The sequence below is a fragment of the Anomaloglossus baeobatrachus genome, chromosome 2, assembly GCF_048569485.1.
Source record: "Anomaloglossus baeobatrachus isolate aAnoBae1 chromosome 2, aAnoBae1.hap1, whole genome shotgun sequence".
Taxonomy (NCBI): Eukaryota; Metazoa; Chordata; class Amphibia; order Anura; family Aromobatidae; genus Anomaloglossus; species Anomaloglossus baeobatrachus.
This window is the reverse complement of record NC_134354.1, coordinates 371,997,249-372,283,127: the sequence shown is the minus strand read 5'-3', so window position 1 is coordinate 372,283,127 and position 285,879 is coordinate 371,997,249. Positions and strand designations below refer to the sequence as shown.

Genomic DNA, 285,879 nt, shown 5'->3' with positions numbered 1-285,879 from the left:
AGTCTGAGTGTGAGTCTGAGTGTGAGTGTGAGTCTGAGTGTGAGTGTGAGTCTGAGTGTGAGTCTGAGTGTGAGTCTGAGTGTGAGTCTGAGTGTGAGTCTGAGTGTGAGTGTGAGTGTGAGTCTGAGTGTGAGTGTGAGTCTGAGTGTGAGTCTGAGTGTGAGTGAGTCTGTGTCTGAGTGTGAGTCTGTGTGCGTGTGAGTCTGAGTCTGTGTCTGAGTCTGTGTCTGAGTGTGCGTCTGAGTCTGAGTCTGCGTCTGAGTGTGCGTCTGAGTGTGCGTCTGCGTCTGAGTCTGCGTCTGAGTGTGCGTCTGAGTGTGCATGTGAGTCTGAGTGTGAGTGTGAGTGTGAGTCTGAGTGTGAGTGTGAGTATGAGTGTGAGTCTGAGTGTGAGTCTGAGTGTGAGTCTGAGTGAGTCTGAGTCTGAGTGTGAGTGTGAGTGTGCGTCTGAGTGAGTCTGAGTCTGAGTGTGAGTGTGAGTGTGTGTGAGTGTGCGTGTAAGTCTGAGTGTGAGTCTGAGTGTGAGTCTGAGTGTGAGTGTGAGTCGGAGTGTGAGTGTGAGTGAGTCTGAGTCTGAGTGTGAGTGTGAGTCTGCGTCTGAGTCTGAGTCTGCGTCTGAGTGTGAGTGTGAGTGTGAGTCTGAGTGTGAGTCTGAGTGAGTCTGAGTCTGAGTGAGTCTGAGTCTGAGTGTGAGTCTGAGTCTGAGTGTGTGAGTGTGTGTGAGTGTGAGTGTGAGTGTGAGTGTGCGTGTAAGTCTGAGTGTGAGTGTGCGTTTGAGTCTGAGTGTGAGTGTGCGTTTGAGTCTGAGTGTGAGTGTTTGTGTGAGTTTGAGTGTAAGTCTGAGTCTGAGTGTGCGTCTGAGTGTGAGTGTGAGTCTGAGTGTGAGTGTGAGTCTGAGTGTGCGTGTGAGTGTGCCTGTGAGTGTGAGTGTAAGTGTGAGTCTGAGTCTGAGTGTGCTTGTGAGTTTGAGTGTGAGTCTGTGTGAGTCTGAGTCTGAGTCTGAGTGTGAGTGAGTCAGTGTCTGAGTGTGAGTCTGTGTGCGTGTGAGTCTGAGTCTGAGTGTGCGTCTGAGTCTGAGTGAGAGTGAGTCTGTGTCTGAGTGTGAGTCTGTGTGCGTGTGAGTCTGAGTCTGTGTCTGAGTGTGCGTCTGAGTCTGTGTCTGAGTGTGCGTCTGAGTCTGAGTCTGAGTCTGAGTGAGTCTGAGTGTGAGTCTGAGTGTGAGTCTGAGTCTGAGTGTGAGTCTGAGTGTGAGTGAGTCTGAGTGTGAGTCTGAGTGAGTGTGAGTGTGAGTGTGAGTCTGAGTGTGAGTGTGCGTGTAAGTCTGAGTGTGAGTGTGCGTTTGAGTCTGAGTGTGAGTGTGCGTTTGAGTCTGAGTGTGAGTGTTTGTGTGAGTTTGAGTGTAAGTCTGAGTCTGAGTGTGCGTCTGAGTGTGAGTGTGAGTCTGAGTGTGCGTGTGAGTGTGCCTGTGAGTGTGAGTGTAAGTGTGAGTCTGAGTCTGAGTGTGCTTGTGAGTTTGAGTGTGAGTCTGTGTGAGTCTGAGTGTGAGTCTGAGTGTGAGTCTGAGTCTGAGTCTGAGTGTGAGTGAGTCAGTGTCTGAGTGTGAGTCTGTGTGCGTGTGAGTCTGAGTCTGAGTGTGCGTCTGAGTCTGAGTGAGAGTGAGTCTGTGTCTGAGTGTGAGTCTGTGTGCGTGTGAGTCTGAGTCTGTGTCTGAGTGTGCGTCTGAGTCTGTGTCTGAGTGAGTCTGAGTGTGAGTGTGAGTCTGAGTGTGAGTCTGAGTGTGAGTGAGTCTGAGTGTGAGTCTGAGTGAGTGTGAGTGTGAGTGTGAGTCTGAGTCTGAGTCTGAGTCTGAGTCTGAGTCTGAGTGTGAGTCTGAGTGTGAGTCTGAGTGTGAGTCTGAGTGTGAGTCTGAGTGAGTCTGAGTGTGAGTGTGAGTGTGAGTCTGAGTCTGAGTCTGAGTGTGAGTCTGAGTGAGTGTGAGTCTGAGTGTGAGTGAGTCTGAGTCTGAGTGAGTGTGAGTGTGAGTCTGAGTCTGAGTGTGAGTCTGAGTGTGAGTCTGAGTGTGAGTCTGAGTCTGAGTCTGAGTCTGAGTGTGAGTCTGTGTCTGAGTGTGAGTCTGAGTGTGAGTCTGAGTCTGAGTGTGAGTGTGAGTCTGAGTGTGAGTGTGTGTGAGTCTGAGTGTGAGTCTGAGTGTGAGTCTGAGTGAGTGTGAGTCTGAGTGTGAGTGTGAGTCTGTGTCTGAGTCTGAGTGTGAGTCTGAGTGTGAGTCTGAGTGTGAGTCTGAGTGTGAGTCTGAGTGAGTCTGAGTGTGAGTCTGAGTCTGAGTCTGAGTGTGAGTGTGAGTCTGAGTCTGAGTGAGTGTGAGTCTGAGTCTGAGTCTGTGTCTGAGTCTGTGTCTGAGTCTGAGTCTGAGTGTGAGTCTGAGTCTGAGTGTGAGTCTGAGTGAGTCTGAGTCTGAGTGTGAGTGTGAGTCTGCGTCTGAGTCTGCGTCTGCGTCTGAGTGTGAGTCTGAGTGTGAGTCTGAGTCTGAGTGTGAGTGAGTCTGTGTCTGAGTGTGAGTCTGTGTGCGTCTGAGTCTGAGTCTGCGTCTGAGTGTGCGTCTGTGTGCGTCTGAGTGTGAGTCTGAGTCTGAGTCTGAGTCTGAGTCTGAGTCTGAGTGTGAGTCTGAGTGAGTCTGAGTGAGTGTGAGTCTGCGTCTGAGTCTGAGTCTGAGTGAGTCTGAGTCTGAGTGTGAGTCTGCGTCTGAGTCTGCGTCTGAGTGTGAGTCTGAGTGTGAGTCTGAGTGTGCGTCTGAGTCTGAGTCTGCGTCTGAGTGTGCGTCTGTGTGCGTCTGAGTGTGCGTCTGAGTGTGAGTCTGAGTCTGAGTCTGAGTCTGAGTCTGAGTGTGAGTCTGAGTGTGAGTGAGTCTGTGTCTGAGTGTGAGTCTGTGTGCGTGTGAGTCTGAGTATGTCTGAGTGTGCGTCTGAGTCTGTGTCTGAGTCTGCGTCTGAGTGTGCGTCTGAGTGTGCGTCTGAGTGTGCATGTGAGTCTGAGTGTGAGTGTGAGTCTGCGTCTGAGTCTGAGTGTGAGTCTGAGTGTGAGTCTGAGTGTGAGTGAGTCTGAGTCTGAGTCTGAGTGTGAGTCTTAGTGTGAGTCTGAGTGTGCGTCTGAGTGTGAGTGTGAGTCTGAGTGTGAGTGTGAGTCTGAGTCTGAGTCTGAGTGAGTCTGAGTGTGAGTGTGAGTCTGAGTCTGAGTGAGTCTGAGTCTGAGTGTGAGTCTGACTGTGAGTGTGAGTCTGAGTGTGAGTGTGCGTGTGAGTGTGCTTGTGAGTTTGAGTGTGAGTCTGAGTGTGAGTCTGAGTGAGTCTGAGTGTGAGTCTGAGTGTGAGTCTGAGTCTGAGTCTGAGTGAGTCTGTGTCTGAGTGTGAGTCTGTGTGCGTGTGAGTCTGAGTCTGAGTCTGAGTGTGCTTGTGAGTTTGAGTGTGAGTCTGAGTGTGAGTCTGAGTGTGAGTCTGAGTGAGTCTGAGTGTGAGTCTGAGTGTGAGTCTGAGTGTGAGTCTGAGTGTGAGTGAGTCTGTGTCTGAGTGTGAGTCTGTGTGCGTGTGAGTCTGAGTCTGTGTCTGAGTGTGAGTCTGAGTGTGCGTCTGAGTCTGAGTGTGAGTCTGAGTGTGAGTGTGAGTGTGAGTCTGAGTGTGAGTCTGAGTGTGAGTGTGAGTGAGTGTGAGTCTGAGTGTGAGTGTGAGTCTGAGTGTGAGTGTGAGTCTGAGTGTGAGTCTGAGTGTGAGTCTGAGTCTGAGTCTGAGTGTGAGTCTGAGTCTGAGTCTGAGTGTGAGTGTGAGTCTGAGTGTGAGTCTGAGTCTGAGTCTGTGTGCGTCTGAGTCTGAGTCTGCGTCTGAGTGTGCGTCTGTGTGCGTCTGAGTGTGAGTCTGAGTGTGAGTGTGAGTCTGAGTGTGAGTGTGAGTGAGTCTGAGTGTGAGTGTGAGTGTGAGTCTGAGTGAGTCTGAGTGAGTGTGAGTCTGCGTCTGAGTCTGAGTCTGAGTGAGTCTGAGTCTGAGTCTGAGTGTGAGTCTGCGTCTGAGTCTGCGTCTGAGTCTGCGTCTGAGTGTGAGTCTGAGTCTGAGTGTGAGTGAGTGTGAGTCTGAGTGAGTGTGAGTGTGAGTCTGAGTGTGAGTCTGAGTCTGAGTGAGTCTGTGTCTGAGTGTGAGTCTGTGTGCGTGTGAGTCTGAGTCTGAGTCTGAGTGTGCTTGTGAGTTTGAGTGTGAGTCTGAGTGTGAGTCTGAGTGTGAGTCTGAGTGAGTCTGAGTGTGAGTCTGAGTGTGAGTCTGAGTGTGAGTCTGAGTGTGAGTGAGTCTGTGTCTGAGTGTGAGTCTGTGTGCGTGTGAGTCTGAGTCTGTGTCTGAGTGTGAGTCTGAGTGTGCGTCTGAGTCTGAGTGTGAGTCTGAGTCTGAGTGTGAGTGAGTCTGAGTGTGAGTGAGTGTGAGTGTGAGTCTGAGTGTGAGTGTGAGTCTGAGTGTGAGTCTGAGTCTGAGTGTGAGTGAGTGTGAGTGTGAGTCTGAGTGTGAGTGTGAGTCTGAGTGTGAGTCTGAGTCTGAGTCTGAGTCTGAGTGTGAGTGTGAGTCTGAGTGTGAGTCTGAGTCTGAGTCTGAGTCTGTGTGCGTCTGAGTCTGAGTCTGCGTCTGAGTGTTCGTCTGTGTGCGTCTGAGTGTGAGTCTGAGTGTGAGTGTGAGTGTGAGTGTGAGTGTGAGTCTGAGTCTGAGTGAGTCTGAGTGTGAGTGTGAGTCTGAGTGTGAGTGTGAGTCTGAGTGTGAGTCTGAGTGTGAGTCTGCGTCTGAGTCTGCGTCTGAGTCTGCGTCTGAGTGTGAGTCTGAGTGTGAGTGTGAGTCTGAGTGTGCGTCTGAGTGTGCGTCTGTGTGCGTCTGAGTGTGAGTCTGAGTCTGAGTGTGAGTCTGAGTGTGAGTCTGAGTGTGAGTGAGTCTGTGTCTGAGTGTGAGTCTGTGTGCGTGTGAGTCTGAGTGTGTCTGAGTGTGCGTCTGAGTCTGTGTCTGAGTCTGCGTCTGAGTGTGCGTCTGAGTGTGCGTCTGAGTGTGCGTCTGAGTGTGCGTCTGAGTGTGCATGTGAGTCTGAGTGTGAGTGTGAGTCTGCGTCTGAGTCTGAGTGTGAGTCTGAGTGTAAGTCTGAGTGAGTCTGAGTCTGAGTCTGAGTGTGAGTCTGAGTGTGAGTCTGAGTGTGCGTCTGAGTGTGAGTGTGAGTCTGAGTGTGAGTGTGAGTCTGAGTCTGAGTCTGAGTGAGTCTGAGTCTGAGTCTGAGTGTGCGTCTGAGTGTAAGTGTGAGTCTGAGTGTGCGTGTGAGTGTGCGTGTGAGTGTGAGTGTGAGTGTGAGTGTGAGTGTGAGTCTGAGTGAGTCTGAGTGTGAGTCTGAGTGTGAGTCTGAGTGTGAGTCTGAGTGTGAGTCTGAGTGTGAGTCTGAGTCTGAGTGTGAGTGAGTCTGTGTCTGAGTGTGAGTCTGTGTGCGTGTGAGTCTGAGTCTGTGTCTGAGTGTGCGTCTGAGTCTGTGTCTGAGTCTGCGTCTGAGTGTGCGTCTGAGTGTGCGTCTGAGTGTGCGTCTGAGTCTGAGTGTGAGTCTGAGTGAGTCTGAGTCTGAGTGTGAGTCTGAGCCTTAGTCTGAGTCTGAGTCTGAGTGTGCTTGTGAGTCTGAGTGTGAGTCTGAGTGAGTCTGAGTGTGAGTCTGAGTCTGAGTGTGAGTCTGAGTGTGAGTCTGAGTGTGAGTCTGAGTGTGAGTCTGAGTGTGAGTGTGAGTCTGAGTGTGAGTCTGAGTGTGAGTGTGAGTCTGAGTGTGAGTCTGTGTCTGAGTCTGTGTCTGAGTCTGTGTCTGAGTGTGAGTCTGAGTGTGAGTCTGAGTGTGAGTCTGAGTCTGAGTGTGAGTCTGAGTGTGAGTGTGAGTCTGAGTGTGAGTCTGTGTCTGAGTCTGTGTCTGAGTGTGAGTCTGAGTGTGAGTCTGAGTCTGATTGTGAGTCTGAGTGTGAGTCTGAGTGTGAGTGTGAGTCTGAGTGTGAGTCTGTGTCTGAGTCTGTGTCTGAGTGTGAGTCTGAGTGTGAGTCTGAGTGAGTGTGAGTGTGATTCTGAGTGTGAGTCTGTGTCTGAGTCTGAGTGTGAGTCTGAGTCTGAGTGTGAGTCTGAGTGTGAGTCTGAGTGTGAGTCTGAGTGTGAGTCTGAGTGAGTCTGAGTGTGAGTCTGAGTGTGAGTCTGAGTCTGAGTCTGAGTGAGTGTGAGTCTGAGTCTGTGTCTGAGTCTGTGTCTGAGTCTGAGTGTGAGTCTGAGTCTGAGTGTGAGTCTGAGTGAGTCTGAGTCTGAGTGTGAGTGTGAGTCTGCGTCTGAGTCTGCGTCTGCGTCTGAGTGTGAGTCTGAGTGTGAGTCTGAGTGTGAGTCTGAGTGTGAGTGTGAGTCTGAGTGTGAGTCTGAGTGAGTCTGAGTGAGTGTGAGTCTGCGTCTGAGTCTGAGTGAGTCTGAGTCTGAGTGTGAGTGTGAGTCTGAGTGTGAGTCTGAGTCTGCGTCTGAGTGTGCGTCTGTGTGCGTCTGAGTGTGAGTCTGAGTGTGAGTCTGCGTCTGAGTGTGCGTCTGTGTGCGTCTGAGTGTGAGTCTGAGTGTGAGTCTGAGTGTGAGTCTGAGTCTGAGTCTGAGTCTGAGTGTGAGTCTGAGTGTGAGTGAGTCTGTGTCTGAGTGTGAGTCTGTGTGCGTGTGAGTCTGAGTGTGTCTGAGTGTGCGTCTGAGTCTGTGTCTGAGTCTGCGTCTGAGTGTGCGTCTGAGTGTGCGTCTGAGTGTGCGTCTGAGTGTGCATGTGAGTCTGAGTGTGAGTGTGAGTCTGCGTCTGAGTCTGAGTGTGAGTCTGAGTGTGAGTGTGAGTGAGTCTGAGTCTGAGTGTGAGTGTGAGTCTGAGTGTGAGTCTGAGTGTGCGTCTGAGTGTGAGTGTGAGTGTGAGTGTGAGTCTGAGTGTGAGTGTGAGTCTGAGTCTGAGTCTGAGTGAGTCTGAGTCTGAGTGTGAGTCTGAGTGTGAGTGTGTGTGAGTGTGAGTGTAAGTCTGAGTCTGAGTGTGCGTCTGAGTGTGAGTGTGAGTCTGAGTGTGAGTGTGCGTGTGAGTGTGCTTGTGAGTTTGAGTGTGAGTCTGAGTGTGAGTCTGAGTGAGTCTGAGTGTGAGTCTGAGTGTGAGTCTGAGTCTGAGTCTGAGTGAGTCTGTGTCTGAGTGTGAGTCTGTGTGCGTGTGAGTCTGAGTCTGAGTCTGAGTGTGCTTGTGAGTTTGAGTGTGAGTCTGAGTGTGAGTCTGAGTGTGAGTCTGAGTGAGTCTGAGTGTGAGTCTGAGTGTGAGTCTGAGTGTGAGTCTGAGTGTGAGTGAGTCTGTGTCTGAGTGTGAGTCTGTGTGCGTGTGAGTCTGAGTGTGAGTCTGAGTGTGCGTCTGAGTCTGAGTGTGAGTCTGAATGTGAGTGTGAGTGTGAGTCTGAGTCTGAGTGTGAGTGTGAGTGTGAGTCTGAGTGTGAGTGTGAGTCTGAGTGTGAGTGTGAGTCTGAGTGTGAGTGTGAGTCTGAGTCTGAGTGTGAGTCTGAGTGTGAGTCTGAGTCTGAGTCTGAGTCTGAGTGTGAGTCTGAGTCTGAGTCTGAGTGTGAGTCTGAGTCTGAGTCTGTGTGCGTCTGAGTCTGAGTCTGAGTCTGAGTCTGAGTCTGAGTCTGAGTCTGCGTCTGAGTGTGCGTCTGTGTGCGTCTGAGTGTGAGTCTGAGTGTGAGTGTGAGTCTGAGTGTGAGTGTGAGTGTGAGTGAGTCTGAGTGTGAGTGTGAGTGTGAGTCTGAGTGAGTCTGAGTGAGTGTGAGTCTGCGTCTGAGTCTGAGTCTGAGTGAGTCTGAGTCTGAGTCTGAGTGTGAGTCTGCGTCTGAGTCTGCGTCTGAGTCTGCGTCTGAGTGTGAGTCTGAGTGTGAGTGTGAGTGAGTGTGAGTCTGAGTGAGTCTGAGTGTGAGTCTGAGTGTGAGTCTGAGTCTGAGTCTGAGTGAGTCTGTGTCTGAGTGTGAGTCTGTGTGCGTGTGAGTCTGAGTCTGAGTCTGAGTGTGCTTGTGAGTTTAAGTGTGAGTCTGAGTGTGAGTCTGAGTGTGAGTCTGAGTGAGTCTGAGTGAGTCTGAGTGTGAGTCTGAGTGTGAGTCTGAGTGTGAGTCTGAGTGTGAGTGAGTCTGTGTCTGAGTGTGAGTCTGTGTGCGTGTGAGTCTGAGTCTGAGTCTGAGTCTGAGTCTGAGTGTGCGTCTGAGTCTGAGTGTGAGTCTGAGTGTGAGTGTGAGTGTGAGTCTGAGTGTGAGTCTGAGTCTGAGTCTGAGTCTGAGTCTGAGTCTGAGTCTGAGTGTGAGTGTGAGTCTGAGTCTGAGTGTGAGTGAGTGTGAGTGTGAGTGTGAGTGTGAGTGTGAGTCTGAGTGTGAGTCTGAGTGTGAGTCTGAGTGTGAGTCTGAGTCTGAGTCTGAGTCTGAGTCTGAGTGTGAGTGTGAGTCTGAGTCTGAGTCTGAGTGTGAGTGAGTGTGAGTGTGAGTGTGAGTGTGAGTGTGAGTCTGAGTGTGAGTCTGAGTGTGAGTCTGAGTCTGAGTCTGAGTCTGTGTGCGTCTGAGTCTGAGTCTGCATCTGAGTGTGCGTCTGTGTGCGTCTGAGTGTGAGTCTGAGTCTGAGTCTGAGTCTGAGTGTGAGTCTGAGTCTGAGTCTGAGTGTGAGTCTGAGTCTGAGTCTGTGTGCGTCTGAGTGTGAGTCTGAGTCTGAGTCTGAGTGTGAGTGTGAGTGTGAGTGTGAGTCTGAGTCTGAGTGAGTCTGAGTGTGAGTGTGAGTCTGAGTGTGAGTGTGAGTCTGAGTGTGAGTCTGAGTGTGAGTGAGTCTGTGTCTGAGTGTGAGTCTGTGTGCGTGTGAGTCTTAGTCTGTGTCTGAGTCTGAGTCTGAGTGAGTCTGAGTGTGAGTGTGAGTCTGAGTCTGAGTCTGAGTGAGTCTGAGTGTGAGTCTGAGTGTGAGTGTGAGTCTGAGTGTGAGTGTGAGTCTGAGTGTGAGTCTGAGTGAGTGTGAGTGTGAGTCTGAGTGTGAGTCTGTGTCTGAGTCTGAGTGTGAATCTGAGTGTGAGTCTGAGTGTGAGTGTGAGTCTGAGTCTGAGTGTGAGTGAGTGTGAGTCTGAGTGTGAGTCTGAGTGTGAGTCTGTGTCTGAGTCTGAGTCTGTGTGCGTCTGAGTCTGAGTCTGCGTCTGAGTGTGCGTCTGTGTGCGTCTGAGTGTGAGTCTGAGTGTGAGTCTGAGTGAGTGTGAGTGTGAGTCTGAGTGTGAGTCTGTGTCTGAGTCTGAGTGTGAATCTGAGTGTGAGTCTGAGTGTGAGTGTGAGTCTGAGTCTGAGTGTGAGTGTGAGTCTGAGTGTGAGTCTGAGTGAGTGTGAGTCTGAGTGTGAGTCTGAGTGTGAGTCTGAGTGTGAGTCTGTGTCTGAGTCTGCGTCTGAGTCTGCGTCTGAGTGTGAGTCTGAGTCTGAGTGTGAGTGAGTGTGAGTCTGAGTGAGTGTGAGTGTGAGTCTGAGTGTGAGTCTGAGTGTGAGTCTGAGTGTGAGTCTGAGTGTGAGTCTGAGTGAGTCTGTGTCTGAGTCTGAGTCTGAGTCTGAGTCTGAGTGTGAGTCTGTGTCTGAGTCTGAGTCTGAGTGTGAGTGTGAGTGTGAGTCTGAGTGTGAGTCTGAGTCTGAGTGTGAGTGTGAGTGTGAGTGTGAGTCTGAGTGTGAGTCTGAGTCTGAGTGTGAGTGAGTGTGAGTCTGAGTGAGTGCGAGTCTGAGTGTGAGTCTGAGTGTGAGTCTGAGTGTGAGTCTGAGTGTGAGTCTGAGTGTGAGTCTGAGTGAGTCTGAGTCTGAGTGTGAGTGAGTCTGTGTCTGAGTGTGAGTCTGTGTGCGTGTGCGTCTGAGTGTGCGTCTGAGTGTGCGTCTGAGTCTGCGTCTGAGTGTGCGTCTGTGTGCGTCTGAGTGTGAGTCTGAGTGTGAGTGTGAGTGTGAATCTGAGTGTGAGTGTGAATCTGAGTGTGAGTGTGAGTCTGAGTGTGAGTCTGAGTGAGTCTGAGTCTGAGTGTGAGTCTGCGTCTGAATCTGAGTCTGAGTCTGAGTGTGAGTGTGAGTCTGAGTGTGAGTGTGAGTGAGTCTGAGTGTGAGTGTGAGTCTGAGTGTGAGTCTGAGTGAGTCTGAGTGAGTGTGAGTCTGCGTCTGAGTGAGTCTGAGTCTGAGTCTGAGTGTGCGTCTGAGTGTAAGTGTGAGTCTGAGTGTGCGTGTGAGTGTGCGTGTGAGTGTGAGTGTGAGTCTGAGTGTGAGTCTGAGTGAGTCTGAGTGTGAGTCTGAGTGTGAGTCTGAGTCTGAGTGTGCGTCTGAGTCTGAGTGTGAGTCTGTGTGAGTGTGCGTCTGAGTCTGTGTCTGAGTCTGCGTCTGAGTGTGCGTCTGAGTGTGCGTCTGAGTGTGCGTCTGAGTCTGAGTGTGAGTCTGAGCCTTAGTCTGAGTCTGAGTCTGAGTGTGAGTCTGAGTGAGTGTGAGTCTGAGTCTGAGTGTGCTTGTGAGTCTGAGTGTGAGTCTGAGTGAGTCTGAGTGTGAGTCTGAGTCTGAGTCTGAGTGTGAGTCTGAGTGTGAGTCTGAGTGTGAGTCTGAGTGTGAGTGTGAGTCTGAGTGTGAGTCTGAGTGTGAGTGTGAGTCTGAGTGTGAGTCTGTGTCTGAGTCTGTGTCTGAGTGTGAGTCTGAGTGTGAGTCTGAGTGTGAGTCTGAGTCTGAGTGTGAGTCTGAGTGTGAGTGTGAGTCTGAGTCTGAGTCTGAGTGTGAGTCTGAGTGAGTGTGAGTGTGATTCTGAGTGTGAGTCTGTGTCTGAGTCTGAGTGTGAATCTGAGTGTGAGTCTGAGTGTGAGTGTGAGTCTGAGTGTGAGTGTGAGTGTGAGTCTGAGTGAGTGTGAGTCTGAGTGTGAGTCTGAGTGTGAGTCTGTGTCTGAGTCTGAGTGTGAGTCTGAGTGAGTGTGAGTGTGATTCTGAGTGTGAGTCTGTGTCTGAGTGTGAGTGTGAATCTGAGTGTGAGTCTGAGTGTGAGTCTGAGTCTGAGTGTGAGTGTGAGTCTGAGTCTGAGTGTGAGTCTGAGTGTGAGTCTGAGTGTGAGTCTGAGTCTGAGTCTGAGTGTGAGTGTGAGTCTGAGTGTGAGTCTGAGTGTGAGTGTGAGTCTGAGTGTGAGTCTGAGTGTGAGTCTGAGTGTGAGTCTGTGTGTGAGTCTGTGTGTGAGTCTGTGTGTGAGTGAGTCTGAGTGTGAGTCTGTGTGTGAGTGAGTCTGAGTGTGAGTGTGAGTCTGAGTGAGTCTGAGTGTGAGTGTGAGTGTGAGTCTGAGTCTGAGTGTGAGTGTGAGTCTGAGTCTGAGTGTGAGTCTGAGTGTGAGTCTGAGTGTGAGTCTGAGTGTGAGTCTGAGTGTGAGTCTGAGTGAGTCTGAGTGTGAGTGTGAGTGTGAGTCTGTGTCTGAGTGTGAGTCTGAGTCTGAGTGTGAGTCTGAGTGTGAGTGTGAGTCTGAGTGAGTGTGAGTGTGAGTGTGAGTGTGAGTGTGAGTGTGAGTCTGAGTGTGAGTCTGAGTGTGAGTCTGAGTGTGAGTCTGAGTGTGAGTCTGAGTGTGAGTCTGAGTGTGTGTGTGAGTGAGTCTGAGTGTGAGTCTGTGTGTGAGTGAGTCTGAGTGTGAGTGTGAGTCTGAGTGAGTGTGAGTCTGAGTGTGAGTGTGAGTCTGAGTGAGTCTGAGTGTGAGTGTGAGTCTGTGTCTGAGTGTGAGTCTGAGTCTGAGTCTGAGTGTGAGTGTGAGTGTGAGTCTGTGTCTGAGTCTGAGTGTGAGTCTGAGTGTGAGTCTGAGTGTGAGTCTGAGTGTGAGTCTGTGTCTGAGTCTGAGTGTGAGTCTGAGTCTGAGTGTGAGTGTGAGTGTGAGTCTGAGTGAGTGTGAGTGTGAGTGTGAGTCTGAGTCTGAGTGTGAGTCTGAGTGAGTGTGAGTCTGAGTCTGAGTGTGAGTGTGAGTCTGAGTGAGTCTGAGTGTGAGTCTGAGTGTGAGTCTGTGTCTGAGTGTGAGTGAGTGTGAGTCTGAGTGTGAGTGTGAGTCTGAGTGTGAGTCTGAGTGTGAGTCTGAGTGAGTGTGAGTCTGAGTGTGAGTCTGAGTGTGAGTCTGAGTGTGAGTGTGAGTGTGAGTGTGAGTCTGAGTGAGTGTGAGTCTGAGTGTGAGTCTGAGTCTGAGTCTGAGTCTGAGTCTGAGTGTGAGTGTGAGTGTGAGTCTGAGTGTGAGTGTGAGTGTGAGTGTGAGTCTGAGTCTGAGTCTGAGTGTGAGTCTGAGTGTGAGTCTGAGTGTGAGTGAGTCTGAGTCTGAGTGTGAGTCTGAGTGAGTGTGAGTGTGAGTCTGAGTCTGAGTCTGAGTGTGAGTGAGTCTGAGTGTGAGTCTGAGTCTGAGTGTGAGTGAGTCTGAGTGTGAGTCTGAGTCTGAGTGTGAGTCTGTGTCTGAGTGTGAGTCTGAGTGTGAGTCTGAGTGTGAGTCTGAGTCTGAGTGTGAGTCTGAGTGTGAGTCTGAGTGTGAGTGTGAGTCTGAGTCTGAGTCTGAGTGTGAGTCTGAGTGAGTGTGAGTGTGAGTCTGAGTCTGAGTCTGTGTCTGAGTGTGAGTGTGAGTGTGAGTGTGAGTCTGAGTCTGAGTCTGAGTGTGAGTGTGAGTGTGAGTCTGTGTCTGAGTCTGAGTGTGAGTCTGAGTGTGAGTCTGAGTGTGAGTCTGAGTGTGAGTCTGAGTGTGAGTCTGAGTGAGTCTGAGTCTGAGTGTGAGTCTGAGTGAGTGTGAGTGTGAGTCTGAGTGTGAGTGTGAGTCTGAGTCTGAGTCTGAGTGTGAGTCTGAGTGAGTGTGAGTGTGAGTCTGAGTCTGAGTCTGTGTCTGAGTGTGAGTGTGAGTGTGAGTGTGAGTGTGAGTCTGAGTCTGAGTGTGAGTGTGAGTGTGAGTGTGAGTCTGTGTCTGAGTCTGAGTGTGAGTCTGAGTGTGAGTCTGAGTGTGAGTCTGAGTGTGAGTCTGAGTGTGAGTCTGAGTGAGTCTGAGTCTGAGTGTGAGTCTGAGTGAGTGTGAGTGTGAGTCTGAGTGTGAGTCTGAGTCTGAGTGTGAGTCTGAGTCTGAGTGTGAGTCTGAGTCTGAGTCTGAGTGTGAGTCTGAGTCTGAGTCTGAGTGTGAATCTGAGTCTGAGTGTGAGTCTGAGTCTGAGTCTGAGTGTGAGTCTGAGTCTGAGTGTGAGTCTGAGTCTGAGTGTGAGTCTGAGTCTGAGTGTGAGTGTGAGTCTGAGTGTGAGTCTGAGTGAGTGTGAGTGTGAGTCTGAGTGTGAGTCTGTGTCTGAGTCTGAGTGTGAATCTGAGTGTGAGTCTGAGTCTGAGTCTGAGTCTGAGTGTGAGTCTGAGTGTGAGTCTGTGTCTGAGTCTGAGTGTGAATCTGAGTGTGAGTCTGAGTCTGAGTCTGAGTCTGAGTGTGAGTCTGAGTCTGAGTGTGAGTCTGAGTCTGAGTCTGAGTGTGAGTCTGAGTCTGAGTGTGAGTCTGAGTCTGAGTGTGAGTCTGAGTCTGAGTCTGAGTCTGAGTGTGAGTCTGAGTCTGAGTGTGAGTCTGAGTCTGAGTGTGAGTGTGAGTCTGAGTGTGAGTCTGAGTGAGTGTGAGTGTGAGTCTGAGTGTGAGTCTGTGTCTGAGTCTGAGTGTGAATCTGAGTGTGAGTCTGAGTCTGAGTCTGAGTCTGAGTGTGAGTCTGAGTGTGAGTCTGAGTGTGAGTCTGAGTGTGAGTCTGAGTGAGTCTGAGTCTGAGTCTGAGTCTGAGTCTGAGTGTGAGTCTGAGTGTGAGTCTGAGTGTGAGTCTGAGTGTGAGTCTGAGTGTGAGTGTGAGTCTGAGTGTGAGTCTGAGTCTGAGTGTGAGTCTGAGTGAGTGTGAGTGTGAGTCTGAGTGTGAGTCTGTGTCTGAGTCTGAGTGTGAATCTGAGTGTGAGTGTGAGTCTGAGTGTGAGTGTGAATCTGAGTGTGAGTCTGAGTGAGTGTGAGTCTGAGTGTGAGTCTGAGTGTGAGTCTGTGTCTGAGTCTGAGTGTGAGTGTGAGTCTGAGTGTGAGTCTGAGTGAGTGTGAGTCTGAGTCTGAGTCTGAGTCTGAGTGTGAGTCTGAGTCTGAGTGTGAGTGTGAGTCTGAGTGTGAGTGTGAGTCTGAGTGAGTGTGAGTGTGAGTCTGAGTGTGAGTCTGTGTCTGAGTCCGAGTGTGAGTCTGAGTGTGAGTCTGAGTGTGAGTCTGAGTGTGAGTCTGAGTGTGAGTGTGAGTCTGAGTGTGAGTCTGAGTGTGAGTCTGAGTCTGAGTCTGAGTGTGAGTCTGAGTCTGAGTGTGAGTCTGAGTGTGAGTCTGAGTGTGAGTGAGTCTGAGTGTGAGTGTGAGTCTGAGTGAGTGTGAGTCTGAGTGTGAGTCTGAGTCTGAGTGTGAGTCTGAGTGTGAGTGTGAGTCTGAGTGTGAGTCTGAGTGTGAGTCTGAGTGTGAGTCTGAGTGTGAGTCTGAGTGAGTCTGAGTGTGAGTGTGAGTCTGTGTCTGAGTGTGAGTCTGAGTGTGAGTCTGAGTCTGAGTGTGAGTCTGAGTGAGTGTGTGAGTCTGAGTGTGAGTGAGTCTGAGTGTGAGTCTGAGTCTGAGTCTGAGTCTGTGAGTCTGAGTGTGAGTCTGTGTCTGAGTGTGAGTCTGAGTGTGAGTCTGAGTGTGAGTGTGAGTCTGAGTGTGAGTCTGAGTGTGAGTGTGAGTGAGTGTGAGTCTGAGTGTGAGTCTGTGTCTGAGTCTGAGTGTGAATCTGAGTGTGAGTCTGAGTGTGAGTCTGAGTGTGAGTGTGAGTCTGAGACTGAGTGTGAGTGTGAGTCTGAGTGTGAGTCTGAGTGAGTGTGAGTCTGAGTGTGAGTCTGAGTCTGAGTCTGAGTCTGAGTGTGAGTCTGAGTGTGAGTCTGAGTGTGAGTCTGAGTGTGAGTCTGAGTGTGAGTCTGAGTGTGAGTGTGAGTCTGAGTGAGTGTGAGTGTGAGTCTGAGTGTGAGTCTGAGTGTGAGTCTGTGTCTGAGTCTGAGTGTGAGTCTGAGTGTGAGTCTGAGTGTGAGTCTGAGTGTGAGTCTGAGTCTGAGTGTGAGTCTGAGTCTGAGTCTGAGTCTGAGTCTGAGTCTGAGTCTGAGTCTGAGTCTGAGTGTGAGTCTGAGTCTGAGTCTGAGTGTGAGTCTGAGTCTGAGTCTGAGTGTGAGTCTGAGTCTGAGTGTGAGTCTGAGTCTGAGTGTGAGTCTGAGTGTGAGTCTGAGTCTGAGTCTGAGTCTGAGTCTGAGTCTGAGTCTGAGTCTGAGTCTGAGTGTGAGTCTGAGTCTGAGTCTGAGTGTGAGTCTGAGTCTGAGTCTGAGTGTGAGTCTGAGTCTGAGTGTGAGTCTGAGTCTGAGTCTGAGTGTGAGTCTGAGTCTGAGTGTGAGTCTGAGTCTGAGTGTGAGTCTGAGTGTGAGTCTGAGTCTGAGTCTGAGTGTGAGTCTGAGTGTGAGTGTGAGTGTGAGTGTGAGTCTGAGTGTGAGTCTGAGTGTGAGTCTGAGTGTGAGTGTTAGTCTGAGTGTGAGTCTGAGTCTGAGTGTGAGTCTGAGTCTGAGTCTGAGTGTGAGTCTGAGTGTGAGTGTGAGTCTGAGTGTGAGTCTGAGTGTGAGTGTTAGTCTGAGTGTGAGTCTGAGTCTGAGTGTGAGTCTGAGTGTGAGTCTGAGTCTGTGTCTGAGTGTGAGTCTGAGTGTGAGTCTGAGTGTGAGTCTGAGTCTGTGTCTGAGTGTGAGTCTGAGTGTGAGTCTGAGTGTGAGTGTGAGTCTGAGTGTGAGTCTGTGTCTGAGTCTGAGTGTGAGTCTGAGTGTGAGTGTGAGTGTGAGTGTGAGTGTGAGTCTGAGTGTGAGTCTGAGTGTGAGTCTGAGTGTGAGTCTGAGTCTGAGTGTGAGTGTGAGTCTGAGTGAGTCTGAGTGTGAGTCTGAGTGTGAGTCTGAGTGTGAGTCTGAGTGTGAGTGTGAGTGAGTGTGAGTGTGAGTCTGAGTCTGAGTGTGAGTGTGAGTCTGAGTGAGTCTGAGTGTGAGTCTGAGTGTGAGTCTGTGTCTGAGTCTGTGTCTGAGTGTGAGTCTGAGTGTGAGTCTGAGTGTGAGTCTGAGTGTGAGTCTGAGTGTGAGTCTGAGTGTGAGTCTGAGTGAGTGTGAGTGAGTGTGAGTCTGAGTGTGAGTCTGAGTGTGAGTCTGAGTGTGAGTCTGAGTGTGAGTCTGAGTGAGTGTGAGTCTGAGTCTGTGTGTGAGTCTGAGTCTGTGTCTGAGTCTGAGTGTGAGTCTGAGTGTGAGTCTGAGTGTGAGTCTGAGTGTGAGTCTGAGTGTGAGTCTGAGTGTGAGTCTGAGTCTGAGTCTGAGTCTGAGTCTGAGTGTGAGTCTGTGTGTGAGTCTGAGTGAGTGTGAGTCTGAGTGTGAGTCTGAGTGTGAGTCTGAGTGTGAGTCTGAGTGTGAGTGTGAGTGTGAGTCTGAGTGAGTGTGAGTGTGAGTCTGAGTCTGAGTGTGAGTGTGAGTCTGAGTGAGTCTGAGTGTGAGTCTGAGTGTGAGTCTTTGTCTGAGTCTGTGTCTGAGTGTGAGTCTGAGTCTGAGTCTGAGTGTGAGTCTGAGTGTGAGTCTGAGTGTGAGTCTGAGTCTGAGTGTGAGTCTGAGTGTGAGTCTGAGTGTGAGTGAGTCTGAGTGTGAGTGTGAGTCTGAGTGAGTGTGAGTCTGAGTGTGAGTCTGAGTCTGAGTCTGAGTCTGAGTGTGAGTGTGAGTCTGAGTGTGAGTCTGAGTGTGAGTCTGAGTGTGAGTCTGAGTGTGAGTCTGAGTGAGTCTGAGTGTGAGTGTGAGTCTGTGTCTGAGTGTGAGTCTGAGTGTGAGTCTGAGTCTGAGTCTGAGTGTGAGTGTGAGTCTGAGTGTGAGTCTGAGTCTGAGTGTGAGTCTGAGTGAGTGTGTGAGTCTGAGTGTGAGTGAGTCTGAGTGTGAGTCTGAGTCTGAGTCTGAGTCTGTGAGTCTGAGTGTGAGTCTGTGTCTGAGTGTGAGTCTGAGTGTGAGTCTGAGTGTGAGTGTGAGTCTGAGTGTGAGTCTGAGTGTGAGTGTGAGTGAGTGTGAGTCTGAGTGTGAGTCTGTGTCTGAGTCTGAGTGTGAATCTGAGTGTGAGTCTGAGTGTGAGTCTGAGTGTGAGTGTGAGTCTGAGACTGAGTGTGAGTGTGAGTCTGAGTGTGAGTCTGTGTCTGAGTCTGAGTCTGAGTGTGAGTCTGAGTGTGAGTCTGAGTGTGAGTCTGAGTGTGAGTCTGAGTGTGAGTCTGAGTCTGAGTCTGAGTCTGAGTCTGAGTCTGAGTGTGAGTCTGAGTCTGAGTCTGAGTGTGAGTCTGAGTCTGAGTCTGAGTGTGAGTCTGAGTCTGAGTCTGAGTCTGAGTGTGAGTCTGAGTCTGAGTGTGAGTCTGAGTCTGAGTGTGAGTCTGAGTCTGAGTCTGAGTCTGAGTGTGAGTGTGAGTGTGAGTCTGAGTGTGAGTCTGAGTGTGAGTCTGAGTGTGAGTCTGAGTGTGAGTGTTAGTCTGAGTGTGAGTCTGAGTGTGAGTGTGAGTCTGAGTCTGAGTCTGAGTGTGAGTGTTAGTCTGAGTGTGAGTCTGAGTCTGAGTGTGAGTCTGAGTGTGAGTCTGAGTGTGAGTCTGAGTCTGTGTCTGAGTGTGAGTCTGAGTGTGAGTCTGAGTCTGTGTCTGAGTGTGAGTCTGAGTGTGAGTCTGAGTGTGAGTCTGAGTCTGTGTCTGAGTGTGAGTCTGAGTGTGAGTCTGAGTGTGAGTCTGAGTGTGAGTCTGAGTGTGAGTCTGAGTCTGTGTCTGAGTGTGAGTCTGAGTGTGAGTCTGAGTGTGAGTCTGAGTCTGTGTCTGAGTGTGAGTCTGAGTGTGAGTCTGAGTGTGAGTGTGAGTCTGAGTGTGAGTCTGTGTCTGAGTCTGAGTGTGAGTCTGAGTGTGAGTGTGAGTGTGAGTGTGAGTCTGAGTGTGAGTCTGAGTGTGAGTGTGAGTCTGAGTCTGAGTGTGAGTGTGAGTCTGAGTGAGTCTGAGTGTGAGTCTGAGTGTGAGTCTGAGTGTGAGTCTGAGTGTGAGTGTGAGTGAGTGTGAGTGTGAGTCTGAGTCTGAGTGTGAGTGTGAGTCTGAGTGAGTCTGAGTGTGAGTCTGAGTGTGAGTCTGTGTCTGAGTCTGTGTCTGAGTGTGAGTCTGAGTGTGAGTCTGAGTGTGAGTCTGAGTGTGAGTCTGAGTGTGAGTCTGAGTGTGAGTCTGAGTGAGTGTGAGTGAGTGTGAGTCTGAGTGTGAGTCTGAGTGTGAGTCTGAGTGTGAGTCTGAGTGTGAGTCTGAGTGAGTGTGAGTCTGAGTCTGTGTGTGAGTCTGAGTCTGTGTCTGAGTCTGAGTGTGAGTCTGAGTGTGAGTCTGAGTGTGAGTCTGAGTGTGAGTCTGAGTGTGAGTCTGAGTGTGAGTCTGAGTGTGAGTCTGAGTCTGAGTGTGAGTGTGAGTCTGTGTGTGAGTCTGAGTGAGTGTGAGTCTGAGTGTGAGTCTGAGTGTGAGTCTGAGTGTGAGTCTGAGTGTGAGTGTGAGTGTGAGTCTGAGTGAGTGTGAGTGTGAGTCTGAGTCTGAGTGTGAGTGTGAGTCTGAGTGAGTCTGAGTGTGAGTCTGAGTGTGAGTCTTTGTCTGAGTCTGTGTCTGAGTGTGAGTCTGAGTGTGAGTCTGAGTGTGAGTCTGAGTGAGTGTGAGTGTGAGTCTGAGTGTGAGTCTGAGTGTGAGTCTGAGTGTGAGTCTGAGTGTGAGTCTGAGTGAGTGTGAGTCTGAGTGTGAGTCTGAGTGTGAGTCTGAGTGAGTGTGAGTCTGAGTGTGAGTCTGAGTGTGAGTCTGAGTGAGTGTGAGTGAGTGTGAGTCTGAGTGTGAGTCTGAGTGAGTCTGTGTCTGAGTCTGTGTCTGAGTCTGTGTCTGAGTGTGAGTCTGAGTGTGAGTCTGAGTGTGAGTCTGAGTGTGAGTCTGAGTGTGAGTCTGAGTCTGAGTCTGAGTCTGAGTGTGAGTCTGAGTCTGAGTGTGAGTCTGAGTGTGAGTCTGAGTGTGAGTCTGAGTCTGAGTCTGAGTCTGAGTGTGAGTCTGAGTCTGAGTGTGAGTCTGAGTCTGAGTGTGAGTCTGAGTCTGAGTGTGAGTCTGAGTGTGAGTCTGAGTGTGAGTCTGAGTCTGAGTCTGAGTCTGAGTGTGAGTGTGAGTCTGTGTGTGAGTCTGAGTGTTGTGAGTCTGAGTCTGAGTCTGTGTGCGTCTGAGTCTGAGTCTGCGTCTGAGTGTGCGTCTGTGTGCGTCTGAGTGTGAGTCTGAGTGTGAGTGTGAGTCTGAGTGTGAGTGTGAGTGAGTCTGAGTGTGAGTGTGAGTGTGAGTCTGAGTGAGTCTGAGTGAGTGTGAGTCTGCGTCTGAGTCTGAGTGAGTCTGAGTCTGAGTGTGAGTCTGCGTCTGAGTCTGCGTCTGAGTCTGCGTCTGAGTGTGAGTCTGAGTCTGAGTGTGAGTGTGAGTGAGTGTGAGTCTGAGTGAGTGTGAGTGTGAGTCTGAGTGTGAGTCTGAGTGTGAGTCTGAGTCTGAGTGAGTCTGTGTCTGAGTGTGAGTCTGTGTGCGTGTGAGTCTGAGTCTGAGTCTGAGTGTGCTTGTGAGTTTGAGTGTGAGTCTGAGTCTGAGTGTGAGTGTGAGTCTGAGTGAGTCTGAGTGTGAGTCTGAGTGTGAGTCTGTGTCTGAGTGTGAGTCTGAGTGTGAGTCTGAGTGTGAGTCTGAGTGTGAGTCTGAGTGTGAGTCTGAGTGAGTGTGAGTCTGAGTGTGAGTCTGAGTGTGAGTCTGAGTGTGAGTCTGAGTGTGAGTCTGAGTGTGAGTCTGAGTGAGTGTGAGTCTGAGTCTGTGTCTGAGTGTGAGTCTGAGTGTGAGTCTGAGTGAGTGTGAGTCTGAGTGTGAGTGTGAGTCTGAGTGAGTGTGAGTCTGAGTGTGAGTCTGAGTCTGAGTGTGAGTGTGAGTGTGAGTCTGAGTGTGAGTCTGAGTGTGAGTCTGAGTGTGAGTCTGAGTGAGTCTGAGTGTGAGTGTGAGTGTGAGTCTGTGTCTGAGTGTGAGTCTGAGTCTGAGTGTGAGTCTGAGTGTGAGTCTGAGTGTGAGTCTGAGTGTGAGTCTGAGTGTGAGTGTGAGTCTGAGTGTGAGTCTGAGTCTGAGTCTGAGTGTGAGTCTGAGTGTGAGTCTGAGTGTGAGTCTGAGTGTGAGTGAGTCTGAGTGTGAGTGTGAGTCTGAGTGAGTGTGAGTCTGAGTGTGAGTCTGAGTCTGAGTCTGAGTCTGAGTGTGAGTCTGAGTCTGAGTGTGAGTCTGAGTGTGAGTCTGAGTGTGAGTCTGAGTGAGTGTGAGTAAGAGTGTGAGTGTGAGTCTGAGTCTGAGTCTGAGTCTGAGTCTGAGTGTGAGTCTGAGTGTGAGTCTGAGTGTGAGTCTGAGTGTGAGTCTGAGTCTGAGTCTGAGTCTGAGTGTGAGTCTGAGTGTGAGTCTGAGTGTGAGTCTGAGTGAGTCTGAGTGTGAGTCTGAGTGTGAGTCTGAGTGTGAGTCTGAGTGTGAGTCTGAGTGTGAGTCTGAGTGTGAATCTGAGTGTGAGTCTGAGTCTGAGTCTGAGTCTGAGTGTGAGTCTGAGTGTGAGTCTGAGTGTGAGTCTGAGTGAGTCTGAGTGTGAGTCTGAGTCTGAGTCTGAGTCTGAGTCTGAGTCTGAGTCTGAGTGTGAGTCTGAGTGTGAGTCTGAGTGTGAGTCTGAGTGTGAGTCTGAGTGTGAGTCTGAGTGTGAGTGTGAGTCTGAGTGTGAGTCTGAGTGTGAGTCTGAGTGAGTCTGAGTGTGAGTCTGTGTCTGAGTCTGAGTGTGAGTCTGAGTCTGAGTCTGAGTCTGAGTCTGAGTCTGAGTGTGAGTCTGAGTGTGAGTGTGAGTCTGAGTGTGAGTCTGAGTGTGAGTCTGAGTGTGAGTCTGAGTGTGAGTGTGAGTCTGAGTGTGAGTCTGAGTCTGAGTGTGAGTCTGAGTCTGAGTGTGAGTCTGAGTGTGAGTCTGAGTGTGAGTGTGAGTCTGAGTGTGAGTCTGAGTCTGAGTGTGAGTCTGAGTGAGTGTGAGTGTGAGTCTGAGTGTGAGTCTGTGTCTGAGTCTGAGTGTGAATCTGAGTGTGAGTGTGAGTCTGAGTGTGAGTGTGAATCTGAGTGTGAGTCTGAGTGAGTGTGAGTCTGAGTGTGAGTCTGAGTGTGAGTCTGTGTCTGAGTCTGAGTCTGAGTCTGAGTGTGAGTGTGAGTCTGAGTGTGAGTCTGAGTGAGTGTGAGTCTGAGTCTGAGTCTGAGTCTGAGTGTGAGTCTGAGTCTGAGTGTGAGTGTGAGTCTGAGTGTGAGTGTGAGTCTGAGTGAGTGTGAGTGTGAGTCTGAGTGTGAGTCTGTGTCTGAGTCCGAGTGTGAGTCTGAGTGTGAGTCTGAGTGTGAGTCTGAGTGTGAGTCTGAGTGTGAGTGTGAGTCTGAGTGTGAGTCTGAGTCTGAGTCTGAGTGTGAGTCTGAGTGTGAGTCTGAGTCTGAGTGTGAGTCTGAGTGTGAGTCTGAGTGTGAGTGAGTCTGAGTGTGAGTGTGAGTCTGAGTGAGTGTGAGTCTGAGTGTGAGTCTGAGTCTGAGTCTGAGTCTGAGTGTGAGTGTGAGTCTGAGTGTGAGTCTGAGTGTGAGTCTGAGTGTGAGTCTGAGTGAGTCTGAGTGTGAGTGTGAGTGTGAGTCTGTGTCTGAGTCTGAGTCTGAGTCTGAGTGTGAGTCTGAGTGTGAGTCTGAGTGTGAGTCTGAGTGTGAGTCTGAGTGAGTCTGAGTGTGAGTGTGAGTCTGTGTCTGAGTGTGAGTCTGAGTGTGAGTCTGAGTCTGAGTCTGAGTGTGAGTGTGAGTCTGAGTGTGAGTCTGAGTCTGAGTGTGAGTCTGAGTGAGTGTGTGAGTCTGAGTGTGAGTGAGTCTGAGTGTGAGTCTGAGTCTGAGTCTGAGTCTGTGAGTCTGAGTGTGAGTCTGTGTCTGAGTGTGAGTCTGAGTGTGAGTGTGAGTGAGTGTGAGTCTGAGTGTGAATCTGAGTGTGAGTCTGAGTGTGAGTCTGAGTGTGAGTGTGAGTCTGAGTCTGAGTGTGAGTGTGAGTCTGAGTGTGAGTCTGAGTGAGTGTGAGTCTGAGTGTGAGTCTGTGTCTGAGTCTGAGTCTGAGTCTGAGTGTGAGTCTGAGTGTGAGTCTGAGTGTGAGTCTGAGTGTGAGTCTGAGTGTGAGTCTGAGTGTGAGTCTGAGTGTGAGTCTGAGTGAGTGTGAGTGTGAGTCTGAGTGTGAGTCTGTGTCTGAGTCTGAGTCTGAGTGTGAGTCTGAGTGTGAGTCTGAGTGTGAGTCTGAGTGTGAGTCTGAGTGTGAGTGTGAGTCTGAGTGTGAGTCTGAGTCTGAGTGTGAGTCTGAGTCTGAGTCTGAGTGTGAGTCTGAGTCTGAGTCTGAGTGTGAGTCTGAGTCTGAGTCTGAGTGTGAGTCTGAGTCTGAGTCTGAGTGTGAGTCTGAGTCTGAGTGTGAGTCTGAGTCTGAGTCTGAGTGTGAGTCTGAGTCTGAGTGTGAGTCTGAGTCTGAGTCTGAGTCTGAGTGTGAGTCTGAGTCTGAGTCTGAGTGTGAGTCTGAGTCTGAGTGTGAGTCTGAGTCTGAGTGTGAGTCTGAGTCTGAGTCTGAGTCTGAGTGTGAGTCTGAGTGTGAGTGTGAGTGTGAGTGTGAGTGTGAGTCTGAGTGTGAGTCTGAGTGTGAGTGTTAGTCTGAGTGTGAGTCTGAGTCTGAGTCTGAGTCTGAGTCTGAGTGTGAGTCTGAGTGTGAGTGTGAGTCTGAGTGTGAGTCTGAGTGTGAGTCTGAGTGTGAGTGTTAGTCTGAGTGTGAGTCTGAGTCTGAGTGTGAGTCTGAGTGTGAGTCTGAGTGTGAGTCTGAGTCTGTGTCTGAGTGTGAGTCTGAGTGTGAGTCTGAGTCTGTGTCTGAGTGTGAGTCTGAGTGTGAGTCTGAGTGTGAGTGTGAGTGTGAGTGTGAGTCTGAGTGTGAGTCTGTGTCTGAGTCTGAGTGTGAGTCTGAGTGTGAGTGTGAGTGTGAGTCTGAGTGAGTGTGAGTCTGAGTGAGTGTGAGTCTGAGTCTGAGTGTGAGTCTGAGTCTGAGTGTGAGTGTGAGTCTGAGTGAGTCTGAGTGTGAGTCTGAGTGTGAGTCTGAGTGTGAGTCTGAGTGTGAGTGTGAGTGAGTGTGAGTGTGAGTCTGAGTGAGTCTGAGTGTGAGTCTGAGTGTGAGTCTGAGTGTGAGTCTGAGTGTGAGTGTGAGTGAGTGTGAGTGTGAGTCTGAGTGTGAGTGTGAGTCTGAGTGAGTCTGAGTGTGAGTCTGAGTGTGAGTCTGTGTCTGAGTGTGAGTCTGTGTCTGAGTCTGAGTGTGAGTCTGAGTGTGAGTCTGAGTGTGAGTCTGAGTGTGAGTCTGAGTGTGAGTCTGAGTGTGAGTGTGAGTCTGAGTGTGAGTCTGAGTCTGAGTCTGAGTCTGAGTCTGAGTGTGAGTGTGAGTCTGTGTGTGAGTCTGAGTGAGTGTGAGTCTGAGTGTGAGTCTGAGTGTGAGTCTGAGTGTGAGTCTGAGTGTGAGTGTGAGTGTGAGTCTGAGTGAGTGTGAGTGTGAGTCTGAGTGTGAGTGTGAGTCTGAGTGAGTCTGAGTGTGAGTCTGAGTGTGAGTCTTTGTCTGAGTGTGAGTCTGAGTGTGAGTCTGAGTGTGAGTCTGAGTGTGAGTCTGAGTGAGTGTGAGTGTGAGTCTGAGTGTGAGTCTGAGTGTGAGTCTGAGTGTGAGTCTGAGTGTGAGTCTGAGTGTGAGTCTGAGTGAGTGTGAGTCTGAGTGTGAGTCTGAGTGTGAGTCTGAGTGAGTGTGAGTCTGAGTGTGAGTCTGAGTGTGAGTCTGAGTGAGTGTGAGTGAGTGTGAGTCTGAGTGTGAGTCTGAGTGAGTGTGAGTCTGAGTCTGTGTCTGAGTCTGTGTCTGAGTGTGAGTCTGAGTGTGAGTCTGAGTGTGAGTCTGAGTGTGAGTCTGAGTGTGAGTGAGTGTGAGTCTGAGTGTGAGTCTGAGTGTGAGTCTGAGTGTGAGTCTGAGTCTGAGTGTGAGTCTGAGTCTGAGTCTGAGTGTGAGTCTGAGTCTGAGTGTGAGTGTGAGTCTGTGTGTGAGTCTGAGTGTGAGTCTGAGTCTGAGTCTGTGTGCGTCTGAGTCTGAGTCTGCGTCTGAGTGTGCGTCTGTGTGCGTCTGAGTGTGAGTCTGAGTGTGAGTGTGAGTCTGAGTGTGAGTGTGAGTGAGTCTGAGTGTGAGTGTGAGTGTGAGTCTGAGTGAGTCTGAGTGAGTGTGAGTCTGCGTCTGAGTCTGAGTGAGTCTGAGTCTGAGTCTGAGTGTGAGTCTGCGTCTGAGTCTGCGTCTGAGTCTGCGTCTGAGTGTGAGTCTGAGTCTGAGTGTGAGTGTGAGTGAGTGTGAGTCTGAGTGAGTGTGAGTGTGAGTCTGAGTGTGAGTCTGAGTGTGAGTCTGAGTCTGAGTGAGTCTGTGTCTGAGTGTGAGTCTGTGTGCGTGTGAGTCTGAGTCTGAGTCTGAGTGTGCTTGTGAGTTTGAGTGTGAGTCTGAGTCTGAGTGTGAGTGTGAGTCTGAGTGAGTCTGAGTGTGAGTCTGAGTGTGAGTCTGTGTCTGAGTGTGAGTCTGAGTGTGAGTCTGAGTGTGAGTCTGAGTGTGAGTCTGAGTGTGAGTCTGAGTGTGAGTCCGAGTGTGAGTCTGAGTGAGTGTGAGTCTGAGTGTGAGTCTGAGTGTGAGTCTGAGTGTGAGTCTGAGTGTGAGTCTGAGTGAGTGTGAGTCTGAGTCTGTGTCTGAGTCTGTGTCTGAGTGTGAGTCTGAGTGTGAGTCTGAGTGAGTGTGAGTCTGAGTGTGAGTGTGAGTCTGAGTGAGTGTGAGTCTGAGTGTGAGTCTGAGTCTGAGTGTGAGTGTGAGTGTGAGTCTGAGTGTGAGTCTGAGTGTGAGTCTGAGTGTGAGTCTGAGTGAGTCTGAGTGTGAGTGTGAGTGTGAGTCTGTGTCTGAGTGTGAGTCTGAGTCTGAGTGTGAGTCTGAGTGTGAGTCTGAGTGTGAGTCTGAGTGTGAGTCTGAGTGTGAGTCTGAGTGTGAGTGTGAGTCTGAGTGTGAGTCTGAGTGTGAGTCTGAGTGTGAGTGTGAGTCTGAGTGTGAGTCTGAGTGTGAGTCTGAGTGTGAGTCTGAGTGTGAGTCTGAGTGTGAGTCTGAGTGTGAGTCTGAGTGTGAGTCTGAGTGTGAGTCTGAGTGTGAGTCTGAGTGTGAGTGAGTCTGAGTGTGAGTGTGAGTCTGAGTGAGTGTGAGTCTGAGTCTGAGTCTGAGTCTGAGTGTGAGTGTGAGTCTGAGTCTGAGTGTGAGTCTGAGTGTGAGTCTGAGTGTGAGTCTGAGTGAGTCTGAGTGTGAGTGTGAGTGTGAGTCTGTGTCTGAGTCTGAGTCTGAGTGTGAGTCTGAGTGTGAGTCTGAGTGTGAGTCTGAGTGTGAGTCTGAGTCTGAGTCTGAGTCTGAGTGTGAGTCTGAGTGTGAGTCTGAGTGTGAGTCTGAGTGAGTCTGAGTGTGAGTCTGAGTGTGAGTCTGAGTGTGAGTCTGAGTGTGAATCTGAGTGTGAGTCTGAGTCTGAGTCTGAGTCTGAGTGTGAGTCTGAGTGTGAGTCTGAGTGTGAGTCTGAGTGAGTCTGAGTCTGAGTCTGAGTCTGAGTCTGAGTCTGAGTGTGAGTCTGAGTGTGAGTCTGAGTGTGAGTCTGAGTGTGAGTGTGAGTGTGAGTGTGAGTCTGAGTGTGAGTCTGAGTGTGAGTCTGAGTGAGTCTGAGTGTGAGTCTGTGTCTGAGTCTGAGTGTGAGTCTGAGTCTGAGTCTGAGTCTGAGTCTGAGTCTGAGTCTGAGTCTGAGTGTGAGTCTGAGTGTGAGTGTGAGTCTGAGTGTGAGTCTGAGTGTGAGTCTGAGTGTGAGTCTGAGTGTGAGTGTGAGTCTGAGTGTGAGTGTGAGTCTGAGTCTGAGTGTGAGTCTGAGTGTGAGTGTGAGTCTGAGTGTGAGTCTGAGTGTGAGTCTGAGTGTGAGTCTGAGTGTGAGTGTGAGTCTGAGTGTGAGTCTGAGTCTGAGTGTGAGTCTGAGTGAGTGTGAGTGTGAGTCTGAGTGTGAGTCTGTGTCTGAGTCTGAGTGTGAATCTGAGTGTGAGTGTGAGTCTGAGTGTGAGTGTGAATCTGAGTGTGAGTCTGAGTGAGTGTGAGTCTGAGTGTGAGTCTGAGTGTGAGTCTGTGTCTGAGTCTGAGTCTGAGTGTGAGTGTGAGTCTGAGTGTGAGTCTGAGTGAGTGTGAGTCTGAGTCTGAGTCTGAGTGTGAGTCTGAGTCTGAGTCTGAGTGTGAGTCTGAGTGTGAGTGTGAGTCTGAGTCTGAGTGAGTGTGAGTGTGAGTCTGAGTGTGAGTCTGTGTTTGAGTCTGAGTGTGAGTCTGAGTGTGAGTCTGAGTGTGAGTCTGAGTGTGAGTGTGAGTCTGAGTGTGAGTCTGAGTCTGAGTCTGAGTGTGAGTCTGAGTGTGAGTCTGAGTCTGAGTGTGAGTCTGAGTGTGAGTCTGAGTGTGAGTGAGTCTGAGTGTGAGTGTGAGTCTGAGTGAGTGTGAGTCTGAGTGTGAGTCTGAGTCTGAGTCTGAGTCTGAGTGTGAGTGTGAGTCTGAGTGTGAGTCTGAGTGTGAGTCTGAGTGTGAGTCTGAGTGAGTCTGAGTGTGAGTGTGAGTGTGAGTCTGTGTCTGAGTCTGAGTCTGAGTCTGAGTGTGAGTCTGAGTGTGAGTCTGAGTGTGAGTCTGAGTGTGAGTCTGAGTGTGAGTCTGAGTGAGTCTGAGTGTGAGTGTGAGTCTGTGTCTGAGTGTGAGTCTGAGTGTGAGTCTGAGTCTGAGTCTGAGTGTGAGTGTGAGTCTGAGTGTGAGTCTGAGTCTGAGTGTGAGTCTGAGTGAGTGTGTGAGTCTGAGTGTGAGTGAGTCTGAGTGTGAGTCTGAGTCTGTGAGTCTGAGTGTGAGTCTGTGTCTGAGTGTGAGTCTGAGTGTGAGTCTGAGTGTGAGTGTGAGTCTGAGTGTGAGTCTGAGTGTGAGTGTGAGTGAGTGTGAGTCTGAGTGTGAGTCTGTGTCTGAGTCTGAGTGTGAATCTGAGTGTGAGTCTGAGTGTGAGTCTGAGTGTGAGTCTGAGTGTGAGTGTGAGTCTGAGTCTGAGTGTGAGTGTGAGTCTGAGTGTGAGTCTGAGTGAGTGTGAGTCTGAGTGTGAGTCTGTGTCTGAGTCTGAGTCTGAGTCTGAGTGTGAGTCTGAGTGTGAGTCTGAGTGTGAGTCTGAGTGTGAGTCTGAGTGTGAGTCTGAGTGTGAGTGTGAGTCTGAGTGAGTGTGAGTGTGAGTCTGAGTGTGAGTCTGTGTCTGAGTCTGAGTCTGAGTGTGAGTCTGAGTGTGAGTCTGAGTGTGAGTCTGAGTGTGAGTGTGAGTCTGAGTGTGAGTCTGAGTGTGAGTGTGAGTCTGAGTGTGAGTCTGAGTCTGAGTGTGAGTCTGAGTGTGAGTCTGAGTCTGAGTCTGAGTCTGAGTCTGAGTCTGAGTCTGAGTGTGAGTCTGAGTGTGAGTCTGAGTCTGAGTCTGAGTCTGAGTGTGAGTGTGAGTGTGAGTGTGAGTCTGAGTGTGAGTGTTAGTCTGAGTGTGAGTCTGAGTCTGAGTGTGAGTCTGAGTCTGAGTCTGAGTGTGAGTCTGAGTGTGAGTGTGAGTCTGAGTGTGAGTCTGAGTGTGAGTGTTAGTCTGAGTGTGAGTCTGAGTCTGAGTGTGAGTCTGAGTGTGAGTCTGAGTGTGAGTCTGAGTCTGTGTCTGAGTCTGTGTCTGAGTGTGAGTCTGAGTGTGAGTCTGAGTGTGAGTCTGAGTGTGAGTCTGAGTGTGAGTCTGAGTGTGAGTGTGAGTGTGAGTGTGAGTCTGAGTGTGAGTCTGTGTCTGAGTCTGAGTGTGAGTCTGAGTGTGAGTGTGAGTGTGAGTCTGAGTGAGTGTGAGTCTGAGTGTGAGTCTGAGTGTGAGTCTGAGTCTGAGTGTGAGTGTGAGTCTGAGTGAGTCTGAGTGTGAGTCTGAGTGTGAGTCTGAGTGTGAGTCTGAGTCTGAGTGTGAGTGTGAGTCTGAGTGAGTCTGAGTGTGAGTCTGAGTGTGAGTCTGAGTGTGAGTCTGAGTGAGTGTGAGTGTGAGTCTGAGTGAGTCTGAGTGTGAGTCTGAGTGTGAGTCTGTGTCTGAGTCTGTGTCTGAGTGTGAGTCTGAGTGTGAGTCTGAGTGTGAGTCTGAGTGTGAGTCTGAGTGTGAGTCTGAGTGAGTGTGAGTCTGAGTCTGTGTGTGAGTCTGAGTCTGTGTCTGAGTCTGAGTGTGAGTCTGAGTGTGAGTCTGAGTGTGAGTCTGAGTGTGAGTCTGAGTGTGAGTCTGAGTGTGAGTCTGAGTCTGAGTGTGAGTGTGAGTCTGTGTGTGAGTCTGAGTGAGTGTGAGTCTGAGTGTGAGTCTGAGTGTGAGTCTGAGTGTGAGTCTGAGTGTGAGTGTGAGTGAGTGTGAGTGTGAGTCTGAGTCTGAGTGTGAGTGTGAGTCTGAGTGAGTCTGAGTGTGAGTCTGAGTGTGAGTCTTTGTCTGAGTCTGTGTCTGAGTGTGAGTCTGAGTGTGAGTCTGAGTGTGAGTCTGAGTGAGTGTGAGTGTGAGTCTGAGTGTGAGTCTGAGTGTGAGTCTGAGTGTGAGTCTGAGTGTGAGTCTGAGTGTGAGTCTGAGTGAGTGTGAGTCTGAGTGTGAGTCTGAGTGTGAGTCTGAGTGAGTGTGAGTCTGAGTGAGTGTGAGTCTGAGTGTGAGTCTGAGTGAGTGTGAGTGAGTGTGAGTCTGAGTGTGAGTCTGAGTGAGTGTGAGTCTGAGTCTGTGTCTGAGTCTGTGTCTGAGTGTGAGTCTGAGTGTGAGTCTGAGTGTGAGTCTGAGTGTGAGTCTGAGTGTGAGTCTGAGTGTGAGTCTGAGTCTGAGTGTGAGTCTGAGTGTGAGTCTGAGTGTGAGTCTGAGTCTGAGTCTGAGTCTGAGTCTGAGTCTGAGTGTGAGTCTGAGTGTGAGTCTGAGTGTGAGTCTGAGTGTGAGTCTGAGTCTGAGTCTGAGTCTGAGTGTGAGTGTGAGTCTGTGTGTGAGTCTGAGTGAGTGTGAGTCTGAGTGTGAGTCTGAGTGTGAGTCTGAGTGTGAGTCTGAGTGTGAGTGTGAGTGAGTGTTAGTGTGAGTCTGAGTCTGAGTGTGAGTGTGAGTCTGAGTGAGTCTGAGTGTGAGTCTGAGTGTGAGTCTTTGTCTGAGTCTGTGTCTGAGTGTGAGTCTGAGTGTGAGTCTGAGTGTGAGTCTGAGTGAGTGTGAGTGTGAGTCTGAGTGTGAGTCTGAGTGTGAGTCTGAGTGTGAGTCTGAGTGTGAGTCTGAGTGTGAGTCTGAGTGAGTGTGAGTCTGAGTGTGAGTCTGAGTGTGAGTCTGAGTGAGTGTGAGTCTGAGTGAGTGTGAGTCTGAGTGTGAGTCTGAGTGTGAGTCTGAGTGAGTGTGAGTGAGTGTGAGTCTGAGTGTGAGTCTGAGTGTGAGTCTGAGTGTGAGTCTGAGTGAGTGTGAGTCTGAGTCTGTGTGTGAGTCTGAGTCTGTGTCTGAGTCTGAGTGTGAGTCTGAGTGTGAGTCTGAGTGTGAGTCTGAGTGTGAGTCTGAGTGTGAGTCTGAGTGTGAGTCTGAGTCTGAGTGTGAGTGTGAGTCTGTGTGTGAGTCTGAGTGAGTGTGAGTCTGAGTGTGAGTCTGAGTGTGAGTCTGAGTGTGAGTCTGAGTGTGAGTGTGAGTGAGTGTGAGTGTGAGTCTGAGTCTGAGTGTGAGTGTGAGTCTGAGTGAGTCTGAGTGTGAGTCTGAGTGTGAGTCTTTGTCTGAGTCTGTGTCTGAGTGTGAGTCTGAGTGTGAGTCTGAGTGTGAGTCTGAGTGAGTGTGAGTGTGAGTCTGAGTGTGAGTCTGAGTGTGAGTCTGAGTGTGAGTCTGAGTGTGAGTCTGAGTGTGAGTCTGAGTGAGTGTGAGTCTGAGTGTGAGTCTGAGTGTGAGTCTGAGTGAGTGTGAGTCTGAGTGAGTGTGAGTCTGAGTGTGAGTCTGAGTGTGAGTCTGAGTGAGTGTGAGTGAGTGTGAGTCTGAGTGTGAGTCTGAGTGAGTGTGAGTCTGAGTCTGTGTCTGAGTCTGTGTCTGAGTGTGAGTCTGAGTGTGAGTCTGAGTGTGAGTCTGAGTGTGAGTCTGAGTGTGAGTCTGAGTGTGAGTCTGAGTCTGAGTGTGAGTCTGAGTGTGAGTCTGAGTCTGAGTCTGAGTGTGAGTCTGAGTCTGAGTCTGAGTCTGAGTCTGAGTGTGAGTCTGAGTCTGAGTCTGAGTGTGAGTCTGAGTCTGAGTCTGAGTCTGAGTCTGAGTCTGAGTGTGAGTCTGAGTGTGAGTCTGAGTGTGAGTCTGAGTCTGAGTCTGAGTCTGAGTGTGAGTGTGAGTCTGTGTGTGAGTCTGAGTCTGAGTCTGTGTGCGTCTGAGTCTGAGTCTGCGTCTGAGTGTGCGTCTGTGTGCGTCTGAGTGTGAGTCTGAGTGTGAGTGTGAGTCTGAGTGTGAGTGTGAGTGAGTCTGAGTGTGAGTGTGAGTGTGAGTCTGAGTGAGTCTGAGTGAGTGTGAGTCTGCGTCTGAGTCTGAGTGAGTCTGAGTCTGAGTCTGAGTGTGAGTCTGCGTCTGAGTCTGCGTCTGAGTCTGCGTCTGAGTGTGAGTCTGAGTCTGAGTGTGAGTGTGAGTGAGTGTGAGTCTGAGTGAGTGTGAGTGTGAGTCTGAGTGTGAGTCTGAGTGTGAGTCTGAGTCTGAGTGAGTCTGTGTCTGAGTGTGAGTCTGTGTGCGTGTGAGTCTGAGTCTGAGTCTGAGTGTGCTTGTGAGTTTGAGTGTGAGTCTGAGTCTGAGTGTGAGTGTGAGTCTGAGTGAGTCTGAGTGTGAGTCTGAGTGTGAGTCTGTGTCTGAGTGTGAGTCTGAGTGTGAGTCTGAGTGTGAGTCTGAGTGTGAGTCTGAGTGTGAGTCTGAGTGTGAGTCTGAGTGTGAGTCTGAGTGTGAGTCCGAGTGTGAGTCTGAGTGAGTGTGAGTCTGAGTGTGAGTCTGAGTGTGAGTCTGAGTGTGAGTCTGAGTGTGAGTCTGAGTCTGTGTCTGAGTCTGTGTCTGAGTGTGAGTCTGAGTGTGAGTCTGAGTGAGTGTGAGTCTGAGTGTGAGTGTGAGTCTGAGTGAGTGTGAGTCTGAGTGTGAGTCTGAGTCTGAGTGTGAGTGTGAGTGTGAGTGTGAGTCTGAGTGTGAGTCTGAGTGTGAGTCTGAGTGTGAGTCTGAGTGAGTCTGAGTGTGAGTCTGAGTGTGAGTCTGAGTGTGAGTGTGAGTCTGAGTCTGAGTCTGAGTCTGAGTCTGAGTCTGAGTGTGAGTCTGAGTGTGAGTCTGAGTGTGAGTCTGAGTGTGAGTCTGAGTGTGAGTCTGAGTGTGAGTGAGTCTGAGTGTGAGTGTGAGTCTGAGTGAGTGTGAGTCTGAGTCTGAGTCTGAGTCTGAGTGTGAGTCTGAGTGTGAGTCTGAGTGTGAGTCTGAGTGTGAGTCTGAGTGTGAGTGTGAGTCTGAGTGTGAGTCTGAGTCTGAGTCTGAGTGTGAGTCTGAGTCTGAGTGTGAGTCTGAGTGTGAGTCTGAGTGTGAGTGAGTCTGAGTGTGAGTGTGAGTCTGAGTGAGTGTGAGTCTGAGTGTGAGTCTGAGTCTGAGTCTGAGTCTGAGTGTGAGTCTGAGTCTGAGTGTGAGTCTGAGTGTGAGTCTGAGTGTGAGTCTGAGTGAGTCTGAGTGTGAGTGTGAGTGTGAGTCTGTGTCTGAGTCTGAGTCTGAGTCTGAGTGTGAGTCTGAGTGTGAGTCTGAGTGTGAGTCTGAGTGTGAGTCTGAGTGTGAGTCTGAGTCTGAGTCTGAGTGTGAGTCTGAGTGTGAGTCTGAGTGTGAGTCTGAGTGTGAGTCTGAGTGAGTCTGAGTGTGAGTCTGAGTGTGAGTCTGAGTGTGAGTCTGAGTGTGAGTCTGAGTGTGAGTCTGAGTGTGAATCTGAGTGTGAGTCTGAGTCTGAGTCTGAGTCTGAGTGTGAGTCTGAGTGTGAGTCTGAGTGTGAGTCTGAGTGAGTCTGAGTCTGAGTCTGAGTCTGAGTGTGAGTCTGAGTCTGAGTCTGAGTGTGAGTCTGAGTGTGAGTCTGAGTGTGAGTCTGAGTGTGAGTGTGAGTCTGAGTGTGAGTCTGAGTGTGAGTCTGAGTGAGTCTGAGTGTGAGTCTGTGTCTGAGTCTGAGTCTGAGTCTGAGTCTGAGTCTGAGTCTGAGTGTGAGTGTGAGTCTGAGTGTGAGTCTGAGTGTGAGTCTGAGTGTGAGTCTGAGTGTGAGTGTGAGTCTGAGTGTGAGTCTGAGTCTGAGTGTGAGTCTGAGTGTGAGTGTGAGTCTGAGTGTGAGTCTGAGTGTGAGTCTGAGTGTGAGTGTGAGTCTGAGTGTGAGTCTGAGTCTGAGTCTGAGTGTGAGTCTGAGTGAGTGTGAGTGTGAGTCTGAGTGTGAGTCTGTGTCTGAGTCTGAGTGTGAATCTGAGTGTGAGTGTGAGTCTGAGTGTGAGTGTGAATCTGAGTGTGAGTCTGAGTGAGTGTGAGTCTGAGTGTGAGTCTGAGTGTGAGTCTGTGTCTGAGTCTGAGTCTGAGTCTGAGTGTGAGTGTGAGTCTGAGTGTGAGTCTGAGTGAGTGTGAGTCTGAGTCTGAGTCTGAGTCTGAGTGTGAGTCTGAGTCTGAGTGTGAGTGTGAGTCTGAGTGAGTGTGAGTGTGAGTCTGAGTGTGAGTCTGTGTCTGAGTCCGAGTGTGAGTCTGAGTGTGAGTCTGAGTGTGAGTGTGAGTCTGAGTGTGAGTCTGAGTCTGAGTCTGAGTGTGAGTCTGAGTGTGAGTCTGAGTCTGAGTCTGAGTCTGAGTGTGAGTCTGAGTGTGAGTCTGAGTGTGAGTGTGAGTGAGTCTGAGTGTGAGTGTGAGTCTGAGTGAGTGTGAGTCTGAGTCTGAGTCTGAGTCTGAGTGTGAGTGTGAGTCTGAGTGTGACTCTGAGTGTGAGTCTGAGTGAGTCTGAGTGTGAGTGTGAGTGTGAGTGTGAGTCTGTGTCTGAGTCTGAGTCTGAGTCTGAGTCTGAGTGTGAGTCTGAGTGTGAGTCTGAGTGTGAGTCTGAGTGAGTCTGAGTGTGAGTGTGAGTCTGTGTCTGAGTGTGAGTCTGAGTGTGAGTCTGAGTCTGAGTCTGAGTGTGAGTGTGAGTCTGAGTGTGAGTCTGAGTCTGAGTGTGAGTCTGAGTGAGTGTGTGAGTCTGAGTGTGAGTGAGTCTGAGTGTGAGTCTGAGTCTGAGTCTGAGTCTGTGAGTCTGAGTCTGAGTCTGAGTCTGAGTCTGTGAGTCTGAGTGTGAGTCTGTGTCTGAGTGTGAGTCTGAGTGTGAGTCTGAGTGTGAGTGTGAGTCTGAGTGTGAGTCTGAGTGTGAGTGTGAGTGAGTGTGAGTCTGAGTGTGAGTCTGTGTCTGAGTCTGAGTGTGAATCTGAGTGTGAGTCTGAGTGTGAGTCTGAGTGTGAGTGTGAGTCTGAGTCTGAGTGTGAGTGTGAGTCTGAGTGTGAGTCTGAGTGAGTGTGAGTCTGAGTGTGAGTCTGTGTCTGAGTCTGAGTCTGAGTCTGAGTGTGAGTCTGAGTGTGAGTCTGAGTGTGAGTCTGAGTGTGAGTCTGAGTGTGAGTCTGAGTGTGAGTGTGAGTCTGAGTGAGTGTGAGTGTGAGTCTGAGTGTGAGTCTGTGTCTGAGTCTGAGTCTGAGTGTGAGTCTGAGTGTGAGTCTGAGTGTGAGTCTGAGTCTGAGTCTGAGTCTGAGTGTGAGTGTGAGTCTGAGTCTGAGTCTGAGTCTGAGTCTGAGTGTGAGTCTGAGTGTGAGTCTGAGTGTGAGTCTGAGTCTGAGTGTGAGTCTGAGTCTGAGTCTGAGTCTGAGTCTGAGTCTGAGTGTGAGTCTGAGTGTGAGTGTGAGTGTGAGTGTGAGTGTGAGTCTGAGTGTGAGTCTGAGTGTGAGTGTTAGTCTGAGTGTGAGTCTGAGTCTGAGTGTGAGTCTGAGTCTGAGTCTGAGTGTGAGTCTGAGTGTGAGTGTGAGTCTGAGTGTGAGTCTGAGTGTGAGTGTTAGTCTGAGTGTGAGTCTGAGTCTGAGTGTGAGTCTGAGTGTGAGTCTGAGTGTGAGTCTGAGTGTGAGTCTGAGTCTGTGTCTGAGTGTGAGTCTGAGTGTGAGTCTGAGTCTGTGTCTGAGTGTGAGTCTGAGTGTGAGTCTGAGTGTGAGTGTGAGTGTGAGTGTGAGTCTGAGTGTGAGTCTGTGTCTGAGTCTGAGTGTGAGTGAGTGTGAGTGTGAGTCTGAGTGAGTGTGAGTCTGAGTGTGAGTCTGAGTGTGAGTCTGAGTCTGAGTGTGAGTGTGAGTCTGAGTGAGTCTGAGTGTGAGTCTGAGTGTGAGTCTGAGTCTGAGTCTGAGTGTGAGTGAGTGTGAGTGTGAGTCTGAGTCTGAGTGTGAGTGTGAGTCTGAGTGAGTCTGAGTGTGAGTCTGAGTGTGAGTCTGTGTCTGAGTCTGTGTCTGAGTGTGAGTCTGAGTGTGAGTCTGAGTGTGAGTCTGAGTGTGAGTCTGAGTGTGAGTCTGAGTGTGAGTCTGCGTGAGTGTGAGTGAGTGTGAGTCTGAGTGTGAGTCTGAGTGTGAGTCTGAGTGTGAGTCTGAGTCTGAGTGTGAGTGTGAGTCTGTGTGTGAGTCTGAGTGAGTGTGAGTCTGAGTGTGAGTCTGAGTGTGAGTCTGAGTGTGAGTCTGAGTGTGAGTGTGAGTGTGAGTCTGAGTGAGTGTGAGTGTGAGTCTGAGTCTGAGTGTGAGTGTGAGTCTGAGTGAGTCTGAGTGTGAGTCTGAGTGTGAGTCTGAGTCTGAGTCTGAGTCTGAGTCTGAGTGTGAGTCTGTGTGTGAGTCTGAGTGAGTGTGAGTCTGAGTGTGAGTCTGAGTGTGAGTCTGAGTGTGAGTCTGAGTGTGAGTGTGAGTGTGAGTCTGAGTGAGTGTGAGTGTGAGTCTGAGTCTGAGTGTGAGTGTGAGTCTGAGTGAGTGTGAGTGTGAGTCTGAGTGTGAGTCTGAGTGTGAGTCTGAGTGTGAGTCTGAGTGAGTGTGAGTCTGAGTGTGAGTCTGAGTGTGAGTCTGAGTGAGTGTGAGTGAGTGTGAGTCTGAGTGTGAGTCTGAGTGAGTGTGAGTCTGAGTCTGTGTCTGAGTCTGTGTCTGAGTGTGAGTCTGAGTGTGAGTCTGAGTGTGAGTCTGAGTGTGAGTCTGAGTGTGAGTCTGAGTCTGAGTCTGAGTCTGAGTGTGAGTCTGAGTGTGAGTCTGAGTCTGAGTCTGAGTCTGAGTCTGAGTCTGAGTCTGAGTCTGAGTCTGAGTGTGAGTCTGAGTGTGAGTGTGAGTCTGAGTCTGAGTCTGAGTCTGAGTGTGAGTGTGAGTGTGAGTGTGAGTCTGAGTGTGAGTCTGAGTCTGAGTCTGTGTGCGTCTGAGTCTGAGTCTGCGTCTGAGTGTGCGTCTGTGTGCGTCTGAGTGTGAGTCTGAGTGTGAGTGTGAGTCTGAGTGTGAGTGTGAGTGAGTCTGAGTGTGAGTGTGAGTGTGAGTCTGAGTGAGTCTGAGTGAGTGTGAGTCTGCGTCTGAGTCTGAGTGAGTCTGAGTCTGAGTCTGAGTGTGAGTCTGCGTCTGAGTCTGCGTCTGAGTCTGCGTCTGAGTGTGAGTCTGAGTCTGAGTGTGAGTGTGAGTGAGTGTGAGTCTGAGTGAGTGTGAGTGTGAGTCTGAGTGTGAGTCTGAGTGTGAGTCTGAGTCTGAGTGAGTCTGTGTCTGAGTGTGAGTCTGTGTGCGTGTGAGTCTGAGTCTGAGTCTGAGTGTGCTTGTGAGTTTGAGTGTGAGTCTGAGTCTGAGTGTGAGTGTGAGTCTGAGTGAGTCTGAGTGTGAGTCTGAGTGTGAGTCTGTGTCTGAGTGTGAGTCTGAGTGTGAGTCTGAGTGTGAGTCTGAGTGTGAGTCTGAGTGTGAGTCTGAGTGTGAGTCTGAGTGTGAGTCTGAGTGTGAGTCTGAGTGTGAGTCTGAGTGAGTGTGAGTCTGAGTGTGAGTCTGAGTGTGAGTCTGAGTGTGAGTCTGAGTGTGAGTCTGAGTGAGTGTGAGTCTGAGTCTGTGTCTGAGTCTGTGTCTGAGTGTGAGTCTGAGTGTGAGTCTGAGTGAGTGTGAGTCTGAGTGTGAGTGTGAGTCTGAGTGAGTGTGAGTCTGAGTGTGAGTCTGAGTCTGAGTGTGAGTGTGAGTGTGAGTCTGAGTGTGAGTCTGAGTGAGTCTGAGTGTGAGTGTGAGTGTGAGTCTGTGTCTGAGTGTGAGTCTGAGTCTGAGTGTGAGTCTGAGTGTGAGTCTGAGTGTGAGTCTGAGTGTGAGTCTGAGTGTGAGTCTGAGTGTGAGTGTGAGTCTGAGTGTGAGTCTGAGTGTGAGTCTGAGTGTGAGTGTGAGTCTGAGTGTGAGTCTGAGTCTGAGTCTGAGTGTGAGTCTGAGTGTGAGTCTGAGTCTGAGTGTGAGTCTGAGTGTGAGTCTGAGTGTGAGTGAGTCTGAGTGTGAGTGTGAGTCTGAGTGAGTGTGAGTCTGAGTGTGAGTCTGAGTCTGAGTCTGAGTCTGAGTGTGAGTCTGAGTCTGAGTGTGAGTCTGAGTGTGAGTCTGAGTGTGAGTCTGAGTGAGTCTGAGTGTGAGTGTGAGTGTGAGTCTGTGTCTGAGTCTGAGTGTGAGTCTGAGTGTGAGTCTGAGTGTGAGTCTGAGTGTGAGTCTGAGTGTGAGTCTGAGTGTGAGTCTGAGTGTGAGTCTGAGTCTGAGTCTGAGTCTGAGTGTGAGTCTGAGTGTGAGTCTGAGTGTGAGTCTGAGTGAGTCTGAGTGTGAGTCTGAGTGTGAGTCTGAGTGTGAGTCTGAGTGTGAGTCTGAGTGTGAATCTGAGTGTGAGTCTGAGTCTGAGTCTGAGTGTGAGTCTGAGTGTGAGTCTGAGTGTGAGTCTGAGTGAGTCTGAGTGTGAGTCTGAGTCTGAGTCTGAGTCTGAGTCTGAGTCTGAGTCTGAGTGTGAGTCTGAGTGTGAGTCTGAGTGTGAGTCTGAGTGTGAGTCTGAGTGTGAGTGTGAGTCTGAGTGTGAGTCTGAGTGAGTCTGAGTGTGAGTCTGTGTCTGAGTCTGTGTCTGAGTCTGAGTCTGAGTCTGAGTCTGAGTGTGAGTCTGAGTGTGAGTCTGAGTGTGAGTGTGAGTCTGAGTGTGAGTCTGAGTGTGAGTGTGAGTCTGAGTGTGAGTCTGAGTGTGAGTCTGAGTGTGAGTCTGAGTCTGAGTGTGAGTCTGAGTGTGAGTGTGAGTCTGAGTGTGAGTCTGAGTGTGAGTCTGAGTGTGAGTGTGAGTCTGAGTGTGAGTCTGAGTCTGAGTGTGAGTCTGAGTGAGTGTGAGTGTGAGTCTGAGTGTGAGTCTGTGTCTGAGTCTGAGTGTGAATCTGAGTGTGAGTGTGAGTCTGAGTGTGAGTGTGAATCTGAGTGTGAGTCTGAGTGAGTGTGAGTCTGAGTGTGAGTCTGAGTGTGAGTCTGTGTCTGAGTCTGAGTCTGAGTCTGAGTGTGAGTGTGAGTCTGAGTGTGAGTCTGAGTGAGTGTGAGTCTGAGTCTGAGTCTGAGTCTGAGTGTGAGTCTGAGTGTGAGTCTGAGTGAGTGTGAGTCTGAGTGTGAGTCTGAGTGAGTCTGAGTCTGAGTCTGAGTGTGAGTCTGCGTCTGAGTCTGCGTCTGAGTCTGCGTCTGAGTGTGAGTCTGAGTCTGAGTGTGAGTGTGAGTGAGTGTGAGTCTGAGTGAGTGTGAGTGTGAGTCTGAGTGTGAGTCTGAGTGTGAGTCTGAGTCTGAGTGAGTCTGTGTCTGAGTGTGAGTCTGTGTGCGTGTGAGTCTGAGTCTGAGTGTGCTTGTGAGTTTGAGTGTGAGTCTGAGTCTGAGTGTGAGTGTGAGTCTGAGTGAGTCTGAGTGTGAGTCTGAGTGTGAGTCTGTGTCTGAGTGTGAGTCTGAGTGTGAGTCTGAGTGTGAGTCTGAGTGTGAGTCTGAGTGTGAGTCTGAGTGTGAGTCTGAGTGTGAGTCTGAGTGTGAGTCCGAGTGTGAGTCTGAGTGAGTGTGAGTCTGAGTGTGAGTCTGAGTGTGAGTCTGAGTGTGAGTCTGAGTGTGAGTCTGAGTGTGAGTCTGAGTGAGTGTGAGTCTGAGTCTGTGTCTGAGTCTGTGTCTGAGTGTGAGTCTGAGTGTGAGTCTGAGTGAGTGTGAGTCTGAGTGTGAGTGTGAGTCTGAGTGAGTGTGAGTCTGAGTGTGAGTCTGAGTCTGAGTGTGAGTCTGAGTGTGAGTCTGAGTGTGAGTGTGAGTGTGAGTCTGTGTCTGAGTGTGAGTCTGAGTCTGAGTGTGAGTGTGAGTGTGAGTCTGAGTGTGAGTCTGTGTCTGAGTGTGAGTCTGAGTGAGTCTGAGTGTGAGTCTGAGTCTGAGTGTGAGTGTGAGTGTGAGTCTGAGTGTGAGTCTGTGTCTGAGTCTGAGTGTGAGTCTGAGTGTGAGTCTGAGTGTGAGTCTGAGTGTGAGTGTGAGTCTGAGTGTGAGTCTGAGTGAGTGTGAGTCTGAGTGTGAGTCTGAGTGAGTGTGAGTCTGAGTGTGAGTCTGTGTCTGAGTCTGAGTGTGAGTCTGAGTGTGAGTCTGAGTGTGAGTCTGAGTGTGAGTGTGAGTCTGAGTGTGAGTCTGAGTGAGTGTGAGTCTGAGTGTGAGTCTGAGTGTGAGTCTGTGTCTGAGTCTGAGTCTGAGTGTGAGTCTGAGTGTGAGTCTGAGTGTGAGTCTGAGTGAGTGTGAGTCTGAGTCTGAGTCTGAGTCTGAGTGTGAGTCTGAGTCTGAGTGTGAGTGTGAGTCTGAGTGAGTCTGAGTGTGAGTCTGAGTGTGAGTCTGTGTCTGAGTCTGTGTCTGTCTGAGTGTGAGTCTGAGTGTGAGTCTGAGTGTGAGTCTGCGTGAGTGTGAGTGAGTGTGAGTCTGAGTGTGAGTCTGAGTGTGAGTCTGAGTCTGAGTCTGAGTGTGAGTCTGAGTGAGTGTGAGTCTGAGTCTGAGTCTGAGTCTGAGTCTGAGTCTGAGTCTGAGTCTGAGTGTGAGTCTGAGTCTGAGTGTGAGTGTGAGTCTGAGTGAGTGTGAGTGTGAGTCTGAGTGTGAGTCTGTGTCTGAGTCCGAGTGTGAGTCTGAGTGTGAGTCTGAGTGTGAGTCTGAGTGTGAGTCTGAGTGTGAGTGTGAGTCTGAGTGTGAGTCTGAGTCTGAGTCTGAGTGTGACTCTGAGTGTGAGTCTGAGTCTGAGTGTGAGTCTGAGTGTGAGTCTGAGTGTGAGTCTGAGTGTGAGTGAGTCTGAGTGTGAGTGTGAGTCTGAGTGAGTGTGAGTCTGAGTGTGAGTCTGAGTCTGAGTCTGAGTCTGAGTGTGAGTGTGAGTCTGAGTGTGAGTCTGAGTGTGAGTCTGAGTGTGAGTCTGAGTGAGTCTGAGTGTGAGTGTGAGTCTGTGTCTGAGTCTGAGTCTGAGTCTGAGTGTGAGTCTGAGTGTGAGTCTGAGTGTGAGTCTGAGTGTGAGTCTGAGTGAGTCTGAGTGTGAGTGTGAGTCTGTGTCTGAGTGTGAGTCTGAGTGTGAGTCTGAGTCTGAGTCTGAGTGTGAGTGTGAGTCTGAGTGTGAGTCTGAGTCTGAGTGTGAGTCTGAGTGAGTGTGTGAGTCTGAGTGTGAGTGAGTCTGAGTGTGAGTCTGAGTCTGAGTCTGAGTCTGTGAGTCTGAGTGTGAGTCTGTGTCTGAGTGTGAGTCTGAGTGTGAGTCTGAGTGTGAGTGTGAGTCTGAGTGTGAGTCTGAGTGTGAGTGTGAGTGAGTGTGAGTCTGAGTGTGAGTCTGTGTCTGAGTCTGAGTGTGAATCTGAGTGTGAGTCTGAGTGTGAGTCTGAGTGTGAGTGTGAGTCTGAGTCTGAGTGTGAGTGTGAGTCTGAGTGTGAGTCTGAGTGAGTGTGAGTCTGAGTGTGAGTCTGTGTCTGAGTCTGAGTCTGAGTCTGAGTGTGAGTCTGAGTGTGAGTCTGAGTGTGAGTCTGAGTGTGAGTCTGAGTGTGAGTCTGAGTGTGAGTCTGAGTGTGAGTGAGTGTGAGTGTGAGTCTGAGTGTGAGTCTGAGTGTGAGTCTGTGTCTGAGTCTGAGTCTGAGTGTGAGTCTGAGTGTGAGTCTGAGTGTGAGTCTGAGTGTGAGTCTGAGTCTGAGTGTGAGTCTGAGTGTGAGTCTGAGTGTGAGTCTGAGTGTGAGTCTGTGTCTGAGTCTGAGTGTGAGTCTGAGTGTGAGTCTGAGTGTGAGTCTGAGTGTGAGTCTGAGTCTGAGTCTGAGTCTGAGTCTGAGTCTGAGTGTGAGTCTGAGTGTGAGTCTGAGTGTGAGTCTGAGTCTGAGTCTGAGTCTGAGTCTGAGTCTGAGTGTGAGTCTGAGTCTGAGTCTGAGTGTGAGTCTGAGTCTGAGTCTGAGTGTGAGTCTGAGTGTGAGTCTGAGTCTGAGTCTGAGTGTGAGTCTGAGTCTGAGTCTGAGTCTGAGTCTGAGTGTGAGTCTGAGTGTGAGTGTGAGTGTGAGTGTGAGTGTGAGTCTGAGTGTGAGTCTGAGTGTGAGTCTGAGTGTGAGTGTTAGTCTGAGTGTGAGTCTGAGTCTGAGTGTGAGTCTGAGTCTGAGTCTGAGTCTGAGTGTGAGTCTGAGTGTGAGTGTGAGTCTGAGTGTGAGTCTGAGTGTGAGTGTTAGTCTGAGTGTGAGTCTGAGTCTGAGTGTGAGTCTGAGTGTGAGTCTGAGTGTGAGTCTGAGTCTGTGTCTGAGTGTGAGTCTGAGTGTGAGTCTGAGTCTGTGTCTGAGTGTGAGTCTGAGTGTGAGTCTGAGTGTGAGTGTGAGTGTGAGTGTGAGTCTGAGTGTGAGTCTGTGTCTGAGTCTGAGTGTGAGTCTGAGTGTGAGTGTGAGTGTGAGTCTGAGTGAGTGTGAGTCTGAGTGTGAGTCTGAGTGTGAGTCTGAGTCTGAGTCTGAGTGTGAGTCTGAGTGAGTCTGAGTGTGAGTCTGAGTGTGAGTCTGAGTGTGAGTGTGAGTGAGTGTGAGTGTGAGTCTGAGTCTGAGTGTGAGTGTGAGTCTGAGTGAGTCTGAGTGTGAGTCTGAGTGTGAGTCTGTGTCTGAGTCTGTGTCTGAGTGTGAGTCTGAGTGTGAGTCTGAGTGTGAGTCTGCGTGAGTGTGAGTGAGTGTGAGTCTGAGTGTGAGTCTGAGTGTGAGTCTGAGTGTGAGTCTGAGTGTGAGTCTGAGTGAGTGTGAGTCTGAGTCTGTGTGTGAGTCTGAGTCTGTGTCTGAGTCTGAGTGTGAGTCTGAGTGTGAGTCTGAGTGTGAGTCTGAGTGTGAGTCTGAGTGTGAGTCTGAGTGTGAGTCTGAGTCTGAGTGTGAGTCTGAGTGTGAGTGTGAGTCTGTGTGTGAGTCTGAGTGAGTGTGAGTCTGAGTGTGAGTCTGAGTGTGAGTCTGAGTGTGAGTCTGAGTGTGAGTCTGAGTGTGAGTGTGAGTGTGAGTCTGAGTGAGTGTGAGTGTGAGTCTGAGTGTGAGTGTGAGTCTGAGTGAGTCTGAGTGTGAGTCTGAGTGTGAGTCTTTGTCTGAGTCTGTGTCTGAGTGTGAGTCTGAGTGTGAGTCTGAGTGTGAGTCTGAGTGAGTGTGAGTGTGAGTCTGAGTGTGAGTCTGAGTGTGAGTCTGAGAGTGAGTCTGAGTGTAAGTCTGAGTGTGAGTCTGAGTGAGTGTGAGTCTGAGTGTGAGTCTGAGTGTGAGTCTGAGTGAGTGTGAGTCTGAGTGTGAGTCTGAGTGTGAGTCTGAGTGAGTGTGAGTCTGAGTGTGAGTCTGAGTGAGTGTGAGTCTGAGTCTGTGTCTGAGTCTGTGTCTGAGTGTGAGTCTGAGTGTGAGTCTGAGTGTGAGTCTGAGTGTGAGTCTGAGTCTGAGTCTGAGTCTGAGTCTGAGTCTGAGTCTGAGTCTGAGTCTGAGTGTGAGTCTGAGTGTGAGTCTGAGTCTGAGTCTGAGTGTGAGTCTGAGTGTGAGTCTGAGTCTGAGTCTGAGTCTGAGTCTGAGTGTGAGTCTGAGTGTGAGTCTGAGTGTGAGTCTGAGTGTGAGTCTGAGTCTGAGTCTGAGTCTGAGTCTGAGTCTGAGTCTGAGTGTGAGTCTGTGTGTGAGTCTGAGTGTGAGTCTGAGTCTGAGTCTGTGTGCGTCTGAGTCTGAGTCTGCGTCTGAGTGTGCGTCTGTGTGCGTCTGAGTGTGAGTGTGAGTCTGAGTGTGAGTGTGAGTGAGTCTGAGTGTGAGTGTGAGTGTGAGTCTGAGTGAGTCTGAGTGAGTGTGAGTCTGCGTCTGAGTCTGAGTGAGTCTGAGTCTGAGTCTGAGTGTGAGTCTGCGTCTGAGTCTGCGTCTGAGTCTGCGTCTGAGTGTGAGTCTGAGTCTGAGTGTGAGTGTGAGTGAGTGTGAGTCTGAGTGAGTGTGAGTGTGAGTCTGAGTGTGAGTCTGAGTGTGAGTCTGAGTCTGAGTGAGTCTGTGTCTGAGTGTGAGTGTGAGTCTGTGTGCGTGTGAGTCTGAGTCTGAGTCTGAGTGTGCTTGTGAGTTTGAGTGTGAGTCTGAGTCTGAGTGTGAGTGTGAGTCTGAGTGAGTCTGAGTGTGAGTCTGAGTGTGAGTCTGTGTCTGAGTGTGAGTCTGAGTGAGTGTGAGTCTGAGTGTGAGTCTGAGTCTGAGTGTGAGTGTGAGTGTGAGTCTGAGTGTGAGTCTGAGTGTGAGTCTGAGTGTGAGTCTGAGTGTGAGTCTGAGTGAGTCTGAGTGTGAGTGTGAGTGTGAGTCTGTGTCTGAGTGTGAGTCTGAGTCTGAGTGTGAGTCTGAGTGTGAGTCTGAGTCTGAGTGTGAGTGTGAGTGTGAGTCTGAGTCTGAGTCTGAGTGTGAGTCTGAGTGTGAGTCTGAGTGTGAGTCTGAGTCTGAGTGTGAGTCTGAGTGTGAGTCTGAGTGTGAGTGAGTCTGAGTGTGAGTGTGAGTCTGAGTGTGAGTCTGAGTCTGAGTCTGAGTCTGAGTGTGCTTGTGAGTTTGAGTGTGAGTCTGAGTGTGAGTGTGAGTCTGAGTGAGTCTGAGTGTGAGTCTGAGTGTGAGTCTGTGTCTGAGTGTGAGTCTGAGTGTGAGTCTGAGTGTGAGTCTGAGTGTGAGTCTGAGTGTGAGTCTGAGTGTTAGTCTGAGTCTGAGTCTGAGTGTGAGTCTGAGTGTGAGTCTGAGTGAGTCTGAGTGTGAGTCTGAGTGTGAGTCTGAGTGTGAGTCTGAGTGTGAGTCTGAGTGTGAGTCTGAGTGTGAATCTGAGTGTGAGTCTGAGTCTGAGTCTGAGTCTGAGTGTGAGTCTGAGTGTGAGTCTGAGTGTGAGTCTGAGTGAGTCTGAGTGTGAGTCTGAGTCTGAGTCTGAGTGTGAGTCTGAGTGTGAGTCTGAGTGTGAGTCTGAGTGTGAGTGTGAGTCTGAGTCTGAGTCTGAGTGTGCTTGTGAGTTTGAGTGTGAGTCTGAGTCTGAGTGTGAGTGTGAGTCTGAGTGAGTCTGAGTGTGAGTGTGAGTCTGAGTGAGTCTGAGTGTGAGTCTGTGTCTGAGTCTGAGTCTGAGTCTGAGTCTGAGTCTGAGTCTGAGTGTGAGTCTGAGTGAGTCTGAGTGTGAGTGTGAGTCTGAGTGAGTCTGAGTGTGAGTCTGTGTCTGAGTCTGAGTCTGAGTCTGAGTCTGAGTCTGAGTCTGAGTGTGAGTGTGAGTCTGAGTGTGAGTCTGAGTGTGAGTCTGAGTGTGAGTCTGAGTGTGAGTCTGAGTGTGAGTGTGAGTCTGAGTGTGAGTCTGAGTCTGAGTCTGAGTCTGAGTCTGAGTGTGAGTCTGAGTGTGAGTCTGAGTGTGAGTCTGAGTGTGAGTGTGAGTCTGAGTGTGAGTCTGAGTCTGAGTGTGAGTCTGAGTGAGTGTGAGTGTGAGTCTGAGTGTGAGTCTGAGTGTGAATCTGAGTGTGAGTGTGAGTCTGAGTGTGAGTGTGAATCTGAGTGTGAGTCTGAGTGAGTGTGAGTCTGAGTGTGAGTCTGAGTGTGAGTCTGTGTCTGAGTCTGAGTCTGAGTCTGAGTGTGAGTGTGAGTCTGAGTGTGAGTCTGAGTGAGTGTGAGTCTGAGTGTGAGTCTGAGTGAGTCTGAGTCTGAGTCTGAGTGTGAGTCTGCGTCTGAGTCTGCGTCTGAGTCTGCGTCTGAGTGTGAGTCTGAGTCTGAGTCTGAGTGTGAGTGAGTGTGAGTCTGAGTGAGTGTGAGTGTGAGTCTGAGTGTGAGTCTGAGTGTGAGTCTGAGTCTGAGTGAGTCTGTGTCTGAGTGTGAGTCTGTGTGCGTGTGAGTCTGAGTCTGAGTCTGAGTGTGCTTGTGAGTTTGAGTGTGAGTCTGAGTCTGAGTGTGAGTGTGAGTCTGAGTGAGTCTGAGTGTGAGTCTGAGTGTGAGTCTGTGTCTGAGTGTGAGTCTGAGTGTGAGTCTGAGTGTGAGTCTGAGTGTGAGTCTGAGTGTGAGTCTGAGTGTGAGTCTGAGTGTGAGTCTGAGTGTGAGTCTGAGTGTGAGTCCGAGTGTGAGTCTGAGTGAGTGTGAGTCTGAGTGTGAGTCTGAGTGTGAGTCTGAGTGTGAGTCTGAGTGTGAGTCTGAGTGTGAGTCTGAGTGAGTGTGAGTCTGAGTCTGTGTCTGAGTCTGTGTCTGAGTGTGAGTCTGAGTGTGAGTCTGAGTGAGTGTGAGTCTGAGTCTGAGTGAGTGTGAGTCTGAGTGTGAGTCTGAGTGTGAGTGTGAGTGTGAGTCTGAGTGTGAGTCTGAGTGTGAGTCTGAGTGTGAGTCTGAGTGAGTCTGAGTGTGAGTGTGAGTGTGAGTCTGTGTCTGAGTGTGAGTCTGAGTCTGAGTGTGAGTCTGAGTGTGAGTCTGAGTGTGAGTCTGAGTGTGAGTCTGAGTGAGTCTGAGTGTGAGTGTGAGTGTGAGTCTGTGTCTGAGTGTGAGTCTGAGTGTGAGTCTGAGTGTGAGTGTGAGTCTGAGTGTGAGTCTGTGTCTGAGTGTGAGTCTGAGTGAGTCTGAGTGTGAGTCTGAGTCTGAGTGTGAGTGTGAGTGTGAGTCTGAGTGTGAGTCTGTGTCTGAGTCTGAGTGTGAGTCTGAGTGTGAGTCTGAGTGTGAGTGTGAGTCTGAGTGTGAGTCTGAGTGAGTGTGAGTCTGAGTGTGAGTCTGAGTGTGAGTCTGAGTGTGAGTCTGAGTGTGAGTGTGAGTCTGAGTGTGAGTCTGAGTGAGTGTGAGTCTGAGTGTGAGTCTGTGTCTGAGTCTGAGTGTGAGTCTGAGTGTGAGTCTGAGTGTGAGTCTGAGTGTGAGTCTGAGTCTGAGTGTGAGTGTGAGTCTGAGTGAGTGTGAGTGTGAGTCTGAGTCTGAGTGTGAGTCTGAGTCTGAGTGTGAGTGTGAGTCTGAGTGAGTGTGAGTGTGAGTCTGAGTCTGAGTGTGAGTCTGAGTCTGAGTGTGAGTGTGAGTCTGAGTGAGTGTGAGTGTGAGTCTGAGTCTGAGTGTGAGTGTGAGTCTGTGAGTGTGAGTGTGAGTGTGAGTGTGAGTCTGTGTCTGAGTGTGAGTCTGAGTGTGAGTCTGAGTGAGTGTGAGTGTGAGTCTGAGTGAGTCTGAGTGTGAGTCTGAGTGTGAGTGTGAGTGTGAGTGTGAGTGTGAGTCTGAGTGTGAGTCTGAGTGTGAGTCTGAGTGTGAGTCTGAGTGTGAGTCTGAGTGTGAGTCTGAGTGTGAGTCTGAGTGAGTCTGAGTCTGAGTGTGAGTGAGTCTGTGTCTGAGTGTGAGTCTGTGTGCGTGTGCGTCTGAGTGTGCGTCTGAGTGTGCGTCTGAGTCTGCGTCTGAGTGTGCGTCTGTGTGCGTCTGAGTGTGAGTCTGAGTGTGAGTGTGAGTGTGAATCTGAGTGTGAGTGTGAATCTGAGTGTGAGTGTGAGTCTGAGTGTGAGTCTGAGTGAGTCTGAGTGAGTGTGAGTGTGAGTCTGAGTGTGAGTCTGAGTGAGTCTGAGTGAGTGTGAGTCTGCGTCTGAGTGAGTCTGAGTCTGAGTCTGAGTGTGCGTCTGAGTGTAAGTGTGAGTCTGAGTGTGCGTGTGAGTGTGCGTGTGAGTGTGAGTGTGAGTGTGAGTGTGAGTCTGAGTGTGAGTCTGAGTGTGAGTCTGTGTCTGAGTGTGAGTCTGAGTGAGTCTGAGTGTGAGTCTGAGTCTGAGTGTGAGTGTGAGTGTGAGTCTGAGTGTGAGTCTGTGTCTGAGTCTGAGTGTGAGTCTGAGTGTGAGTCTGAGTGTGAGTGTGAGTCTGAGTGTGAGTCTGAGTGAGTGTGAGTCTGAGTGTGAGTCTGAGTGTGAGTCTGAGTGTGAGTCTGAGTGTGAGTGTGAGTCTGAGTGTGAGTCTGAGTGAGTGTGAGTCTGAGTGTGAGTCTGTGTCTGAGTCTGAGTGTGAGTCTGAGTGTGAGTCTGAGTGTGAGTCTGAGTGTGAGTCTGAGTCTGAGTGTGAGTGTGAGTCTGAGTGAGTGTGTGAGTGAGTCTGAGTGTGAGTCTGTGTGTGAGTGAGTCTGAGTGTGAGTGTGAGTCTGAGTGAGTGTGAGTCTGAGTGTGAGTGTGAGTCTGAGTGAGTCTGAGTGTGAGTGTGAGTCTGTGTCTGAGTGTGAGTCTGAGTCTGAGTCTGAGTCTGAGTGTGAGTGTGAGTCTGAGTGTGAGTCTGAGTGTGAGTCTGAGTGTGAGTCTGAGTCTGAGTGTGAGTCTGAGTGTGAGTCTGAGTCTGAGTGTGAGTGAGTCTGTGTCTGAGTGTGAGTCTGTGTGAGTGTGCGTCTGAGTCTGTGTCTGAGTCTGCGTCTGAGTGTGCGTCTGAGTGTGCGTCTGAGTGTGCGTCTGAGTCTGAGTGTGAGTCTGAGCCTTAGTCTGAGTCTGAGTCTGAGTGTGAGTCTGAGTGAGTGTGAGTCTGAGTCTGAGTGTGCTTGTGAGTCTGAGTGTGAGTCTGAGTGAGTCTGAGTGTGAGTCTGAGTCTGAGTCTGAGTGTGAGTCTGAGTGTGAGTCTGAGTGTGAGTCTGAGTGTGAGTCTGAGTGTGAGTCTGAGTGTGAGTGTGAGTCTGAGTGTGAGTGTGAGTGTGAGTGTGAGTCTGAGTGTGAGTCTGTGTCTGAGTCTGTGTCTGAGTGTGAGTCTGAGTGTGAGTGTGAGTGTGAGTCTGAGTCTGAGTCTGAGTCTGAGTCTGAGTCTGAGTGTGAGTCTGAGTCTGAGTCTGAGTCTGAGTGTGAGTCTGAGTCTGAGTGTGAGTCTGAGTGAGTGTGAGTGTGATTCTGAGTGTGAGTCTGTGTCTGAGTCTGAGTGTGAGTGTGAGTCTGAGTGTGAGTGTGAGTGTGAGTCTGAGTGAGTGTGAGTCTGAGTGTGAGTCTGAGTGTGAGTCTGTGTCTGAGTCTGTGTCTGAGTCTGAGTCTGTGTCTGAGTGTGAGTGTGAATCTGAGTGTGAGTCTGAGTGTGAGTCTGAGTCTGAGTGTGAGTGTGAGTCTGAGTCTGAGTGTGAGTCTGAGTGTGAGTCTGAGTGTGAGTCTGAGTCTGAGTCTGAGTGTGAGTGTGAGTGTGAGTCTGAGTGTGAGTCTGAGTGTGAGTGTGAGTCTGAGTGAGTGTGAGTGTGAGTCTGAGTGTGAGTCTGAGTGTGAGTCTGAGTGTGAGTCTGAGTGTGAGTCTGAGTGTGAGTCTGTGTGTGAGTCTGTGTGTGAGTGAGTCTGAGTGTGAGTCTGTGTGTGAGTGAGTCTGAGTGTGAGTGTGAGTCTGAGTGAGTGTGAGTCTGAGTGTGAGTGTGAGTCTGAGTCTGAGTCTGAGTGTGAGTGTGAGTCTGAGTCTGAGTGTGAGTCTGAGTGTGAGTCTGAGTGTGAGTCTGAGTGTGAGTCTGAGTGTGAGTCTGAGTGTGAGTCTGAGTGAGTCTGAGTGTGAGTGTGAGTGTGAGTGTGAGTCTGTGTCTGAGTGTGAGTCTGAGTGTGAGTGTGAGTCTGAGTGTGAGTGTGAGTCTGAGTGTGAGTCTGAGTGTGAGTCTGAGTGTGAGTCTGAGTGTGAGTCTGAGTGTGTGTGTGAGTGAGTCTGAGTGTGAGTCTGTGTGTGAGTGAGTCTGAGTGTGAGTGTGAGTCTGAGTGAGTGTGAGTCTGAGTGTGAGTGTGAGTCTGAGTGAGTCTGAGTGTGAGTGTGAGTCTGTGTCTGAGTGTGAGTCTGAGTCTGAGTCTGAGTCTGAGTGTGAGTGTGAGTCTGTGTCTGAGTCTGAGTGTGAGTCTGAGTGTGAGTCTGAGTGTGAGTCTGAGTGTGAGTCTGAGTGAGTGTGAGTCTGAGTGTGAGTCTGAGTGTGAGTCTGTGTCTGAGTCTGAGTGTGAGTCTGAGTGTGAGTCTGAGTCTGAGTGTGAGTGTGAGTCTGAGTGAGTGTGAGTGTGAGTGTGAGTCTGAGTCTGAGTGTGAGTCTGAGTGAGTGTGAGTCTGAGTCTGAGTGTGAGTGTGAGTCTGAGTGAGTCTGAGTGTGAGTCTGAGTGTGAGTCTGTGTCTGAGTGTGAGTGAGTGTGAGTCTGAGTGTGAGTGTGAGTCTGAGTGTGAGTCTGAGTGTGAGTCTGAGTGAGTGTGAGTCTGAGTGTGAGTCTGAGTGTGAGTCTGAGTGTGAGTCTGAGTGTGAGTCTGAGTGTGAGTCTGAGTGTGAGTATGAGTGTGAGTGTGAGTGTGAGTCTGAGTGTGAGTATGAGTGTGAGTGTGAGTCTGAGTGTGAGTCTGAGTCTGAGTCTGAGTCTGAGTCTGAGTCTGAGTCTGAGTGTGAGTGTGAGTCTGAGTGTGAGTGTGAGTGAGTGTGAGTCTGAGTGTGAGTCTGAGTGTGAGTCTGAGTCTGAGTCTGAGTGTGAGTGTGAGTCTGAGTGTGAGTGTGAGTGTGAGTGTGAGTCTGAGTCTGAGTCTGAGTGTGAGTCTGAGTGTGAGTCTGAGTGTGAGTATGAGTGTGAGTGTGAGTCTGAGTGAGTGTGAGTGTGAGTCTGAGTGTGAGTCTGTGTCTGAGTCCGAGTGTGAGTCTGAGTGTGAGTCTGAGTGTGAGTCTGAGTGTGAGTCTGAGTGTGAGTGTGAGTCTGAGTGTGAGTCTGAGTCTGAGTCTGAGTCTGAGTGTGAGTCTGAGTGTGAGTGTGAGTCTGAGTGTGAGTCTGAGTGTGAGTCTGAGTGTGAGTGTGAGTCTGAGTGTGAGTCTGAGTCTGAGTGTGAGTCTGAGTGAGTGTGAGTGTGAGTCTGAGTGTGAGTCTGTGTCTGAGTCTGAGTGTGAATCTGAGTGTGAGTGTGAGTCTGAGTGTGAGTGTGAATCTGAGTGTGAGTCTGAGTGAGTGTGAGTCTGAGTGTGAGTCTGAGTGTGAGTCTGTGTCTGAGTCTGAGTCTGAGTCTGAGTGTGAGTGTGAGTCTGAGTGTGAGTCTGAGTGAGTGTGAGTCTGAGTCTGAGTCTGAGTCTGAGTCTGAGTGTGAGTCTGAGTGTGAGTGTGAGTCTGAGTGTGAGTCTGAGTGAGTGTGAGTGTGAGTCTGAGTGTGAGTCTGTGTCTGAGTCCGAGTGTGAGTCTGAGTGTGAGTCTGAGTGTGAGTCTGAGTGTGAGTCTGAGTGTGAGTGTGAGTCTGAGTGTGAGTCTGAGTCTGAGTCTGAGTGTGAGTCTGAGTGTGAGTCTGAGTCTGAGTGTGAGTCTGAGTGTGAGTCTGAGTGTGAGTGAGTCTGAGTGTGAGTGTGAGTCTGAGTGAGTGTGAGTCTGAGTGTGAGTCTGAGTCTGAGTCTGAGTGTGAGTGTGAGTCTGAGTGTGAGTCTGAGTGTGAGTCTGAGTGTGAGTCTGAGTGAGTCTGAGTGTGAGTGTGAGTGTGAGTCTGTGTCTGAGTCTGAGTCTGAGTGTGAGTCTGAGTGTGAGTCTGAGTGTGAGTCTGAGTGTGAGTCTGAGTGAGTCTGAGTGTGAGTGTGAGTGTGAGTCTGTGTCTGAGTGTGAGTCTGAGTGTGAGTCTGAGTCTGAGTCTGAGTCTGAGTGTGAGTCTGAGTGTGAGTCTGAGTCTGAGTGTGAGTCTGAGTGTGAGTCTGAGTGTGAGTGAGTCTGAGTGTGAGTGTGAGTCTGAGTGAGTGTGAGTCTGAGTGTGAGTCTGAGTCTGAGTCTGAGTGTGAGTGTGAGTCTGAGTGTGAGTGTGAGTCTGAGTGTGAGTCTGAGTGTGAGTCTGAGTGTGAGTCTGAGTGAGTCTGAGTGTGAGTGTGAGTGTGAGTCTGTGTCTGAGTCTGAGTCTGAGTGTGAGTCTGAGTGTGAGTCTGAGTGAGTGTGTGAGTCTGAGTGTGAGTGAGTCTGAGTGTGAGTCTGAGTCTGAGTCTGAGTCTGTGAGTCTGAGTGTGAGTCTGTGTCTGAGTGTGAGTCTGAGTGTGAGTCTGAGTGTGAGTCTGAGTGTGAGTGTGAGTCTGAGTGTGAGTCTGAGTGTGAGTGTGAGTGTGAGTGAGTGTGAGTCTGAGTGTGAGTCTGTGTCTGAGTCTGAGTGTGAATCTGAGTGTGAGTCTGAGTGTGAGTGTGAGTCTGAGTGAGTGTGAGTGTGAGTCTGAGTGTGAGTCTGTGTCTGAGTCTGAGTCTGAGTGTGAGTCTGAGTCTGAGTCTGAGTGTGAGTCTGAGTGTGAGTCTGAGTGTGAGTCTGAGTCTGAGTCTGAGTGTGAGTGTGAGTGTGAGTCTGAGTCTGAGTCTGAGTCTGAGTCTGAGTCTGAGTCTGAGTGTGAGTCTGAGTGTGAGTCTGAGTGTGAGTCTGAGTCTGAGTCTGAGTGTGAGTGTGAGTGTGAGTCTGAGTCTGAGTCTGAGTCTGAGTCTGAGTCTGAGTCTGAGTGTGAGTCTGAGTCTGAGTGTGAGTCTGAGTGTGAGTCTGAGTGTGAGTCTGAGTCTGAGTGTGAGTCTGAGTGTGAGTGTGAGTGTGAGTGTGAGTGTGAGTGTGAGTCTGAGTGTGAGTCTGAGTGTGAGTCTGAGTGTGAGTGTTAGTCTGAGTGTGAGTCTGAGTCTGAGTGTGAGTCTGAGTGTGAGTGTGAGTCTGAGTGTGAGTGTGAGTCTGAGTGTGAGTCTGAGTGTGAGTGTTAGTCTGAGTGTGAGTCTGAGTCTGAGTGTGAGTCTGAGTGTGAGTCTGAGTGTGAGTCTGAGTCTGTGTCTGAGTGTGAGTCTGAGTGTGAGTCTGAGTCTGTGTCTGAGTGTGAGTCTGAGTGTGAGTGTGAGTGTGAGTGTGAGTCTGAGTGTGAGTCTGTGTCTGAGTCTGAGTGTGAGTCTGAGTGTGAGTGTGAGTGTGAGTCTGAGTGAGTGTGAGTCTGAGTGTGAGTCTGAGTGTGAGTCTGAGTCTGAGTCTGAGTGTGAGTCTGAGTGAGTCTGAGTGTGAGTCTGAGTGTGAGTCTGAGTGTGAGTGAGTGTGAGTGTGAGTCTGAGTCTGAGTGTGAGTGTGAGTCTGAGTCAGTCTGAGTGTGAGTCTGAGTGTGAGTCTGTGTCTGAGTCTGTGTCTGAGTCTGTGTCTGAGTGTGAGTCTGAGTGTGAGTCTGAGTGTGAGTCTGAGTGTGAGTCTGAGTGTGAGTCTGAGTGTGAGTCTGAGTGTGAGTCTGAGTGAGTGTGAGTGAGTGTGAGTCTGAGTGTGAGTCTGAGTGTGAGTCTGAGTGTGAGTCTGAGTGTGAGTCTGAGTGTGAGTCTGAGTGAGTGTGAGTCTGAGTCTGTGTGTGAGTCTGAGTCTGTGTCTGAGTCTGAGTGTGAGTCTGAGTGTGAGTCTGAGTGTGAGTCTGAGTGTGAGTCTGAGTGTGAGTCTGAGTGTGAGTCTGAGTGTGAGTCTGAGTCTGAGTCTGAGTCTGAGTGTGAGTGTGAGTCTGTGTGTGAGTCTGAGTGTGAGTCTGAGTGTGAGTCTGAGTGTGAGTCTGAGTGTGAGTCTGAGTGTGAGTCTGAGTGTGAGTGTGAGTGTGAGTCTGAGTGAGTGTGAGTGTGAGTCTGAGTGAGTGTGAGTGTGAGTGTGAGTCTGAGTGTGAGTGTGAGTCTGAGTGAGTCTGAGTGTGAGTCTGAGTGTGAGTCTTTGTCTGAGTCTGTGTCTGAGTGTGAGTCTGAGTGTGAGTCTGAGTGTGAGTCTGAGTGAGTGTGAGTGTGAGTCTGAGTGTGAGTCTGAGTGTGAGTCTGAGTGTGAGTCTGAGTGTGAGTCTGAGTGTGAGTCTGAGTGAGTGTGAGTCTGAGTGTGAGTCTGAGTGTGAGTCTGAGTGAGTGTGAGTCTGAGTGTGAGTCTGAGTGTGAGTCTGAGTGAGTGTGAGTGAGTGTGAGTCTGAGTGTGAGTCTGAGTCTGTGTCTGAGTCTGTGTCTGAGTGTGAGTCTGAGTGTGAGTCTGAGTGTGAGTCTGAGTGTGAGTCTGAGTGTGAGTCTGAGTGTGAGTCTGAGTGTGAGTCTGAGTCTGAGTCTGAGTCTGAGTCTGAGTGTGAGTCTGAGTGTGAGTCTGAGTCTGAGTCTGAGTGTGAGTCTGAGTGTGAGTCTGAGTGTGAGTCTGAGTCTGAGTCTGAGTCTGAGTGTGAGTCTGAGTGTGAGTCTGAGTGTGAGTCTGAGTCTGAGTGTGAGTGTGAGTCTGTGTGTGAGTCTGAGTGTGAGTCTGAGTCTGAGTCTGTGTGCGTCTGAGTCTGAGTCTGCGTCTGAGTGTGCGTCTGTGTGCGTCTGAGTGTGAGTCTGAGTGTGAGTGTGAGTCTGAGTGAGTCTGAGTGTGAGTGTGAGTGTGAGTCTGAGTGAGTCTGAGTGAGTGTGAGTCTGCGTCTGAGTCTGAGTGAGTCTGAGTCTGAGTCTGAGTGTGAGTCTGCGTCTGAGTCTGCGTCTGAGTCTGCGTCTGAGTGTGAGTCTGAGTGAGTGTGAGTCTGAGTGAGTGTGAGTGTGAGTCTGAGTGTGAGTCTGAGTGTGAGTCTGAGTCTGAGTGAGTCTGAGTGAGTCTGTGTCTGAGTGTGAGTCTGTGTGCGTGTGAGTCTGAGTCTGAGTCTGAGTGTGCTTGTGAGTTTGAGTGTGAGTCTGAGTCTGAGTGTGAGTCTGAGTGAGTCTGAGTGTGAGTCTGAGTGTGAGTCTGTGTCTGAGTGTGAGTCTGAGTGTGAGTCTGAGTGTGAGTCTGAGTGTGAGTCTGAGTGTGAGTCTGAGTGTGAGTCTGAGTGTGAGTCTGAGTGTGAGTCTGAGTCTGAGTGTGAGTCTGAGTGTGAGTCTGAGTGTGAGTCTGAGTGTGAGTCTGAGTGTGAGTCTGAGTGTGAGTCCGAGTGTGAGTCCGAGTGTGAGTCTGAGTGAGTGTGAGTCTGAGTGTGAGTCTGAGTGTGAGTCTGAGTGTGAGTCTGAGTGTGAGTCTGAGTGAGTGTGAGTCTGAGTCTGTGTCTGAGTCTGTGTCTGAGTGTGAGTCTGAGTGTGAGTCTGAGTGAGTGTGAGTCTGAGTGTGAGTGTGAGTCTGAGTGAGTGTGAGTCTGAGTGTGAGTCTGAGTCTGAGTCTGAGTGTGAGTGTGAGTCTGTGTCTGAGTGTGAGTCTGAGTGTGAGTCTGAGTGTGAGTCTGAGTGTGAGTCTGAGTGTGAGTCTGAGTGAGTCTGAGTGTGAGTGTGAGTGTGAGTCTGTGTCTGAGTGTGAGTCTGAGTGTGAGTCTGAGTGTGAGTGTGAGTCTGAGTGTGAGTCTGTGTCTGAGTGTGAGTCTGAGTGAGTCTGAGTGTGAGTCTGAGTCTGAGTGTGAGTGTGAGTGTGAGTCTGAGTGTGAGTCTGTGTCTGAGTCTGAGTCTGAGTGTGAGTCTGAGTGTGAGTCTGAGTGTGAGTCTGAGTGTGAGTGTGAGTCTGAGTGTGAGTCTGAGTGAGTGTGAGTCTGAGTGAGTGTGAGTCTGAGTGTGAGTCTGAGTGTGAGTCTGAGTGTGAGTCTGAGTGTGAGTCTGAGTGTGAGTGTGAGTCTGAGTGTGAGTCTGAGTGAGTGTGAGTCTGAGTGTGAGTCTGTGTCTGAGTCTGAGTGTGAGTCTGAGTGTGAGTCTGAGTGTGAGTCTGAGTCTGAGTGTGAGTGTGAGTCTGAGTGAGTGTGAGTGTGAGTCTGAGTCTGAGTGTGAGTCTGAGTCTGAGTGTGAGTGTGAGTCTGAGTGAGTGTGAGTGTGAGTCTGAGTCTGAGTGTGAGTCTGAGTCTGAGTGTGAGTGTGAGTCTGAGTGAGTGTGAGTGTGAGTCTGAGTCTGAGTGTGAGTCTGAGTGTGAGTGTGAGTCTGAGTGAGTGTGAGTGTGAGTGTGAGTGTGAGTCTGTGTCTGAGTGTGAGTCTGAGTGTGAGTCTGAGTGAGTGTGAGTGTGAGTCTGAGTGAATCTGAGTGTGAGTCTGAGTGTGAGTGTGAGTCTGAGTGTGAGTGTGAGTCTGAGTGTGAGTCTGAGTGTGAGTCTGAGTGTGAGTCTGAGTGTGAGTCTGAGTGTGAGTCTGAGTGTGAGTCTGAGTGTGAGTGTGAGTCTGAGTGTGAGTGTGAGTGTGAGTGTGAGTCTGAGTGAGTGTGAGTGTGAGTCTGAGTGTGAGTCTGTGTCTGAGTCTGAGTCTGAGTGTGAGTCTGAGTGTGAGTCTGAGTGTGAGTCTGAGTGTGAGTCTGAGTGTGAGTCTGAGTGTGAGTCTGAGTGTGAGTCTGAGTGTGAGTCTGAGTGTGAGTCTGAGTCTGAGTCTGAGTGTGAGTGTGAGTCTGAGTGTGAGTGTGAGTGTGAGTCTGTGTCTGAGTCTGAGTGTGAATCTGAGTCTGAGTGTGAGTGTGAGTCTGAGTGTGAGTGTGAGTCTGAGTGTGAGTGTGAGTGTGAGTCTGAGTGTGAGTCTGAGTGAGTGTGAGTCTGAGTGTGAGTCTGAGTGTGAGTCTGAGTGTGAGTCTGAGTCTGAGTGTGAGTGTGAGTCTGAGTGAGTGTGAGTGTGAGTCTGAGTGTGAGTCTGTGTCTGAGTCTGAGTCTGAGTGTGAGTCTGAGTGTGAGTCTGAGTGTGAGTCTGAGTGTGAGTGTGAGTCTGAGTGTGAGTCTGAGTCTGAGTCTGAGTGTGAGTCTGAGTCTGAGTCTGAGTGTGAGTCTGAGTGTGAGTCTGAGTGTGAGTCTGAGTCTGAGTCTGAGTCTGAGTGTGAGTGTGAGTCTGAGTGTGAGTCTGAGTGTGAGTCTGAGTGTGAGTCTGAGTGTGAGTCTGAGTGTGAGTGTGAGTGTGAGTCTGAGTGAGTGTGAGTCTGAGTGTGAGTCTGAGTGTGAGTCTGAGTGTGAGTCTGAGTGTGAGTCTGAGTGTGAGTCTGAGTGTGAGTGTGAGTGTGAGTCTGAGTGAGTGTGAGTCTGAGTGTGAGTCTGAGTGTGAGTCTGAGTGTGTGAGTGTGAGTCTGAGTGAGTGTGAGTCTGAGTCTGAGTCTGAGTGTGAGTCTGAGTGTGAGTCTGAGTGTGAGTCTGAGTGTGAGTCTGAGTGTGAGTGTGAGTGAGTGTGAGTGTGAGTCTGAGTCTGAGTGTGAGTGTGAGTCTGAGTGAGTCTGAGTGTGAGTCTGAGTGTGAGTCTGTGTCTGAGTCTGTGTCTGAGTGTGAGTCTGAGTGTGAGTCTGAGTGTGAGTCTGAGTGTGAGTCTGAGTGTGAGTCTGAGTGAGTGTGAGTGAGTGTGAGTCTGAGTGTGAGTCTGAGTGTGAGTCTGAGTGTGAGTCTGAGTCTGAGTGAGTGTGAGTCTGAGTCTGTGTGTGAGTCTGAGTCTGTGTCTGAGTCTGAGTGTGAGTCTGAGTGTGAGTGTGAGTCTGAGTGTGAGTCTGAGTGTGAGTCTGAGTGTGAGTCTGAGTCTGAGTGTGAGTCTGAGTGTGAGTCTGAGTGTGAGTCTGAGTCTGTGTCTGAGTGTGAGTCTGAGTGTGAGTCTGAGTCTGTGTCTGAGTGTGAGTCTGAGTGTGAGTGTGAGTGTGAGTGTGAGTCTGAGTGTGAGTCTGTGTCTGAGTCTGAGTGTGAGTCTGAGTGTGAGTGTGAGTGTGAGTCTGAGTGAGTGTGAGTCTGAGTGTGAGTCTGAGTGTGAGTCTGAGTCTGAGTCTGAGTGTGAGTCTGAGTGAGTCTGAGTGTGAGTCTGAGTGTGAGTCTGAGTGTGAGTGAGTGTGAGTGTGAGTCTGAGTCTGAGTGTGAGTGTGAGTCTGAGTCAGTCTGAGTGTGAGTCTGAGTGTGAGTCTGTGTCTGAGTCTGTGTCTGAGTCTGTGTCTGAGTGTGAGTCTGAGTGTGAGTCTGAGTGTGAGTCTGAGTGTGAGTCTGAGTGTGAGTCTGAGTGTGAGTCTGAGTGTGAGTCTGAGTGAGTGTGAGTGAGTGTGAGTCTGAGTGTGAGTCTGAGTGTGAGTCTGAGTGTGAGTCTGAGTGTGAGTCTGAGTGTGAGTCTGAGTGAGTGTGAGTCTGAGTCTGTGTGTGAGTCTGAGTCTGTGTCTGAGTCTGAGTGTGAGTCTGAGTGTGAGTCTGAGTGTGAGTCTGAGTGTGAGTCTGAGTGTGAGTCTGAGTGTGAGTCTGAGTGTGAGTCTGAGTCTGAGTCTGAGTCTGAGTGTGAGTGTGAGTCTGTGTGTGAGTCTGAGTGTGAGTCTGAGTGTGAGTCTGAGTGTGAGTCTGAGTGTGAGTCTGAGTGTGAGTCTGAGTGTGAGTGTGAGTGTGAGTCTGAGTGAGTGTGAGTGTGAGTCTGAGTGAGTGTGAGTGTGAGTGTGAGTCTGAGTGTGAGTGTGAGTCTGAGTGAGTCTGAGTGTGAGTCTGAGTGTGAGTCTTTGTCTGAGTCTGTGTCTGAGTGTGAGTCTGAGTGTGAGTCTGAGTGTGAGTCTGAGTGAGTGTGAGTGTGAGTCTGAGTGTGAGTCTGAGTGTGAGTCTGAGTGTGAGTCTGAGTGTGAGTCTGAGTGTGAGTCTGAGTGTGAGTCTGAGTGAGTGTGAGTCTGAGTGTGAGTCTGAGTGTGAGTCTGAGTGAGTGTGAGTCTGAGTGTGAGTCTGAGTGTGAGTCTGAGTGAGTGTGAGTGAGTGTGAGTCTGAGTGTGAGTCTGAGTCTGTGTCTGAGTCTGTGTCTGAGTGTGAGTCTGAGTGTGAGTCTGAGTGTGAGTCTGAGTGTGAGTCTGAGTGTGAGTCTGAGTGTGAGTCTGAGTCTGAGTCTGAGTCTGAGTCTGAGTGTGAGTCTGAGTGTGAGTCTGAGTCTGAGTCTGAGTGTGAGTCTGAGTGTGAGTCTGAGTGTGAGTCTGAGTCTGAGTCTGAGTCTGAGTGTGAGTCTGAGTGTGAGTCTGAGTGTGAGTCTGAGTGTGAGTCTGAGTCTGAGTGTGAGTGTGAGTCTGTGTGTGAGTCTGAGTGTGAGTCTGAGTCTGAGTCTGTGTGCGTCTGAGTCTGAGTCTGCGTCTGAGTGTGCGTCTGTGTGCGTCTGAGTGTGAGTCTGAGTGTGAGTGTGAGTCTGAGTGAGTCTGAGTGTGAGTGTGAGTGTGAGTCTGAGTGAGTCTGAGTGAGTGTGAGTCTGCGTCTGAGTCTGAGTGAGTCTGAGTCTGAGTGTGAGTCTGCGTCTGAGTCTGCGTCTGAGTCTGCGTCTGAGTGTGAGTCTGAGTGAGTGTGAGTCTGAGTGAGTGTGAGTGTGAGTCTGAGTGTGAGTCTGAGTGTGAGTCTGAGTCTGAGTGAGTCTGAGTGAGTCTGTGTCTGAGTGTGAGTCTGTGTGCGTGTGAGTCTGAGTCTGAGTCTGAGTGTGCTTGTGAGTTTGAGTGTGAGTCTGAGTCTGAGTGTGAGTCTGAGTGAGTCTGAGTGTGAGTCTGAGTGTGAGTCTGTGTCTGAGTGTGAGTCTGAGTGTGAGTCTGAGTGTGAGTCTGAGTGTGAGTCTGAGTGTGAGTCTGAGTGTGAGTCTGAGTGTGAGTCTGAGTGTGAGTCTGAGTCTGAGTGTGAGTCTGAGTGTGAGTCTGAGTGTGAGTCTGAGTGTGAGTCTGAGTGTGAGTCTGAGTGTGAGTCCGAGTGTGAGTCCGAGTGTGAGTCTGAGTGAGTGTGAGTCTGAGTGTGAGTCTGAGTGTGAGTCTGAGTGTGAGTCTGAGTGTGAGTCTGAGTGAGTGTGAGTCTGAGTGTGAGTGTGAGTCTGAGTGAGTGTGAGTCTGAGTGTGAGTCTGAGTCTGAGTCTGAGTGTGAGTGTGAGTCTGTGTCTGAGTGTGAGTCTGAGTGTGAGTCTGAGTGTGAGTCTGAGTGTGAGTCTGAGTGTGAGTCTGAGTGAGTCTGAGTGTGAGTGTGAGTGTGAGTCTGTGTCTGAGTGTGAGTCTGAGTGTGAGTCTGAGTGTGAGTGTGAGTCTGAGTGTGAGTCTGTGTCTGAGTGTGAGTCTGAGTGAGTCTGAGTGTGAGTCTGAGTCTGAGTGTGAGTGTGAGTGTGAGTCTGAGTGTGAGTCTGTGTCTGAGTCTGAGTCTGAGTGTGAGTCTGAGTGTGAGTCTGAGTGTGAGTCTGAGTGTGAGTGTGAGTCTGAGTGTGAGTCTGAGTGAGTGTGAGTCTGAGTGAGTGTGAGTCTGAGTGTGAGTCTGAGTGTGAGTCTGAGTGTGAGTCTGAGTGTGAGTCTGAGTGTGAGTGTGAGTCTGAGTGTGAGTCTGAGTGAGTGTGAGTCTGAGTGTGAGTCTGTGTCTGAGTCTGAGTGTGAGTCTGAGTGTGAGTCTGAGTGTGAGTCTGAGTCTGAGTGTGAGTGTGAGTCTGAGTGAGTGTGAGTGTGAGTCTGAGTCTGAGTGTGAGTCTGAGTCTGAGTGTGAGTGTGAGTCTGAGTGAGTGTGAGTGTGAGTCTGAGTCTGAGTGTGAGTCTGAGTCTGAGTGTGAGTGTGAGTCTGAGTGAGTGTGAGTGTGAGTCTGAGTCTGAGTCTGAGTGTGAGTCTGAGTGTGAGTGTGAGTCTGAGTGAGTGTGAGTGTGAGTGTGAGTGTGAGTCTGTGTCTGAGTGTGAGTCTGAGTGTGAGTCTGAGTGAGTGTGAGTGTGAGTCTGAGTGAATCTGAGTGTGAGTCTGAGTGTGAGTGTGAGTCTGAGTGTGAGTGTGAGTCTGAGTGTGAGTCTGAGTGTGAGTCTGAGTGTGAGTCTGAGTGTGAGTCTGAGTGTGAGTCTGAGTGTGAGTCTGAGTGTGAGTGTGAGTCTGAGTGTGAGTCTGAGTGTGAGTCTGAGTCTGAGTGTGAGTGTGAGTCTGAGTGTGAGTCTGAGTGAGTGTGAGTCTGAGTGTGAGTCTGAGTGTGAGTCTGAGTGTGAGTCTGAGTCTGAGTCTGAGTCTGAGTGTGAGTGTGAGTCTGAGTGTGAGTCTGAGTGAGTGTGAGTCTGAGTGTGAGTCTGAGTGTGAGTCTGAGTGTGAGTCTGAGTGTGAGTCTGAGTGTGAGTGTGAGTCTGAGTGAGTGTGAGTGTGAGTCTGAGTGTGAGTCTGTGTCTGAGTCTGAGTCTGAGTGTGAGTCTGAGTGTGAGTCTGAGTGTGAGTCTGAGTGTGAGTCTGAGTGTGAGTCTGAGTGTGAGTCTGAGTGTGAGTCTGAGTGTGAGTCTGAGTGTGAGTCTGAGTCTGAGTCTGAGTGTGAGTGTGAGTCTGAGTGTGAGTGTGAGTGTGAGTCTGTGTCTGAGTCTGAGTGTGAATCTGAGTCTGAGTGTGAGTGTGAGTCTGAGTGTGAGTGTGAGTCTGAGTGTGAGTGTGAGTGTGAGTCTGAGTGTGAGTCTGAGTGAGTGTGAGTCTGAGTGTGAGTCTGAGTGTGAGTCTGAGTGTGAGTCTGAGTGTGAGTCTGAGTCTGAGTGTGAGTGTGAGTCTGAGTGAGTGTGAGTGTGAGTCTGAGTGTGAGTCTGTGTCTGAGTCTGAGTCTGAGTGTGAGTCTGAGTGTGAGTCTGAGTGTGAGTCTGAGTGTGAGTGTGAGTCTGAGTGTGAGTCTGAGTCTGAGTCTGAGTGTGAGTCTGAGTCTGAGTCTGAGTGTGAGTCTGAGTGTGAGTCTGAGTGTGAGTCTGAGTCTGAGTCTGAGTCTGAGTGTGAGTGTGAGTCTGAGTGTGAGTCTGAGTGTGAGTCTGAGTGTGAGTCTGAGTGTGAGTCTGAGTGTGAGTGTGAGTGTGAGTCTGAGTGAGTGTGAGTCTGAGTGTGAGTCTGAGTGTGAGTCTGAGTGTGAGTCTGAGTGTGAGTCTGAGTGTGAGTCTGAGTGTGAGTGTGAGTGTGAGTCTGAGTGAGTGTGAGTCTGAGTGTGAGTCTGAGTGTGAGTCTGAGTGTGTGAGTGTGAGTCTGAGTGAGTGTGAGTCTGAGTCTGAGTCTGAGTGTGAGTCTGAGTGTGAGTCTGAGTGTGAGTCTGAGTGTGAGTCTGAGTGTGAGTGTGAGTGAGTGTGAGTGTGAGTGTGAGTCTGAGTGTGAGTGTGAGTCTGAGTGAGTCTGAGTGTGAGTCTGAGTGTGAGTCTGTGTCTGAGTCTGTGTCTGAGTGTGAGTCTGAGTGTGAGTCTGAGTGTGAGTCTGAGTGTGAGTCTGAGTGTGAGTCTGAGTGAGTGTGAGTGAGTGTGAGTCTGAGTGTGAGTCTGAGTGTGAGTCTGAGTGTGAGTCTGAGTCTGAGTGAGTGTGAGTCTGAGTCTGTGTGTGAGTCTGAGTCTGTGTCTGAGTCTGAGTGTGAGTCTGAGTGTGAGTGTGAGTCTGAGTGTGAGTCTGAGTGTGAGTCTGAGTGTGAGTCTGAGTGTGAGTCTGAGTCTGAGTCTGAGTCTGAGTCTGAGTCTGAGTGTGAGTCTGTGTGTGAGTCTGAGTGAGTGTGAGTCTGAGTGTGAGTCTGAGTGTGAGTCTGAGTGTGAGTCTGAGTCTGAGTGTGAGTGTGAGTCTGAGTGAGTCTGAGTGTGAGTCTGAGTGTGAGTCTGTGTCTGAGTCTGTGTCTGAGTGTGAGTCTGAGTGTGAGTCTGAGTGAGTGTGAGTGTGAGTCTGAGTGTGAGTCTGAGTGTGAGTCTGAGTGTGAGTCTGAGTGTGAGTCTGAGTGTGAGTCTGAGTGTGAGTCTGAGTGTGAGTCTGAGTGAGTGTGAGTGAGTGTGAGTCTGAGTGTGAGTCTGAGTGAGTGTGAGTGAGTGTGAGTCTGTGTCTGAGTGTGAGTCTGAGTGTGAGTCTGAGTCTGAGTGTGAGTGTGAGTGTGAGTCTGAGTGTGAGTCTGTGTCTGAGTCTGAGTGTGAGTCTGAGTGTGAGTCTGAGTCTGTGTCTGAGTGTGAGTCTGAGTCTGAGTGTGAGTGTGAGTGTGAGTCTGAGTGTGAGTCTGTGTCTAAATCTGAGTGTGAGTCTGAGTCTGAGTGTGAGTCTGAGTCTGAGTCTGAGTCTGAGTCTGAGTGTGAGTGTGAGTCTGAGTGTGAGTCTGAGTGTGAGTCTGAGTGTGAGTGTTAGTCTGAGTGTGAGTCTGAGTCTGAGTGTGAGTCTGAGTCTGAGTCTGAGTCTGAGTGTGAGTCTGAGTGTGAGTGTGAGTCTGAGTGTGAGTCTGAGTGTGAGTGTTAGTCTGAGTGTGAGTCTGAGTCTGAGTGTGAGTCTGAGTGTGAGTCTGAGTGTGAGTCTGAGTGTGAGTCTGAGTCTGTGTCTGAGTGTGAGTCTGAGTGTGAGTCTGAGTCTGAGTGTGAGTGTGAGTGTGAGTGTGAGTCTGAGTGTGAGTCTGTGTCTGAGTCTGAGTGTGAGTCTGAGTGTGAGTCTGAGTGTGAGTCTGTGTCTGAGTGTGAGTCTGTGTGTGAGTCTGAGTGAGTGTGAGTCTGAGTGTGAGTCTGAGTGTGAGTCTGAGTCTGAGTGTGAGTGTGAGTCTGAGTGAGTCTGAGTGTGAGTCTGAGTGTGAGTCTGTGTCTGAGTCTGTGTCTGAGTGTGAGTCTGAGTGTGAGTCTGAGTGAGTGTGAGTGTGAGTCTGAGTGTGAGTCTGAGTGTGAGTCTGAGTGTGAGTCTGAGTGTGAGTCTGAGTGTGAGTCTGAGTGTGAGTCTGAGTGAGTGTGAGTGAGTGTGAGTCTGAGTGTGAGTCTGAGTGAGTGTGAGTCTGAGTCTGTGTCTGAGTGTGAGTCTGAGTGTGAGTCTGAGTCTGAGTGTGAGTGTGAGTGTGAGTCTGAGTGTGAGTCTGTGTCTGAGTCTGAGTGTGAGTCTGAGTGTGAGTCTGAGTCTGTGTCTGAGTGTGAGTCTGAGTGTGAGTCTGAGTCTGAGTGTGAGTGTGAGTGTGAGTGTGAGTCTGAGTGTGAGTCTGTGTCTGAGTCTGAGTGTGAGTCTGAGTGTGAGTCTGAGTCTGTGTCTGAGTGTGAGTCTGAGTCTGAGTCTGAGTGTGAGTGTGAGTCTGAGTGTGAGTCTGTGTCTGAGTCTGAGTGTGAGTCTGAGTGTGAGTCTGAGTGTGAGTCTGAGTGTGAGTCTGAGTGTGAGTCTGAGTCTGAGTGTGAGTGTGAGTGTGAGTCTGAGTGTGAGTCTGTGTCTGAGTGTGAGTGTGAGTCTGAGTGTGAGTGTGAGTGTGAGTCTGAGTGAGTGTGAGTCTGAGTGTGAGTCTGAGTGTGAGTCTGAGTGTGTGAGTGTGAGTCTGAGTGAGTGTGAGTCTGAGTCTGAGTCTGAGTGTGAGTCTGAGTGTGAGTCTGAGTGTGAGTCTGAGTGTGAGTGTGAGTGAGTGTGAGTGTGAGTCTGAGTCTGAGTGTGAGTGAGTCTGAGTGTGAGTCTGAGTGTGAGTCTGTGTCTGAGTCTGTGTCTGAGTGTGAGTCTGAGTGTGAGTCTGAGTGTGAGTCTGAGTGTGAGTCTGAGTGTGAGTCTGAGTGAGTGTGAGTGAGTGTGAGTCTGAGTGTGAGTCTGAGTGTGAGTCTGAGTGTGAGTCTGAGTGAGTGTGAGTCTGAGTCTGTGTGTGAGTCTGAGTCTGTGTCTGAGTGTGAGTCTGAGTGTGAGTGTGAGTCTGAGTGTGAGTCTGAGTGTGAGTCTGAGTGTGAGTCTGAGTGTGAGTCTGAGTGTGAGTCTGAGTGTGAGTCTGAGTCTGAGTGTGAGTGTGAGTCTGTGTGTGAGTCTGAGTGAGTGTGAGTCTGAGTGTGAGTCTGAGTGTGAGTCTGAGTGTGAGTCTGAGTGTGAGTCTGAGTGTGAGTCTGAGTCTGAGTCTGAGTCTGAGTCTGAGTCTGAGTGTGAGTGTGAGTCTGTGTGTGAGTCTGAGTGAATGTGAGTCTGAGTGTGAGTCTGAGTGTGAGTCTGAGTCTGAGTGTGAGTGTGAGTCTGTGTGTGAGTCTGAGTGAGTGTGAGTCTGAGTGTGAGTCTGAGTGTGAGTCTGAGTGTGAGTCTGAGTGTGAGTCTGAGTGTGAGTCTGAGTCTGAGTCTGAGTCTGAGTGTGAGTGTGAGTCTGTGTGTGAGTCTGAGTGAATGTGAGTCTGAGTGTGAGTCTGAGTGTGAGTCTGAGTGTGAGTCTGAGTGTGAGTGTGAGTGTGAGTCTGAGTGAGTCTGAGTGTGAGTCTGAGTGTGAGTCTGTGTCTGAGTCTGTGTCTGAGTGTGAGTCTGAGTGTGAGTCTGAGTGAGTCTGAGTGTGAGTCTGAGTGTGAGTCTGAGTGTGAGTCTGAGTGTGAGTCTGAGTGTGAGTCTGAGTGAGTGTGAGTGAGTGTGAGTCTGAGTGTGAGTCTGAGTGTGAGTCTGAGTGAGTGTGAGTCTGAGTCTGTGTCTGAGTCTGTGTCTGAGTCTGTGTCTGAGTCTGTGTCTGAGTCTGTGTCTGAGTGTGAGTCTGAGTGTGAGTCTGAGTGTGAGTCTGAGTGTGAGTCTGAGTGTGAGTCTGAGTGTGAGTCTGAGTGTGAGTCTGAGTGTGAGTCTGAGTCTGAGTCTGAGTGAGTGTGAGTGTGAGTCTGAGTGTGAGTCTGAGTCTGAGTCTGAGTCTGAGTCTGAGTGTGAGTCTGAGTGTGAGTCTGAGTGTGAGTCTGAGTGTGAGTCTGAGTGTGAGTCTGAGTGTGAGTCTGAGTGTGAGTCTGAGTGTGAGTCTGAGTGTGAGTCTGAGTGTGAGTCTGAGTCTGAGTCTGAGTGTGAGTGTGAGTGTGAGTCTGAGTGTGAGTCTGAGTCTGTGTCTGAGTCTGTGTCTGAGTCTGTGTCTGAGTGTGAGTCTGAGTGTGAGTCTGAGTGTGAGTCTGAGTGTGAGTCTGAGTGTGAGTCTGAGTGTGAGTCTGAGTCTGAGTCTGAGTCTGAGTCTGAGTCTGAGTCTGAGTCTGAGTGTGAGTGTGAGTGTGAGTCTGAGTGTGAGTCTGAGTGTGAGTCTGAGTGTGAGTCTGAGTGTGAGTCTGAGTGTGAGTCTGAGTCTGAGTCTGAGTGTGAGTCTGAGTGTGAGTCTGAGTGTGAGTCTGAGTCTGAGTGTGAGTCTGAGTGTGAGTCTGAGTGTGAGTCTGAGTGTGAGTCTGAGTGTGAGTGTGAGTCTGTGTGTGAGTCTGAGTGTGAGTCTGAGTCTGAGTCTGTGTGCGTCTGAGTCTGAGTCTGCGTCTGAGTGTGCGTCTGTGTGCGTCTGAGTGTGAGTCTGAGTGTGAGTGTGAGTCTGAGTGTGAGTGTGAGTGAGTCTGAGTGTGAGTGTGAGTGTGAGTGTGAGTCTGAGTGAGTCTGAGTGAGTGTGAGTCTGCGTCTGAGTCTGAGTGAGTCTGAGTCTGAGTCTGAGTGTGAGTCTGCGTCTGAGTCTGCGTCTGAGTCTGAGTGTGAGTCTGAGTCTGAGTGTGAGTGTGAGTGTGAGTGAGTGTGAGTCTGAGTGAGTGTGAGTGTGAGTCTGAGTGTGAGTCTGAGTCTGAGTGTGAGTCTGAGTCTGAGTGAGTCTGTGTCTGAGTGTGAGTCTGTGTGCGTGTGAGTCTGAGTCTGAGTCTGAGTGTGCTTGTGAGTTTGAGTGTGAGTCTGAGTCTGAGTGTGAGTGTGAGTCTGAGTGAGTCTGAGTGTGAGTCTGAGTGTGAGTCTGTGTCTGAGTGTGAGTCTGAGTGTGAGTCTGAGTGTGAGTCTGAGTGTGAGTCTGAGTGTGAGTCTGAGTGTGAGTCTGAGTGTGAGTCCGAGTGTGAGTCCGAGTGTGAGTCCGAGTGAGTGTGAGTCTGAGTGTGAGTCTGAGTGTGAGTCTGAGTGTGAGTCTGAGTGTGAGTCTGAGTGAGTGTGAGTCTGAGTCTGTGTCTGAGTCTGTGTCTGAGTGTGAGTCTGAGTGTGAGTCTGAGTGAGTGTGAGTCTGAGTCTGTGTCTGAGTCTGTGTCTGAGTCTGTGTCTGAGTCTGTGTCTGAGTCTGTGTCTGAGTGTGAGTCTGAGTGTGAGTGAGTCTGTGTCTGAGTGTGAGTCTGTGTGCGTGTGCGTCTGAGTCTGTGTCTGAGTGTGCGTCTGAGTCTGTGTCTGAGTCTGCGTCTGAGTGTGCGTCTGAGTGTGCGTCTGAGTCTGAGTCTGCGTCTGAGTGTGCGTCTGAGTCTGCGTCTGCGTCTGAGTCTGCGTCTGAGTGTGAGTCTGAGTGAGTGTGTGCGTCTGAGTCTGTGTCTGAGTGTGCGTCTGAGTCTGTGTCTGAGTGTGCGTCTGAGTCTGCGTCTGAGTGTGCGTCTGAGTCTGCGTCTGAGTGTGAGTCTGAGTGTGAGTGGCGGCCAATCCGTGCGGGGGGGTCGGATCCGAGGCGAGGCGAGCGGCCAATCCATGCGGGGGAGGAGCCGAGGCAAGGCGAGCGGCCAATCCGTGCGGGGGGGCGGGGCCATGGCGAGCCCAGCGGCCAATCAGCTTTGTGTCACCGTAAGGACACTTAGTGTCACCGTAAGGACACAATTTTGGAGCATGACAGACAGACAGACAGACAGACAGAATAAGGCAATTATATATATAGATTCTGCTGCGACATGTAACTCCGAGTGCATGCGTTGATGGTCGACCATCTCCGGTCCCGTGACAACGCATATTACATATGGTATTTACAACTGTCATCGCGTAAGTGGGAGTTCACTTGGTAACGGTGAGGCGGACACAAGGCTGGTTGCTAGGGCGATTACGTGAGTGACGTGCAGTATTGTGCCGGAGAACTGGAGTGGATGTTTGTGATACGGGCATGCACAGAGAGACATATAGGGCAATAGCCTGTACGAGTTCGCTTCGTAATGGCGATGCAGACGCATGATTAGTTACTAGGACGTTTACGTCAGTGATATGCGCAGTAGCACACCTGAGAGCTCTAGTGGGTGTTTGTTATACGGTCATGCGCACTGTGACTCTGAGGTCTGTAGCCTGTTTGCATGTCCATTACATTAGACCTCTTGTGTTATGGTCTGGCTTACTTAGTTCCGCAATTCAATGGCATCAACCACTACTACTGATGCTATTGGAGTCTTCCTTCTTCTCTTTGTCCCCTGGGCCTCCTGATGATTCGACAACAGGCGGAGAAATGCGTTGATTCCGTGCGCATCGCACTATTTTGAGGGAAGTATTTGAAATAACATTTTTTCATTAACATGCTGTTAGTCTATTATGGCAATAGTGTGGAATTGATTATGGATTAGTGTAATGAGTAACTAAGATATATGGGCTATTTATCAATTTTATATGGTACCTTGACTATAATTACAGCTATAACTAATATTTGATCCTTAGTGTAGCTGGGTGGCATAAGGTATTTTTGTATTCAGTGTGTACCTCATTTGGGGACAAATTATTATTAACTTGTTACCCCATTTGGGGATATATTATTAACTTGATAATTTGCTTTTTTTAAATGAATTAGGTACTGGTTTTGATGGAGTACCCTTGTATTAATGTCCCTGAGTGTACTGGTTATAGACATTTGATTTAGTAGTTGCTAACTATGGCCTATTAATAGCCCTATGTAAATGTGAGATCTTTAGGTACACAATTTGTTAATGCATGGTAGGGTATTTATAGGCAGAGCGAGGTTATAGCCGACGAGGAAAGGGGGCACCCAGATAAGTTAGGGTGTCATACCCTCCGTTGGTAGGCAGGGGTCAGTCATAGTGACTCATCAGGGTTACCAGTGTTCAGGTATTTACTTTTTGGTAACTGTGACCATATTGTTTGATCTCTGTCTATAGCTATCATCAGGGCCAGGTTAAAGGCCCCGTCACACTAAGCAACATCGCTAGCAACATCGCTGGTAACGAACAACTTTTGTGACGTTGCTAGCGATGTTGCTGTGTGTGACATCCAGCAACAACCTGGCCCCTGCTGTGAGGTCGTTGGTTGTTGCTGAATGTCCTGGGCCATTTTTTAGTTGTTGCTGTCCTGCTGTGAAGCACATATCGCTGTGTGTGACAGCGAGACAGCAACAACTAATGTGCAGTGAGCAGGGAGCCAGCTTCTGCTGAGGCTGGTAACTAATGTAAACACCGGGTAACCAAGAAGCCCTGTCCTTGGTTACCCGATATTTACCTTTGATACCAGCCTCCTCCGCTCTCACTGCCTGTGCTGCCGGCTCCTGCTCTGTGCACATGTAGCTGCAGCACACATCAGGTAATTAACCCGATGTGTGCTGTAACTAGGAGAGCAAGGAGCCAGCGCTCAGTGTGCGCTGCTCCCTGCTCTGTGCACATTTAGCTGCAGCACACATCAGGCAATTAACCTGATGTGTGCTGTAAGTAGGAGAGCAAGGAGCCAGCGCTCAGTGTGCGCTGCTCCCTGCTCTGTGCACATTTAGCTGCAGCACACATCGGGTTAATTAACCTGATGTGTGCTGTAACTAGGAGACTGGGGGCTGGTCACTGGTTGCTGGTGAGCTCACCAGCAACTCGTGTAGCCACGCTCCAGCGATCCCTGCCAGGTCAGGTTGCTGGTGGGATCGCTGGAGCGTCGCAGTGTGACAGCTCACCAGCAACCTCCTAGCAACTTACCAGCGATCCCTATCGTTGTTGGGATCGCTGGTAAGTTGCTTAGTGTGACTGGACCTTAAGGTCGGTGGGGGCCCCTGGGCAGAAAATCTGGTGGGGGGCCCATAACGTTAACATTTTTAGCCATAACAGTATAGGCTGTAGCGTTTAGATATAAATCCAATGAACATTTATCTTATCCTGTTCTGCCACTTTCAGATTTACAGTACTACAATACAGACACAGTCCAGGATCACTCACAGCCGTCACTTATACACAGAAAGTAGAGTTAAGGCTGCTTTACACGTTTCAATTACATATGCGATCTCGTTTGCGATCGCACATGCCCTAATCGTATGTGCGGAACGGGCAATTTGTTTCCCGTGTCGCACAAACGATTAACCCCCGTCACACTTACCTTCCAAACGACCTCTCTGTGGGTGGCGAACATCCACTTCCTGAAGTGGGAGGGACGTTCGACGTCACACAGCGGCCGGCCAATAGAAGCGGAGGGGCGGAGCTGGACATAAACATCCTGCCCACCTCCTTCCTTCTGCATTGCCGGCGGGACGCAGGTAAGCTGTGTTCATCGTTCCTGGGGTGTCACACGGAGCGACGTGTGCTGCCTCGGGAACATTGAACAACCGGACGTTCAATTTTTAGAAATTGAACGACGTGTATGCGATCAACGTTTTAACGCACAATCAGGGTCGCACGTAGCTGTCACACACTACAATATCACTAACGATGCCGGATGTGCGTCACTTACGACGTGACCCTGCCGACACATCGTTAGATATATTGTAGCAAGTACAGCCCGCTTTACTCACATATTTTTTATTGATCCCAAAGGCAGCCAGGGCCGGCTCCAGGTTTTTGTGGCCTCCGGGTGAAAGAGTCTCAGTGGACCCCATCCACACATAGACACGCACATACAGGCATACGTACATATACATATTTCAAGACAAATTCAGAAAAATACATATAAACAGACAAATATATGCACAGTCATATACACTGACATACATGCAGACACAGGCGCATTAGGGCTTGTGCGCACGTTGCGTAATTCCATGCATTTACGCTGCGTATAGCACTGCAGTGTAAATGCATGCGTCCTGCGTCCCCTGCACAATCTATGAAGATTGTGCATGATACGTGCGCACGTTGCTTTTATGAACGCAGCGATTTGGGTGGTAAAATGTTGACCCAAATCTGTGCGTTCATAAAATGAACATGTCAATTATTCCGTGCGCTATGGATGCAGCTCCCACTCTGTCTATGGTGGGGGCAGCAGCCATAGCGCATGAAATCGGCTTTTTTTGTACAGAAAAACTGCATCCATTATGCAGTGTTTCTGCAGCGATTTGATGCGCACATGTGCTGTCAAATCGCTGCAGAATATTCAGCAGTTACGTGCGCATGAGCCCTTACAGGTATTAATATGGGGAAGTCGCCAGCAGCCTCACTCACCTCTCCCGCTTGTTTCCATCCAGCTCCTTCAGGACATGTGGCTGTGTTTCATGATGGCTGTCACTAACAGACATGACTGCACACTGACAGCACTGCTGTATATACATCACAGGAGGGGCGGGGGGCTACAATATATACATTACAGGAGGGGCAGGGGGCAAACAGCTCTGGTGGTGTACTCATTACTGGGATGGGTGACATAGCGCTCTGGGGGATCCATATAGTTCTGGGGGGCCGCACAGACTGGTCTAATTCATATATACACACACAGTTCTGGGTCTTACAAACACAGCTCTGACACACACACACACACACACACACACACACACACACACACACACACACACACAAATACAATGTACCCCCCATTACTCCATACACACACACACACACACACACATACACACACACACACACAATGCACCCCCCATCACCCCCTACACACACACACTTCACCCACCCATCACCCCCTACACACACACACACACTTCACCCACCCATCACCCCCTACACACACACACTTCACCCACCCATCACCCCCTACACACACACACACACACACATGCACCCCACATCACCCCGTACACACAAACACACCCCACATCACCCCCTACACACACCAATACAATGCACCCCCATCACCCCCTACACACACCATCACCCTCTACAAACACACACACACACACACACACACAATGCACCCGTCCCCATACTCAATACAATGCACCCTACAATTACCCCTCCCCCCACACACACAATACAATCCACCCTTCATTACCCCTCCCCCCACACACACAATACAATGCACCCCCCATTACCCCTCCCCACACACAATACAATGCACCCGCCATTACCCCTCCCCACACACACACACAATACAATGCACCCTCCATTACCCCTCCCCCCCACACAATACAATGCACCCTCCATTACCCCTCCCCCATGCACACAATACAATGCACCCTCCATTACCCCTCCCCGCACACACAATATAATGCACCCCCCATTAACCCTCCCCCCACACACACAATACAATGCACCCCCCATTACCCCTCCCCACACACACAATACAATGCACCCCCCATTACCCCTCCCCACACACACACACACAATACAATGCACCCTCCATTACCCCTCCCCACACACACAATACAATGCACCCTCCATTACCCCTCCCCCCACACAATACAATGCACCCTCCATTACCCCTCCCCCCACACAATACAATGCAACCCTCATAACCCCCTACACACACAAATTACACTGCCTCATCCCTACACACGCCTGCATTCCTCCCCCCCCCCACGGAATACAGTACTCCTCCTCTGCCTGTCACAAAGCTGTGTTCCTTCACATATGTTCCCCGTTATGTGTCCTCAGCCCCTCCCCACTCATCCCCATTAATTAAACCTGTCTCTTCAGCTCCTTCATGGATTGCTCGCTTCCTGATGTCCCCTGTGTGGCGTCCGCAGCACTGTGATGACGTCAGCAAGGTGCTGATCTCATCACGTTGCTGCACTTCGGGGGCGGGGCCCAGTCCCGGCAAACTGTTCAAATGTATTTACGTCTGAAACACGAAAATACATTTGAATAGGAATTGAAGGAGGAAGCTGCGGTCATCGGCGCCGACTCTGCAGTGCTCCTCTGCAGTGTGTACATGCCGGGTAGACAGCAGAGCCGGCACAGCACAGAGCGCTGCCTCCTGCTCCTGCTAGTGTGCCCGGCATATAAACACTGCTGAGGAGCGGGGCGGGGACAGCAGATACAGCGGCCCACTACACCGTGCCCCTGCTTCTAGGGAGGGCAGCTGCCCCCCCCCTGCCCCTCGCTGGGTATGGCCGCAGCACATAGCAGGGAGCTCATTGGCACACCTCTAACCCCGGAAGTGCAACCGCTGGTACTTCCGGGGTCAATCAGCGTCCTGTGCCTGCAGTTTGTTTTTGCGTCTTAAAGACGCAGATACAAATAAATAGCGGTGCACCAACACCCCCCCCCCGAAAACACAGCTGATTTATTAGGCTGTCTTTACGGAGGGGGAGAGGGTGTGAAGAAAAAAAAATGCTGACAGGTGCCTAGTGGCAAGTATGGCCCTGGTGGTGGGGGCCCCCTTAGAAGCTCTTTTGGTGGGAGCCCCGCAGCCCCGCCTATAATCCGGCCCTGGCTATCATACATTCGGCTACCCCTGGTCTATTATTGTCTCCCTATTTTTTATGTTTGTTTGACAATTGAGTTTGCAGGTTATTTTACCTGGGCAATTTTAATAATATTTAATAAAAACGTATTTTATGGGGATTCATGTTGTTCACATCTTATTGTATTAAAATTATTTTTGAGGCTTTGTTATCTATCACCATTTTTTATTACAATATTTCAATGCATTTTTAGTCACATATCAGTGGTAGATTTTCTTATCCTGGATTATCACTTGGTGTTTTCTTCTGTCTTGTATTATTGCAAATATTGGCATAGTGTTATATGGTAAAAACATGGGATATGATTATACGAACCAATAAAATTACAGAGCACAAATTAGTGAAGAAATTAAGAACAACAGTTTTTCATTAATGAAATTTTACATGTTGGTAAAGAAATTGGATGAGGATTTGGCAGCATCTTCTTTTCTTTTCATCGTATGTAGCAGCAACCTATGAAAATTGCACATATTAAAAATCTGATAGGACTGCATCACATTCTCTACACATATCTAAAAAGCCTTAAAGCGCAGTTTAAAGGTATGAGCTATTATATATACCCCTGCTCTGTTTCAAGATCCCTGGATCAATGGTGTAAACGCGGAGCAGTGGCCACTAGGGCGCCCGATGGCAGCAGTCACGTGGGTAATGACTACTTCCCTGGCCCTTTCCTCTTTTGCTCAGGTTGAGAAAGTAGAATTGCCACATAGGCTGAATGTGGAGAAATGATCATGTACTTAGCCACAATACTGTTTGCACTTATGTGTGGGAACTAGGTAAGTCATCAGAGTAGTCATAATTGCTTAGGCCTGAACACAACAGTTCAGGACTTTGTCTAACTTGTTTAAAGGGAATCTGTCAGCAGGATTTCACAACCCAAACTATTTATATTTGCATGTGGCTCTTTCAAAGACAAGCTCAGCAATAGCTTTACATTGCCAGTGTGTTACTCCATTACTGAGGAATCAGTATTTTAATATATATGCAAATGAGGCTGTAGATCTGAAGCCTCTGTCACTCCAGTTCTATTCTCTACCTATTTACCTACATGTGAATCTATGGGGTATATTTGGTACAGTTTTATACCCATTTTTAAAAGAAAGGAAAAGCCAGTCTTCCAGAACTTTTTTTTCTATTAAAAATTGGCACACAATGGAAATAGATGGACCTAATTGATTATTATAGGGTCCATCCAAGTTCTGTTTGTATCATTAAGGTTAGATAAGGTGTTATCTGAACTCCAAAAGGGAAGTACAAGAGGTAAGGTCCATCTCGATTGGGCACACATGGTCACGGTGGGATGGCTTTTCCATTTTTTTTTATATCAAAATAGTGTAAAAAATTAGGCACCCTACGTTATTTACATGTACTTTTATTATTTACTTACTGCAGAGTATTTGCTCATTTGTTTTCATTCAAGGTTTTGTCTGTTAATGGCCACAGTGTGAATATGCACCTACACATTGTAGTTACATGAACAGGTAAGCCATGCCATTTTATTCAGTTTTGCTTTATTTTCTTGTACATATAAGGGTATGCCTCGCCCTTTTGGGGCATTGCATCTTGCATACATAGCTTTCCACCAACAGGTGTGAAACAGTCAGGCCTGGGTCCTCCTTTGCTCAATTTTGAGGCCTATTGGCAAGTAGAGATTTTGTAACACTAATGAGCCACACTACACCAAGGAGGAAAAATGGCTAATTGTGCACAATTTGCCCATTTTCACTTTGGGGTGTACTCACTTTTGTTGCCAGTGGTTTAGATATTAATGGCTTTGTACTGAGTTAGGGTATGTGCGCACGTTGCTTTTTACCTGCTTTTTACCTGCTTTTTCTTCTGCGCTGTTTAATGCCAAAATGGATGTGTTCTTCTATTCAAGCAAAGTCTATGGGAATTTGGGTTTCTTGTTCACACTATGTTGTTCAAAATGCTGCCTTTTTGTGGCAGAACTTTGGTCAAAAACTCAGCTTTTCAAAGAAGCAACATGTCAATTGTTTTTGCCATTTGGGTTTTGCACTGCAAAGCTGAGTTTTTGACAAAAGTTCTGCCACAAAAAGGCAGCATTTTGAACAACATAGTGTGAACAAGAAACCCAAATTCCCATAGACTTTGCTTGAATAGAAGAACACAACCATTTTGGCATTAAACAGCGCAGAAGAAAAAGCAGCAAAAAAGCAGGTAAAAAGCAGGTAAAAAGCAACGTGCACACATACCCTTAGAGGGCACAGCAAATTTACACTGTTATACAAGCTGTAAACTGACTACTTTACATTGTATCAGTGTCATATCTTTACTAAAATGTACATTTTTTACAAAATATGAGGGGTGTACTCACTTTTTTGTGATATACTGTATATTATATATAAATACATACAGCCAGAGACTTAGGCGGTTGCCACTTACAGCTCATTTGAGGTGCATTTTTTAGGTAGATCACTTTTACGTATAGACATTCAAATTCACTTCACAGTAATAAAATAAATTGAGATTGTCACCTACCGTTCAGTTCAACGCTGCATACGTTTGATTTCTCGGGCCATTCTGCACATCTCACACCAGCCACAGAAACACATCAAGAGGCTATCATTGCATACAGTACCCTGAGAAGACATGAGCAATGCTACTTCTTAGCCGGTTAGATACTGAGACATGCAGTTGTGGTTTAGTTATAGGCTTCGTTCATAAAAACTGCATTGTCTTACATAACTCTTCCATAGATATGCATGAATGGCCTGGGTGTATGTGCATAGATTTGGTAATCTTTATATATTTGTGAATATCAATATCAAGAGGGAAAAGATAGGTGGCTGCCAGATGAACAAATAAACCAGGCATGGCAAAATCCAAACAGTATGGTCTTTCTTTGGTCCACGCAAATGTGTTTTCAGTCATTGTGTTATCTGTCTGCACAACAGACAGGACACAGCCAGCACACCGACTAAAAGAACAATTTTTCCACACCGACCACAGGTTAATGTGGAAAAGTTCACATCATATACTAGTCTAATCCATTTCTTGGGAGTGAAGGTCGCACATGCAGTTTTAGTTAAATCAATGGTGGCCACGGCTTGTCTTATAGATTGGTATGCGGCCACTGGTACTTTGTGTTCTGTACCTTTAATCAGGGTCCTGAGTGAGGTGTGCTTACGTACCACGCAGTACATAACATGCCTCTCTCTAACCCAGGGGTCTCAAACACATGGCCAGTAGGCCACATGCAACCCCTCAGCTTCTTGCGGCCCACAGGTCACCTGACGATTGCGGCCCTGTGCTAGGGGCCACAGCCATCTGCGCTTTCCTTCAGATTTTTTTTATTTCACTGCTGTGCACAGGAACCCTGCAGCTCCTGCCCAATCAAAGGCCAACAGATGATGCCGTTATATGACGACGACTGCCATTGGCAACGCTCTGCAGAAAGTTCCTGTGCGCAGTGGGGGAAATCAATCATCTGAGGTAAAGAGCAGATGGCTGCGGCCCCCAGAATAGGGCGAAATCATCAGGGGGCCTGCGGGCTGCAGGAAGCAGGAAATAGGGCACCGAAGGAATGGAGGACAGGTGAGCAGAATCTTTTTTGTGTGTGAACATGGCATAATGGGCCATAATAGGGGACATTACTACAGGATAGGACATTTCTAAAAGAAGGGGACATTACTACAGGATGTGACATTGCTAAAAGAAGGGGACAAGGATGGGCACAAGAATGGACACATTACTACAAGGGTGACAAAATGGGCACATTACTACAGGATGGAGCACATTACTATAGAGGACAAGGATGGGCACATTATTACAGGATGGGGCACAAGGATTGGCACATTACTACAGGATAGGTAAAAGCATGGGCACATTACTACAGGGGACAAGATGGGTACATTACTACAGGATGGGGTCATTAGCTACTACAAGATGGGGGCAAGGATGGACTCATTACTACAGGATGGAAACCAGGTTGGGCACATTACTACAGGATGGGGACAAGATGGGCACAATACTACAGGGGATAAGGATAGACACATTACTACAGGATGGGAACAAGGATGAATACATTACAATATGGGGACAAGGATTGACACATTACTACAGGAGACAATATGGGCATATTAGTACAGGGGACAAGGATGGGCACATTACTGCATTGGACAAGGATGGGGACATTACTACATGTTGGGACAAGGATGGGCACATTACTACAGGGGATAAGATGGGCACATTACTACAGAGCACATGACTGCTGGGGGGAGAGGAGATGATCATTATCTCCTCCCTACGGTCATTATCTTCTCTCCCTCTCCCCCTAGCAGTTATCAGATAATTTATATTACAGCTACAAATATCACAACATTATGGATTTTTCAAGAGTTGACACACCACCTGAGTTATGCTCATTTTTTTGACGAATTTTGACACACCAAGATCAAAAGGTTGGCCATCACTGATCTAGACTATGGGTATGTGTCATTGTGCAGGCAGGTAAATACCAAACAATGCTAATCTTTATTTCTCCTAATAACTGTTGGCAGGAGACAGACAGTCTGGTGACCCCAATACACATTAGATGGTCAACAAATCTGCCATAGATCAGCAGGATTGGAAGATATTTGTCCCATGTTTTTGGGCACTTTAAAAGGTGTTATTGGGTTAAAACAAGCTATCACCTTTCCATAGCATAATTAATGACTTGTTGATAGGTAGGGGTCCGACCACTGGGACCCACACCGATCAGCAGAACAGGGCACTACTATCCCCATTAGAAAAAGAAAAAAAAAAATCGATGACCTGAGCTCCATTCATTCCCCATAGGTTGCTAAACAATGCGCTTAGCTTTTTCCAGAAGCCTCAGAGAGAAAGAATGGAGCAATCTGATGTCTGGCCCCCAACACCATCTAGTAATGGGGATAAAAGTTCCCTGATGGGAATTAAAATTCCCCAATTTGCCAACATGCGTGGGACTCAGCCATTGAACACCTCCGATAAAACAGTTATTAGTCACTTATCTTATCGATAGATGATAACAGCCACAGTTAAAGAAGTTGTCAGGATGAAACAAGTTACCACTACTGTAAAGGCATTGGGGCATCAGAAAACGAGAAATTACAAACATTTTAGTAGTGTCCTCCAGATGTCAGATCAAAAAGCACATGTCAAAAAAGTCTGCCGAGTCAGGGTGTACAGAGGAAGTTATAACTTTCATGTATTTCTGTCATATATACTAGGTATTCATTGCATGATTACATTCTATTATTGTGCATACACACTCTAATATTCTGAATACTTACTTTTATGCCATAGGTTAGCCGCATGTGTGTGTGCATTGCAGTCACACCTCCTGGAACACAGGGCAAAAGACAGTTTTCCCCATATTTGTTGGCTACATAGCACCCAAAGCATGCTGGACAGCATAGCCCAAAGAAACCTGTAATTGCAGGAACAGAAAACAGCACAAAAAAGTCTGGTTTTGTCACTTTCAAAAAGACAGTCACATCTCAGAGATGATTGTAGCGCACTATTTAAGGGTTTGCTGCTATGGGGCATTTGCTCTGCGGACTTTCTTAAAAGCTACACTGAAATCTGCTGCAATCTCTTAGTGAATCTAGTGAAGTAACATCTGAAGCATAAATTGACAAGCTGTGGATTTCACCATACTACTATTGTAAAAGTAGTGGATTTTCTGTATGGAAAATTCAAAATCTGCTGCATTTGGATCTCATAGGAACATTCCCTAAAATGTAAAAAATTCTGTATCTTTAAATTCTGGACAGTAAAATAACAGTCACTGAGCTGAATCATTTGTATGCCAAGACTTTATACCATTCTCATGAAAGTCAACCCCTACACTTAAATGCCAAGAATACAAGGATCCAGGCAGGTTCCTAAACCCTGTACCTGTAAGTGTTAACATTTGCCTGTACATCTATTATTAAATGTATATTGCCATGATCATTAATGACTGCCCGAGATTAGTAACTAAAGGCAGTATCAGTCTGTGTGCCCCCTCTGTTCCCAGCTTTATAGGTTGTATAGATTTCCAGATATATCTCCAAACAGGCACACAGTGATACATGTTGATTGCATTTGTAAAATACATAGGAATGTGTAGTCTGCTGTGCTTTTCTATAGAGTTGTAAGTATGTGGGCACCTACAACTCTGACAGAGGCCAAAAGAACACTCTTTTGGCTTCGGATGGATTAATGGAGCCTTATTATTATGTTAACATATTATGGCAGCAAAACATGCAATGGTTATATAGGAAAAATCCACAAAAATGTTTACTTACAGATGCCACAGTCCTCACAGCAGTCACACAGGTTACTGCTCCACTCTCCAGTAAGAGACATATACCCCGGCTGGGAATATCCAGGCTGCTGGGTGATCACTGACATGTTGGCTGCAGAAAACCATCGAGTGTTATTCCTATAATGTATTTATGGTGCAGAAGATGGAGGTTGCACTTACCTTGTCTCTAAGAATTATAGCCCTAAGTGTAATTTTCTGGTAAGAATTTCAAGTCCTCAGAAGGAGAAGTCAGTTGGGTTACAAAAGAAAATGAGATAACGAATTTACATACGCAATACTTCCATGTTTGCTCAATATACAATAATCCAGCTCTTGACCAATTCTTTCTTAATTTCAGATCCATTAATATCAGACTAGCAGTAGTAAATGGATTTTGTTATTTCTCTCATGTTGTCTGTAGCTTCTCAGTGTCTCATTATGTGATTAGTTTCTTGTATTGAATGGGTTTCATGATATTTGATAAACTCATTTTTTACCTCTACATCCACAATTCTTGATGGTCATGTTCAGTACATTATTTTTCTAAATGGGTGTGGATAATCATGCTTTTCTTTGGCTTTCTTTGCAATGACCTTTTTTTATGTGTCTTAGCCTACTGGAGTGTTAAGGGTGCTTTACACGCTGCAACATCGCTAACGATATATCGTCGGGGTCACGTCGTTAGTGACGCACATCTGGCGCAGTTAGCAACATCGCAGCGTGTGACACCAAGGAGCGACGATCAACGATCGCAAAAACGTCAAAAATTGTTGATCGTTGACACGTTGCTCCTTTTCATAATATCGTTGCTGCTGCAGGTATGATGTTGTTCGTCATTCCTGCAGCATCACACATCGCGATGTGTGACACCGCAGGAACGACGAACATCTCCTTACCTGCGTCCACCGGCAATGAGGAAGGAAGAAGGTGGGTGGCATGTTCCGCTCATCTCCGCCCCTCCGCTTCTATTGGGCGGCCGCATAGTAACGCCGCAGTGACGTCGCTAGGACGTCGAACACACCTCCCCCTTGAAGGTGGGATTGTTCGACGCTCACAGCGACGTCGCTGAAAAGGCATGTTCGTGTGACGCTGCCGTAGCGATAATGTTCGCTACGGCAGCGATCACCAAATGTCGTACGAACGATGGAGGCAGGTGCCATCGAGCACGACATTGCTAGCTATCGCAACGCAAGTGGAAAAAGGTGGCAAAAAAACAATGGAGCTGATTAAGACTTGATCTGCAGTCTTGTTGGAGTATACGGTGTCGAATTTGTTACGAGGTGCACTCCACTTAATGAATTCAGCGTATCTCCTCTTTAGCATGTGCCTCTGTGTACCGCGCCAGAAATGCTACTCTAGGGACTGAAGTAACATTTCTGGATGGCAAAGTGTGGCCATGCCTCTATCCAGCACCAAACCCGCCAATTTTGATAAAACGGATTCAAATTGGCAAAATGCCGAATTATATTATATATATTTATGTTTTTATTTTTTTTATGCAAATTGACCACTGCTCCATTCACACAAGAGTCTCTATAGTCCCTTCTCAGGATCTCAGTGAAAGGAAGTTCATGTTGAAACTTGAGAATACCCCTTTAAGCCCTTTTAAAGAGACAGACCAAAAACTTCTTGTGTCTCTGCTGTTGTGTTCATAAAACTGAACTGTTTGTATCCTCTTAAAGAGGAAACACTCATTTCAGATATATCCATACTACAAGCATTCATTTAATAAATTACCTTGTTAATAGTATATTTCTGATTTTCTTCAGCTTTATAATCAAAAAGGGAAAAAAAGTCTTTAAGGGCTGGTGGAGACATGTTTAAAAGGCTGAACGAGCTTAGGTAGCAATTCACAGGTTACCGGTAAACGTCACGTTTATTTCTTCTTTCTTTTTATTAAAGCACCATTAATTCCATGATGGTGAACATGCAAAGACTGTTTACTTACATATAATTCATCTATAAATGATAGTGACCAAACTAGTAGTGTCACACTGGCAAGAGGGGGAACGGGACCCTGTCCTCCTGGGCTTAAGCTACCACTATGGCGGCCATATTATCTACTAATAAAGACTGACTATAATGCTCATGGCTGTGTATTATGAGACTACAGAAAGCCATGATGTGTAGATAGCACTATGGCGACCATGTTACCTAGTAACAATGACATAATATGGCTCAGATGTAGTCTGAGATGACAAAGCCATGGATGTATTGATATTATCATGGCAATCATGTTATCTATTAATACAGGCATAATACGGCCACATGCAGTATAGCTGTAGTTAGTATTGACACAAAGCCATGATGTGGAGCAATCACTACGATGACCATGCTTTCTTCTAATAGAGAAATAATAAGGCCATGTGCATTATAAATAGTTATCGAAAGCCACAATGTGGAGAGACCACTATGGCAACCATATTTCCTAGAAATAAAGACATTATACGAACATGTGCATTATAACTTAGTCAGAGATGATGGAAAGTCATGATATGGAGATATCACAATGACGAACGTTAACTACTCATAAAGACATGCAGTAATATGGCGACATGCATTATAGCTGTAGTCAAAGGTGACAGAAAGTCCCAATGTTTAGATATCACTATGGTGATAATTATTACCAGGTAATAAAGACATTATAAGGCCATGTACATTGTGGCTTTCTGTTATCTCTGACTAAGCTATAATGTGGAGAGACCACTATGGCGACCATATTGCCTAGCAATAAATACATTATATGACCATGTGCATTAAAGCAGTAGGCAGAGATGACAAAGTCATGATGTGGAGATACCACTATGGCGACCATGTTTCCTACTCATAAAGACATACAGTAATACAGATACATGCATTATAGCTGTAGTCAAAGGTGACAGAAAGTCACAATGTTGCGATACCACTGGAGTGACAATTATTACCTAGTAATAATAACATTATAGCTGTAATCAAGAAGTGACAAACAGCCACAAGTTGGAGATACTACTATGGCGACCATATTATATAGTAATAAAGATATTATGCATAGTGTTGAACGAGCGTGCCCACCACTGCACAATTCTCGATCTGGCTTTGGGATGCTCGGGTACTCGTGGAGCTTGGCCAAGTATCGCGGGTGGTCGGATATTTAGTCTGTGAAATAACCATAAAGCACAAGCTTGGTTCACTGCATGATGTGAAAAAGCACAGCCACTCGCAGTCTCTGAATGGCTCTCACTGGGGTTAAAGCAAAGTTTTCGCATGTAGTGTATAAAAATGGAAGAAACCTGCCCTCCCCCCCCTTGGAATGCTCTCTTTATGGCTGGTTGTATATGGGTGGAGAGCAGAATATTGACTTCCATTACACTCGTTATTTGAGTTGAGCATTTCAGAGCGTTTGACCTGCTCGACTCGCAGACCGAGCATTTTAGTGCTTGCCCATCTCTAATTATACAGCTATGTGCATTATAGCTGTAGTCAGAAAGCCATGTATAAAAGAAAAAAAAATTATGAACTGTTTATAACTGTACTTTAATAACCATAGAAACATCTAACAAAAAGATCTAAAAATTTTAAAGCAGCAAACTTTTATGAAAACCAAACTTTGTCAGTCTCATAACTTTTAGCCACGACTGTAGAGTACATTTCTGTAACTGTATAAAAAGATGGACGCTGTTGAGAAATAAGTACAAGTCCATTCAGACTCCATTTGTCATTTTATTGTATGTCTCTAACAGGGGTCAAGTAGAATCCTGTTTTTCAGGAATTTATACTGACCCCCCAAATGCACTGTATAAGTACAGTGTGGAGAGGCCTTACAGAAAATCTGATGTATCTTATGGTCACTCAGCCTGTAGAGGGGAAGACGTCTACAAAATGCACAATACAAGTCACACAATGGCCAGAATTAGTGCCCGTATTGACAGTTTTTGTGCATTTTATGCCAAGAGATGCAGATTTGGTTCTTACATTTTTACATCATATTCCTGCACTCAATCTACACCTCCTGGCAAAAAAAAAATTGCAATACTACCACATCATACCGCATGCAGTAGTGATGCGTTTTTTGCCAGCAGGAGCAGGAATATGGTGTAAATATTTTGGCACCAAATTTGCTTCTCTTAGTAAAAAAAACAATGCCTTTTTCTGCCAGGAGATGCAGGACTGTGAACTCAGTGAGAGTTCATTGAGGTCCCCTGAGGTCAGGTTAACTGTGATCACAGGTGGAGGACTGTGGGAACCTCCAGCTGTGACCGCAACTAACCTGAGTGACCTGTGGACATGGCGAAGAATCAAGGCTGAAAGAAGATTTTTACTTTTCTACAACAAATAAACTGTCCATCATTAACACCTTCTTTACAAAATCACAAATGGGGACTCTACACATGGACATCACTGAATGGTGAATAAGAATCAGATCATGAACTTTTGACAGCAAACAGTCATGCTGTACAAAAGGACTAGACAAGAGGTTGTTTCCAACTTCAATTTTACCAACATACCTGAACATTTTTGCAATGGTCTGCACAACCGATTTATATCACTGGACACGGATGAAAGAAAGCCTAAAGAATTTGACACATAAGAACAGTTAGAGTACCTTCACACTTTAGCGATGCAGCAGCGATCCGACCAGCGATCTGACCTGGTCAGGATCGCTGCTGCATCGCTACATGGTCGCTGGTGAGCTGTCAAACAGGCCGATCTCACCAGCGACAAGTGACCAGCCCCCAGCCAGCAGCGACGTGCAAGCGACGCTGCGCTTGCACGGAGCCGGCGTCTGGAAGCTGCGGACACTGGTAACTAAGGTAAACATCGGGTATGGTTACCCGATGTTTACCTTAGTTACCAGCTCACACCGCTTAACTTAGCGTGTGCAGGGAGCAGGAGCCGGCACTGGCAGTGTGAGAGCTGCGGAGGCTGGTAACGAAGGTAAATATCGGGTAACCACCTTGGTTACCCGATGTTTACCTTGGTTACAGCTTACCGCAGGCTGTCAGACGCCGGCTCCTGCTCCCTTCACATTCAGGATTGTTGCTCTCTCGCTGTCACACAAAGCGATGTGTGCTTATCAGCGGGAGAGCAACAATAAAAAAACAAACCAGCACTGTGTGTAACGAGCAGCGATCTCACAGCAGGGGCCAGATCGCTGCTCAGTGTCACATGCAGCGAGATCGCTAATGAGGTCACAAAAAACGTGACTCAGTAGCGATCCCGCTGTGTGTGAAGTACCCCTTACTGAAGAAGCCAGAAAGACAATAAACAATAGGCAGAGGAGACACCCCCTCCAGCCATGTTTAACACAAAAGACTAAAAGGTCATCGAAGAAAGACGACCTGGAAGGACTGGACAAGATCAAGGTTTACTCCTATTCCGAAGAAGGGAGATACTACTGACTGTGGAAACTATTGGACTATTGTGCTCATACCTCATGCCAGCCAAATACTGCTGATGATCCTACATACACGGCTACAGCCGTACTTTGACAAAGAGATGCCAGAGGAATAAGCAGGATTCAGAAAAGGCAAATGAACAAGAGATGTAATTGCCAACATTAGATGGATATTGAAATAGACCAAGGAATACAACAAGGATCTGTATTTTTGCTTCAACGACTACGGCAAAGTCTTCGACTGTGCTGATCACCAGAAACTTTGGAATACCATGATGGATAGGAGTGTGCCGGACCATGCGATAAACCTCATTTGGAACCTTTACATCAACCAAGAAGCAATAGTCTGAACGGCACATGGTGACACGGCATGATTCAAAGTAGAGGGAGGCATCAGACAATGTTGCATCTGGTCACCATTTCTCTTCAATTTATATGTAGAAGCTATTTTCAGGAAAGCTGGACTTGCTGAAAAAGAAGGAATCAAAATTGTTGAACAAGTCATCAACAGTAAAATATATAGACAATACAACATTGATAGCAACAAGCGTAGATGGAATGAAGGACTTATTATGGAGTGTCAAGATGGTAAGCTCAAACATGGAACTCCTACTCAATACAAAAAAGGCAAATATATTGACTACTGCCTGGTACGACAGGGACACATTTGAGATAGATGGCGACGAATTGGTTAGACTTCAACCTACTCGGATCAATGATCAATCAAGTTGCAGCGACGAAACCGGACGTCAATAGGAAAATAGCTATGGGAAAATCAACAATGAAATCACTGGAGAAGGTGCTCAAATCAGGGGAACAATTCACTGGTGACGAAGGTACAGCGCATACATAGCCTTATAGTAACATATGGATGCGAAACTTGAACTATAATGGAACAAAACAGAATTGGAATAAACACCTTTGAAATTTGGTGCTGGAGAAGGATGTTATCAATATCATGGATGGCCAGAACAAACCTCAATTTTGGAACAAATGAAACCAGACATGTCACTCAAAAGCAAAGATCAACAAGTTACGCCTTGCCTACTTTGGACACATCATAAAAAGAGAGCAAATATCCTGGAAAGTCATCATGGTCAGAATAGAAGGAATAAAGTGAAGAGTAACACCAGAAGCTCGATGGCTTGATACTATAAAAAAAAATGGAAGATGACCCTGGTGGACCCATCTAGGCTTGCACAATATTAATCTTCCTACAGAGCAATATTAATGCTAGTATTACATTAATACTTACCTTTACACAAATTATATCATCGGTTTGTGAGGATTCATCCCAGTCTACAGTAACTGCTTTGTATCTTGAAAAGAAAAAAAATGTGCCCAATGTACAGATACAAATGATTCTATTAGTTTGTTTTGTTACAATCTAACAGTACAAAAGCCTAAAATAAACCTAGAATGTATTGTTTTATGTCATGGTTTGGGTCTGCATGAGTAATGCTGGTTGTGACGAGCTACAGTTCATTTGAGAGAACCATGAATGCCAACATGTACTGTGACATACGGAAGCAGAGCATTATCCCCTCCCTTCAGAAACTTGGCTGCAGGGCAGTATTCCAACATAACGACACATAACACACCTCCAAGATGACCACATAAAGAAACTGAGGGTCAAGATGCTCGACTGGCCAAGTGTGTCTCCAGCCCTAAACACTATTGAGCATCTGTGGGGCAGACTCAAACAGAAGGTGGAGGAGTGCAAGGTCTGCAACATCCACCAGCTATGTGATGTCATCATGGAGAAGCAATCTGTGAAGCTCTAGTGAACTCCATGGCCAATAGAGTTAGGCGGGCTTTGCACGTTGCGACATCGGTAACAATGTGTTACCGATGCTGCAGCGATAGTCCCGCCCCCATCGCACGTGCGATATCTAGTGAAGGCTGCCGTAGCGATTATTATCGCTACGGCAGCTTCACACGCACATACCTGCCGTGCGACGTCCCTCTGGCCGGCGACCCGCCTCCTTCCTTAGGGGGGCGGGTCGTGCGGCGTCACACGGCAGGCGGCCAATTGAAGTGGAGGGGCGGAGATGAGCAGGATGTAAACATCCCGCCCACCTCCGTCCTTCTCATTGCAGCCGGCGGCAGGTAAGCTGATGTTCCTCGCTCCTGCGGCTTCACACACAGCGATGTGTGCTGCCGCTGGAGCGAGGAACAACATCGTACCAGTCGCACCATCGGCATTATGGAAATGTCGGAGGCTGCAGCGATGATACGATGACGCTTTTGCGCTCGTTCATCGTATCAAAAAGGGTTTACACGTTGCGATATCGACTGCGACGCCGGATGTGCGTCACTTTCGATTTGACCCCATCGACATCGCACGTGCAATGTCGCAACGTGCAAAGCCGCCCTTAGGCTATGTGCGCACACAGCGGTTTTTTTGACGCTGCATTTTTGTGCTTTTGTTGGCTGCAAAACAAGCACAAAAACGCACCAGCGGCAAAAACGTACTGGAAAACGCATGCGTTTATACCGCGTTACGGTGCGTTTTGATCACTGCGTTTTGCTGCGTTTTTCCAATGCATTGCATGGGTGAAAAACACAGTAAAATGCAGGAAAGAATTGACAAGTTCATTTTTTTAGCTCAAAAACGCAGCTAAAAAAAAAAAAAGTTGTGTGCGGACAGCAAAAATGAAAAGTCATAGACTTTGCTGGGGAAGTAAAGTCATGCAGTTTTGAGCCCAAAACCGCACCTGAAAAATTGTGCAAAAACGCCGCGAAAAAAACTCCGTGCGCACATAGCCTTAAGGCAATGCTTGAAAATAAGGGTGGCCACACAAAATATTTGCACTTTAGACACAACTTATCCGTTTTCGCTTAAGTATGTACTCACTTTTGTTGCCAGCGATTGTACATTAAGGACTGTGTGTTGAATTATTTAGAAGGCATCTAATTTACTGTTAAGCTGTACACTGACTACTTTACATTGTATCAAAGTGTCATATCTTCAGCGTAGTCCCATGAAAAGATATAATAAAATATTTACAAAAATGTGAAGGGTGTACGCAGTTGTGAAATACTGTAAATGTTTGGTTATTTTGTGTAATTTTTCACATGGTTACTTAAAATTGATCTTCGTTGCTCCTTACAAATATATTACAAACTCTCTCTTAGGACTGGAACTTGGAAGACACACACAAAAAAAAGATTCACAACACAAGTTAATAACGTCCAGTAAAAAGTAACGTGACAGAGAATGGAGCCGTGTGTAACAAAAGTCAGATTTATTCTGGAGTTTTTCAAACAATGCAATAATCGGTTCAAAGCATAAAGCTCAAAGTTTCCATTTAGAATTTTTTTTTATCTGCAATCACTTGGTGTTATGCCTCATCCAGACATCCATTTTTCATGTCCAAGATCTATGCCTGGTTTTCACGGACAGCACTCGTACCTGTGATTGTCTATGGGGCCTTCATATGTTTGTGTTTTTTTGCAGATAGTGTGCCCCCAATTTTTTTTTCTCTCTCCATGTATGAGAAAAACTGATGACACTTGGACCACATCCTGATCAAAGTCTGGTCTGAAGAATAGGCCCATTTTTCCTGGATGCGAGATAATTGGTTGTTTGAATGAACCCTTAAATAGAACATTCATCATATGAATAGCAACATGCGATTCCAAATTCAATTTTTCGGTTGGGGAAAAACATATAGAGGGAGTTGGGCTTTAGGAAATCGTTTCTTCTTCTGAGACATTTCCTTTTCTTTAAGTATCTTTGATTCCTTATATACCTGTAAAGAAAATCCCACAGATTGTCAGAATTAAAAGGTCAAGATAAAGATTTAGCTTTCTTAAACATTCTTCTATTTCCCTAGTAGTTAATGAAGATTCACGAAAAGGCGTTACATTCTATGCTGAGAACCAATTGTAAAAGAAAGACGATTACTAATTAATATAATTCCCTGTCATTGTCAATGCAATAATACATTTTTTCACTTTTTAAAGGGCATGTAAAATTTAACTCTGTTTATTTTCACTGAAACACTGAAAACAGAAGCAAGGCGGAAGATAGAATATTTTTAAATAAAGCCTACCATTTTAAGTCTACAGATACTATGCAGCAGCAGGTCTCTCAAAGTTTATATATTATAAACAGAGTTTTCCAGTTTTGGATACTCATCCTCTACCTGCAATTTACTGTGTACTGTGGAGCAGTGACGGAGGCTCAGCTCTGCGTTATTATCCTGTATCTGCTGGGTACGCAGCAGCCTGTGTGGTTCAATATTATACTCTAAAGGCAGTTGTGACCCTCACAACTCCCCCGAGGTGAGTGGTTTCAAGCACTTTTCTCTTATGCTATTAGGATAAGACACCATAATACATTTGCGCCTTTCGTCTCCTGCAGATTTTGTTCTACAATAACACAATGGAAGCAGTGGTGGAGACTCAGCTTTGGACACAGGGAGGGCAAGCAAACAGGGCTGTGGAGTCAGTAAGCCAAACCTGCGACTCCGACTCCTCAATTTCCTTTGCACCGACTCCAGGACTCAGACATATATTGCTTATATTTAAGTGAAAAATGTATTGTCGTACAATGTGAACATCAGACATTTAATAATTTTTATTATACAATAACCAAGATATTTAGATAGAATATATGTATTGAAATACAACTTTAGAACAAAAAACTAATAAATTGCAAATATATATATATATATATATATATATATATATATATATATATATATATATATATATATATATATATATATATATATATATATATATATATATATATATATATATATATATATATATATATAAAAACACTATGTAATAAACTATGTAAGTAGCAAGAATCAGTCTTCAACAAAAACATGCTAAATAACATTTGTGCAGTCTATGAATTTGTTGTAAGAAATAGAGTTGCCTCCATCAGATCCTCCTTCATAGATGACCTCAAAACTGACCTAATAATTTTAAGTCTAGAGAACAACCTCTCTACACTAATTTGGGTTGGAGGCAAAGCCATAACCACATGGGCAACATCTCTAACAATTTCCAGGTATAAAGACATTGCCTCGTGCACAGTCAGTTTTGATGAACGGTTGAATTTTTCTATTTCTTTGAGAGCAAGTGAAAAATGTTGCTGACATATGGTCAAATCTGCTTGCTATAGGAGACAGAGTGAAATCTTTTTCCTTGCGGTAACGCTTTGCATGCTCCATGTCATCCAAATACTTGTGAAAGTTAAACTCCTCATCTGATGAGGATGAAGATATGGCAGCAGTAGCACTGTGAGGACCCAAGTCCTCTTGCGCCTGGCAGTCCTGTACGCCATCTATCCTAACTGCTACCTCAGTCAGAGCTTCTTATCATCTAGTAAGCTGTTGATCATCAAGCAGTATACGATGACTTGGGTCAACATAAACAGTTGCCAGAAGAATTTTATTTCCAACTAGCTGTACTACCCGGCTTTACCTGGGTTAATAACTGCTGTTAACAAAATAGAATGTATTAACAGAAATGTATTCAGCACACAAAAACCACAAAACAAATAAATATAAATGTAATTGTGTCTGTCTCTTTCCCTGTGTCTGTCTCTTTCCCTGTGTCTGTCTCTTTGTCTGTCTCTCTCTTTCCCTGTCAGTCTGCCTCTTTGTCTGTCTCTTACTCTGTCAATGTCTGTTTCTTACCCTGTCTGTGTCTGCCTCTTTCCCTGTCTGTGTCTGTCTCTTTCCCTGGCTGCATTGTGACATGCCAACATTCCATATAAGGGTGTGGGTGCGCATTCTTCTGAAGTTCTGGCTGCACTGTGGCTCCCAACTCCATTTGTTTTAATGGAGGCAGGTTTTTTGGCGAATAACTAAAGCGCGGGGTTAAAATTTCCCCTCAAAACATAGCCTATGACGCTCTCGAGGTCCAGACGTGTGAGTGTGCAAAATTTTGTGGCTGTAGCTGCAACAGTGCAGATGCCAATCCCGGACACACACACACACACACACACACACACAGCTTTATATATTATAATAGCTATAACTATAATAGCTGTGTCTCTCTCCGTTTCAGCTGTGATTACATCTCCTCTTTGGGACAGGCAAAATAGCAAGTTCTTCCACTCCCTTATGAAAATGCCAGGACTTAAATCCTCAGCTTGTAATTTGTTAGTCACGGTAAGTGGGTGATTAAGCAATTCCTTCAATTCAGCCTCCTGTGTCCATTGACCTTCATTTAGGGTTACCTGAGGGTTCGCCATATCTACAAGAAACGGTTTTAGTTCAAGCAATCGCTCAATCATTAAATAAGTGCTGCCCCACCGAGTGGCTTAATCGACAATTGCCCCTTCCCCAGCACGTCTCCTCAAGATGGAATCAATTTTAGGGGTTCTGCCAGCAATAACCAATTTCCTCACTTTTCCAATCAGATTTCCAGCATGTCCCTCTTGCAGACTCTCTCTTATTGCCAACTGCAGAATCTGCACAACACAGCGCATGTGATGAATATGAAAGTATTTTGAAGCAACTTCAACAAGATCATCTAATTCTAAAGTATCATTTTGCTGTTCTTCTGTTGTAATATCTGTTTGTTCCTCCATTACATGAACAGCACTGTGGCCTTCCATCTCAAACATACTGAATCCTAAATTTTCCTCTAGCTGTTGTTCATTAGTCTCATTCATTAGTTTAATTGTACTTACAGTATGTTTGAAGCATTGTTTTGTGAGGATCCGTTTTTGGGCTTAAAAACAGATCCTCACAAAGAATGAGCATGTCAGTTTGTGTGGCGTTTTTCTAATCTGCTTTTGCTATTGAAAACATTATGTATGAGCTCAAAAACCTTTCAGGTGATGCGATTTTTTAAAAATCTGATCTGCTTTTGCAGCTGAAAAACGTATCCTCAAAAAACGCAGCAAAAACGCTGTGTGTGAATGTAGCCTTAGATCAGGAATAGAACAGCCATTTATAGGACATTTCATAACTTTCCCAAATTTGCATAAAATATATTCAGCACATTCTGCATTCAACTACTGTACCCAATTTATTATATACTAGCTGTACTACCCGGCTTCGCCCTGGTTAATAACTGCTGTTAACAAAATAGAATGTATTAACAAAAATGTATTCTGCACACAAAGACCACAAAACAAATAGATAGAAATGTAATTATTAAATTGTTGCCTATATTAACCAATCAGAGCTCAGATTAATTAACTGTAGCAAAATAGAAGCTAAGCTGTGATTGGTTGCTATTGGCAGCCTTCTAAATCTCCAGGCAACAGAAAGCCCTCCCCCTGACAGTATATATTAGCTCACACATACACATAATAGACAGGTCATGTGACTGACAGCTGCCATATTTCCTATATGGTACATTTGTTGTTCTTGTAGTTTGGCTGCTTATTAATCAGATGAAGGGAATTTTGTTTACTTACCGTAAATTCCTTTTCTTCTAGCTCCAATTGGGAGACCCAGACAATTGGGTGTATAGGCTATGCCTCCGGAGGCCGCACAAAGTATTACACTAAAAGTGTAAAGCCCCTCCCCTTCTGCCTATACACCCCCCGTGCTCCCACGGGCTCCTCAGTTTTGGTGCAAAAGCAAGAAGGAGGAAAAAAATTATAAACTGGTTTAAAGTAAATTCAATCCGAAGGAATATCGGAGAACTGAAACCATTCAACATGAACAACATGTGTACACAAAAAAACAGGGGCGGGTGCTGGGTCTCCCAATTGGAGCTAGAAGAAAAGGAATTTACGGTAAGTAAACAAAATTCCCTTCTTCTTTGTCGCTCCATTGGGACCCACGGCTCTGGTAGAATGGGCCTTCAGCCCTGAGGGAACCGGAAGCCCAGCAGAACGGTAAGCTTCGAGAATTGGTTCCTTGATCCACCGAGCCAGGGTTGATTTGGAAGCCTGTGACCCTTTACGCTGGCCAGCGACAAGGACAAAGAGTGCATCCGAGCGGCGAAGGGGCGCCGTACGAGAAATGTAGAGTCTGAGTGCTCTCACCAGATCTAACAAGTGCAAATCCTTTTCACATTGGTGAATTGGATGAGGGCAAAAAGAGGGTAAGGAGATATCCTGATTGAGATGAAAAGGGGATACCACCTTAGGTAGAAATTCCGGAACCGGACGCAGAACCACCTTGTCCTGGTGAAACACCAGGAAAGGGGCTTTGCATGACAATGCTGCTAGCTCAGACACTCTCCGAAGTGAAGTGACTGCTACTAGGAAAACCACTTTCTGCGAAAGGCGTGCGAGAGAGATATCCCTCATTGGCTCGAACGGTGGTTTCTGAAGAACCATCAGCACCCTGTTCAGATCCCAGGGTTCCAACGGACGTTTGCAAGGAGGGACGATGTGACAAACCCCCTGCAGGAACGTGCGTAGCTGTGGAAGTCTGGCCAAGCGCTTCTGAAAAAACACAGAGAGCGCAGAGACTTGTCCCTTAAGGGAGCCAAGCGACAAACCCTTTTCCAATCCGGACTGAAGAAAGGACAGAAAAGTGGGCAAGGCAAATGGCCAGGGAGAAAAACCCTGATCAGAGCACCATGACAGGAATATTTTCCACGTCCTGTGGTAGATCTTGGCGGACGTTGGTTTCCTAGCCTGTCTCATAGTGGCAATGACCTCTTGAGATAATCCTGAAGACGCTAAGATCCAGGACTCAATGGCCACACAGTCAGGTTGAGGGCCGCAGAATTCAGATGGAAAAACGGCCCTTGAGACAGCAAGTCTGGTCGGTCTGGTAGTGCCCACGGTTGGCCGACCGTGAGATGCCACAGATCCGGGTACCACGACCTCCTCGGCCAGTCTGGAGCGACGAGGATGGCGCGGCGGCAGTCTGCCCTGATCTTGCGTAACACTCTGGGCAACAGTGCCAGCGGAGGAAACACATAAGGGAGTTGAAACTGCGACCAATCCTGAACTAAGGCGTCTGCCGCCAGAGCTCTGTGATCGTGAGAACGTGCCATGAATGCCGTGACGTTGTTGTTGTGCCGGGACGCCATTAGGTCGACGTCCGGCATCCCCCAGCGGCAACATATCTCCTGAAACACGTCCGGGTGAAGGGACCATTCCCCTGCGTCCATGCCCTGGCGACTGAGAAAATCTGCTTCCCAGTTTTCCACGCCCGGGATGTGAACTGCGGAGATGGTGGAGGCCGTGGCTTCCACCCACATCAAAATCCGCCGGACTTCCTGGAAGGCTTGCCGACTGCGTGTTCCTCCTTGGTGGTTGATGTAAGCCACCGCTGTGGAGTTGTCCGACTGAATTCGGATCTGCTTGCCTTCCAGCCACTGCTGGAACGCTTTTAGGGCTAGATACACTGCCCTGATCTCCAGAACGTTGATCTGAAGTGAGGACTCTTGCCGAGTCCACGTACCCTGAGCCCTGTGGTGGAGAAAAACTGCTCCCCACCCTGACAGACTCGCGTCCGTCGTGACCACCGCCCAGGATGGGGGTAGGAAGGATTTCCCCTTCGATAATGAAGTGGGATGAAGCCACCACCGAAGGGAAGCTTTGGTTGCCTGAGAGAGGGAGACGTTCCTGTCGAGGGACGTCGGCTTCCTGTCCCATTTGCGTAGGATGTCCTATTGAAGAGGACGCAGGTGAAACTGCGCGAAAGGGACTGCCTCCATTGCTGCCACCATCTTACCCAGGAAGTGCATGAGGCGCCTCAAGGGGTGTGACTGACCTTGAAGGAGAGATTGCACCCCCGTCTGTAGTGAACGCTGCTTGTTCAGCGGAAGCTTCACTATCGCTGAGAGGGTATGAAACTCCATGCCAAGATATGTCAGCGATTGGGCCGGTGTCAGATTTGACTTTGGAAAATTGATGATCCACCCGAAACTCTGGAGAGTCTCCAGAGTAGCGGTGAGGCTGTGCTGGCATGCCTCTTGAGAGGGAGCCTTGACCAGCAGATCGTCTAAGTAAGGGATCACCGAGTGACCCTGAGAGTGGAGGACCGCAACTACTGCAGCCATGACCTTGGTGAAAACCCGTGGGGCTGTCGCCAGGCCGAACGGCAGTGCCACGAACTGAAGGTGTTCGTCTCCTATGGCGAAGCGCAGGAAGCGCTGATGCTCTGGAGCAATCGGTACGTGGAGATAAGCATCCTTGATATCGATCGATGCAAGGAAATCTCCTTGGGACATTGAGGCGATGACGGAGCGGAGGGATTCCATCCGGAACCGCCTGGCCTTTACGTGTTTGTTGAGCAGTTTTAGGTCCAGGACAGGACGGAAAGACCCGTCCTTCTTTGGAACCACAAACAGGTTGGAGTAAAAACCGTGACCCTGTTGCTGAAGAGGAACAGGGACCACCACTCCTTCTGTCTTCAGAGTGCCCAGCGCCTGCAGAAGAGCATCGGCTCGCTCGGGAGGCGGAGATGTTCTGAAAAATTGAGTCGGAGGACGAGAGCTGAACTCTATCCTGTAACCGTGAGACAGAATGTCTCTCACCCAACGGTCCTTTACCTGTGGCAGCCAAATGTCGGAAAAGCGGGAGAGCCTGCCACCGACCGAGGATGCGGTGTGAGGAGGCCGTAAGTCATGAGGAAGCCGCCTTGGTAGCGGCACCTCCGGCGGTCTTTTTAGGGCGTGACTTAGACCGCCATGGATCGGAGTTCCTCTGATCCTTCTGAGGCCTTTTGTACGAGGAGAATTGGTCCCCTCCTCTGTTGGGGTAATTTTGGTTTGGCCTGGGGTAAGGATGTTTCCTTTCCCTTGGATTGTTTGATGATTTCATCCAGCCTCTCACCAAGCAAACGGTTGCCAGAAAATGGCAAACCGGTTAAGCACTTTTTGGAAGCCGAATCTGCCTTCCATTCCCGTAGCCACAAGCCCCTGCGTATTGCCACCGAATTGTCGGCTGCAACCGCCGTACGGCTCGCAGAGTCCAGGACAGCATTAATAGCGTAGGACGCAAATGCCGACGTTTGAGAAGTTATGGACGCCACTTGCGGCGCAGACGTACGTGTGAGTGCGTCAATTTGCGCTTGACCCGCTGCAATAGCTTGGAGTGCCCATACGGCTGCGAATGCTGGAGCAAAAGACGCGCCGATAGCTTCATAGATGGATTTCAACCAGAGCTCCATCTGTCTGTCAGTGGCATCCTTGAGCGAAGCCCCATCTTCAACTGCAACTATGGATCTAGCCGCCAGTCTGGAGATTGGAGGATCCACCTTGGGACACTGAGTCCAGCCCTTGACCACGTCAGGGGGGAAGGGATAACGTGTATCCTTAAGGCGCTTGGAAAAACGCTTATCTGGACAAGCTCGGTGTTTCTGGACTGCCTCTCTGAAGTCGGAGTGATCCAGAAACATACTCGTTGTACGCTTGGGGAACCTGAAACGGAATTTCTCCTGCTGAGAGGCTGACTCCTCCACTGGAGGAGCCGAGGGAGAAATATCCAACATTTGATGTATGGACGCGATAAGATCATTTACTATGGCGTCACCATCAGGAGTATCAAGGTTGAGAGCGGCCTCAGGATCAGAATCCTGATCAGCTACCTCCGCTTCATCATACAGAGAGTCCTCCCTCTGAGACCCTGAACAATGTGATGAGGTCGAGGGGATTTCCCAGCGAGCTCGCTTAGGCGGTCTGGGGCTGCGGTCCGTGTCAGAGACCTCACCCTGGGATCTATGAGACACCCCGGGGGAACATTGTTGTTCCAACTGAGGGGAACCAGGGGGCAATGATTCCACAGTGCCCATGGTCTGAGATACCGGTCTGGACTGCAAAGCTTCTAGAATCTTAGCCATAGTCTCAGAAAGTCTGTCAGTAAAAACTGCAAACTCCGTCCCTGTCACCTGGACAGTGTTAGCTGGTGGTTCCCCCTGGGCCCCCCTTAGCAGAGGCTCCGGCTGAGCAAGTGCCACAGGGGCCGAGCAGTGCACACAATGAGGGTCAGTGGAACCTGCCGGTAGCGAGGTCGTACATGCGGCGCAGGCAGCATAGTAAGCCTGTGTTTTGGCACCCCTGCTTCTTGTGGGCGCCATGCTGTTGTCTCCCCTGAGCAACACAATAGGGTATATAGCCAGAAATCAACCGTGCACCATACAGTGTAAAGTATAGCCTATAAACATATAATCTATAATTACACTTCTGCACAAGTGGGGCCAGCACCTCAGGTGCTGCTTACCGCCCGCTTAAAGCGGTTCTGTGGCCACCAGAATCCCTGCCTGGGTCCCCCAGAGCTTGTCTCCCCTCTGCAGCGTCAGAGGAGCTGACAGGAATGGCTGCCGGCGTCCTGAGGAGAGGAGGGAGCCGTGGGCGTGACCCAGAAAGTGCGGGAACTGGTGCCCCACTGTGCACAGTGAGGGGGGTGGAGTATGCAAAGCATGCTCCAGCCCTCAGTGCTGCCGTCCTGTACAGCGTCCCGCCCTTCCCCTGACTGGCAGGGCTGGGGGCGGGAAGAAAAAGAGACTAGGCCGCAAAAGCCGGGGACTCGAGTTATAAGCGCGGCCGCCATATAAGCGCGGTCGGCGCGGAAGTCCCCGGCGCACTAACAGTCCCAGCCGCGCCGCAGTGATAACAATGGCAGCGGCGGTCAGCGCGGTAGTCCCCATACACTAACACACTCAGCGACGCTGCAGTGTGTAATGGCACAAACGCAGTCAGCGCCGCGGTCCCCGGTGCACTAGCACACCCAGCAATGCTGGAGTGTTGCTGTGCGCGGTCCCCACGGGGACACAGAGTACCTCAAAGTAGCAGGGCCATGTCCCTGAACGATACTCGGCTCCTATCCAGCAGAGTCCTCAGGAGCTGTGGATGGAGCACGGTCTCAGTGCCTGGAGACCGATTAGGATCCCACTTCACCCAGAGCCCTAAGGGGGATGGGGAAGGAAAACAGCATGTGGGCTCCAGCCTCCGTACCCGCAATGGATACCTCAACCTTAACAACACCGCCGACAAGAGTGGGGTGAGAAGGGAGCATGCTGGGGGCCCTGTTAAGGGCCCTCTTTTCTTCCATCCGACATAGTCAGCAGCTGCTGCTGACTAAATTGTGGAGCTATGCGTGCATGTGTGCCTCCTTCGCACAAAGCAAAAAAACTGAGGAGCCCGTGGGAGCACGGGGGGTGTATAGGCAGAAGGGGAGGGGCTTTACACTTTTAGTGTAATACTTTGTGCGGCCTCCGGAGGCATAGCCTATACACCCAATTGTCTGGGTCTCCCAATGGAGCGACAAAGAAATTTATTTTTGAAGGATAATACCAGATTTGTGTGTGTTTTAGGGTGATTATGTGGCGAGGTTGGTGTATGCGTGGTGAGATGTGTGCTGAGGGTGGTATGTGTTCAAGCACGTGGTAGTGTGTGACGCATTTTGTGTGTGCGTTCATATCCCCGAGTGTGGTGAGTATCCCATGTCGGGGCCCCACCTTAGCAACTGTACGGTATATACTCTTTGGTGCCATCGCTCTCATTCTTTAAGTCCCCCTTGTTCACATCTGGCAGCTGTCAATTTGCCCCCAACACTTTTCGTTTCACTTTTTCCCCATTATGTAGATGGGGACAAAATTGATTGGTAAATTGGAACGCGCAGGGTTAAAATTTCGCCTCACAACATAGCACCTGGCGCTGCCCGGGATAGTAATTATCTCTCTGTTTCTCTTCCATTCTCTGTCTGTCTCCCCCTCTGTATATATCAGTCTGTCTCTCTCCCAGTCTGTCTCTCTCCCAGTCTGTCTCTCTCCCAGTCTGTCTCTCTCCCAGTCTGTCTCTCTCCCAGTCTGTCTCTCTCCCAGTCTGTCTCTCTCCCAGTCTGTCTCTCTCCCAGTCTGTCTCTCTCCCAGTCTGTCTCTCTCCCAGTCTGTCTCTCTCCCAGTCTGTCTCTCTCCCAGTCTGTCTCTCTCCCAGTCTGTCTCTCTCCCAGTCTGTCTCTCTCCCAGTCTGTCTCTCTCCCAGTCTGTCTCTCTCCCAGTCTGTCTCTCTCCCAGTCTGTCTCTCTCCCAGTCTGTCTCTCTCCCAGTCTGTCTCTCTCCCAGTCTGTCTCTCTCCCAGTCTGTCTCTCTCCCAGTCTGTCTCTCTCCCAGTCTGTCTCTCTCCCAGTCTGTCTCTCTCCCAGTCTGTCTCTCTCCCAGTCTGTCTCTCTCCCAGTCTGTCTCTCTCTGTCACTTTCCCTGTCAGTCTGTATCTTTGTCTGTGTCTATCTCTTTGTGTCTGTCTCTTACCTTGTCTATGTCTGTTTCTTACCCTGTCTGTCTCTTTCCCTGGCTGCATTGTGACACGCCAACATTCCATATAAGGGCGTGGCTGCGCATTCTTCTGAAGTTCTGGCTGCACTGTGGCTCCGAGCTCCATTTGCTTTAATGGAGGCAGGTTTTTTTGGCGAATAACTGTAAAGAGCGGGGTTAAAATTTCCCCTCGAAACATAGCCTATGACGCTCTCGGGGTCCAGAAGTGTGAGTGTGCAAAATTTGAGAATGTAGCTGCGACGGTGCGGATGCCAATCCCGGACACACACACACACACACACACACACACACACACACACACACAGCTTTATATATTAGATTTTAGGAGTCTGAGTCGGTCCATTTTATACCGACTCGACCAAAACGAACACCGACTCAGACTCAGTCTCCACAGCCCTGCAAACAAAGCATGTTTTTTCAAAATAAAATGCAGGCAGAGGACAGATTTTCTGAACCTAGAAAAGCCCTTTAATCAATATGTAGTTTGATTAAGCAGTCATGCTCACGTGTTCACTCTTTCTTCTAAAAGTTGCCAAGAAGTAGGACAGATGGAAGTGATGCAATGCAGATGGACTGTTTGTGCTATATGACTAAATAATTCGGTTCTAAAAGGTATGCATACCCTTTAAACTTAAAGCACAAATAGTGTTGTTTTTTTTTTACTGCACCGCTGTAGTGCTGCTTTAAATCTAAGTCCCTCGGGCACTGTCCTATACTCACCTTCTGCCGTCTTCCTGCTTTTCCAGTGTCGCTCCAGACTGGCAGCTCCAGTGCTTCATGGAGCACAACTGAGGTCACTCTTCAATGCATCTCTATGGGAGTCTTGATCTGGCTCTCAGAGATGCATTGAGCGCCTGTGATGTAGCTTCTGACTTTTGGCCAGTCAGAATCTACGGGCACAAGAAGGCACCGTGGGACCGGGCGGCGTAGGTAAAGTATGAAAACAGTGAAAGGAGAGTATAAGACAGGGAGCTTACATTTAAAAGACCACTACAGCGGTGAAAAAAAACCACCCCGCTGTAGTGGTGCTTTAATGTGGAAAAGTATTTGTATATTCCAACTGCACATGAGAAATGTACACGAGGCAAGAAAATACAGACCTGCAAGCAGAAAGCTTTCTTTGCTATCCATCGTTTTGTTGCCCTCCTGTAGTATTCTGGTGGGAAGGTATATTCAATACCAAGCTGAGAGCAGACGTGTTCAAATGAATCATAGCGAGTGCGACGCAGAAACTTTAATAACTTCTTTCTCCGATCAATTGACATTAACATTCGCCTCTTGTTTGCTTTATCCTAGAGAAATGTATAGCACAGCAGAAGCAAGTTCAAAAATATACCAGAAATCAGATACAAAGCAGATGTCAGTTAATAAACAAGTTGTCCTTTACATATAGTTAGTACACACATACCATAAACTAACCAAACAACGTGCCCGAGGGTATCCCGCCCTAGGGACAATTAATGCGATTGCACCATAGGTGTTTAATCAAATATAATTTTATTGTGAAAAAATATAAAAACCATACAAAAAAAGTGGAGAACAGGGAGCCACCAGGAGGGACACTAACCAATTTACAGAAGCCGATAATATCCATAATCTTGATTATCAAACAACCAATTAATATTATGCGTTATAATTATGTGAATGGTGTCCATTTATATACATATAATGTCAATAAGGCAATGCCAGTATCAGTTTGTTTGTGGACAAAAGTTTATACATGTGTTACAATTGTTAGACTTCATCCAGTGAACTACAGAATAACAATCCTTAAAACTGCATCCACCAAAAACCGGATCTGTGTATCATGAATTACCTGCACATATACACCATGCACAGAGCCAATTAGTGCAGCATACAAGAACGAATGACACACTATTTGTTATATATGACCCATCACATAGCATATCTGCATGTAGCGGAAGAAGCAATAAACCACAGCTGTATGCCTTGATTCACTTACATAAAGGGGCCAGCTAACTGTGCTCCCTGGAAATTTCAGAAATGAATTGAATATTTAACAAATTACCTATGGTGCAATCGCATTAATTGTCCCTAGGGCGGGATACCCTCGGGCACGTTGTTTGGTTACAAAGCAGATATCACCTTCTAAAAGAGTTAACTTTGTTCTGCTCACACAGATACTATAGTATGTTGATTGCCTACAAATACCACTTAAGCAAGCATGGGAACCTGTTAAGTGATTACCATTACTCAAATGATGTGTTATGAATCAGTCTGGCTCTGTCTAGAGATGAGCGAACCTTAGGCTCGGTGCTCGGAAAATGACGTGAAATCAGCCAGGTGAATATCGCCCTATGCTCGTGTCTGCGTGATGTCTTCCTTTGTGCGCGCTGCGGAGACTGTTTCTTCGGCTCAAATTAGGCTTAGGGTATGTGCGCACGCTGCGTTCTGCAATTGTCAAAAAAAATGCACCGTCTGGCAGAATGACAACTGTAAACATTGCGTTTGACAAAAAAAATGCATCCAAAACGCATACGTTTTGGATGCATTTTACATGCGTTTTGGATGCATTTTTGACAGTGCGGTCCCATGGCAACTCAGTTCTGCTACATGCCCGCTGACAGCAGACAGAGCCGCGCGATGAGAATGAACTCGGATGAACTTCACCCGACTTCATTGTTATCCTGTGGCTCTGTCTATGTGCTGTCATGAACTCAGATTAACCTCTGAGGTCAGTGCCAGGACACAGGGGTCTGCAGCAGTGACATCAGCGCTTCACCCGAGTTCACTGTCATCGCGCGGCTCTCTCTGTCGCGGCCTGATTTACGATCACAAGTGAAGGACTCACCTGTGAACGCAAGTCACCTGGGTGACTGAAGTGAGCCGCGCGATTAGTGGTGCAGTCACTCAGGTTACCTGCGGCCACAGCTGAAGTCCTCCACCTGAGACAGTTGGAGAATGCAGCTGTGGCCGCGGGTAACCTGAGTGAAGTCACCGCTGACAGAGCGACTCACTTCAGTTGCTCCGTGAAGCTCACAGAGAGCGGCCGTGCTCTACGGCTACTCCTGTCAGTTTCCAATGTAGCAGAGCTGAATGAGTCGTGGGACCTCGTGTGGATTACGTCGGACCTGGAGGGGTGTTTGGGGATTATTAAAGTGGTGAAAGAGGGTGGTTTTTTATGTCTTTTATTTCAAATAAAGGATTTTTCGGTGTGTGTTTATTTACTTTCAGTACAATTTAGTGGTAGGGGGATGTCTCAGACACCTGCCATCACTAAGCTAGGCCTTAGTGGCCGCTATGGGCTGCCATTAACTCCTTATTACCTCGATTGCCACCGCACCAGGGCAATCGAGATGAGCCGGGTAGAGTCCCGGGACTGTCGCATCTAATAAATGCGGCATTTCCCGGAGGCTGCTGGTTGATATTTTTAGGCTGGGGGCTCCCCATAAAGTGGGGCTCCCCATCCTGAGAATACCAAACCTCAGCTGTGTGGCTTAACCTTGGCTGGTATCAAAATTGGGGGGACCGCACGCCGTTTATTATTGCATGATATAGACCCGCCCACTGGCGGCTGTGATTGGTTGCAGTCAGACAGCTGTCAGATAGCGTGGGGGCTCATCTGACTGCAACCAATCATAGGCACCGGTGGGCGGGGGAAGCAGTGAATATGAGATGGAATAATGAGCGGCCGGCATTTTCAAAAGCAGGAGAAGCCGCCGGAGCAGTGTGACAGCCGTGCAGTGCCGCGTCGGTAATCTGTGAGTATGAGAGGGGGTGAGAGGTAGAGACCGACCGACCGACACTGACAGAGCGAGACCGACCGACACTGACAGAGCGAGACCGACCGACACTGACAGAGCGAGACCGACATTGACGGAGCGAGACCGACATTGACAGAGCGAGAGCTACTGAAAGACCTGCGTTTTGTTTGTCAAAAAAGCATGCAGAACGCAACAAAATGCAGTGCAAATGCACAACTAAACATTTTGGTTGCGTTTTTTCACACACATCATTGATTTCAATGGGTGGAAAATGAAGCCAAAACGCACAATAGAAGTGACATGCTGCTTTTTTAAACACATCGATTTTGTCAAATATATGGAATCCAAAACGTTGCCTTAAAAAAGCAACATGCACATGGAATTTGCCAACTTCTCATAGACTTTGCTGGAGAAGCACAATGCATGCATTTTGTCATTGAGACGCTGCAGTTTTAAACGCATTCAAAAGGTAGGAAAAATGCACATGTGCACATATAGTATGCTGAATGTAAGGCTAAGATGTGTAGTTCATGGAGAATTAAGAAAAAAAAAACAAAAAACAAAACACTGCCCACCCACCTCCGGAAGGGTGTTGCTTTTGGCCCATAAGGCTGCTTTCACACATCCGGTTTTTGCTGAGCGGCACAATACGGCGCTTTGCAGAAAAAATGCAACCGTTTTTTTTTTGCCGCCGGTTGCGTTTTTTTCTGCATAGACTTGCATTAGCGCCGTATTGTGCCGCATGACCTTGAGTTGCGTCTGTTTTTTTGCGGATGCAGCGGCCGGATGGAACGTTGCCTGGCACGTTTTTTTGAGCGGCGAAAAAAACGCATTGCGCCAGATCCGGCGTGATTTACAATGCAAGCCTATGCACGCCGGATGCAGTGTCCTGCGGCAAAAAAACGCCTCCGGCCGCGGTTTTTTGCACTGCGCATGCTCAGTATCAAGCCACATCCGCCAAAAAACAGACGGGCCGCATGGAAAAACTTAAGCAACGGATCCGTTTTTTTCCGCCGCATCCGTTGCATAGGTTTTTGAGCCGGATTGAGCTGCACTGCAAAAACCGGATGTGTGAAAGCAGCTTAACTAAACACTTCTGGAGGTGTGTGGGTGGCGTTATTTTTATTCTCTCTGAGCTACACATCTTAGTATGTTGAATGTAAGCCTAATTTGAGCCGAAGAAACAGTACCTACAGCGCACACAAAGCAAGGCATCACGCAGACACGAGCACAGCGCGATGCTCACCTGGCTGATTTTTAGATCATTTTCCAAGCCTGAATCCCGAGCTTTGAGCCTAAGGTTCACTCATCTCTAGTTCTGTCATTACAGACAGATATTTTTACTTTGAGACACTGCAGCGAAACCACATTTAAAAGCCATCGCACTTGGGCAACTGGTCCATACCAGCTTTCTTTTGCCCCTTGAGTAACAGGTCTCTCCATACACACACTGAGATATACCTGTCACTCAAGGACTGCGGGATGCAGAGAAGTTGCCAGGGACCCGTCTCTTGGACTAGTCACCAGATAGTCTGCAGCTGAATTTAAACATTTTTGCTTTAACACTACAGTGTCAGAGTAAAAAATACCTGGCTGAAATGAGAGGCAGACTTTAATTCATGCTGCCCGTAGTTTTCTCTGAAAGGCTCATGTCAGCTGTCATGTTTAAAGGGAGACATGTAAAGACTGACAGAGAAGGGGGGAAGCCAGCACTGCCCGAGAATGGTATGCAAAAAAAATAAAAAAATTTTTAGTGTAAATTCACAATAAATTCCAACTGTACTATAATGCAAATTGAGATTTTTAGCAAATGATTGATCAATAATTTGAGCCGCCCCTGCCAACGTCAAGGCAAATCTCTATAGGGAGGTCCTACGCTATATTTATTTTTTCACTGTGCCATACGGCTAACTGATTAAATTAAAAGCAGAACCATATTAAAGCACACATATACCTGATTCATGTCAGAACCACTCCCATGCTGCAAAGACAGGCTAAACTGCAAATAAAGGCAGTCTACGTCTCAGCACGTGCAGCTGTATGCCGCAGACACTGGGACAATGTCAGAACTAGCCCTGACAGTGCCCACCCATCAGCCATGAATGAAGGCGGAACAGGCCCAAGCATAAGGTGCTTAAATAACAATGCCTGTGGAAAGGGCGTGGTAGCTGTGTGTGAACAGACACCAAATTATATATATACAGTTAGGTCCAGAAATATTTGGACAGTGACACAATTTTCGCGAGTTGGGCTCTGCATGCCACCACATTGGATTTGAAATGAAACCTCTACAACAGAATTCAAGTGCAGATTGTAACGTTTAATTTGAAGGTTTGAACAAAAATATCTGATAGAAATTGTAGGAATTGTACACATTTCTTTACAAACACTCCACATTTTAGGAGGTCAAAAGTAATTGGACAAATAAACCAAACCCAAACAAAATATTTTTATTTTCAATATTTTGTTGCGAATCCTTTGGAGGCAATCACTGCCTTAAGTCTGGAACCCATGGACATCACCAAACGCTGGGTTTCCTCCTTCTTAATGCTTTGCCAGGCCTTTACAGCCGCAGCCTTCAGGTCTTGCTTGTTTGTGGGTCTTTCCGTCTTAAGTCTGGATTTGAGCAAGTGAAATGCATGCTCAATTGGGTTAAGATCTGGTGATTGACTTGGCCATTACAGAATGTTCCACTTTTTTGCACTCATGAACTCCTGGGTAGCTTTGGCTGTATGCTTGGGGTCATTGTCCATCTGTACTATGAAGCGCCGTCCGATCAACTTGGCGGCATTTGGCTGAATCTGGGCTGAAAGTATATCCCGGTACACTTCAGAATTCATCCGGCTACTCTTGTCTGCTGTTATGTCATCAATAAACACAAGTGACCCAGTGCCATTGAAAGCCATGCATGCCCATGCCATCACGTTGCCTCCACCATGTTTTACAGAGGATGTGGTGTGCCTTGGATCATGTGCCGTTCCCTTTCTTCTCCAAACTTTTTTCTTCCCATCATTCTGGTACAGGTTGATCTTGGTCTCATCTGTCCATAGAATACTTTTCCAGAACTGAGCTGTCTTCATGAGGTGTTTTTCAGCAAATTTAACTCTGGCCTGTCTATTTTTGGAATTGATGAATGGTTTGCATCTAGATGTGAACCCTTTGTATTTACTTTCATGGAGTCTTCTCTTTACTGTTGACTTAGAGACAGATACACCTACTTCACTGAGAGTGTTCTGGACTTCAGTTGATGTTGTGAACGGGTTCTTCTTCACCAAAGAAAGTATGCGGCGATCATCCACCACTGTTGTCATCCGTGGACGCCCAGGCCTTTTTGAGTTCCCAAGCTCACCAGTCAATTCCTTTTTTCTCAGAATGTACCCGACTGTTGATTTTGCTACTCCAAGCATGTCTGCTATCTCTCTGATGGATTTTTTCTTTTTTTTCAGCCTCAGGATGTTCTGCTTCACCTCAATTGAGAGTTCCTTAGACCGCATGTTGTCTGGTCACAGCAACAGCTTCCAAATGCAGAACCACACACCTGTAATCAACCCCAGACCTTTTAACTACTTCATTGATTACAGGTTAACGAGGGAGACGCCTTCAGAGTTAATTGCAGCCCTTAGAGTCCCTTGTCCAATTACTTTTGGTCCCTTTAAAAAGAGGAGGCTATGCATTACAGAGCTATGATTCCTAAACCCTTTCTCCAATTTGGATGTGAAAACTCTCATATTGCAGCTGGGAGTGTGCACTTTCAGCCCATATTATATATATAATTGTATTTCTGAACATGTTTTTGTAAACAGCTAAAATAACAAAACTTGTGTCACTGTCCAAATATTTCTGGACCTAACTGTAGATAGATAGATAGAAACAGAAGGAATATGCAAACCAAAGTCAGGCGTGCATGGCATGGCGGGGGTCAGCCAAACCAAAGTACAACAGAGAAGGGGGGAAGCCAGCCCATATGCTTGGGCCTATTCCGCCATCATTCATGGCTGCTGGGTGGGCACTGTGAGGGCTAGTCTTGACATTGTCCCAGTGTGTGTGGCATACGGCTGCACATGCTGGGACGTGGACTGCCTTTATTTGCAGTTTAGCCTGTCTTTGCAGCATGGGAGCGGTTCTGACATGTATCAGGTATATGTGTGCTCTAATATGGCTCTGCTTTTAATTTAGTTAGCCGTATGGCACATTGAAAATATAAATATAGGTAGGACCCCCTATAGAGATTTGCCTTGACGCTGGCAGGGGCGGCTCAAATTATTGATCAATGATTTGCTAAAAATCTCAATTTGAATTATAGTACAGTTGGAATAATTGTGAATTTACACTAAAAAAAAAAAATATTGTTTTTGCAAACCATTCTCAGGCAGTGCTGGCTCCCCCCTTCTCTCTGATGTAATGACTGACAGTCTACTCTCCCAATCTACAGGTCTCAGACTGATAACAGCCCCTTCATTTAATATAAGCTCTGGAGGCAAATTCACAGGGAGATCTAAGTCAGGCCCATAGATCTTGCAGATCGATTGCAGATTAAGAAAAAAATATATTACTTTGTAATAAGACATCGGATTGCAGATATCAAGGTATCTTTTTTATTGAACATTCTAAGACCTATAAGCCCATATAGAAGGGTTAGGCTACTTTCACACATCAGTTTTTTTCCATCAGGTACAATCCGGAAAAAAACGGGTTAAACGGATCCGGTACCGCATCCGTTTTATCCCCATACATTTGCATTGTTACCGGATCGTACCTGATGGCTTTGCGTTGCATCCGTTTTTTTCCGGATGCGGCAAAATTAATCAAAGCGGCGGCCGGAGGCAACGTGTCTTGCAACGTTTTTTTGTCCGGCAAAAAAACCGGATCCGGCGCGATAATGCGTGTTTTACAATGAAAGCTTATGGACGCCGGATCCGGCGCAATGCGGTAAAAAATGGATGCGGCTACCGAATCCGGTTTTGTAAACTGCGCATGCACCAAATTAATTAAAAAAGCTGATCCTTCAAAAAAAAAACGGACAAACCGGATGCAAACCGTATCCACCGGATCCGGTTTTGTACGCATCCGGCATAACGGATGAGTTAAAAACCGGATCCGGTGGATACGGTTTTACATTTTTTTGCCGGATCCTTTGGATCAGGAAAAAAAAAGGATTGTGCCTGAATGCAGAAAACTGATGTGTGAAAGTAGCCTAAGGCTACATGCGCACGCTGCTTCTTTTTCATGTTCACAAACTGCAGCCAAAACTGCAGCCAAAACTGCAGCCAAAACTGCACCTTGTCAGAGAGAGCCTGGAAATGTCACAAAAAATGTAGGTGCTTTTTTGGTGCATTTTTGCTGCTTTTTTGGTGCGTTTTTGGCTGCAGTTTTGTCAACAATTGTTTCATGTATTTTTCAGTTCAAACAAGCCCATAAAGCTTGTTGAATTGAAAAAAAAAAAATTAGAAATAAATAATTAAAAAAAACTGGCGCGCGGTCCCCCCCAATTTTAATGCCAGCCAGATAAAGCCATACGGCTGCAGGCTGGTATTCTCAGGACGGGGAGCTCCACGTTATGGGGAGCCCCCCAGCCTAACAATATCAGTCAGCAGCCGCCCAGAATGGCCGCATCCATTAGATGCGACAGTTCTGGGACTGTACCCGGCTCTTCCCGATTTGCCCTGGTGCGTTGGCAAATCGGGGTAATAAGGAGTTATTGGCAGCCCATAGCTGCCAATAAGTCCTAGATTAATCATGTCAGTCGTCTATGAGACACCCTCCATGATTAATCTGTAAATTACAGTAAATAAACACACACACACCCGAAAAATCCTTTATTAGAAATAAAAAACACAAACACATTCCCTCATTACCAATTTATTAACCCCGACAAAGCCCTCCATGTCCGGCGTAATCCAGCATGCTCCAGCGTCGCATTCAGCTCTGCTGCATGCAGGTGACCAGAGAAGCAGCAGACACCGCCGCTCCGGTCACCTCCATGTAGCTAATGAAGGCAGCCGCGCGATCAGCTGAGCTGGCACCGAGGTTACCCGCGGCCACCGCTGAATCCAGCGGTGGCCGCGAGTAACCTCAGTGACCGCTCAGCTGATCGCGCTACTGCGTGGAGCCGGCAGGAGCGTGGAGCCGGCAGGAGCGTGGAGCCGGCAGGAGCGTGGAGCCGGCAGGAGCGTGGAGCCGGCAGGAGCGTGGAGCCGGCAGGAGCGTGGAGCCGGCAGGAGCGTGGAGCCGGCAGGAGCGTGGAGGATGGGACTTTCAGCGGCGGCGGCGGTGGCAGTGAGAGGGGTCCATCATCTCCCCTGTGCGTGCATGCTGGGGACAGCGGTACTTCAGGGAACACGTGGAGGACGGGACTATCAGCGGCGGCAGCGAGAGGGGGGATGGACGTTGGCAGCTGAAAACATTGATTTTTCCCTCTCGCTGCCGCCGCTGCTGATAGTCCCGTCCTCCACATCATCTCCCCTATGCGTGCACGCTGGGGACAGTGGTACTTCGGGGAACACGTGGAGGACGGGACTATCAGCGGCGGCAGCAGCGAGAGGGAAAAATCAATGTTTTCAGCTGCCAATGTCCATCCCCCTCTCGCTGCCGCTGCTGATAGTCCCCGTCCTCCACATCATCTCCCCTGGGGACAGCGGTACTTTGGGGAACACATGGAGGACGGGACCACTTGCCTGACCTCACTTCCTGACAAATCACCTGCGTTTTTGCTAGCAAAAACGCAGGTAAAAGGCAGGTAAAATGCACCACTTGTGATTAGCATGCATTTTTCCTGCGTTTTTGATGCCCTCATTGATTTCAATGGGTGACAAATGTTGACAAAAACGCAGGAAGAATGAACATGGTGCATTTTTTTTGTCACAAACTTTTGACAAAAAAAACGCTGACAAATAAACTGCAATGTGTGCATGACAAATCTGACTTCTCATAGACTTTGCTGGGAAGTCAAATGTCAGAAAGTTCTGCTGACAAAACTGCAGCCAAAAAAGCAGCAAAAAAGCAGGAAAAAAAGCAGCGTGCGCATGTAGCCTTAGTATGGTTCATCCTTCTAACAAGATGCTCTTTACAGTTTATGGTCATACTATACAGTTCAATGTACGATATTTGGTAGTAAGCTCACATGCTCCCTCTAGTGGTGACAACAGGTAGCTAAGCATTATCTTTTATAAATCTGTATTTGCAAGGAATTTTGGAGCTCAGCTGGCAAACAACATTGTTTATGGCGCTTTCCTCTTGGTGTCTGTGAGTGACTAATTGTTGCATAGAGAGAAATCTGAAATGCACTAATTGCAAAGTGTTAATTTTTGTGGTGTTTTCTTGAGTGAATAATAATGTTATCAAAATGCTGCATACTTTGGATATACTAATGTTACTGGTGCTTATTTTTACCAACCCCCTGAAGCAAAGTCTGTGAAGGAGGCAAATAGTGAATATTAATGGTGGCCATTCAGATGACTTGCCTTTGGATGGTTTTGAAGATGCTCCTTAAAATTTTGGATTCTTGCTGTTAAAGCGGCAACTGTAAATATAAAAACACATCAGCAATTAAGGATAAAATAAGGAGTTTATTTAATTACAAGTGTCATTAAGGTACAGCAGAGATGTCACGGCTTGGATGATATTGTTCTCTCAGACACTATATTGTTTCCTTGTGAAAGTCTAGACTTCTGCTGAGCTGGAAAGGTGTTGAAATCAGTTATTTTACACCATAGAGAAAAAAAGGAAATTGCATGATTCCAGTTAGCCCCACCAAATATTACTGTAAGAGTATTACACAAGAGACAGCCCAACCACGATTGCCAACCTAGTAGCTAATACCTCTCCAATGGAGCTCCTACTTCTTGGAGATCGCATGTAGACTTGACAGACAAGTAAGGTAATGGTGACCCTGCATTTCAGAAATCTATGATACTACAGTAGTTTTACCCACATTGCACAATGGCTGAAACACTTCTGATCTTTTACCAATAGCCATCAAAGACAAAAGGTTTCACAAGCTTCATGTCTGACTTCATTTACCAGATGGTGGGGGATTGATGAAAGCTATCTATCTCCAGCAGCATAGGGCAATGAGCAGTCAGATGTGGTAAATATGTACTTTATATAAACCTCTGCATCTAGAGTGCCTCAATGGCAAATCCAAACCCACGAGGCCATCCAAGTAAAATATTAACCAGCCAGACCTGTATTTGTGGCAGCTCTTCACACTTGCAGATACACACTCCATTTCTGAACTCTAACCATCTTTTACATGTGACCACTAGAGCCACAACAGGTGTCTGAGGCTGCGGTATGGTAGGAGCACCAACTTATACCTGATGACGTTCACAGCTCTTGTGAAAAGCCAGCCTAGCGCAACGTCGGTAATGTCAAGCCAGAACGGATAATCAAAAGAAGAGCAGTGCACACCGGAAGTTAAGAGGTGGTACTTTCTCTCCGATATAACAGCCACAGGCCCTGTCATGGCCAATACTATAGGACATGTGAATACATTTGCACACACTCTACTGACCACCAATATCAGATTTTGTGCACTTACCACGGACTTCTGAAGACGTACTGTCATCAGGACTTCTCCTCACTTTATCCACAAGCTGCTGAACTTTTATCTTCAGTTTATCAGACTAGAAAAGTGAATGGCAAGAAATCTCACTTCCACCATAACGGCATAATTCTCTGATTGCATTGCACCATTCTACATTCTGATTAGACATTCGTGATGATTACTTGCTTTACACTGAATGAGCCTATCCTATTTGTATGAAATATATGTGCAATACATGTACATGTATAGAGAGGTAAAGGCATGGCTCCAGCTCCAATGTAGACCTGTTTCTCTAAGGTAACAAACATGGCAGGCTCTACGATAAATAGATAGGAATATATGCCAGAATTGTGCTGAAAAAGTATGTGGGTATGCCAACTGGATTATGAGTTGTAGACCCTACTCAAAGGGTCATTCTGGACTTGTACCTTCATCAGCACACTGATGCACAGACTCTTCCCTTTTGTTGGGGGTGTAGGGACATGTGGAGTGACAATTTGGGTTCAGTAGCTTCACCCTACTGCTGAGCTATTGCTACTGTGACACACTTGGGTATGTATGTGCTTTTTCTGAAGTGTTATCATTATATTTTTCATAAAGAGATAATAGGACCTCTAAACAAACACAGTTCAAGTGATCAATACGAAGGGGAACTGCTCAAAAAACTGCACATTGTTGGAGCAGTATTGTGATTTTACTGGACTGTTAAAAGATCAGAAGATGAAAGGGAGGGGAGCAACTAACGTCTGTATAGAATCAATGGGATGGAAAGGGCCAACTGGTATCTCAGGAGTTAACTCCTCAGCCTGGACTGTATACTGGAAATGTAAGATAAAAGCGCTCATTGTAGTAGAATGACAAAAGATAAAAAATAAAGGCCATTGCATTTTGCTTATTGTTATGCAGTATAACTAAACCAATTTAACAAAATGACACTAGCCCTTTAAGCCTGTCTTGTCAGGTTTGAGAAGAGTCTGTAAAAGAGCATGGCTTATAGGATTTATAGCTACCATCCTTTTAAGTTATTACCAAACTATTGTGATCCCCACCAATTCTTAACCCCTTCAGCCCCCGGGCACTTTCCGTTTTTGCGTTTTTGTTTTTTGCTCCCCTTCTTCCGAGAGGCGTAACTTTTTTATTTTTCCATCAATCTTGCCCTATGAGGGCTTGTTTTTTGCGGGACAAGTTGTACTTTTAAATGAAATCATAAGTTTTACCATATAGTGTACTGGAAAACGGCAAAAAAAAATCCAAGTGCGGAAAAATTGCAAAAAAAGTGTGATCGTACAATAGTTTTTGGAATATTTTATTCACCGTGTTCACTATATGGTAAAACTGAGGTATCTATGTGATGCCTGAGGTCGGTGCGAGTTTGTAGGCACCAAACATGTATAGGTTTACTTGTATCTAAGGGGTTAAAATTCACAAGCTTGTCCAAAAAAAGTGGCGCACGTTTTGCACCATTTTCCAAAACCCGTAGCGTTCTCATTTTTCGGGATCTGAGGCTCAGTGATTGCTTATTTTTTGTGTCTCCACCTGACTGTTTTAACGGTACCATTTTTGCGCAGATGCTACGTTTTGATCGCCTGTTATTGCATTTTGCAACGACCAACAAACGTAATTTTGGCGTTTGGAATTTTTTTGCCGCTACGCCGTTTACTGATCAGATTCATTGGTTTTATATTTTGATAGATCGGGCATTTCTGAACGTGGCGATACCAAACATGTGTGTATTTTTTATTTTTTTAACCCTTTAATTTTCAATGGGGTGAAAGGGGGGTGATTTGAACTTTTAGTTTTTAAAACTTTTTTTTTTAATTAGTCCCCCCTAGGGGGCTATAGCGATCAGCAATCCGATCGCTCTGCCCTATCTGCAGATCTCAGCTACAGAGCTGAGAACTGCAGATTTGCTGCTTTACTTTCAATGCCGGCTGTATTCCGGCATTGAGAGGAAGTGAGTCATGTTAGCTACAGGCATCATCACATGACCCTGTGCTACCATGGCAACCACCGAAAGTCACGTGATCATGTCACGTGACTACCGGTGGGGGCGGGGTAAGTGACTGTCATGGCGGCGCCCATATACATATCGCTGCCAGATTTTGGCAGCGAAATGTAAGGGGTTAATGGCCGCAGGTGGAAGCGATTCCACCCGCGGCTAGCAGGCACACATGTCAGCTGTTGATAACAGCTGATATGTGCGCGGATCGCCGCCACCTGCCGGTGGCAGGGGGCGGGCCTTACAGGCACACGATCCATGACGTACCCAGTACGTCATGGGTCGTTAAGGGGTTAATACAGTGATCTGGTCTCTCCAGACGTCTCATATACAAGGAATGGAACAATTGCTTAATTTATTTAAACGGAGCCTTATACTGTAGAGCCATCTTGCAAAGATCACTAGCGATCCGAGTGGTGAGACTTCCAGAAGGCAACAGGTTATCATTAGAACTGAGAAAAAAGACTCACAGGACCCTGGTCCAGAGCCCATGTTAATACTGTGATCGTCAGACCAGGGTCCTGCAACTGTACAGTCTCTGGTATTTACAAGGTCCCCTTGGGATGTTGCAGCTCAATCACCTGACTAGGGTCCTACAAATCTTTCTGCTAATCTCTAGTTTCACTTATCCATAACACGGGAGCGCAATTCTGATAAAGTAAACAAGCCATTGACATCATGTGACCAAAGTTGCACCAATTGATCTTGCTCCTACTTCTATACACTTGGCATTATTTGTTCTATTTTTGCCATCTTGTCAATTGATAGATTTTACAGAAGACCATGAGAGGCTCCTCCACTGAATTAACTCGCCTACGATTGTGGATTACACTGAAAGGCTATTTAAAAAATAATACTGACCTGACTTGCCATATCCAGAGATAACAGTCGTTTTACTATATCATTAACCCTGAAGGGAAACATAAACAGCACATTGTAAAGAGGCAATGACTCCTAAAATATAAACATGTACTTTTTGTTCAACCGTGCCCATTTTAGCAGGAGGATGGAAATTAAGGCATCTTACACTTGTACACTCTGGAACCAGATAAAAGACATTCAGGACATACTGCACTGGCGACAGCACTTAGTCCAAACACAGTCTACAGGATAGTGCCGCACTTTCCTGGTCAATGGGATTGTTCCAGGCCATAGAGGTGAAAGCCTTCTCATTCTGCAGACTAGTACCGCACTTTCCTGATCAATGGGATTGTTCCAGGCCATAGAGGTGAAAGCCCTCTCATTCTGCAGGCTAGTGCCGCACTTTCCTGGTCAATGGGATTGTTCCAGGCCATAGAGGTGAAAGCCCTCTCATTCTGCAGGCTAGTGCTGCACTTTCCTGGTGAATGGGATTGTTCCAGGCCATAGAGGTGAAAGCCCTCTCATTCTACAGGCTAGTGCCGCACTTTCCTGGTCAATAGGATGGTTTCCAGGCCACAGAGGTGAAAGCCCTCTCATTCTGCAGGCTAGTGCTGCACTTTCCTGGTCAATGGGATTGTTCCAGGCCATAGAGGTGAAAGCCCTCTCATTCTGCAGGCTAGTGCCGCACTTTCCTGATCAATGGGATTGTTCCAGGCCATAGAGGTGAAAGCCCTCTCATTCTGCAGGCTAGTGCCGCACTTTCCTGGTGAATGGGATTGTTCCAGGCCATAGAGGTGAAAGCCCTCTCATTCTGCAGGCTAGTGCCGCACTTTCCTGATCAATGGGATTGTTTCCAGGCCATAGAGGTGAAAGCCCTCTCATTCTACAGGCTAGTGCCGCACATTCCTGGTGAATGGGATTGTTCCAGGCCATAGAGGTGAAAGCCCTCTCATTCTGCAGGCTAGTGACGCACTTTCCTGGTCAATGGGATTGTTTCCAGGCCATAGAGGTGAAAGCCCTCTCATTCTGCAGGCTAGTGCCGCACTTTCCTGGTGAATGGGATTGTTCCAGGCCATAGAGGTGAAAGCCCTCTCATTCTGCAGACTAGTGCCGCACTTTCCTGGTGAATGGGATTGTTCCAGGCCATAGAGGTGAAAGCGCTCTCATTCTGGAGGATCAAGCTGCACTTTCCTGGTCAATGGGATTGTTCCCAGGCCATAGAGGTGAAAGCCCTCTCATTCTGCAGGCTGGTGCCGCACTTTCCTGGTCAATGGGATTGTTTCTAGGGCCATAGAGGTGAAAGCCCTCTCATTCTGCAGGCTAGTGCAGCACTTTCCTGGTCAATGGGATTGTTTCCAGGGCCATAGAGGTGAAAGCCCTCCGCTACTAAAAATGGTGCAGCATCTCCAAATACTGCAACAAGCGAACACACACAAGGCTTGTACACAAAAAGGTAGAAAAGAAAAACTTAACATTTGTGTGTTTTTTTGGCTGCTATCTCAATTTTAGCTGGTAAAAAAACTGCACTGTATGAACAAGGCCTACTATCTATCCCTATTTCTGTGAGATGGCTGGATTGTCGTTGTACATAAGCACCTGTACTTTGTCCCCCTCCTCATTGTAGATTGTAAGCTCTTATGAGCAGGGTTGTCTTTATTTTTGCTCTAATGTATTTTCTATAACTGTTACTTGCCTCTATATGAACCTCTGTATTGTAAAGCGCTGTGGAATATGCTGGCGCTACAGAAATAAAGATTATTATTTTTGTTACCCTTCTGTGCTTTTTAATCCATGATACTCCTTCTTGAACATTGTTGGTGGCAAGTCATCCAGTTGGCTTGGCCCTCCTGAGACAAGACAGATGTGAAGAACCCATAAAAACAAATGTTACAGCTTTACTTTGCTTCATAAAAGCACAAAGATTTCTATATGGCTCTTGTTCCGGAGACCGAAAATCCCCTGTTTATCTGATATTCAGAAGAGGGAAAAGTCACAAAAATTCCTCCAATAATTCTGCATATTATAGATGATCCATACCCAAAGGAGCTATGCCCGTGCCATCTGTAGATGACAAATGCTATAATATACAGCCGGCATCATACAGTAGTGGCCACAACTGATCACAGCCACTAAGGCCGGTTTCAAACATCCGGCTTTTCGCCGGTTTGCCAGATTTGGCGCACGCCAGTACAGTGTATACAGTACAATGGCAGTGCCGCAACTTCCGGGTCACATGCTCTGGTCACATGACAGCATGTGACCGGCGCTTGTTGCGCTGCCATTGTACTGTATACACTGTACTGGCGTGCGCCGAATCCGGCAAACCGGCGAAAAGCCGGATGTTTGAAACTAGCCTGACCCCCTCAGGTTCCATGGTCAATAGTGACCACAGCATTTACGGTAAGTGATAGACAAAGGATAGGGGCTCGTTGTCATTTATCGTCTCTGTGGACCATTGATGAGTTACCATGGCAGACATGAGACGAATAAAGTTCCTCTGGACGGCCATAACTGCATGGCTTATAGGCCGTGTCTCTATATTACCAGTCAATTTTAAATTGGAAAACAAAGTATTCTAGCAGCGATCAAGGATCCACATGTTGGAGCCCCTAGTTGGATCAACAAAAATTAATTACGATACATTTTAAAGCTGGCAATAATAAAAAAAATTGTATAAATCCTTTATTTTTAATTAATGGTTATTTTTGCAAAAGCATGTGTGGAGAAAAAAGTGACACTCCTTTACCTCCACCCCAAAAACATGAGAGCGGTGTTGTTTGTGTGTTGCGTTGTGTGTGTTGCGTTGTTTGTGGAGCGCTATGTGTCTGCAGCGTTGTGTGTGTGTGGTGCTGTGTGTGTTGCATTGTGCGTGTTGCGTTGTGTGTGTGTTGCACGGTTTGTGTGTGTGTGTGTTTTGGGGGGAGGTATGTTTTGTGCAGTGTGTGTGTTGGAGGAGTAGTCCTGGGGGGAGAGGAGTCTAATAGGAGGAGTAGTCCTGAGTAGTCCTGGGGAGAGAGGAGTCTAATAGGAGGAGTAGTCCTGAGTAGTCCTGGGGAGAGAGGAGTCTAATAGGAGGAGTAGTCCTGGGGAGAGAGGAGTCTAATAGGAGGAGTAGTCCTGGGGAGAGAGGAGTCTAATAGGAGGAGTAGTCCTGGGGAGAGAGGAGTCTAACAGGAGGAGTAGTCCTGGGGAGAGAGGAGTCTAATAGGAGGAGTAGTCCTGGGGAGAGAGGAGTCTAATAGGAGGAGTAGTCCTGGGGGGAGAGGTGTATATTAGGTGGAGTAGTCCTGGGGGGAGCTGTATAGATGCCCAGTGCGTGTGGGGGGCGTGGCCGAGCAGGCAGTGCGTGTGGGGGGCGTGGCCGAGCAGGCAGTGCGTGTGGGGGGCGTGGCCGAGCAGGCAGTGCGTGTGGGGGGCGTGGCCGAGCAGGCAGTGCGTGGGGGGGCGTGGCCGAGCAGGCAGTGCGTGGGGGGGGGCGTGGCCGAGCAGGCAGTGCGTGGGGGGGGCGTGGCCGAGCAGGCAGTGCGTGGGGGGGGCGTGGCCGAGCAGGCAGTGCGTGGGGGGGGCGTGGCCGAGCAGGCAGTGCATGGGGGGGGCGTGGCCGAGCAGGCAGTGCATGGGGGGGGCGTGGCCGAGCAGGCAGTGCGTGGGGGGGGGCGTGGCCGAGCAGGCAGTGCGTGGGGGGGGCGTGGCCGAGCAGGCAGTGCGTGGGGGGGGCGTGGCCGAGCAGGCAGTGCGTGGGGGGGGCGTGGCCGAGCAGGCAGTGCGTGGGGGGGGCGTGGCCGAGCAGGCAGTGCGTGGGGGGGCGTGGCCGAGCAGGCAGTGCGTGGGGGGGCGTGGCCGAGCAGGCAGTGCGTGGGGGGGCGTGGCCGAGCAGGCAGTGCGTGGGGGGGCGTGGCCGAGCAGGCAGTGCGTGGGGGGGCGTGGCCGAGCAGGCAGTGCGTGGGGGGGCGTGGCCGAGCAGGCAGTGCGTGGGGGGGGCGTGGCCGAGCGGGCAGTGCGTGGGGGGGGGGCGTGGCCGAGCGGGCAGTGCGTGGGGGGGGGCGTGGCCGAGCGGGCAGTGCGTGGGGGGGGGCGTGGCCGAGCGGGCAGTGCGTGGGGGGGGGCGTGGCCGAGCGGGCAGTGCGTGGGGGGGGGGCGTGGCCGAGCGGGCAGTGCGTGTGGGGGGGCGTGGCCGAGCGGGCAGTGCGTGTGGGGGGCGTGGCCGAGCGGGCAGTGCGTGTGGGGGGCGTGGCCGAGCGGGCAGTGCGTGTGGGGGGCGTGGCCGAGCGGGCAGTGCGTGTGGGGGGGGCGTGGCCGAGCGGGCAGTGCGTGTGGGGGGGCGTGGCCGAGCGGGCAGTGCGTGTGGGGGGGCGTGGCCGAGCGGGCAGGGGGCGTGGGGGGCGTGGCCGAGCGGGCAGGGGGCGTGGGGGGGGGGCGTGGCCGAGCGGGCAGGGGGCGTGGGGGGGGCGTGGCCGAGCGGGCAGGGGGTGTGGGGGGGGCGTGGCCGAGCGGGCAGGGGGCGTGGGGGGCGGGCAGGGGGCGTGGCCGAGCGGGCAGAGCGCGTGGCCGAGCGGGCAGAGCGCGTCGCCGAGCGGGCAGAGCGCGTGGCCGAGCGGGCAGAGCGCGTGGCCGAGCGGGCAGAGCGCGTGGCCGAGCGGGCAGAGCGCGTGGCCGAGCGGGCAGAGCGCGTGGGGGGTGTGGCCGAGCGGGCAACTATGCAAAGTGCTTTCCATAGTTGCCTGATGTGTATCATGGTTACCAGCGTAGCCGGCTCCGGGACACGTGTGTCGGGAGCCAGGGTAAGCTAGTAAGTATGGTACACATCATATAAGTATTAAAAGCGACAGTGCTGGTTCACTTTTTGTTTGTCGGTGTCCTGCTGTGCAGCATGCATCGGCATGTGACAGCGGGAGACCAACAACCTGAATGGGCAGGGAGCCGGCATACAATGGTAACCATGGTACACAATATTACCCGATGTGTAGCATGGTTACCAGCGTACGCCGGCAACCGAGCCGACACATACCCTCGCGTTGCTGGGGTTGCCGGCGTACGCTGGTGTGGGCTCCTGGGGGTGCAGCACTCACCTCGGAGTCGGGACTCCGTGGCGGTTCGGCGAAATCGTGCGGGGAGCGGGGCCAGGCTGAGCCTCCAATGCGTGAGGGGGCGGGGCCTGGTCGAGTGGCCAATTCGTGCGGGGGCGGGGCCGGGCCAAGCGGCCAATCCGTGGGGGGGGGCGGGGCCAGGCCGAGCTCAGCAGCCAATTCGACGGTTGTCACTGTAATGACATAATTTTGGAGCAAGACAGAGACAGAATAAGGCAATATAATTATATATATATATATATATATATATATATATATATATATATATATATATATATATATATATATGTATTATATATATATACCCCGAAATGGTTCTATAAAGTATGACTTCATGTAAATGACAAGGACTTCATATGATTATACCAACAGAGAAGTAAAGGTATGGCTCTCGGAACACGGTGACAAAAGCTTTGTTTTTAAAATGGAAATGTGTTTTCTCCAGGGAATGTGTTATTGCGATCTTTCAACATGTCAGTACAGCTTCTGCCAAAAGGCACGAGGATCAGGCACTGGACCAGGGGAGGGCGAGGACATGCTCTGTGCTATTTTAGGATTTAACAGAACTTGGGGTTCACTTTTCTGAAAGCTGAAAAATCCCCGGTCACGTAATACTTTTTTGCAGGTGACATTGATATACTGTGGTAGAAATAGCCACAGTCAACCTGAAAATAAAAGCAGCGTGGATGGGACGAGAGTAGCACAATCAGCACCACCGTGCTCACACTACTCAGCTGTGGATTCTCTGCCCGTCTGCAAGAAATAAGCAGTGTGTGAACACTGACTCCTGTACTAAGGTAATCAGGCGCATATACCCCTCATCAGTATCGCTGACACATAACCAAGTGCTCATACAGAAGCGGGGCTGCTCAGAAATGTGTCAGGACGACCCCTATAATGTGCAGCACACTGATCCTGGGACTTTACTGGGGTCTCCATAAGTGTATGAGCCCCTGCATATCTCACCTTATGTGCATTACTTCTCTCTCTGCAGATCCATCTACGACACTGCCTGTATGGGGTAACCCTAAATCACCAGACGCGGTGACCCTAAATCACCAGACGCGGTGACCCTAAATCACCAGACGCGGTGACCCTACATCACCAGACGCGGTGACCCTACATCACCAGACGCGGTGACCCTACATCACCAGACGCGGTGACCCTACATCACCAGACGCGGTGACCCTACATCACCAGACGCGGTGACCCTACATCACCAGACGCGGTGACCCTACATCACCAGACGCGGTGACCCTACATCACCAGACGCGGTGACCCTACATCACCAGACGCGGTGACCCTACATCACCAGACGCGGTGACCCTACATCACCAGACGCGGTGACCCTACATCACCAGACGCGGTGACCCTACATCACCAGACGCGGTGACCCTACATCACCAGACGCGGTGACCCTACATCACCAGACGCGGTGACCCTACATCACCAGACGCGGTGACCCTACATCACCAGACGCGGTGACCCTACATCACCAGACGCGGTGACCCTACATCACCAGACGCGGTGACCCTACATCACCAGACGCGGTGACCCTACATCACCAGACGCGGTGACCCTACATCACCAGACGCGGTGACCCTACATCACCAGACGCGGTGACCCTAAATCACAGACACGGTGACCCTAAATCACAGACACGGTGACCCTAAATCACAGACGCGGTGACCCTACATCACCAGACACGGTGACCCTACATCACAGACACGGTGACCCTAAATCACCAGACACGGTGACCCTAAATCACAGACACGGTGACCTTAAATCATCAGACACGGTGACCTTAAATCATCAGACACGGTGACCCTACATCACCAGACACGGTGACCCTACATCACCAGACGCGGTGACCCTACATCACCAGACACGGTGACCCTAAATCACCAGACACGGTGACCCTAAATCACAGACACGGTGACCTTAAATCATCAGACGCGGTGACCTTAAATCATCAGACACGGTGACCCTACATCACAGACACGGTGACCCTAAATCACAGACACGGTGACCCTAGAACCATTTACTCCTCCCGTGCTGGGAATTACACAGACCACACAGTACCATGGGATTTCGCTGCGGCATAATTCCTGGATACATGAACACTTGCCCCTGCAACAAAACACATGATTAGCATCTGATCACAGGTGGGTACAATGGCAGCTATTCCAGGGAGCACCGAGCAGCTCTACGTACCTGCTGCCAGCGCCCTGCTCCCTCCGAAGCATGGCTGCCACTGAGCTGACACCAGACTGCACCCCAACCTGATGCCTCGGCCCACGGCAGTCCGCAAAGCAAACATCCTGAACCGGCGGTCACCGACAGCGCTCACAAGGGCGCCGCCATACTGTCTGTCAGGCTGAAGCAATCGAGCGCGGATACTGGAGAGATGGCGCCCGAGCTGAGTGACGTCACACTCATTCATCTACTACTGTAGTTATCACTTCGCCGAGTGTGTGAGGGAAATCTATATCATGGAGCCGGGTGAGCTCCGTGCGGGCATCCTGTAATTACTAGACCCGGGCACAGATCCGCACATGTCCCGTCCTGGACGCAGCATGGTCTCTCTGCACCGAAGCCGCAGCTGCCAGTGCCCACGATCAGCCAGTGCCCACGATCAGGGTTCGGGCCGCTGCCGTCTTTCTCTCAGGTCTCCCTGCAGAGAACACTCGCGGCTCCGCATCACACAATCCGGCCATGCTGTCCTGGGTGCGGCCGCGAGTGTTCTCTGCAGGAGGCCGCAGCTGCTCTGCCAATGATCCGGGCTCCGGTAGCTGTGCTCTCTCCTGTTCTCCCTGCGCTTTACTTTTTTCTCTAGGCTGCGTGCCACCATCAGGGTTCACAGCATTTTGGACGCAGCAGCCTTCAGCCGAGTCCAAAGCGCTGCGTTGTACAGTACAAGCACAGTGGGTAGATTTCTAGAAATCCCGTGCTCACTATGCTTGTTTTTCCCCGCAGCAAACACTGACCCAAGCCGCAGCATGTCAATTGTTTGCTGCGGAGTCGCAGGTGTCCTCCATGGGGAGAACACCGCGAGAGACTGCAGCACCCTGAGCTCCGGATCAAGAGTATAAATGTCGCGGGCGGAGGAGGGGACGCTGCGCTCTCCCACTGCTCGGGTCCGGCTGCTGCTGCTGCTGCTCGGTGGTGGCCCGAGCGGTGGGCCGGATCCCGGGGACTCGAGCGGCGTTCCTCGCCCGTGAGTGAAAAGGGGTAGGGATTGGTTGGATGGTGGATTTGAGTATTGTCCGTGACGCCACCCACGGTTGTGGTGATATTGGTGACACCACCGCTGCTCTAGACGGGGATCCCGGGAGCGGTGACAGGGAGCAGCTTTGTTGTTAGTTCTCCCCTCCGTGGGTAGGGGGTTGGTTGTCCCGGGGCCCGGTGATTGGGTAGGGATGGATGACAGGCGGGTTACGGGGCCTGGTGAGGTGCAGGGTCGCAGGGGCAGTGCTGTGCCGCACGGCACGGTGGTACTCACTCAGCCAATGATGAGGACACAGTTCTCGGTAAAACACACGGCTGGATGGACGGGTCCCACAGACGGCTGCGGTGGTTTCTGCTCCCGGCAGGTTGATGGTGACTGCCTTTCCCTGCACCTATGTACGGTAGATCGTTACAATGGGTTCCCACCGGTAACCCGCTCCCCAGCCTGGATATGGGCTGGAGGAGCCCCTTTTTGCCCGCAGGCTCTGGCCCTGGAAAACGGTTGCCTTGGCGGTGGCTGTGTTTCCCTCTCATGGTTGGGCTCTTGCCTTTTGTCGGGACTTGGCTGCTGGGGAACCCAGGAGGTTCCCTTCGCTGACGGATTCGACAAATTCACGGCGACTCCTAGCCTTGTCAGGGTCCGTAAACCCCTGCCAGATGGTGCTGACTTCTCTTTGTGTACCGGTCCGGTACCGCTGGGCCACCGCCCGTCCACGGTCCTTACGGTAGACTCCAATCGGTCACTCCTGCAGATGGTCACCACCGTTTGCCAACCTTGCTGTACCGCCCGGGCCACACACCCGGACTCTGTCAGTTAGTTGCCCCACTCTTCACCTCCTTCCACTTTCACCTCCAAAACTGATCTGTTTACTTTTCCCGCCTCCAGGACTGTGAACTCCTCGGTGGGTGGGGCCAACCGCCTGGCCCACCCCCTGGTGTGGACATCAGCCCCTGGAGGAAGGCAACAAGGGTTTTGTGTCTGACTTCGGTGTGTCTAACCGGGGTGTGTGTGTGTGTTGTGCTCTGTGGCCCCTGGCTTGTCCAGGGCGCCACATAAACAGCTGCGGCCTCATACAGAGGAGACTCACGGTCCCGCAGGTCAGGACCCGCTGAGTCCAGGACACAGCGGGTCCTGATTGTGTGCATGTACCCTTAGGCTATGTTCACACAGGGCTTTTTTGTTAAGTTTCAGCTGCATTTTTTAGCTGCAGATTTGCCTTAGTTTTATGCAAATCCATGCTAATAAAACGCTGATTTTTACAGTCACAGCAAAGTCTATGAGATTTCTGGGATCTCATGCGCGTACACACACACACACACCAGGTTTTTTTCCTGACTGTTTTGTCAAATACCTGCGTTTTTGGTCAGGCTTTTAAAGAATGAGCATGTTAATTCTTGGCTGCAGATTTGCTGCGTTTTTTTATTGATACAACCCAGTTTGTAGAAGTAAAGCAGCAAATCCACCCCAAATCTACAGCAAAAACGCCACTAAAAAAGGCATGAAAAACGCAGATGACTCAAAGGAGATTTCCTGCCACAGGATCAGGTTTTGGTCAGGAAAAAAAGTTACCAAAAAAGCCCTGTGTGAACATAGCCTTACTGTTACTTTAATTTTTCTTTTTTTATTTCCCTAGTGCCACCTGTGAACCCTTGGGGATCGGACTTTACAGTGGGGGTCCGCCCATCACTGTCACCCATTAAATAAAAAAAATAATTTTGAAAAATCCATGCATTTTTTTTGATCCGTTCTTTGCTGCCGAGACGCAACTGTTCTCCGTAGGTAGACCAGAGAGACAGACCGCAGCGGCCCGATGTCTGATCATGGGCACGAGCAGCTGGGGTCTACAGAGGAGACTCGCGGCCCCGCAGGTCAGGAGCTGCCGTCTCCATCACGCAGCGGGTCCTAATCGTGTGCATATACCGCTAGGCTTTGTACATACACTACGTTTGTATCACATTTTTTTCCTGCAGATTTTAGTCAATACTGCCAGAAAAAATGCATCTTTATCAAAGTCTATGAGAATCCTGACTTGTTCTGCACATGCTGCTTCTTTTATTCCTTGCAGATTTTGATGGTGAAGAAAGAAGCAGCATGTCCATTCTTTCAGCGGTTTTTCCTGACGATATAATCTACTACAGTTCTCAAGCTCCATCGCTGCAGTTGATTATATGGCTAAGTTCACACAGGGCATCTTTTATTGCGTTTTTTTGAGGTCACAAACATGCACCTAAATGCATCAATTTCCTTCTCCCAGCAAAGTCTATGAGATTTCTATTTTGCTGTCCACACTGGGCGTCTTCTTGGCTGTGTTTCTGAAGATGTAGCATGTCAATTCTTTTTGCGTTTTTCCACCGTTTTTGAGCCCTTCCAGTCAATAGATTTGACCTAAAAAACATATTGGGCAAAATGGCGGTAAAAACGTGTCAAAAATGCATGTTCTTTTTATGCGTTTTTGCCACGGATGCGTTTTTTTTTTGGGGCCAAAAATGCTGCATCTTTGTAGTAACAAAAGATGCACTGTGTGAACATAGCCTATTTGCCAATGCTGCACTGCACTGACACTTCGCCTCACACACCATGTATATGACATGGTCTGTGAGGATCAGTAACCCAGGGTCGTCATGGTGACCACCCAGTGTTTCCATGGCAGTGATCGGGTCCCTGTGATCACATTACAGGTACCCAATCGCCAGGGAAAGGTAAGCAATCCTCTCTGTGCCTCCTGAATGCTTCTGTCCATCAGCTGGAGACCCAACGGCAATCACAGGATTACAGCGCCTGAATCCCCGCGATCGTCATGACCAGAAAAATGCATACAAAAATCGCGCAAACACGATAAAAAATGCGCGTTTTTGCTGCTGCGTTCTTCCTGACAAAACAAGCAGTTTTGTGTGCAGAAAATCTGCGCACAAATCTGCTGCACGGGCACATACACTTATAGTGAGAGGCACCCAGTAGTGATGAGTGAGCGATACCATGCGCAGGTGCTCAGTACTCGTAACTAGTGTTAAGAAAGCATGCTCGAGCACCCGAGCATGGTATTGCTCGCTCATCACTACTTATTACGAGTACCAAGCACATAAGCATGGTAAAGCTCACTCATCAGTACTTGTTACGAGTACTGAGCATAGTAGTGCTCACTCATCACTATTTGTTACGAGTACTGAACATGGTAGTGCTCACTCATCACTAGTTTAGAGTACCAAGCACCCGAGCATGGTAGTGCACTGCTGACTCATCACTACTTTTTACGAGTACTGAGCATGGTAGTGCCCGCTCATCACTATTTCTTACGAGCACCGAGCATGGTAGTGTTCACTCATCACTAGTTTAGCATACCGAGCACCCACACATGGTAGTCCTCACTCATCACTAGTTTAGCATACCGAACACCAGAGCATGATAGTGCTCACTCATCACTAGTTTAGAGTACCAAGCCTCCAAGCATGGTAGTACTCACTCATCACCATACCTCCCAATGTTTGAAGAAAGAGGAATAAACTCTTTGCGCGACAGTGCATAAGAAATACAGCAAATACGCAATAATCAGAGAAGATTGTTATTGTGGTGTGTGGTGCGGACACCTGCAGAAAAAACGCAGCATTTATGCTACATGTGAACACGGCCTCAGTGACACATTTTTATTACATTTTTTCTGGGTTTTAATAAAGAAAAATAATAAATTGTGCCATATTTTTTTTTAAGCCATTTACCGATCCCCCATAAATAATCTGATCACTGTGTTGTTCAGGTCTTTACTACCAGATATGTCCATGTTATTTACTGATTTGTGATGTTTATTTTTTTTATAAAAAGAAGGCAATTAAAATTACATTATTCAAATTTTTTTTATTATTTTTAGTAATTTAAAAAATCTCTTCTCTCTCTAGAACGCAGGACACAGAGTTGCTGCTCTGTACAATGGAGCTGTACTGTATGTCCTATGTAATCTGCTTTAAGGCTGTATTGCAGGTTCATCCATATAAAATTCTCCCTCTTACATCATTACTTCAAGTGGTTTAACAGCTATGGGCTGCTGGACACATGTTTGAAAGTTGCTGCTTTGAATCCGAGGGGGGAGGGGGGAAAATAAAGAAATGTATTTGTCTTTCTTTTTCTCATTTCTTTATATTAGTTTTATGGGAAAAAATAAATCTATCTATCTATCTTTCCTGTATCTATTTTCTATCTAGCTATGATGTATCTAACTATCTATCTGTATAGCTGAATAATCTGCTTCTGGTTTTTCTGCCTGCAATACAGGTCAATATTACTGAATCAATGGTAGCGCAACTGCCTATGGACAATGAGTTTATGAGTTTGAGTCCTGGCAGTCTTGGTAAACCAGAGCAGATGACAATTTAATTTATGCACTGAACTGAGTTAATTTATTCACTGCATTGAGGGAGGAGCTGGGACAACAGCTGTGAGCAGTGGCACTGCGGGTGAGAGCTGTCAAATCGGAGACGGTTGAATCCAGGGCGGTTGGGAGGTATGCATCACTGGTTACTGGTACTGAGCACCCGAGCATATTAGTGCTCACTCATAACTAGTTATGAGACCCGAGCATGGTAGTGCTCGCACATTACTAGTTACCATATTCAAGTGCTCGGTACTCGTAACTAGTGATGAGTACCAAACACCCGAGCATGGTAGTGATTACTCATCACTAGTTTCGAGACCCGAGCATGCTGTTGCTTGCTTATCTCTAATTAAGATTACCGAGCACATGAGCATGTTGGTGCTTGCTCATCACTAGTTACAAGTACCTGAGCATGGTAGTGCTCGCTCATCATTACTTGTTATGACTACAGAGCACCTGAACATAGTAGTGCTTGCTCATCAATAGTTACGAGCACCCGAGCATGCTGATGCTCAAGCATCATATGAAAAGGACCATAGGCTATATTGTGTCCGTGTACTTTACACTATAAGAACATAGCCCCAGAAAATCTAAGGTGTCAGTGCACTAAAAAAACAGAAGATACGGTTGTGAAACACGAGCAAATAAGGTGTACATAGCCGTACTCTGGATCCTTGTGGTGTCAGGTAGGTAATACAGTGGTCATAGAATTCAAGGACTCCATACCGTGCAAGACAATTTGTATATAAGTTATTTTCCCTAGAAATGTTAGGCTAACATATAAGGCCTCAAACAATCCTTATGTATGTAGTCTATGTACACAATATTTCCATGTGCACTAGTCCTCAAGACAAAATTATCCATATGCATTAATAAGGTGTTCCAAGAATACCTATTTTCTTTTTAATGTCTGTAGACTTGCCTAATGTAAAAACAACAAACTCCACTTTACTCACTAACCATGCACCAGCACTGCTTCTCCAGCGCTCTCTACATGGCTTAATCTGGCCTTTGTTGCCAGGCACTAGCAGTGATGTCACAAATAGACAGGGTGAATCCGCAGATATCCGGGTTTGGTCAGACTTTAAAAACAAAAGTCTGGTCTTGACCCCGAATATCTGTCCGGATACCGAAACCCATATAAATCTATGGGGACCTGAACATAGTGCTGTAAAATGGTGGTAGAAAGGGCTAAGTTATACGTACGAGTTTCGTGGTGTAAAAATAAATGTTAAAAATGGCATTGAGTCACATATATTGTGATACCCAGTATAATTAAAGCACATGGCTACAGGCTGCAGCCCTAAGGCGTTTGCATATCTTGGCTGTGTATCAAAATAAGAGGGATTCTATGCAGCTTTTTTTTTTTTTTTTTTTTTAAATATTTAAAACATTTTAAAAAAAGGCTTGCAATCCCCCCAGTTTTGATACCCAGCCATGATAAAGTTGTCAGCTGGGGGCTGGAATTCTCAGACTGGGGAGGCCCCAGCCTTAAAATAGCCTGCAGGTACCCAAAATTGTCACATCCATTAGATGCGACAATTTCAGCACTTTACTTGGCTCATCCCGATTGCCCTGGTGTGGTGGTAATATAAGGGGTTAATGACAGCAAATGACAGCTCACAGCTGCAACTAAGCCCTAGATTAGTAATGGGTTTCGTCTATGAGAGCTCCCCATTACTAATCCTGTAAGTGAAAAGAAATAAACACAAACACCGAAAAAATCCCTTATTTGAAGTACAATACTTAAACCCCCCTCTTTCTTCAATTTATTAACCCTGTAAACACCCAGGTCCGACGTACTCTACACGAGTTCCCACAAGAATCCCGGCTCTGGTACATAAGGAAGTTGCAGCTGTGAGTGGTGACGTCACTGAGTTTATTTGTGGTCACAGCTGGAGGTTCCCACCTGAGACCAAAGGTAAACTCAGTAATATCACCGCTCACAGGTGCAGCACAGTCAGTGTCTGCCTGAAGCTGCAGTGAGCGGTCATGATCTGTAGTGTGCGACTTCTTTATGTAGCAGAGTCGGGATCGTTGTGGAACCTCGTGTGGATTACCTCAGACTTGGGTGTTTGGAGGTTAATAAAAAAGAGAACGTGGGAGGGTTTTTTTGTATTTTATTTGAAATAAATGATTTTGTCAGTATTTGTGTTTATTTCTTTTCACTTACAGGATTAGTAATGGAGTCTTATAGACCCCTACCCATTACTAATCTAGTGCTTAGTGGCAGCTGTGAGCTTTCATTAACCCTTATATTAGCCCAATTACCACAGCACCATTGCAACCCATTGGTAAAGCGCTAGAATTGTTGTATTTAATAAATGCGACAATTTTGGGGTGACCTAATATCCATGGGCCTCCCCAGCCTGAGAATTCCAACCCCCAGCTGTTGGCTTTATCATGGCTGGGTATCAAAATTTGGGGCACCGCACATTTGTATTTAAAACTATTAAAATTTAAAAAAGTTGCATAGGGTCCCTCTTAATTTGATACACAGCCAAGATAAGCACACGGCTGGGGGCTGCAACTTGTAGCCATCTGCTTTAGCTGCTCTAGGTATCACAATATGGGGACACACTACGCCTTTTTAAAAATTTGTTTATGTTTATACCACTTATAGGGACGCAGACAGCGTGTGTACAGACACTAGGTATCCAGTACAGACTTCGAACTTTACAGTTTGGGTTCGCCCATCACTACTCACGAGTATAGCACAAGACCACAAAAGGCAATGAATAGGCTCTGTGACCTCATGCTCACTCCATCAAATTCATGGCCTAGGGCTGCAGCAATCACGTGCTGTACGCGTGATTTCATCACGAGAGCATGTCAACAAAGACTGGGAATGGCAGCAGAGATGCAGTGCTGAGTGAGTAAAGCTTAGTTTAACATTGCTTAACATTAAGCAAGCCACTGGTGCATTTTTCAACATAACAACACTGAACAACTTGTTTCTAGAGCCACAAAGATCAGCCTGCGTGGCCTAAATGTGGTATTGTGGCTTGCAGCTTCTTCAGGCTTGTTTCCCTTTGAGCATTTGTAGGACATCATCGGTCGGCAATTACTAAGGGAGCTGTCAGCAGAGGATCTTGATGATTTGTGTCCCCAAAATGCGTTTAACGTAGCAGAATATTCCACAGACAACGTTTAGTAACCTCACTGATATAATTACAAGGCGTTTGAGTTTGGACGTGACGCTCATACAGAATAATGAATAAATGTGTTGAAAATTTTGTTTCCATTTTTTCATGATTTCCATATCATTAACATATCTATCCATCCAGTGATTTTCATAATTTCGTGACTTCTCCTTTCGTGTTGCAATGTCAATGTATTTACCATAATGATTAGAGCTTCTGTTAACTCTGAGATTATTGTGGTTCCATTCACTGATGCCTTCCCAGGTTAATGATGATGATATGTTACCCTATGTCACTTTTTTCCAATTATATATTTTCACTTCGGGGACCCAGACAGCTAGTGTTTGGGAAGCCAGTCACAGATGCAGGCACAGAGGGTGGGGGTGCAGTCTGACTGCAACCAATCACAAGCTTTGTCATAGAGGGTGGGCTGGGGAAGCAGTGAATATTCATAAGCTTTAATGAGCAGACCCGGAAGCAGTATGACAGCCACTCGGAAACACGGTAAGTATAATTGTCCTGCTTTAATCCCCATTTTGTTTCCTTTTGCAGGCCCCTTAGCCCTTCATCCGGGTGACCAAACCACAGTAACATGGACTTCTCTGAGAAGCCCGTGGTCGGGGTCTGTGCTTGGACCCCGAACTTTTACAGTTCAGATTCTCCCATCACTATTTATATGCACATCAAAGTGTGTTCTTGTTTCACACAATTTATTCCAGTAATGTACTGCCTCTCTCAAATGGAATTATTTTTATTTATTTTTTTCAGTGTATACTTTACAGGATACCTAGAATTTATATACCTTTTATTCACATTATAACTTACAGAATCAACATATTTATGGAATTATATAATTTATAGTACATCAACTTAGGAAATTACTTCTTTGCTTTATTGCCTTCTTCTAAAGTTATCATCCAGAAAATATTTTCATCAGTGTTCAGCTTATCGATACCACCTCAACCCACCACAAGATCCAAAAAGTTTGGCCTTATTGCCCTGTGACTATGTCAATAGGACAGTAATATAGGAAGTAAGTTCTCTTTTTCATTGTCACCATCCACATAGTAAGGATCTTCATAGGGTCTATCACTGGTTGTGTGCAGGGGGTGCGAGACCATGAGTAATAATGGCAGCTGTCTTGGTTCCACCACATGTATATTTTAACACTGAAACATCATTTGAGCTTGGCATCATAGACCTCAGGGGTTTTTCCATGTAATTAATTGCTATATTAGAAATATTTGGGAGCTTTACTAAGCTAACTACACCTGAAATCTCTTTTTTAATTGTACCAAATATAAATGTTGTGCACGAGGTTTACAATGTGTTTTAGGCACAACTTTAAGACTCACTTGACAAGGGGAATTACCTATTGAAAAGGAAATGTGATGTGCCATAAAATATGGTGTGGCCTTAAATAGTGCCAAAATTCTAGATATAAAGTAAGCCTCCTTATATACGATGCAAGTATACTAAAGATGCTCCAAATTCATTAATGAGCATGAACCACTTTGATAAGTTTGGCACATGGTTATACTCTTTAGTCCACTGGCAGTGACAGACAGGAGAAGGACCCGCCACAAGAACAACATATGGGTCATTTGCAGTGCAAAATGTCATCAAAATACACAATTCCACCTGCTTTGGAGGTAGAAATGGCCCCTTACCTTTGGGACCTCTGTGTGGCAGCACAAGTTGCTCCAATGATCTGTCCGTCCCTGGTCTAGTCTTATTTTACACTGGCTAATAATGACACACCATTAGTGATCTCCCCAAGTGTTTTCTGTTTGTGAGAATATTTTCACTAACGATAGAATGCAGTCCTTCGTCTTGGACCCCAAAAATTAGATATAATTTGCTGGAGAACAACTGCTCTGAAGTTACATCATAGGAAAACATTGTGCCCATTAAAGACGCACTCACATTAATTTTATTTTATTTTCAAAGCCTATGTAAATGTTAGTATATTGTAGTGTAGTGTAGTCTTCTCTGATCTTCAACCCTACTCTGCTCCACTTCTGAGTCATGACGATTAAGACTCTCTGGATCTTTCTATGCTCTATGTGTGAGCTGAAAGTCTCTTTTCCAATGCAAGCCTATGAAGCCTCGTTCTGATGCTCCATAGAGTTACATTGCAAAAGCCACTTCAGGATCACACAGAGCGCAGTGTGACCTGGATGGGTCTAAATTGCTGTCATGTAAAGAGGAGCATAACAGGTCTGGTGTACTGCCGGAGTGCCTGCACTGTCCTCCTCTCCTCGATAGGGACACCGACATAATCACCACAGCTTGTCTGTTTGCTCCCCTGTTTCTTCCCTAGTCCCCATGCTCCAGAGAATGCGCACATCGAGCAGGTCTGCAGGTAACATCCTTAGGGCACGTGGGCTCCCCCCGCTTCTTAAAGGGGCATCGCACATGCAAAGTGTTCCTCAGCCTAAGACTGGGAGGCACTGGATATTTAAGGCACTTTCCCCTGTAGGGAGATGCCTGAGTAATTAAGTTCTTGGTGAGCTTAATCCCATCAGTACTCCAGTCTGCTGTCTGCCTGTTGTATGCGTACCTGAACATGTCCTGCCTATCTCCTGTACCTGAACCCAGTCTGCCAGTCTCCTGTACCTGGCTGTCTCCTGAACGTACTGTACTCCATCCAATCAGCCTCCATTACCTGCTCTATCCTACCTGCTCTCCATTCCTGCATTTCTGACAATTGGGGTGTTATCTGATGTCTACCCGCAGCGCAGTCCATCCTCACTATCAGACCGGGTAGACACCTAGTCATGTTACTTCAGTGTAAGCCCATTCTGTGGCAGCCCATACTATTCTACTATTTCATCAGACCTGATCTTCATATGCCTCACTTTTTAATGCAATTTCTAAGATTTTTTAGGCTGAGTAAAAAGCTCAGTATGTTCTCTAATCATCCGTTAGAACAGATCCTTCAGAGATATGTTGGCTAAAGGGATCTGCAAAAACAACTTTTATGTGTGTTGTTAAGTAACTAATGTCTGCTGGATCCGTTTTTTTTTTTAACATTTGAGTCTATAGAGGATGGATCCGTTAACTGATTGCTATTTAGCCCTCCTTTTTACTTGCATTTATAATGGATCCATTTTTTTTCTTTCCGGATTCCGTTACAAATGGAAGATAAATAACAATCAAAAAATGGATCTAGCAGACATCATTTTGCCAATGGGTCTCTGCAGGGTCCGTTCTCACGGATGTTTATAGCAAATCAATCCACAAATAAGTTCAGTATCTATAAAAGCTAAGCCATAGACCTCTTGACAACCTAGGTCCCATAATACAATAAAAAAAATCATGTGTTTTATAGATATGATGGCATTTTTTCCATACTGGATGCAATAACCAATCCACAAAGGTTCTGTTATTGACCCAATGCCAATGACATTGGGGTGATCAGGACGGGTATGTATAGTTTTACGAACTTTAGGTAAAAAGATACTTTTAAAAAATATGCCTAATTTATTAAGAGACATTTGGCTTGTCATAAATTAGGTGCATCTTATGTCCAACATGCACCAGAGGATCAAGTCTAGGCCAGATTTACATGTAGATTTGCACAATGTTATACACCACTGCGCAAAAACTAGATTTGTGCATATATCGGGGCACTTCACAGATTAAGGATTTGTGGTTTTTAGGTGACCGAGGCAGTGGTTGTGTTCCCTTCATATCACCTTCATACAAACCTTTGGCGGTAAAAGGATTGACGCCAAATACTTGCACACAGTTTACATCTGTAGACATTAGGAAAGCACAGAATATGTGCATTGGCTTCTGGTGTGAGAGTTTCTACAAATCATTATAACAAATGATATAGAGACATACAAAGATGAAATGTGTAATCCAATGAATTATTTTTTTTATTTCTGGAAATATAATTCACATTCATAGCAAAAATAGACTTAGCTTATATTGTAGATTTCCTATGTAATAACACTGTGTAAATATATATAAAAAATACCATAGCAGCAAAGTGAATGAGGTTTTACCAAAGCTTGTACGTGTACATTTTTCACACTAAGCCTGACTTCCTTAAATCCCCTACATGTTGATTTATATAGCGAACTAGTTACCAATTCTCCTTCTTGAAATCAATAGGGAAGTCAACTCCAGCATCAAACCCAAATGATGCAGATTTTACCGCAGATTACCTTCCGATCAGACACGTTTAGGATAGATAAAAACATACTCAGAGCTGAAAATGAGAACACAAATGAAAACCACGACATATCTCACTTGGCACTGCCACTGGTCTGTACCTTCTGGCCTCCAGCAATGATGGATGGTGAAGACACGTGGCAACTGCACCCATTGACAAGAGAAATATGACCATACCTTTACTTTTCCTTGCTGCTACACCAATCATGACTACTACTAAAATATACAAGTTTACTGACAAAAGAACAACACTGAGTCGTAGAGCCAAAGAATTATTGTACACAATTCAAAATAGCCATAAGGAAGGCTAAGAAATATTAAAGACAATATATCAGACCATAAGACAGAAGTATAAACATAGGTTACATATGGGATCTAAATACTAGATCTATCAAATAAGTGATCAGTTACATAATGCTTAGATCAAATACATACAATAGTACAGTTAAGATATGCTATACAGAATACCCACTATATATCCCCCAACACACATTTAGCTTTTTTGACTCTTGCTTCTTCAGGGGGTGCACCCTAGTATTGGATCTAGTATTTATACCCCACATGTTGCTTCTTCGTGGGGTGCAATCTAATATTGGATCTAGGATTTACACCCCACTTGTTGCTTCTTCAGGGCTGCAACCTAGTTTTGGATTTAGTATTTACACCCTACATGTTGCTTCTTCAGGGGGTCCACCCTAGTATTGGATATAGTATTTACACTGCACTTGTTGCTTCTTCAGGAGATGCACCCTAGTATTGGATCTAGTATTTTTACCCCACATGTTGCTTCTTCAGGTGATGCACCCTAGTATTGGATTGAGTATTTACACCACACATGTTGCTTCTTCAGGGGGTGCACCCTAGTATTGGATCTAGTATTTACACCCCACATCTTGCTTCTTCAAGGGGTGCAACCTAGTATTTGATCTAGTATTTACACCACACATGTTGCTTTTTAAGGGTGTGCACCCTAGGATTGTGTCACGCTCCCCGGGTCCTCGGCTCCCCTCCCCGGGTCCTCTGCCCCGCTCCCCGGGTCCTCAGCCCCGCTCCCCGGCTCACCTGCCACGCTCCCCGCTCTCCAGCCTCCGGTGCCCGTCCTTCCCAGGTTCCCTGGCCTCCGATCCCGGCGTCTGACGGCTTCCCAGGCCCTGGCCGGCTCCCCTGCGTCCTCCCCTCAGCTTCCTTCCCTGGCTTCTGGCACCCGGGCGGCGCGCATGCGCATTAGGGCGCGCGCGCGGTCACTGACCCTTTCTTAAAGGGCCAGCGTCCATTAACAGGAAATGAAGCTAAACAGGTACAGGGTATATAAGGGTTTATTGTCCAAGGGGGCGGGGCCTGATCTTCGTGTTTTCCAAGCTAGGAGTCAGGTCTCCTTGTGTCTCCTTGCCATACTCACGTATCTCTCTTCTAGAGCTGATCCTGCCTCGGCATCCGGTCCTGCTGAATCCCGAACCCCGCACGCTGTCCGTCTGCCATCTGACAGTCCGTACCATCTCGGATCCCTGCGGTGACCCGTCATCTCGCTCCAAAGGTTCCGGACCCCGCCTGACCTCATCCCGGCTTCCGAACCTGAGCTACGTCACCCGGACTACCATCTGTGACTCCGTGGTCCCAGGGACTTCTCCGTTACACTCACTTGCACGGACTGTTCTGCTGCCCATAGTGCTTCAGCTACCGGACTCCTTACCACCATCTTAGAGTTCGGACCAGTGGATCCACCTCCTGGGTCTGCCCGACCGCCTGGCCCTGACAGTAAGATCAGGCCATGGATCCCGCTGCAGCACTAGCGGCCTTGCAAGAGGAACTCCAACGCCAGCGTGAAGTCCAGACCCGCATGTTGAACTTTATGACTTCCGTGGACACCCGCCTGTACACGTTACAAGCGGCAGTTACGCCTTCAACATTCCGGGCCTCCACTAGTCAATCCACGGCTCCCGCACCCGTGGCAGCCTCTTCGGATGCTTCCCGACTCCGTTTGGCTTCACCACCTCGTTATGCCGGAGATCCCAAGACCTGCAGGGGCTTCATAAACCAATGCTCCCTTCATTTCACGCAGCTGCCACATTTGTTTGCCTCCGGCCAAGCCAAGGTCGCCTTCATCATGTCTCACCTAGAGGGCGAGGCACTGGCGTGGATGAATCCCTTGTGGGAGAAGGAGGACCCTATGACCAAGGACCTTCAAGAGTTCCTGCAGGCCTTTCGCAGCACCTTCGACGAGCCGGGACGCGCCTCTGCGTCTGCTTCATCCCTTCTCCGCTTACGTCAAGGAACACTGACGGTAGGCCAATATGCCATCCGTTTCCGCACTTTGGCTTCAGAACTCGGGTGGAATAATGAGGCCCTAACAGCCGCCTTCTGGGAAGGACTCTCGAGTCGCATCAAAGACGAGTTGGCGGGTCGTGACGTGCCCTCCACCCTAGATGCCCTGATTGCCCTAGCAACTCGAGTGGACATTCGTTTTCAGGAGCGCTCCAAAGAGCTATCTCGTGAGAGACGTCCGGTACGGCATTCCTCTCCTCCACGGAAGCCCTCCGTACCTCAGTCATCAACAGCTGGGATTCCCGTCCACGAGCCCATGCAGAGTGACCGAGTACGGCGGTCTGAACAACGTCGAGCAGAGCGGCTCGCCAAGGGTCTCTGCTTTTACTGCGGAGAGGGCACACATCTCCTACGCTCCTGTCCGGAAAGGCCGGGAAACTCCAAAGCCTAGGGTTGGTAGGAGAGGCCACCCTAGGTGCTGGGACTCTCTCAGACCCGGTTATGTGGACCGTGCAAGTGTCAGCGGGAGAGACGCGCTTCACGGCTGAGGCATACCTCGACTCTGGAGCAGCAGGCAATTTCATCCAGCAGGCCACGGTGGACAAGTACCAGTTGCCTGTTACTCTACTCGATAAGCCCCTAGTGATTGCCTCTGTGGATGGGAGACCCCTCGCTGATACCATCTCCTGGGTCACCAGGCCGGTCGAACTGCGTATCGGTGCCCTGCACACCGAGAACATCGCTCTCTACGTCCTTCCACACATGTCCCATCAAATCCTGCTGGGACTTCCCTGGTTGCGGACACACGAACCATCAGTCAGCTGGGGCACTGGCGAAATCACCCGATGGGGCTCCGCCTGTCATGAGAGGTGTCTGAAGTCTATACAACCCATCCGACGACCTCCGGTTCCAGAGAACCTACCGGAACTGCCCTCGGCCTATTGGTCCTTCGCAGACGTTTTTGACAAGAAGGAGTCTGAGGTACTTCCGCCACACCGTCCCTACGATTGCGCCATCGACCTGCTCCCAGGAACAACACCACCTCGAGGACGGATATATCCGTTGTCTCCAGCCGAAACCAGGGCCATGTCTACCTACATCACAGAAAGCCTGGCAAAGGGATTCATCCGGAGATCCTCCTCTCCTGCGGGAGCAGGCTTCTTCTTCGTTAAGAAGAAAGAGGGTGACCTACGCCCATGCATTGACTACCGAGGTTTGAATCAGATCACCATAAAAAACAAGTACCCCCTGCCGCTCATCCCCGAATTGTTCGACCGGCTCAGAGGAGCCCGTGTGTTCACCAAACTGGATCTTCGAGGTGCCTACAACCTAGTTCGTATCCGCTCTGGGGACGAATGGAAGACCGCGTTTAATACTCGCGATGGGCACTATGAATACTGCGTAATGCCCTTCGGTCTGTGTAACGCTCCTGCCGTATTCCAAGAATTGGTGAACGACATTTTCCGGGACCTCCTCTACATCTGTGTAGTAGTTTATCTGGATGACATCCTTATCTTCTCTCCGGACCTCCAGACCCACAGAGAGAACGTACGGCTGGTTCTACAGAGACTGAGAGAGAATCGTCTCTACGCCAAATATGAGAAGTGTGTCTTTGAGCAGTCTTCTCTCCCTTTCCTGGGATACATCATCTCGGGTACAGGGCTGCAGATGGATCCAAAGAAGGTCTCCTCCATTCTCAACTGGCCTCCCCCTTCTGGACTGAAGGCAATCCAACGGTTCCTGGGATTCGCCAACTACTACCGCCAGTTTATCCCTCACTTCTCTGCCCTGACTGCTCCTCTCTCCGCCTTGACCAAGAAGGAGGCTAATCCAAAGGACTGGTCACCTGCGGCCGACGCCGCGTTTTGCTCTCTGAAGCGAGCATTTGCCTCCTCTCCTGTACTCCACCGACCGGAGTTAAACCGCCAGTTCACCTTGGAGGTGGATGCCTCCTCCTCAGGAGCCGGAGCAGTGCTCATGCAGAAGTCCTCCTCCGGGAAGATGGTGACTTGCGGTTTCTTCTCCAAGAGCTTCTCAGCGCCTGAACGTAATTACACCATCGGTGACCGAGAACTATTGGCGGTCAAACTGGCTCTGGAGGAGTGGCGCTACCTCCTGGAAGGAGCAGTGTACCCCGTGATTATCTACACGGACCACAAGAACCTGGAATACCTGCGGTCCGCTCAGCGACTGAACCCACGGCAAGCCAGGTGGTCCTTATTCTTTGCCAGGTTTGATTTCCAGCTCCATTTCCGACCCGCGGACAAGAATGTACGCGCTGATGCCCTGTCTAGGTCTCTCATGCCCATGGAGCAGGAGGAAGAGAGTACCCAACCTATCATCTCTCCTAGCAAGATTATTCCGGTAGCTCCTGTCACCCTGGCCCAGATACCGCCCGGGAAGACCTATGTCTCTGAGACCGACAGGCAAAAAGTCTTACACTGGGGTCATGCCTCAAAAACAGCCGGTCATGCAGGTCAGAAAAGAACATGGGGTGCGATTGTACGCCATTACTGGTGGCCATCCCTTCGCACGGACGTCGCTGCTTTTGTCTCTGCCTGCTCCTCTTGTGCCAGGAACAAGACGCCCAAGCACCTGCCATATGGCCGTCTTCTGCCTCTGCCTATACCCTCAGTTCCATGGCAACACATAGCGATGGACTTTATTACGGACTTGCCATTATCCTCCAGGCACACAGTCATATGGGTCGTGGTGGATCGGTTCTCCAAAATGGCTCACTTCGTCCCTATGGCCGGACTGCCCTCTGCTCAGGAACTCGCGGAAGCCTATATACAACACATCTTCCGCTTGCATGGCTTTCCATCCCACATCGTGTCCGACAGGGGAACTCAGTTCACCTCCCGCTTCTGGAGGGCGCTCTGCAAACATCTGGGAGTGACTCTGGACTTTTCTTCTGCTTACCATCCTCAGTCTAATGGCCAAGTGGAGAGGGTCAATCAAATCTTGACCTCCTTCTTACGTCACTATGTCAACGCCCATCACGACGACTGGTCCACGCTTCTGCCTTGGGCTGAATTCTCCCATAACCACCACATCAGTGAGTCGTCCTCCAAGTCTCCCTTCCATGTCGTTTACGGACTTCAGCCCTCCGTCCCGTTGCCTATATCCCCTTCTTCGGATGTCCCAGCTGCTGATACTGTAGCCCGTGACTTCGCTACCATTTGGGACTCTGTCAAGGCGTCCCTTGGGCGCGCTTCCCAGCGGATGAAGAAACACGCCGACAAGAGGCGCCTGGACCCTCCGTGTTTCTCTCCTGGTGACCTGGTCTGGCTTGCTTCCCAGTACATCCGATTGAAGATACCTTCCTACAAGCTGGGTCCTCGCTACATCGGGCCGTTTAAGGTCCTCAGCAAGATCAACGAGGTCTCCTACAAACTGAGGCTTCCGGCCACGATGCGGATTCCCAACTCCTTCCACGTCTCTCTGCTCAAGCCGGTTTTCCTTGGTCCCTTCTCCTCTGCTGCCAGTCCGGCTCCTCCTCCTATTGCCGAGGACGACATCTATGCGGTAAGGGATATCGTGGCCATGAAGACTGTTCGAGGCCGACAGTTCTTCCTGGTGGACTGGGAGGGGTATGGTCCTGAGGATAGGTCCTGGGAGCCCAGGGAGAACGTGGGCACTCCTCTGATCCGTGCCTTCATGTCCCGGTTGCGGGGAGGGGGGCGTGGGGGGGGGGGTACTGTCACGCTCCCCGGGTCCTCGGCTCCCCTCCCCGGGTCCTCTGCCCCGCTCCCCGGGTCCTCAGCCCCGCTCCCCGGCTCACCTGCCACGCTCCCCGCTCTCCAGCCTCCGGTGCCCGTCCTTCCCAGGTTCCCTGGCCTCCGATCCCGGCGTCTGACGGCTTCCCAGGCCCTGGCCGGCTCCCCTGCGTCCTCCCCTCAGCTTCCTTCCCTGGCTTCTGGCACCCGGGCGGCGCACATGCGCATTAGGGCGCGCGCGCGGTCACTGACCCTTTCTTAAAGGGCCAGCGTCCATTAACAGGAAATGAAGCTAAACAGGTACAGGGTATATAAGGGTTTATTGTCCAAGGGGGCGGGGCCTGATCTTCGTGTTTTCCAAGCTAGGAGTCAGGTCTCCTTGTGTCTCCTTGCCATACTCACGTATCTCTCTTCTAGAGCTGATCCTGCCTCGGCATCCGGTCCTGCTGAATCCCGAACCCCGCACGCTGTCCGTCTGCCATCTGACAGTCCGTACCATCTTGGATCCCTGCGGTGACCCGTCATCTCGCTCCAAAGGTTCCGGACCCCGCCTGACCTCATCCCGGCTTCCGAACCTGAGCTACGTCACCCGGACTACCATCTGTGACTCCGTGGTCCCAGGGACTTCTCCGTTACACTCACTTGCACGGACTGTTCTGCTGCCCATAGTGCTTCAGCTACCGGACTCCTTACCACCATCTTAGAGTTCGGACCAGTGGATCCACCTCCTGGGTCTGCCCGACCGCCTGGCCCTGACAGATTGAATCTAGTATTTACATCCTACAAGTTGCTTCTTCTAGGGCTCACCCTAATATTGGATCTAGTATTTGCACCCCACATCTTGCTTCTTCATGGGGTGCACCCTAGTATTGGATCTAGTATTTACAGCCCACATGTTGCTTCTTCAGGGGGTGTACCCTAGTATTGGATCTAATATTTACACCCCACATCTTGCTTCTTCAGGGGGTGCACGCTAGTATTAGATCTAGTATTTAAACACCAAATGTTGCTTCTTCAGGGAATACACCCTAGTATTGGATCTAGTATTTACACCCCACATGTTGCTTCTTCAGGGAGTGCACCCTAGTATTGGATGTAGTATTTACACACCACATGCTGCTTCTTCAGGGGGTGCACCCTAGTATTGGATCTAGTATTTACACCACGCATGTTGCTTATTCAGGGGGTGCACCCTAGTATTGGATCTAGTATTTACACCCCACTTGTTGCTTCTTCAGGGGGTGCACCCTAGAATTTAATCTAGTATTTACACCGCATATATTGCTTCTTCAGGGGAGGCACCCTAGTATTGGATGTAGTATTTACACCGCACATGTTGCTTATTAAGGGCGTGCACCCTAGTATTGGAAAAAAAAGGGAGAAACAGCCGGGCACTGCAGCTCTATTTCTTCAAACCTGCGTGGAAGCACTTTGCCTTAGTGCAAAACAGCCGTTGTCTGGCGTGCCTGCACTCCCCTCTCCCCTTACATGTTGTAACTTGTTTACAAAAAGTTATTAAAACTGCAGAATCCCACCGTGAAGTGCCACCCTCCTTTCTTCTCTGGATGCACCCTAGTATTGGATCTAGTATTTGCACCCCACATGTTGTTTCTTCAGTGTATCCACCCTAGTATTGGATCTAGTATTTACACCCCTCATCTAGCTTCTTCAGGGGGTGCACCCTAGGATTGGATCTAGTACTTACACCCCACATGTTGCTTCTTCAGGGGGTGCACCCTAGGATTGGATCTAGTATTTACATTCTACATGTTGCTTCTTCTAGGGCTCACCCTAATATTGGATCTAGTATTTGCACCCCACATCTTGCTTCTTCATGGGGTGCACCCTAGTATTGGATCTAGTATTTACACCCCTCATCTAGCTTCTTCAGGGGGTGCACCCTAGGATTGGATCTAGTACTTGCACCCCACATGTTGCTTCTTCAGGGGGTGCACCCTAGGATTGGATCTAGTATTTACACCCCTCATCTTGCTTCTTCAGGGGTGCACCCTAGTATTGGATCTAGTATTTACACCCCTCATCTTGCTTCTTCAGGGGGTGCACCCTAGGATTGGATCTAGTATTTACACCCCACATGTTGCTTCTTCAGGCAGTCCACTCTTGTATTGGGTGTAGTATTTACACCTCACATTTTACCTATGTCTGTATTAGTCTTCCATGATCTGGAATATCATCATAAATATTTCTTAGCTTTCAGATTATTTTTGATATTGTACAATAAAACTTAATTGATTTTGTATTACCTCTTTCACTTTGTTTTTGGTCTGTTGTGAGGAGACTATTGTGGAGTTCCTAATAATAATTTATCTAGGTATAATTAGAGAGGCTTTTTGTATAATTATTTACATGCCAAGCTCCTGACTCTATGATGCGACCAATGGGTTAGAGTTTTCTCAAATATACTGATACCTATCGTCATTTAACCTTATAAACAGTATGCATAATATGGAAGGATAAAGTGCAAATAAAAACTGGAACAAACTGCAAGAATAATGTTTAAGGCCGAATTCATATGAGCTTCGGAAATATTATCCGATTTTTATCCAGAAAAAAATGGCTATTTTCATCAGCATCGTCACCTGTATTTCAACCATATTCCATCCATGTCTATATTTTATGTCCATTTTTTTCATCCATTTTTTTCACATCAACATTTAAAAAAACTTGACAAGACCAAATACACTTTCCTATGTTAAGAATTGCAAAGTATCCATAAAAAGTGGACACTATACTGATGCTCTCTATGAGATCTGGTTTTTTTGCGCACCCATAGACCTAAATAGACAAGGATCATTCAAAATACAGACTAATCCATGGTGAGACACTTTTCCATTTGAATAAATTGGCATCTGAGCAGCCATATTGAATAACATATGCTGTCCATGTGCTATCTTATTTTGACACAGCAAAACACATTATTATAGTATAATATGCTCGTCTGACCAAGCTGTAAGATCAGACAGCACACTGACCATTGGCATTCAACAGGACTGTTCACGTGACCGTTTTTTCATAGAGTCTTAACGGCTCATTTAGGCTACTTTCACACATCCGGTTTGAGCCCTGCGGCTCAATCCGGCTGTGAAAACTATGCAACGGATGCGGTGAAAACACCGCATCCTTTGCATCAGTTTTTACATGCGGCCGGTCCGGTTTTTTCCGGTTGCGGCATGCTACTGAGCATGCGCAGTGGAAAATACCGCATGCGGCGACCGGATGCGTTTTTTTCCGCATCGCGCCGCATCCGGCCTCCATAGGGATGCATTGAAAAATGCGCCGCAGCGGCCGGATGCGGCGCGATGCGGTGTTTTTTGCCGGAGCAAAAAACGTTGCAGGGTACGTTCGATCCGGCCGCCGCATCGGCTAAATCTGCCGCATGCGGCAAAAACCGGACCGAACGCAAGCCCCTACGGCACAATGCGGCACTAATGTAAGTCAATGCAAAAAAACCCGCAATCGGCGTTACAAAAGCCGGTTGCGGTTTTTCTGCAGAACGCCGTATTGTGCCGCAGAGCAAAAATCCGGATGTGTGAAAGTACCCTTAGACAAGCATGTTATTATATCTGTGCCTTCAGTCCATGTCAAAAAGTAGATAACACAGGGACTGCAAACTGTCCAGTGTATTCAATAGCCCTGTTCAGACAACAGTTTTATGGACCGAGTATCCGTGTGACAAAAAACTGCAGTATGCACTAGTTTGTTCCATATTTTGGATAAGACTCTCCTATTCCAGTCTGTGGGTTGATAAAAAAAAAGATTTCTATATAGATCATCTAGACTTTATGATAACCATCCATTTTTCATCCTCTCATCCTGTTAAGGAGGGCCATTGAATCAAATACTTAATTACTCTTGAGCCATACAGGATTGTGGAAAAATGTCCGATTAAATAATTTCTCCTTACATAAGTATGTTTAGATACATACACGTGACACAGATCTAAAGATGACTGCCACTTCCTGTCCTCCACACCCTACCCTGGTAAGCAAGGAATGTCCAGATAGTTGACCTCATGGACCAACCCACTGATGACATCATGGACTAACCCAGTGCTAGTGGAAACATTTGAGCATGCTCACTATGGAGTTAACCATGCCCTTTTGTACTTGTTTATATAAGCAGGTGCTCGTTAAAATAAAGCCTGTTGAAGCTGTGCCATTCTCTGATCAAGGAGAGCTTACATCTGACTGATGTTATTCTTTTGTGCTTGCACTTGATCCATATCCATAAGGTCAGGAGCAGGCAACTAGGGGACACCTGTAGCATCCACCCTAACAATCCGAACCCAATCTAAAACAGGTAGGAAGGTAAAGATGAAACCATGCAATCCATAGGATCTGGGTGCACTGCTTACTCATTATGAACCCATTTAGTTTTAGACCCTGTTTAAAAGGGTTGTACACCCCCAGCTAAATCAATTCAGAATCCTTCAGCAGCGTTGTTCCAGCATTGTTGGTGCTGCTGTTCCATAGGGATGTGACTTGTATCATGTGCCTGCTGTATCCGATGAGCGGCCGCTCATCAGCTGCAGAATATTAATATTTTGCTAGAGATGACAAAAGGATTCAGCTAACAAGCACCCGCTCATTGGCTGCAAGAGGTGATTAGCCACTGTTTTTATTTTAATTAGGGCCCTGAATAGATGAGACTCGGCTTGTCCAGTGGTAGACAACCCCTTTTAATGTCTACCCATGTACACTTGACACCCATGTTACTGACAAAATTAGATGTTCGCCCAAATGTTCCTTATTACTGTCTGCCTACTTGTGGTGTAAAACAAACTTGGCCAGCACGTCAACATGGTGTCTTCCGCTGCCACTTGTGCTAGTAGCTAGGCTCCTCATATGGCGGGAACCTACAAAGGAAATCTATTGATTTCTCAACGACATAAAATTCATACAGTCTTCAAAATACAGCACAATGCAATGCAAGAAGAAAAGGTACAGATAATTTACCATGTAACGCTACTTAAACAATGCTCAGGCAATTGCTAGTGGGATTGAGAATTGGGATATGTTCAAAATCAAGTTTTACTGTGAATGGGCTGCAAATACACAGCAAATATACATTGTTATTGTTAATTTTAGTGCAAATGTGCTGCGCATTTTACACATTATATTACAAAGGGTGAAACATGTAGTAACCCTCTCTTGAACTTCTGAAAAACAATACACATGCTATGGATTGACAATTCACCATCTGCTGTAAAAAGCTTTCATCCTGTATATGTGGATGAGGATTTCAAAATATCATTCACATGTACTGTACTTGATTTTGTTGAAGATTTTCGGTGAAGAACCCACAGTAAAAATTGAAACTGAGGCTGCTTTCTCTAAATCTCTATTACCCTTTAAGGATAAAGTATGGACTGGCCGCTGGTCTCCTGACATGCACTCTGCAGCCTCATAGGCAGACATGATGCTACTGAGTTCAGGTAAGAAGACCCACGGCAAAGCTATTCATCGTGGTCAGTGATCGGACTGAAGTGCACAGATAACTGGATGCACCTCGGGCCTTGACAGATGTTACTTTTCTCTTTCAAGGTTTGGAACTTCAGACATTTTCTAATTTTTTGGTAAGTTTACATGTGCGCTTCAGTTTGTGGGACATATTCCTTCACCATCAAACTTAAATTGTGAGGTTAAGATTTTAAGACTATAAAATTTGTGGTCTGCTTTATATAATGCATTGAAGATCCTGACTCAACAAGACAATCAATCTATTTTTAAGTAAGTCACATGATGATCATTACAGATTCGTTTCCAGAATCCAGCAATACCCTATATATCAGCTACGGAAGAGGCATACAAAGATATTTTCATCAGCGGAATTACATGGCACTCATTCAAACACACGCACAGCTATGAAATACTGTACATTGCCAGGCTGAGTCTACCAGAGTGAAAACTGCATCTTCTGTGTGAATGGAGCCCTAACGATCTATTCACTTAAGCGGGCTTTACACGCTACGACATCGCTAATGCGGAGTCGTTGGGGTCACGGAATTCGTGACGCACATCCGGCCGCATTAGCGATGCCGTTGCGTGTGACACCGATAAGCGATTTTGCATCGTTGCAAAAACGTGCAAAATCGCTAATCGGCGACATGGGGGTCCATTCTCAAATCTCGTTACTCCAGCAGTAACGAGGTTGTTCCTCGTTCCTGCGGCAGCACACATCGCTGCGTGTGACGCCGCAGTAACGAGGAAGCTCTCCTTACCTGCCTCCCGGCTGCTATGCGGAAGGAATGAGGTGGACGGGATGTTACGTCCCGCTCATCTCCGCCCCTCCGCTGCTATTGGGCGGCGGTTCAGTGACGTTTCAGTGACGCCGCACGGACCGCCCCCTTAGAAAGGAGGCGGTTCGCCGGTCACAGCGACGTCGCCGGACAGGTAAGTATGTGTGACGGCTGTGGGCGATGTTGTGCGGCACGGGCAGCGATATGCCCGTGTCGCGCAACAGATGGGGGCGGGTACCCACACTAGCGATATCGGGACCGATATGGCAGTGTGTAAAGTAGCCTTTAGGGGATTTTCAGACAACATTTTTGTAATTAGTGAGAGTTCCAGTGGTTGGTCATAAATTGTGATAAAAAGTGATAACATTGTCTAAAGTAAAAGCTGTCCTTCTGGAGTATTTATTTGAAAATAAATTTAAATAAAATAAACCTAAATTGTAAACTTAAAATGGAGTTCAATATATTTGATTTAGTGAAAGCTAGGGCTCTCAGTTCCAGGACATGAGACCTATGCAGACTATAGGATGGTTGAGTTGTGTAAGTTGCCCCAAACATCATGACTAGAATGGAAAAAACATCATGCAAAGTTTACATCTTGAGTTACGATAATGTGTAACCAAGGTAAGTATTGCATTCCCATTGTTTTACACCGTATCACATTGACCAGCCTAGTTTTGCAAATTTTACCAACTTGGCTGAATGTCATTAACAGATAGCTGGGCAGCAAGTCTTCATGTAATACTGAGAATAGGGTTTCTCTAACTAATTTTGGGTTCAAGAACAACAGAGCATATTTGCTGCTTGTTGCACAATATTTTACTTGTCAGATGAATTAAACTCTTCAATGTACTCTGGTCAAGGCTCAGTTATGGTAGGTGTTGTGGTCATTAATATATTGGGACAATGGATGGACTCCTTGAATGCCTGAACATTCACTGGGGTAAAATAGTTTATAGGTGTACTAAGAACAATGCATAGCTTATGTGACAGCCATATATGACAAACAAGAATACTGGCTAGATGCAGATTACTTAAACAATTTAACGGCATCTTATTCCTCATGGAGCTGCAAAGCATTTAGAAGAGGAAAGTCCTTCATATTTTCCTCTTCCATCAGGAACACGCTGTCCTCATGGTTGTTGAAGTGGAACCATGAATTCTCATAATTCTGAGGGCTGGGTGATATGTCACAAAGAAGAGGTTGAGTGGAGTCAGATCTCACATAGACAGAAGTTGGAGGACTCTGTTCACGGTAACCACCTGTTATCACCTTGGCGTACTGGACAGTGTCAACATTGATGTAATACCTCAACTTATTTGGATCTTCTGGTGAAGATGATGTCTGCTTTTTGTATGCCTGTCCATAGCCTTCAAAAGAAATATCCTTGACATGATTTTCCAAAGGTGGATTCTTTTCTTGCCATCCCCCTACAATGCTGAGCTCACTTGTGATAATCTGAGAAGCATCACTGGTGTTAAAAGTCATCTGGGGTGTCTGCAAAAGGAACCCATTGATTACTTGACGACAACAACAATATTATGTTGAAACCTTCATAATGAAAGCTGTTTGTGAACAAATGGGGATGTGGGGGGGTAAGTGCAGCATATGTTGGTTGATGCTATTGGCCACAAAGATGACTATTAGAAACCATATTGGCCATTTTATATACAGAGCAGCACAAGACCCTGTTGTACAGAGGTCTTTGCCGCATCTGCTGTGTTCATTAGGTACCCAAACTTTTTATAATATGTTTTGTATTATATTTACTACTAGCTATAGTACCCAGCATTGCACAGGATAGTAACTAAGTGTATCTCTGTCTCTCTCACTCTGTCTGTCTCCCTCTCTGTCTCCCTCTCTCTCTTGCTCTCTATCTCCGTGTGTCTCTTTCTCGGTGTGTGTGTGTGTCTGTCTCTGTATGTGTGTATCTCTGTGTCTATCTCTGTGTCTCTGTGTCTTTGTCTCTGTGTATCTCTGTGTGTCTCTTTGCATCCGTGTCTCTGAGTGTGTCTCTGTGTGTGTATCTCTGTGTGTCTCTACCTCTACATCTCTGATTATGTGTCTGTGTGTCTCCGTGTGTGTGTGTGTCTCTGTATGTATGCCTCTGTGTGTCTCTGTCTCTATGTGCCTCTGTGTGTCTGTGTGTCTCGGTATATCTCTGTCTCTGTCTATGTGTCTGTATGTCTCTGTGTCTGTGTGTGTGAGTCTCTGGGTGTCTCTGTATCAGTCTTTATGTGTCTCTGTCTCTGTGTGTCTGTGTATCTGTGTGTGTGTCTCTGTCTCTGTATTAGTCTGTTTCAATGTCTCTGTCTCTGTGTCTCTGTTTCTGTTTGTGTGTCTTTCTTTAAGTGTCTGTCTCTGTGTTTCTCTGTCTATGTGTGTCTCTAAGTGTGTCTGTCTCTGTGTGTCTCTGTGTCTGTCTCTGTGTGTCTCTGTGTTTGTCTCTGTATGTATATTTATGTGTGTCTGTGTGTCTCTTTGTGTCTCTGTGTGTCTCTCTGTGGCTCTATCTCTGTGTGTCTCTGCCTCTGTGTGTTTCTGCCTCTGTGTGTCTCTCTGTGTATCACTGTCTCTTTGTGTCTCTGCCTCTCTGTGTCTCTGTCTATGTGTCTATGTGTCTGTCTGTCTCTGTCTGGGTGTGTCTGTGTCTCTGTATGCATGTCTCAGTGTGTGTCTCTGTCTCTGTGTGCCTCTGTCTGTGTGTATCTGTGTGTGGCTGTGTGTCTCTGTCTATCTCTGTCTATGTGTCTCTGTGTATCTTTGTGTCTGTCTCTGTGTGTCTCTGTGTATTGTTTTCTGGGTGACTCAGTCTCCTCTGTGTGTCTCTGTGTGTGTCTCTGTATCAGTCTCTGTGTTTGTCTGTGTGTGTGTGTGTGTGGATCTCTGGGTGTGTCTCTGTCTCTGTATCATACTCTGTCTTTCTATGCCTCTGTGTGTCTCTGTCTCGGTTTGTGTGTCTGTGTCTGTCTGTGTGTGTCTGTCTCTGTGTATCTCTGAATGTATCTGTCTCTGTGTGTCTCTGTATCAATCTCTGTGTGTTTGTCTGTGTGACTCTGTGTGTGTGTGTCTCTCTCTGTGTCTCTGTCTCTGTGTGTCTCTCTTTCTCTGTGTGTCACTGTCTGTGCATGTCTCTGCCTGTGTGTGTGTGTGTGTGTGTCTCTGTCTCTGTGTGTGTCTGTCTCTACCAACATCATATTAACTGACACATAAGCTTCTGATACTAAGAATGTTCTTCGTTGCCTATAGCAACCAATCAGATCTTCTATTAATGACCTGCAGCTCCCAGCTCCATTGACTTTAATGTAAGCAGGTTTTTTGTCAAATAACTGTAAAGCGTAGGGTTAAATTTTCTTCTCAAAACATAGTCTATGACGTTCCCTGAGTCCATTGAGGCAGGTGTGCAAAATTTCATAATTGTAAATGTGACGGTTCGGATTCCTTTAGCGGACATACATACATACACCAAAACTGAACTAATCATCTTTCCTCCATCTCACCTACACTCTCTACCTGATCTATTACAATAAATAACATCACGCTCTCCCTAGTACCCAAAGTTCGGTGCCTCGGAGTGACCTTTGACTCTGCCTTGTCCTTCATACCACACATCCAATCCCTCACCACCTCCTGCTGTCTTCAACTCAAAAATATTTCCAGAATCCGTCCGTTCCTCAATTCTCAATCTCCCGCCTCGATTACTGCAACATCCTCCTCTGTGGTCTCCCTGCTAACACTCTCGCCCCTCTCCAGTTTATCCTTAATTTTGCTGCCCGACTGATCCACCTCTCTGCTCAATACCACCCTGCTTCTCCTCTCTGCAAGTCCCTGTACTGGCTCCCACTCTTCCACCGTATCCAGTTCAAACTACTAACACTGACCTACAAAGCCATCCATAATCTGTCTCCTCCGTATATCACTGAACTAATCTCCCGCTATACTCCAAAATGTAATCTCCGGTCCTCCCAAGATCTCCTTCTCTCCTTCTCTCCTCCTCTCTTATTCGCTCCTCATGCAACCGCCTACAAGACTTCTCCCGAGCATCCCCAGTCTTCTGGAATTCGCTGCCTCAACACAACAGATTATGTGCTACACTTGCAAGCTTCAAACGGAACTTGAAAACTCACCACCACAGCTGCCGCCTGACCACCGTGCGGAGCAGCCGCCCAGCCTACACCTATTGTCTCCTCCCCCAAAATTCTATAGAATGTAAGCCCACAAGGGCAGGGTCCTCTTCCCTCTGTACTAGTCTGTCTACTGTAACTTGTATATGTATTCTGTATGTTACCCCCCTTCTCATGTACAGCACCATGGAATCATCATAGAGAACATGTAACAATGTGTTAATTTCTGTAAAATTCTTATGAAATTGATGCTTTGTCACCTTTTCTAAGAAGGAGGCCCAGTTTCCCATTTGACTATTTTTAGGGTCTGGAACAGCAGGCCATAAGTGATTCTTCATCCTGTTATGATAAAAGAAAGCATAAGATAAACAAGGTGAACGACAGAAAAAACTTTGTAGCATTGGAATAAATGTTACATAGAAAATGGAAGAGATGCTGAGAGGTAAAGGAGTAATTATACGGGTCAGCTAACATAGACATCAAGCTTACCTTTCATGTTTCATGATGCAGGTAATAATCATGAAAATAATAATAATGAATCCAATTAGAGAGAGAATCAGGAGCATCATATTGATGTCTTCATTATCTGGATGGCAATTGTAAATTACAAAAATTAATACAGTAAAGGAACAGTTTCTGAAAAAAATAAACATTGTACACCTAGAGCTAGACTTTACACGACAAAAAAGTGGATGTGTAAGTTGTAGAAATAAGGCTTCATTCAGTCAACCATCCAGCTGGTCACTGATGAAGGACTACTAACCCCAAAACAGTGCGGTCTCTGGTTTCATTGCTATGAGTTACTTTACAAATAAAGAAGGCTCATAACTGAGCATTTGACCTGCTCAGACAATCTAATGAGTGCTATGTTCCAATCTCAAGAGAAGATCAATCAAATCATGGCTACCTTAGTGAGTTTCATCCTTAAAGAGAATCTGTCAGCTTGATTTCACACTCCAAACTATTTATATGCACATATGACTCTATCAAAACACAAGTATAGCAATACCTTTATATGGCTGTTCCGTTCTTTCATTACTGAGGAATCAGTGTTTCAATTAATATAGAAGTGAGGTTGTAGATTTGAAGCATATGTCACTCCAGCTCTATTCCCCACCCAGCAATGCCTCCTCCAGCTTGACTGGCAAGCTCTATGTTGTGTGACCTCAGGCAAAGATGCCCTCAACCAAGCAGGAGGAGGAGGCGCTGGGCGAGGAATAAGACTGGAGTGACAGAAGCTTCAGATGTATATATAGTTCATCAGCCTCATTTGCATATAATTTTAAAAGCTGATTTCTCAGTAACTGAGCCACATGCACATATAAATTTTTGGGATGGGAAATCCTGCTAACAGATTCCCTTTAAACATGTCTGAGTCGTAGCTTCAAGCTATACACCTATCGATAATGATGTGTGTATGGGTAAAGAGCAATATTAAAAATAGTCCGCCTTCTTATAAATTGTGTGTAGTCTGGTTATACTGACAATTTGGCATACCACGTTATTAGGCTTCAGTAATGGTAAACACACTAAAAATGTGCCTTTAACTGACCACTTAATGTGCACTGTTTAGTTTTACATGCAGTGTTCCCATATGTTGGCATATGGAGTATGTTTTGGTCAAGGGCTTACAGCACTTCGTGACGTAATCTGCTCTTCCCTCCAATATACATGCAAGATTTTTCTTACAGAATATCTTTGAATCTGTGAGAGATTAAAACAGCACTATGTTTCTCTGTATGCACTGTAGCAATGCCAGGTAAGACTTGGGTAATTCCTAGCCCTGCAGGTCTTAATTAGGTGCACCTGTCTAGAAATATCTAGAAAACCAATCTACATTGTGTGCAGAATTATTAGGCAAGTTGTATTTTAGAGGATTTTATTTATTATTGATCAACTATGTTATCAATCAACCCAAAAGACTCATAAATATCAAAGCTTAATATTTTTGGAAGTTGGAGTGGGTTTTTAGATTTGGCTATTTTAGGAGGATATCTGTTTGTGCACGTAACTATTACTATGCAGAATTTTTAGGCAACTTAATAAAAACCAAATATATTCCCATCTCACTTGTTTATTTTCACCAGGTAAACCAATATAACTGCACAAAATTTAGAATAAACATTTCTGACATGCAAAAACAAAACCCAAAAAAATTAGTGACCAATATAGCCACCTTTCTTTATGATGACACTCAACAGCCTACCATCCATAGATTCTGTCAGTTGCTTGATCTGTTTATGATCAATATTGCGTGCAGCAGCCACCACAGCCTCCCAGACACTGTTCCGAGAGGTGAACTGTTTTCCCTCCCTGTAGATCTTACATTTATGAGGGACCACAGGTTCTCTATGGGGTTCAGATCAGGTGAACAAGGGGGTCATGTCATTATTTTTTCATCTTTTAGACCTTTACTGGCCAGCCATGTTGTGGAGTAGTTGGATGCATGTGATGGAGCATTGTCCTGCATGAAAATCATGTTTTTCTTGAACGATACCGACTTCTTCCTCTAACACTGCTTGAAGCAGTTGTCTTCCAGAAACTGGCAGTAGGTCTGGGAGTTGAGCTTCACTCCATCCTCAACCCGAAAAGGTCCCACAAGTTCATCTTTGATGATACCAGCTCATACCAGTACCCCACCTCCACCTTGCTGGTGTCTGAGTCGAAGTGGAGCTCTTTGCCCTTTATTGATCCAGCCTCTGGCCCATCAAGAGTTACTCTCATTTCATCAGTCCGTAAAACCCTTGAAAAATCAGTCTTAAGATATTTCTGGGCCCAGTCTTGACGTTATATCTTATGTTTCTTGTTCAAAGGTGGTAATTTTTCAGCCTTCCTTACCTTGGCCATGTCCCTGAGTATGGCACACCTTGTGCTTTTTGATACTCCAGTTAGATTGCAGCTCTGAAATATGGCCAAAATGGTGGCAAATCGCATCTTGGCAGCTCACACTTGATTTTCCTCAATTCATGGGCAGTTATTTTGCGCTTTTTTGCCCAACATGGTTCTTGCGACCCTGTTGGCTATTTGCCATGAAACGCTTGATTGTTCGATGATCACGCTTCAAAAGTTTGGCAATTTCAAGACTGTTGCATCCCTCTGCAAAACATCTCACAATTTTGGACTTTTCAGAGCCCGTCAAATCTTTCTTCTGACCCATTTTGCCAAACGAAAAAAGTTGCCTAATAACTAAGCACACCTTATATAGGGTGTTGATGTCATTACACCACACCCCTCCTCATTACAGAGATGCACATCACCTGATTTATTTAATTGGTAGTTGGCTCTCAAGCCTATACAGCTTGGAGTAGGACAACATGTATAAAAAGTATCATGTGATCAAAATACTCATTTGCCTAATAATTCTGCACACAGTGTATGTTTTCTCCTGGGGGCACTGAGTCTGCTATGAATTGAGCAGAATACATGGAGGTGAACAGGTTTGTTTGTGCTGGAAGCTCCAGGAACACTGGCTGAAGGGGAAACTGATAGAATCGTGGTAGAAAGCCTCCCCTAAAGCCAATATCCCTGAGCTGGAAGAGTCACAGGACAACTTTGGGACTTTGCAGCTCAGAGGCTTAATGGTAAGTTGTACCCTGGAAAATGTAAATGTGTTAAATGATGTTCCGCAGGAGCAGGGAGCATTACATGGAAATGGACAGTCATAATGATCTGTTGTGTCAAGGGATCAAAGTGAGAGGCCAGGTAAAAAAAATTACCTCCTCAAGGCACAAGAGGCACAATCCATGGAGTATAAATGTTTGGCTTTAATGAGACAATTTAAGCCTGGATATTGGGTACTTGTGTCAGTGCCCACAGGGGGGAATAGGTTCTTAAAGCCCGCTTTACACACTACAATATATCTTACGATGTGTCGGCGGGGTCACGTCGTAAGTGACGCACATCCGGCATCGTAAGGTACATTGTAGTGTGTAACAGCTACGTGTGATTGCGAATGAATGGTAAAACGTTCAGCGCACGCACGTCGTTCGTTCCTCATGGATTGAACGTCAGGTTGTTCATCATACCCGGGGTAGCACACATCGCAGTGTGTGACACCCCGGGAACGATGAATAGATCTTACCTGCGTCCTGCGGCTCCCGGCCAGCAATGCGGAAGGAAGGAGGTGGGCGGGATGTTTACGAACGCGCTCATCTCCGCCCCTCCGCTTCTATTGGCCGGCTGCCGCGTGACGTTGATGTGATGCCGAACGTCCCTCCCACTCCAGGAAGTGGACGTTCGCCGCCCACATCGAGATCGTATGGACGGGTAAGTACGTGTGATGGGGATTAATCGTTTGTGAGGCACATTCAACAAAATTGAACGTGCCGCACATACGATGGGGGCGGTTACGATCGCATACGATATCGTATGCAGAATCGTAACATGTAAAGCAGGCTTTACACAGTAACAGGGACCCTATAAGTTGGTGACCAAATAAAAGGAAGCCCTTTTCCGTATCTTATGGCAACCTGCTAAAACCCTAGAAGCATAGGACCAGCTAAAAATCCCTTGGATATTGGCCCATTGAGAATCCAACATTCCGAATGTGAAAGTAGCAGGGAGTTTGTCACCTTCCCAAACACAACACAGCTAGAAAATGGCACACAAAATAGGAGCAGGTTTTTTGGGTTACTAGACCTCTCTTGTATCATCAAGCATGAACCTCCTGCCTGGGCAATTTAAAGCCCTGTAGGCTCTGGGTTGGCGGATGGGGCCCAGCCCTCGGCTTTGGGCAGAGGGAAAGGATATGTAGCAAAGGCAGATAGGACTGGGTTAATTTCTAGCACTGCAGGTCTTAATTAGGTGCACATGGTTATCTATGTTTAGAGAGCCAGACTAGCTATGTTTAAAGAGCCAGGCTATGTGTTCACCTAGTGGCTCTGAGTCTGCTAGAGATTGCGTAGACTGCGGAGTGTGGAAACCGCTGGAAGACCTGGATGTTTAATGTGAGTTGTGCATAGTTGAATCCTTCTATTGAATTAAGCAGATTGCATGGAGGTGAACAGTTTTGTTGGTGTTGGAAGCTACAGGAACACTGGCTGAAGGGGACACTGAGACTGGTAGCCCAAAATCACATTGCCTGTGTGAATACAAGCTAATGCCTTCCAGAGCTTGAATCCCTACAAGACATATGAGATAGAGTATAAGACCATTGGAGGTTAAAGTTGCTATATCACTTATTTTTGTTGCATGACCAGGAGCATAAAGCCTACATGTGATGGGGGTCTACGCTGAGAGTAAATTACTAGATTGGCCTTTACAGGTGGTCATACACCTTAGATAACTAGTTTAACCATTACATATCTGACCCAACTTCATACTGTATATATGTTCAGTATAAAATGCATGTGTTTTCAGTGGAGCAAGCTAGCTCTGGAAGAACAGGAGAACAAAGGATCAAGAGTTGAAATTACACATCCACAATCCCTCTGTATGGAGTTCTCCAACTCAATATCACATGAAATTGTCAACCGATCCAGCGAAAATTAGAGGGGTCAGCTGACTTTTCTTTAATGTGTGTGGGAGCCTCAAGCTTTTAAAGTCATCTCTTTTGGAGAGCTTTCTTACCAAGTGCAGAAGTCCGAATCATTATCACAGTCCCATTCACACTGCCTGCAGATGTTGAGCTTCTTAGAAACACTTGATATGTGGTTGATGGGAGCAAATTTGGTATGTTGTATTTTGTTGTTGTGCAATTGAGAGTTGAGCCTAAAACAATATAAAATTATTTATTTCCATAAACTGTATAATTCAGTTATGATTGAAGTACCGTAGTTAATTTGTAAATTAAAGTAGGACAATAGGAACCTGTGTATTTTATTAACAAATTAAAAAGCACCTCTTAGCTGTAGTGATTTGTTTGTATTAGTGATCAGGGCTGCAACTAGCAATTTCAGGGCCCCTTACTGGCAACATTTTCAGACCCCTTGAGATTCCACCCAGACTTCCCCCCAGCTTCGCCTCCACACCCTCTATACCACTCCTTTCCATAATACACATTCTACACAATACACCATCTACACCGCCCCTATCATAATATCTCTCCCACACTGCCCCTCTGTATAATATCCCCTCACACACACTCCCACTCTGTATAATACCTCTTCCACGCACACTGCCTCTCTGTATAATATCCCCCCACCAACACTGCTCCTTCGTATATATCCCCACACATTGCTCCTCTGTATAATATCCCCCACACACTGACCCTTTGTATAATATCCCCTACACACACTACCCCTCTGCATGATATCTCTCACATACGCTGCCCCGCTTTATACTATATCCCCCACACAAGCTGCCTCTATATATATATCCTCCCACACACTGCTCCTCTGTATATCACCCCACACTCACTACCCCTCTGTATAGCACTGCCTACACACACACACACACATACACACACACACACACACACACTGACCCTCTGTATAATATCACCCCCATACACACTTTCCCTCTGCATAATATCCCCCCATACACTTCTCCTTGCAACACTTTGTTAAGAAAGAAGTAGTGGGTACCACAGTGTAATAAATATAAATAAAGGGAAGGGTGCTAACAAAATCTATGAAAAAAATGAATTGTAACATGAGAGAAAAAAAGCTGTATAGTAAAAATTTGCACACCCAGCTATTTATATATAACCATGGCTTTGATTGATACAAAACAGATAAGGCTGACCAAAAGAAAGGTTAAAAACATGATTGACAAGAGAAAAAAAAATGGATGAAATAAGAGGAGGGTCATAATAATTCTGTACATATTCCCAATGAAGTATCAGGATACTGATAATAGAATGCACAATAAGTATATAAACAAGGCAGTGTCCACAGTTAAATAATATAATCTCAAAACACACAATACCTGGCTATAGAGCCTCACCTTAATGGTAATGTAAGTCAACAGAGGGTAGGTTTTCAACCTTTGTTTTTGTCAGCCTTTTATGTTTTGTATCAATAAATTCCAAGTTTATACATAAACATATATATATATATATATATATACAGTATAGGTCCCCATACTGGAACCTTCCTGGTATGTATGTCCCCATCCTGGTTTATTTGTCCCCATCCTGGTATATATATGTTCTATCCTGAGGCCCTCCTGGTATATATATGCCCCTCCTGGGCACATTCTGATATATATGTCCCTTTCTTGGCATATTTGTCTGCTGCAAAAAGTAAAAAAAACAATTTAACTCACACTCTCCAGCTCTTACGTTAGCCTTTGTGAGTCGTGGTGCATTTAAGCTGGATGTGCGCCCTCCAACACACATCTAGCTGAAGCAAGGCAGGAGCTGGGGTCAGCAATCGTCCCTCTCATATCTTCAGCTCACCGCTTACCTTTCTCCGCTGGCTGCCACGTCCTCGACACCTTTGCGGCTTTACCTGCAGCAGTATGATGAGGTTGCAGAGTGATGACATCATCACGCTGCTGTGCACTGGGCCACGGGAGGATGTGCTGACGCTCAGCTCTGCTCCACTGATCTTGCCTCTAGCACATGGCTAATTTGCATGAGACTTCCACACATGCAAATTAGCCAGTGTAGTGGCCAAAGTGATATGGCTGAGCCTCTCTGCTGCGGCTGTGACTGGGGACTCATGAAGAGGGGGCCCGGCTGGGCCCGGGGCTTAATAAGCTAAGTAATTACCCCGGGCCCTGGCCGGGCCCCCCTCTTTACCTTGCCCCATACATCAGTCATTGTTGTCATGCCACACAGGACAGGAGATCCTCACACAGACCGCACGTCCGGCTCCAGCACCGTCTTGATTTGGCCACAGACTCCTCCGGTCCTACCGGTGATATTATACATCTGGCTACCTCATTAGAACCTGGACCTGTTGATTGTTTGCATACAAACATTTTGAGTGAATCATCCCACCCGCCTATTGAGGTGTTGAATCTACTGCGCTCTTACCACAGTTCAATCTATATAAGCAGTCTATACCAACGGCATACCTACGGTATCCATATCACTGATCCCAGGGGATCCCAATATACCTGCGGGTATCCTCATATGTAATTTTCCTATACCAAGGTCGTTGAGCCTGCAGAGCCCCTTCCATGTGTCATAGTTCATTATATACAACATACGTCTGAGATACCCGCTGTCCACATATTGATGTTGCCACAGAATCTAATTTCAGTATATTACTGATGCAGTGTGCACACGTATATTGCTGAGACTGTACCTCATACGATTCTATACTACCATACTATTATGATAATGTCCGGTCTGACGAAGGCTTAAGGCCGAAACGTCGACCTTTCGGACGAATCATATTACACATTCTACTGATTTATTTTTTGATCAATAAAGAAAAATCTGCATATTAAAAACCAATTGACTCTTATTCTCTGGGAAGAGTAGTGTGCCAGGGTTATCCCTTGTTTTTTGACTGGATCAACAGACTCAAGTGGGATGTAATGGACAGACTAGAGGGAAGCCACTCACCAAGCAGGACCCCTAGAACCCTGAAACCCTTTAACCCCTATACAGGAATTTGGAATTACACAGGGCCCTGGAGATCACTACTTGTGGAAGGCTGCAGTCCGATGAGAGTAGTCGTCAGGCAGGGTCAAACCAGGAATAGCAGAACAGGGACAGAATCGGCAGACAAGGACGTAATCAGAAAACATAGCAGAGGTCAAATCCGGATCGGGCAGTGAGGTACAAAACCAGCAGGCAGAAGGGGAGTCAGACAACATGCAGAAGTCAGCACACAGGAATCACAAAACAGAATAGGGCAGACCAGGAGCCAGGAAATCAAAACTATCTCTGGCAGAGGTGAGCAGACAGGAGGGGAGCTAAGATGGGTGCGGTGTCTCTCCATTGGCTGTAGCTGAACGCTGGCAACTTCAGCTGGTAGACAAACGCCACCCACAGTCAGCCAGTGGTACTGCAGATCCCAAGATAACCCAGCCCAGTGGATGTTCGGACCCTGCGCCCACCGGTGCCTCTGGCATCGACTCCTCTCCTATCACCAGCACCATCCACTGCAGGAACACGGTGTCGCCTGGCGATCGGAGCAGAAGTCGCTGGAGCGGACTCCGGTGGTGACGTAACAGAGAGCTTGAGACGTCACTTCTGGAGTACATTTCATCTACAATGTATGTCAGTTTTATGGTATACCAAGTTTTAGCAATCTTCACATTGATTAGTGTTTTTTATCTTATCAATTAAAATAAGAATTGGAGCAAAAAAAAAAAAAATCCATAAATATGGTGTTTTGGGCTGCATATACTCAATATAATATTTTTAGAAATCTAGAACACCAGGGAATTGTTGATGACATAATAAGAACAGTATTGCATATTTGTAACTAAGACATGTTTTTTCTTTGTTGTATGATGAATGTATATTAGAACACTTACTATGTTCCCTTCCACTTTTTTCAATCCAGAAAACAGTGTAGTTAGTAATGAATCCATTGCGTCTTTGCACAGGAATATCTGTCCACTGCACTTCAGCCTGGGATTTTCTGACAGTTGACAATGTAATTTTTGGAGAAAAATCTGGTGCTGTGGAGCAAAAGATATAATATAAATGGCGGTGATTCTTTTTACAATACATGCACTTTTATCAGTAAAAATACATCTGTCTTTTTCCAATAACTTTTGAACCACTGTCGACTAAATAAAGGGGAAAAAACATACAATGAACAACTTATAGTGTCTTCTTTTCTTTCTTCAGAAACTCAAGTATTTAAGAATAATGAATTTTGAAAACGTTTATTTTTGTCCTTCCCCAATGGGTTATTTTCAAAATCATAAGGTGATGTCATAATTACTTAAATACAGATTAATTCATTTACTGTATGTCAATATAACTTTTTTCAAAACAGTTCAGTTTCAAAGATACCGCCCCTAAACATGCAAGTAATCTATTTTCTATACATTTTCTATTGGATCCATCCTCTTAGGCTATGTGCGCACGTTGCGTACTGTCCCTGCAGAAATTTCTGCAGCGATTTGAACAGCCCACGTGCGCTTCATATCACTGCAGAAAGAGTCCGTAATGGAAAAAAAAAAGCCGATTTCATGCGCTCTGACTGCAGCCCCTCCCATAGACAGAGCGGGGGATGCAGGAGAGCGCAGGAAAGAAGTGACATGTCACTTCTTAGAACGCGCTCTTCGGGCAGCAGCCGAAGCGCTGCGCTCTAAGACGCCACGTGCACATGGCTCCTGCACAATCTCCATAGATTATGCTGGGGACGCAGGACGCATGCAGTTACGCTGCGGTGCAGATCGCAGCGTAACTGCATGCAAATACGCAACGTGCGCACATAGCCTTATAGTTCAGCATGTACAGCTGTCTCCTTCTCTGCCTCCATAGTCAGCTGATGTCTCGCGGTGTATATACATTGCGCATGCAAGCTTTGTCATCCTGTAGCTCTGCTGAACATGTATGGTGAGACATTATCTCCTCAGTCTCTGCACTCTCACAGTTTGCTGAAAGTGAGCTGGGTTGCAGGACAGCTGAGCTGTGCTATATTTGTCTAAGCTGTGTCTGCACAACAGAAAGATGGTTCATAATGCTGAAAGTGAGCAAACTCAATAGAGCTCAACTATGACTGGGAGGGTAGCTGATAAACCGGAGGGGGGAGGACTGACAGTGAGCCATTAAGCAGCACAGAGCTGTGCTATGTTTGGCCCTCCACAAGGCTGGCTGATAATGTGCAGAGAAAGCGAGGATGCCACAGCGCTTTTGGTTATGCAGCGTTTTTTCCACAATTGCTGTAATAATGCTGAACTCTTTTGCATAGTTTTGCTGTAAAAACAGCTTATTGTCACAATATCAAAGCAAACCGTGAAGCGCAGCAACTAGTGTGAATATACCCTAAAAGTGAGCTATAACACAACACTGCTCAGCTGTACTATCTTCAACTCTCCTGTGCCATCAATGTTACTTATGACTAATAATGTGATCTAGAGTTACAAAAGATAGCACACTAGTATGTTGTCATGCTGTATGTAACAAAATAAAAAAGAGTAAAAAACGAATCTAGATAAAATACCTATATATATATATATATATATATATATATATATATATATATATATATATATATATATACTGAACCTGATGAAGAGACCTGAGTAGTCTGGAAAGCTTGCTATTTATTACCATATTTTCAGTTAGTCATTAAAAGGTATTAACCACTGAGGACTCTCCAATAAAGGAAAAAAATCAAATTAATGTAATAATTTATACCACCCCCTTTTAATTCTACTTTATAGCTTTTAAAATTATACTCATTAACTCCTGAAATAGCCATATATGTATCATAAAGTCTGTGTACGAAGAGCACTGCCAGGTTTATTGGTTTGAAGTAAATGTCTCATATGTGTGTGTACTGCCCCTGAATACATCAGGATGCTACAGGGAACTGCTCCTGTTCGCTCAGGATTCAGGACCTACCCCTCCTGGTTCCAGGTTACCAGAAACCGGTGTCACCTCCATCAGCACCACAAATCCAAATCAACACCTCATATCATGACCTGTCAGACACACCAGTGGGTTGGTCTAGCTGGAAAAGGGCCACCCACCTAGGGGTCAGGCAGACTTCTGTGAGGGACAGTCTAGACAGTCGAGTGAGAGCCCTCAAAGAGAGAGGAGCTAGGGACTGGGAGCTCCCGGGGAGCTAGAACAACCGTAATTGGGTCGCAGACAGTAGTTCGGGACCAGAGGAGTCGGGGACCAGTGGCAGTGACATTGGAAGAGGGTGGGACGGACATAGTCTCATCCAGCACCACGACTACCCATAGTGAGCACCTGGTCCCTTGCACCCTGCTCTCCCAAATAACCACCAACACCCTTGAGCCCGGGGCCATCCCTACCTGTGGAGGGACTAACATCAGGCTGCTTAACTCCATCTGCCCCGGTACTCCTTACAGCAGCAATGGTACTCCCATTACCGCAACCCACAGGTGGTGTCACAAACTTATCCCCTGTAAATACCCCCTTTCACAAATCAAAGTGTCCGATAAGCCCCTCAAGCCAACACGATCCCGGATCCGAGCAGCCCGACCAACACCGGGGCGGTACATGTGTATGAAGCTGATAGGGCCCATTTAGATTGGGAACAAGGAATAAAATATCATATAGCACTCGTTCGATTTATATAGTGGTGTGAGCGAGCCCCTCAACTCAAATAGGTGCAACAACTTAGGAAGCACATACGAAACTAAAGAGAGAGATCTGCAGCACTGAAGAGAAGAAGTGTGCTCCAGGAAAAGATCGTTTAGCACATAACACTAGGACCCACATTCTGCTCTGGGAAGCTTGATGCACAGAGATAAAAAAAAAAAAAAACCGTAAAGGTAGAAGAACAAACTTTATTATGAGCTTGGTCTGTGTATTAATAATAGTTATGCAGGTATTATGCTTTGTAAAAATTAATGCCATTATTTTAATGACTGTTTATGACAACTATAATCTGTACATTACCTGCTTCTTTGGAATACACCTCGGTCTCCCTCACCACTCCTATGCAGTCTTTATACAATGGGTACAGTCTCACAGTGTATCTTTTGAATTGTTCAATATCTGAAAAATTAGAAACCCAGGAAAAGGAGAATGTTTAAATGTTATTAATGATTGTGGTCATATTAACCCCTGGATCCTCCGTCTGATTTCACCTTCTTGACCAGACCAAATGTTTTACTTTTTGCAATGAAAAATATTGCTTTAATCATAGATTTTTCATTTTCACAAGGGTGATGGGAGAAAATGGACCATACAATTTGTTGTGCAATTTCTCCTGAGTACGCTTGATAGTCTAAATGTGGTAAAAAAACTATCGTTTGGGCACCAGGCAGATCTCGGAAGGAAAGGAGCGTAAATTTAGCTGAAATAGAGGATGCCAAATCGCGTTTGGAGAGACCCTCATGGGTCTAAACAGTTCAAACATCTCACAATTGACTCCATTTCGGAAACTACACCTTTTATGGAATTTATTTAGAGGCATACTGAGCACTTTAAACCCTCAGGTGATTCACAGTATTTTATAACGTTGAGCCATGAACATAAATAACATTTTCCCCACAAAAATGTTACTTTAGCCCCAAATTTTGCACTTTCACAAGGGTAACAGGAGAAAATAGACCATACAATTTGTTGTGCAATTTCTCCTGAAGACACCGATATTCCTACGTGGTGGAAATCTACTGTTTCGGTGCACGGCAGGGCTCTGAAGGGAAGCAGCAGTATTTGAATTTTGAACCATTTTGTCTGGAATTGATTCCAGACACCATGTTACATTTGAAGAGCTCCTTACATGCCAAAACAGCAGACAACCTTGCAAGGGATCCCATTTTGGAAACTACATCTCTCGTGGAATTCATCTAGGTGTGTAATGAGCATTTTTAACCCTCAGACAATTCACAGAAATGTATAACATTGAGTTGAGAAAATACAAAACTCCCATTTTTTCCAATAAAATGTTTATTTGTGTCAAGGTTTTAATTTTCAAAAGAGGTTATAGGAGAAAAAGAATAATACAACATGCTATCAATTTCTCCTGAGTATGACAATTCCCCACATGTGGTCAAAAACTACTTTTGAAGCACAGTGCAAAGCTCAGAAGGGAAGTAGCGCCATATTATATAGCAGATGTTGCTGAAATGGTTTGAGGGTGCCATGGCACATTGACGGAGCCCCTGGTATGCCAGAACAGCAGACTCCCCCATAAGTGACCATACTTTACAAACTACACCCATCACTGAAATTTATCTAGGGGTACAGTGAGCTATACTTCTGATAGGTAAAGAAAAAATGATTACATTTTTACCACTAAAATTTTATTTAGCTGCAAGTTTTAATGTTTTAAAAGTGCTATGAGGAAAAAAAGACCACACAGTTTGTTGTACAATTGCTCCTCAGTGTGCCATTACTCTACATGTTATCGTGAACTACTTTTCAGGCACAGTGGAAAGGTGAGAAGGGAAAGAGCACCATATTATAGTGCAGATTTTACTATTATGAGTTGCTGTTGCCATGTCACATTGGCAGAAAAGCAGAACCCCCATAAGTGACCCCATTTCACAAATTAAATCTCTCAATAAAATAATATAGGGGTGCAGTGATCATATTGACACCACAGGTGTGCGTCACATAATTTTCTACCATTGGGCAATAAACAAAAAAAATAATTACAGTTTTGCCACAAAAATGTTATTTTATCCCCAGATTTTACAGTTTCCCATTGGGAAATGGGTAAAAATGCCATGAAAATTTGCCATGAAATTTCTGCTGAACCGGCAATACTCCACATGTGGCTGTACAGTACTACTTAGCCACACAGTGAGAATTGGGAGGGAAGGAATGCTCTTTGACTTTTGGAACACAGAAAATCCTAGAACAGTTTTTAGACTCCATATACAGAGGTCTCAAGTGCCAGAAGAGCAGAATACCTCATTCACAATTATCTTGCAATGTAAATGCCCTTTAAGTTTGCTGGGGTAAACTTCAGTGTAAACTGTGCATACATGGATAGGTAAAACACTGGGGCTTCTTGACGTTTAACTGAAGACAGTGATGGATGCCATGTAGACTATTAAGACATATTGAGTTTATAGTACCTTTTTAATAGTATACTGTTGCATAGTATATAGTACAATGAGCAGGTGAAGGACACTATTTTGGCCTTTATCTGGTACTAGCTGTAGTACCTGGGCATTGCCCGGGATAGTAACTGTCTCTCTTCGAGTTTCTGTCTGTCTCTGTCTGTCTGTCTCTGTGTCTGTCTTTGTATCAGTTTCTTTGTCTGTCTCTCTCAATCTCTGTGTCTCTATCTCTGTGTCTCTCTCTTTCTCTGTGTCTGTCTGTGTCTGTCTATCTCTCTCTATCTGTCTGTCTCGTTCCCAGTCTGTCTCCTTCCAGGGCTGTCTCTTTCCAGGGCTGTCTTTTTGCTCGTCTGTCTCTTTGCCCGTCTGTCTCTTTGCCCGTCTGTCTCTTTCCAGGTCTGTCTCTTTCCAGGTCTGTCTCTTTGCCCATCTGTCTCTTTCCAGGGCTGTCTCTTTCCAGGCCTGTCTCTTTCCAGGGCTGTCTCTATCCAGGGCTGTCTCTTTCCCCTTCTGTCTCTTTCCCCTTCTGTATCTTTCCCAGTCTTTCTCTTTCCAGGTCTGTCTCTTTCCAGGACTGTCTCTTTGCCCGGCTGTCTCTTTGCCCGGCTGTCTCTTTCCAAGGCTGTCTCTTTCCAAGGCTGTCTCTTTCCAAGGCTGTCTCTTTCCCTGTCTGTCTCTGTCTGTGTCTTTCTGTCTGTCTGTCTTTTTCTGTCTCTCTCTATCCGTCTCTCCTCTGACATCTCACACATAAGCTTCTTATACTAACAGTTTATTTTGTTCCTATAGCAACCACTGACAGTTCCTATTAATAGCCTGTATCTCCCACCTCCATTCAGATTAATGGAGGCAGGATTTTGGAGACTAACTGTAAAGCGCGGGGTTAAATTTTCCCGTCCAAATATAGTTGATGACGTTCCCTGAGTCACATGAGACATCTGTGCCATCTCTGTGTCTGTCTGTCTCTCTCTATCTCTCTGTCTGTCTCTATGTGTGTGTCTGTCTGTTTCTTTCTTTCCACGTCTGTCTCTTTCCTGTCTGTCTTTGTCTCTTTCCCCGTCTGTCTCTTTCCAGGTCTATCTGTTTCCAGGTCTGTCTGTTTCCAGGTCAGTCTCTTTGCCCGTCTGTCTCTTTGCCGGGCTGTCTCTTTGTCTGGCTGTCTTTCTACCCGGCTGTCTCTTTCCAGGGCTGTCTCTTTCCAGGGCTGTTTCTTTCCTGGTCTGTTTCTTTCCTGGTCTGTTTCTTTCAGGGCTCTCTCTTTCCCCATCTGTTTCTTTCCCCATCTGTCTCTTTCCTCATCTGTCTCTTTCCCCATCTGTCTCTTTCCAGGTCTGTCTCTTTCCAGGTCTGTCTGTTTCCAGGTCTGTCTGTTTCCAGGTCTGTCTCTTTGCCCGTCTGTCTCTTTGCTGGGCTGTCTCTTTCCAGGTCTGTCTCTTTCCATGTCTGTCTCTTTCCATGTCTGTCACTTTGCCAGTCTGTCTCTTTGTCCGTCTGTCTCTTTGCCCATCTGTCTCTTTCCAGGTCTGTCATTTTGCCCATCTGTCTCTTTGCCCGGCTGTCTCTTTGCCAGGCTGTCTCTTTCCAAGGCTGTCTCTTTCCAAGGCTGTCTCTTTCCAGGTCTGTCTCTTTCCAGGTCTGTCTCTTTGCCCGGTCTGTCTCTTTGCCCATCTGTCTCTTTGCCCATCTGTCTCTTTGCCCGTATGTCTCTTTCCCTGTCTGTCTCTTTCCCCGTCTGTCTCTTTCCCCATCTGTCTCTTTATCTGTCTCACCAGCGACATCTTATTACCTCACACATAAGCTTCTTATACTAACAGTTTATTTTGTTCCTATAGCAACCACTGACAGTTGCTATTAATGGCCTGCAGCTCCCACCTATTCAGTTTAATGGAGGCAGGATTTTTGAGAGTAACTGTAAAGCGTGGGGTTAATTTTTCCCGTCAAAACATAGTCTATGACGTTCCCTGGGGTCACATGGGGCGTCTGTGAAAAATTTCATGATTGTAAATGCGACGGTGCAAATTCCTTTAGCAGACATACACACACACATACATATGCACATACATACATACACTGAGCTTTATATATTAGATTGAAGAGATGATAGACATGTTTAGAGTGTACATTGGGTTTGCCAAGTACACAGGGGCGTAGCTACCGCTGTAGCAGCGGTTGCCATTGCGTCCGGGCCCGGGAGGTTAGGGGCCCGGCGGCCACCCGGCAGATCAGCAGCCAGTTTCTTTCAGTGAGAGGAGCTGCGCTGTTCTGCCGCAGACCACGCGGCCGCTATATGACCCGGTGCCGCCACAGACACCGGGTCCCCCTGCCTCGTGTCAGCGGCTACGGTGGCTCCCCCGTCACCGCGCACAGTAGTGATGAAGCATAGTGTAGAGCGCTGCCACACCCCAGGCCCTTGAGATACTCGGTTCTGGGTGATGGATAATGGGGATCGCTGTCACAGGTGGCCGTGCCTGGTTCCGTTACCTGGGGGGCGCTCGTTAACAGGGTTATTTTGTATGTCACTTGTGACGCCACTGGCGGGTTGCGGTAATAAGATGTCCCGCCGCTGCTGTGGTTTTAGGGACAGATGGTATAGCAGCAAGTGTGTTCGCACCCTCCGCCAGTAGGGGCTTAAGTCCCATGTAGGTGTGCTGCGCCTTGTGGTGCACCAGTAATAGACACAACACAGTTCTTGCAGATTAACTGGTAATTTACTCACTAGATGTTGCAAGTGCAGTTTGGCACGGCTGGTCAACCGACTTTCCTTTGTCACAGTGCTGACGTGAGTCCCAGTTGAGCCCTCCGTGCACATGCAGAGCTGATGGTGACCTGCAGCGCTCCGCTCCTTTGTCTTTCCGGGCCCAGTATGACAGGCCTCGCGGTCCCTTGTGGGGTAGGCTACTTCTCTGTGCCCTCTCCCGGGTCCTATATATGAGGCTGTGTCCCTGTGCCTATGGGTGGTGTGGTACCCTGGAAGTCACCACACATGGCTGGATCAGCAGACCGCCTGCAGCTGTCGTCTACTCTGGGGTCCAGTACCCCCTCGTGCGTAGTGCCGGGGATCTGTCTACCCTCAGGCTACTACCTCCTAGTCGCCTTTTGGGGGTTTCCTCACAATCCTCACACCCCTCTCACTCTCTGGCTCCTTTCAACTGACACTCCTTCAACTGTCGTTTTTCCTCTCTGCCAACTCTGCCTAGCAACACCTGTTGCTTCCCACAAGCCACACCCCTTTCCCAGGCTAACAGCTAAGGGATTGGTTCTCACACTTGACCACTGTTAACCCTCTACATGCTGCGCCCAGGTCTCAGGGAATGTGCCCCTACCTGTGTGTGAGGTGTGGGTTGTCAGCATAGGGTGTTCCAGAAAGCCTTAGGATTCTGCAGATCACTGGGGTAGCATATCCCAGGGTGCTGCAATAGCGTGGCCGGTGCCGCGCTATGTATCATCAATCTCACCCTGTGCCTGCGCGGTGACGTCACTCCCATGCGACTGCTGTGCTGAGTACAGGCACAGAGCGCAGGACGGGAGGACGCCGACCGCAGCACCGGGAGAACAAGGAGAGGGGAGGACGAGCAGCGGTGAGGACAGAGCAGCGGTGAGGACAGAGCAGCGGGAACGAGAAGAGCAGTGAGGACAGCAGCGGTGAAACGAGGAGACTTGAAAACAGAGCAGCGGTGGAAGGAAAAGAGAGGGTGAGTACTTGTTTTTTTTTATTATAAATTAGTGAGAACACGGTGGTCAGAGGCTTGGGAAAGCTGCATTATAAACGGAGGCCTGGAGAGGCTGCATTATTATACATGGAGGCCTGGGGAGGCTGCATTATTATACATGGAGACCTGGGGAGGCTGCATTATTATACATGGAGGCCTGGAAAGGCTGCATTATACATGGAGGCCTGGAGAGGCTGCATTATACATGGAGGCCTGGAGAGGCTGCATTATAAATGGAGGACTGGGGAGGCTGCACTATACATGGAGGCCTGGAGAGGATGCATTATTATACATGGAGGCCTGGAGAGGCTGCATTATTATACATGGAGGCCTGGAGAGGCTGCATTATACATGGAGGCCTGGGGAGGCTGCATTATTATACATGGAGACCTGGGGAGGCTGCATTATTATACATGGAGGCCTGGAAAGGCTGCATTATACATGGAGGCCTGGAGAGGCTGCATTATACATGGAGGCCTGGAGAGGCTGCATTATACATGGAGGACTGGGGAGGCTGCATTATACATGGAGGCCTGGGGAGGCTGCAATATACATGGAGGCCTGGGGAGGCTGGCTGTATTATTAAACATGGAAGCTTGGGGAAGCTGGATGCATTATTATACATGGAGGACTAGCGAGGCTGGCTGCATTATTATAGATGGTGGTCTGGGGAGGCTGGCTGCATTATTATACATGGAGGTCTGGGGAGGCTGGCTGCATTATTATAGATGGAGGCCTGGGGAGGCCGGCTGCATTATTATACATGGAGGTCAGGGGAGGCTGGCTGCATTATTATACATGGAGGTCTGCGGAGGCTGGCTACATTATTATACATGGAGGCCTGGAGAGGCTGACTGTATTATTATACATGGAGGTCTGGGGAGGCTGGCTGCATTATTATACATGGAGGCCTGGAGAGGCTGGCTGTATTATTATACATGGAGGTCTGGGGAGGCTGGCTGCATTATTATACATGGAGGTCTGGGGAGGCTGGCTGCATTATTATCATTGGAGGGCTGGAGAGGCTGGCTGCTATATTATACATGGAGGTCTGGGGAGGCTGGCTGCTATATTATACATGGAGGTCTGGGGAGGCTGGCTGCTATATTATACATGGAGGTCTGGGGAGGCTGGCTGCTATATTATACATGGAGGTTTGGGGAGGCTGGCTGCATTATTATACATGGAGGACTATGTGGTGCATTATAATATATGGAGAACTATGGGTTGAATTATAATACTTGGAGAACTATCAGAAATTCATGATAATAATTGAAGGGCTACTTTATACATGGAGGATTATGGGGGTGCATTATAATATATGGAGTCCTATGTGGTGCAGTATTATATATTGAGTACTATGGGGTGAATTATAATACATGTAGAACTATGGGAAATGCATTATAATACATGGAGGACTATGGAAGTGTATTCTAATATATGAAGGGTTATGTTGGACCCTCTATACTATTTGGAAGGCTGCGTAGGGGCCATTATTCTATTTGGAGAACTATATACAAGGGGGGGGGGGCAAAGATACACTCAGGGGATGGGAACGTTTTGTGCTGAGGGAAAAAGGCTCTTTCCCTCAGCTCCCAGCTTTCCCATGCTCTGATATGGGAAAGCTGGGTGCTGAGGGAAAGATGTATAGCAGAGCATGGGGAAGCTGGGTGCCGAGGACAAGATGGATATCAGAACATAGGAAAGCAGGGTGCTGATAGAGGGATTTCAGATCATGGGAAATCTGGGTGCTGTGGGTAAGAGACAAGTGTCAGCATCATTATCCTGTACCCCGAGTGTCAGTGTCATTATTCCATACCCCAAGTATCGATGTTATTATCCCGTACCCCAAGTGTCGGTGTATGTGGAGGGGGGACCCAGGTCTGAACTTTGCACCGGGGCCCATCACATTCTAGTTACGTCACTGCAAGTACACATTAAACATAAAGAGAAAACCCCATGTGAATAGGTTCTAATCTAATTGCACAATGATGCATTCTAACTGCCATGTTTTGGAGTAGCCTTCATAGGCACAGATCCAATTCCTGGGCAGTGGAATAGGTTTGCTCAATATAAATGAGTAAAATAAACAAAAATAATTTGAATGCATGAATGAATAAATATAATAATTCATGCAGGCAACATGATAATGTGTGCGGGCAGTAATGCAATGCCGAGGCAGCATAACCTAATTAACAGTAGACTATCTGTAATGTTACTGTGCCTTGTGAAAGTATTCACCTCCTTGGCTTTTCACCTATATTATTACATTACATCCTGTGTTTAAATACTTTTGTGGTTGCAAGAGCAACACTAGAGGGATTTAAGGGGAAAAGTGTAAATGTATTGGAGTGGCCTAGTCAAAGCACAGACCTTAATTTTGGTGCATCTCTCAGATGCCAAAACACCAGTGTATTCAACAGGTTTTAAAGACTATGGAGAAAAAGACACATAGGGTCTTACCAGATATTGATAATAAAGGTGAACTCACCTTTAGGGGTTGTGAAAGAGTCACAACACCTACAATTGCATATTCATGGATGGAGATAGCTGCAGCCCGGCAGGAATATTGGACGAATTTTCAAAGGAAAAATGGGGGTCACCACCGCACTTATCACCAATGCAGGCCGGAATTATTAATCCAAGTCTTTTTATTGCAGGCACATAAACAGGTCAACACGTTTCATGGGTCTCTGCCCCCTTCCTCAGGACACTATTGTTGTCATTACTATACTGTCCTGAGGAAGGGGGCAGAGAACCCTGAAACGCGTTGACCTGTATATGTGCCAGCAATAAAAAGACTTGGATTAATAATTCCGGCCTGTATTGGTGATAAGCGCAGCGGTGACCTCTGTTTTTCCTTTGAAAATTCATCCAAAACACCAGTGTAAGAAGTCTACCTCAGTCAGGTGCTGGATTACATTTCTGTTGTAAGTTGAGGCCACTTTTGATGAACTTTTTGGCTGAGCCGTAACCACTTATAAAGAGATATTACCCTCTCTTCAAAAATATGCCGTAGATCTGACAAAAGTTGCAAAATTGTGTAAAAAGTTGTGACATTTCAACACTTTTACACAGAACTCGAACAAAAACTGTTTGCTGAGTGTTTGCTAAGTATACATTTCCTATTGGCAACTGCCTTTTAAAAGCAAATTGTCTACGACAGAATAATGGAAACAAATTAATTAGCCTTTAGTATAATTATAATCTACAGATAGGTCATCAATATTAGATCTTTAGATGTCTGACAGCCGGCAGCCCCACCGATCAGCTGAATTCAGCTACAGTGAAAGGAGTTAGACCAGTACAGCTTCGATCACGTTATATTGGTGACTGATGGCTCCGCATCAATCAGATATTGATGATCAATGCTTCGTAAAGGTCTTCGAATTCATAAGGGCAGACAACTCCTATCTAGTTAATAAAAAGTAGAAAAAAAAACAAGACTGTTGTTTATATAGCGCTAACATTATCTGTAGGGTTGAGATTTGGAGATTTGAAAAGTAATATAGTATCCCTAACAAAAGCTACATCACTATCTATGTCTTACCTTGTAGAATTGTGTTTGAGCTTCCTTTCTGTTCAATTTTCCAGTAAATTTCAGAGTTTGGCAGCTCTGCACTTTTGTACCATTCTATCATGTAGCCTTTAGCTGAAGACTGTGGATCCCACGTTAGTTGCAAGGTGGAATCACTATTGGAACACACTTGCATTTTAGACACAGGAGTTCCTGTAAAACAAATAGAATGAATCTGGTAAAATGGTCAGCTGAAGTAAATTTAGAAATATAGTTCAGATAGAAGTAATAAGCTGAATGATCTAAATCATTATAATCATCTTGTCATTTTGAGTTTACAACTGACCATGTTTCAACAGTCATTTTGTGCCAACAGATCCACTATAGTATAAACAGTTGTAATTTGCATCTATTTTTTTTAAAATATACAATATACTAATATATACAGTATATATATATATATATATATATATATATATATATATATATATATATATATATATATATATATATATATATAAAAAACATTTATAATGAAAGAAAATGGGAAATTAAAATTCATAAAGTGAAGCCAACTTGTACTGTTCAGATCCAGTTACAGTAAAGGAGCTGCATTTAATGAATGGTTGGCAAACCAGTCTAATATCTTGGGAATTGTAAATTAATGTGGAATTATTATTGTTTTTTTTAGTAATTAAATCAATACTGACTAATAAGCTAACAATAACCTATTATTTGAAATTTACTATCTTCTCACCATTCCTGGCAGTGAGGATAATCTCAGTTTCTGGAGAAGCCCCTGCCTTATTGTATGCCCAGATAAAAACTTTGCTCTCTTCAGTGGGCAGGGAGATGGTACAATTGAAAGTAGTTGTGTTGCATAAAATATCATCCGTTTCATGTGGATCAGAGGAGGTCTTCACAATGTACCACAAATGCTCTGCATTGGCCTGATTTCTCTCCAGTTGCTGTAGAAAATGAACATACTTTACTGAATGTACAACCCTTTCATTGCACCTTATAATATTTCATAATGTAATAATTTGATATGAAATTATCAAAAGAAAAATAAAGTTGATTGTCACATCCAATAAGTAGATTATATCTTCAAATGTTAATCCATAAGTATCAAACAATTAAAATCCACGTTAGGATGCACACCAACCAGCATATTGGGGAATTTTTATTTCTGACAGGTAACTTCCAGCTGCCTTACAAAAGTGCAACTCCATTCATTTTCTGTGGCTGCTGGAAAAAGTAGGGCGCACTGCTCAGAAGCCCAGTTGGGAATAAATGGATGGCTGATCAAGCATGTGTACTACTACTGCATTCTAAAAAGATTAGTTCTCCATTCTGCCTATCGGTGGGAGTCCCAGCAGTTAGACTGGACAGATCAACAAGTTATCACTCATTCTGTGAATAGGTGATACCTTGTTTTCATTGGACAACATCTTTAATTAGCTAATCTATTATATAACTAAAAACAAAATATTGTCATTGCTTCTACCATAGCTTTGAATAGGCATAGGAAGAATGAAGGAACTACTATTAGCAGGGCTTATAGGTGGGGCAGGCGGGGCTTCAGCCCCGGGGCCCCCACCAAAAGAGCTTCTAAGGGGGCCCCCACCACCAGGGCCATACTTGCCACTAGGCACCTGTCGGGGTGTTGGAGCACCGCTATTTATTTGCATCTGCGTCTTTAAGACGCAAAAACAACCTGCGGGCACAGGACGCTGATTGACCCCGGAAGTACCAGCGCTTGCACTTCCGGGGTTAGAGGTGTGCCAATGAGCCCCCTGTTATGTGCTGCAGCTGTCATGGGCGTACCCAGCGAGGGGCGGGGGCAGCTGCCCCCTCCTAGAGACAGGGACACAGTGTAGTGGGCCGCTGTATCTGCTGTCCCCGCCGCGCTCCTCCGCAGTGTGTACATGCCAGGCACACTAGCAGGACGCAACGCGCTGTGCTGTGTCGGTGACCGCCGCAGCTTCCTACTTCCGTTCCTATTCAAATGTATTTGCGTCTTTCAGACGAAAATACATTTGAACAGCGCGCCGGGACTGGGCCCCGCCCCCGACGTGCAGCAACGTGATGAGATCAGCACCTTGCTGACGTGATCACAGAGCTGCGGGCGCCACACAGGGGACATCAGGAAGCGAGCGCTCCATGAAGGAGCTGAAGAGACAGGTTAAATTAATGGGGATGAGTGGGGAGGGGCTGAGGACACATAACAGGGAACATTTGTGAAGGAACACGGCTTTGTGACAGGCAGAGGGGGAGTACTGTATTCCAAGGGAGGAGGTGAAGCAGGAGTGTGTAGGGATGGGGCAGTGTAAGTTGTGTGTGTAGGGGGTGATGAGGGTTGCATTGTATTGTGTGTGGGGGGAGGGGTAATGGGGGTGCATTGTATTGTGTGGGGGGAGGGGTAATGGGGGTGCATTGTATTGTGTGGGGGGAGGGGTAATGGGGGGTGCATTGTATTGTGTGTGGGGGGAGGGGTAATGGAGGGTGCATTGTATTGTGTGTGGGGGGAGGGGTAATGGGGGAGCATTGTATTGTGTGTGGGGGGAGGGGTAATGGGGGGTGCATTGTATTGTGTGTGGGGGGAGGGGTAATGGGGGGCATTGTATTGTGTGTGTGGGGGGAGGGGTAATGGGGGGGGCATTGTATTGTGTGTGTGGGGGGGAGGGGTAATGGGGGGCATTGTATTGTGTGTGTGTGGGGGGAGGGGTAATGGGGGGTGCATTATATTTGTGTGTGTGTGTGTGTAGGGGGTGATGTGGGGTGCATTGTGTGTGTGTGTAGAGGGTGATGGGGGGTGCATTGTAGTGTGTGTGTGTATGGAGTAATGGGGGGTGCTGTGTGTGTGTGTGTGTGTGTGTAAGAAGCAGTACAGTGTGTGTGTGTGTGTGTGTGTGTGTGTGTATATATGAATTAGAGCAGTCTGTGCGGCCCCCCCTAGAACTATATGGGTCCCCCAGAGCGCTATGTCACATATACCAGTAATGAGTACACCACCAGAGCTGTTTGCCACTCCAGTAACGTCTATGCCCCCTGCCCCTCCTGTAATGTATATATTGTAGTCCCCAGCCCCTCCTGTGATGTATACATTGTAGCCCCTGCCCCTCCTGTAATGTATATATTAAGCCCCCAGCCCCTCCTGTGATGTATATACAGCAGTGCTGTCAGTGTGCAGTAATGTCTGTTAGTGACAGCCATCGTGAAACACAGCCACATGTCCTGAAGGAGCTGGACAGAAACAAGCAGGAGAGGTGAGTGAGGCTGCTGGCGACTTCCCCATATTAATACCTGTAAGGGCTCATGCGCACGTAACTGCTGAATATTCTGCAGCGATTTGACAGCACATGTGCACGTCAAATCACTGCAGAAACACTGCGTAATGGATGCAGTTTTTCTGTACAAAAAAATACGATTTCATGCGCTATGGCTGCTGCCCCCACCATAGACAGAGTGGGAGCTGCATCCATAGCGCATGGAGTAATTGACATGCTCATTTTATGAACGCACAGATTTGGGTCAACATTTTAGCACCCAAATCGCTGCGTTCATAAAAGCAACGTGTGCACGTATCATGCACAATCTATATAGATTGTGCAGGGGACGCAGGACGCATGCATTTACACTGCAGTGCAATACGCAGTGTAAATGCATGGAATTCCACAACGTGCGCACGAGCCTTAATGCATCTGTGTCTGCATGTATGTCAGTGTATATGACTGTGCATATATTTGTCTGTTTATATGTATTTTTCTGAATTTGTCTTCAAATATGTATATGTACGTATGCCTGTATGTGTATGTGCGTGTCTGTGTGTGGATGGGGTCAACTGAGACTCTTTCACCCGGAGGCCACAAAAACCTGGAGCCGGCCCTGGCTGCCTTAACATTGGGATCAATAAAAAATATGTGAGTAAAGCGGGCTTTACACGCTACAATATATCTAACGATGTGTCGGCGGGGTCATGTCGTAAGTGACGCACATCCGGCATCGTTAGTGATATTGTAGTGTGTGACAGCTACGAGCGACCCTAATTGTGCGTTAAAACGTTGATCGCATACACGTCGTTCAATTTCTAAAGATTGAACGTCTGGTTGTTCAATGTTCCCGAAGCAGCACACATCGCAGTGTGTGACACCCCGGGAACGATGAACACAGCTTACCTGCGTCCCGCCGGCAATGCGGAAGGAAGGAGGTGGGCGGGATGTTTATGTCTCGCTCATCTCTGCCCCTCCGCTTCTATTGGCCGGTCGCTGTGTGGTGTCGCTGTGACGCTGAACGTCCCTCCCACTTCAGGAAGTGGATGTTCGCTGCCCACAGCGAGGTCATTTGGAAGGTAAGTGCGTGTGACGGGGGTTAATCGTTTGTGCAACACGGGCAACAAATTGCCATTCCGCACATACGATGGAGGTGTGTGCGATCGCATACGAGATCGCATATAAAATTGAAACGTGTAAAGCAGCCTTAACTCTACTTTGTGTGTATAAGTGACGGCTGTGAGTGATCCTGGACTGTGTCTGTATTGTACTGTGTGTATAAGTGACGGCTGTGAGTGATCCTGGACTGTAGCTGTATTGTACTGTGTGTATAAGTGACGGCTGTGAGTGATCCTGGACTGTAGCTGTATTGTACTGTGTGTATAAGTGATGGCTGTGAGTGATCCTGGACTGTAGCTGTATTGTAGTACTGTAAATCTGAATGTGGCAGAACAGGGTAAGATACATGTTCATTGGATTTATATCTAAATGCTACAGTTCGCGCTCTACTGTTATGGCTAAAAATGTTAACGTTTATGGGTCCCCACCAGATTTTCTGCCCAGGGGCCCCCACCAACCTTAACCTGGCCCTGACTATTAGTACTAGAATCATACAATCTATATTATTGTACCATATTTTATTTCAGCTTCTCCAACTTTGCAAGCCCTTTATAAAATGGTAAAAGTGTCAAATTATTGCATGTTCTTGTAACCATACCTTCCACATTAGCAGGATTTTCAATTGACTTTCATCTGTGGATTCCAATACTCGCCACCAGGTTTTCAATTTTCCTGTTGGAACTTTGAAATAAAACCATATTTTCAGTGGGTATCATAGATGTGAAAGTTGGATAGTTAGGAATTAGGACAAGAGACATATGGAATGATTTGATGGAAACTATAAATAGTTATGAAAAGTAGTCAGTAAATATTTGACCAAAACCAATAATAACCCTGTGTTATTGTCAAGGGTGTGTCACTGGTCACAGACAGTTATATGACATGGTTTCTGGCAATAGAAGGTCACAGCAAAATGCTCCCTGAGTTTCTATTGTTCCTGCTGTTAGTATTCATTGTACTAGGCAGCTTTCCTGCTGGATTTTCATCTATTCCCCTTTAGGACTCACGGGAGCTAAACTTCTGTCGAGCTGTTGATTATCAGTATTCCCCTTGGGTTTAAATACTCCCATCTTCCCTGGACTTGTGCTAGTGATATTATTCAGTTCATTCAAGCTCTTGTTCAAGCAGGAGGCTTGTACTCATCTGTAATATTGTTACTGAAACTTTGCTGAACTTCTACCTGAGGCATCTGAGGATAAGTAGTTATTGCATTTTCCCCTTTGTGTCCTCCTTGTGTCTTCCTTTAGTGTTCAGATGGGTTGATGAAGAGTTCATCCCACCCATTCCCTATTTAGTGTCCAGTATTAGGGATACCTAGGGTCAGGTATCTGGCTCGGTGCATAGGTGTGGAACCTATGTAGGGTGGTGATGGACCCCAGGGACCAGAGGTAGGTTTAGTCAGGGGCCACCATCTCCCCCTTCCCTAGACACAGGGTTTTCCTTTTCTTTCGCCGTTCGCTTAGTATTTTCCCGTTCCTGGCGTGACAGTTATATCACTAATGAACCAAAAAAACTGTGAACATGATACAGCAGATACAGTTCATGCAAACACTACATTCACATTTTAAAAAGTTGAAGAAAGAAGAATAACCATCAGCAAAATTGATTAATACTACAAAAATTAATTTATCGAGGACAGACTTAAAGATGCTAAAAAGTTTTATTTCTAGAAGTTGAACATGACTTGCAAGATTCAGAAATATATATACAGCAGGTGAAATAAGTACTGAACACGTCAACAGTTTTCTAACTAAATATGTTTGTAAAGATGAAATTGACATGAATTTCTTACCAGATGTTGGTAACAACCCATCCAAACCATGCATGCAGAAAAAAAATTAAGCCATACATGTCCATAAATGTAGTGATGTGTAATAATTAGAAATAACATGGAAAAAGCATTGACTATGCTTACTGAAATGTATTTTATACTTCATAGAAAAGTCTTTGTTGGTGATGACCACTTAAAAACGCTTCCTGTATGGAGAAACTAGTCACATGCATTGCTCAAGTATCATTCTGATCCATTTTTCCACACAAACACTTTTCAAATCATGTAGGTTCTGTGGGCTCCTTCTATGAACTTCTATGAGCTTTAGTTCTTTCCATACATTTTCCATTGGATTCAGGTCAGGTGATTGGCTGGACCATTCTAGCAGCTTTATTTTCTTTCTCTGAAACCAGTTGAGAGTTTCCTTGACTGTGTATTTAAGATCGTTTTCTTACTGATCCTCATTTTATCTTCATCATCCTGATAGATGGCAGCAGATTTTTATCAAGAATGTCTTGGCTCATTTGTTCATTTATCCTTCCTTTTATTATATGAGTTTGTCTCTGCTTTATGCTGAAAAAAAGACCCACACCATGATGTTCCCACCTCCAAACTTCACTGTTGGTATGGTGTTTTTTTTGGGGGGGGGAGAATTTGCCTTTCCGCCTCCAAACATGGTCTGTATTATGGCATTCAAAGAGTTCATATTGGTCTCATCTGACCAGGCAGTATTCTCCCAGTATTTTACAGGCTTGTATAAATGTTGTTGAGCAAAGTTTAAACGTGCTTGTACATGCTTTTTGTTCAGCAATGGAGTCTTGTGTCGTGAATGGGTATTCTGACCATGAAGGTTGAGTGCAATTCAGGCATGCCTCGGGTTTGCAACTCAATCTAGTCACTTGGTGCTGTGTGGTCAGTTTCCTTTCATGTTGAGCCACAGCCTGGTCAATCCCTGTCCATTGGTATTTTACATTTCCTTCTATATTTTTTGCTTTGCAGTTACCAGGTGTTCTCACTTTCTCATTTTCTCTGTCCTATCACATACCGAGTGAAGCTATTTATATTCTCCTAATACTAGCATTCTCTGTTGGTTATATTCCTATGTGGAATCTGCTAAGGACTTCCAGCCCCGCTGCTTGGGATTTCTTACCTGTTAGACAGAGACCAATGCGTTATGTGCTTTCTCATTTCGCTAACCTACACCTTTCTCCTAATTCCAATTAGGTTCTAGGAGGCTATTTCACCTTTTCCACTTCTGGATGTGTTTTATGTTTCCTCATTCTGGGTATCTTGCCGATCTCTGCATGTTTTTCCTATCTCGGTTTGTAGTGTAAAGTAACCTTGCCTCTGGTCCTAAGAAGGCTTGAGGAACAACTTGATAGCCTTTTAGGCAGACAGGTCCATGTTGTGGCTTCTAGTGTTGTGGCTTGGGTTATTCTAGCCTGTGCATGAGTCATTAGGGGTTGTGCAGCAAGGGATACTAGTCTGTACAGGAATCAGTATGGTGCAGGTGTGGCTGAATTGGGATAGGTTTTGTTTTGCCCTTTTTAGTCATGTTGGAATATTTATGTGCATAACAACTACTAATTTGTTTCTTTGAAACAATTGTACCTGCTGATTCCAGATCTTTTTGTAGCTCTCCACACGTGGCTCTTGGCTTTTGGACCATTTTTCTGATAATTCTTTTCACTCCTCTGTCTGATATGTTGCAGGGAACACTTGGTGTTGGCCTGTTTAAGGTGAAATGATGTTCTTTCCACTTACGGATTATGGTCCCAACAGTGTTCACTGGAACTTTCAGTAGTTTGGAAACTCTTATATAACCAATGCCATCAGAATGTTTTGCAGCAATAAAGTTGTGAAGATTTTGAGTCAGCTCACTGTTTTTTACCCATCATGAGATGTTTCTTGTGTCGCACCGTGATACTGAGACACCTGTTTACAGCTGATATTAATTTTCAATAGGTAGCAGGATTGCTTTCTAATTAATGATAGATTTCAGCTGGTGTTATGACTTTCCTTGTTTTTTGCACCACTCTTTCTTCATGCTTTCAATACTTTTTTCCTGTGTTATCTCTCATTATTACACGTAACTTAATTTATGGACATGTGGGGTTTGATTTATCTGCCTGAGTGGATTGGATGGGTTGTTAACGACATCTGGTGAGAAATTCATGTCAATAGCACCTTAACCCCTTCACCCCGAGCGATTTTCCATTTTTTATTTTTTTTTTTTGCTCCCCATCTGATGTGTTGGTGTGATGTCTCAGGTCGGTACGTGTTTGTAGACACCAAACATGTATAAGTTTACTTTTATCTAAGGGGTTAAAAACAGTTACAAGCTTTTCCAAAAAAAATGGCGCACTTTTAGCACCATTTTCCGAAACCCGTAGCGTTCTCATTCTTCGGGATCTATGGCTCAGTGATGGCTTACTTTTTGCGTCTTGAGCTGACATTTTTTATGGTACCATTTTTGCACAGATGCTATGTTTTGATCGCCTGTTATTGCATTTTGCAAAAAATTTGCGGCAACCAAAAAACATAATTTTGGCATTTGGAATTTTTTTGCCATTACACCGTTTACCAATCAGATTAATTGATTGTATATTTTGATAGATTGGGCGTTTCTGAAAGAGGCAATGCCAAATATGTGTATATTTTTTTTTTAACCCTTTAATTTTCAATGGGCCGAATGGGGTGTGATTTGAACTTTTAGGTTTTTTTAAATTTTTTAAAACTTTTTTTAATTTTACTAGGTCTCCTAGGGGACTATAATGATCAGCAGTCTGATTGCTCTTCCATTTCCCCAGATCACAGCTACATAGCTGAGATCTGGAGAAAAGTGGCTTTACTCTCAACACTGCCCTCTGTCAGTAGTGAGAGAAAGTGACTCATGATAGCTACAGGATCATCACATGACCCTGTGCTACCATGGCAACCACCTGAAGTCATGTGATCATGTCACGTGACTTATAATGGGGGATGGGGGTGGGTAAGTTATGCTAATGGTGGCGCGCTGATACATCTCGCTGTCAGATTTTGTCAGCGAATTGTAAGGGGGTAATAGGCGTGGATGGAATGCGATTCCACTCGTGCCTAGCAGGCACACATCTCAGCTGTTTAAATCACCCAGTCCGTCATGTGTCATGAAGAGGTTAAGAAATATATTTACTTAGAAAATTGGTGATTTGTTCTATTTTTTCAAAATAACAAGACTTACCAGTTTCTACAGTAGTAACACTAGTAGTTGGTCCCCACTCACTCCACCACCCGGTTAGATTTCTTCGAATACAACGAATCTGGAAGTCATATTTTACACCACCTAACAAGCCACACTGATCCAATGTTTTCCCATCAACTGGTTTGTCTACAAACTAAAGACAATAAACAAGGTTCAAGGCAGAGTATTTTATTGTTTTGTAATCAAGGTAGTGTATTTTTAAGCCTGTTAGATACATGTTTTCTCGTAAAAACTGTCCAGCAACCTTCTTGTGGGTCTAGTAATTCAGATTGAGTTTCATGTGACTATAAGATCCTGGAAAGGCATAGTGTGGTCACAGCATATACTGTGCTGAGTATACATTATCTATGTATTAGTTGCTCAGTGACCAGTCACATTTATACAGATTTGGTACAATATAATTTTTAATAAGCAAATAAAACATTTCTATACAAAGCACAGTATGTTTGCTCTGCTAGAACCTTTAACCACGCTCTCCATCCTCTGCTGAGGTACAGGACTCTCCCTCTGCTGCTGAATGGGCTGTCTCCTGCTCTTGACTCCCCCATAGGACATATACAGTGACAAAGCAGTTTTCCTATATTTATACTTCTAATTATGGTTGTGCCTTAAAGTAAAAAAAATATGGTACATAAAGATAATGGGAACCTGACCCTCCCATCCATGTATATATTTATTACTACCAACCCTGCCTAACAAACCCCTGCCTGACACCTAAACACAAATTGAAAAAGGGTCTTTGTTAAGTCCTTTTTCATATGTAAATTAGGCCTTTGACTAATTCATGGAGTGTTAGTTCCCCAGACTAATCGGCCTTCGCATGTTATCACGCCCTTGCGGACATGATAACATGATTTGCAAAGAGCCAACGTCATCGCCAGTTCTCTGGAAATCTCGTTTATGCACAGCTTTCTTCACCATCATCGAAGTGAAGTGTACACTTCCAGGCTTCATCAAACCCTGCACATGTCCCAAAGTGACGAAGACGGCAGTTTCACTTCCGGACATGCGCAGTGCGCCTCTCTGACACCAGGACACATACAATTCTAGTTGCCTGTTTAGCTATTTTATTTGCTCTTAGATTCATATAATAAAATGGGAATCAATTCACCTCTTTTTATCGTAAGTTTGACAAAAGGAAAACTTACTGAGGAGAATCCATGAAAGGTTTTACCTCTGAAGTTGCTTTTTCTAGCCTATTCCACCCCCTACTACTTCAAAATACACAGGAATACCTTTTACATTGCATCTTATATCACTATATTCATCATGAAGTCTGCAGTGCACATCTCGCTTATGTACAGTGCCTACAAGTAGTATTCAACCCCCTGCAGATTTAGCAGGTTTGATAAGATGCAAATAAGTTAGAGCCTGCAAACTTCAAACAAGAGCAGGATTTATTAACAGATGCATAAATCTTACAAACCAACAAGTTATGTTGCTCAGTTAAATTTTAATAAATTTTCAACATAAAAGTGTGGGTCAATTATTATTCAACCCCTAGGTTTAATATTTTGTGGAATAACCCTTGTTTGCAATTACAGCTAATAATCGTCCGGCACAGGTCTCTGGAGTTATCTTGGCCCACTCCTCCATGCAGATCTTCTCCAAGTTATCTAGGTTCTTTGGGTGTCTTATGTGGACTTTAATCTTGAGCTCCTTCCACAAGTTTTCAATTGGGTTAAGGTCAGGAGACTGACTAGGCCACTGCAACACCTTGATTTTTTCCCTCATGAACCAGGCCTTGATTTTCTTGGCTGTGTGCTTTGGGTCGTTGTCTTGTTGGAAGATGAAATGACGACCCATCTTAAGATCCTTGATGGAGGAGCGGAGGTTCTTGGCCAAAATCTCCAGGTAGGCAGTGCTATCCATCTTCCCATGGATGCGGACCAGATGGCCAGGCCCCTTGGCTGAGAAACAGCCCCACAGCATGATGCTGCCACCACCATGCTTGACTGTAGGGATGGTATTCTTGGGGTCGTATGCAGTGCCATCCAGTCTCCAAACGTCACGTGTGTGGTTGGCACCAAAGATCTCGATCTTGGTCTCATCAGACAAGAGAACCTTGAACCAGTCTGTCTCAGAGTCCTCCAAGTGATCATGAGCAAACTGTAGACGAGCCTTGACATGACGCTTTGAAAGTAAAGGTACCTTACGGGCTCGTTTGGAACGGAGACCATTGCGGTGGAGTACGTTACTTATGGTATTGACTAAAACCAATGTCCCCACTGCCATGAGATCTTCCCGGAGCTCCTTCCTTGTTGTCCTTGGGTTAGCCTTGACTCTTCGGACAAGCCTGGCCTCGGCACGGGTGGAAACTTTCAAAGGCTGTCCAGGCCGTGGAAGGCTAACAGTAGTTCCATAAGCCTTCCACTTCCGGATGATGCTCCCAACAGTGAGACAGGTAGGCCCAACTCCTTGGAAAGGGTTTTGCACCCCTTGCCAGCCTTGTGACCGTCCACGATCTTGTCTCTGATGGCCTTGGAATGCTCCTTTGTCTTTCCCATGTTGACCAAGTATGAGTGCTGTTCCCAAGTTTGGGGAGGGTCTTAATTAGTCAGAAAAGGCTGGAAAAAGAGATAATTAATCCAAACATGTGAAGCTCATTGTTCTTTGTGCCTGAAATACTTCTTAATACTTTAGGGGAACCAAACAGAATTCTTGTGGTTTGAGGGGTTGAATAATAAATGACCCTCTGAATAAACTTTTCACAATTTAAAAAAAAAAAAATAAAAAAAGAAATAACATTCTTTTTTGCTGCAGTGCATTTCACACTTCCAGGCTGATCTACAGTCCAAATGTCACAATGCCAAGTTAATTCCGAATGTGTAAACCTGCTAAATCTGCAGGGGGTTGAATACTACTTGTAGGCACTGTATATGCTGCACCTACAGTTCTCTCACACACTGATATCTCTTAGCTCAGAGGCAGGAAGTCTCACACATATGTCCGGATAGTAAAGGCCCAGTCACACACAACGACTTACCAGCGATCCCGAAAACGATGTGACCTGATAAGGATCGCAGGTAAGTCGCTGGGAAATTGCAGGTGAGATGTCACACAGTCAGATCTTACCAGCGATGCAGGAACAATACAGGTCGCAGTAGCGACCTGTATAACGATCTCAGCAGTCACTGTAGACCCTGTCACACAGTGTCAAACACAGCGATGTGTCCTGCCCAGCGGGACATTGCCTTTGAAGAAAATGGCCTGGACCATTCTGCAAAGACTAGAGATCTCACAGCAGGGGCCTGATCGCTGGTAGGTGTCACACATAACGATCGCTAACGGGATCGCTACTGCGTCACCAAACGGTGACTCAGCAGCGATCTCGCTAGCGATCTCGTTATGTGTGACGGTACCTTAAGACAGTGGAGAGCACAACTTTAGAACTTCAGCCGCTGTTTCTTAAAGGGCCAGAGATTTTTTAATAAATTCTCATTACAAGCCTACAGGCATTTTGGTGCCATGTGATGCCTATGTTAAAATGGTTTCCCAGTTTTACACTTTAATAGCCGAAAGGCATGCAAAAAAATAAAATTGTCCATTGCTGACATAACTGCAGTGGTAATATTACACCGTCAGCACATGACCATTTCAGCCAATCATCTGGAGGGGCAAGTGGTAAGTAAGCATTTTCAAAGAGATCATGCCTGTGGGCTATTAAAGTTTAAAACTGAAAAACACCTTTAGAAAAAAAGCCATTGCAATGTTAGTACAGGGAAGTACAGCAAGTCTTATAGCACCCTCTGTGTGCTGTATTATGGATCTGTGCAACAGCTGCGAGCTTGGACCTTAAAATAACATTCACATTTGATTTTGAGGTGTAATTAAAGAGGTGTATTTCATACATTTATTTCATCATGTGCACAGAGTTTCTCTAGTTGCCTCAATCTCTAGTTTAGCATCAGCATTGTTCTTTTTGTGCTTAATGTAATGTTATAATGTTTAAGATGATACTGTAAATGATGAACTAAGAATTTTTTATATGTTGGCATAATTTCGGCACAGGTAAGGCCAAAGCATACCCGAGTTTTGACTGGTTAAACAATTAGGAAAAGATTGAGAAATGCCTAGACTTACCCCGGTCCATTCCATCTCGATATGCTCTTTGTAGCGAAGCTGACATCTCATGCCTTTTTTTAAAAAGTCTGCTTTTTTTCCATATGTCCATTGTAAGGTAATACAGTCCTTATGAGGTACAGTATCTTTAATTACTACTGGGTCAAGCTTCACTAAAAAACAAATATACAACTCCATCAGAACATAAAATCCATTATTATCATACATCCATTATTAGTATGTAGAATTTATATAATTCTACTGCAGTATATAGTCACAGCCCCATATGGGTTATTTATGACCCATTCTTCTATGGCACACACCTACAGTAAGTGATAGCTCTTTCACAGTTTGACCATTTGACATTTCTTCTGTTTCGATAAGGAACTTATCAAAATATCTCAGGTCAGAAAATATGAAGATTGGATGGTATCATTTAATGTTTGGTATGCATATTATAAAGCTTTAAATTAGCCACATTTAAAGAAATAAATCTATTTCTGTAGTCAGCAATGTATGCAAATTGCAAGGCTCTTGGATTTAGGAATGTGGACCTCTTCAGGGAGGATCACAGTTTTGATGACATAGTAATTAATGGTGCTTCTGCTGCCATGTTGCTTTGCATTGTTATACCCAACACTACATATCGTTAGAATAATATAGTTTATGATAAAATATTTAGACACTAACAAAATGTACCTTCCAGTAATGGGGTCAGACAAAGAAGGGACGAGGTAGCCGATCCAATCTTGTTTTCCACCGTCACTCGTACTGCTAGTTCTTTAAAATTTGCAAAGTATTCACGTGGAATGATGCAAAAGTTGTCTCCTTTTGAGGGATTACATATATATTTATTGCTTTCATTGCTTCTACATGTGTTCTCAGACCTGCGATAGACAATAATCAATACCTGTGAACCTGGAGGTGATAATTACAAATAGAGGGAAATAGTCTTCTATCTGCCCACTTACATGAAAGCTGACAGCGTGACATTTTCTTCCAAGAGTGAGTTGTTCTGAAGTTGCCACGTGCAGTTGACAATGTTTTTTGAAATGCTCATTAAGCAGCTGATGTTGATTGGTGGAGATGGAGGGTCTGTAAAATGTTCAATATTTACACATTTTTATATTTAGAGGTCTTAACATTTTCTTTATTTCTTATCATGTTTTACTCAGTTAAAATAAAAAAAAATAAAAAAAAAAAAGTTTTTTGTCTCCCTCATCATTGTTGCACAATCATTAGGATTACCTAAAATTTTTGTTTCGATCAGTTTCCACACCCATATCTTGCACAAAAAGTTCAATACAATTAATATTTCTAATAAATATGTTGTGTTCCATTTACACAACTTTACTGTATAAGGTCATATATATACATATATATATATCTATATATAATTGCCTTATTCTGTCTGTCTGTCTGTCTGTCTGTCTTGCTCTAAAATTGTGTCCGCCCCCCCGCACGGATTGGCCGCTCACCTCGGCCTGGCCCCGCCCTCCGCATGGATTGGCCGCTCGCCCCGGCCCTCCGCACGCATCACCAGACATAACCTTGCGCTGCTGGGATCGTGACAGAGCCGGTGTACGCTGGTAACCATTATACACATCGGGTAACTAAGGTCCCTTAGTTACCCGATGTGTATCATAGTTACCAGTGTACACCGGCTCCGTCACGATCCCAACAGTGCCAGACATAACCTTGCGATGCTGGGATCTTGACGGAGCCGGTGAACGCTGGTAACCATTATACACATCGGGTAACTAAGGTCCCTTAATTACCCGATGTGTATCATAGTTACCAGTGTACACCGGCTCCGTCACGATCCCAGCAGCGCTAGACATAATCTTGCGATGCTGGGATCTTGACGGAGCCGGTGAACGCTGGTAACCATTATACACATCGGGTAACTAAGGTCCCTTAGTTACCCGATGTGTATCATAGTTACCAGTGTACACCGGCTCCGTCACGATCCCAACAGCGCCAGACATAACCTTGCGATGCTGGGATCTTGACGGAGCCGGTGAACGCTGGTAACCATTATGCACATCGGGTAACTAAGGTCCCTTAGTTACCCGATGTGTATCATAGTTACCAGTGTACACCGGCTCCGTCACGATCCCAGCAGCGCCAGACATAACCTTGTGATGCTGGGATCTTGACGGAGCCGGTGAACGCTGGTAACCATTATACACATCGGGTAACTAAGGTCCCTTAATTACCCGATGTGTATCATATTTACCAGTGTACACCGGCTCCGTCACGATCCCAGCAGCGCCAGACATAACCTTGCGATGCTGGGATCTTGACGGAGCCGGTGAACGCTGGGAACCATTATACACATCGGGTAACTAAGGTCCCTTAGTTACCCGATGTGTATCATAGTTACCAGTGTACACCGGCTTCGTCACGATCCCAGCAGTGCCAGACATAACCTTGCGATGCTGGGATCGTGACGGAGCCGGTGAACGCTGGTAACCATTATACACATCGGGTAACTAAGGTCCCTTAGTTACCCGATGTGTATCATAGTTACCAGCGTACACCGGCTCCCGGTACACATGTGCAGGGAGCCGGCATTATACTCCTCTCCCCCCAGGACTACTCCTCCTATTATAGTCCTCCTATTATACTCCTCTCTGAGTATAATAGGAGAACTATTATAGCATGGGGGATGGAGCACGATGGGGTGCGCAGCATGGGGGATGTAGCACGATGGGGGGTGCGCAGCATGGGGGATGTAGCACGATGGGGAGTGCGCAGCATGGGGGTTGGAGCACGATGGGGAGTGCGCAGCATGGAGGATGGAGCACGATGGGGAGTGCGCAGTATGGGGGATGGAGCACGATAGGGAGTGCGCAGCATGGGGGATGGAGCATGATGGGGGGTGCGCAGCATCGGGGATGGAGCACGATGGGGAATGCGCAGCATAGGGGATGGAGCATGATGGGGGGTGGGCAGCATGGGGGATGAAGCACGATGGGGGGTGCACAGCATGGGGGATGGGGCACGATGGGGGGTGCGCAGCATGGGGGATGGAGCATGATGGGAGGTGCACACCTCCCCCCAACACACACACACAACACACCACACACACACACTGGGAACCACAAACACCGCCATACACAGACACCCACACACACAGACAACGCCGCACACACACAACACCCAACACACAAACACCGCGGCATACATAAATATACGCACATACCGCACAACACACACATTGCACAAAACATACCTCCCCCCAAAACACACCACACCCACACAAACCGCGCAACACACACACACACAACGCTACAGACACACAGCGCTCCACAAACAACGCAACACATGCAACACACATACAACACCGCTCTCACCCCCCGCCACACCCAGACAACACCCAGAACATGTACAGCGCCCTACACAAACACTTAGTAACTACACACAACAACATCTATATATATATATAACAAAAATCATACATGAACTACACAATACGTAAATACCCGATGCGTAGAATCGGGCCACCTTCTAGTATATATATATATATATACACACTTCTATATACAGTGTATATATATGTATATATATATATATATGAGTGTGTGTGTGTGTGTATATATATATATATATATATATATTTATTTATATATGTGTATATATATTTATATCTATCTTATTTTACTTGTTATGACATAAGCTAGATCGCTATGATGTAGCTTTTCTCTCTCCTCTTCAGACTCTTTTCAGTGATTTAACAGAACAGAAATACTTTGGTTATACAACATTATATACCCCATCAGCACGTATTGAGAGGAAATCTGTCTGCATGATCTAGCCCCTCAAGCTGCCCATATGGGCATATAGGTTTTTGACACAAAAGCAATATATACTTTTATTAAGTGATATGTTGGTGTATTACTCGAAAATAAAAGATATTTTATTCTATATGCAAATGAGGCTTAAGTGCTTTGGGGACCATTTGAGCACTTCCCAAGCCTCTGTCTCACTGAGTCTATTCCCACAAAGCAACAGCAACTTATGCTTGACTGACACCACATTAGCTTGACTACACAGCCATTGAGCTGTGAGTTAAGTAGAAGGAGGTAGCCCTAGGTGGGCAATAAAGCCAGGGTTGCAGAGGTTCAGAAACTTCCACACTTCAGCCTCATTTGCATATAGAATAAAACATCCATTATTTAGTTTTGGAGCTTAGGTTTTTTTAAAGAGTAAGTAACTGTTATTTTAAATTTTTCCTAAATCTTGTACTTGTAAAAGTTAGACATTTTGTAATATATCATATTAAACAAACCTGTTTCTTTTTCCTCCTGAACTGATCGATTATCCTTAAAATTACCAATTCAAGGGTTTCCCCAAAAATAAGATCTACCCCAAAAATAAGCCCTTGTAGGATTTTAGGAACTTTTTTGAGTATGCTTAAAATATAAGCCCTACTTCAAAAATAAGCCCTAGTTGCGTTTCCATAAGAAAGTGTCCAAGTAGCTAAAAAAGTTAAAGAATACAGCAGGATTCCATAAAAGAAAGCAGACACCCTCAAAAGAATGCAGACAACCCCTTCCCCAAGAGCAAAATCGCACTCACCAGACCCCAAACAATTATAGTTGGCAAGTGCCGATGGTGGATTGACTATCTAATAAGCCATATTATAAATTCAATTATTTAAATATGTACTATTGATTTTAGAAATTAAAATTAAAATGATAGTTACTCTTTAAGTAAAGGCACAGAATGCCTTTTTTTGTTTCAGAGACCTATAGTTTGGGTTTATAGATCACACTGAGCCTCTAAGCCGCAACTTCAAGAGTTACCAGCTTGGGCAAAATTGTTATATCCATATAACGTAAAAATGTTCTCCCTCTCCAATTCTTTTTTTTTTTAAATGTACGAGAGCAGGTAATGCAGGCACCGTGCCGGTCTCTGCTCTGAGTTTATTCTAGTTTTGACTTGAGTTGAAGTAACCAGATTAATGTGACCAGTGCTGGACAATCCTATGGAAAAGGCTGTAGCGGCATTTGCCTACAGAACCTGACATTGTGCACACAGCATTTCATTCCTCATTTCATTTTTTATACTGTAAATTTAAAGAACCCACTAAAGTCTATTTAAAAAAAGACTAAAACTTACAACCAGCCTTAATTTTAACTTGGTCCATGGTTTGCAGTCCGTCACCACTGCTGTTATAGCACTGGAGCAATCCTGAGGTTTTATTGAAGTTTTTAAAGTCCACCGTACATGTGCTTCCCTGTTCAGTGTTGTAATGGCTGCATGGGACAAAATCATCATCCAGTTTCAACATTACTTGAAAGTTCTCATCTTTCTGAGAGCAGTGGCAGGAAGCAGACAGAGAAGAACCAATCTGAATGACTGAGGAGGCTACAGTAATCCGACAGGTTTGGCTGCCTATGAAAGGAGATGATGCAATATGTTATATGAAAAATTATTGTATGGCAGTAGAGATATATCATATCATGTAGATTTTAATATATATATACACACATATATATATATATATATATATATATATATATATATATATGTGTGTGTGTACACTGTGTGCAGAATTATTAGGCAAATGAGTATGTTGATCACATGATACTTTTTATAGATGTTGTCCTACTTCAAGCTGTATAGGCTTGAGAGTCAACTACCAATTAAGTAAATCAGGTGATGTGCATCTCTGTAATGAGGAGGGGTGTGGTGTAATGACATCACACCCTATATAAGGTGTGCTTAATTATTAGGCAACTTCCTTTTCTTTGGCAAAATGGGTCAGAATTGAGATTTGACGGGCTCTGAATAGTCCAATAGGCTCCACCCACTTCGGACTCCGCCGCCCGCACACATGGCCCCGCTAGGCTCCACTCACCTCGCACTCCGCACACATTACCCCACTTGGCTCCACCCACCTGGCACTCCGCACACATTACCCCGCTTAGCTCCACCCACCTGGCACTCTGCACACATTAGGCCGCTTGGCTCTACCCACCTCGTACTCCGCACACATGGCCCCGCTCGGCTTACCTGCGGTGATGAAGTCCTGCCCTCCCGATGTCAGCGCTGTTACTATCTTCCATGGCCGCCGCTTGTCACATCACCTCCTCTCGCTTCCGACCCGAGACTGTGACTAGCGGTAATGTCACAGGCTCCCGCGATACTTGACTGTGAAGGCGGCGGTCATTGAAGTCAGTGACAGGTCTGTTGTCAGCAGTGCAGAAGATCATCACCGCAGGTAACGTACCTCGCTCCTGACAGCAGCACTGGTCATACCCTGCAGTGACCTGGGCTGACCTACTGATGTTAGCTCAGGTCACTGCATTGCTCTCCCAGCCAATGGGGAACATTCTGTTCTTCTTTGACTGGGACAGTGACTATGGTATGGATCGTCATGGAAACCCCTTGGATTACTGCAGACCTGGATGTGTTTTACTTTCTAATAAATTGGTGAAAGACGGAATGTTTTGGGGAGTGTTTTTTCAAATAAAAATGTGTTTGTCGTCTATTTTTTTTTATTACTGACTGGGTTGGTGATGTCGGGTATCTGATAGACGCCTGACCTCACCAACCCCAGGGCTTGGTGCCAGGTGACATTACACATCTGGTATTAACCCCATATATTACCCCGTTTGCCACCGCACCAGGGCACGGGATGAGCTGGGGGGAAGCACCAGGATTGACGCATCTAATGGATGCGCCACTTCTGGGGCGGCTGTGGCCTGCTATTTTTAGGCTGGGGAGAGTCCAATAACCATGGACCTCCCTAGTCTGAGAATATCAGACCCCAGCTGTCCGCTTTACCTTGGCTGGTAATCCAATTTTGGGGGGACCCCCACGTGTTTTTTTTTAATTATTTATTTAATTTAAAATAACAGCGTGGGGTGCCCTCAGTTTTGGATTACCAGCCAAGGTGAAGCTGCCAGCTGTGGTCTGCAGGCTGCAGCCGTCTGCTTTACCCTAGCTGGCTACAAAAATAGGGGGAACCCCACGTCATTTTTTTTTAAATGCATTTGTTTTTTTTTGGTAAATACAAGGCTAAGCACCCCATAGTGCCACATGAAAGGCACCAAAGGGTGCAAAATTACAAAATGCAGGAGAGTGGGACATTATGTGTCTTTCTGCCATTATAATACAGAAAAGACTGATATGAAGTGTATAAGCACAGGAAAATCACCAGAGCGCTCAACGCTGTGAAAAGCAGTAGAAAATGGCCCTTGAGTGAACATGTGACCGCCTCATGTAGGTTGAAGCTATGGATCCTGGGTAAATTTATGTATTTTCCCTCCTTCAGTTTTTTTGCAGTACGCAAAAAAAACGGAAGGCACACGGATGACAAATGGATGACATACGGACCATATACGGAACGGAAACGGATGCCACATGGATGCACCCGTGAAAAAAAGGACCGTTTTTTGCGGACCGCAAAAACGGATCGCTGGTGTGAATGTAGCCTTATTCTGATCTGCTGTTTATAAACAGCAGGCAGAAATAAGTGAATAGCGCCCCCCAGCGTCAGAAAATCTCCGGGGTATCAGGGGGTAGCTGAGACCCTGGAGATCATGATTCAGGGCAGTTTTTCCTGTCCACGCTCTTGTGATCACAGGTATACACCATATACCAATGATCACGTTACAGTAAATGACAGCGCCGGTAAAAAATTATTTATCTCCCATCTGGCATGAACAAACATCTCAGATGGGAGATAAATCTCCTCCCCGGTCCCCTCCGGTCCCCCGCTGTTGCCAAAGTGCCCCTCCCGACCCCCTCCCGGAAATCCAAGATGGCCACGCGCACAGCAGCGCGCCGGCCGCATTCACCCTACTCCTCTGATTTCTGTCACATGTGCCATGACACATGCGACAGAAAACTCCTCCCCAGGCCCTGCCAGGTCACCCCTATAACCCCACTGGTGTTCCACGGTACCTGTGCAGCGTGGATCCCACGCGGCCCCCTCCTTCACAATAGACGCTACCGCATGCACACAGCGGCTGTCATCTCAGCTTCCTGTGTTCAGACACAGTGAGTGGTGGTAACCATGCATCTGTAAGCTACTGCAATGCCCTGCTCATGAGGTAAGCAACATAGTTGATCAGGAGAGCTATACTACATTTCCAAATGGAGGTATTTGATTTTATAGTTGCCCTGCTGAACGACTACCAAACATGAGAGTCCATTATACGCCACAAGTAAACACATCTAAATAGCGAGCTCTGTTGTTTAGTATTCATTCAGCTGAATAACTGGACTTAAAGGGGTATGCCATCTCCAAGATCCTATCCCCAATATATAGTAGGTGGAATAGCAATAATATCAGCAAATACCAATATTTGGAAATGTAGAATTGTTCTCCTGATTAGGCATGCCCTTACCTCATGAGCAGGGCATTGCAGCTTTGGCAGCAACACTTATGACATGGACTCTGCTGCTGTGGACCTGGAGAGAGTGGGTGCAGATTCATTGCACCCACACTCCTTACATGTAGGGTCTGCACTCCTAGAAAATGAGGGATACGTTCCCTGAGCGTGTCCCCCCATATTCTAGATGGTCCAGAGTCATCGTGGGAGCCCCTTATTTTTTTTCCTTACAATAAATTGGTGAAAGAGGGAATGTTTTGGGCAGTGTTTTTTCAAATACATTTTTTTTGTCTATTTTTTTTTTGTTAGTACTGACAGTTTGTGATGTCGGGTATCTGATAGATGCCATGACATCACAAACTCTTCCTGAGAACATGGCTGATTTTTTTGGGGCTTTCTTATGATGCTACTCAAGCAATGTGTTTCAAGTGTGCATTAAAATACATCCACAGGTGTGTCTCTAATTAACTCAGATGAGCCAATAAACCTATCAGAAGCTTCAAAAGACATGACATCATGAAATGAACTGTCCCATATTGTTGAAAGGCATTGTACTCTTACAGCATGTAAACTTTTAACTTTGCAGAAAGTAATAAAAATGCCTTAAAACATTCTCTCTCATTATTCTGGCATTTGGCAAATATAAATAATTTTGTTTCCTAATTGACCTAAAATGGGAAAGGTTTATTCTGATTTCATGTCAGATAATGAGAAAAACCTGCAGTTGTGTTTTTTTAGATAGTGTATGTAAACTTCTGGTTTCAACTGTAGGTGTGTGCAAAAAATTAAATATATATACACAGTAGATCTACAGTGGGTGAAAGGGTGAAATAAGTACTGAATATGTCACAAATTTTCTAAGTTAATATATTTCTCAAGGTGTTATTGACATGAATCTTTCACCAGATGTCAGAAATAGTTTATCCAATCCCCACAGACAAAGAAATCAAACAACAGATGGACATAAATTAACCCCTGCACGATCTGCACAAGGTACTGTTGTTATCTTGGACTTATGATGTAAAAATATGAACAGTGTCATGAGGAGGACTGTTTAAATACTAATTCGAATTGAACCCCGAAAATTATTAAGCGATTCATGGATCAAACAATTGTTTGAACTTTGACATTAAAGGGTACTTTACACGCTGCGACATTGCTACCGATATATCGTCGGGGTCACGTTGTTAGTGACGCACATCCGGCACCGGTAGCGACATCGCAGCATGTGACACCAACACCACGAAGAACATCATACCTGTGGCAGCAAAGATATTAAGGAAAGGAGCGACGTGTCAACAATCACCGATTTTTTGATCGTTGACACTTTGCTCCTTTCCTTAATATCGTTGCTGCCACAGGTATGATGATGTTCGTCGTTCCGGCGGCAGCACACATCACTACATGTGACACCGCAGGAACGACGAACATCTTTTTACCTGCGTCCTCCGGCAATGAGGAAGGAAGAAGGTGGGCGGCATGTTCCGGTCGCTCATCTCCACCCCTCCTCTGCTATTGGGCGGCCGCTTAGAGATGCCGCAGTGACGTCGCTATGATGCCGAATGCACCTCCCTCTTGAGGGAGGGATTGTTCGGCGGTCACAGCGACGTCGCTGACAAGGTATGTGCATGTGACGCTGCTGTAGCGATAATGTTCGCTACAGCAGCGAGCACCAAATGTCGCACGAGCGATGGGGGCAGGTGCTATCGCGCTCAACATCGCTAGCTATCGCTGGTGATGTCACAGCGTGTAAAACACCCTTAAGTCCTTGTTAGAGAACAGCAAGTTGTGGAAAAAGTCCTGAGACATTGAACAGTTGGACATGTGCGTTCAAAAGATTAGAGAAGGTCTCATTAAGTTCACCTGAAAAGGTTATAGGGCATTTTATGATCATCCTGAATCTTACCTGATTGGCATGTTAGTAATATGCAAATTATAAAATATGGGGAAAAAAATTCCGATTCATCTCGATTTTCACCATATCAAGTGCAAGCACCACACGGAGAAATTTATGCACTAACACACTTTGACTGCTATAAGGTTATTAATGGTTGTCTGAGGGATGTTCTGCCATGCTGAATGCACTTGGGCACACAAATCATGCAGACCAACTGCTGGCAGCTCTTCTTGCAATTGCCGAACAATGACGTCCCAGATGTGCTCAATGGGAGACAAGTCCGTAAATGATACAGGCCATGGTGGCACATTTTAGCTGTGCAGGATGCTCAGAGTAAGGCTAGCTGCATGTAACTTAGTGTTGTGTTGAAAATGACTCCTGTGACAGTTTCACGTTCACTCTTCAAGGTCTCTTCATGTCGTTGCCTGTTTTCCAGCTATTTTTGCATACAAGAAAAAACTGAACTTATCACTAAAGAGGAAATACCTCCATTACCATTTTGCTCTGCTCCATAAATGCCTTCCAAAAGGGTACTGTGAGGTCAATGGAAGACCTGTAGGTGGACATCTGGCTTGTTGCCTTATGTCATGCAAACACCTTCTGATGTTTTATGTAGGCACTTCTTAATGCCCTAGGCTTAGTACATAATGTCTAAATTCACTTGCAGTACTGAATAGATTACTACTAGTGATGAGCGAGCATGCCCGCCATTGCTCGTAGTTCAATCGAGCATCGGCTTTCTCCGACACGACTCGAGTACCAAGCATAATTGAAGTTAATCATTTTCAAACTCAGATACTCAAGGCTCGATCAAGTAACGAACTGTGGCGAGCATGCTCGCACATCACTAATCAATACATACTAATGTTTGAAGTTAATAAGATCATGTGGGTCATGCCATGAAGTGGTCTTTACAAGGGAATGTCACATCAGTCCTTCTCCCAAAATTATGAGATGTCAAATTGTTCGGTATTTGCAAAGGGATCTGCCAGCAGTGGATTGTGATGATTTTCGTGTCTAATTGCATTCATTATGGCAGAACGTTCCTCACATAACTATTGACAGCATGTGAAGGCTTGTAAGTGTGTGTATGTCTGTAAGTGGCGCTCATAGTTGATAATGAATAAATTGCGATGTTTTAAAAATATTGTTTATAGTTTTTCGTTATTTGCATATCATTATCATGTCAATTAATTCTGTGATTTCCAGTACAATACTCCATGTTTTTTTCCCTCTTTGTGTTGCAATTTAAATATTGAGAAGTAACTATATATATATATATATATACATATATATATATATATACACTGTATATATACAGTGCTCAGAATAAATGAGTACACCCCCTTTGAAAAGTAAGATTTTAATCAATATCTGATTGAACACAAGAACAATTTCCAAACTTTTTTGAACCCATAACATGAAAGTAAGATTAATAATTTTACTTTCATTACAAAATCTTCAGTTTTACTCAAATTAGTTGATGCAAAAATCAATACACCCCTCATAAAAAACTACTACATCTGCAATTTTGTATTACTTGCACGATTTTTAAGGAATCACCAAGTTTTTAAGGCATTGATTGACCAAAAACATCTTTTTCCATTCTTAAAGAACAATCTCTTTTAGAGTTTGGATTCTGGATGGAGAGTGATGCTCAACTTATATCTTCAGAATTCCCCATAGGTATTTGGTTGGGCTCAGATCAGAAGACATACTTGGCCACTGAATCACTTTCATCCTGTTCTTCCGAAATACAACATTGACCTTAGTTCTGTGTTTTGGTTTTAATATAGAACAGTCCTTCTGTGAATTATATGATTCATGATACCATGAAACAAATGTAACTTTCGATACCAGCAACACTCACACAGCCCCAGATAAGGACACTGCTACCAGCATCTTTCACTGTAGGCACCATGCATCTTTCTAATTTGTGGGAGTATTTTGTAGTATGGGATACCATAGAATAGATTGATTGTGAAAGAAAACCAAAGGTTTTCTGACAAATATGTCTGGGTGTACTCATTTATGTTGAGCACTGTAAGTATATATATATATATATATATATATATATATATATATATATATATATATATACTTTCATGCTCTCTCCATCTTACTCCTTTCTTGGTGTATTAGTCTTGTTCTATTGGAATGGTCAAGATAAGAATACCCACTCAGCATTTTCAAGTGAAGTATATATTTTTGTGAAAATTGCATTTACCCCTCACTTGCTGGAGGCATAGTCAGGAGCCATGCATTGACTTACCTGCTACAAAAAGGAGAATCAGCACCAGCAGCACACTCAGGTAGTTGTGCATGTTTTTGGTTTTTTTACCCAATAAACTATACAGGAATTATGTTGCCTACATCAAGTTATGCCTAAAAAGTAAAAAAAAATTGTTATGTATAATAAATAGGCATAGATTGAGTATCGAGGAAGAAAATGGTCACAACAACAAAATAGTACCATAAGCATTAGTACTCAGTGATCCTGTGCATACTTAGAGATTTAGAAAAACTGTAACATTGTTTCTTATTATTAAGTTTGTTCAATTTTGTTCCCATCATCACCAATTTATCCTCACTAGCACAGGACGGCCAATTGGTAATTCTATTGACTGGGAAAGTGTAAACCTGTGTATTCTTGTTAGATTATACACTTGGTACATCTCAATTTGTTGGCTACTTGGGCTCTATATTGTTTTTCGACTTAAGTGCTGAGTATAATTGAAGTCAATGGGGGACTTGAGCATTTTCCCCAAAGATCTCTATTGACTTCCACTATACTCTGTACACAAGTTGAGACCATACAAGCATTCACCTGCTCGCTATGAGCACCTGAGTATGGTAATGCTTACTCATCAGTACTCGTTACGAGTACCGAACACCCGAGCACAGTAATGCTCACTCATCACTACTCATTACGAGTACCGTGCACCCGAGCATTGTCGTGTTCACTCATCATTATGAGTATCGAGCACTTGAGCATGGTAGTGCTCGCTCATCACTAGTCTCGTAATGAGTACTGAGCACCCGAGAAAAGTAGGGCTCACTCATCACTACTCGTTACAAATTCTGAGCACCTGAGCATGGTAGAACTGAAATATCACTACTCATTACGAGTATCAAGCACGGTAGTGCTCGCTCATCACTATTCAAGTCAATGGGGAATACTCACAATGTAACGAGTAACCCGAATTCCGCACTATTTGCTACTCGCACAAATAGTACGGCGTTCGGTTACTCATTACTTTGTGAGTATTCCCTATTGACTTGCATTGCACAGACTATTTGGAATGAATACGTGAGTATTACACAGTACTCATTATGAGTATAGTGAGTACGAATAGTTATGTACTCGCTCAACTCTAATCATAAGCATAGGTAAAACATTAGAGTTGGTGAAGACAGTCACTGATTTCCAACCTTTTCTAAAAGTCTTAAAGGGAACCTGTCAGCAGAAATGTCCCCTAAAACCTAACAGATTCCCCCTCTGCAGCTCCTGGGCTGCATTCTAGAAAGGTCCCTGTTATGATTGTGCCCACTTTCTGACCAAAAAAAAGTGTTTATAAAGTGGTACCTTTTTGGCTTCGGATTCGGTAAATCTGACACGGGGGCGGGCTGCCTGATGGCCGTTATTCTGCCCCCTGGTCCTGTATGCCGCCCCCATCGCTGATTTCCATACTTCTGGACGCCGCCCACTGCTCCAGCCATCCCCGCGCATGCCCAGTGCCAGTCTCACGGGACTGAGCAGTGTGACCGCTGGTGACGTGTGCGCAGACAAGTGATTATGGACGGGACTGTGACTGTTATCAGCAAGTACCCGCCCATAATCTCGTGAGCGCGCAAACCTCTCCAGCGGTCACACTGTGCTCAGTGTAGATGCTAGACTGTATGGGCTGCTTCCAGGGATGACGTCCCTTTGTCACGTGACAGTATTTTGAACACGCCCCTATCACGTGACAAAGGGACGTCATCCCTGGAAGCAGCCCATACAGTCTAGCATCTACACTGAGCACAGTGTGACCGCTGGAGAGGTTTGCGCGCTCACGAGATTATGGGCGGGTACTTGCTGATAACAGTCACAGTCCCGTCCATAATCACTTGTCTGCGCACACGTCACCAGCGGTCACACTGCTCAGTCCCGTGAGACTGGCACTGGGCATGCGCGGGGATGGCTGGAGCAGTGGGCGGCGTCCAGAAGTATGGAAATCAGCGATGGGGGCGGCATACAGGACCAGGGGGCAGAATAACGGCCATCAGGCAGCCCGCCCCCGTGTCAGATTTACCGAATCCGAAGCCAAAAAGGTACAACTTTATAAACACTTTTTTTTGGTCAGAAAGTGGGCACAATCATAACAGGGACCTTTCTAGAATGCAGCCCCAGGAGCTGCAGAGGGGGAATCTGTTAGGTTTTAGGGGACATTTCTGCTGACAGGTTCCCTTTAACACCATTCATACTGCGCAGACACAATGGCCCATTCATTTGCTCATGCTTCTATTTGGCATACATTTTTTTTCTTATATCACTTTAAATCCAAGACACCATGGTGTTAACGTTTTTTACTAGTTTTCTTCTGTTGCCAAAGTTGAAAAGTGAAAGTAATCTCTCTCCAGATGTAACTCGTTACATGTATAAAATTTAGAAAGGGAAACAATTGTTGTAAATGGGTATCTGCTCATTGCACGGATTTTTAGGCTGCCACACATTTCCTAATGTGCAACATTGATCTAAATAGTGTGTCCAGAAATTCATGAAAATGCTGCAGAAATATTAACATTTATGGAATAGATAGTCACAAAAAATCACTACATGTGGATGTTGGTTCATTTGTATAATCCTGCATAATAATAAACCTAGAAAAAGAAGCTCTTAGCATTATCTATGCACATACATGTTATGACTTCTTTTTCCATACACAGCATATCCATATTTCTTAAACAAGTAATTATTTTACCATTATTTTGAAGCCACTAAACCACATCCTATAGTATAAATTAGAATATTGCAGTTATAACAGACGATATTCTATACTTTATTTTCTGAAAAAACGCTCACCCTCATGTGTTTCTTAAAAATCCATTATATTGATTATAATCTTCGTTTTTTAGAACTCATTTACTGTTGGTAAAGTCCTGGCATCAGGGAGATCCAAGTGTTCCTACAGGGTCCGGTAGGTGACTACTTGCTACACCTCTGATAAATTCAGTCAAAAGAAAGATTACAGATAGTTAATGATACACGTCTCACAAATTTCTAGAGAAAGCACGTCAGGAAACCCCCAATGAGTTCAAACAGTAATTTTATATTCCCCGCTGTGTAAAGACAATTCATTAAATAAAATGCCGGAAGCAGGACAGGGGTCTTCTCCGACAAAGAAAATGTTCTTTTCCACCTTTCAATACTTTATTGCATGAGGATTTTTGAATGGATATATGGCCCTTTATTAAAGTCTAAGTTCACCGTGGATTACATATGTTTAGTTATATATATGTATATATACAGCTCTGGCAAAAATTAAAGGGGTTATTCGACTTAGTTTGCTTCTTTTGTGGGGTATTTCACTATTGGCCTACCTAGGAGCAGTTAAGTAGATAGCAACTACTTACCCACGATGCTGTCAGCACCTCTCCCACGGCTCAGAGTGGTCATGTGACCACTCCTGCCGGGATTTTGATGCTTCCTGTGACGTCATGACATCAGGGGCAGGACCTTGTTAACGGGCACCACAGCTGACGTCATGTTGCAGCCCTACTGCCTACCAAGTAAAGTGCGATGCAGCCCCCGACCCTTGTCATCATCCCTCGTCCCCTCCCAACATTTCATACTCTCCCCACCCCCTGTGTGCTACTATCTGTGCCCTGTATGTGCCGGGCCCTGGACAAACATGGGGGTCCACTTGCTCTTAGGACCGCGCTATTTGCCCAACAATGTCCTCAGCTCTTTATGATGCATGAGGCCCAGGTAATTATCTCCCCCCTCCCCTGTGCGCTGTGTCTCTGCACTCTGTGATGAACACAGTGTCAGGATCGCCTGGTGTTTGAATACTGCTGGGAGCAGAGACCTGTGATGTCACCTCACACCGCAGTCAGTAGCACTGAGCTCTGCATCGCTTAGCTGTAAGGACAGCACGGGATGAGAGACAGCGCCCGAGGGGGGGTCAGAAAAGACAGCGCATCGAGGAGAGAAGAGAGTGCATGGGTGAGAGACAGAGCGGGGGGATTCTATGTGTGAGTAAATACATATATATCATACACACATGGTGTATATATCTGCTATAGACTCCCATTAGGTGTTATACACAATGAGTGTGCAGAGGGTGGGCAGAAGGCGGGGCTGGACACTGAAGCTGGGCGGTGCCAGCTGTGAATGTGAAGTTCGGAAGTTAAACGTCATGTTTGGTTGAGCTGCAGGTAAATAACGTGGCTGCAGAGAATAAAGTAGTCATTCAAGAGGAACAAAAGTTGGAAACAAAAAAAAAAATAACGTAGGAATGTTTTAAATGACAATACAGCACAGATTAGCTTAAAGAAAAAAACTATTTTGTGGCCGGACAACTTCTTTAAGATACCACTGCACAGTTTTACAAAAATCAGCTTCTCTACATGTCGATTCCAGTTTCAGTTGAATTCTAACCAGAGTACAGCTCATTCTACTGGCCAACAGTGGCATAAGGTCACCGAAAAGCAGTGTGAAAGACTGGTGGAAAGCATGCCAAGACACATGGAAGCTGAGATTAAAAATCATGGTTATTCCACAAAATATTGATTTCTGAACTTTTCCTGAGTTAAAACATTATTAGTATTGTTGTCTCTAAATCAGTGTTTCTCAACTCCAGTCCTCAGGACCCACCAAACAAATCATGTTTTCAGGTTTTCCTCATTCAGGTTTTCAGGGTATCCTAAATGTTGCACGGGTGATGGAATTATTCTCTGTCTATTATTGAGGAAAACCTGAAAACATGATCTGTTGATGGGTCTTGAGGACTGGAGGTGAGAAACACTGATCTAAATGATTATGAACTTGTTTTCTTGGCATTATTTGGGGTCTGAAAGCAAAGGATTGTTATGTTATTTTGACCATTTTTCTTTTTCAGAAAATAAATACAAAATTTATTGCTTGGAAATTCAGAGACATGTTGTCAGTAGTTTATAGATTTAAAGAACAATTTACATTTTACTCAAAAATATACGGTACCTATAAAGAGAAAAATCAGAAAAACTGACAATTTTGCAGTGGTCTCTTCATTTTTGAAAGAGCTGCATCTAAATAAATATATATACATATATATATATATATATATATATATATATATATATATATATAAACAGTATACGGCAGCTGTATATCGGAGTTTGCACATACAGATTTTAGTCAAATCTCTTCTCACAAACAACGTTGGCATTAGGTTGTATTCAGGGCCGGATTATAGGCGGGGCAGGTGGGGCTTCAGCCCCGAGGCCCCCACCAAAAGAGCTTCCAAGGGGGCCCCCACCACCAGGGCCATACTTGCCACCCGTTAGCAATTTTTTTTTTCTTCACACCCGCTCCCCCTCCGTAAAGACAGTCTAATAAATCATAAATCAGCTGTGTTTTTGGCGGGGTGGGGGAGGGGGCGCACCTACATTTATTTGTATCTGCGTCTCTAAGACGCAAAAACAAACTGCGGGCGCAGGACGCTGATTGACCCCGGAAGTAACAGCGCTTGTACTTCCGGGGTCAGAGGTGTGCCTGCTCCCTGCTCTGCTGCGGCGTCCAATGCTGCGGACGTCACAGCAGGACGCCGCGGACGTCACAATAGGACGCCGTGGCCGCGGAGGAGAAGACCGGCGCCGCGGAGGAGAAGACGGACGCCGCGGCCGCGGAGGAGAAGACCAACGCCGCAGCCAGGAGAGGAGACTCACCGGAGCAGCAGCAGGAGGACGGCGGCCTATACCGGAGCAGCAGGAGGATGGCATCAGAGCAGGTAAGGGCAAAGCCGAAGAAAGATGTGTGGTGTGTGTGTGTGTGTGTGTGTGAAGCAAAGCTGAAGAAAGATGTGTGTGTGTGTGTGAGAAACAGAGCTATGTGTGTGTGTGTGTGTGTGTGTGTGTGTGTGAAGCAGAGTTGAAGAAAGATGTGTGGTGTGTGTGTGTGTGTGTGTGTGTGAGAAACATCTGTGTGTGTGAGAAACAGAGCTGTGTGTGTGTGCGTGTGAAACAGAGCTGTGTGTGTGTGAGAAACAGAGCTGTGTGTGTGTGTGTGTGTGTGTGTGTGTGTGAAGCAGAGCTGAAGAAAGATGTGTGTGTGAGAGAAACAGAGCTGTGTGTGAGTGAGTGTGTGTGTGTGTGTGTGTGTGTGTGTGTGAGAAACAGAGCTGTGTGTGTGAAGCAGAGCTGAAGAAAGATGTCTGATGTGTGTGTGTGTGTGTGTGTGTGAGAAACAGAGCTGTGTGTGTGTGTGTGTGTGAGAAACAGAGCTGTGTGTGTGTGTGTGTGTGTGTGAAACAGAGCTGTGTGTGTGTGTGTGTGAGTGAAACAGAGCTGTGTGTGTGTGTGTGTAACACAGCTGTGTGTGTGTGTGTGTGTGTGTGTGTGTGAGAAACAGAGCTGTGTGTGTGTGTGTGAAACAGAGCTGTGTGTGTGTGTGTGTGTGAGTGAAACAGAGCTGTGTGTGTGTGTGTGTGTGTGTGAGAAACAGAGGTGTGTGTGTGTGAGAAACAGAGGTGTGTGTGTGTGTGTGTGTGTGTGTGTGTGAAACAGAGCTGTGTGTGTGTGTGTGTGTGTGAGTGAAACAGAGCTGTGTGTGTGTGTGTGTGTGTGTGAGAAACAGAGCTGTGTGTGTGTGTGAAACAGAGCTGTGTGTGTGTGTGTGAGTGAAACAGAGCTGTGTGTGTGTGTGTGTGTGTGTGAGAAACAGAGGTGTGTGTGTGTGAGAAACAGAGGTGTGTGTGTGTGTGTGTGTGTGTGTGAAACAGAGCTGTGTGTGTGTGAAATAGAGCTGTGTGTGTGAAGCAGAGCTGAAGAAAGATGTGTGATGTGTGTGTGTGTGTGTGAGAGAAACAGCTGTGTGTGTGAGAAACAGAGCTGTGTGTGTGTGTGTGTGAGAAACAGAGCTGTGTGTGTGTGTGTGTGAAGCACAGCTGAAGAAAGATGTGTATGTGAGAGAAACAGAGCTGTGTGTGTGTGTGTGAGAAACAGAGCTGTGTGTGTGTGTATGTGAGTGAAACAGAGCTGTGTGTGAGAAACAGAGCTGTGTGTGTGTGTGTGTGAAGGAGAGCTGAAGATAGATGTGTGTGTGTGAGAAACAGAGCTGTGTGTGTGTGTGTGTGTGTGAAGCAGAGTTGAAGAAAGATGTGTGTGTGTGTGTGTGTGTGTGTGTGAAACAGAGCTGTGTGTGTGTGTGAGAAACAGAGCTGTGTGTGTGTGTGTGTGTGAAGGAGAGCTGAAGAAAGATGTGTGTGTGAGAGAAACAGAGCTGTGTGTGAGTGTGTGTGTGTGAGAAACAGAGCTGTGTGTGTGAAGCAGAGCTGAAGAAAGATGTGTGGTGTGTGTGTGTGTGTGAGAAACAGAGCTGTGTGTGTGTGTGAGAAACAGAGGTGTGTGTGTGTGTGTGTGTTTGTGTGTAACAGAGCTGTGTGTGTGAAACAGAGCTGTGTGTGTGTGAAACAGAGCTGTGTGTGTGTGTGTGTGTGTGTGTGTGAAGCAGAGCTGAAGAAAGATGTGTGGTGTGTGTGTGTGAGTGTGTGAGAGAGAAACAGCTGTGTGTGTGAGAAACAGAGCTGTGTGTGTGTGTGTGTGTGTGAAACAGAGCTGTGTGTGTGTGTGTGAGAAACAGAGCTGTGTGTGTGTGTGTGTGAAGCAGAGCTGAAGAGAGATGTGTGGTGTGAAGCAGAGCTGTGTGTGTGTGAAACAGAGCTGTGTGTGTGTGTTTGTGTGTGTGAAGCAGAGCTGTGTGTGTGTGTGTGTGTGTGTGTGAAGCAGAGCTGTGTGTGTGTGTGTGAAGCAGAGCTGTGTGTGAAGCAGAGCTGTGTGTGTGCGAAGCAGAGCTGTGTGTGTGTATGTGAAGCAGAGGTGTATGTGTGTGTGTGTGTGAAGCGGAGCTGTGTGTGTGTGTGTGAAGCAGAGCTGTGTGTGTGTGTGAAGCAGAGCTGTGTGTGTGTGAAGCAGAGCTGTGTGTGTGTGTGTGTGAAGCAGAGCTGAAGAAAGATGTGTGGTGTGAAGCAGAGCTGTGTGTGTGTGTGAAGCAGAGCTGTGTGCGTGTGTGTGTGTGTAGCAGAGCTGTGTGTGTGTGTGTGTGTGTGTGTAGCAGAGCTGTGTGTGTGTGTGTGTGTGTGTGTGAAGCAGAGCTGTGTGTGTGTGAAGCAGAGCTGTGTGTGTGTGTGTGTCTGTGAAGCAGAGCTGTGTGTGTGTGTGTGTGTGTGAAGCAGAGCTGAAGAAAGATGTGTGGTGTGAAGCAGACCTGTGTGTGTGAAGCAGAGCTGTGTGTGTGTGTGTGAAGCAGAGCTATGTGTGTGTGAAGCAGAGCTGTGTGTGTGTGAAGCAGAGCTGTGTGTGTGTTAAGCAGAGCTGTGTGTGAAGCAGAGCTGTGTGTGTGTGTGAAGCAGAGCTGTGTGTGTGTGTGTGTGTGTCTGAAGCAGAGCTGTGTGTGTGTGTGTGTGTGTGTGTGTGTGAAGCAGAGCTGTGTGTGTGTATATATGAATCAGAGCAGTCTGTGCGGCACCCCAGAGCGCTAAGCCACCCATCCCAGTAATGTGTACGCCACCAGAGCTGTTTGCCACTCCAGTAACATCTATGCCCCCCCAGTAACGTCTATGCCCCTTGCCCCTCCTGTAATGTATATATTGTAGGCTCCAGCCCCTCCTGTGATGTATATACAGCAGTGCTGTGTCAGTGTGCACGGTGTGCAGTCATGACTGTTAGTGATGGCCATCATGCAACACAGCCACATGTCCTGGAGGAGCTGGACAGAAACAAGCGGGGGAGGTGAGTGATGCTGCTTGTGACTTCTCCATATTAACACCTGTAATGCGTCTGTGTCTGCATGTATGTCAGTGTATATGACTGTGCATATATTTGTCCGTTTAAATGTATTTTTGTGAATTTGTCTTCAAATATGTATATGTACGTATGCCTGTATGTGTATGTGCGTGTCTGCATGTGGATGGGGCCCACTGAGACTCAACCGGGGACCACAAAAACCTGGAGCCGGCCCTGGCTGCTTAACATTGGGATGAATAAAAAATATGTGAGTAACTCTTCTTTCTGTGTATTAGTGACGGATGTGAGTGATCCTGGACTGTATCTGTATTGTACTGTGTATAAGTGACGGCTGTGAGTGATCCTGGACTGTGTCTGTATTGTAGTCCTGTAAATCTGAATGTGGCAGAAGAGGATAAGATAAATGTTCATTGGATTTATATCTAAATGCTACAGTTCGCGCTCTACTGTTATGGCTAAAAATGTTAACGTTTATGGGGCCCCCACCAGATTTTCTGCCCAGGGGCCCCCACCAACCTTAATCCGGCCCTGGTTGCATTCACAGGAGCAACTACAAAATTGTCTGTTTAATGGGCAGAAAAAAAGATTATTACCCTTAAGCATTTACATGTAATCCGTGTGTCCATTTTTAATATCCATACGGACATGTTTAATACATGCACAATCTTTTAAATAATAACAGACAAATACAAATTCCTATCAATAAATGTAATGCATCCATAAAAAACCTCATGACATACAGATGTTAATCCATATGTGAGCTATTTATAACGCACCCATCTATATATATATAATTGCCCTATTCTGTCTCTCTCTCGGTCTGTCCAAGAAATAATGTCATACGCTGAAACTGCCTAAACCACGCCCATACAGCTCCAACAGGCCGAACACCCCCCCACACACCCACCCCTCACTCCACCCTCACCCAATCAACAGCGGCCCTGCATCACACCCCCACACCCCCAGACCTTACTCTACCCACACCCAATCAGCAGCGACGACCGCTCAATTAGGACACGCCAACTCGCCGAAAGACGCAGCCGGCGGACAGGTACAAGGGACATCGCCATGAAGCTCCCTACACCCGACGGAGCACAGTAAGCCCCGATCCACAGGACGCCCCAAAGACCCAACTACGCCACAGAGACACAGAGGGACGAGGACCGGAAGAGATGCAGCTGCGGCATCGCAGGTCTTCCCCACGCCACAGAGACACACAGAGGGACGAGGACCGGAGGAGATGCAGCTGTGGCATCGCAGGGCTTCCCCACGCCACAGAGACACACAGAGGAACGGGGACAGGAGGAGACGCAGCTGCGGCGCACTAGGAACCCAGCACTCCGGGACGCAGCTCTCCCACTAACCAACGATAAATGCAGGGGAAGCACATGGCTACTTAAATATTAACACTGCTGTGAATGTTAAGGAGCCACTCATTACTATTCATGAGCCGCTCATTAAAATTCATGAGCGGCTACTTAACATTCACTGGAGTGTTAATATTTAAGTGGCCAGCATTCATCAGTGGTTAGTGGGAGAGCTGCGTCCCGGAGTGCTCATGAGCCAATAATTACAATTCATGGCCAGCGAGAAATGAAGCCATACACACACACACACCATGACTCCCACACAGCCCAACACAAACACACACACACACCGGCACACTCAAACCATCATGCACACACACCGCCGCGCACACACACACACACAACAACCCTGCTCATATCAAACGCGCCCCCCACACAAAACACAACCACCCACACACGGGCGCACACACACACAGCCGCAAGCAAACACCCCGCACACACACATCGCCCCACAATCACACGCCCCCACTCACACACCGCGGCACACAGACAAATACACACACACACTGCACAAAACACCCCCTCCACAACACACACACATCGCCCCACAACACACACACAACGCAATACAAACACACCGTGCAACACAAACATCGCCCTACACAGACACCCACAACCCAGGATGGGGGCCATACAAGGATGGAGACTATACCAGTATGGGACACACACCAGGATGCTGCATACACAAGGATCCTGCCTATACCACGATGGGGCCACATACCAGGATGGGGCCACATACCAGCATCAACCCACATACCAGGATGGGGGCCATACAAGGATGGAGGCTATACTCAGATGGGACACAGATCAGGATGCTGCATACACAAAGATCCTAACTATACAACGATGGGGGCACATACCAGGATGGCGGCAATCACAGGATGGGGCCACATACCAGGATGGGGCCACATACTAGGATGGGGCCACAGCACAGCATCAGCCCACATACCAGGATGGGGGCCATAGCAGGATGGAGACTATACCAGGATGGGACACAGACCAGGATGCTGCCTGCCTACACCAGATGGCGCACACAGACCAGGATGGGGGCACATGTCAGGATGGTGGCTGCGCCACGATGGGGGCACATACCAGCATGGGGCCACATCACAGCATCAGCCACATACCAGGCCAACCCACACCTCCCAACGCTACAGCCTGCAACTTACCGCCGGCCAGAGTGGGAAAGCGGAGCGGACACCGGACAGGAGCGAGCAGCCGGCGGACAGGTACAAGGGACACCTTAGGAAACATTCTGGACGGTGCCTATACCGGGAGGCTGCCTACACCAGATTGCGCACACAGACCAGGATGTGGGCATATGTCAGGATGGTGGCTGCACCACGATGGGGGCACATACCAGCATGGGGCCACATGAAAGCATCAGCCCACATACCAGGATGAGGGCCATACAAGGATGGAGACTATACCAGGATGGGACACAGACCAGGATCCTGCCTATACCGCGATGGGGGGCACATACCAGGATGGCGACAATCACAGGATGGGGCCACATACTCCGTGACATTGACCTGACCTGACTTCTTTACTTGACTCTAATTGATCATTCGCTACCACTGTCTATGTGGGTATCTTTCACAGATTACGACAAACAACATTTAACCTTTCGGCCTTACAAGGGCTTCTAAAAGAAAAAACGCAATCCAGCAACACAACAAACCAGCAGCAGGAAGAAGCCAACAACAACGTCACAAGAAACACAATGCTTCAAAGGAAGACCAGACAATCACACGAGCAAGAACATCACACACAACCTCAAGAAGAAGCCACACTACAACACAGGAACGCCTTACTAACCCCGGAAGCAGAATCTCAGACACAACAGCCAGTAGAAGAGAATCTTCCACAAACTAAGGACACAATTTTTTCAATGATATTGCTAAATCACACAGTATACTGTTAATGCAGTTAGTTCCCAACAATATTTAGTTACATACAGTTACATCTTCATGTTAAACATTCACAATTTTTAAACAATAAAATTTATCTTTGACAGAAAATATATTGTGTCTTCCTTCCATTATTAGTCAAAAATAATACATTAACTACACAATAAATTCTAGAATACCCGATGCGTTAGAATCGGGCCACCATCTAGTTGACTTATAATGGGCTAGTCTGATCTAGAATATCGATTAAAGTAGTGCGTACTGCAGTTTGTTACACGCAGACTGGACATTGGCCCGTGTGTAACAAGATCATGTGAACCTCCACATTAGCTTGCATTAGTCAGTGGGAGTTTTGCATACATACAGCACATTGATGTCTAATGCATTCATCTGAATGAGTGCTAATCTGATGGCCCTATACCTGTGCATGTCACATGACTGATGAAATGATGTTTTGGCCCTAGCCTATATATCTATAACATTTACAAGGGGTTACTAGCATAGTACTGCACCATTATACAGATGTCACCAGTAATGGGCTGTAGAGGGATCTCACATGACATCATGATGAACATTGTGCCTTAACGTCATGAGGTCACAGGAGCCAAGTGTTAGAGAGGGAAGAGACAAAATTACCATTTCTGCAGATAGCATCTCAGAGCAGCATGATATAGGGACAGAGACCTTTATTCCAGTGATGTGTCATTCACTGGGCTGCCTGCTGCAGTTGTGATAAAATCATTGTTTTATCTGCTTCAGATCTAGCAGTTCTCTGAAAACTGAGCTCTGTAACCGCACCCACATCTCTGATTGGCTGATCTACATGCAAACTGTGCATGGCACACTGACAGCAGGGTTACAAGTATGCTAGAGATATTCTTCTGCTGATAAAACATCCGTGAATCATGATCTCTGCCTTTACATTATGCCCCAGATTAAGGGGCAAAAACATAATCCCAGCTATAGATAGAAAAAGACTGTATACAAAGTCACAAGTTATTTATCATTTTCTAACAGATGATTTTATCAAAGAACTACCAAAGTCCATCATTCCCAATTTTAAATATTATCGGCATTAGTATAATATATATATATATATTTATATATATATATATATATATATATATATATATATATATATATATAATGTATATATACAATAGAAATTGAGGCTAATGAAGCTGCCAGGGGCTGGGGTGCAAATCCAGCAAACAGAGCACCACTCCCTGTTATATGCATTACACAATAGAAAAAAACCAGAATGAAACAGGGGTTCCCTTGCTGGTTTCCCACACTGGTACTAACCTGACTTCAAACTGCACTGAAATGCATATAACAGGTAGTGGTGCTCTGTTTGCTGGATTTGCACTCTAGCTCCTGGCTGCTTCACTAGCCTCCTTTTTGTTCACCAGCTGATCTTGTAGGTTTTTAAAGCCCAGAAAAGATGCAGTTTAGTGTAGGACCCAGCAAAGGAGGGTGCCGTGAAGGGACGCTGGGCTGGTATTACAATAGCCATTATAATATTCCAAATACCTCAATTTATATTGTTTAGGTAGAATTTATTTTGGTTTTTCACAGTGTGCGGCTGGTTCTTTTTTCCTTTTTTTATATATATATATATATATATATATATATATATATATATATATATTGAATAGTATGGCCTATATGTAGCCCAACTATAAGTCTCATATGAAACGACATACATATCACATTAGCATATAAAAGGGGGTTCGCTTGCGATATCTAAGGAGTCGGAGAGAGCTTTGTTACAGGGGTGGTTCACTACTGAACTGTACTAGCCACATCAATATAACGTTCAGAATCAAGTCTTTTCTCAGACACCTTGTGTTGGCAATAGTGCCTGTGAGCAGTGCTATTGCGGTCCACTCATCCCCATCGCGTGACCTTCAGGCTCCGTGACCTCTGAGATCTGGTTCTGTCAAGTCAACTTCCTGTTGACCCGACATCATCAAGACTGGCTCCAGTCTCCCTGAGTGACTGGGCTGTGGACGGAGTTTCCCTGCACATCACAGCCCAGCATCACAGCCCAGCATTTCTCCTGCTTGCGGCGCTCTGCAGCAAAGTCACTCAGGGAGACTGGGGCTGGGCTTGGTGGTGTCGGGTCAGCTGGAAGTTGATGTGACATCACCAGATCTCAGAGGTCACAGAGCCCCGGTGGTCACACGATGGGGATGAGCGGTCCACAATAGCGACGCTCACAGGCACTATTACCAACACAAGGTATTTGAGAGAAGTCTTGATTCTGAACATTTTAGCGATGTGGCTAGTAAAGCTAAGTAATGAACCACCCCTTTAACTCGAAGCTATGGAGACCCAAATTGTTGTGGTTTGTTTAGTCTTGTAGTGTCTGCTAATTCAATTAAATGCTGTTTCCAGATCAGTACTTAATGGGACTAATAAGGCCCCTTTACACACTGAGACTTTCTAGCGATCCCACCAGCGATCCCGACCTGGCCGGGATCGCTGGAAAGTCGCTGGCGAGCTGTCAAACAGGCAGATCTGCCCAACGACGCAGCAGCGATACGGACCTGCAGAACGACCTCGCTGGTTGTTGGGGACGTGTCACACAGCAGGGGACGCTATAGCACGCTAGGTTCTAAGTCGCTAACGATGATATTGTAACGGTTTCAAACACACCGATGCATGCTGCGCAGCGAGAAACAAAGGACCAAAAAATGGTCCTGAAAGATTTGTAGCGATCAGCAACCTCACAGCAGGGGCCAGGTCGCTGATGCGTGTCACACACTGCAATGTCGCTGGGGAGGTCGCTATTACGTCACAAAACCGGTGACGTTACAGCGATATTGCTAGCGATGTTGCAGTGTGTAAAGGGGCCTATACATTTATTTAGAGTGTATTGAAACAAATGAAGGACTGTTGGCATTATCCCTACTTTCTCTACTTTTTACAAAACCAGATTGCTCATGGCTAATGAAGCCAAGTTAAAGGGAGCAGATTCTAGAATCAAGCAGCTTAGACACTGGATCAACATTCAATTATGAATTTTTCAAAATTTCTATGTGTTTATGATTTTTTGTTTTCAAATACAAAGCATCTAAGTCACAATCTATTCAAGAGTCATAGCACTTAAAGTGTATCTGTCGTTTTCATTTTTATTTCATAAATCATGAAAATAAAACTGTAATACTGTAAAACTGTGCCTTGAAAAAGGATTAATACCCTGAGAACTTGTCCACATTTTATCATATTACACTCAGAAACGTAAATGTATATTTTGGGATCTTATGTGATATACCAAAACAAAGTAGCAAATATTTCTAAAGGGTAAAGGAAATCATACACGGCTTTCTAAATATTATAAAAATATAAATCTGAAAATTGTGACATGCAGCCCCCCTAAATCAATACTTTTTAGATCCACCTTTTGCTGCGATTAAACCCTTCCATTGCAGCTCTGGCAGTATGCTTAGGGTGGTTACCCAGCTGGAAGGTGAACCTACACCCCAGTGTCAAGTCTATTGCAGCATCTAACAGGGTTTTCCTCCAGGATTGCGCTATTTGGCTCTATCCAACTGTCCCTGCTGAAGAAAGCATCCCCACAGCATGATGCTCTTACCACCATATTTAATGGTAAGGATGATGTTTTCAGGGTGATGTGCAGTGTAGGCTTTCTGCCATACAAAATGTTTTGCATTTAGCCCAAAAAGTTCTGATTTAGTCCCATCTGACCAGAACACCTACTTCCACATTCCAGCTGTGTAACTTACATGGCTTTTTGCAAACTTCAAACAGACTTGGTGTAAAAAACGGCTTTCTTCTTGCCACTCTTATGTAATGGCCAGATTTGTGGAGCATACAACTAATAATAATCCTGTGGACAGATTCTCCCATCTGAGCTGAGGATCACTGTAGTTCCACCAGAGTGACCATGGGCCTGTTGGCCGCTTCCCTAATTAGTGCTCTACTTGCGTGGGATGTCATTTTGGTGGACCGCCATGTCTTGGTAGGTTTGCATTTGTGCCATACTCCTTCCATTTTTGAATGATAGACTGAATTGTGCTCTGTAAGATGTTCAGAGCTTGGGTTATATTTTTTATAACCTAACCCTGCTTTACTCTTCTCCACAACTTTATCCCTGACCTGTTCCTTGTTTTCCAGGATTCTGTTTGATTCCTAATGTTCTCTAACAAAAATGTGACGCTTTTATAGGACAGCTGTAGATATATTAAAAATAAAGTACATACAAATGGACAACAATGTACTAATAAGGTAACTTTTGGAGGCAATCTGTCACTCAAATTTATTTAGGTATATTAGACTACAGGGGGCTGAATATAAATGCACATCACAATTTTCATATTTATATTTTTAAAGGGAACCTGTCAGCAGAAATGTCCCCTAAAACCTAACAGATTCCCCCTCTGCAGCTCCTGGGCTGCATTCTAGAAAGGTCCCTGTTATGATTGTGCCCACTTTCTGACCGAAAAAAAGTGTTTATAAAGTTGTACCTTTTTGGCTTCTGATTCTGTAAATCCGTCACGGGGGCGGGCTGCCTGATGGCCGTTATTCTGCCCCCTGGTCCTGTATGCCGCCCCCATCGCTGATTTCAATACTTATGGACGCCGCCCACTGCTCCAGCCATCCCCGCGCATGCCCAGTGCCCATCTCTCGGGGATGAGCACTGTGCCCAGCGTCACCGCTGGTGACGTGCACGCAGGGTTAAGATTATGGGCGGTGCTGTGATGTTTATTCCTAAGCAACCGCCCATAATCGCGGGACCGCGCTTTCCCCCTCGGCCTGCTTCTTTCTGCGCAAGCGCGCTGCTGCTGACCTCACTTCGCCTCCTTCCCATCTTGCCCCGAGGCAGGAAATAGATGGGAAGAGCGCGGAGCAGTGACTACACCGAAAGCGCGGTCCCGCGATTATGGGCGGTTGCTTAGGAATAAACATCACAGCACCGCCCATAATCTTAACCCTGCGTGCACGTGACGCTGGGCACAGTGCTCATCCCCGAGAGATGGGCACTGGGCATGCGCGGGGATGGCTGGAGCAGTGGGCGGCGTCCATAAGTATTGAAATCAGCGATGGGGGCGGCATACAGGACCAGGGGGCAGAATAACGGCCATCAGGCTGCCCGCCCCCGTGACGGATTTACAGAATCAGAAGCCAAAAAGGTACAACTTTATAAACACTTTTTTTCGGTCAGAAAGTGGGCACAATCATAACAGGGACCTTTATAGAATGCAGCCCAGGAGCTGCAGAGGGGGAATCTGTTAGGTTTTAGGGGACATTTCTGCTGACAGGTTCCCTTTAAAATATTTGGAAAACCATGTATAATTTCTTTTTCACTTCACCAATACTTACTACTTTATTTTGGTATACTACATTAAATCCCAATAAAATACATTTACGTTTGTGGGTGTAATATGAAAAAATATGGAAAAGTTCACAGGGTATGGAACTGTATATTTTAAAAGAAATCTGCTTCTTTCTCTATGAGTGCTCATCATTCACTTCCAAAATTCTTAATTCACATATAAAATCTGTATTCAGTGAATATTTGTACATTAAAGAGATAGGAAACAGCAGTTAGAGGCAGAGCTCCTCTTAATTCCTCTACCATCCCGTCTACAAAGACCTTATGAGCGCCAACTGCCTTCTTCTATGTCAGTAATGTAAAAATGTGACTTCGCTGAATACATATACTACCCATAAATTGAGAATTTTGTAAGTTAATGATGAAAGGAAGAAAAAAAGGAGAAAGAAGCAGTTTTTTTTAATCACATAGGAATTGGATAGAAGATGTCATATGCAATGTCAAATCCAATGTCAAGGAAACGCAACACATATGACATCGTGTGTATCCACCAAAAGACAAATAAAAAAAGTCTTTGAAAATTACTAAAAAAAATTTGATTTTTTTTCAAATTTCTGAATTCATTTAAAATAAAAAAAATATTTTACACATTGAGTATTACCAAACTGACTAGAAGAATCATACTGCCAGACCAGTTTTATCATACAATGAACTGTTATGACAAAACCCAAAAATCAACAGTGGAATTGCATTTTTTTTTTTAGAAATTCCCCCAATTGGAATATATTGCATGGTCAAATAAATGTTGTCCTTCAAAACTAGATCTCATTCCATAAAAAAACAAGTGCTCTTATGCCTGTGGCCATGGAAGAATATAAAAAGTTATAATAACTCTTGTAAGAAAGGGAAGAAAAAAATGAAGGTGTAAAAATAAAAAATCAGGTATTTAAAAACAGACCAAAAAGTTGTTTGCACAACTTTTTTGCCAATGGATTGCTCCTGGATCCGTTCTAATGGATGATCACTGAACATGTGAACCTGGCCTTTTCTAAGGTAGTGTCACGGGCGACAGATAGTCATGTGGTTTCTGTATAGAAGTTCGCAGCGTTTGGTGGATACCTGACTTTCTATTATTCCTGCTGTCAGTATTCATTGTATTAGGTAGCTTTCCTGCTGGATTTTCATCTCTTCCCCTTTAGGACCCTGGGGAGCTAAACTGCTGTCCAGCTGCTGATTATCAGTATTCCCCTTGGGCTTAAATACTTCCTTCTTCCCTGGACTGGTGCTGGTGATATTATTCAGTTCATTCTAGCTGTGGTTGCAAGCAGGTGGCCTGCACTCATCTGTGGTATTGTTGCTGAAGCTTTGCTGAGCGTCTGCCTGAGTCATCTGTGGATAAGTAGTTCATGCATTCCTCCCGTGTGTCCTCCTTGTGTCTTTCTTTAGTATTTAGTAGGATTGACAAAACTCATCCCACCCGTTCCCTATTTAGGATCCATCACTAGGGTCAGGTATCCAGCTCTGCGCATAGTTGTGGAACCTATCTAGGGTGGTGAGGAACCCCGGGACAAGCAGTAACTTTGGTCAGGGGTCACCATCTCCCCCTTCCCTAGATGCAGGAGTCCCCTTCCCTTCCCTTTAGCCGCTCATTTGGTAATCAGGGCATTACAACTGTGACTGGTGTACCAGGCCCGGTGAAGAGGGAGGGGGCCTGGGGTAATTACTTAGCTTTGTTAAGACCTGGGCAGGCCAGGCACATCTCTTCACCGGGCCCCAGTCACAGCCGCAGGAAAGGGGCCCGGACGTGTCGTTTCAGCCACTGCACACATGTCTAAATTGCAGGCAAAGCTCTTCCAGGGCATCGCATGCAAATAAGCCATGTGGGCGGAAGCAAGGCGAGTGGAGCAGAGCAGGGAGGCCGCGCATCATCCCGCAGCCCAGTGTGATGAGGTCATCACTCTGTGCCTCATCACAGTGCTGCAGGCAATGCGGAGGTGGCGAGGACATGGCATTGAGTGGGGAAAGGTAGGCGCTCGGTGAGCTGAACATCGCTGTGGGTGGTGAGGGGCGCCTCTGCCTTTCTTTTGCTCAGGGGTTGTAACTGCGGGCCTGCCTTGACTTTTCTGCAGCCCCGGGTAGATACCCGGGCGCAGCAGGGCTCCGGTGCTTACGCATACAAATGTGGTCAAGACTTACTGTGTGGGCGGGTTTAGCTGGGTGCCTGGAGTTCGCCCTCCGGTGTTGTGTGCCCGCTCTCCAGTGCTGTCTAGCACCCCTACAGTACTGTGTGCAGCCCCCCAGTGCTGTGTCCAGCCCCCTCCAGTGCTGTTTATCACCCTCATGGTTGTGTCCCCTCTAATGCTGTGTACCACCCCCAGTGATGTCTGTCCCCCTAGTGATGTCTGTGCTCCGCAATTGCTGACTATGCCACCCAGTGCTGTCCTTGCCCCCCTAGTGATGGCTGTGCCACCCTAATTATGTCTGTGCCCCCCAGGGATGTCTGTGCCCCCTAGTGATGTCTGAGCGCCCCCCAGTAATATCTGTGCGCCCCCCAGTAATGTCTGTGCGCCCCCCAGTAATGTCTGTGCACCCCCTAGTGATGTCTGTGCGCCGCCCTAGGGATGTCTGTGCACCCCTCTAGTGATGTCTGTGCGCCCCCCCCCTAGTGATGTCTGGGTGCCCCCTAGTGATGTTTGTAATGTAATTTTTTGAGGAAAATACTTGTCCTGGAACAACTTCAAGGGTGCTAACACTTAAGGCCGTGTGTTTTTGTGTATATATATATATATATATATATATATATATATATATATATATATATATATATATATATATATATATATATATATATATGGAAAAAACAGAATGAAACAGGGGTTCCCTTGCTGGTTTCCCATGCTGGTACTAACCTGACTTCAAACCTTTCTGGCAGCACCTTTCCAATGTGAACAGGTGCGTATCTGGATGGTGTATAAATATGAGAAAAAATTCCAGCTGCACACTGTGAAAAAACAAAATAAATTCTACCTTATACATAAATAGAGGTATTTAGAATATTTGCACCCCAGCTCCTGGCTGCTTCATTAGCCTCCTTTTTGTTCACCAGCTAATCTTGTAGGTTTTTAAAACCCAGAGAAGATGCAGTGTAGTGTAGGACCCAGCAAAGGAGGTTGCCGTGAAGGAGCGCTGGGCTGGTATTACAGTGGCCATTATAATATTCTAAATACCTCCATTTATGCATAAGGTAGAATTTATTTTGGTTTTTCACAGTGTGCGGCTGGAATTTTTTCTCATATTTATACACCATCCAGATACGCACCTGTTCACATTGTAAAGGTGCTGCCAGTACGATTTGAAGTCAAGTTAGTACCAGCGTGGGAAACCAGCAAGGGAACCCCTGTTTCATTCTGTTTTTTCTATTGTATAATGCATATAAGGCCTGAAACACACATCCGTGAAAATTCACGCACGTGTAATACGGGCCATTTTTCAGGTCCATGATCCGTTTTTATATCCGTTTTTATGGTCCGTGTGGCATTTGTGTGAACGGCGTATGCTACCCGCGTATGCGTGTGTAATGCCCGTGTGTGCGTGAGATTTATAACTGACGTGTGAGTGTGTTTTCCATGTGTAATGTTCCGTGTGTGATGTAAAATGTTGTTGATACATACTCGCAGACAGCAGACAGAGTCGCGCGCTGAGAATGAACTTGGGTGAACTTCACCCGACTTCATTGCCATACCGCGGCTCTGTCTGTGTCGCGTCCTGATTAGTGGTCACCCGTGAAGGACTCACCGGTGACCGCTAATCCCCTGAGTGACTGCAGTGAGCAGCGCGATTAGCGCTGCAGTCACTCAGGTTACCCGCTGCTAGCTTGAGTCCACCCCCCGTGACCGCAACTCACCTGTGACTTCATCGCTGTCACTCGGGCGACTTGCTGTCACAGTTGGAAGATCCAGCGGTGGCCGCGAGTAACCTGAGTGACGTCATCGCTGATCGCGATACTCAGCTCAGTTACTGCGTGGAGCTGTCAGGAGCGGCGGTGTTCTTCTGCCGCTCCTGTCACCTTCATGTAGCAGATTATGCCGGACATGGATGGGTATTTGAGGCTTAATAAATTGGTGAACGAGGGTATTTGTTATAGTTTTTTATTGAAAATAAAGGATTTTTCGTTGTGTGTGTTTATTTACTGTAACTTACAGATTAATCATGGAAGGTATCTCGGGGAGATGCCTGCAATGATTAATCTAGGACTTATTGGCAGCTATGGGCTGCCATTAACTCCTTATTATCCCGATTGCCAACGCACCAGGGCAATTCGGAAAGAGCCAGGTAGAGTTCCAGAACCGTCGCATCTAATGGATGTGGCATTTCTGGGTGGCTGCTGGATGATATTGTTAGGCTGGGGGGCTCCCCATAACGTGGAGCTCCCCATCCTGAGAATACTAGCCTTCAGCCGTGTGACTTTACCCTGGCTGGTATCAAAATGGGGGGGACCGCACGTCGTTTTTTTTTAATTAACTATTTATTTTTTTTACTGCACATTATAGACCCGCCCACCGGCGGCTGTGATTGGTTGCAGTGAGACAGCTGTCACTCAGCATGGGGGCGTGTCTCACTGCAACCAATCATAGGCGCCGGTGGGCGGGAAAAGCATGGAATACGAGATTGATTAATGAGCGGCCGGCTTTTTCAAAATAGTAAAAGCCGCCGGAACAGTGTGAACGCCGTGCAGCGCCGCGCTGATGATCGGGGATCGGTAAGTATGAGAGAGGGGGGAGACTGACCGACAGACAGAGAGAGGGACAGACAAGACAGAGAGAGACAGACAGAGAGAGACCGACCGACGGACTGAGGGAGATTGACCGACATACACAGGAAAAGAAAGAATGATCGACATCACTTGAAAAAAGCACAAAACGTACACGGAGCATATGGAGATGCATCCGTGTCATGTACTTGTGCGCACATAACCATTGACTTTCATGGTGTCCGTGTGTGCGTGTTCCGTGCAGAAAACGGACATGCTTCCGTGCAAAATGAAAACACATATGGATCACGGACACACGGACATTATGAAATAACGCACGTGTGACCTCAAACATAGATTAACATTGGTGCATGTTTGTCCGTGTCTCCGGTATATACGGAAACGGAACAAACACGCACGTGTTTAACGAATGTGTGTTTCAGGCCTAACAGGGAGTGGTGCTCTGTTTGCTGGATTTGCACCCCAGCTCCTGGCTGCTTCATTAGCCTCCTTTTTGTTCACCAGCTGATCTTGTAGGTTTTTAAAACCCAGAGAAAATATATATACATACACACACACACTAGGTGTAGTACCCAGCATTGCTGGGATAGTAACTGTACTCTGTGTCTCTCTCCCGCTGTCCCTCTCTCCCATCCTCTGTCTGTCTCCCTCTCTGTCTGTCTTTCTGTCTCTCTCGGTCTGTCTCTTTCCCTATCTTTCCCTGTCTGTCTCTTCCCTGTCTGTCTCTTCCCTTTGTGTCTGTCTCTGTCTGTCAGTCTCTGTGTGTCTCTCTTTTTCCCTGTCTGTCTCTTTTCCTGTTTGTCCCTGTCTGTCTCTTTCCCTGTGTGTCTGCCTCTTTCCCTGTCTGCCTCTTTCCCTGTCTGCCTCTTTCCCTGTCTGCCTCTTTCCCTGTCTGCCTCTTTCCCTGTCTGCCTCTTTCCCTGTCTGCCTCTTTCCCTGTCTGCCTCTTTCCCTGTCTGCCTCTTTCCCTGTCTTTCTGGCTGTCTGTCTCTGTCTCTCTCCCTGTGTGTCTTTGTCTCATTCCCTGTCTTTCTCTGTCTCTTTCCTTGTCTCCCTCTCTATCTCTTTGTCTGCTTCTTTCTCTGTCTTTCTCTGTATACCTCTTTCCCTGTCTGTCTCTTTCTCTGTCTGTCTCTATCTTTATTTCTGTCTGTCTGTCTCTGTCTCTCTCCCTGTCTGTCTCTGTCTCTTTCCCTGTTTATCTCTGTCTCTTTCCCTGTCTGTCTCTGTCTCTTTCCCTGTCTGCTTTGCCCCTGTTTATGTCGCACCCAAGGATATGGGATACCCGGTTCCGTGCCCTGGGCCCTTTTTGTAATGGTGATATTTACAGGGGATTGGTGAATAAAGTTTATTCGTGACGCCACTTGCAATGTTACGGCTATATGTAGGGAGCCACCACTGCAGAATGTCTCTACAGGGGCTGATGGTATTGCAGCTAGTATGGTAGGCCCTCCACAAGTAGGGTATTCCCCCAGCAGGTGTATTGTGCGGTGGGAGTCGGAAGAAGGAATCCAGACAGGTATTCAATGCAACTGGTTTACTCACTTTAGTTGTTAACTGGTTACCCAAGGCAGGCTGGTTTCGCCTCCAGGTCCCCTTCATCCCAGTGCCAGTCTAGTTCTCTGGTACCTTCTTCCCCTGCACCGGTTTCTGGTAAGTGGGTCCCCGTAGTATGGAACACTGGGGGTCCCCGGTCTGTGGTTTCTCCACCTCTTTCCGCCTGGCAGTAGCGTGAACCCTGTGGTGTTGTAGTCTCTGGTCCTGTCCCCGATTCTTCCGTTGCTACTGAGTCTTCACATTCTTTAGTTTCAGCAAGGTCCTTGATGGTCCCCTTTGCTGTGCAGGTGTTAACAGGCCGGCTTGAAGCTCTTTCCTATCCTAGGGTCCTGTACCCCATCAGTGCGTAGTTCCGGGAGTACCCCACCGTACTCCACCGGCAACCACCTCTCCTGGGTACCAGGTCACCGTCAACCTGAGTCAGGACATTGCTCAGTCACACTTTCACACTCCCACTGTCATCTCTTCACTCTGACTACTCTCCACAGTCTGCCCCTCCCACCTGGTCAATTAGTGGACTGGAGTGGCTCCACCTCTAGGCGGCCATCCATGGTCCCACCCTAGCTAAGCACCATTGTATGGGGGATTGTTGGGGAAAACTGGGGTTACCTGGGTTTTTGGTGTTATTGGCACTGGGGTTCTGGGTCCCTAAGGGGGTAGGCCCTGCATCCTAGTGGGGATGCAGAACCTTGTAGCACCCTGAGGTGTTCAGAGGCGCTACATTTATCTGTCTGCCTCTTTCTCTCTCTGTCTCTATCTCTATCGCTGTCTCTCTCGCTATCCATCTCTCCACCGATATGATATTACCTCACATATAAGCTTCTTATATTAAGAATGTCCTTCATTGCCTATAGCAACCAATCACAGCTCCTATTAATAACCTGTAGCTCCCAGCTCCGACTTTAATGTAAGCAGATTTTTTGGTGAATAACTGTAAAGCGTGGGGTTAAATTTTCCCCTCAAAACATAGTCTATGACATTCCCTGAGTCACATAAGGTGTCTGTGCAAAATTTTGTGATTGTAAATATGACAGTGCGGATTCCTTTAGTGGACACACACACACACACACACACACACACATACACTCAGCTTTATATGTATGTATATATATATATATATATATATATATATATATATATATATATATATATATATATATATATATATATATATATATATATATATATATATATATATATATATATATATATATATAAACACACACACACACACACACACAATTTTTTCTAAGCATGGCGTTGATCGTGTGGAAGGTTTGAGGGGTGGAGGATTTGCTGGGGTCGTGCCTGGGCACAGTCTCATGGGGGCCCAAAAATTTTCCCAGTACGTGGCCCTGAAATTCTTAGTGGCAGCCCTGTTGGTACTTCCCTGTACTTAGTGTGACAGGTAGTCTCTGCCTCATTCATTTAGATATGAATTAAAATGCTAATTTATTGGGAAAAAAGCAACAGATAGAAGATACAAAGGTGTTGATGGATTTACATTTCAAAGACATACGTGCTCATATATGTGGTTTGGGGAAGTTGATCTTACTGCCAGATTCCCTTCAAGGGATGTCCCCAAAGTCTGATGAAGACTGATGAGACACTCATTTAAAGTGCAAACAAAAAAAATGTAACACTGCTAACAAATATTCAAATAGATTATATTTTTTAAAGAAAATGTTAAAGCCCTGACTCCTGCCTATCAAGACCTCAACTTCCCATCCTGTTACAGAAATGTTTGTTCTCTGTATGCTATTAGGAAAGTTTCTTTAGTATGGGAAGTGATGACCTGATCTGAGGGGGTTTCATCAGTTTCACATACAAAGAGAAGTTTATAATTTGTGGCTGATTGGTTGACTGCTTATTCTATGGACTCCATAAGACATACGAAGGTGTTTTTTGGCTGCAAGAAGTTAGCAGCAGATCTTTTGCATGGTTTATAGATGGATATTGTCAAATAATACTTTTAAAAACAAAACACATTTGTAGTGTACTGTTAATTACAATTTGCAGCAATTCTTGAGATACTAAACTTTTTATTATATCCAGCTCATTGCTTAGGAGTCTGACCACCTCTGCTGTCTACCATGGCACTGAGTTGGCCAGGATTAGAAGATAACCGCATGCTCCAGATATCCTGGGCAGCTTCAAGTCATTGCTTACAAGCTCAATAGAAAAGAGCTTGTATGCGCTGCTCACGTTGGTTTGTCTCCAAGCAATAGAAAAGTAGTCATATTTTTATTTCTGTTGTGACTTTTCTTATAGGGCTAGAAAAGGTTTTCTACCTCGTTGTTGTGCTTCAGCTCCATAAGAGATATTTTTTTAATGCAATTTTGTACTGTTTAGGTATATTGAATGGATTACCATGTGTGAACTTTATTTTTTTGTGTTTGCTGCAATCTATAGTACCTTCCTTCCAATATTCGCTCTACCGCTTCACAGGCATCAGGTTCACTGTTTGCCATTTTTGGTCAACTTTTGGTAGGTATCAAACACTTTGTCATGGGAACACCACAAAAGACCCGCTATTTTAGGGGTGCTTGTCAAAGTCATGACCAGCTGAGGGAGTATTCTCCGGTCGTGATGTCTGTGTTACCAAACCCCTTATACTATAAATAAACACACGGACTGCATGCGACTTGGTTCAAAATGGCCACAGCAGCCTTTTATTGCCTATTGTTCACAAACTAAACACCTTAGGGACGCCGTCCAACGGGCGACCCAAAACAACACACAGATAACAATAGACAATGCCAATTACATGACCCTCCCGGGGGCAGGCCCAGTCCATAACTACTACTCCCCTTGCCCCTGGCCGCAACACACCGACCCAGAGACGAGGTGCCAATCACCCACGGATTGACACCCCCCCACTTTGGTAGAACCCCGTGCCTGCCACATCCCGGAACCGAGAGCCACCATACCGAGACAATGACTCCCGGTCCAGTTACCAGTCACTTCCAACCTCTGGACCAGACCTACCCCCACCGCCACAGGACAGACCACGTGACACCTTACGTGGCCTGGACCCGCCACACACCAAAAGCTCGCTCAACACCATCCTGCAGGCCCAATGCCCATAAATCCACTCCAATGTCGTTGAGGTGCACTCCGTCACCCCTCCGAAACCGCCAATCTGCCGGCTCCAACTCCCTGTGCCTCACCACAATCCCACCGTTCCTGATCACAAACCTGGCAACCACCCGATTCACCTGGGCCCTGGCCTTATTGACCTTTTCCACCGACCGAGCCCCCCTCCATGACAACCTGGTCACTATGTCTGACCACACAACAATCAAACCCGGGTACTGCTTCCACAACCGCAGTAAGTCAATCTTTATATCCCGGATCAGATCCCGTGACGCCCGGACTCCCAGATCATTACCTCCCACGTGTAATACCAGCACATCCGGAGGCCGGTCAACCTTACAATAACGATCAAATTCTGGGACCACCCTGCCCCACTCCATGCCCCGAACGCCGATCCACCGAACAGTCGCCTGCCCACGATCCAGCCCTAGCTGCCGACCATTCGGGCGAACCGCCGCCCGCCGAGCACCCCAGAACACGAAGGAATGCCCCAGAATCCAGATTAGGCACATCCCTACAACAAAGAAAGACAACGAAAACAGAAATTAAAAACCAATAACATCAGCACCATCAACGCCTCTCAGAAAAAAAAAAAAAACATTCTACCTCCGTCCTCTAACACTTGTACATTACCCCCTCTTTTTTTTTTTTTTTTTTTTGTTTTACATATAAAAACCACTTCCAAACCGCCAAACCACCTGTACCTAGACCAAAGTTACCATAATGCTACAACAGCTGCGGCCTCACGTACCGCCGAAAACAAGAAGATTCCCATCTACCAATACGCTTTACCACCTCATCTCCAAGCCCCCAACGAGCGGCCTCCGTAGCTGCCCCTATCCGAAAGGAATGCGACCCGAAATCCTCCGGGCGCTCCCCCACATTCCGCAAACTCCGCCGCAGAACCGCTACAAACTGGAACCTTGATAAAAAGGACCCATCCACGTGCCGCAAAAATGGGCCCGGTAAACCCCCCCTTACGGCCATGAATTGCTCCACCAAACGTACTGGGCACAACTCCTCCCCCGGGACCGCGTATAACACCACCAACCTACCCCGACCCAGCTGATCCGTTTTCGACCGACTAATCCGGCACTCCACCTGATCACCGCCCACTCGCACATCCTCAAGCAGCAACCCGCCGCCTGTCACCCTGGACGGGCTTACCAACTCACCGATCCGGAAAGCCCCATAAAAGCAAGACCGAAAGCTGTTGTAAACAAAACAGTCTCGTAAACCGACTCACAAATGCCGCTCAGGCCCCCCACCAACCGCCTCAACAAACCAAACGATACGGGACGCCTCTTGTCCCTCTCCCGCACACCGCGGCGGAACCCCCGCAAGGCCCGTCGAACCCGAAAATCCTGCGAAACATTTTGTTCCCCTCTCATTTTTAACCAAAACGCCACCGCCGCCACCCGATGTGCCACGGCCGACGCCGATCGCCCGGCCGAGAAATCCACACTCACCAACGCCAGTAATGCCACCAAGTAATCCACGCTTACCCCATCAAACATCCGACCCAGCAACTCCTCCCATTCAGCCCACACCTTAGCATATCGGCACCAAGTCACCTCAGTCACCGAATTCCGAATCAATTCTGAGATCACCGCCTCACCAGATTCCATAAATCCACGGGACACTCCACTCCGACTTCGTCCGCCCAAGGCAGTAGCGCCCGAAACCTGCTGAACTGAAAACGAGACAAAGCGTCAGCCACCTCATTGTCAACTCCCGGAACGTGCTTTGCCACCACCTGTACATTCAGCTGCAGACATCTCAACACTAAATGCCGCAAAAACACCACCACTGGCTCCGACTTAGCCGACAAGTTGTTAATAGCAAACACCACCGCCTGGTTATCACAATGGAAGCAAACCTTCCTCCCGGCAAAACGCGACCCCCACAGCTCCACTGCTACCACGATAGGAAATAGCTCCAACAGAGCCAAATTCCTGACCAAACCGCTCTCCCGTCACGCCTGTGGCCACCGACCCACACACCAGTGACCTCGAAACACGGCCCCAAACCCTGCCGACCCAGCCGCATCGGTGAACAGCTGTAACGCCCCGTTAGACGCCACCTTCTCCATCACCAGGGCCCGGCCATTGAAACACTGCAAAAATTGATCCCATACCAAAAGATCGTCCTTGATCGCCTTCGTGATTCGCACGAAATGTGTCGGCGACCGCACACCCGCCGTCGCCGTTGCCAAACGTCTCGCAAAAACTCTCCCCATCGGCATAATCCTGCAAGCGAAATTCAATTTCCCAAGCAAGGACTGCACCACCTTAAGCCGCACCTTCTTTGCCGCCTTCACCCCTGCCACCGCGGCCCTCAAATCACGAACCTTCTCCTCCGGCAACCTACATTCCATGGCAATAGAATCAATCTCAATCCCTAAAAAACGCATCACAGGCGCCGGCCCTTCCGTCTTATCGGGGGCCAAGGGAATTCCGAAGCTGTCTGCAACTTTCTGCAACGCAAATAACAACCCCGCACAAACCATTGAACCCGCCGGCCCCACACAAAGAAAATCGTCCATTATTCACTATTTGGACGATTTTCTTTGTGTGGGGCCGGCGGGTTCAATGGTTTGTGCGGGGTTGTTATTTGCGTAAGCCCAGACACATCCCGAACCACCCACTCTACAAACGAACTAAATGCCTCAAAATACGAACACGAAATTGAACAACCCATTGGCAAACAGCGATCAACATAATAACTGCCATCCCACCAGCAACCTAACACATGCTGACTATCTGGATGAACCGGTAACAACCGAAACGCCGCTTCCACATCAGCCTTTGCCATCAACGCACCCCGACCCGCAGCCCTGACCAGGTCCAACGCCTTGTCGAACGACACATAATATACCGCCGCTAACTCCGGTGCAATGCCATCATTCACCGATAACCCCTCTGGGTAAGACAAATGATGGATAAGCCGAAATTTGTTCAGCTCTTTCTTCGGCACAACCCCCAATGGCGAAACCACCAACTTCGAACACGGCGGGGCGTCATAAGGACCGCCCATTCTGCCCAAAACCACCTCCTTTCTCAGCTTCTCATCCACCACATCCACATGATCCCGAGCAGAACGTAAATTACGGTACGGCGGGGGCGATGGACTAACAGCCGACGGGATACGGAAACCGTCAGAAAAACCAAACCATAACAACGCCGCTGCCTCGCCGTCCGGATACCTATTTAAAAAGGGGGCCATTGCTTCTACCTTCACCGGCGTCATCCCTTTTTCCAACCCCGTCACCCGCTTTTCCTTTCCCCTTTTTAAAGCACTTGGACAAGCTATGTCCTCCCCCACAACCTGAGCATTCATGCTTAAACCGGCATGCCGCTCCAAACCTGCACTGCCCCTCATTATATTGCCAACAGAAACCTTTTTTCTGACTTGCCGGGGACCCGGCCCCCGGTCCCCCGGCACCCCCCCGAAAGGGCTGAGTCGGTGCCGACATCAGTCGCATCCATAAGGAAATATCCTTATGGTCCCATCGCATATCCGGCCGCAACGCCTTCCGCTGCCGGAATTGCTCGTCGTAACACAGCCACGCCAGCCCGCCATAAACCCGATAAGCCTCCCCTATCGCATCCATGTAACCAAACAAGGCCGAACAATGCTCCGACTCCTTTTCCCCGACCACGCTCGCCAAAATCGCAAACGCTTGCAACCAGTTTGCAAAAGTCCGAGGAATAAGCCTATAACGGCGCTTTTCCTCCTCGTCCTCCTTTTTGGAGTCGCTCGGCTTAACCCTATCCAAATTAAATTTCTCCAGGGGAAGCAGAGAAAAAATCTCCACATATTCCCCTTTCCAAATTTTTTCCCGCACCTCCTTCTTTAAATGAGCCCCCAGCGGGCCCTCAAAACAAACATAAACTTTGCTTTTAGCCCTATCATCTAGGCGCACCACCTCATCCTCCTTCTCCTTTTCTTTTTCCTTTGCCCCCTCCGCCGCACTCCCCCCTGCGCCCCCCCCTTCCGCCGCCCGCTCCGTCCCCCCCTCCCACCGCCGCCGCCCCCCGACCTGTCGTCCCCACCCACGCCGCCTCCGGCGCCTGCGCCGCCCCCCCCAGCCCCGGCAACTGCCGCCAACCCCTGCAACAGCCCCAACAACTGGCTCCACACTGCTACACCGCCGGGCGCTGCCGTGTCCACAGCCGCCCTCCCGCCCCCGACACTCCCCGCCAGCGCAGCCCCTGCCGCCCCCGCTGCCGTCTCACCCAACCGCGGCTCAGCGTCCCCCGATACCGCAGCCTCGCTGTCCTCTGTCTGCCGACCATCCGACTCTTCCGACAGCACGACCTCCTCATCCTCGCCGCTGACATCTTCTTCCATCCGACATCCGGGGGGCGCCGCCGCGGCACCCCCCCCACCACGGCCGCCAAACCGGGCCGCCGCGTGGGAAGTGCCGTCCCCGCTCCGTCTTTTGCCCTGGGGCAACAGCCCAGGAGACCGTCCTGTCCCCCGCGCCGGCACCCCAGGCCTTGACCTCTTGCGCCCGCGCCCACCCCCTCGCCGACTGCCAGGGGACTCTGGACGCGGACTGATGGACGCCCGGCTCTGGATCCCAGCCGTCGCCGCCTCTGGCCCTCCTGGGCCGCTGCAGGCCTCCTGCCGCTGGGTCCTCCCGCTCCCACGGGACGCCGCCACATCCGGGGGCTGCACAGCGGTCCTGAGTGACCGGGCGGTCGCCGCATGGCTCACGCCGTCACCCCTGCTCACTGCCGCGCCAGGGTCAGGCACCACAGACCTCCCCCTGGCGCTGGACCTACCGCTGCCTGCAGCCCCTCGGTCCCCCCGCCGACTGCAGGGGGAACTGCTGGCCTCCATCCCTCGCCGAGCGCGCTCCCGACCTGGAGCCGCTGCTGTCACTGGAAATCCAGCCCTGATGCCGGGACCGGAAGTAGGCCCCACGCTGGCCACTCCCACCTCCCGACCACCGCGGCTGGAACGCAGATTCCTCCCGCTGCTGCTGGGAGCAGCAGCCGGACTGCGCTGCTGCTTGGCCCGCTGCGGAGGGTCCCTGGAGGGGCTCTGGCATCTCCTCCTCGCCCCCCCCGCACCCGGGGAATACCTGCGGGGGGGCCGCGACTGGCGCACACCACGGCTGGGGGAGCGAGGGGCAAGCGCCGACGGGTTAACCCCGGCAGCCCTGATGTGGGTCTGCACTGCCAGGGGCCCGTGCGCTGCAATGGCTGCTGTAATCAGGCGCTGAAGTTCCTGGAGATCAGCCATGGTGACTCGTGCTGCTGATCTCTTGGCGTCCGGATGAAGAAGAGGAGGTAACCCCCTCCTCTCCCAGACTAACCCTTTCCCTACTCCTCCTCTTCCTCCCAAGCTAAAACCACCCCTTAATGCCATATTAGGCCTGCCAAGCAAACTGTCCCTATTAACCCCATCACTCCCTAACTCCCCCTTGGTCATGTCGCCCCTCCTCCCCAAGGGGGGATCCATGGCTGTCTCTGAGAGCCTTAGGATTGCTCTATCTTTTTCCTGCTTCCTGCCTAATATATCCCATTTCTTGATAAGTGCGCCAGTCATGTAATTTCCTAATTTTTCTGGGGATACAAATTATTAAAACAAAACCTGGGAGAAATATAGAAACTTTGTAACAACTTTAAAAATTCTGCTCTGTTCCTGACCGTGGCATAGTTAGAGTATGATGGCTCTGGTGCAAAATTTGGACCTGAGCCCACCTCCCCATCCCCGCATGTTTGTCAGATGTATGTATATATTTAGAGTTCTAAATCCTATAAAGACAAACGAGTTGCCCTCCCCCCAATTACATATGTAGCAACGTCTCCCATTCAGTTCTAATGTATCACATCCTGGTAAATTTGTCCCCAAACCTGGTAAATGTCCTCCATCCTGGGCTAATACCTAGTAAATGTGTCCCCTATTCTGTTATATATGTTACCAGGATGTGAGGCATATATACCATGATGGGTATGTCCCCCATCCAAGTAAATATTTCCCCCATCTTGGTATATATGTCCCCCTTCTGGTATATGATGTCCTTCTCTTGGTATATATGTTCCTCTCCTGGGACCCTGCTGTATATACTGTCCCCTTCCCTCGCATATACTGTTTCCCGCCTGGTATATTCTGTCCCCTTCCTGGGCCTCTCGTGGTATACACTGTCCCCCCTCGTGGTATATATGTTCTCTCCTGGGCCCCTTCTGGTATATACTGCCCCTCTCCTGGTATATACTGTGCTCAACACTTCCCCATTTTCAAAGTCACTCGGCATCCTCCTCTATAGCTGTCTCACAGTGGATGGCAGCTTTTATTGACATCTGTGCTATGGCAATGCATGATGTTATTGTCATGTGCCGACTCAGTCACTGAGATGCCGCTGAAAGCTGCCGGCTTCTATTTGGCTGGCAGTATATATCGCAGTGCAGGTCATGGCGAGGTCAGCACTTTATGCAACCGCAGACTTCTGAATTCTCACAGCACGCACACAGAATGCTATCAGGATTATCTGGTGGCGGTGGTGAGAGTGGGAGTTCACAAAACCGCAAGTATGCGACTTACATATATGCGGTTACGGGTCAATTAGATATGTCTAGTCTCGTGCAATACAAGGGAATTGAGTGAGGCCAAACACACCTAGTTGGAATGTGGCTGGATGTATGCAAATTTGCATACTTGCACTCACATGGCCATCCACTCTTGCATCCAGCATGAGAGAATCCAAAAAGTGTGCAGTGCGCATGTGTGAATTCAGAAGCCTGCAGTCATCTAGTCATTTCAGACTTTTATCACACACCTAGACAAGCCCTTTAATTATAAAATTAAGCCCTGTGGCATGCCAATTCTAACAGCGTGTATTATACTCCTTATCAGGATTCAGCTCTGCTTGCTGATCATTACATGGCCATTCCGCACATGCAAGTTTGATACTTATGGTCACTTGACATCTAGCTGGTCTTCCTGCTTCTTTCTATGAAGCAGGAGCCGTACTTTTCCACTGAACTTTGAGAGACTAATGAAGAGCAACTTGTTGGCATGTGACTGTAAGGCTATGTGCCCACAGGAGTTTGTACCTGCGGATATATCCGCAGGTACATCTGCAGGTTTCCTGCAGCTGCTTGCCAGAATCCGCAGCTATTTTTAGCTGCTAGATTACAGCGAAATAGCTGCGGTAAACCTGTGGGCATTTATGCGGCTTACCTGCGGACGTCCCGGCCTCTATCTCCATAGTGGAGGGCCGGGATTTCCGCAGGTAATTCCGCAGAAATAATTGCCATGCAATTACGTGCAGCTGTGGGACATCCGCAGCATGTTCTGCAGCCGCTCGTATTCGCAGCATGGACACAGCACTCCCCATGTCCCATAGGATAACATGGAGAGTGTCTATACATTCTGAAACCTGCGGATTTATCTGGAAAATACAGAAAATCCGCGGATTTTCCGCAGATAAATCCGCAGATTTAATCTCCCGTGAGCATATAGCCTTTGGGTGGCAGTGTGTGAGCTGTGGGAAAGATACAGCACTGGAAGGATTTGCTATATGAGCAATAGTACATCCTATACACTATTCAAATTATTTAGTGTGGCACACTGGGTTTGTGTTTAATCACTGCATACAAAGTATGCACTAAATATAAATGTGAGGCACTCCTGAATATATTCAATTATCAATTATTAGCGAGCACTGATTGAGTGCAGGGATCATTTGACATAATCTCATGAGAAACTGCTGGAACAGCACCAGCACAAGAGGTGAGTTGGGCCGGTTTCACACATCCGGCTTTTCGCTGGTTTGGCGGATGCGGCGCACGCCAGTACAGTGTATACAGTACACTGGCAGCGCACCAAGCGCCGGTCACATGCTGTCATGTGACCGCAGCATGTGACCCGGAAGTTGCGGCGCTGCCATTGTACTGTATCACACTGTACTAGAGTGCACCGCATCCGTCAAACCGGCGAAAAGCCGGATGTGTGAAACTAGCCTAAGTGTTACAATTTTACTAGAGGGAAAAATAGGAATTGTGAAAGGGTTATGATTAGCTGACAATCCCTTTAACCTGTAATTGGGAATAAGTATATAAACCCCCCTAAACAAATAGATGTTCTTTTTTTTACAGGAGTTTAAATAAATGGTGCGTCAATGTCATTTTTAGGTTTTATCCCATTAGCAATAAATGCCAGATTTCTGGCTTGTACACAGACAAGGGACAAGGTAATAGAACTAGTTTTATCCAGTTGATGGCCTCCCGCCATTTACTATACCTAGAAATAAAGCCGATGTGATCTGTTTGGTTTTTTTTTGTTCTGCACATCAAATTTAATTACATTCCCTTTGTTCTTGTAAAGAACAGAGATAATTAAAAGGAAAATGTGATGTGGAAACCTGACTATATTCTACAGCACAATAAATCTACATCACACCTGCAACCAAAAGATGTGTACTCCGACAAAGAAATGGTAGAAATGATTAGCCTGATTGACATCAAACATTTCTATAGAAATGATTTCTTATAAATGGACTCATCTGCGTCTAGTGTGCATTTACACGGGCTGATCGTCAGGAATAGGCTGTCAATCACATGCAAAGCATGCGTTTGTTGGTTGAAATAAGATTGCTTCAATGTAATTGTTCTCTACGTCATATCCTCCAGGGGGAACAGACATACTGACAGGAGCAATGCTATTCAATGTATATAGAGTGATCATTTTAGCCATGTTCTATCCATATCAAAGACTCTAAACAGGCTACTAAATGACTGATATTTGGCTTACAGAAAACATATTGGTGTTCTGACCGACTAACTCATCCATACCTAGAGGTGTTCTTTGTAATTCAAAAACACTGGCTAATATATATCTAGAGGAACAATTATTGTGAACACACAGTCGTAGAAATTCTATTTTTCTAATAATCATTCAGTGTAAACAGGCTGCCAATCACCTGATGAATGAGTAAAAAGCTTGTTTGTTGGGTGAAATGATCTCTTGACTTGCTTAATGTTAATCTGTCATAAGAATCAACCCTCTTAAGCCATCTGTATGTGCATGCAGGATATTGAAAGTTGAATACAATTATAACTTTATATTTCCAATCCAATGTCTTATTCCAGAGAAATTCAGGCTGTTTTTAAAATGTAAATTAACTGTTAAGGTCTATGAATGAGACAGAAATCTACTGAGAGTCGGCCTCTGGGAGCATGTACCTGTGTAATGCTGGCCAAATAAATATAAGCAGCCAGCAACATGCAGGGAAAGAAAAACAGCTGAGCTAATTGTTTTATGAAATGAGAGCTGATAGAAGTGTTTGTAATAAGAATAAACTTCCCTTTTCCCCACACTGTCTGCTGTAATGAAAGCTTAAGAAATGTTGGTAATCATACATATCTTTGTTCTACTCCATGCACTTTGTAATGGCACACAGCCGTAAATTGAGACTAGGAGTTCAGACTGTCTGCCATTACATGTCTCACATTGAGAACCCTGCTTTAACCTATTGTGGGCTCATGTTCTTTCTTCTGCATACTGCTACTTGTTTTTTTTTTGGGCAACATCAAATGAGGGGAACGAACTTGCTTCCATAGACAGACTCCCAGCAAGATTTCTGCCTCGCCCACAGATCTTAACAGCTAATTTACATATTTAGAATAATGTGGATTTTTTTGGAATAAGACATCAAATCACAGATATCAAGGTATCATTTTATTCCACTTTCTATTAACTGCATGCCTACATAGACAACTTAGGAGGGTTGATCCTACTGACAAATTCCATTTAAAAGACTATCATTCTTGGCAGCATATCATCTTGTCTAAACAGGACCTGCTCTGGAAAAAACAGCAGCCTATACACACTGAATGATCATTTTGTGCGCATATTAATTGTGGTCTGCCTGATTAAACAGGATATTAAACGACCGGTGATCAACAAACATTTACTGATCAGCTGTTGCTTAACGGTGCAGACTGTTGAAATACACTCTAAAGGCCCATTTACACACCACAATATCGCTAACGATATGTCGGCGGGGTCACGGAATTCGTGACGCACATCCGGTGTCGTTAGCAACGTCGTTGCGTGTCACAGCTCCAAGCGAGTGTTAACGATCAAAAATACTCACCTAATTATTGATCGTTAACACGTCGTTCATTTTCAAAATCTCGTTGGTCGTTGTGGACGTAGGTTGTTCGTCGCTCCTGAAACAGCACACATCGCTACTAGTGATGAGCGAGTACTAAAAAGCTCGGGTGCTCGAGGCTCGGACCGAGCATCCCAAGATACTCGTGTACTCGGCCCGAGCACCGAGCCCAATGTTATCCTATGGGAGACCCGAGTATTTTTGTGAAATGACCACCGGCAGCATGTAGAAACCCTAAAAATGGCACAAAAGTCTCAGAAGAGTGCTCAAATGACATGGCAACAGCATGGGGAAGACCCCTTGAAGCATTTATCACTCAAAAGTCACAGCTGTGAACAATTTTGTCCGCGTTTTACGCCATTTTTACGGACTCACCAGAAAACCTTCCAAAATGACACCAAAATGAATTTTCATGGCGGAAATGTTAAGGGCACATACCCAATAGTGAGATAGAGCTAATGTATGTTACTTTTTGAGATCAATACATGAAAGATTTTACGTAAAACATTGTGTGGCACTCCGATGTCCCTGAGAAGAGACGTACATAAAGGCCTCTGAGTCTAATGTGCCCATTTTGAGGAACTGAGTCTTTGTAGTATTTTCCTTTGCCAGGGCAGTCCAAAATTGTGAGGTTCACCAATGTCTCTGGATAGAGACGTGCATGAGGGCCTGTAAACCTGAAGTGCCCATTGGAAGGAAGTGGGTCTATTGTAGTATAGCCCTTAGGCAGGGCAGCCAAAAATTGGGAGGCTCCACGTTGTCCCTGGATAGAGACGTGCATGAGGGCCTGTAAACCTGAAGTGCCCATTGGAAGGAAGTGGGTCTATTGTAGTATAGCCCTTAGGCAGGGCAGCCAAAAATTGGGAGGCTCCACGTTGTCCCTGGATAGAGACGTGCATGAGGGCCTCAAAACATTGTTCCCATTGCAAAGGAGCGGGTCTCCTGTCGTTGTAATGTCCATTCTGCAAAGAATGGGCGAAAAAATTTACCACTGGGGGTATACCTGAAACAAAGGCCGAACTCTTGTAACGGTCATCATGGTGGTGCATGAGGAGAAGGAGGAGCAGTCCAGCGATTATCCAAAGTCCAGAAGTGTGTACCCATGGGTGACTGGAGGTACATGGCAAATTCCCATTACAAACTTTAAATTCCGCTCTCATTTGCTGGTGGTGTGGTGAAGTCTGGCCCAATCCAACCCTTGTTCATCTTGATCAGAGTCAGCCTATCAGCATTTTCTGTTGACAGGCGGGTGCGTTTATCTGTAATGATTCCACCTGCGGCACTAAAAACACGCTCTGACAAAACGCTAGCGGCAGGGCAGGCCAGGACTTCCAAGGCGTAGAGAGCCAATTCATGCCACGTGTCCACCTTGGATACCCAATAATTGTAAGGCACAGAGGAATGTCGGAGTACAGTTGTTCGATCTGCAAGGTACTCCTTGAGCATCTGGGCAAACTTAGGATTTCTTGTGGCACTACCCCGCACCTCAGGGGCTGTGGTACGTGAGGGGCTGAGAAAACTGTCCCACATCTTAAAGACTGTTCCCCTACCTCTGGCGGATTGGACTTGTGCCTCTCTCGGCTGTACGCCTTGGTTGTCCACTGATTCCTGACCTATGCCGCTAGCGTTTTGTGAGGGGAATGCTTTGCCTACTTCCGTGACTATGGCCTTCCGGAACTGCTGCATTTTGGTAGACCTCTCCGCCTCGGGAATATGAGACATAAAGTCCTCCTTGTAGCGTGGGTCTAACAGTGTTACCAACCAGTAATGATTGTCGGCCAAGATGTTCTTAACGCGAGGGTCACGAGACAGGCAGCTTACCATAAAGTCAGCCATGTGCGCCAGACTCTTAACAGCCAGGACTTCAGTAGCCTGACCAACACGATGACTGAACATGCTGTCCTCCTCCTCCTCCTCTTCCTCCTCCTCCTCATCTACCCTGTCCTCTGGCCAGCCACGCTGAACCGAGGATATGACTGGTGTGCATGTCATATCCTCAATTTGGCCGGAGATTTGCTCCATGTCTTCATCCTCCTCCTCGTCATAGTCCTCCACTGCACGTTGTGATGAGACGAGGCTGGGCTGTGTGTTATCACCCACACCCACTACTGTTTCTTGCTGCAACTCATCGCGCTCCGCCTGCAATGCATCATGTTTGGTTTTGAGCAGAGACCGTTTTAGAAGGCAGAGTAGCGGTATGGTGACGCTAATAATGGCGTCATCACCACTCACCATCTTGGTGGAGTCCTCAAAGTTTTGGAGGATGGTACATAGGTCGGACATCCATCTCCACTCCTCAGGTGTTATGTGTGGAGTTTGACCGATTTCCCGACGGCTTAGGTGATGCAGGTACTCAACAACTGCCCTCTTCTGCTCACATATCCTGACCAACATGTGCAGAGTTGAATTCCAACGCGTGGGGACATCACACACCAGTCTGTGAGCCAGAAGATGCAAATGGCGCTGAAAGCCGGCAAGGCCGGCTGAAGCAGTAGGTGACTTTCGAAAATGTGCAGACAGGCGGCGAACTTTTACCAGCAGATCAGACAGCTCTGGGTATGACTTTAGAAACCGCTGAACCACGAGGTTGAGCACATGGGCCACGCATGGAACATGTGTCAGCTGGCCTCTCCTCAAAGCCGCCACCAGGTTCCGGCCATTGTCACACACGACCTTTCCTGGCTTTAGGTTCAGAGGTGTGAGCCAGTGATCTGCCTGCTGTTTCAGAGCTGTCCACACCTCTTCTGCATTGTGGGGTTTGACACCTATGCAGATTAGCTTCAGCACAGCCTGTTGCCGCTTCGCCGAGGCAGTGCTGCAGTGCTTCCAGCTTGGGACTGGTGTGGAGGGTACAGTGGATGAGGATGCGCAGGAGGAGGAGGAGGCTGAAGAGCATGACATTCCGGAGCTGTAGAGTGTGGGTGAAACACTGACTGAGGTAGGGCCTGCAAACCTTGGTGTGGGAAGGACGTGTTCCGTCCCTCGCTCAGACTGGGTCCCAGCTTCCACAATATTAACCCAGTGTGCCGTCAATGAGATGTAGCGGCCTTGCCCACAAGCACTTGTCCACGTGTCTGTGGTTAGGTGGACTTTGGGTGAAACAGCGTTGTTCAGGGCACGTGTGATGTTTTGTGACACGTGGTTATGCAACGCGGGGACGGCACACCGGGAGAAATAGTGGCGGCTGGGGACTGAGTAACGTGGGACAGCTGCCGCCATCAGGTCGCGGAATGCTTCTGTCTCCACCAGCCTAAAAGGCAACATTTCCAGCGCAAGCAGTCGCGAAATGTTAGCATTTAGAACTGTGGCATGTGGGGTGTTGGCAGTGTATTTGCGCCTGCGTTCAAAGGTTTGCTGAATGGATAACTGAACGCTGCGCTGGGACAAGGACGTGCTTGATGATGGTGTTATTTCTGCGTAGGCAACTGCAGGTGCAGGACCGGAGGAGGCTTGTTCGCAGGCAGCATGGACAGGGGATTGGCTCGCATGCACAACCAGCGAAGACGTAGCAGTGACATCAGCAAGCACTGCTCCTCGACTCTGTTGTACTTCCCACAAAGTCGGGTGCTTGGCTGACATGTGCCTGATCATGCTGGTGGTGGTCAGGCTGCTAGTTTTGGTACCCCTGCTGATGCTGGCACGGCAGGTGTTGCAAATGGCCTTTCTAGAATCATCTGGAGCCAACTTAAAAAACTGCCAGACTCGGGAAGACCTAACATTTGTACAGGCACCTTGTGTCGTGTTGTTGTTCCGGGGAACGGTTGCCTGACTTCTGCCTGGAGCCACCACCCTGCTTCTTACTGCCTGTTGGGATGCTACGCCTCCCTCCCCCTGTGCACTGCTGTCCTCGCTCTGCATATCCTCCTGCCAGGTTGGGTCAGTTACTGGATCATCCACCACGTCGTCTTTCTCTTCCGCACCCTGCTCCTCCTCCTGACTTCCTGACAATTGTGTCTCATCATCGTCCACCCCTTGTTGAGACACGTTGCCAACTTCGTGAGAACGTGGCTGCTCAAATATTTGGCCATCTGTACATACGATCTCTTCATGACCCACTTCAACATTAGCTGGCGAGGGGCCAGAATCTGCGAATGGAAACGTGAACAGCTCTTCCGAGTGTCCAAATGTGGGATCATTAATGTCCGAGGACGTGTACTCAGCCTTGTGGTAGGAAGGAGGATCAGGTTCTGAAATGTGCGGTGCAGTATCACGGCTACTGACACTTGACCGTGTGGAAGACAGAGTGTTTGTGGTGGTGCCAATCAGACTGGAAGCATTATCCGCTATCCAACTAACAACCTGTTGACACTGGTCTTGGTTCAAGAGCGGTGTACTGCTGCGGTCCCCAAGAATTTGGGACAGGACGTGCGAGCGACTAGATGTGGCCCTTTGTTGTGGCGAAATTAGAGCTTGCCCACGACCTCGGCCTCTGCCTGCACCACCATCACGTCCACTTCCTTGTTCCTTGCCAACGCCCTTGCGCATTTTGCAATGCTGTGCTGACGTGTATTCACTAGACTTGGGCGTTATATCCAAGTTTGTGCAAATCGTGCACCTGTACGCTGCCACCGACAGGCACACACGTGCGGTTTTTAAATGCAAGCACGGACGCACTAAGAACCTAACAGGTTTTAGGAGCAAAAATTAATGAGAACTCTGACACTATCAGCCACTGCTGACTGACGTGTATTATACACTACACTTGTGCGTTATATAATAGTTTGGTAAAAACGCACACAAGTGCACCTGTACGCTGCCACCAACAGGCACACACGTGCGGTTTTTAAATGCAAGCACGGACGCACTAAGAACCTAACAGGTTTTAGGAGCAAAAATTAATGAGAACTCTGACACTATCAGCCACTGCTGACTGACGTGTATTATACACTACACTTGTGCGTTATATAATAGTTTGGTAAAAACGCACACAAGTGCACCTGTACGCTGCCACCGACAGGCACACACGTGCGGTTTTTGAAATGCAAGCACTGATGCACTAAGAACCTAACAGGTTTTAGGAGCAAAAATTAATGAGAACTCTGACACTATCTGGACTGTTTTAGACTGTGTACACCAGCCCCAGATATGATGAAGGCTGGTATACGGTCACCACTAGGAATGGCTATATACCCTGTGTTAAGGCCAGATGGATGGGCAGACCCGGGAGGTGGATCCACTGGGCCGAACTCCCCGATGAGGGAAAGGAGTCCGGTAGCCGGAGAACTTTAGGTAGCAGGACAGTCCGTGCACTAGAGCACAATGGAGAAGTCCCTGGGACCACGGGGTCACTGATGGTGGTCCGGGTGACGGAGCTCAGGTTCGGAAGCCGGGATGATGTCAGGCGGGGTCCGGAACCGTTGGAGCGAGATGACGGGTCACCGCAGGGAACAGAGATGGTACGGACTGTCAGGATGGCAGATAGGCAGCGTTCGGGGTTCGAGATACGGCAGGACCGGATGGCAATGCAGGATCGGCTCTAGAAGAGAGAGAGGTAAGTATCTCACAGGAACACAAGGAGACCTGACTCCTAGCTTGGGAAACACGAAGAACAGGCCCCGCCCCCTTGGACATTAAACCCCTTTATACCCTGTACCTGTGTGCATCATTTCCTGTCAGTGGACACTGGCCCTTTAAGAAAGGGTCAGTGACCGCGCGCGCGCCCTAATGCGCATGCGCGCGGCCAGGGTGCCAGAAGCCAGGGCAGGAAGCTGAGAGGAGGAAGCAGCAGAGCCGGGCAGGGGCTGGGAAGCCGACGGGCGCCGGGAGCGGGGACCAGGAGGCCTGGGAAGCGCGGGCAATGGAGGCTGGAGAGCGGGGAGCGTGGCAGGTGAGCCGGGGAGCGGAGCAGAGAACCCGGGGAGCGTGACAGTACCCCCCATCCATGCCCCCCTCCCCGCAACCGGGACAGGAAGGCACGGATCAGAGGAGTGCCCACATTCTCCCTGGGCTCCCAGGACCTATCCTCAGGACCATACCCTGCCCAGTCCACCAGGAAGAACTGTCGACCTCGTACGGTCTTCATGGCCACGATATCCCTTACCGCATAGATGTCGTCATCAGCAATAGGAAGAGGAGCCGGACTGGCAGCAGCGGAGAAGGGACCAAGGACAACCGGCTTGAGCAGAAAGACGTGGAAGGAGTTGGGTATCCTCATCGTGGCCGGGAGCTGCAGTTTGTAGGAGACCTCATTGATCTTGCCGAGGACTTTAAACGGTCCGATGTAGCGAGGTCCCAGCTTGTAGGATGGTAACTTCAATCGGACGTACTTGGAAGCAAGCCAGACGAGATCTCCTGGAGAGAAACACGGAGGATCCAGACGTCTCTTGTCCGCGTGTCTCTTCATCCGCAGGGATGCACGTGCAAGGGACGCCTTAACTGAGTCCCAAATGGTTGTAAAGTCACGGACTACCGCATCAGCAGCAGGGATATCCGAGGAAGAGGATACAGGCAATGGGACAGACGGCTGAAGTCCGTAGACGACATGGAAGGGAGAACTGGAGGAGGACTCACTGACGTGGTGATTATGGGAGAATTCAGCCCAAGGAAGAAGCGTGGACCAATCGTCATGATGGGCGTTGACGTAGTGACGTAAGAAAGAGGTCAATATCTGATTGACCCGTTCCACTTGGCCGTTCGACTGAGGATGGTAGGCAGAAGAAAAGTCCAGAGTTACTCCCAGATGTTTACAGAGAGCCCTCCAGAAGCGGGAGGTGAACTGAGTTCCTCTGTCGGACACAATGTGTGATGGAAAGCCATGCAAGCGGAAGATGTGATGTATATAAGCGTCCGCGAGTTCCTGGGCAGAGGGCAGTCCAGCCATAGGGACGAAATGGGCCATTTTAGAGAACCGATCCACCACGACCCATATGACTGTGTGTCCGGAGGACAATGGCAAGTCCGTAATAAAGTCCATCGCAATGTGTTGCCAGGGAACTGAGGGTATAGGCAGAGGCAGAAGACGGCCATATGGCAGGTGTTTGGGCGTCTTGTTCCTGGCACAAGAGGAGCAGGCAGAGACAAAAGAAGCGACGTCCGTGCGAAGGGATGGCCACCAGTAATGACGTACAATCGCACTCCAAGTTCTCTTCTGACCAGCATGACCGGCTGTTTTCGAGGCATGTCCCCAGTGTAACACTTTTTTCCTGTCAGTCTCAGAGACATAGGTCTTCCCGGGCGGTATCTGGGCCAGGGTGACAGGAGCCACCGGAATAATCTTACTTGGACAGATGATGGGTTGGGATGTCTCCTCCTCCTGCTCCATGGGCATGAAAGACCTAGACAAGGCATCAGCGCGTACATTCTTGTTCGCGGGTCGGAAATGGAGCTGGAAATCGAACCGGGCAAAGAACAAGGACCACCTGGCTTGCCGTGGGTTCAGTCGCTGAGCAGACCGCAGGTATTCCAGGTTTTTGTGGTCCGTGTAAATAATAACGGGGTACACTGCTCCTTCCAGAAGATAGCGCCATTCCTCCAGAGCCAGTTTGACTGCCAATAGCTCTCGGTCACCGATGGTGTAATTGCGTTCAGGCGCTGAGAAGCTCTTGGAGAAGAAACCGCAAGTCACCATCTTCCCGGAGGAGGACTTCTGCATGAGCACTGCTCCGGCTCCCGAGGAGGAGGCATCCACCTCCAAGGTGAACTGGCGGTTTAACTCTGGACGGTGGAGTACAGGAGAGGAGGCAAAGGCTCGCTTTAGAGAGCCAAACGCGGCGTCGGCCGCAGGTGACCAGTCCTTTGGATTAGCCCCCTTCTTGGTCAAGGCGGAGAGAGGAGCAGTCAGAGCAGAGAAGTGAGGAATGAACTGGCGGTAATAGTTGGCGAATCCCAGAAAGCGTTGGATTGCCTTCAGTCCAGAAGGAGGAGGCCAGTTGAGAATGGAAGAGACCTTCTTTGGATCCATCTGCAGTCCGGTATCGGTGATGAGGTAACCCAGGAAGGGGAGAGAAGACTGTTCGAAGACACACTTCTCGTACTTGGCGTACAGACGATTCTCTCTCAGTCTTTGTAGAACCAGTTGCACGTTCTCTCGGTGGGTCTGGAGGTCCGGAGAGAAGACAAGGATGTCATCCAGATATACCACCACACAGACGTAGAGAAGGTCCCGGAACACGTCGTTCACTAATTCTTGGAAGACTGCTGGTGCGTTACACAGGCCGAAGGGCATCACGCAGTATTCATAGTGCCCATCGCGAGTGTTGAACGCGGTCTTCCATTCGTCCCCCGAGCGGATACGGACCAGGTTGTAGGCACCCCGAAGATCCAACTTGGTGAACACACGAGCTCCTCTGAGCCGATCAAACAATTCGGGGATGAGCGGCAGGGGGTACTTGTTTTTTACGGTGATTTGGTTCAATCCCCGGTAGTCTATGCATGGGCGTAGGTCGCCCTCTTTCTTCTTTACGAAGAAGAAGCCTGCTCCAGCAGGAGAGGAGGATCTCCGAATGAATCCCCTTGCCAGGCTCTCTGTGATGTATGTAGACATGGCCCTTGTTTCGGCTGGAGACAGTGGATATATCCGTCCTCGAGGTGGTGTAGTTCCCGGGAGCAGGTCAATGGCACAATCGTAAGGACGATGTGGCGGAAGCACCTCGGACTCCTTCTTATCAAAGACGTCCGCGAAGGACCAATAGGCTGAGGGCAATCCCGGTAGGGACTCTGGAACCGGAGGTCGCCGGATGGGTTGTATGGTCTTCAGACAGTTCTCATGGCAAGAAGACCCCCATCGAGTGATATCACCAGTGCCCCAGCTGACTGAAGGTTCGTGTGTCCGCAACCAAGGAAGGCCCAGCAGGATTTGATGTGACATGTGTGGGAGGACGTAGAGAGCAATGTTCTCGGTGTGCAGAGCACCGATACGCAGTTCAACCGGCCTGGTGATCCACGAGATGGTGTCAGAGAGGGGTCTCCCATCCACAGAGGCAATCACAAGAGGTTTGGCGAGTGGAGTAACAGGCACCTGGTACTTGTCCACCGTGGCCTGCTGGATAAAATTGCCTGCTGCCCCAGAATCGAGGTACGCCTCAGCCGTGAACCGCGTCTCTCCCGTTGTCACTTGCACAGTCCATGTAACCGGGTCTGAGAGAGTCCCAGCACCTAGGGTGGCCTCTCCTACCAACCCTAGGCTTTGGAGTTTCCCGGCCTCTCTGGACAGGAGCGTAGCAGGTGTGTGCTCTCTCCGCAGTAGAAGCAGAGACCCTTGGCGAGCCGCTCTGCTCGACGTTGTTCAGACTGTCGCACACGGTCGATCTGCATGGGCTCATGGACGGAGACACCAGATGCCGTTGACTGGAGTACGGCGGGCTTCTGTGGAGGAGAGGAATGCCGTACCGGACGTCTCTCACGGGACACCTCTTTGGACCGCTCCTGAAAGCGAATGTCCACTCGAGTCGCTAGGGTAATCAGGGCGTCCAGGGTGGACGGTACGTCACGACCAGCCAGCTCATCTTTGATTCGACCCGAGAGTCCTTCCCAGAAGGCGGCGGTTAGGGCCTCGTTATTCCACCCGAGTTCCGAAGCCAAGGTGCGGAAACGGATGGCGTATTGACCCACCGTCAGAGTTCCCTGACGTAACCGGAGAAGAGATGAAGCAGACGCGGAGGCGCGTCCGGGCTCGTCAAAGGTGCCGCGAAAGGCCTGCAGGAACTCCTGGAGGTTCTTGGTCATAGGGTCCTCCTTTTCCCACAAGGGGTTCATCCACGCCAGTGCCTCGCCCTCTAGGTGAGACATTATGAAGGCGACCTTGGCTTGGTCGGAGGCAAACAAATGCGGCAGCTGCGTGAAATGGAGGGAGCATTGGTTTATAAACCCCCTGCAGGTCTTGGGATCTCCGGCGTACCGGGGTGGTGAGGCCAAACGAAGTCTGGAAGCATCCGAGGAGGCTGCCATGGGAGCGGGGGCCGTGGTTTGACTAGTGGAGGCCCGAGGCGCTGAAGATGTGACCGAGGCTTGTAGCGTGTTCAAGCGGGCGTCCACGGAAGTCATAAAGTTCAGCATGCGGGTCTGGACCTCACGCTGGCATTGGAGTTCCTCATGCAAGGCCGCTAGTGCTTCGGCGGGATCCATGGCCTGTTCTTACTGTTAAGGCCAGATGGATGGGCAGACCCGGGAGGTGGATCCACTGGGCCGAACTCCCCGATGAGGGAAAGGAGTCCGGTAGCCGGAGCACTTTAGGTAGCAGGACAGTCCGTGCACTAGAGCACAATGGAGAAGTCCCTGGGACCACGGGGTCACTGATGGTGGTCCGGGTGACGGAGCTCAGGTTCGGAAGCCGGGATGATGTCAGGCGGGGTCCGGAACCGTTGGAGCGAGATGACAGGTCACCGCAGGGAACATAGATGGTACGGACTGTCAGGATGGCAGATAGGCAGCGTTCGGGGTTCGAGATACGGCAGGACCGGATGGCAATGCAGGATCGGCTCTAGAAGAGAGAGAGGTAAGTATCTCACAGGAACACAAGGAGACCTGACTCCTAGCTTGGGAAACGCGAGGAACAGGCCCCGCCCCCTTGGACATTAAACCCCTTTATACCCTGTACCTGTGTGCATCATTTCCTGTCAGTGGACACTGGCCCTTTAAGAAAGGGTCAGTGACCGCGCGCGCGCCCTAATGCGCATGCGCGCGGCCAGGGTGCCAGAAGCCAGGGCAGGAAGCTGAGAGGAGGAAGCAGCAGAGCCGGGCAGGGGCTGGGAAGCCGACGGGCGCCGGGAGCGGGGACCAGGAGGCCTGGGAAGCGCGGGCAATGGAGGCTGGGGAGCGGGGAGCGTGGCAGGTGAGCCGGGGAGCGGAGCAGAGGACCCGGGGAGCGTGACACCCTGCCTGCCTGCCTGCCTGCCTGTATACTGCTACAATAGTCCTGACAAGGACTCTTCTGGTCACTAGCCTGTATTCCGACCTGGCTATACCCTGCCTGTATACAGCAACAATAGTCCTGAGAAGGACTCTGCTACTGTACTCCGACCTGGCTATACCCTGCCTGTATACAACTAGAATAGTCCTGAGAAGGACTTTTGGTCACACTGTTTGCAGCCCTGCTACGGAAATAGCTATAAAGGGCCGCAAACCTTTCCCTGAAGCAGCGACACTCTCCCTGCACTGACTGTCTGGATGGCTGTGAGCAGAGCACAGCGCGCCGGCCGGTATAAAGGCTCGGTCGCGCTGTGCGGGCCGGCCAATCACTGCAATTCCACAACTAACAGGGCTGTGGCATTGCAGTGGTCTGCCAGCCAATCCCTGCATGAGGGCTGGCTCTCAAAAGAGCGCCAACATGCAGAAATGAAGACCACGAGTACAGCACGAGTATCGCGAGATTACTCGGTCCCCGCCGAGTAGCCCGAGTACAGTGATACTCGTGCGAGTACCGAGTAGTAACAAGCATACTCGCTCATCACTAATCGCTACTAGTGATGAGCGAGCATGCTTGTTATTACTCGGTACTCGCACGAGTATCACTGTACTCGGTCTACTCGGCGGGGACCGAGTAATCTCGCGATACTCGTGCTGTACTCGTGGTCTTCATTTCTGCATGTTGGCGCTCTTTTGAGAGCCAGCCCTCATGCAGGGATTGGCTGGCAGACCACTGCAATGCCACAGCCCTGTTAGTTGTGGAATTGCAGTGATTGGCCGGCCTGCACAGCGTGACCGAGCCTTTATACCGGCCGGCGCGCTGTGCTCTGCTCACAGCTATCCAGACAGTCAGTGCAGGGAGAGTGTCGCTGATTCAGGGAAAGCTTTGCGGCCCTTTATAGCTTTTTCAGTTGCAGGGCTGCAAACAGTGTGACCAAAAGTCCTTCTCAGGACTATTCTAGTTGTATACAGGCAGGCAGGGTATAGCCAGGTCGGAGTACAGTAGCAGAGTCCTTCTCAGGACTATTGTTGCTATATACAGGCAGGGTATAGCCAGGTCTGAATACAGGCTAGTGACCAGAAGAGTCCTTGTCAGGACTATTGTACCAGTATACAGGCAGGCAGGCAGGCAGGCAGGGTATATATAGCCATTCCTAGTGGTGACCGTATACCAGCCTTCATCATATCTGGGGCTGGTGTACACAGTCTAAAACAGTCCAGATAGTGTCTGACTTGTCTGTAATTGTCGCTCCCCAAAAAAACCTGTTAGGTTCTTAGTGCGTCCGTGCTTGGTTTTTAAAACCGCACGTGTGTGCCTGTCGGTGGCAGCGTACAGGTGCACTTGTGTGCAATTTCCACAAGCTTTGATATAACGCACAAGTAGTGAATACACGTCAGCACAGCATTGCAAAATGCGCAAGGGCATTGGCAAGGAACAAGGAAGTGGACGTGATGGTGGTGCAGGCAGAGGCCGAGGTCGTGGGCAAGCTCTAATTTTGCCACAACAAAGGGCCACATCTAGTCGCTCGCACGTCCTGTCCCAAATTCTTGGGGACCGCAGCAGTACACCGCTCTTGAACCAAGACCAGTGTCAACAGGTTGTTAGTTGGATAGCAGATAATGCTTCCAGTCAGATTGGCACCACCACAAACACTCTGTCTTCCACACGGTCAAGTGTCAGTAGCCGTGATACTGCACCGCACATTTCTGAACCTGATCCTCCTTCCTACCACCAGGCTGAGTACACGTCCTCCTCGGACATTAATGATCCCACACTTGGACACTCGGAAGAGCTGTTCACGTTTCCATTCACACATTCTGGCCTCTCGCCAGCTCATATTGAAGTGGGTCATGAGGAGATCGTCTGTACAGATGGCCAAATATTTGAGCAGCCACGTTCTCACGAAGTTGGCAACGTGTCTCAACAAGTGGTGGACGATGATGAGACACAATTGTCAGGAAGTCAGGAGGAGGAGCAGGGTGCGGAAGAGGAAGACGACGTGGTGGATGATCCAGTAACTGACCCAACCTGGCAGGAGGATATGCAGAGCGATGTCAGCAGTGCACAGGGGGAGGGAGGCGTAGCATCACAACAGGCAGTAAGAAGCAGGGTGGTGGCCCCAGGCAGAACTCAGGCAACCATTCCCCGGAACAACACGACGACACAAGGTGCCTGTACAAATGTTAGGTCTTCCCGAGTCTGGCAGTTTTTTAAGTTGGCTCCAGATGATTCTAAAAAGGCCATTTGCAACACCTGCCGTGCCAGCATTATGCAGGGGTACCAAAACTAGCAGCCTGACCACCACCAGCATGATCAGGCACATGTCAGCCAAGCACCCGACTTTGTGGGAAGTACAACAGAGTCGAGGAGCAGTGCTTGCTGATGTCACTGCTACGTCTTCGCTGGTTGTGCATGCGAGCCAATCCCCTGTCCATGCTGCCTGCGAACAAGCCTCCTCCACTCCTGCACCTGCAGTTGCCTACGCAGAAAGAACACCATCATCAAGCACGTCCTTGTCCCAGCGCAGCGTTCAGTTATCCATTCAACCTTTGAACGCAGGCGCAAATACACTGCCAACACCCCACATGCCACAGTTCTAAATGCTAACATTTCGCGACTGCTTGCGCTGGAAATGTTGCCTTTTAGGCTGGTGGAGACAGAAGCATTCCGCGACCTGATGGCGGCAGCTGTCCCACGTTACTCGGTCCCCAGCCGCCACTATTTCTCCCGGTGTGCCGTCCCCGCGTTGCATAACCACGTGTCACAAAACATCACACGTGCCCTGAACAACGCTGTTTCACCCAAAGTCCACCTAACCACAGACACGTGGACAAGTGCTTGTGGGCAAGGCCGCTACATCTCGTTGACGGCACACTGGGTTAATATTGTGGAAGCTGGGACCCAGTCTGAGCGAGGGACGGAACACGTCCTTCCCACACCAAGGTTTGCAGGCCCTACCTCAGTCAGTGTTTCACCCACACTCTACAGCTCAGGAATGTCATGTTCTTCAGCCTCCTCCTCCTCCTGCGCATCCTCATCCACTGTACCCTCCACACCAGTCCCAAGCTGGAAGCACTGCAGCACTGCCTCGGCGAAGCGGCAACAGGCTGTGCTGAAGCTAATCTGCATAGGTGACAAACCCCACAATGCAGAAGAGGTGTGGACAGCTCTGAAACAGCAGGCAGATCACTGGCTCACACCTCTGAACCTAAAGCCAGGAAAGGTCGTGTGTGACAATGGCCGGAACCTGGTGGCGGCTTTGAGGCGAGGCCAGCTGACACATGTTCCATGCGTGGCCCATGTGCTCAACCTCGTGGTTCAGCGGTTTATAAAGTCATACCCAGAGCTGTCTGATCTGCTGGTCAAAGTTCGCCGCCTGTCTGCACATTTTCGAAAGTCACCTACTGCTTCAGCCGGCCTTGCCGGCTTTCAGCGCCGTTTGCATCTTCCGGCTCACAGACTGGTGTGTGATGTCCCCACGCGTTGGAATTCAACTCTGCACATGTTGGTCAGGATATGTGAGCAGAAGAGGGCAGTTGTTGAGTACCTGCATCACCTAAGCCGTCGGGAAATGGGTCAAACTCCACACATAACACCTGAGGAGTGGAGATGGATGTCAGACCTATGTACCATCCTCCAAAACTTTGAGGACTCCACCAAGATGGTGAGTGGTGATGACGCCATTATTAGCGTCACCATACCGCTACTCTGCCTTCTAAAATGGTCTCTGCTGAAAAACAAACATGATGCATTGCAGGCGGAGCGCGATGAGTTGCAGCAAGAAACAGTAGTGGGTGTGGGTGATAACACACAGCCCAGCCTCGTCTCATCACAACGTGCAGTGGAGGACTATGACGAGGAGGAGGATGAAGACATGGAGCAACTCTCCGGCCAAATTGAGGATATGACATGCACACCAGTCATATCCTCGGTTCAGCGTGGCTGGCCAGAGGACAGGGTAGATGAGGAGGAGGAGGAGGACAGCATGTTCAGTCATCTTGTTGGTCAGGCTACTGAAGTCCTGGCTGTTAAGAGTCTGGCGCACATGGCTGACTTTATGGTAAGCTGCCTGTCTCGTGACCCTCGCGTTAAGAACATCTTGGCCGACAATCATTACTGGTTGGTAACACTGTTAGACCCACGCTACAAGGAGAACTTTTTGTCTCTTATTCCCGTGGAGGAGAGGTCAACCAAAATGCAGCAGTTCCGGAAGGCCATAGTCACTGAAGTAGGCAAAGCATTCCCCTCACAAAACGCTAGCGGCATAGGTCAGGAATCAGTGGACAACCGAGGCGTACAGCCGAGAGAGGCACAAGTCCAATCCGCCAGAGGTAGGGGAACAGTCTTTAAGATGTGGGACAGTTTTCTCAGCCCCTCACGTACCACAGCCCCTGAGGTGCGGGGTAGTGCCACAAGAAATCCTAAGTTTGCCCAGATGCTCAAGGAGTACCTTGCAGATCGAACAACTGTACTCCGACATTCCTCTGTGCCTTATAATTATTGGGTATCCAAGCTGGACACGTGGCATGAATTGGCTCTCTACGCCTTGGAAGTCCTGGCCTGCCCTGCCGCTAGCGTTTTGTCAGAGCGTGTTTTTAGTGCCGCAGGTGGAATCATTACAGATAAACGCACCCGCCTGTCAACTGAAAATGCTGACAGGCTGACTCTGATCAAGATGAACAAGGGTTGGATTGGGCCAGACTTCACCACACCACCAGCAAATGAGAGCGGAATTTAAAGTTTGCCATGTACCTCCACTCACCCATGGGTACACACTTCTGGACTTTGGATAATCGCTGGACTGCTCCTCCTTCTCCTCATGCGCCACCATGATGACCGTTACAAATTGCAATACTTAGGCCTTTGTTTCAGGTATACCCCCAGTGGTAAATTTTTTCGCCCATTCTTTGCAGAATGGACATTACAACGACAGGAGACCCGCTCCTTTGCAATGGGAACAATGTTTTGAGGCCCTCATGCACGTCTCTACCCAGGGACAACGTGGAGCCTCCCAATTTTTGGCTGCCCTGCCTAAGGGCTATACTATAATACACCCATTTCCTGACAATGGACACTTAATGTTTTGAGGCCCTCATGCACGTCTCTATCCAGGGACAACGTGGAGCCTCCCAATTTTTGGCTGCCCTGCCAAAGGGCTATACTACAATAGACCCACTTCCTTACAATGGGCACTTCAAGTTTACAGGCCCTCATGCACATCTCTACCCAGGGACAACGTGGAGCCTCCCAATTTTTGGCTGCCCTGCCAAAGGGCTATACTATAATACACCCACTTCCTTACAATGGGCACTTCAAGTTTACAGGCCCTCATGCACGTCTCTATCCAGGGACAATGTGGAGCCTCTCAATTTTTGGCTGCCCTGCCAAAGGGCTATACTATAATACACCCACTTCCTTACAATGGGCACTTCAGGTTTACAGGCCCTCATGCACGTCTCTATGCAGGGGCATTGGTGAACCTCACAATTTTGGACTGCCCTGGCAAAGGAAAATACTACAAAGACTCACTTCCTCAAAATGGGCACATTAGACTCAAGAGGCCTTCATGTACGTCTCTTCTCAGGGACATCGGAGTGCCACACAATGTTTTCACGTAAAATCTTTCATGTATTAATCTCAAAAAGTAACATACACCAGCTCTATCTCACTATTGGGTATGTGCCCTTAACATTTCTGCCATGAAAAATCATTTTGGGGTCATTTTGGAAGGTTTTCTGGTGAGTCCATAAAAATGGCGTGAAACGCGGACAAAATTGTTCACAGCTGTGACTTTTGAGTGATAAATGCTTCAAGGGGTCTTCCCCATGCTGTTGCCATGTCATTTGAGCACTCTTCTGAGACTTTTGTGCCATTTTTAGGGTTTCTCCATGCTGCCGGGGGGTCATTTCACAAAAATACTCGGGTCTCCCATAGGATAACATTGGGCTCGTTGCTCGGCCCGAGTACACGAGTATCTTGGGAGGCTCGGCCCGAGCTTCGAGCACCCGAGCTTTTTAGTACTCGCTCATCACTAATCGCTACGTGTGACTCCCCGGGAATGACGAACAACAGCTTACCTGCATCCTCCAGCAACGAGGTGGGTGTGTCATTAATGCGGCTGGTCTCCGCCCCTCCGCTTCTATTGGTCGGCCGCTGTGTGATGTCGCTGTAACGGGACACAAATCCCCCCTTTAACAACTTTAACAAAGAGGTTGTTCGCCGCCCACTGCGACGTCGCTAGGAAGGTAAGTATGTGTGATGGGTGTTAGCGATATTGTGCGCCACGGGCAGCGATTTGCCAGTGACGCACAAATGACAGGGGCGGGTACGCTCGCTAGCGATATTGCTAGCAATATCGTAGCATGTAAAAGGGTCTTTACTCTTAAAGATGGACACATCTGTATATATAGATCTTTTGATTAACACATAAAGTCTGACTAATCTGTATCTAGAGGTGTTTTGTCTTAAGGGTGCCTTACACGCTGCGACATCGCTAGCGATAGCTAGCGATGCCATGCGCGATAGCACCCGCCCACGTCACTGTTTCGTCATGGGGGTGATCGCTGCCGTAGCGAACAATATCACTACGGCAGCGTCACACGCACATAACTGCTTAGCGACGTCGCTGGAGACACCAAACAATTTCTCCTTTAAGGGGGCGGTTCATTCGGCGTCACATCGGCGTCACTAAGCGGCCGCCCAATAGCAGAGGAGGGGCGAAGATGAGCGGCCGGAACATGCTGCCCACCTTCTTCCTTCCTCATTGCCAGTGGACGCAAGTAAGGAGATGTTCGTCGTTCCTGCGGTGTCACACATAGCGATGTGTGATGCCGCAGGAACGGCGATCAACCAGCAGCATGCACCACCAACGATATTATGAAAAGGAGCGACGTGTCAACGTTCAACGATTTTTGATGTTTTTGCGATCGTTGATCGTCGCACCTTTTAGTCACACACAACGATATCGCTAACGACCAAACACCGTGACCCCGATGATATATCGTTATTGATATCGTTGTGTGTACAGTACCCATTATTCTTAAAGAGATTGTTTCCATTTTTTAAATTAGTAAATTGAAACATACTTATTAAAACATCAACTTTACAGTGTACCCTTATTAAAAATCCTCTCCGTTCCCAAGCCAGAAGATATAGTCTGTCAAGGTTGCAACTGATCAGCAGTGCCCAGTGGTCATCTGATGGGGAATCCAAGAGGAGCTGTGCTGGTTCGGTGAATATGCTTGTTTTATTTTTACTTTTGTTTTGCACCATTTTGTGTCCATTAATAAGGTATTTAAAGGCAATATGTCAGCAGGTTTTTGCTATGTAATATGAGAGCAGCATGATAATAGGGGCAGAGAGATGTGATGTGCCACTTACTGGACTGTTAGTAATGATACCACCTGCTGGCTCCTGGAGGCTTCTATCTATACACCCTGCACCCTTGGCTACAGGTAGTACAGCTATCTTCATTATATGATATACAATATGTTTTGGTGACCTTATACATAGGGATAGATGGTATCATTACTTATGCCTGTCACATATCTGTTCATACTCATAATATGCAGGGTCTGTATGACATGTATTTTCACATGTGCATTTAGCAATATATATCCTTGTAGCATATTTTGTTAAATATATGTTGTCATTATAGCATATGTTTATATATTTACATTTTAGGCATATTTTTGATATGTAGTAACATCCATACTACTGGCCCCCTTTATATTTATGTGTATTATTTTGTGCTGGGTGTGTGACCTCATGATATAGCCTTTGTTTCTACAGTCCCTGTCCTTAGGCCTCTTTCACACATCAGTTTTTTTGCATCAGTCATAATCCATTTTGTGACTGATGCGACGGATACGTCGCAGATTGTGGTAAAACTGATGCAACTGATCCTGTAAAAAAACAGATCCTGTTAAAAAAAACGGATTCGTCGTACCATTTTTTTTCCTGACCAGCAGTGATTTTACAACACTTCTGGGCATGCTCAGTTATAAATAACGGAATCAGACAACGGATCCGTCATTTAACGGATGACTACGGATCCTGTGCCCATAGGTTTTCCATTACTACAAACGACAGATGGTGACGGATCTGTCGCGGTCCGTTTTTTCGACACACAAAAAAACGTTACTATGGACATTGTCTCCGTCATATTTGTAAACGGACCCCTCGTATGACGGATGTAACGTGAGACCATCCAATGCAATGCGTCACTAATACAAGCCAATGAGAAAAAAACAGATCCAACACTGGATCTGTTTTTTTCACATTTCGACGGATTGTGACTGATGACAAAAAAAAAAAACGGATGTGTGAAAGGGGCTAGTGATTTTAGTGTTTTCTAACTCACTTCCCCTCCTCGTTTTGATGAATTATCTAGTGATGTTTATTTATATGTGAATTTATTGTTCAATAAGATATTAGTTGTATATTATCATTGTCCAAAAAATTTTGAGGGTTACATAGATAAGCCTGGCTGCCCTTCATAAGTCAGGCAGCGATAATCTCCTAAAACAATTATTGCATTGAAACTAATAAGTGACACATCAATCTAGTCAGACTTTCTTGCCTTATATGATACTGCTCTCAGATTAAATAGAAAAAAAATCTGCTGACAGATTCCCTTAAAATGTAGTGAACGACCTCTGTAAAGCAAGTAAAAAAAGTCTCTCGAAATGTTGCCTACATCTCGCTCCACTTTTAATATGTTGAAGTCAATGGAAAGTCACATATGGTAGCACATACATGATGTGAGCCATAATCTTCAACTTTTTAAGCTATACAAATGATATAATACAAGCTCCCTTACTGTTTCAACGAAAAGACAGTTGGCCACATTTACAGTACTAAGCAGGCCAGTTTTTGGTGTGCCGCACATTGTAATAAGGTTTGTCACTTTCTTTGTTGTTCTACAAACGTCTCCTTTACTTAAAATTCACCAGTCTTCATAAATATGGGACAATATTTTTAACAATAGTGGCTCTGTAGGACCACACTAGTGGTGGGTTGCTCCAACTGTCTTCTGTACAGCAGTGCAGTCACATTTTAAATATATAAGATTTTGCCTTAAAAACACATTATTACATTGAGTGTTTAATTACCAATACTCTCCTATCACTAATGTATCCATCCGAGACAATATATATATATATATATATATATATATATATATATATATATATATATATATATACACCAAATCTGAATTAGAAAAAGCGTTAGAATTCTTCCCTATATTTATATCCAATGATCTAAACAATTGTGATAAATGTATAGCAGTCATTGCACTTACCAGAGCATTTGTCACCTGCTCACACTGTACTTTTATGTCCATGTGACTTATCAGGCAGCATATTGGTTTTCCTGTCGCTGAGATGAAGCTTTTTGTACCAGCAGCTGTTCCCAGTCTAATGATGCCGTTACCATCTCTCCAACCCACTGGAAATTGCAAAATACTTCCCTGAACATTAAGCACACATGACAAAGCAGGAGGAGGGGGGAAAATAGACCCACGCAAAAAAAAAAAAAACAACCGATGGTATAACCACACTTCCAGGTTAAGTTTTCATCATCTTACATTTACTTTTTCTTAAGAATCGACAGGTACCATCTCATGTTTATAATTTTCTGATCGTCCTTCAGCAGCACGGCAATGGGTTAAGTTTACTTCAGCCTTATAGGATGGATTGTAGATTAATTAGCAATGATTATGGTTAAACAGTTGTGTATTCCCTTTAAGAACCATATATCCAGTAAACCAAGTGTGTTTTTTCCTTCTGTCTGGGGGGGGGATAGTTGGGTATCTGTGTGTCAGATGAATATTACCTAATTTTATTGACCTTGTATGAAAAAAAACAAAACTGGAACAGTGAGTGGTCTCTGTGTCCAATCCCCCTGCCTCTGTGAAATACTTTCCCATGCTGTGGAGCTGGGTCATCAGGGGGCTCTCTTCAGGAGCTGATGGAGAGCAGTGTATGTATAACTACTAGTGATGGGTGAGCACTATAATGCTTGGGTGCTCGGTTCTCAAGTCAAGCAGATCAAACGCTCTGAAAGTGCTCAACTCAGGTAACGAGTGTAATGCAAGTCAAAGATTGGGTAGTCCGGCTCTCCACCTACATCCAGCCATAAAGAGAGTACTTTTGGGGGGAGGGTGTTTTTTTCTTCCTCACACACTATATCTGAATACATTCTTTTTATTCTCCAGAAGAGCCATTCAGACACTGCAAATGGCTGACACTGGGGTACCACCTCCCATCATTCAGCGGCTGTTTGTTTTCTTGTTTCACGTACAGCACATCACAGTACACGCGATAGTAGGCAAACACTACGACTACCCGAGAACCCCGACGCTCAATCAAATATCCAGCAGAGGCAAGCACTCTCAGTCATCATTAATACCTACAGCTGAATTCCAGTGGTATCTTGCAGTAAGCACCATCTGGCTTTACTCTGAAGCATGTGCGGTCTTCTCACGCTATGCGAGTGGCCTTGAAGCAGTCTACACCAACACAAGTTTTCCCCGTTATTTTCAGACCTGTAGTGTTAAAATGCCAAATGTGATCTTCCCCCTGCCAATCTACTGCCCTGAAGGCACTGCATCATATGGAATTGGTTGTGCTCCTAATTGCCCAGCTTTATTTTTTATTGTCCAGCTGGGAAGTAGGACCATACCGGCAGGTGGCTATGTCTTGTGGGCATATCTTTATATACTTCTATTTAGCCTCTGCTGATATATGTGGGTTTTTTTTCTCTTGTGTGCCACAGGTGGCCAGCCCTAAGGAACCAGGCAATGGGAAGTGAAAATCGCACTACAGATTGTGAACAACCGTTCTCGTGAACAACCCCTACCTGATAACTATGATCAGGATACTAGTAAGGCATACTCCCAGATAGATGTCTCTGTTCCTGCTCAAAACCAAGTTGTGCTGTTCCTTAGTTGGTTGAAGTGTTAGCTATCTGATGTTTTCCAATCTATTGTTTATAAGTCATCAGAAGAATCAGATGGGGAAATTATTACTGACGTCTCTGACTCCTCATCTGAAGATCTATATCTGTTCCATAAAGAGGTTACTTCTAAACTCTCTTGCTCTTTAAGTTTTCACAAAATGGGTAATAGTTCTTTCAGCCGCGCTCAGATTTCAAGTGATGACCGTGATTCAGTATTCGGATGCCTGGCTAGTGCTTGCCTATTCATAGGATAGCGACACATATTCAGCTGACAATTCAAAGTCTAGGTCATGGATTCCTCATAAATCCAAGAAATCCCAACATATTCCTGTAAATAGAATAAAGTTTCTGGGCTTTATTACAAAATACTTAAGAGATAATGTTGGGCCAATCCTCCAAAAGAGCCCTGAACACTGTTTCCAGTGTGGAATCCCTTATGTACCTTTCTTGGTCTTGGCTTATGATTTGTGAATCTATCAGAATCCTGGGGCTACTAACCTTATTGATAGACACCATTTCTTGGGAAAAGTCAACATCAGGAAATTGCAACAGTATATCCTGAACTTTTGGAATAACACTCCCCAGGGCCTAGACAAAACTATCTAGATTTCCCCACAGACTGTTCACTGGACCTGAATTGATTGCTGATTCCAGACCGTTTTTTGGGGACATCCTTTAATGTTCCCCCACAGATGCTACTCACTTTGGATGCGTTATACTTGAACTGGAGTGTCCATGTAGGGAACTCCAGGATTCAGAAGAATTGGAGAAAGGTTGAACTAGTATACACATCCAGTATCAAGGAACTCAGAGCTGTGAAACTGATCTTTATTTGTTTCAAGATTCCCTGGTCAATCATCATGTAATACTACTGTCAGACAATATCAACAGTCCAGGAGGAACAAGAAGTCAAATCTTGCCCCAAGAATGCAACAAGTTAATGTTATGGGAAGAATTTCACATGCCTTCTCTGTCAGCAATACCCATAAAAGGGTCAATTAACTGCAAGACAGACTGGCTCAGTCATAATCCCATCAGACAGAGCACGTTGAGTTTAATGACTTGAAAATGGGGCACTCGGCAGATAGATGTCACAGCTTCCAGACAGAAGAGGAAGTTGGAAAAATTCTGCTATCTAAATCGTCTCCATCACCTGCTGGCCCTAGATGGTATCTCAATAAACTAAAACAGAATATTCTGCGTGTTTTTTTGTTTCCACCAGTTCCTTGTGTTCTAGAGCATATCAAAAGGCACCAGGCGGTCATTGTACCCAGTGTTATTGACTCTTTCGAGAGGACAATTATGGAAACTTGCAGTCTGACAGGATCTTCCTTGTGTCCCAGAATGGAGTTGTGGCACCCAAACCCAGACAGGTTACAATTGACAGCATGAAAGCTGAAAGGAGGTCTCTGAAGGACTCTGTCATATACTCTGATGTAGCAAATACTCTGCTGGCCTCCAGGAAACCTAGTATATGGTCAAGTGCATAAAATATTTTCTGTATGGTGCTCTTTGCTCTTCCAGTTTGTTTGTTTTTGTGAAAGACATACTTCAATTTTTTCACGATGGTTTAAACAAAGGTCTCAGTTTACAATATTTTTAAAGTTCACTTTTCAGTAGTTAACTCTACTTTAGGTGGCAAGTTCTCTTTGCATCCCCTGATAAATTATTTTTTAAGGTAGTATTGAAGTTGAGGCCAAGTTATTTTCTTTCGGTGCCTTTCTGGGATCGTAGAATCATTAGTAAGGCCGCTTTAACACTGCGTTTCTCTCTCCGTTCAGTGGTTACGTTGGGGCTTCCATTTGAACCCCCGCAAATCAAGTTTCGGACATGTGCACCTACGGGGCCACTGACTATAATGGTGAAGACAGAGTCACCGTGTGCTCTGTCATGCACCATTTTTGGGAGTATACGCTTACTTACACTATGCCTGGGAGTCTGCCTCAAGTAAGCGTATACTCCAGAAAATGTTGCACGACAGAGCACATGATGACTCCGTCTGCATCATTATAGTCAGTGGCCTCATCGGCGTGTAACGCCCTGGCCTATCAGGTCGTTACAGGGTATTGTGCAATCTGCCCTTCAGCACAGTATCCACCCTCCTTGGTTACGGGTCCTGGTCCTTTGGTGTTGCTAAAAGCTGAGCCAATCAAAACCCTAGGGACACTTTACACTTTACCCATACCTCCCAACATTTAAAGATGAGAAAGAGGGCCAATGTAAGAAAGAGGGCCAATGTATGCGGCACGCCGTGGCAATTTTAAGCCACGCCCCTAACCACACCCATTTTGCAATCTGTCACGCCCACATCCAATCCTTTTCAGCACTGCTGATCACATTGTTTAAGGCTGCGTGTCCATGATCAGTATTTGCAGCATTTTGGATGTAGCGTGTTTTTGCTCTAAAACACTGCATTGTACAGTACAAGCACATTGGAGGGATTTCTAGAAATCCCGTGGCCACTGTGCTTGTTTTTTCTGCAGCAACACTGACCTGCGGAGAGTCTTTCCAGACTGCAGCATGTCAATTGTTTGCTGCAGTTGCATACGTCCTCCAGACTGCAGCATGTCAATTGTTTGCTGCAGTTGCATGCTTCCTCCGTAGGGAGAACACAGCAGGAGACCGCAGCGCAGTGAACCCTGATCGTGGGCACAGGCAGCTGTGGTCTCCTGTGAAGGAGACGTGCAGTCCCGCAGGTCAGGACCCGCTGCCTCCAGGACACAGCGAGTCCTGATCATGGGCACAGGCAGCTGCGTTCTCCTGTGGAGCAGAGGTGCAGCCCCACAGGTCAGGACCCGCTGCCTCCAGGACACAGTGAGTCCTGATCGCATATATACGGTACATATTTGAAGACAAATTCCTTAAAATACATATAAACAGACAAATCTATACACAGTCATCTGCACTGACATACATAGATATATACACATCATACATATACACACATTGGAGGTAACAATATGGGGAAGCCAGCAGCAGCCGCACTCACCTACCCCGCTTGTCGCTATCCAGCTCCTCCTCAGCATGTGATCACTTGGCAACACTTTAACAGACCTAGCCACGCACAGTGCACACTGACACCGCTGTGTATGTATCACAAGGGAGGATGGGGTTTTATATATATATATATATATATCTCTATATATATATATAAAATTTGTGTACACTGTATATATACAGTATATATCACAAGAGGGGCTGGGGGCTACAGTATATACAGCACAGGAGGGGTTGGGGGCTACAGTATATATATCACAGGAGGGGCTGGGGGCTACAGTATATACACATCACAGGAGGGGCTGGGGGCTACAATATATACAGCACAGGAGGGGCTGGGGGCTACAGTATATACAGCACAGGAGGGGCTGGGGGGTGCAGTATATACAGCACAGGAGGGGCTGGGGTTATAGTATATACAGCACAGGAAGGTCTTGGGGCATACACAGTACTTGATAGGGCATACATAATAGGCCTGTTTCAGATGTCAGTGATTCTGGTATGTATGTGCTAGTTTTTATACGTACCAGAATCACTGACCTTTGCAGACCCATTATAATCAATGGGTCTGCCACACATCAGTGATTTTTCACTGACCGTGTCTCCATGCGGCGTACATGCGTATCCGTGATTGCCGCACAGAAACATGTCCATTTTTTTCTGGCATCACTGTTGTCCCACAGACCACACTATGGTGTGATCCGTGAAACACGTACCAGAAAAACACGAACATTTAAAATAAAAAGCTTTTTCAACTCACCTTCTCCAGCGATGCTGAGTTCGGCAGCTGCTCTCTGCTTCTTCCTGCCTGGTTCATTATGGCATGCATATTCATTTATGCAGCCAGAGCTGGCCCGGAAGTAGCTGCAGAGGTGAGAGAGCGGTGGCTGGATGCTGAATCGCGGGACTCTTCAGCACCACGGAGAGCAGGAGCGGGGGCAGGTGAGTATATGTCCATGTGTAATCACGGAGTACGGATCACGTATCACGGATTGCACATGGACAACCACTGTGTGCCGTGAATCACGGAGTATGAAGAGATATATGCGTGTTTAACACATCAGTGAAGAACGTCTGTGTTTTTCACTGAGGGGCATACACGTTACTAAGGGGTACACACATTACTGGGGGAAATACACTTTACTGTGGGGCATACAAATTACTGGTAGCATAGATATTACTAAGGGACACATAGCTCTGGTGTTGGGGCTTATGCAGCTCTGGGGGCACATACAGCTTCGATGGGGTGGATGGGGGCATACAAATCTGGTGTGGGGGCTGGGGGGCTCACAGATCTGGTGAGGGGGGGTGGCTGGAGGTATATAGCTCTGGTGAGGAGAGGGCTGCTGGGGCATACAGATCTGGTGAGGGGGGGCTGGGATACATATCTGGTGGGAGTTGGGCTGGAGGTATACAGAGCTGGGGGGTACTGGGCAGCATATAGATCTTGTGGGGGGCTGGGGGTTATACAAATCTGTTGTGGGGGCTGGGGGGTATACAAATCTGGTGTGGGGCATGGGGGGCATACAGATATGGTGGGGGGTGGTGGCTGGAGTCATATAGCTCTGGTGAGGAGCGGGCTGCTGGGGCATACAGATCTGGTGAGGGGGGGCTGGGGGATACATATCTGGTGGGAGGGGGCTGGAGACATACAGAGCTGGGGCGGCATATAGATCTGGTGGGGGGCATACAAATTTGGTGAGGGGGCCATACAGATGTGGTGAGGGGGGTGGCTGGAGGCATATAGCTCTGGTGAGGAGGGGGTTGGGGCACACAGCTTTGGGTAGGTGGGGAGGTTACATACATCGTTTCTTGGTGCTGCAGCACCTCTCCCTCCAGTCTCTTCTTCTGTGGACAGAGCTCAGCATGTTGCTCGGTAGCTCTGCCCACAGATGCACTTCCTTCCGTACACAGCCCAGCAGTGAGCAGTGCACGCTGAGTTGCAGGTGCCGATTTAAAGCGCCCACTAATAAGAGCGGCAGCACACAGAGCCAGAGCAGTGAAGCAGCACTCGGCTCTGCTCATGTGCATTAGGAGGGGGAGAAAGTCAGACGGGGAGAGAGCGGGTGGGCGGAACCACGGGACAAAAGCCTCACGATCGTGACACCGGGACAAGTAAATTGCTAAAATTGTACAACTGGTACATGCACTCCGTTAAAAGTTTTAAATATATTGAGTAAATATGGACCACGGTCACAGGACTGGCGTGACCAACACAAACTTGTGTCTTGTATAATAGTTGCAACTCCTGTGCCAACCAGAGTGATCTAAAATACAACACCCGGGACCTTACCCGGTCATGGACCCACCTTAGGTTTCCAGGGGGAACAGGTTGTTTGGGTGGCGGGTTGTTGGGACCGGGACATTGGGACTGGACTGTTTATGGAAGTAGCTGCAAAAGAGTAGGTGAGCCTCCATTACCATAGAAACCGGTAGCGTCCCACCATTGGGCGATGAACTCTTAACAAATTTTAGAAACGTTTAAGTGCATTGCCTCCCCTGTGTGGGATGGAACCCATTTAATAAAAGTGTGCTAATATGTTATATTTTTCCATTTCTACGGTTAAAGCAAAACAAAAATAAACATCTGGTGTCCTGTAGCTTGGGGATGAGCTACGTTTAACCAAAGGGGAATGTGACGCCATGGCCTATCAGGTCATCACAGGGTATTGTGCAATCTGCCCTTCAGCACAGTATCCACCCTCCTTGGTTACAGGTCCTGGTCCTTTGGTGTTGCTAACAGCTGAGCCAATCAAAACCCTAGGGACACTTTACACTTTACCCACCAGACACACCATTGGGGGGCCTGAAGGGAATAAGGCCGCCCACATGGGGGGTTGGTAGGGGAGAGTGAGAAAGTGAGGAGAAGAGAAAAGGAAGTGAATTGGAGGTGAAAGAAAGTGACTCTCGGGAGGAGAGGTCACGGAGCAGGGCTCCTTAGCACTAGGTGGCAGATGTTGGTCTGGGCCTGGTAGGAGCTGGAACCCCGGTCACAGGGGATAGTGTCAGGGGGTACAGACTGCCGAGGAGGGCGGCCGGCGGCCTTGAGCTATCACTGGGCAGGGGCCAGGACACGACGGGGTACGTGGACCCTAGGCCAGGAAGTAGCTTTACGCATCCTGGCAATTAACTCGACGGGGGTAAAGACTTCAAGTGTCATCCCCAACCCGCTCTAAAATCGGGGTACTAGTGCACTGATAGGATAGGACTTTTCCAATACAGTCCAAAGAAATCCTACGCGTGAACCCTGAGAGCAAGCTCACTCCGTTAGCCATACGGGTGAGCGTGACCCGAAAAGTTTCAGGCTTGAGGGTCCAAAGAGGAAAACACAGGTGCCAAGGAAAGGGTCACAGACTAACCGCAACACCAAGGGCACGGACCCAAGCGTGCTCCATCCCAACTGCAGTGGTGCTCAGAACTCTGGTTTACAAGCTGTCGGTGTGATTATTTCTGGACTGAGTGAGTACACTGAAAAACCCTTTTCCTACCCCAATGGCACCCCTACATCACACATCACCGGGCTCCTGGGGCAACAACCCCTTACCCACGGAGGGGTTAAAAACACCTTGCTGCCATACCATCGCCACCGGGCATCCCCAACAGCAGCGGTGGTACCCTAACTTACCACGCACCGTGGGTGGCGCCACAAACTTTCCTAATCCCATGTATATACTCCCCCACTCCTTTTTGATTCAAGTGTCCGCGTGGACCCCCCGGGTACGGAGACCCCTCGAGCCACCGCGGCTCCGGATCCGAGCAGCTCGGCTGCTGCTACAGGGGCGGTACAGGCGCATATGTCCAAAATTCGTTTTGAGGGGCATTTGGATGGAAGCCCCATCGTGATCAATAAACTTGAGTTTCGGAAGATTGCTTTATCCTAAGAACTAAGCCAGGTTTTCAGCCTAAGGCCGCTTTCACACTGTGTTCCTCCCCCATTCAGTGGTCCCATCAGAGCTCTCGTCTGAATCCCTCACAAAGCAGGCTTCGGACATATGCGCCAACGGAGCCACTGACTATAATGGTGCAGTCGGAGTCACGGGGTGCTCTGTCGGGCACCATTTTCGTGTGTATAGGCCTATTGGGGGCAGACCCCCAGACATGTCCGTCTCAAGTAAGCGTATACTCCCGAAAATGGTGCATGACAGAACACATGGTGACTCCACCTGCATTATTATAGTCAGTAGCCTTGTAGACGTATACATCCAAAACCCATTTTGCGGGGGGTTCGGACGGAAGCCCCGACAGGACCACTGAACGGGGAGAGGAACGCAGTGTGAAAGCAGTCTTATTCATTCAACATCAGGGAAGAAAGCATTTCAGATTGGACACAGCTGCCTCATAAAGGGCAGCTTTCAGCAGATATGTATTGCAAAAGGCATTATCCTAAAAATATATCCGCACCTAATATTGCATTGTATGTCCCATTGTGCTGCCGAAAGCCGATCAGGAATATGAATATTTGCTTACCTGAAATTTCTGTTTCCTGTCGTCCAGTGGAAGCACAAGTAACCTCACCCTAATAAAGTGATTATTGCTGCATATAACACACTGTGGTTTACTGAGAACATAGGTCTTATTGAGAACTCACAGCTGTTTATTTTTAATCTTTGCCAATTAATATATGCTATAAGGGTGAAGTAAACTAAACTATTGCTGTGGACTACAGGAGTAAATGTGTAAATATGTATATAATCATTTAAATAATAATAACAAAAGTATAGCCGCAGATAGTCCCCCTTATTTTGATATACAGCAAAGAGAAGCGCATTGCTGGTGGCTGCATCCTGTAGCCGAATGCTTTCTGTGCTGGGTATCATAATACGGGGGGGACATTACACAATTTTTTCATTTATTTCTTTATTTGTACACTATAGACATACAGCCAGTGTCTCTGATTGAAAGCAGTCAGACATGCTGTCACACAGGGTGGGGGCGCCCTCTGACTCCAACCAATCAAAGACATGGGGACTACCAGTGAGTGGGGAAAGCAGTGCATATGCGTGAAGGATAATGAGCAGTTCTAGACGTAGCGTTACAGCTGCACGGAGACTGGCACAGTTTCCCGGAGTTCCCTGAGAACTCTGGGCCTTAGGTCAGTGCTTGGGTACTTTGAACCATTGTGGATCTGGACTTTTACAGTCTGGGGCCACCGATCACTACTTGGGTATGTAAATAATCAAGATCCGCTGCTGGCAGGTTCCATGTTTTTCGATCGTGATTTCCCAAATGTCATGACTTTTCCTACTTAGTGTTGCAATTACAATGTTGAGGAGTGTAGAATGATCAAACGAAGGGTTGATGCTGGCCTCCATAGAGTCTTATACTATGACTTTTAAATATTTGTCAAACTTCAGTGTTTCTGATCATCAAGCTAGTTTTAATATTAGACAAACTAAACACAATATGCTTTTTTTTAAATGATTATTTATTTTCTTAAAAGAAAAATTGCTGTTCAATCTCATGTCCCTATGTAAAAAATTGATTGCCCTATTAAAATCAATTATTTAAGCAAATTCAAAAGACAATTGGGTTCACTTTCACAAGCCACACCCAGACATTATTACTGCAAGACTTGTTGAATCTAAACAGCACTTAAACAGGACTTGTTTGGCAATGTGAAGCAGGGTAGAAGACTTGAAAAAACAGGATATGATGCCACATCTAATAAGGGTAAGGAAGACATTGCTTAGGCTCTGGGACTCCAGTGAACCACAGAGAAAACTATTATTCACAAACGGAATAAAATTGTAACCATGGTGGACCTTTTCAGGTGTCGCTTGTCTGCCAAAAGTTCATCTAAAACACATTAACCACTCATCAAGGAGGTCAAAAAAATAATTCACATGTACATCTAAAGAACTGTAAGCCTCAGTTGTCTGTTAAGGTATTCTACAATTAGGAATCTCGAAGAAACCACAAACACTAAGAGGGAGGCTAGGCACCACCTATATAATTAAATAAAGCCATGTGCCATGTACCAAACAATGGGACCAAAACAGCAAAAAAAAGTACATATAAGGCACCAGGCTTTGGAATAAAAGATAATGACTAGGGCGGACCTTGATTAGTGCAAAAAAATATACAATAGTTATTTAAACATGGTGGCAATAGACACATACATTTTTAAAATCATTTAAAATCCAACATGAACAAAATACACTATCAACTCCATGGATCAGATCAAGAATAACACATAGGATAGCATTTGGAAATAATCACACATACAATATATTTGATGAATCCTTGCTAGGAACTCAATATAAATCTCAATATAAATAAGAATGTGTTATTCTTTATCTGATTCATGGAGTTTATAGTGTATTTTGTTCATGTTGGATTTTAAATGATTTTAAATATGTATGTGTCCATTGCCACCATGTTTAAATAAATATTGTATATTTTTTGCACTAATCAAGGTCTGCCCTAGTCATTATCTTTTATTCCAAAGCCTGGTGCCTTATATGTACTTTTTTATTGCTGTTTTTGGAATCTCAAAGAAGACATGGGTCCCCCACTTAAAGGGAACCTGTCACTGGATGTGTATAATACTCACCTAACGGTCGGTGCAGAGCAGATTGGTCAGGTGGGCGTCTCCGTTCTTCGGGTCCTGTGCCTCCTCTTTCGGCCATCTCTGTCCTCCTTGTGAAGCTAGTGTGGATGATGCGTTCTACATCATCTACACTAGCTGACATTGAGATGCTGCGCAGACTACCTCTTGAAGCTCATCAAACTCATCAAGAGAATGCCAAGAGTGTGCAAAGCAGTAATCAAAGCAAAAGGTGGCTAGTTTGAAAAACCTAGAATATAAGACATATTTTCAGTTCTTTCACACTTTTTTGTTAAGTATTTCATTCCACATGTGTTAATTCATAGTTTTGATGGCTTCAACGTGAATCTACAATTTTCAGAGTCATGAAAATAAAGAAAACTCTTTGAATGAGAAGGTGTGTCCAAACTTTTAGACAGACTTTTAGGCGAAAACCCCCTGTGCGAAAAGGGCCAATTATCCTCATATCAGGAGGGAAAGTTACTTTTAAGGGTTCATAACTAATGTGATTTACGCTAGTGTATTTTTTAAAAAATATTTAATTATTTTCTATTTTTGGACTAACTTATGTTTATTTTTGTATCAGCTAAAAAAAGTTTGAACTAAAAATATTGTATTATTTTACATAAATTTACATACATTTTAATCTTATTTTTTATAGGTATTTGCTATAAATATGAGAACCTACTTAGTGTATTTATTCTATTTTACTAAACCTACTTACTGGCCATGTAGATCCAGAGGAAGGCGAAAACCTCCTGTGAGGAATGAACCAATTATCCTCATATCAGGGGAAAAAAATCCTTCCTGACCCCAAATATTGTGATTGGGATGAATCCCAGGATCAAAGGCTCCTAACCTGAATCTCCTGTAAGATTTTTTTTTTAAATATATTATTTCTTGTTATATATATGGACTAATAATGTTTGCTTATGTAAAATATTTTTTTTTTAAAATACATGTTTCAATTTTTACGACTTTTTTCGACACTATTAATGTGTAAATCTACTTAATGATCTATTATACTAAACCTATTTAAGGCCATGTAGATCCAGAGGAAGACGAAAACCCCCTTTGAGGAATGGGCCAATTGTCCTCATATTAAGGGGAAAAATTCCTTCCTGACCCCAAATACAGCAATCAGATTAAATCCCAGGATCAAAAGCCGAAATTTCCATCTACGATCTATGTGTCTATGTGTGAGTGCCTATACCTATCATGTAGTGTGGGGGTTTATACTTATCATGTAGTGTGGATGATGTGCATGTGTTGGGTTATGGGTGAAATACTTACTCAGCCTGTACGGAGCTGAGTTCAGGGATAATGGCCTATATTAGACTATTATTCCTGAACTCACCAGATGAACATCAAGCACAGGATGCTCCTGGGGGGCAGAGCATATTCAGGCTGGATGATGTCATGTGCCAGCCCAGAATTGGAGGATGCAAAGTGAAGCGCATGGTGCAGCACCACCATGGCAGTGGTCGAGCATGAGGATGTTATTGAGAGAGATGGTGTTCTATGGCTGCCGAGGTAGCAGACACCAGCAGAGTCATGAGGCATGGGTCAGGAGGCAAGAAGTTCTGGGCAGTTGGCATGGGCTCATCCTGCAAGACATAAGAAGCTTCTATCTCCTAGATAGTCTGTGATCTTAGAGGATTGATCTTTATAACAAAGCATTCCCCTGTGTAACATCAGATATGATATATGGATATAATGATTGGTGTCCTGCGGTCACTCACCATATGGCCTTGGATTCTCTCATAGTCCTGATCTTTTCATCCACCTAACAAAAACAGAGTTATATTATAGTCATTGGCAAAGGCAGTGGGAGAAGACAAGGACAATGGAAATGACCCCAAGGTGAGAAATCCTGATGGGTTCTAGTTATTACCAGACCCAGCTTGGTGATATTTAATTAAATCCGGCCAGGGAGTCTAGGGCTCTCTTTTCCTCCGGCCACTGCATAAGATAATTCACCAGAACTGTCCTGAATGGTGCATATGGAGGCCATGCTCTCCTTTCCACCAGTTCCTCCCAGCCGATGGTGGTAAAGAATGGATACGCTCTGATGTTCCCACACACCCCCAATCACTCCTGAGGATCTTTGTGCAGCAGTTCCTGGATAAGATATTTCTCAGCAGCAGCAAGCCGAGGTAGAATTTCAGGCTCTTCTTTGATGACATCTTTGTAAGCCATTTTGCTGTTGGAGGCAATGTAAAATGGGGAGTGTCCTGCTGCCATCATGGACACCACAATCCCAAGGCTCCACCAATTAACTGCTGTGCCATATGCTGTTTTGCGAAGATCCTCAGGAGCCATGTAATGGAGACTGCCTGTTACTCCACAGATGGTAATGGAGGCATAGACAATATATTGGGCGAGTCCAGGTCAATAATTTGAATGTGGCCATCTGCATCCAACATGTTGTTTTGCAGCTTTAGATCTCTGCAATTAAATAGGAAAACAGAATGAGAAATCTTCCCATTGACACTAGAGATGTGAAATGGGTCACTGCAGCACTGGGTGGAGAAGCCAAGAATATAAAAAGGACAGACAGAAGGAAGAGAGTTCTGCTTACGGTGGATGATGTTGTGTCTGTGACATCTTAACCCCTTACGACTAAGAACGTACTGTACGTCCTTGGATTACCGTGTGTTCCAACGGTGAGCCCGCAGTGATCCTTGCACATGTCTGCTGATCTGATCAGCAGAGATGTGTGGCTAAAAGGCGCAGGTGAATCGGAGATCACCCACAAATGTAAACCCCTTAGATCACACTGTCAAATACTGACAGTGTGCTTTAAATGGCCGCGACAGTGATCGTGCTGTTCCCCACCGCCATCGTTGGCTCCAAGACATGATCACGGGGCACCAATGTTCTGGTATGGTAGCACGAGGTCAGCAGATGACCTCTGATGCTACCATGATTCACTTCTTGTGAGAGCCAGAGAAGCGCCAGCAGTTACAGGAAAGCAGCAATCAGAATGATGCTGCTCTGATCAGCAGAAAAGAACAAGCGATTGGACACTGCAGTGAAAAAGTCATCTAGAGGGAAAAGTAAAATAAATCAACAATGTAAAAAAGTTTTAAAACTATGAAAAAATAAAAAAAACCAAAAAGTTCAAATCATCCCCGTTTTTGCCCCATTGAAAATAACAGTTAAAAAATAAAAAATATACACAAATTTGTTATCTCCGCGTTCAAAAATGCCTAATCTATAAAAACATAAAATCAGTTAATCTAATCGGTAAACGGTGTGGCAAGAAAAAAATTCCAAATGCCAAAATTACGTGTTTGGTCACCGCAATGTTTATTTTTTTTAAATGCAATAACAAGCAATCAAAATTTAACATCTGCACAAAAGTGGTATTGTTAAAAACGTCCGCTCAAGATGCAAAAAATAAGTCATCACTGAGCCCCAGATTCCGAAAAATGAAAACTCTTCGGGTCACGGAAAATGGCGACTAAAGTGCTACTTTTTTTGGACAAACGTCTGTATATTTTTTAACCCCTTAGATAAAAGTAAAAGTATACATTTTTGATATCTACAAACTCATACCGATGTGAGGCATCCCACCAAGACATCAGCTTTACCATATTGTGAACACTTTTAATAACAGAACCTAACAACTGTCGTGCAATTGCACTTCTGTTGCAATTCCACTTGGAATTTGTTCCCCGTTTTCCAGTACACTGTATGGTAAAAGAAATGATTTCTTTCAAAAGTACCACTCATCCCACAAAAAAATAAGCCCTCATGTGTCTGTATTGACGGAAAAGTAAAAAAAGTCATAGCTCTCGGACGAAGGGGAGGAAAAAATTAAAATGAAAACTGGAAAATGGCCCGGGAAGAAGAGGTTAACCCCTTCACGACCGGCCGATTTTGCGCTTTACGTTTTTTTTTCGTCATTCTTCTTCCGAGAGACGTAACTTTTTCATTTTTCAGTCAATATGGTCATGAGAGGGCTCATTTTTTGTGGAATGATCTGTCCTTTAAATTAAAGCAAGAGCTTTAGCATATAATGTACTGGAAAATGGCAAACAAATTCCAAATGCGGAAAAATTGCAAAAAAAGTGCAATTGCACTATTGTTTTTGAGATATTTTATTCACAGTGTTCACTATATGGTAAAACTGATAAGTCAGTGTGATGCCTCAGCTTGTTGCAAGTTCGTAGACACCAAACATGAATAAGTTTACTTTTATCTAAGGGGTTAAAAAAAAATCAGAAATTTGTCCGAAAGAAGTGGCATACGTTACAGATGTTACGTTTTGATCGCCTGTGATTGCATTTTGCGCATCCGAAAAACGTAATTTTGGCTTTTGGAATTTTTTTGCAATTACGTTGTTTACCGGTCAGATTAATTGATTTTATATTTTAATAGATCGGCATTTCTGAACGCGGAGATACCAAATGTGTGTATACAGTAATTTTTATTTTTTTAACCCTTTTTCAATGAGGCGAAAGGGGGTGATTTGAACTTTTAGGTTTCTTTATTTTTTTTATTTTTTTAACCCCTTCAGCCCCCGGGCACTTTCCGTTTTTGCGTTTTTGTTTTTTGCTCCCCTTCTTCCGAGAGGCGTAACTTTTTTAATTTTCCATCAATCTTGCCATATGAGGGCTTGTTTTTTGTGCGACGAGTTGTACTTTTAAATGAAACCATAAGTTTTACCATATAGTGTATTGGAAAACGGCAAAAAAATTCCAAGTGCGGAAAAATTGCAAAAAAAGTGTGATCGTACAATAGTTTTTGGGATATTTTATTCACTGTGTTCACTATATGATAAAACTGAGATATCAATGTGATGCCTCAGGTCAGTGCGAGTTTGTAGACACCAAACATGTATAGGTTTACTTGTATCTAAGGGGTTAAAAAAAATTCACAAGCTTGTCCAAAAAATGTGGCGCACGTTTTGCGCCATTTTCCAAAACCCGTAGTGTTCTCATTTTTCAGGATCTGAGGCTCAGTGATGGCTTATTTTTTGCTCATGTCACGTGACTTCCGGTGGGGGCGGGATAAGTAACTGTCATGGCGGCGCCCATATACATATCGCTGCCAGATTTTGGCAGCAAAATGTAAGGGGTTAATGGCCGCGGGTGGAAGCGATTCCACTCGCGGCTAGCAGGCATACATGTGCGCGGATCGCGGCCGCCTGCCGGCGGCAGGGGGTGGGGCTTACCGGCACACGATCCATGACGTACCCAGTACAACATGGGTCGTTAAGGGGTTAAACCTTTTCTTAAACATTTTTTTTTATTTTACTAGGCCCCGTAGGGGACTGTAATGATCAGCAGTCTGATCGCTCATTCATTTCTCCCGATCAGAGCTGCATTGCTCCGACCGGGAGAAATGAACATCTCTTGTAACAGCCAGTACTCGGCTGTTTGTTTACAGGACTTTAGTCATGTGAGCTACAGGAGTCATCACATGATCCTGTGCTACCATGACAACCACCGGAAGTCACGTGATCACATAACGTGACTTCTGGTATCGGTATTTTAAGTTTCAGCGCGATCGTGGTTATAATGGCGCTGTCACTTATTGACAATTAAGGGGTTAAAAGGCACAGGTGGATAACGATTTCACTCGGGTCTGGCAGGTACACATGTCAGCTGTACTGTATAAATCAGCAGAGATGTGCGCCGATTAACATTGTGACCGCTAAGATGTAGTTTTACCGCCCGCAGTTGTTAAGGGGTTAATGGGGTATTTGACTATTATTATATGGGTACAAATAGGACAAACACTGGAGGGCACTTTGAGTTGATTGGGGTCAGAATTGGTGTTATATCAATGTGCAGCTGATAAAACATAGAGGTTAAAGTATATATTTTATCCTGATAACTGCATATATGGACACAACAAGGAAGTAAACCAGTCCCCCCACTCCCCACAGATGTAATCCCAGAGGTCAGCTCTCCAGTGAATCAGAATACCCATTTATAGCAGCACTGCACCTAACTATGGTGATAAGATGATGCTATGTGAAATACAAAGTGGTCATGGGGCAAGGGTTTCTGAATGTTTTTTGTAAACCCATACAAGTACGCTTCAATAAATATCTATCAACAGAGAAAAACTGTTGGAGATAAAATGGCAAACAGTTTTATAAAGAAAAAATATATACTCACTTTGCCAAAGCTGCCCCTACCCAAGATTTTGTGAATGTTGAAGTGGCTGTCAAGCCTGGCGTAAGGGCTGGATGTTTCGGGGTCTCTGCTGCATCCAGGTGTTGGCTTTTTATCCTCCAATCCATTGTCTTTGGCCTCCCTCCTCTTCTTTGAGATCTTCTTGAATCCAGTGGTATCTTTGTCCTTTTTTTCTCTTACTCTTCTCTTTTTTTCTTATTTTCCCAGCTCTCTTCTCATCTCTAGTGGACACCATTCTCAGAAATGTCTTCCCGTCTGTAGACTTTAGTCCAATTACCTCCGACAACAGTTGAAAGTAAACTGCATTTGGCCGTGTGCAGATGACGTGATGTCAGAGGTGACGGAACCCTTAGGTGGCACCTGCCAAGCAGTGGTGCATGGACCTGCTCTGTCCTATACACTGTGATGTGGGCCACATAGATGATAGTTTACCATGCAAAGATTTGAAAGAAAACTTCATGGGAGCTTCTATTGCTGTTTTTTTTATTTCATAATACATTCTTTTTATACACATATACAGAGATGTAAAAATATGTAAAAGAATACAAAAAAAAAAAAATAACATACTACAACATCACAGGTCTTCCCATCACTAATGTAATTCTTCTCGTTTCCATATTTAACAAAAAAAATATTACTTTTATCTTTCATGTTATATTATCTTCTATATTACAGTTGCTAGAAATGAGAAAATTAATTTGGTGCAAATTTAATTAGCATCAAATTTAAGGAAATTCTCTAGAACAGGTACATTTTAACAATTTGTGCTTTGAAGGGATATCGGGGACCTTTTTTTTTTTTAATCCTACAACGTTCCTGAGCAAGAATAAGCAGGGATTTGCTAACTACATGCCTGTTGTGCCCGGCACCAAAATTTGCCAGCATAGAGTGAGCACAGACCGGTCCTGCTGGCAATTCTGCAGCTTCCACTGATCACAAGTTGACAGAACAACAGTTTCTTTTTCGCTCTGCTGTGTTGACAAGGCGTGACTTTCAACATTATGCTGATTGACAGCCGGCTTCCTTCTGCCTAATTGGAAGAATCTGAATGTTAATCAGCATGACATCGACAATCACGTCCCATAGAGAAGGCAGATTGGAAGAAGAAAAGCTCAATGACCGCTCTAAACCAGCGCTGGGCACAACAGGCAGGTAGTTACGTTTGTGTAATGCCTGATAGGAGCCACAGACTCAGACTGGCTGTAAGGGGAATCTAGAGAAAAGCCACTCACAAAGCAGGACCCCAAGAACTCTGCAACCCTTTAACCCCTTTACAGGGATTTGGAATTACACAGAGCCTCAGAGATTGCTACCTGTAGTAGACTGTAGTCCGTGGTCGTCAGGCAGAGTCAAAAGAGATGCAAAACAGGAACAGAATCGGCAGGCAAGGGCGTATTGAGGAGACAAAGCAGGGGTCAAATCCGGAACTGGCAGCAAGGTACAAAAACGACAGGCAGGAGGGTAGTCAAACAAGAAGCAAAGATCAGTGCACAGGAATCACAATACCAACAGCTCACGAGCCAGGAGAACAGAACTATCACTGGCAGTGGTCATGTGACAGGAGGGGGTATAAGAAGGGTGTGGTGTCTTCCCATAGGCTGCAGGTGAATGTTGGCCACTTCAGCCGGGAGACACACGCCACCTACAGTCAGCCAGTGGTACTGCAGGCTCCAGGGAAACCCAGCCTAGTGGTTGAGCAGAGCCTGTGCTCCGCAGAACCACGGGCACTGACTCCTCTCCCATCACCAGCACTATCCATGGTGGGAACATGGCGTTGTCTGGCGATCGGAGTAGAAGTCGCAGGAGCGGACTCCGGTGGGGACGTGACAGTTTGTTAGCAACTTCCCTCATGATTAAGCAATGACCTAAAAACGCGAAACGTGTGTTGATGTTGAGGTCTATTCACTGGAGAATTCTCAGACACCTTTGGGTCCACTTTTGTGATGGACTACTTGCACTTTATAGCACCTAGTAATTTGTTGTTATGTATTATACATCCTGATATCCCTGGACTTGTCTATTTATTCAGTCATCATTCCCACTATAAATGTACAGTTTACAAGAGATTTAGACTTTTAAAGTGTTTTTGTCCTCCTCGTGGTGTGCTACCTGGGTGCTTGTACCCATAACATTTTCCCATGCATTGTAATCTATATGTATTGTTTGTGATTGTCTTGTTCAGTCCCTTGATTCAATATATCTCCCTTTAGGTAAGAAGGAAAAGATATGGTGCAGCGCTTTTTCTGAGCCTAGTAAACCTTTAAATTTATATGTAATTATTGCTCTCACCTATAGTGAGCACATAAGGCTGATGTAAAATATATCCTTATTGCTGGACTTCTGGTCTGCTGTCAGATCAATGTGCTGTGAATAATCCCCTCTGTCAGAGATACCACAGATGGAGTTTGAAAAGATGCAATAGATCACATGTGGTGTTTCCAATATATCCAGCCTTGGTAAGGTCGGTCTTGGTAGATTATTTTAATAAAAAATACATACGTATGTATATAAAAAAACAACGCGTTTTGATTCTATTTCATAGAGCTTTCTTCAGGTTAAAAAACATATAAAACAATAAATAATGTGCACCTCAGTACTATACCAAAGTCCACACTTTGTTTTTCAACCTGAAGAAGGTTCTGTGAAATAGAGCCAAAACGCATTCTTTTATTATATACACACATATGTATTTTTTAGTAAAATAATCTACCAAGACTGACCTTACCAAGGCTGGATAAATTGGAAGCACAGCATACTACCTATTGCATTTTTTTGGTCAGTCCTTTGGGACTTCTTATGCCATTGTTCCAATAAAGTTTGTATTTTTTATTGAACTTATATCTCCTTGTCCTCCTGGTTTACAATTCTCATGAAGTGGTCTCACATATAGCTGTCAGTATTTTGAGATTGTTCACACACAGCTTTATTTTGATTATGCACCTTTTAGAATTTTGTGTTTCGGAGTCAAATATGTACCATGTCTGGACCATAGAGTTCTTGCTCTGTAAAAGGATTGAACTGTATTGGGGCAACGTGACGCTAACACAGTTCAACGTGGTGGTCGCAGAAGATTCGGGGCTGCATCCAAGAAGTTCGGGGCCGGAGCCCTGGATCTTTGATGCAAGCGACGCCTCTACAGACGGGTCTAATCTATGGCCGGCTGGGGGACCCATCGGGACATTGACTGGTGTCTGTGCCAGACCGATGCTGGATAGATGATAGATAGACAAATATAAGACAGACAATGGATAGAATGGATGTATAGACAGACAGATAGATATTAGATAGGATGTATGTATAGACAGACAGACAGATAGGCACAGTAGATAGGATGGATGTATAGATACAAAGGATGGATAGATTGATAGCTAGATAGATTGAAAGATAGATGATAGCTAGATAGAGACATAGATAATCGATAGATAGATAGGATGGATGTATAGATAAATAGAAAGGATGGCTGTATAGATAAATAGAAAGGATGGCTGTATAAATAGAAAGGATGGATGTATAGATAGAAAGGATGGATGTATATATACACTGTATATAGGATGGATGTACAGACAGAGACCGATAGGATGAATGTATAGATAATAGATAGATAGGATGGATGTATAGACAGACAGACAGGATGGATGTATAGATGTATAGATAGATAGGTAGATGGATGTATAGATAGATATAGATAGATAGATATAGATAGGAAGGATGGATAGATAGAAAAGATGGCTGTATAGATATATAGAAAGGATGGATGTATAGATAGAAAGGATGGATGGATAGCTAGAAAGGATGGATGTATAGATATATAGGATGGATGTATAGATAGAGACCGATAGGATGAATATATAGGATAGATAGATAGGATGGATGTATAGATAGATAGATAGATGGATGTATAGGTAAATAGATACACTGTGTGCAGAATTATTTGGTAAATGAGTATTTTGATCACATGATACTTTTTATACATGTTGTCCTACTCCAAGCTGTATAGGCTTGAGAGCCAACTACCAATTAAGTAAATCAGGTGATGTGCATCTCTGTAATGAGGAGGGGTGTGGTGTATTGACATCAACACCCTATATAAGGTGTGCTTAATTATTAGGCAACTGCCTTTCCTTTGGCAAAATGGGTCAGAAGAGAGATTTGACGGATTCTGAAAAGTCCAAAATTGTGAGATGTCTTGTAGAGGGATGCAGCAGTCTTAAAATTGCCAAACTTTTGAAGCATGATCACCGAACAATCAAGCGTTTCATGGCAAATAGCCAACAGGGTCGCAAGAAGCGTGTTAGGCAAAAAAGGCGCTAAATAACTGGCCATGAATTGAGGAAAATCAAGCGTGAAGCTGCCAAGATGCCATTTGCCACCAGTTTGGCCATATTTCAGAGCTGCAACGTTACTGGAGTTTCAAAAAGTACAAGCTGTGCCATATTCAGGGACATGGCCAAGGTAAGGAAGGCTGAAAAACGACCATCTTTGAACAAGAAACATAAGATAAAATGTCAAGACTGGGCCAAGAAATATGTTAAGACTGATTTTTCAAAGGTTTTATGGACTGATGAAATGAGAGTGACTCTTGATGGGCCAGATGGATGGGCCAGAGGCTGGATCAGTAAAGGACAGAGAGCTCCACTCCGACTCAGACACCAGCAAGGTGGAGGAGGGGTACTGGTATGGGCTGGTGTCATCAAAGATGAACTTGTGGGACCTTTTCGGGTTGAGGATGGAGTGAAGCTCAACTCCCAGACCTACTGCCAGTTTGTGGAAGACAACTTCTTCAAGCAGTGGTACAGGAAGAAGTCGGTATCGTTCAAGAAAAACATGACTTTCATGTAGGACAATGCTCCATCACATGCATCCAACCACTCCACAGCGTGACTGGCCAGTAAAGATCTAAAAGATGAAAAAATAATGACATGGCCCCCTTGTTCCCCTGATCTGATCCCCATAGAGAACTTGTGGTCCCTCATAAAATGTGAGATCTACAGGGAGGGAAAACAGTACACCTCTCGGAACAGTGTCTGGGAGGCTGTGGTGGCTGCTGCACGCAATGTTGATCGTGAACAGATCAAGCAACTGACAGAATCTATGGATGGTAGGCTGTTGAGTGTCATCATAATGAAAGGTGGTCACTAATTTTTGGGGGTTTTGTTTTTGCATGTCAGAAATGTTTATTTCTAAATTTTGTGCAGTTATTTTGGTTTACCTGGTGAAAATAAAGAAGTGAGATGGAAATATATTAGGTTATGATGATTGAGAACATAGTTGTTGATCAATAATAAAAAAAATCCTCTAAAATACAACTTGCCTAATAATTCTGCACACAGTGTAGATAGATAGATAGTATGGATGAATGACACACAGACAGAGAGAGACAGATGGATATAAAGATAGATAAATACGATAGATGTATAGACAGACAGATAGATTGTACAGACAAACAGTCAGACAGACAGCTAGATATTGCACACTATACAGGACACACACATCTTATACATAGCACATATAGACATCACATAATACAATACAGATAGGACACACAGCACATTATTCTCATCAACATAGAAGCATTCTTCCTTTTTGGCCTCCTGGATTCAGGGGGTCATTAGAAGCAGCTTCTCAGGCCGAAGCAGTGCAGGTGCCCCTTCCCCCTCTCTCTGGTGAAGACGGGAAAAGACAGGACGCAGAGCACACAAGAGGAGAGGGCGCCCTCTGCTGGAACCTGTGCAGAGTGAGAACAGCAAATCAAACTGCTACTCTCAGCGGCGCCTCAACTGCTGTCTGCCGAACAGCGCCCTGTGCGATTGCACTAGTCACACATAACTAAAGCGGGCCATGATTGTGGTGTCAAGTTGTTTCTACCAGGAAATATTGGCAATGAAAGATAAATAATTAGGAACTACTTAGAAAGGAATGATGTATTTTATATATTGTAACCTTTGTATTGTTTCATGCATCTAATATAAAAATACTGTGAACTAAAATGTATCTGCTACCTATAGTGAGCCAAGCCAAATTCTTCTTAATCCTCTAAAATTAAGTTATGATTAAACAGGGCCTGTCACCAGGTGAAAAGTGGACAGATTTTTGTCATTATTTTATTTCCGCTGTTCTATTTCCATTTTTTTTTTTTAAATCCGCCAAGCAGCTCCCAGGATTCTCTGATGGGTGTGTGTTAAGGTTGTCCTGCATTATTACACTGTAAGTAAAACACCCTTGATGACATGGCCCCAAACAGTCGTGATCTCAAGATTTTTTTTTTCCACCTTTGCCCAAAAATTTTGCACAGCAGGGTATGTATACACAATTTTAATTTTATTTCTTTTACTCACTTATATAGGGATATTTATTTCAACAGCACTTTACAAACATCATCATCACTATCCCCATTGGGGATTCACAGTTTAATCTCCCTGTCGGTATGTCTGATTTTATGTACCCATTTATAAAAAAAAAAGGATTTTGCAAAAGTGTTATATAAAAAAAGCTATCAACTTAAAAACTATCAACTTACACAAAGGGTCACGTAATATGGAATGAGTTGCCAAACTCAGCATATTGTAATGTACCCTATTTTTTTTAATTATAAGACGCAATTTTCCTCCTAAAAATTGGGAATAACAATGAAGGATGTGTCTTATAATCCAAATGTAGCTTACCTGGAGGAGGTGGAAAATGGTCACATGAGGCAGGGGAATACTGCAGGCTGAGGGTGCTGTGCTGGTGCTTTTTGAGGGCAAAGAGACAACAGCCATCCTGAAAATGTTGGCGGTGCGGGCTTCAAATAATGGCACTTGCAGTCGGTGTATGCACAGATGAAGCCCTCAGCTCATAGTCTCATCTGTGCATGTGTCACCTCCGGCCCATTGATCTCCCAGCAGCGGATGTAAGGAAAATGGCGCCCAGAGGTGGAGTGTGCGCAGATGAGATCTTGGCTTGTCATTGAGCCAATAGCTCAACCTGTGCTTGTGCCGACTTTGAAGTGTGGAAGGAAACCAGAGAACCCGAGGGAAAACCACGCAAACACGGGGAGAACATACAAACTTCTTGCAGATGGTGTCCTTTGTGGAATTTGAACCAAGGACCCCAGCGCTGCAAAACTGCAATGCTAACCACTGAGCCACCACTGCAGCCACTGTGCCACCCTTATCAAGAACTCTTCCTCTATTCTTTCAGGGTGCAAAGCTTCTTTGTCATACATTTTTCATCTTTTTATATTATACAGTTTTTATTTTATTCCAGTTAGCAGATTGTCAGAAAACTCTTCACAAACAATTTAGTTAAAGGTACCTGTCACACTGATCTATGAACAGCATGGTTTAGAGGAGGAGAAGGAGAAGAGGAGAAGCTGAGCAGAATGATATACAGGTATTTGTGGAAAAGATTCAGTATATTTTATATATCTCATATATTATTTACTTGAATCCCTGGTGATACTATCTATATCAGTCCAACAGGCAGTCCTACTCAGTGATTGACAGTTATCTCTGCATACACAGTCACACAGAGAGGACTCTCAATTACTGAATAACACTACCCACTGGACTTTGTATATATATATATATATATATATATATATATATATACATACACATATATATATATATATACACACATATATACACACACACACACACACCAGGGATTTCAATAAACAAAACGCAAATTTTACAGAAACTTTTCCCATAAAGAAGTATATCAATCTGATCATCTCCTTCTGCACTGTGACATGCTGCCTGCAGATCAGAAAATATTTTCACTGTGACATGTTCCCTTTAAGTTTGCATAATAAAATGTGACAGTTATTCCATCTTCTGCACAATGGCTATTGTAAACATTATACTTCCCAAATCAATAGAATAAGCTCTATACAAAGACTAGACTTTTTTCCCTTTTTTGGGGAGTATTTTTGTACTTATTGATTTTACAGTAACTAATGGGTGACCAAAAGTAACTGTCTAGCCCAAGAATAAATCTAAAAAACTCCAACACATAACATGTTTATTTGAGTTTTATGTATTTGAACAGCACAAAAAAACCTGAGAAAAAAGGCAAATTGGACATAATTTCATAGAAAAACAAAACTGTGCTGTACAAAATTGTTGGCACCTTTCCAAATTTGTGGGTAAAAACGTTGTTACAAGCATATCACGCTCATTGAAACTCACCTGTGGCAAGTAACAGGTGTGGGAAATATGAAAATCACACTTGAAACCAGATAAAAGAGGAGAAGTTGACTCAATCTATGCATTGTCTGTGTGTGTGTGTGTGTGTGTGTGTGTGTGCCACACTCAGCATAGAGAACAGAGGAGAGGAGAAATGTCTGAAGTCTGGAGAACCAAGATTGTTGAAAAATATCAACAATCTTAAGGTTACAAGACCATCCACAGAGATCTTGATGTTCATTTGTCCACACTGCGCAACATAATCAAGAAGTTTAAAAACCATGGTACTATAGCCAATCTCCCTGGATGTGGACGGCAATGAAAATTGTTGAATGGTTTCAATGCAGGATAGTCCAGATGGTGGATAACCAGAACCAATCAAGTGCCAAAGAAATTCACTCTAAGCCTGTCCTGCAAGCTCAAGGTGTATTGGTATCAGCATTGAATAACCATTGACATTTGAATGAAGTGAAATGTTATGGCAAGAGACAGAGGATGACCTCACTGCTGACATAGGGACATAAAAAAGCTAAATGTACATGATTAAGCAAAAATCCTTCTGGACAAGCGTATTGTGGACAGATAAGACAAAGATAGAGCTTTTTGATGAAGTTTATGATTCTACTGTTTATTGAAAACTGGATGAGACTTACAAAGAAAAGAACAAAGTACCTACAGTCAAATATGGTGGAGGTTCAAAGATGTTTTGCTGCCTCTGGCTCTGGGTGCCTTGATTGTGATGAAATTTGAAGATTACTAAAGGATTTTGGGTTGCAATGTAGTGTCAAGTGTCAGAAAGCTGGGTTTGTGTCCACTCCTAGATCATGGGATTTCCAGCAGAACAATGACCCAAACATACTGCAAGAGGCACCTAGAAATGCCTGGAAACAAAGTGTTGGACAGTTCTGACGTGGCCAGGAATGAGCCCGGATCTAAATCCACTTAAATATTTGTGAATAGATCTTAACACTGCTATTTGGAGAAGGAACCCTTCAAATATGAGAGATCTGAAACAGTTTGCAAAAGAATAGTGGTCCAAAATTCCAGTTGAGCTCTTTAAGAAGCTTGTTATAGGAAGCGATTAATTGCAGTTATTTATTCCAAAAGGTGTGAAACCAAACATTTGAGAATGCCAACAATTTTGGCAGGTCCATTTTTGGGGTTTTGTGTGAAATTATGTCCAATTTGCCTTTTTTTATTTTCACTTTTTTTGTGTGTGTTTTAATACACACAAAGGAAATAAACGTTTCTAACAAATGTGCAATTGCAATTGCAATTTTTTTTCTGGAACAATTTCAAGGCTGCCAACACTTTCGGCCATGACTTTGTTTATATTTTTATTATCTTAATTTTTAATGGTAAAAAAGGGGGTGATTTGAACTTTTATGTTTATTTTTAATTATTTTCAGTTTTTTTTCAAACTTAATTTTTCTTTTTTGCCTTTCACTTTATCAGTATTCTTGAGGTCTTGAACCTACAATCATCTAATTGTAGTATTGGTATTCTCCTTTGAAGCTGAGTCATAGGCTAGGTTTCAGTGGAGCTCCTTAGAAAACCCTTTCTGTCATAGTAATCCATTGGTGACCACATGCTAGTGGGCTGTTAACCTTTTACCGACATTGGACGTACTGGGTACGTCCTGCCTCATGTCGGTATATTTACGGTCGGCTGCTGCGGGCAGCCAGAGGTGAGTTTCGCACATGTCAGCTGATTTGAACAGCTGACATGTGTGGCTATCAGGCATTAGTGGATCCTCTCTCCACTCGTGCCTGTTATCCCCTTGCACAGCGCTGTCAAAATCTGACAGCGCGGTGTACATCGCAGTCGCAGTAACATCTCACTCAACTAGCTCCATTGGAAGTCATGTGACATGATAACATGGAGCCGATAGTTGCCATGGGAGCACAGGGTCATGTGATGACTTCTGTAGCTATAATGAGTCACTTCCTCTTACAGCCTGCAAAGGGCCGTCTCAAAGAGAAGAGTAGCTTTTCTGCAGATCAGAGCAATGATACTGTGATCTACAGAAATGAATGAGCAATCAGACTGCTGATTCTTATAGTCGGGGAACGACGGTGACGGATACCGAGGTGCACACGTGGCTGACTGCAGCCAGTGCTACTTACCCTAATAGGGTGCCCCTGATGAACCCCGATGTGACTCGTGATCGGGGGGAAACGCGTTGGGCAAGTTCTTACAGGTGTCAACTTGGACCCAGGTGTATTTCCACCATTCATAGCGCTTCAAGGATGAGATAAGTACTATGTTCATATCAGATTTATTTGCTGTATGGTTACTTGGACCTGATTGATTCTGGCTGTGCCCCACTGCATTCTTGTGAAATACACAATAGCAATGTGCCTTCTATGAAAGTTTATGTGTATTGCCTTCTGTGAAGTGCCTACTTATGATATAACCTGGTGGATGGTCCCTAACAGCTCATAGAGAGGACTGCTCTGGGATCAAATGACCTTATTTGTGTGACCCCTTAAGAGCTTTTTGCCTCCGTTTGCATTGATTTTCAGCTTAGGGATTGCATCTATTGTATGATCTGGTTATGATACACAGAAGCTATATGCAATATACCGAATAGGCAATTAATGTATTTCACTATTTGTCCACCTGGAGGTTTGTTGGACAATTACTGGATTGGTGCTAGGGGAATTTTTTAGTACTCAGGATCAGAAATCGTACTTTGATATTGCAAGTGATCCTCTTTTTTGATCTGGTCCACTTTAACACTGTTGTAATATGGAATATCTACTGTATCATTGATGTGTGTGTTTGAGTCCTCATTTATTGATCAGTCTGTTGGTGCAACCTCCCCACACTCCCTCCTCTTCCCAGAATAGCTGCACATAAGATCAGTGGAGGGAAAGAAGGGTGAGTCATCGGTGAGCGGGGGCGCCATTGCGTCCAGGTCTAGGGTGCCAACCTCCGCGGGTAGGTAGGGCCTTTTGAAGGGAATTTGGGCCATACCCTGGTTGCACCACTATCATCATTTTTTTGATACTCCTACACGATACTGGATTTATCATGATACAGCATGAATTGATTGTTCATTAGGGGACAATTTGACTTATCCCATTTATTTGCCTGCTCCTTTTTGGTAGGATTACAGAGGGGTTCCATTGGACGTTGGCAGATTTGGGACTGTCTGTCCTGTTTGTGTGTATGTCTAGGGATTGTTTTAACATGAAATAATAAAATGTATTTTTAAAGGGTTTTGTTTTTTTCTATGGTCAATAATCGTGAGTACACCCTTTACAAAAAAATTTTTTCTGGTCTTTGGCTGATTCTTATAGTCCCCTAGGGAGACTAGTACAATAAAAAAAGGTAAAAAAAGTTTGAAAAAAAATAAAAAAAATAGGGGGGGCGTGGCCAGCAGAACATGGATAAGGAAGCACAGTAGTGAGTCTCTGGTGCATACTGACCCCATACAGCGGCACACAGCATTATTTAGCAGCAGCTCCAGACCCGATTGTCAGTGGAAGAAGTCAGGAGTGAGGAGCTATAAAAGAGCAGCAGAGCGGCAGGGGCAAAGGAAGGAAAAGCCCCATCAAACTCACTCAGTTTTACCCTGCAGCAGAGGGCACTCAAAATTCTGCTGGAAAGCACAAGCACAATGTGGCAGTGCTGAAATCCACAACTCCATGCAGGCTGGGAGAGGTAGGAGACATCATGCAGGGGACAGCAGAAGGGAAACATGGAGGGAGCAGCCCCTATAACCACAGGGTAGAAGAACAGGACTGGGATACACTCAGGGAGCACACGGGCCAGGAGGAGAGGGACCAGGGGGAGGACCCAGTAATCCAGCCCCAGGCTTCCTCTCCTGGAAGAGGCCTGAAAGGAACCAGCAGCACTACAGAGTACAGGCATTGCAATACAAATGTTACTGCTGCAACGCCACTCAATGAGCATACTATGAGACAGCTTATGTCTGAAATAATGTCCACATTTAAAAAAGATATGCAAAATATGCTTAGATCTATGCAAAGAGACATTAATGCCATAGGAGAACGCACGTCTCACATAGAAGATAAGATGGCGGATCTAACAACGGCGCACAATGAGGTAGTGGATTCAGTTCTGTCTATAGATGAAGAGGTAGACGCACTAAAGCTCAAAATAGCGGATATGGAGGACAGATCACGCTGCAACAACGTCAGACTGAGAGGTATTTCAGAGACGGTTAAAATAGATACTCTCAAAGAATTTCTCACTGATTATTTCTCATGCCTGATGCCGGACTCTGCGCAGATGGATCTGGTTCTGGATAGAGCCCACAGGCTTCCTAAGCCTAAGCATCTCCCAGCCTCAATACCCAGAGATGTAATAGTTAGAATACATTTGTTCCACATCAAAGAAAAAGTGATGGAGGCAGCTCGAAACCCGGTATCTCTGCCTGATCGTTTTAAAGATATATCCATATATGAAGACTTATCGGTATTCACCTTAGCACGCAGAAAGGCATTCTCATCATGCACAGGGATACTAAGGGATCACAACATCCCATACAAATGGGGTTTCCCAGTAAAGCTCATAATAACTAAAGATGGGTACAAGCATGTGGCAAGCAGCACGGAACAAGCCTTACGACTCTGCAAGGAGTGGAATCTACCCTCTACAGCCAGGGAAGGCCTGGAAAGAAACCCACTACCTCGACAAATCGCGGAGGAATGGTCCAAAGCATGAATTCTGCATGTAGAGAAAGTGTTCAAGCCGCCAGGAACAGAGATTTAAAAACCGGAATTGAACTCTGCTAATTGATCCTTTACAGAAGAGTTCTTTGGGATTCGCCATTTGGATAAACAGACTGAGAGCAGTAAGGCCCCTCTTTGGGAAGAAAATTCGGGTCTGAAGAAGCCGGGGGTCACTTATGGCATGGACCCCATACGATATTGGGACTTGGACATGGACCCTTTTCCTGGATTTCTTGGAGATCTTGGTTTTCTGTTTTTTCTCCTTTTTTTTTTCTTTTCTCTACACTGAGAATTTACCTGAATTTTTTCCTAAATTTTTTCCTTTTTTATTCTCTTTGTTTTATTTTTCTGTTTCTCTTTTGAACAGGTATTTTTCTTTTTCCTGGTCTACTCCTGGGGAATATGTCAGAGCCCAGGCCAAATTTTGTTTGATAGGCCTAAGTGTGGCTCCTGATACCCGATATGGGAAGCCCATAAGGGCACCCTATGTTTTTGCTCTTGAGAGCAAGGTTACTTGTGAAACAGTTACTTGTGTTTGTTTGGAAGTTTCTTCAGCTGTAAATAAAAAAACAGTCGGAATTGCGGAAAAGAAAGAGGGGGGTATGAAGCGACGTGGTCATACGATGGACGTGGGCATGAGTAATGTAGATGAGTATGAAATTGAGAGTGTAACAGTGTGCCCCATCAGTTCACATAAGAGAAAAGGGACAAAATATACACAGCAGAGACATTTAGCAAACAAGACAAAACATTTAGATGGGGGTTAAATTCATATCTATTAACGCCAAAGGTCTAAATTCCCCATACAAGAGGTCAACATTATGGAAAGAAGCATTGAAGAACAATGCAGACATATTGTGTGTACAGGAGACTCACTTGAACAGTGAAGATACGAGTAGATTAAAACATAAAAGATTCCCGCATGTGCTAATGGCACCAGCTGATCGGAAGAAAGGAGGGGTGGTAATTGCAATAAGGGATTCGGTCGCATTTTCTCAAACAAACCAAATTATAGATCCTCATGGACGATATATTATATTACAATGTTTAATTAACAATATCCCACACACACTAGTAACTGTATATGCCCCTAATAAAGGACAATATACACACATTAGGAAAACAATAGTAAAAGCCAACAAAGTTAAAAAGGGCCCTCTAATACTAGTAGGGGATTTCAATGTAGCACTGTGGCCAAACATGGATTCCCCATCTAGATCAAAAAAACTTAACCCTGGCCCACTTACAAAACTGTTTCACACACATGAATTATATGATGTTTGGAGATTAAAGAATCCAAGAGATTACACATTTCTTTCACACCCGCACAATACCTACACAAGAATTGATTTCTTTCTAGTTGATAAAACAGTAATTCCACGAGTGTTAGCCGCAAAAATAGGAAATATCTCTTGGAGTGACCACGCTCCCATCACGCTGGAAATAGAGGAGAAGCATGAAATAGATAAATCTCCAATATGGAGGCTCAATACTTATATCTTGAACCACCCAACTTACGCACCACAAAACGCAGCAAGCCATCCAAGATTATTTTGCACAAAATGACAATAGAGAAGTATCGGACACAACTCTATGGTGTGCACACAAGGCGGTCATGAGAGGGCATTTTATAAAAAGGGCCTCACATTACAAAAAAAACTACGCAAATGGCAGTAACTGATATCCAAACCAAGCTGGGGAATTTACATAGATTGCATAAACAATCCTACTCACCCACTAGAGCGGTGGAGATCTCAGATCTACACAAACAGCTACATGAGCTTAATCTACACACATACGAGCATGCCCTCAAAAAAATCAAAATGAAGTATTATTGGCAAGGAAATAAATCGGGGGAATTGTTGGCTAAACGGGTGAACATACGTGCAGCAAAATCCCGTATCCCATATTTAATCGGCCCCAACAAGGAAAAAATAATGGACCTGTAATGACCAGAGGTCTTATTAAGATCCAGTGAGTCACAGACCGAGACTGAGGCAGAAATGAACAACAGTATTTTACTGAAATGGGGATCAAATTACGGTGAAATGTAGAATATATAAGCTCAAAATCCCCTTAAAAACA

General features: G+C 46.7%; 2 protein-coding genes and 1 long non-coding RNA gene across 5 annotated transcripts; all 3 read right to left on the bottom strand.

Moving 5' to 3' along the window:
• Positions 1-71,650: 71,650 nt before the first annotated feature.
• On the bottom strand, positions 71,651-78,008 carry LOC142290134 (uncharacterized). The gene is made up of 5 exons (XR_012750217.1): positions 77,942-78,008; positions 77,763-77,873; positions 76,764-76,900; positions 73,987-74,087; positions 71,651-71,940 (listed from the first exon to the last, which is right to left on the bottom strand). It is a non-coding gene; the product is annotated as an uncharacterized LOC142290134 (long non-coding RNA).
• An 8,353-nt stretch (positions 78,009-86,361) lies between these two features.
• MRPS15 (mitochondrial ribosomal protein S15) lies at positions 86,362-120,224 on the bottom strand. 2 transcript variants are annotated; one of them, XM_075336047.1, is made up of 8 exons: positions 119,729-120,220; positions 119,597-119,644; positions 114,199-114,274; positions 112,428-112,476; positions 109,562-109,646; positions 108,483-108,541; positions 98,398-98,589; positions 86,362-86,890 (listed from the first exon to the last, which is right to left on the bottom strand). In XM_075336047.1, exons 1-8 carry the CDS (start codon positions 119,955-119,957, stop codon positions 86,783-86,785), a joined length of 846 nt encoding a protein of 281 aa, XP_075192162.1. In that variant the 5' UTR covers positions 119,958-120,220; the 3' UTR covers positions 86,362-86,782. The 2 variants fall into 2 exon arrangements, with proteins under 2 accessions (XP_075192162.1, XP_075192163.1); XM_075336048.1 differs by lacking the exon at positions 119,597-119,644 and having other exon boundaries at positions 119,729-120,224.
• Positions 120,225-141,920: 21,696 nt separating this feature from the next.
• On the bottom strand, positions 141,921-253,619 carry CSF3R (colony stimulating factor 3 receptor). Of its 2 annotated transcripts, none has more exons than XM_075336045.1 (17): positions 253,570-253,619; positions 199,370-199,507; positions 196,577-196,689; positions 189,184-189,459; positions 185,028-185,151; positions 184,756-184,943; positions 184,078-184,229; positions 179,974-180,127; positions 175,581-175,663; positions 171,349-171,559; positions 170,625-170,804; positions 161,251-161,349; positions 158,175-158,321; positions 154,365-154,505; positions 149,286-149,382; positions 149,057-149,135; positions 141,921-146,169 (listed from the first exon to the last, which is right to left on the bottom strand). In XM_075336045.1, the coding sequence occupies exons 3-17, from the start codon at positions 196,626-196,628 to the stop codon at positions 145,726-145,728; spliced, it is 2,427 nt and encodes an 808-aa protein (XP_075192160.1). In that variant the 5' UTR covers positions 196,629-196,689; positions 199,370-199,507; positions 253,570-253,619; the 3' UTR covers positions 141,921-145,725. The 2 variants fall into 2 exon arrangements, with proteins under 2 accessions (XP_075192160.1, XP_075192161.1); XM_075336046.1 differs by lacking the exon at positions 253,570-253,619 and adding an exon at positions 250,343-250,414.
• Positions 253,620-285,879: the final 32,260 nt, after the last annotated feature.

Bases quoted from the DNA above. Each gene is read 5' to 3' on its own strand.
- MRPS15 (XM_075336047.1), bottom strand. From the start codon at position 119,957: ATGAATGAGTGTGACGTCACTCAGCTCGGGCGCCATCTCTCCAGTATC. The intron at 119,645-119,728 runs GTACGTAGAGCT...GTTTTGTTGCAG, and splicing joins GAGCAGGGCGCTGGCAGCAG to GGGCAAGTGTTCATGTATCC. The intron at 98,590-108,482 runs GCAAGTCATCTG...ACATTTCTCTAG, and splicing joins ATCTTCAAAACCATCCAAAG to GATAAAGCAAACAAGAGGCG.
- CSF3R (XM_075336045.1), bottom strand. From the start codon at position 196,628: ATGCACAACTACCTGAGTGTGCTGCTGGTGCTGATTCTCCTTTTTGTA. The intron at 180,128-184,077 runs GTAAGTCTAGGC...TATTGTCTTTAG, and splicing joins TCGAGATGGAATGGACCGGG to TTTGTAGACAAACCAGTTGA. The intron at 171,560-175,580 runs GTATGGTTACAA...CATTTTCTACAG, and splicing joins AAATCCTGCTAATGTGGAAG to CAACTGGAGAGAAATCAGGC.